At 50.0% G+C, this 203,961-nt stretch overlaps 2 protein-coding genes across 4 annotated transcripts; one reads left to right on the top strand and one right to left on the bottom strand.

The window, feature by feature from the left end:
* Positions 1–17,788: 17,788 nt before the first annotated feature.
* Positions 17,789–147,138, bottom strand: ECE1 (endothelin converting enzyme 1). 3 transcript variants are annotated; one of them, XM_031009777.3, is made up of 19 exons: positions 146,961–147,138; positions 91,807–91,893; positions 80,902–81,043; positions 74,427–74,639; positions 61,972–62,093; positions 60,398–60,544; positions 59,248–59,313; positions 57,666–57,857; positions 48,938–49,080; positions 46,678–46,792; positions 39,829–39,939; positions 38,440–38,538; positions 37,536–37,613; positions 35,246–35,349; positions 28,533–28,643; positions 27,741–27,808; positions 25,833–26,023; positions 22,274–22,369; positions 17,789–20,666 (listed from the first exon to the last, which is right to left on the bottom strand). In XM_031009777.3, the coding sequence occupies exons 1-19, from the start codon at positions 146,961–146,963 to the stop codon at positions 20,490–20,492; spliced, it is 2,265 nt and encodes a 754-aa protein (XP_030865637.1). In that variant the 5' UTR covers positions 146,964–147,138; the 3' UTR covers positions 17,789–20,489. The 3 variants fall into 3 exon arrangements, with proteins under 3 accessions (XP_030865637.1, XP_055242980.1, XP_030865636.1); XM_055387005.2 differs by lacking the exon at positions 146,961–147,138 and adding an exon at positions 146,522–146,880; XM_031009776.3 differs by lacking the exon at positions 146,961–147,138 and adding an exon at positions 92,101–92,217.
* Positions 147,139–188,836: 41,698 nt separating this feature from the next.
* LOC101132707 (E3 ubiquitin-protein ligase PPP1R11-like) lies at positions 188,837–198,222 on the top strand. The gene is made up of 3 exons (XM_055374602.2): positions 188,837–188,914; positions 189,483–189,547; positions 196,777–198,222. Exons 1-3 carry the CDS (start codon positions 188,837–188,839, stop codon positions 197,210–197,212), a joined length of 579 nt encoding a protein of 192 aa, XP_055230577.1. The 3' UTR covers positions 197,213–198,222.
* The last annotated feature ends 5,739 nt before the right edge of the window (positions 198,223–203,961 follow it).

The raw sequence follows: 203,961 nt of genomic DNA, 5'->3' as shown, positions 1-203,961 counted from the left end.
TCAAAACAAGCAAACAAATAAACAAACAATATAAAAAGTAATCCACTAAGCCAGCAATGCTAAAAAATGATGCAGTTGTTGAAAGCGACAGGAATTTTAGTCATGATTTATATGTTAAAGATGCTAGTAGAAAAGATGGACCACAAACATAAACAGCTGGGCAATTTCAGCAGAGACAGAAACTATTTGAGTCAAGTGGAAATTCTGGAAATAAATGCATGGTAACAGAGGATGCATGCCTTCTAAGGGTGTATCTATATCAGCAGACTCCACAAAATTGAAGAAAGAATCTAAAAAAATTGAAAAATAGGTTGATAGAAATTACCTGCACTGAAATACAAAGAGAAAGATAAGGCCAGACACGGTGGCTCACGCCTGTAATCCAGCACTTTGGGAGGCCAAGGCGGGTGGATCACGAGGTCAGGAGTTTGAGACCAGCCTGACCAACATGGTGAAACCCCGTCTCTACTAAAAATACAAAAAGTAGCTGGGCATGGTGGTCCACACCTGTAATCCCAGCTACTCAGGAGGCTGAGGCAGGAGAATCACTTGAACCTGGCAGGCGGAGGTTGCAGTGAGCCGAGGTCGCTCCACTGCACTCCAGCCTGGATGACAGAGTGAGACTCTTGTCTTGAAAAAAAAAAAAAAAGAAAGAAAGAAAGAAAGAAAGAAAGAAAAATAAGTGAAAAAACAAAGAACAGAGCATCTGAGAACTGTGGGACAACATCAGGTTTTCAAATATACATGTAATTGGACTCATAGAAGGAAGAGAAAGAGAATAGGGAGAAGAAATGTTTGAAGAGATAATGGCTGAGAATTTTCCAAAAATAGTGAAAGGCATCAAAACATATGTCCAAAAATCACAGAGAACATTAAATAGTATAAATATCATCCCCACAAAAAACAAAAACCATACCTAGATACATCATAGTCAAAAAGCTAAAAACCAAGGATATGCTGGGCGTCGTGGTGCACGCCTGTAATCCCAGCACTTCAGAAGGCCAAGGTGGGTGGATTGCTTGAGCCCAGGAGTTCCAGAGCAGCCTGGACAACATGGCGAGACCCCTGCTTCTGCAAAACACACAAAAATAACTGGCAGTAGAGGTGTGCACCTGTAGTCCCAGCTACTTGGGATGCTGAGATGGGAAATCCCTTGAGCCTGGGAGGCAGAGGTTGCAGTGAGCCGTGATCACACCACTGCACTCCAGCCTGGGAACATAACGAGACTCTGTCTCAAAAAATAAAAATAAAAAATTTTAAAAATTTTAAAAATAAAAAACAAAGATAAAGAGACAATTATGAAGGCAGCCTGTATTAGTCAGGGTTCTCCAGAGAAACAGAGCCAATAAGATATGGATGGGTAGATAGATAGGGATGTATTATAAGGAATTGCCTCATGCAATTATGGAGGCTTACAAGTCCTAAGATTTGCAGGATGAGTCAGCAAGCTGGAGACACAGGAGAGTCAATGGTTTAGTTCCAGTCCGAGGGCGTGAGAATCAGGAAAGCCAACGGTATGGTTTCTGCACAAAGGCTGGCAAGTTTGAGACCCAGGAAGGGCTGATGTTTCAGTTTTTTTTTTCTCTCTCTCTTGTTGCCCAGGCTAGAGTGCAATGGCACGATCTCGGCCCACTGCAACCTCCACCTCCCGGGTTCAAGAGATTCTCCTGCCTCAGCCTCCCAAATAGCTGGGATTACAGGCATGCGCCACCATGCCCGGCTAATTTTGTATTTTTAGTAGAGACGGGGTTTCTCCATGTTGGTCAGGCTGGTCTCGAACTCCTGACGTCAGGTGATCTGCCTGTCTCGGCCTCCCAAAGTACTGGGATTACAGGCATGAGCCACTGCGCCTGGCCTGATATTTCAGTTCTAATCTGAGGCAGGAAAGGAAGAAGCTGATGTCCCAGTTTGAAGGCAGTCAGGTGGGAAGAATTCTCTGACTCAGGGAAGAGTCAACCTTTTTTGTTCTATTGAGGCCTTCAATTGATTGGATGAGGCCCACTCATATTAGGGAGGGCAGACTTCTTTACTTAGTCTACTGATTTGAATCTGATGCTGAATTAAACTCATCCAAAACACCTTCACAGAAACATCCAGAATAATTGTTGACTAAATATATGATCACCCCATGGCTCAGTCAAGTCGACACCTAAAATTAATCATCACACAGCCAAAGGGAAAAAACAACACATTATTACATACAGAGGAACAAGGATAAGAATTATAGCTGACTTATCAGAAACTATCCATGCAAGCATAAGACAATGAACCGACATCTTTAGTGCTGAAGAAACCATCAACCCAGAATTCTATATGTCGCAAGAATTGATTTGAAAAATGAGGGTGCTGGTAATGAATTCATACATGGTGTAAATTGCACAGAACTCTACATGCATGGTATAAATTGCACAGAACTCTACATGCACACACTGGAATGCATATAAAAACTCACATAATTGAAATCTGAGTAAGGTCTGTATTCTGCTTAAAATCATTGTACTCATGTCAGTTTCTTGAATTGACAATATCAGGTTTTGATGTTGTACATAGTTATGTAAAATGTTACCATTAGGAGAAGCTAGATGAAGGGTAAGCAGGACTCTTGATGCTATTTTTTGCAACTTCCTATGAATCTATAATTATTGTATAGATTCATTTATTTTAAAATAAAGAGGTATATTTATTTTGTTATTATTATTATTTTTTGAGACAGGATCTCACTCTGTTGCCCAGGCTGGAGTGCAATGGCACAATCATAGCTCACTGCAGCCTCCACCTCCTGGGCTGAAGTGATCCTCCCACCTCAGTCTCTCAAGCACCTGGGACTGTAGGCATATACCACCATGCTTTGATATATATATATATATTTTTTTTTTTTTTTTTTTGACACTGGGTCTTGCTCTGTTGCCCAGGCTGGAGTGTAGAGGCATGATCATGGCTTACTACAACCTTGACCACTCAGGCTCAAGTGATCCACCTGCCTCAGCCTCTTGAGTAGCTAGGACCACAGGTGCGCACCCCTACACTTGGCTAATTTTTTTTTTTTTTTTTGAGACAGGGTCTCACTCTATCTCCCAGGTTAGAGTGCAATGGTGTGATCTCGGCTCACTGCACCCTCCACCTCCCAGGTTCAAGCAATTCTCTTGCCTCAGCCTCCTAAGTAGCTGGCATTACAGGCGCCTACCACCATGCCTGGCTAATTTTTGTAATTTTAGTAGAGACAGGGTTTCACCATGTTGGCCAGGCTGGTCTCGAACTCCTGACCTCAGGTGATCTGCACACCTTGGCCTCCCAAAGTGCTGGGGTTACAGACATGAGCCACCGTGACTGGCCACTTGGCTAATTTTTAAAGTTATTTATAGAGGTGAGGTCTCCCTATGTTACCCAGGTTTGTCTCAAACTCCTGGGCTCAAGTGATCCTCCCTCCTTAGCCTCCCAAAGTGCTAGGATTACAGGTGTGAGCCACCACCTCCTGCCAAAAGACATGTTTAAATTATTTCTAGGCCAGGCACGGTAGCTTACACTTGTAATCCCAGCACTTTGGGAGGCTGAGGCAGGCAGATCAGAGGTCAAGAGATCAAGACCATCCTGGCCAACATGGTGAAACCCTGTCTCTACTAAAAATACAAAAATTAGCTGGGTGTGGTGATGCACACCTGTATTCCCAGCTACTTGGGAGGCTGAGGCAGGAGAATCACTTGAACCTGGGAGGTGGAGGTTAGTGAGCTGAGATTGCACCACTGCACTCCAGCCTGGCGACAGAGCGATGCTCCATCTCAAAAAAAAAAAAAAATTTCTGATTACCCTGAAAGATAATTGACAATCTAAAGCAAAAATAACAGCAATGTGGGCTGGACTCAGTGGTTCACGCCTGTAATACTAGCACTTTGGGAGGCCAAGGAAAGAGAATCACGTAAGCTCAGGACTAGCCTGGGCAACACAGTGAGACCCTGTCTCTACAAAAAAAAAAATTTAAAAATTAGCTGGATGTGCGGTGGTGCCTACCTGTGGTCCTAGCTGCTCAGGAGGCTCAAGTGTCAGTGAGCTATGATCGTGGCACTACACTCCAGCCTGGGTGACAGTGCAAAACCAGGTCTCAAAATAATAATAATAATAGCAATGTATTGTTGATTTATAGATGTGGAAAAATACGAGCAGGGTGGAGGGATAGGGGAGATATTGGTCAAAGAACAGAAAATTTTAGTTAGTAGGAGTAAGTTCAAGAGATTTTTTTTTGTACATCATGGTGACTATAGTTAACAACAATATATTGTATACTTAAAAATTGCTAAGAGAGTAGATTTTTAAAGTTCTCACCACAAATAAAATGGTAGGTATGAGAGGTAATGCATATGTTAATTTATCTGATGTAGCAGTTTCACGATGTATACACATATCAAAACATCATGTTGGTCTGGGCGCGGTGGCTCATGCCTGTAATCCCAGCACTTTGGGAGGCCAAGGCGTGTGGATCACCTGAGGTCAGGAGTTCGAGACCAGCCTGGCCAACATGGTGAAACCCCGTCTCTACTAAAATTACAAAAATTAGCCGGGCCTGGTGGTAGGCACCTGTAATCCCAGATACTAGGATGCTGAGGTAGGAGAATCGCTTGAACCTGGGAGGTGGAGGTTGCAGTGAGCCGAGATCGCGCCATTGCACTCCAGCCTGGGGGACAAGAGTGAGACTTCGTCTCAAACAACAACAACAACAACTAAAAACCCCACCAACAACAAAAAAACACATCATGTTGTACACCATAAATGTATACAATTTTTGGCCTGGTGTGGTGGCTCATGTCTGAAATCGCAGCTCTTTGAGAGGCCGAGGCAGGAGGATCCCTTTAGCCCAGGAATTTGAGACCAGCCTGGGCAACATGGCAAAACCCCATCTCTACTAAAAATACAAAATTAGCCAGGCATGGTGGCACACACCTGTAGTCCCAGCTACTGGGGAGGCTGAGGTGGGAGGAATACCTGAACCTGGGAGGCAAAAGTTGCAATGAGCCAAAAGCGTGCCACTGCCCTCCAACCTGGGTGACAGAGTGAGACTCTATCTCTAAATAAGTAAATAAATAATAAATATATGACAATAATACACAAAAGATGAAAGAGATGAATTGTGAATTTTTTTTTTTTTTTGAGGTGGAGTTTTGCTCTGTCACCCAGGCTGGAGTGCAGTGGCACAATCTCAGCTCACTGCAACCTCTGCCTCCTGGGTTCAAGTGATTCTCCTGCCTCAGCCTCCCAAGTAGCTGGGATTACAGGCATCTGCCACCGCCCCAGCTAGTTTTTGTATTTTTTAGTAGAGACGGGGTTTCACCATGTTGGCCAGGCTGGTCTCGAACTCTTGACCTCAGGTGACCCACCCACCTTGGTCTCCCAAAGTGCTGGGATTACAGGCATGAGCCACCACGCCCGGCCAAGAAGAATCATCTTTTATGACACATGAAAATTATATGGAATTCAGATTTCAGTGTCCATAAGGAAAACGTCATTGGAACGTGCTGTCTTATTTGTGTATTGCCTATGGCTGCTTTTGTGCTCCAACAGCAGAACCTGGTAATTGTGATAGAGACAGAATAGTCTGCCAAGCCTAAGATATTTACTATCTGGCCATCTACAGAGAAAATATTTGCCAACCAGTGCACTATGGGTCCACTAAGCAGAGATTCTGGAATCAGTGTTTTTGCTCAAGGGGTTAAAGGGCTTTCACAGGCTGGGCGCAGTGGCTCATGCCTGTAATCCCAGCACTTTGGGAGGCCGAGGCGGGTGGATCATCTGAGGTAAGGAGTTCGAGACCAGCCTGGCCAACATGGTGAAAACCCATCTCTATTAATAATACAAAAATTAGCTGGGCATGGTGGCACATGTCTGTAATCCCAGCTACTCGGAAGGCTGAGGCAGGAGAATAGCTTGAACCTGGGAGATGGAGGCTGCAATGAGCCAAGATTGTGCCATTGCACTCCAGCCTGGGTGACAAGAGTGAAAATAATCTCAAAAAAAAAAAAAAGGCTGTTGTAGGTTGGTTGGTTGGTTGTACGAAATGTGGACCCGAAGGTAAATGAGTAAATGAAGCTGAAATACCAGAATTGCCTTGCTATCCTGCAAAGAGAAGGATCCAAAGGCTTAGGGCGGTTGGAATGCAGAGTGCATTCTTCATGGAAGACCTGTTTACCCACTGTGGGAGGATCCAGAGGACACACCTTTCACCACTGTGGTGAATACATTTTTGAGAGGAGCTTCAGCATCCTTGAAGAGCTCTGTGGTCTTTTTCTCTTTTGGTTAGAAATTACGGTGGGGGCCGGGCGAGGTGGCTCATGCCTGTAATCCTAGCACTTTGGGAGGCCGAGGCGGGCAGATCACCTGAGGCCAGTAGTTCGAGACCAGCCTAGCCAGCATGGTGAAATCCCGTCTCTACTAAAAAAAAACCACGCAAATTAGCCGGGCGTGGTGGCATGCACATGTAGTCCCAGCTACTTGGGAGGCTGAGGCAGAAGAATAGCTTGAACCTGGGAGGCAGAGGTTGCAGTGAGCCGAGATCCTGCCACTGTACTTTAGTCTGGGCGACAGAGTGAGACTCCATCTCAAAAAAAAAAAAAAGAAAGAAATTACAGTGGGAATTGCTATAATTTCCCATTGAACTGGGATCCCTAAAACAATGTGGATAATGAGATCCTGGGATAGCAGGGGTCAAGTGGCAGTACTTACTCGCCAAAACCACAGTGCACAGGTACTGTAATGAACACAGAGCCAAAGTAGTAACCAGAATGATCTGACTCACAGAGACCTATGCATGCATTGGCTAGTTGATCACGGCATCCCTTGAAAAGAAGAATATGAGTAATCTATTAAAGTCTTTTTTTTTTTTTTCCAGATAGGATCTCGCTCTATCACCCAGGCTGGAGTGCAGAATCATGGCTCACTGCTGCCTTGACCTCCCGGGGTCAAGTGATCCTGGTGATTCCCATCACATCCCCATTCAACTTACCTATTTGGCCTGTGCAGAAAACAGATGAATCTTGGAGATTCATCTGTGACAGTGGATTATCATAAACTTAATCAGACAGTAACTCAATTGCATGGCTGTTTCAGATATGGTTTAATTGCTTGAGCAAATTGGCATGTTCCCTGATACCTGGTATGCAGCTACTGACTTGGCAAATGCCTTTTGCTCCATCCCTGTCCATAAAGACCACTAGAAGCAGTTTGCTTTCAGCAACACCTTCACTGTCCTATCTCAGGGACATATCAACTCTCCAGTTTTTTTTTTTTTTTTTTAAGATGGAGTCTCAGCCGGGCACCGTGGCTCATGCCTATAATCCCAGGACTTTGGGAGGCTGAGGCGGGTGGATCACGAGGTCAGGAGATTGAGATCATCCTGGCTAACACGGTATGTATATATACATATACGTATATGTATATATACACATATATATACATACACACACACAAGCACACACACATATATATGTGTGTGTGTGTATATATATATGTATATATATATTTAGAGAGTTTCACTCTTGTTGCCCAGGCTGGAGTGCAATGGCACCATCTCGGCTCACTGCAACCTCTGCCTCGCGGGTTCAAGCAATTCTCCTGTCTCAACCTCCTGAGTAGCTAGGATTACAAGCATGCACCACCACGCCTGGCTAATTTTGTATTTTTAGTAGAGACAAGGTTTCTCCATGTTGGTCAGGCTGGTCTCGAACTCCAGGCCTCAGGTGATCTGCCCGTCTCGGCCTCCCAAAGTGCTGGGATTACAGGTGTGAGCCACTGCGCCCAGCCACTAATTTTTTTTTTTTTTGAGACAGAGTTTTGCTCTTGTTGCCCAGGCTGGAGTGCAATGGCACAATCTCGGCTCACCGCAACCTCACCTCCTGGATTCAAGTGATTCTCCTGCCTCAGCCTAGCTGGGATTACAGGTATGTGCCACTATGCCCGGCTAATTTTGTAATTTTAGTAGAGATGGAGTTTCTCCATGTTGGTCAGGTTAGTCTCGAACTCCCGACCTCAGGTGATCCACCCACCTCGGCCTCCCAAAGTGCTGGGATTACAGGCGTGCGCCACCACGCCCAGCCCCCGGCCACTAATTTTTATATATATTTTGTAGAGCCAGGGTCTTACTTTATTTATCAGGCTGGTCTCAAACTCCTGGCCTCAACTGATCCTCCCGCCTTGGCCTCCCAAAGTGTTGGGGGCTACAGGCAGGCATGAGCCACTGCACATGTCCTATTAAATTCTTACTTGATCTGAATAAGCAGAAGAGTTATGGAATGAATGAAGTCTAATTTGAATCACCAAAACAGAGAATCATGGCCTCTCCAACAGTTTCTACACTTGACTTGGAGACCAGAATCCCTTGAATGAAAGGGAGGACAGATGCTCTACGAAAGATCTACTACATTGCCAAAAACATATACCTTTAGTCTTTCTCCCAGTCTTCCCCAAGGGACCTGTGGCTATTTACCAGGGTGACTGCATATTGGGGAAAAGGAAGTAGTGAGACTTTCCAGGGATTATTGGACACTGGCTCTGAATTGGCACTTTTTTCTGGAGACCCAAAATGTCACTGCGGTCCATCATCACAGTAAAGGTTTATGGAGGTCAGGTGATTGATGGGGTTTTAGCTCACGTCCTACTTATGGTGGGCCCAGTGGATGCTCAGATCAATCCTGTGGCTATTTCCCCAGCTCTGGAATGCATAATTGGAATAGACATACTCAGCAACTGGCAGAATCCCTGCATTGGTTCCCTGACCTGTGGTGTAAGGGATATTACGGTAGGAAAGGCTAAATGGAAGCCACTAGAACTGCCTCTACTCGCAAAATTAGTAAACCAAAACCACTCTGCATTCGCAGAGACTTCAGAGATGAGTACTCCATCACGGACTTAAAAGATGCAGGAGTGGTGATTCCCATCACATCCCCATTCGACTTACCTATTTGGCCTGTGCAGAAAACAGATGAATCTTGGAGAATGACAGTGGATTATCGTAAACTTAACCAGACAGTAACTCAATTGCACTGCTGTTTCAGATATGGTTTAATTGCTTGAGCAAAATGGCATGTTCCCTGATACCTGGTATGCAGCTACTGACTTGGCAAATGCCTTTTGCTCCATCCCTGTCCATAAAGACCACCAGAACCAGTTTGCTTTCAGCAACACCTTCACTGTCCTATCTCAAGGATATATCAACTCTCCAGCATTTTTTTTTTTTTTTATGATGGTGTCTCGGCCAGGCGCGGTGTCTCATGCCTATAATCCCAGCACTTTGGGAGGCCAAGGCGGGTGGATCACAAGGTCAGGAGATCGAGACCATCCTGGCCAACACAGTGAAACCCGTCTCTATTAAAAATACAAAAAATTAGCCGGGTGTGGTGGTGGGCGCCTGTAGTCCCAGCTACTCGGGAGGCTGAGGCAGGAGAATGGTGCGAACCCAGGAGGCAGAGCTTGCAGTAAGCTGAGATTGCGCCACTGCATTCCAGCCTGGGTGACAGAGCGAGACTCTGTCACAATTTAAAAAAAAAAAAAGAAAAGATGGAGTCTTATCTGTTACCCAGGCTGGAGTGCAATGGCGTGATCTCGGCTCACCGCAACCTCCGCCTCCTAGATTCAAGTGATTCTCCTGCCTCAGCCTCCTGAGTAGCTGGAATTACAGGTGTGTGCCACCACGCCCAGCTAGTTTTTGTATTTTTAGTAGAGATGAGCTTTCACCATGTTGGCCACCAAGTTGGTCTTGAACTCCTGACCTCAGGTGATCCACCTGCCTCAGCCTCCCAAAGTGCTGGGATTACAGGTGTGAGCCACCATGCCCGGCCAACTCTCCACCTTTTTGTCATAATTTAGTTCACAGATTTTTTTTTTCCTTCTTCTTTTTGGCAGGGATCTATACAAAAAATTCTGGCTTCAGGCAGTCCTCCTGCCTCAGCCTCTCAAAGTGCTAGGATTACAGGCGTGAGCCACCGCACCCAGCTGTTCACAGGGATCTTGATTGCTTTCCCTTTTACCCAAGATGCCATATCAGCCTACACATTGATGATACTGTGCTGAATGCACCTAGTTAGCAAGAAGCAGCAACTACTCTAGCCTTATTGGTAAATTCAATACCCAGTTCATGTTGGGAGCTCAGCCTGCATGGTACCTAAAATTCAGGGGCCTTCTACTCTGGTGACATTTCTAAGGATCCAGTGGTCTCAGGCATGTTGAGTTAGTCCTTCCTTTTTTTTTTTTTTTTTTGAGATGAAGTCTCACTCTGTTGCCCAGGCTGGAGTGCTGGAGTGCAACGGCGTGATCTTGGCTCACTGCAACCTCTGCCTCCTGGGTTCAAGCAATTCACCTGCCTCGTCCTCCTGAGTAGCTGGGATTACAGGCATGTGCCACCATGCCTGACTAATTTTTGAATTTTTAGTAGATACTGGGTTTTACCATGTTGGCCAGGCTGGTCTTGAACTGCAGACCTCAAGGAGATAACCCTTCTAAGATGAAGAATACATTGTTGCAGCTGGACCCTCCTACAACCAAGAAAGAGGCACAAGGCCTGGTAGGTCCCTTTGGATTTTGGAGACCATGTATTTCACATTTGGGTATTTTGCTCTGACCCATTTACTGAGTGATCTGAAAAGCTGCTAGTTTTAGATTATTTATTTATTTATTTATTTATAGCTACACTCTCTGGAATGGGAAAAAACTGCTAGTTTTGAGTAGGACTCAGAACAAGAGAAGGCTCTGAAACAGGTCCAGGCTGCCGTGCAAGCTGCACTGCCACTTGGGCCATAGGATACAGCAGATCCAATGGCACTTGGAGTGTCATTAGCAGATAGAGTTGTCTTCAGTCTTCGGTAGACCCCTCTAGGTGAATCACAGTGCAGACCCTTAGGATTTTGAAGCACGGCCCCACCATCCTTTGTGGATAACTACTCTCCTTTTTTTTTTTTTTTTTTTTTTTTTTTTGACAAAGTCTCACTCTGTCACCCAGGCTGGAATGCAATGGCATGATCTTGGCTCAATGCAACCTCCACCTCCTGGTTTAAGCGATTCTCCTGCCTCAGCCTCCCGAGTAGCTGCAGTTACAGGCATGCGCCACCATGCCCAGCCAATTTGTGTATTTTTAGTAGAGATGGGGTTTTGCCATGTTGGCCAGGCTGGATTGTAGGCGTGAGCCACCACACCCAGCTAGCAGAAGAGGATTTTAATAATCAAGTGGGGCCAGGTGCAGTGGCTCACGCCTGTAATCCCAGCACTTTTGGAGGCCGAGGTGGGTGGATCACGTGGTCAGGAGATCGAGACCATCCAAGTTTCATGGGGCCAGGAGTCAAAGGGTAGAAATTAGGAGATTAGGAGTGACTCCAATCACCTTTTTTTTTTTTTTTTTTTTTAAGGCAGAATCTCGCTCTGTCACTAGGCTGGAGTGCAGTGGAGCAATCTCGACTCACTGAAACCTCCGGTTCTTTTGTTCAAGCGATTCTCCTGCCTCAGCCTCCCGAGTAGCTGGGATTACAGGCACGTGCCACCATGTCCAGCTAATTTTTGTATTTTTAGTAGAGATGGGGTTTCACCATGTTGGCCAGGATGGTCTTGATCTCCTGACCTCATGATCTGCCTGCCTTAGCCTCCCAAAGTGCTGGGATTACAGGCGTGAGCCACCACGCCTGGCCCCCAATCACTTTTATCCCTACTGATGCACTAGCAACATTTCTGCTTCCCGTCCCCATGACCTTAGGCTCTGCTAGTTTAGAGGTTGGTTCCAAAGGGAGAAATGCTTCCACTAGGCAACACAATGATTACACTGAACTGGAGGTTGAGGCTGCCACTCAGTCGCGTTGCGCTCCCCATACCCAAAATTAACAGGCAAAGAAGGAGGTCACTGTACTGGCTGGGATGACTGGTCTTGATTACCAAGGGAAAATTGTATTGCTGCTACACAACAGAGAGTGTATCTCTGGGAGAGTATATGTGGAATCCAGGAGCTCCCTTAGGGCATCTGTTAATATAGACACTCTTTGTCTTACGATGATTTGACTTATGATTTTTTGACTTTATGATGGGCAAAAGTGATACGCATTCAGTAGAAACTATCCTTTGAATTTTCAATTTTGATCTCTTCCTGGGCTAGCAATATGGAGTACAATGCTTTCTCATGATGCTGGGCAGTGGCGGCGACCGCGGCTCCGAGTCAGCCACACAATCACGAGGGTAGACAGCTGATACTGTAATCTGCAGTGTGCTGTATTTAATAAATTACGTGAGATAGTCAACATATCTAGTCAACAAAATAGGCTTCGTGTTAGATGATTTTGCCCAATTGTAGGCTAATGGAAGTGTTCTGAGCACATTTCAGGGCAAAGCTATGATGTTCAGTAGGTTAGATGCATTAAGTGCATTTCCAATTTAGGATATTTGCAACTTAAGATGGATTTATCAGGGCCAGGTGCAGTGGCTCACACCTGTAATCTCAGCACTCAGGCCAAGGCAGGCAGATCGCTTGAGCCCAGGAGTTCGAGACCAGCCTGGGCCACACGGTGAAACCTTGTCTCTACTAAAAATACAAAAAAATTAGCCAGGTGTGATAGTGCGTGGAGGCTGAGGTGGGAGGATCACTGGAGCTTGGGAAGTTGAGGCTGCAGTGACCAACACTGCACCACTGCCCTCCAACCTGGGTGACAGAGTGAGACCCCATCTCAAAAAAAAAAAAAAAAAAAAAAGAAGATGGATTTATCAGGACATAACCTCATTGTAAGTGGAGGAGGATCAGTACCACGTCCTGTGACTAAAGTAAACAAAAGCGACAACGGCCCAGTTCAGGCAGGACTATTAACGGTCCAGGAATTTCAGGAATGAAGGTTTGGGTCACCCCACCAGGCAAAGAACCATGACCAGATGAGGTGCTTGCTGAGGGAAAAGGAATATGGAAAGGGCAGTGGAGGAAGGGAATTATAAAGACCAGCTCTGACCACATGACCAGTTGCAGAAATGAGGACAGTAATAACTATGAGTATTTCTTCCTTATTTTGTTATGAATGTTTGTATATAGATTAGCCAAATATTTTTGTTTTCTTCCCTCTTATTCCCTTATCATCTAACATGAGATATATTAATAATTTAGGCTGGGTGTGGTGGCTCACGCCTGTAATCCCAGCTTTTTGGGAGGGCAAGGCAGGCAATTGCTTGAGGCCAAGGAGTTTGAGACCAGTCTGGGCAACATGGCAAAACCCTGTCTCTACAAAAAATACAAAAAATTAGCTGGGGGTGGTGGCGTGCACCTGTAGTCCCAGCTACTGGGGAGGCTGAGGCAGGAGGATCACCTGAGCCCAGGAAGTGGAGGCTACAGTGAGCCGAGATTGCACCACTGCACTCCAGCCTGGGTGATAGAGTGAGACCCTGTCTCAAAATAAATAAATAAATAAAATAATAGTAAACTTTATATTATGGTATTTAGGTTACAGGATATCAAAAGAGAAGAATGAGCATTATCCAAGGATTTTGCATCTTCTCCTGCGGAAGGGTTGGTGTGTTTTTGGTTGCATCCAGGATAGTTGTATCATGTTAGGTTTAAGTATGACTTTGTTATTGTGTGTATTTGGAAATGAAGTGTGGTTTAAGGATATCAATGAGGAAAATTAAAATTCTTCCATGATTTTTAAAACTTTTTTCTTTAGCCTCAGTCTAGTTGTCTTTCCTACTAGATTGACTGATTGATTGATTGATGGAGACAGACTTTCACTCTGTCACCCAGGCTGGAGTGCAGTGGTGCAATCACAGTTCACTACATCCTTGACCTCCTGGGCTCAAGTGATCCTCCCATCTCAGCCTCCAGAGTAGCTGGCACTACAGGCACGTGCCACCACACTCTGCTAATTTTTGTATTTTTTTGTGGAGACGGGGTCTTGCTATGATGCTCAGGCTGGCCTCAAACTCGTGGGCTCAAGCAATCTTCAGGCTCCCAAAGTGCTGGAATTACAGGTATGAGCCATTGCACCCAGCTTCCCTATTTTCTTTTAAAGAGATGGAGTCGCAGCCTCCCTTTTTTTTTTTGACAGGGTCTCTCACTCTGTCACCCAGGCTGGAGTGCAGTGGCGTGATCTCAGCTCACTGCAACTTCTGCCTCCTGGCTCAAGCAAACCTCCCACCTCAGCCTCCTGAGTGGTTGGGACTACAGGCATGTGCCACCACACCAGGCTAATTTTTGTATTTTTAGTAAAGACAGGTGTCTTGCTGTGTTGCCCAGGCTGGTCTCGAACTCCTGAGCTCAAGTAGTCCTCCTGCCTTGGCCTCCCAAAGTGCTGGGATTACAGGTGTGTGCCACTGCACAAGTGCCCCCTTTATCCTATACCAATTCCCACACAGACACATAAGTATTTCTTGCTGTCTAATCCATTCTAAGTGTTCAATTTCTCTATTCCCACACCAATACCATATATGTAATTCACTATCGCTTTATAACATATTTTGATCAGGCCAGCTACTTCATTGTTCTATTTTTTCTGAATTGTCTTGCTTGGCTACTTTTTTTTTTTTTGAGATGGAGTCTTGCTCTATCGCCCAGGCTGGAATGCAGTGGCGCGATCTCAGCTCCCTCCCGGGTTCACACCATTCTCCTGCTCAGTCTCCCAAGTAGCTGGGACTACAGGCACCCGCCACCACGCCTGGCTAATTTTTTGTATTTTTAGTAGAGATGGGGTTTCATCGTGTTAGCCAGGATGGTCTCGATCTCCTGACCTCGATCTGCCTGCCTCGGCCTCCCAAAGTGCTGGGATTACAGGCGTGAGCCACCGTGCCTGGCCTGCTTGGCCACTCTTGTGCATTTGATCTTCTATGTGAATCAGTTTTTCAAGTTCCATGAAAAATTACCTTGAGATTTTGGTTGAGAGTATACTGCAATAGCAAATTAATTTTGGGGAGAATTGGCATTGTTTCATTATTATTATTTGAGGTAGAGTCTCAAATAATAATAAATCTAATAAATAATAATCTGCAAATAATTGCATTGTCCCCCAGGCTGAGTGCAATGGCGCGATTTCAGCTCACTGCAGCCTCTGCCTCCCGGGTTCAAGCTATTCTCCTGCCTCAGCCTCCTGAGTAGCTGTGATTACAGGCGCCCACTGCCATGCCCAGCTAATTTTTTTTTTTTTTTTTTGTATTTTTAGTAGAGACGGGGTTTCATGATGTTGGCCAGGCTGGTGTTGAACTCCTGACCTCGGGTGATCTGCCTGCCTCGGCCTCCCAAAGTGCTGGGATTACAGGCATGAGCTACCGTACGCGGCTGGCATTGTTTATTATATTGAACCTTTCCATCCATGATCAGGGTGTTTACCTGCATTTACTCAGGTCTTTTTTTTTTTTGAGATGGAGTCTCACTCTGTCACCCAGACTGGAGTGCAGTGGCGCGATTTTGGCTCACTGCAAGCTCTGCCTCCCAGGTTCATGCCATTCTCCTGCCTCAGCCTCCTGAGTAGCTGGGACAACAGGCGCCCGCCACCACGCCCGGCTAATTTTTTGTATTTTTAGTAGAGATGAGGTTTCATCATGTTAGCCAGGATGGTCTCGATCTCCTGACCTCGTGATCTGCCTGCCTCGGCCTCCCAAAGTGCTGGGATTACAGGTATGAGCCACCGCGCCCGGCCTATTCAGGTCTTCTTTTATGTTCTTCAGGAAAATTGCATAGTTTCCTTTATAAAGGACTTGCCCATTTCTCACTGGGTTTCTTCTTGTATTAGATTCTTGAAGTGTGGACTCTTCTCCGGTCCCTCCCTTCTGCAGCTCCTTCACCCTTACGGATAGCCTCTGCTGCGCCCTTTTCCTTACACAATTTATTATTTTCCATTTGTTCCTAACTTGCATCCTGCGCGTATTTCCATCTGCTTAGCTGCAGGGTAAATCCCTGAAGGGCCAGGCTGGGGTTTTAATTTTTGCTTGGGGAGTGGGGCAGGCACGGAGCCGAGTGGGGAGGGGTAGGATCTATTGTTAACAAAGAAGGGAGAAGGAGGAGGGGAGGAGTGAGGGGTCCCAGGGTCTCAGAGCGGGGAAGAGGAAGGAGGCCAAGGCGGGCGGATCACCTGAGGTTGGGAATTCGAGACCAGCCTGACCAACATGGAGAAACCCCATCCCTACTAAAAACACAAAAAATTAGCCGGGTGTGGCATCGTGTACCTGTAATCCCAGCTACTCAGGAGGCTGAGGCAGGAGAATTGCTTGAACCTGGGAGGTGGAGGTTGCGGTGAGTCGAGATCACGCCACCCCACTCCAGCCTGGGCAATGAGAATGAAACTCCATCTCAGAAGAAAAAAAAAAGAAAGAAAGAAAAAAATTGAAAATAGGGTCATTGCTGATGTAATTAGCTAAAACGAGGTCATTAGGGTTGGCCCTAATTCAGTATGACTGGTGTCTTCATAAAAGGGGGAAATTTGGACAGAGACAGGCACGCATGCAGGGAGAACGCCATATGAAGATGAAGGCAGAGGCCCGGGTGATGCTTCTACAAGCCAAGGAGCACCAAAGGTTGCCAGAAGCTAGGAGAGCCTGGAACCGAGTCAATGTTGCCAACACCTTGATCTTGGACTTTGAGTCTCCAGAACTAAGAGTTGTGCAAGCCCCCAAGTTTGTGGTACTTTGTTAGGGTGGCCCTAGCAAACCCATACACTGTGATATGAGAAGGAAGCCTGTGTGAGTTTCCTGATACTGACTGGGAGGTTAGGAAGGCTTCCTAGAGGAGAAGCTGAGCTGGGGTTTCAAGGATGGGTAGTTTATCAGGCAAGGACATTCCAGGGACATTCCAGGCAGAGTGAAGAACATACGCAAACCCCAGGAGGCACAGTGTACATCAGAGACTCTTCCTTGAACTTTTCTTTCCCTTTTTTTTTTTTTTTGAGACAGAGTCTTGCTCTGTCACCCAGGCTGGAGTGCATTGGCATGATCTTGGCTCACTGCAACCTCTGCCTCCCAGGTTCAAGCGATTCTCCTGCCTCAGCCTCCTGAGTAGCTGGGACTACAGGCGTGCGCCACTGTGCCCAGCTAATTTTTGTATTTTTAGTGGAGACGGGGTTTCGCCATGCTCACCAGGCTGGTCTCGAACTCCTGACCTCAAGTGATCCACCCGTCTCAGCCTCTCAAAGTACTGGGATTACACGCGTGAGCCACCGTGCCCTGCTTTTCCTTTTTCTTTTTTTTGAGATGGAGTCTTACTCTGCTGCCCCGGCTGGAGCACGGTGGCGCAATCTCAGCTCCTGCAATCTCCGCCTCTCAGGTTCAAGCGATTCTTCTGCCTCAGCCTCCCAAATAGCTACGATTACAGGTGTGCTCCATCATGCCTGGCTAATTTTTGTATTTTCAGTAGAGCTGGGGTTTCACCACATTGGTCAGGCTGGTCTCAAACTCCTGACCTCAGGTGATCCACCTGCCTCGGCCTCCCAAAGTGCTGGGATTGCATGCATGAGTCACCGCACCTGGCCCTCCTTGAACCTTTCTTTGATTTTCCCTACTGCCTGCCCTGCCCAAACATCTGAGACCTGGAAACTCCCTTGCTCGAAGATAACAGAAAAATTATTTTTACCAGGAGGCCTCTTGGACCCAGGTGGTGATGTGCATCATTCTCACCAGCAGGGGGTGCTCACACACTTGTAGGTGAAGTAAGGGTGGCTGGGGGCACAGGTACTGAGCAACCTTCTGGCAGGGTCCAAGACCCCTGCTCTCAGGGCAGATGCGCCCAGCCCTGGAGAAGCTAGGGTGGACAGCCCTGTGCCGGCCTCACAGGACACACAGCACCCTGGGAGGACAGACACCCAGACACATGGCCCTCCGTACAAGTATTTTATTTCCATTACAATAGTGCCACACCAAAACTACAGTAGCACAAAACATAATACAAAAAATAGATTCCCAGCTCCCAACCCCATGTCCACGCACCCACAGAGAAGCCAGCCCTATGGCTCCCCAGGCCTAAGGGGAGGGGTCTCACTTCATTTTCCTTAAAGCTCTGGAGCGGGTAGTGGCAGTGGCAGGGGCTTCCACCCCTGCTGGGCCTGAGCCCTCTTCTTCCCCAACCCCCTGCCGTCCCCGGCAGACCTGAGCCATGAGTGTGGTCTCCATTCCCTCGGGCTGCACCCCCAGCCCTAGGACACCTGCCTCTGTCCAGGGAGGGGGTCCAAGCCCATGGTGCTGGTGCTGACACTGCAGGACCACCACCCTCCACGTGGAAGGCAGGAGGGTCGGGGGAGGGGAGGCAGAGGGGACACCATGGCTGGGAGAAGCCCACCTCTATGTGGCAAGGGGACTGCGGCTGGCTCCTGCTTCAGCTACTTCTCGGGTTCCTGTCTCCTCTGCAGAGCTACCAGGACTGCTGCGTGCTGGGACCAGGGCCTCCATCTGGAATCCACTCTCGATACCCTGCACCAGCTTGGAGGCGGATCCCAAGGTGGCAGGGGTGTCCCTGTGCCGTCTGCTTCCTCTCGGGCAGGAGGATTCCAGCTTCCCGGGTGAGGGGAGAGCACTGTCCGGGCAGGGCTGGGCCAGGAGGCCTGGGCTGCTGAGGCGGGAAAGCGGTGGCTGTGGAGGGCACATGCCCCCACCTCCGTCTCGGGGCCTGGCTTCCCCACTGGATGGCAGAGGCCGCTCCAGGTGCTTCCACTTGGTGGCGCCCATGAGTCTGCTATTGGAGAAGCTGTGGTCTCAGGGAGGAGACAGACACCACAGGCCAGACTGGGTGGAGCAATCTTCCCCTCACAATGTCCCCTGGCTAAAAGCATCCATCTAGCTGCAAGTACTATCTTGATTCAACCCAGGGGCCGACAATGGACTGCAGCCCAGGGTAAGTCCAGCAGTTTTGCAGTCTTCCGATGCCCCGTGCCATGGACCTGCCGGCCAGAGCTCCTGGGCTCCCGTGGAGGTTAGCCCTGCAGGCACCGGGGAAATGGGGCTATGGCCTGTGCTTCAGTCAGGACACCTGGGGGCTGCACTGCGGAGGCCAAGGGCATCTAGGAGGAGGGGCTGTCTCCTTGGGGTGGAGACTGGCGGCTGCAGCCTCAGATAAGGCACTAGAGGACTGGACTGGTCCTGGGAGCCAGGCCCAGCCATGTGGTGGACGACGGTGCTCAGAGAGAGGATTTGGGTCCTGCGGGAGGTGACAGCTGTTTCTCTTTTCTTTTTTTTGGGACGGAGTCTCCCTCTGTCACCCAGGCTGGAGTGCAGTGGTGCAATCTCAGCTCACTGCAACCTCTGCCTCCTGAGTTCAAGAGATTCTCTTGCCTCAGCCTCCCGAGTAACTGGGATTACAGGTGCCCACCACCACACCCGGCTAATTTTTGTAATTTTTTTAGTAGAGATGGGGTTTCACCACGTTGGCCAGGCTGGTCTCGAACTCCTGACCTCAGGTGATCCGCCCACCTCAACCTCCCAAAGTGCTGGGATTACAGGAGTGAGCCACCGGACCCAGCCTGTTTTCTCTTTTCTCCTTTCTCTGGGGAAGAGGGTTGGCCGGACAGACCCTGGTGTGGCTGGGATGGGGGACTGCTGCAGAGAGGTAACGGGCCCCTGAGATAGACATGGGACAGCCCGAAAAGGTGGGACTGAGAGGGGACACTTGTGGCCAGCAGTGTATCTCTGACACAGCCTCACCCCGCAGGGCTCCTGCAGTCTGGATTCAGGGTGCTTGGTGCTCCCAGATGGTGTTTGAGGGTCCTGACCCAACCTCATTCTGCTATAGCCATCAGTCCCCTGCTGTGGCTTTGGGGATCAGAACTTCCCAGTTAGGGCTCCCACTGTTGGACTCAGGGGACGGAGGCAGGCTAGCTGAAGGGGCAGTGCCCATGAGCTGGGCCCCCCCCAGAGCCGGCTCCTCTCTCTGCCTGGCCTCCACACCTCTGCTGGTCTCCACGCCCTTGCATGAGGTGACAGGAGCTGAAATCACACATCCCAAGGGCTGAGGCAGCTGTCTGATTTGGAGACTTACTCTGTGGCCCAGGGATCCCTGCCTCAGCCCAGCCTCACAGGGAGTGGGGAAGAGAGGGAGTAAATCAGTGGGGCTTCCCTTGTCCACAGGTTATTTAGAAAAACAGAAAATAATAAATATACCAATTCTTTCCTTAAAAAAAAAACTGTTGAAATGCGTTTTTCCCTGAAGATTTCCAGTGTATTCCACAATGTTTAAAAAATAGTTTCCCCAAAAATATATCTTGAAAGCATTTGACACAGTGGCATTTGTGGCGTATCTGGCGCTTGTCAGTGTGGGGCCCAGGCCTGATGAGCCACCAGCCCAGCACCCGAATGCCTGCTGAAGGTGGCGCACACGTGTGCCTGGGATGTCCGGCTCTTCACGGGGGATCAGATTGCGGGTCACGTTGAGAGCCAACACCATGGGCTCGGTTCCGGCTGAAAACCCTCCAGTGTGAGGAAGCAGGGCCCCGGGTGGCCAAGCGGGCTGAGCAATGCCCTGGAGGCTGGATGGGGGTCTCGTCCTCAGCCCCTTCCCCTCCTCCGTCTTGGCTCTCTCCGCTTCGTCCTTACCAGACTTCGCACTTGTGAGGCGGGTTCATGGGTGAGCCAGGTGGGCAGCGGAAGTGTTCTGAGAACTCCTTGGAATTGGAGAGGGAGCCAATGACCCGGAAGCGAGAGGGGCTGTGGGGATCCGTGATGAGGCCTTCGTGGGAGCTCTCAGGTGTGCGGACGGAGCACCAGACCTTTGAAGGGGCAACAGGGAGAGGCCAGGGTCACTGTGGGGCCCTGGGGCTGCCAGACTGCCCCCATTACAACAGCAGGGGAGGCCAGGTGTGGTGGCTCACACCTGTAATCCCAGCACTTTGGGAGCCAAGGTGGGAGGGCTGCTTGAGCCCAGGAGTTCATGACCAGCTTGGGCAACATGGCAAGACCCCATCTCTACAAAAAATTAAAAAAAAAAAATTAACCAGGCATGGTGGTGTGCACCTACGGTCCCAGCTCCTGGGGAGGCTGAGGCGGGAGGATCACTGGAGCTGGAGAAGTCAAGGCTGCGATTGTGCCACTGCATTCCAGCCTGGGTGATAGAGTGAGATCCGGTCTCAAAAAACAAAACAAGGTTGGGTGTGGTGGCTCATGCCTGTAATCCCAGCACTTTAAGAGGCCAAGGTGGGGGTGGATCACTTGAGGCCAGGAGTTCGAGATCGGCCTGACAAACATGGTGAAACCCTGTCTCTACTAAAAATACAAAAATTACATGGGTGTGGTGGTGCGTGCCTATATCCCAGCTACACGAGAGGATGAGGTAGGAGAATCACTTGAACCCGGGAGGTTGAGGTTGCAGTGAGCCGAGATCGCGCCATTGCACTCCAGGCCGGGTGACCAAGGGAGACTCCGGCTCCAAAAAAACAAAACCCAGAAAATACAACACCAGGGAGATGAGCCCCCCACCTGATCCTGAGATCCCAGGGAGTCAGAAGGGTCCCCTGAGTGGGTCAGGAAGAGACAGTGGGCTGGTGTAGGGCTGGTGTGCCACCCCCCATGCCAGCAGCCTCTAACGCAGTTGTCTCCAAACTGTTCTCCTTCAGCCAGCACAGCATCTCTGAGGCACCTGCATTCGATTCCATCTGTACAAAGGACTGTGTCCAAACACCAGTTGGAAAAGCTTGGATTCAGTCCAGATCTCTCATTTCCTGGGCAGAACAAATTGTCTAATGGCCTGGTAGCTCTGAGTGCCAGCAGAAGGCTACCAGATGAATGCCGACTGAAGGGATGATCTGGGATGATCACAGAAAGACAGAATCTTGCTATGTTGCCCAGGCTGGAGTGCAGTGGCGTGATCTTGGTTCACTGCAACCTCTGCCTCCCAGGTTCAAGTGATTCTCATGCCTCAGCCTCCCAAGAAGCTGGGACTACAGGCAGCCACCACCATGCCTGGCTTTTTTTTTGTATTTTTTCATAGAGACAGGGTTTCACTATGTGGACTAGGCTGGTCTCAAACTCCTGACCTCAGGTGATCCGCTTGCCTCGGCCGCCCAAAGTGCTGGGATTACAGGCGTGGGCTGCTGTGCCTGGCTGGGCATCTTAAGTTTAAGAAATCTCTAGAACCCTAGAACCAGAAGGGCCCTGAGTGATCACCTCGTCTTCTCATTCACCAGATCCAGGAATCCCTTCACTGGTACTTTGGGCCCTTCCGTGCATCTCTCTAATGACAGGGCACATGTGCTGTGCACAGTCCAGTGACTTGGGAAGTTCTCAATCCGTGGGGAACTTGCCTTTCGGCTCTCTGGGCTCTTGAAACATCAAGATGGCAGAATGTACCATGTGTGGCATGTTTTCCTAATGGACTCACCTGTGCAAAGCCCAGGAAGAAGAGCTGGTTATTGGTGAGGCCCAGGGTGGGGAGTGAGTGCTCAGCCCCGTTCTTCTTCACCCAGTTCTGGTAAGCCTGGGAGGAGAGAAAACCAAAGCTCAGGGGTTCCCATGGCAGGTGGTAAAGGAGGGGACTGGTATGGAGGTCTCAGGGAGCTCCCCCGTGTTGGGGCAGGGACTGGTTTCTGGGGATCTGGGCCTGGGCTCAGCCTAGGGGAGCCCTCTTCTTGATGTGCACTCGTTTAGCCCTATGGCTTAAAATACCTTCTATGTACTGATGGCTCTCACATTTACACCTTCTGCTCCAGCCTCTTCCCTGATGTGTATATTCAACTGTGCCAGCTGGACAGCCAAGATGCATCTCAAACTTAACATGGTATCAACAGAGCCACATCGTGTGTGTGCATGCACACACACACACATACACACACACATACATACACACAACTTTTCCCATCATAGTCAATGGTACTTTTCCCATCATAGTCAATGGTACTTTTCCCATCATAGTCAATGGTACCACCATCCATCATCCCAGGCCCCAAACCCAGAACGCTTCTTCAATTCTTCTCTTTCTCTCAGATCAAACACTGACCACTGCTCTGCTCCCCCTTCCCATTGCTCTACCCTGTGTCTTGCCTGGACAACCTCACAACAGCTTTCTAATCAGTCTTCTGACTCAGGCTGATTCAATTCCATTCCCCTCCTGGCAAAGCAACTTCAGTGAACCTTAGGAAGCAGGTGCTGGCAAACCTTTTCTGTGGATGGCCGGAGAGTGAGCACACTGGGATTTGTGGGCTAATGGTCACCGCTGCAATGACTCAATTCTGCTATTGCAGCATGAAAGCAGCCACATGGCCGGGTGCGATGACTGACACCTGTAATCCCAGCACTTTGGAAGGCCCAGGCAGGTGGATCACCTGAGGTTAGGAGTTTGAGACCAGCCTGGCCAACATGGTGAAACCCCATCTCTACTAAAAATACAAAAATTAGCCGAGGTGCGGTGGCACATGACTGTAATCCCAGCTACTCGGGAGGCTGAGGCAGGAGAATCACTTGAACCAGGAAGGCAGAGGTTGCAGTGAGCCGAGATCACGCCACTGCACTCCAGCCTGGGTGACAGAGTGAGACCCTGTCTCAAAAAAAAGAAAAAAAAAATGCCACAGACATGGAAACAAATGGAGCCAGCTACAACGCCAAGAAACTTCATTTACAAAAACAGCCTCACAGCTAGATTTGGCCTATGGGCTGCAGGTGTGCTGACTCGTTTTTGTTTTTGTTTTTTTTGGAGACAGGGTCTTACTGTCACCCAGGCTGGAGTGCACTGGCACAATCTTGGCTCTCTGCAACCTCCACCTCCTAGGCTCAAGCGATCTTCCCACCTCAGCCTCCTGAGTAACTGGAACCACAGATGCACGCCACCATGCCCAGCTAATTTTTTTGTATTTTTGGTAGAGACGGGGTTTCACCATGTTGCCCAGGCTGGTCTTGAAGTTGAGCTTGTGATCCACCTACCCTGGCCTCCCAAAGTGCTGGGATTACAAGCATGAGCCATGGCACCCAGAGGACTCTTGTTTTATTTTTATTTATTTATTTTTTTGAAACAGAGTCTCGCTCTGTCACCCAGGCTGGAGTGCAGTGGCACAATCTTGGCTCACTGCAACCTCTGCCTCTTGGGTTTAAAAGATTCTCATGCCTCAGCCTCCCAAGTAGCTAGGATTACAGGCATGCGCCACCACGCTTGGCTATTTTTTATATATAAATATGTACATATTTTTGAGATGGAGTCTTGCTCAGTTGCCCAGGCTGGAGTGCAGTGGCGCGAACTTGGCTCACTGCAACCTCCACCTTCCGGGTTCAAGCAATTCCCTGCCTCGGCCTCCCGAGTAGCTGGGATTACTGGCGCCTGCCACCACGCCTGGCTAATCTTTGCATTTTTAGTAGAGACGGGGTTTCACTATCTTGGGCAGGCTGGTCTTGAACTCCTGACATCGTGATCCACCCACCAAGGCCTCCCAAAGTGCTGGGATTACAGGCATGAGCCACCGTGCCCAGCCATTTTTATATTTTTAGTAGAGATGAGGTTTCACCATGTTGGCCAAGCTGGACTTGAACTCCTGGCCTCAAATGATCCGCCCACCTCGGCCTCCCAAAGTGCTGGGATTATAGGCGGGAGCCACTGCGCCCGGCCGACCCCTGTTTTAAAGCGTAGGTTGAATCATGTCATTCCTCTATCTTAAAACCCTATATTGTGTCTCTCTATCATAACCAGGACAAAACCCAAGCTCCTTCCTTAGCCGCAGCCAACAGAAGCCCGGAGTGGTCTGGTCCCCGCATTCCCTACACTCTGCCCCGTCCTTCTTCCCATCCTTGGACGTGCCAGGCTTGTGTCTAGTTCGTGGCCTCTGCACTTGCTCTTCCTCTTGCTGAGACCATTTTCCCCAGCTTTTCCCAGGCTCTTCCTCATCATTTAGGTCTCTATGCAAATGTCATAACCCCAGAGAAGGCCTGCCGTGGCCAGCGTCCTCCCCATTATTCCTTTTACCCCCCGTTATTCCTCCTTACTTCGCCCGTTTATATTCATCACCTTATCAATAGCTGACATTATCTTACAGATTTATGATGTATTTATTTGCCTTTCTTCCCCTTCCAGCCTCCACTAAGAGTATAAGCTTTTTGAGAGCAGGATGAGCTTCAAACACAGCCCCTGCTAGGTAGATTCTCAATACCTTTCATTGACTCGTGGACTTTAAGCAACCTATCCAAGGTTTCTGGGCTCAGTGTGCTTATCTGCAAAACGGGGATTATAATACCTAATTGTAAAGCTGCTGGGAATACTCCAAGCCTGGCACTTAAGAAGGCCTCAATAAATGACAGCTCTATGGATTTCTGCTCTTACTGCTGTGGTTGGGAGGAAGCCCTGTCTTAATCTCTCTGACAGACACCTACTGTTTTTCTCTCGTGGCCTCTGTTACTAACTCCCATCTGACTCAGCGAGCATCTCTGAGTGTCTCTCTGGGTCAGCCCGTGTCTAAATCATCTTGTTTTATCTTCCCAACAACCCAATAATGCAGGTAGTAGCTAATCAGAGCCAAGTCAAGTGAGGCTCAAGGAGGTTCTGTGACTTACTCCAGAACCGGGACTTGAACCCAGAACTGGCTCCACGACCAGTGCTCCTTGCCCTGGCTGCTTAGTCCTCAGGGGCCTCCCAGACCCACAGCTGGCTGACTTGGTGGTAGCTTCCCCTGCAGAGGTGAGAACAGGCAGGCTCTTCAGGCGGATGAAGCCCGAGCCCCTTCCTGTGTCTCTGTCAGGCCAGACTCAGAGCACAAAGCCTTCTGGTGCCAAGCCCTGTGGCGGGGGGTCCTCCACGGTCGGCATCGCGATTGGTCCTCGCCACCCCCCATTTCGCAGAAGAGGAAACGGAAGCTCGCACGGCTGCTGTGCCTGCCCTGGTTGTCCGTGATGGTCCTCTACGGACAGGCATCTGGAAGGAGCCAGCACTGGGACCGTGCGCGTGTGGGGAGCGGGGCTCTCACCCGATAGGCCGCCTTGAGGCCCCCGTTGTCGGCGATGTTCTCCCCCAGGGTGTGCCGCCCGTTCACCGGCTCCCCGTTCACGCTGTAGTTGCTGTACTGCTCTACCATGCACTCGGTCTGACGCTTGAAGGCCTCCACGGATGAGTTCTTCCACCATGGCCGGAGGTTCCCGTCCTTGTCATACTCCCGTCCTGTGGGTCAGAGGGAGGCGTCATGTCAAGGGAGGGAGTGGCAGAGCAGGGACCTGCTGCTCCTCCCTGCTCCTGGTGAGAAGCGGTTCATCCGTCCACCCCCGTCCTCCAGCCACCATGGGGAGACGAGGTCCCTGTGAGTGCTGAGGGACGTGGATGGGGTGGCCAGTCAGAGGCGGGAGAGGATGAAGGAGAGAAATCGGGGAAAGCTCCAGCGTGGCCCGAGGCTCAGTGGGGCTTGCTTTGTTTTCTTTCTTTTTTTTTTTTTTGAGACAGTCTCACTCTGCCACCCAGGCTGGAGTGCAGTGGTGCAATCTCAGCTCACTGCAACCTTTGCCTCCTGGGTTCAAGGGATTCTTGTGCCTCAGCCTCTGGAGTAGCTGGGATTACAAGCACATGCCGCCATGCCTAGCTGATTTCTGTTTTTTTTTTCAGTAGAGATGGGGTCTCACCATGTTGGCCAGGCTGGTCTTGAACTCCTGACCTCAAGTGAACTGCCCACCTCAGCCTCCCAAAGTGCTGGGATTACAGGTGTGCGTCACCGTGCCTGGCTTATTTTCAACACTGGCTAAGGGCCCCTGACCCTGAGTAACAGATGCCTAGGAAGAGGCAGATGGACCCAGCCGACCTAGGATCACAAGACAGGCCCAGGCCACCCAGGTCTCTGCCTCTTCCATCTCCGCCTGGGAGTGCCCAAGGAAGGAGGCAATGAGGAGGATTTTGGACATTAGTTGGAGAGGAGGGACTGATTCAACGCCCCCTGACTGCAGTTGGACTGGAGAAGTCTCTGGAGTGGTGGAGGAATGTCCACTCTCTGCTAAACCTAATAGGAACCCCAAGAGCGGGACAACTTCCACGAGCAGGGCACCTCACTACACACTTCACACAGTCCTCCCAATCACCACGGGAGGGTGGAACCATCACGCTCCTTTTACAGACAAGACATGGGGGCCTGGAGAAATGACAGCGCTTGCTAAACTTCATATAATCGGCAGTTGGCAGAGCAAGGATTTGAACCCAGATCCTTCTGCCTCCAAAGCTAAGACCCTTAGAAGTGAAGGATGCACAAAGCAGAGGCAGTGGGGCCTGGAAGATGATTGGCCCAGTCTGAAGGGGACCAAGGAACCTGTACCAGGCAGTGGTGCAATCATAATCATAGTTCACTGTAGCCTCAAACTCATGGGCTCAAGTGAGCTTCCCACCTCAGCCTCCCAAGTAGCTAGGACTATTAAAATTTTGCCACCACACCTGGCTAAATTTTTACTTTCTTAGTAGATACAATTTTATTTTATTTTATTTTTTGAGATGGAATCTCGCTCTGTCACCCAGGCTGGACTGCAGTGGTGCAATCTCAGCTCACTGCAACCTCTGCCTCACAGATTCAAATGATTTTCCTGCCTCAGCCTCCTGAGTAGCTGGGATTGCAGGCACCCGCCACCATGCCCGGGTAATTTTTTTATTTTTAGTAGACAGGGTTTCGCCATGTTGGCCAGGCTGATCTCGAACTCCTGACCTCAGGTGATCCACCTGCCTTGGCCTCCCACAGCGCTGGGATTACAGGCATAAGCCATCATGCCCAGCCTAATTTTTTTTTTAGTAGAGATGGAGGTCTTGCTATGTTGCCCAGGCTGGTCTCAAACTCCTGCCCTCAAGCAATCCTCCTCTTAAAGCACGGAGATTACAGGCATGAGCCATCGTGCCCGGCTGGAATTCGTACCTTGATCATCAAAAGCATGAGTCAGCTCATGGCCCACGACGACACCTATGCCACCAAAGTTTAAGGCCCTGGAGGGAAAGACACAAAGGGAGAGGTGATGCTTTGAGAGGAGGGCCTCTCACTCTTGCCCAGGTATGTGACCCTCACTTCCTGGGCTTAGAGATATAGCAAAATTCCACAGGGCTCTGTGTGAATAAGGGTGTGGTCATGGCCTGAGTCTCCAGCGAGGCCCCTGAAGCCAGAGGGAGGCTGGGCACAGTCTATGTGGTCAGCTGTGCCCACTGGGCACCACGCGCTGTGCTAGATGCTCTACAGACCTAACTGTCCTCTTCAGTCATTGCGAAAGAGTTAGCAATGGTCGCCATTGACCAGCTCTATTCATGAGCAGACCAAGGCTGGGAATGGGTCAATTGCTTTGCCCAAGGACCACACAATCATCCAATAGCAGACCTGGGATTCAAACTGAGACAGCAGCCTTAACCCTCCCCACTCCCCAGCTCTGACTGTGTTATAACATTGTCAGAGGGGCGTTTCCCTGAGGTAGGGCTCTTGATTCCATGAGATGCTCCCAATACCCCACTGTGCAGGGCTTCCAGATCTCACTGGAGGGAAGGAAAGTGGGTGAGGATGTTGCTTCCTCTGCAACATCTCTGACATCCCAAGCCACCTGGAGCACTGGGGCAAAGATCACATGGTGAGACTGACTGAGGTCGTATGGGCCCCAGGGCTGGGCTGGGGGTCCACTGAGGGCTGGGGAAAAGAACTGTGGTAGGGGCCCCAGAGGCAGCCTACTTGGGTGAGGAGCGTGTGTAGAATGGTGCCTGCAGGATCCCGGCCGGAAACACAATCTCATTCTTGGTGGGCGAGTAGTAGGCGTTCACCATGGGCGGGGTCATGCTCCACCTGCAAGCAACACACATGCAGGAGGTCTCAGCACAGGGCGGGAGGCAGGTGGGGACAGCCTGCCTGGAGCGCTGCTTGGGGATCGGGAATAAGGGCATTAAAAATGCAGACTCTCCTTGACCCCAGGCCCAAGTGCACACAAGTACAAGGACATCTACAGAAGGACTGTTTGTTTGTTTTGAGACAGGGTCTCGTTCTGTTGCCTAGGCTGGAGTGCAGTCGTGTGATCATGGCTGACTGCAGCCTCAACTTCTGAGCCTCAAGCCATCCTCCTGCCTCGGACTCCCAAAGTGCTGGAATTACAGGCGTAAGCCACTGTGCCCGGGTGCAGGACTGCTTTTTAGGAGAAAACTAGAAAACACCTGACTGTCTATAAATAAGGAATCAGTTAATTAATGATGTCATATCACACGGTGGAATACTGAGGTTCTTACAAAGAGCAGGAAGGGCCATTAGATTTTGAAATGTCAGCGCACAGTGGCTCATGCTTTTAATCCCAGGACTTTGGGAGGCTGAGGTGGGTGGATTACTTGAGGCCAGGAGTTCAAGACCAGCCTGGCCAACACGGCAAAACCCTGTCTCTACTAAAAATACAAAAAAAATTAGCCAGGCGTGGTGGCGCACACTTGTAATCCCAGCTACGTGGGTGGCTGAGGCACGAGAATTGCTTAAACCTGGGAGGTGGAGGTTGCAGTGAGCTGAGATTGAGCCACTGTACTCCAGCCTGGGTGACAGAGCAAGGCTATCTCAAAAAAAAAAAAAAAGAAAAAGAAAAAAGAAAAGAAAAAGATTTTGAAAAGTCACCACTGAAGATTTTTTTTTTTTTTTTTTTTTTGAGACGGAGTCTCGCTCTTTCACCCAGGATGGAGTGCAGTGGTGCGATTGTGGCTCACTGCAGCCTCCGCCCCCCGGGGTTCACACCATTCTCCTGCCTCAGCCTCCCGTGTAGCTGGCACTACAGGTGCCCGCCACCTCGCTTGGCTGATTTTTTGTATTTTTAGTAGAGATGGGGTTTCACCGTGTTAGCCAGGATGGTCTCGATCTCCTGACCTCGTGATCCGCCTGCCTCGGCCTCCCAAAGTGCTGGGATTACAGGCATGAGCCACCATGCCCGGCCTTGAAGAGTATCTATTAGCAGTTTTCAAAGTGTGGTCTGTAGACACCTGGTGGGGAGGGTCCTCAAGACCCTTTTAAGGGATCCATGAAATTGAAACTATTTTATTTATTTATTTATTTATTGAGACAGAGTTTCATTCTTGTCGCCCAGGCTGGAGTGTAGTGGCCTGATCTTGGCTCATTGCAACCTCCGCCTCCTGGGTTCAAGTGATTCTCCTGCCTCAGCCTCCCAAGTAGCTGAGCTTACAGGCGCCTGCCACCATGTCTGGCAATTTTTTGTATTTTTGGTAGAGATGGGGTTTCACCATGTTGGCGAACTCAGGTGATCCACCCGCCTCGGCCTCCCAAAGTGCTGGGATTACAGGTGTGAGCAATCACACCCGGCCAAAATCAAAACTACTTTCCTAATAATATTAAGATGTGATTTCCCTTTTCCATTGTGTCACTTGCATGAATGGTGCAAAAGCAACAGTAGGTAAAACTGCTGGAGCCTGACATGAATCAAGGAAGGTTCTGGTGGTCACTGAGCCCCGAGTTCCTCATTAGCATGGGCTCACAGCCAAAATAAAAAAGCCAATCAGCCATTTTCACTTAGAACATCCTTGATGAAGTAGCTCGCTTTATGTATGTATGTATGTATGTATTTATTTATTTTGAGGCAGAGTCTCACTCTGTCGCCCAGGCTGGAGTGCGGTGGTGTGACCTTGGCTCATTGCAACCTACACCTCCCAGGTTCAAGTGATTCTCCTGCCTTAGCCACCTGAGTAGCTGGGATTACAAGTGTGTACCACCACCCATGGTTAATTTTTTGTATTTTTAGCAGAGACAGGATTTCGTCATGTTGTCTAGGCTGGTCTTGAACTCCTGGCCTCAAGTAACCCGCCCACCCTGGCCTCCCAAAGTGTTGGGATTACAGGCATGAGCCGCTGCGCCGTCATAATGATTAATTTCATTACATCTCAACCCCTGAATACAAGACTTTTTTTTTTTTCTTTTTAAGCGACAAGATCTTGTTGTGACACCCAGGTTAGAGTGCGGTGGCATGATCATGGCTCCCTACAGCCTCAAACTCCTGGGCTCAAGCTATCCTCCCACCTCAGCCTCTCAAGTAGCTGGGACTACTAGCACTCGTGACCATGCCTGGCTAATTTTTTTTTTTAATGTTACAGAGGTGAAGTCTTGCTGTGTTGCCCAGGCTGGTTTTGAATTCCTTAAGCGATCCTCCCACCTCAGCCTCCTGCAGTGCTGGGACTGCAGGTGTGAGTCACCACACCTGGCAGAAGACTTTTTAATATTCCATGTGACCAGTGGGAAATCCACATATAAAGCACTCTGCTTCTTTCCTGGAACCCTGTTGGTACTTTTAGGATGACAGGTAAACTATGGAATTTCAGACATGGACATCTGGCAGACATTTTCTTTAAAATGAATAAAGTGAGCTTATCACCTCAAGGAAAACAACTCAAGCCATCTGTTGCCAATGATAAAAATATGAGATTTAAAAAAATGTTGAAGTTTCAGGCTAAAATTAAAATTTTGAAAAACTTATATTGGCCACCACAAGTTTGACACCTTACCAATAATAATTAAAGGTTTTTCTCATGAGGTCAGCAGTGATATTAACAAATGTGGATTTTTTTGCTACTGTATATTGGAAGCACAACCATTTGGAAGATCTGTAAGACTCAGTGAACCATTGTTTTCCAAATGACTAAGGCATGATACAAAATCACGCCTGGGTAAAAGATCCATTCAAAGTGCAGGACAGACCAATGGAATTTAGTATAACAGAGTATGAAAAGTTCATGAAGGCTGGGCATGGTGGCTCATGCCTGTAATCCTAGCACCTCGGGAGGCCGAGGTGGGAGGACTGCTTGAGCCCAAGAGTTCGAGACCAGCCTGGGCAAAAAAAATTACAAAAATTCCAGCCTGGGTGACATGGTGAAACCTGTCTCTACAAAAAATACAAACATTCGCCAGGTGTGGTGGTGTGCACCTGTAGTCCCAGCTACTCAGGTGGCTGAGGTGGGAGGATCACCTGAGCCTGGGAAGGTTGAGGCTGCAGTGAGCTGAGATTATGCCACTGCACTCTGGACTGGGTGATACAGTGAAAAAAAGAAAAAAGAAAAAAATAAAGTTCATGGATGTGGTTTCAGATTCCATAGTGCAATTAACCTTTAAAAAATTATCACTTTTCGAGTTTTGGTGTAGTATCAGAAGAACGTGCACAAGTACCAGAAAAGACAATTAAAATATCCCTCATCCCCCCCTTCCCCAACTAAATTCCTATGTGAGGCAAGAATTCTCTTTTTTTTGAAACAAAGTCTTGTTCTGTCACCCAGGCTGGAGGGCAATTGGGGTGCAGTGGCGTGATCTTGGCTCACTGCAACCTCTGCCTCCAGGGTTTAAGCAATTCTCTGCCTCAGCCACCTGAGTAGCTGGGATTACAAGCACCCGCCACCACGTCTGGCTAATTTTTTGTATTTTTAGTAGAGATGGGGTTTCACCATCTTGGCCATGCTTATCTTGAACTTCTGACCTCGTGATCCACCCACCTCAGCCTCCCAAAGTGCTGGGATTACAGGCGTGAGCCACCACGCCTGGCCAAGAATTCTTTCTATATATAAAAACAACATATGGTAACAGATTGACTGCAGAATCAGATATGAGAATCCAGTTGTCTTTGATTAAGCCAGACATAAAGAAATTTGCAAAAAGTAAAATGATACCTCTCTTCTCATTAATTTTTTGAACATAGTTATTTTCCATAAAATTTTAAAAAAATCAGGGCCGGTGCAGTGGCAATGGCACCATCTTGGATCACCCGCAACGTCTGCTTCCCGGGTTCAAGTGATTCTCCTGCCTCAGCCTCCTGAGTAACTAGGATTACAGGCATGTGCCACCACGCCTGGCTAATTTTGTATTTTTAGTAGAGATGGGGTTTCTCCATGTTGGTCAGGCTGGTCTTGAACTCCCGACCTCAGGTGATCCACCCGCCTTGGCCTCCCAAAGTGCTGGGATTACAGACGTGAGCCACCGCGCCCGGCAATAATTTTTTTAAGAGTGTAGAAGGATCCCAAGACCAAAAAAAGGTTTTGAAAGTAACGGTATATAGTCATGAGGTATTTGGCATTTCAATGACTTCTCTGGTACAGAGGGGAAGGGTGAGTGAGGAGTGCAGTGAGATGGGTACCACATTTCTTCTAAGAGCCTAGACAGTCACTCTGCCTTCTCCAGGTGAGCCCCACAGCCATGGGAAGATACTGAGAACTTTATTTATTTTGAGATGGAGTCTCACTCTGTTGCCTAGGCTGGAGTGCAGTGGTGCAATCTCTGTTCACTGCAACCTCTGCCTCCAGGGTTCAAGCGATTCTCCTGCCTCAGGCTCCCAAGTAGCTGGGATTACAGGTGTCTACCACCATGCCTAGCTAATTTTTGTATATTTAGTAGAGATGGGATTTCACCATGTTGGCCAGATTGGTCTTGAACTCCTGACCTCAGGTGATCTACCCGCCTTGGCCTCCCAAAGTACTGGGATTACCGATGTGAGCCCCCGTACCTGGCCAAGAACTCTATTTATGTATTTATTTATTTTAGAGATAGGGTCTTGCTCTGTAGCCCAGGCTGGAGTGCAGTGGTACAATTGTAGCTCACCACAACCTCAACCTCCTGGGCTCAAGCGCATGCTACCACGTCCAGCTAATTTTTTAAATTTTTTGTAGAGATGGGGTTTCACCATGTTGCCCAGGCTGGTCTCAAACTCCTGAGCTCAAGAGATCCTCCCACCTTGACCTCTCAAAGCGTTCGAATTACAGGCGTGGGCCACTGTACCTGGCCATATGGAGGAATTTAAAACATCATATTTATATTCAAATAATCACAAATACTTCAATGGGTAGGCAAGGAAATTTAAATAAAAAAATTCAAGCTAAGTTAAAATACTTCAGATAAACTGGCAACAGAGCCTATGCCATGTTCTGAAGGTAAAAGCCCACCTTCTTGTACATAGCGGGGTGTCCTGGTTGGAGGCTGGAAATGAAGGAAATAGAGATGTTTGAACCCCTATAGTCCACCAGGGGGCACCAGAGGCAAAGAGAAGTTCATTGCACCCTTCCCTAAGATTTATCCCAGATGTTTGCACTGAGGAATGGAAGGACCTTGGACTGAAGACTAGAACTGGGCTGACTACATCTAATTTTTTTGAGGAGACAGTTTTTTCTTTCTTTTTTTTTTTTTCAGGCAGGGTCTCGCTCTGTTGCCCAGGCTGGAGTACAGTGGCATGATATTGACTCACTGCAGCCTCGACCTCCTGGGCTCGAGTGATCCTCCCACCTCTGCCTCCCCAGTAGCTGGGACTACAGGTTCGTGCCACCACGCCCAGCTAATTTAAAAAATTTTTTGTAGAGACCACATCTCCCTATGTCGCCCAACCTGGTCTTGAAGTCTTAGGCTCGAGCAATCTGCCCACCTCAGCCTCCAAAGTGCTGGGACTGCAGGCGTAAGCTACTGTGATTGACCTGAGGAGACAGTAATAAAAAGGACAAAGACCAGGTCTCATTCTAGGTTATCCTGATTTAAGGTCAGGAAGCTGTATTTTTTTTTTTTTTTTTTTTTTTTTGAGATGGAGTCTTGCTCTGTCCCCCAGACTGGAGTGCAGTGGCACGATCTCGGCTCACTGCAACCTCCGCCTCCCGGGTTCAAGCAATTCTCGTACCTCAGCTACTCACTCCTGAGTAGCTGGGACTACAGGTGTGCGCCACCACACCCGGTTAATTTTTGTAGTTTTAGTAGAGACAGGGTTTTGCCATGTTGACCATGGCTGGTCTCAAACTCCTGGGTTCAGGTGATCCACCTGTCTTGCCCTCCCAAAGTGCTGGGATTACAGGCGTGAGCCACCACACCCGGCCAGGAAGCTGTATCTTTGAAAAATTTCCCCAAAGGACTCTGATGTGCAGTGAGCTTTGGGAAGCACAGCTGTCAAGCCCATCCAGAACCTTCCCCAGGCCTCTGTGGGCTCCCTGTCCTGAGATCCCACCATTCGTGGTAGTGAGGAACAATGGGAAAGCTGCTCTTGCTGGGGCCTCCTTGGGGTCTGGCGCTCCCCAGAGGTCCTCACATTTGACTGCCATGAGGACCCAAGAACCAGCTCCTCCCATCCTATTCTGCAGAAAATGAAATGAAGGCTCCAAATCCCAAAGGAGTGGAGCGGAGACAAGGTGCCAGATCGGCTCCGCTCCAGAGGCCAGGCTCACCCTGCCAACAGGCTGGGCAGGCTCAAGCCCATCCCAGCTCCTAGCTGGGCCATACTTCTTTTGCCCTTGGTTTCTTCATCTGAAAAGTGGGATAACAAGGGCATCCACTCTTCAGATGGCTCTCGTGATAGCTGATCGGGTACACAGTGAGGGTGCAATGAAGGCCAGTTCGTCCCAAGGCTTGCCCACAGGTGGGGAGCTGGCACCTTCCCGGCAGGGCCTGGGGGAACTCACTGATCTCTGTTGGGGGCTTTCCTGAGCTGGTCGGCAGTGACCCTCCATGAGAAGTTGAAAAACCGCATGGCATTTTCGAAGTAGAGGTCTGGAACTGCGGTGTACTAGAAAAGAAGAAGTGGAGTCAATCACAGTGTGCCCTCGGTGGCGTGCATCTTCCAAGACAGGAAGCCAAGGGCTGTCATGGTTAAGAGATTAATCTGCAGGCTGGAGACCGGAATGCAGGGCTTGGGGCTGCAGGGTCAGCTCTTCTCTTGGCCTTCACCCTGGGGCACGAGATGGAATGACACCGTTGCAGGATGTGCCTACAGCAGTGCCTGGGCCCAGGCAAGAAATACCTCCCATGTTGTCCAATAGAACCTCCTGCGATGATGGATGTTCTGTGCTCTATGCCTGCGCTGTCCAGTATGGCAGACTACTAAGCATTTCTTTCTTTCTTTTTTTTTTGAGACGGGAGTCTTGATCTATCATCCAGGCTGGAGTGCAATGGCACGATCTTGGCTCACTGCAACCTCCACCTCCTGGTTTAAGTGATTCTCGTGCCTCAGCCTCCCTGAGTAGCTGGGATTACAGGCGCATGCCACCAAGCCCAGCTAATTTTTGTATTTTTAGTAAAGACGGGGTTTCACCACATTGGCCAGGCTGGTTTCAAACTCCTGACCTCAGGTGATCAGCCCACCTTGGCGTCCCAAAGTGCTGGGATTACAGGCGTGAGCCACCACGCCCGGCCACTAATAAGCATTTCAAATGTGGCAAGTGTGGCTTTTAAATTTAATTTAAACTAATTTAAGTTTTAATTATTTAAATAGCCACCTGTGGCTAGTAGCTACCATACTAGATCTCAGAAGTAAAGTAGAAATCTATCTGAACTGTCAAGGGCATCACTGTACACCCTTTTCACTACTCAGCCCAGCTTTCTAGCTTTTTTTCTGCTTTTTTGAGACAGGGTCTTGCTCTGTCGCCCACACTGGAGCGCAGTGGTGCAATCGCAGCTTGCTGCAGCCCTGTCTTCTTGAGCATAAGTGATCTTCCCATCTCAGCCTCCCATGTAGCTGGGACTATAGGCACATGCCAACATGCCCAGCTAATCTTTACATTTTTTGTAGGGATGAGGTCTCACTATGTTGCCCGGGCTGGTCTTAAACTCCTGAGCTCAATCGATGCCCCCACCTCGGCCACCCAAAGTGTTGGCATTACAAGCATGAGCCACTGCGCCTGGCTCAGCTCTTGACAGGTGCAAAATTCTCCCTGGCTCTGGTGAAACGCTGGAGTCTCAGGGACAGGACATGGATCCTGGGCTCTGCCTGGGATGCCTCCAGAGGCCCAAGGATCTTGCGTCATGACACTCTGGAGCATCTTAAATGATTCACAAGGAAAAGGCTGCAGAATGAGTCTCATGATCTCAGAAGGAGTTTTTATAGTCTTAGGTTCTAAATATAACCATGATGAGAGGTTATTAGATTTTTAAATGCCTGAATTCAGGCTGGGCATGGTGGCTCATGAATATGAGCCAGCCTGGGAGGCGGAGGTTGCAGTGAGCTGAGATAGCACCACTACACTCCAGTCTGGGCAACAGAATGAGACCCTGTCTCAAAAAAAAATTTTTTTTAAATACCTGAATTCAAGTATTTCAATCACAATAAGATATAAAACTTCATAATTTGAGGCAGAAGCACAATCCACCTAACGGAGTGATTTGCCAAAAGTTCTAACAAGCAGGGATGTATCAATTACCTCCGTTGCCCAAACCAAGCTTAAAAATGCACCTGGATTTACGCTGCTTCTTTCCCATTAGCATTTCAAAGTCAAAATCAGAGGTCCGGGTTTCTGGGGAGGTGGAGGAGGGCCACAGGGACAGGAGGTAACTGGAAGCACGACCAGGGAGGGAGGAGGTGGTGTGGGGTTTTTTCCACTTCATACCCCACCCCTGATGTCTGAGGGCCACCAATTCTCTCTGTACCTTCTGGGGTCTGTTTCCTCCATTATTTCCCACATATTAAATGGAGGTGACCACTTCCAGGGGACACACAGCATGGGTTCTGTACTGACTGGTGGGCACTGCCTGATTGATGGTGGCTACGGGGAGGCAGGGCCTCCAGCTGACCCAGGAGCCAAATTAAGAAGAAGAAGAGGCTTCCTCATGCCTGACCCATCCCCAAGCCCCACACATCATCCCTGTGTGTTTTGACAACCATGCTGCCTCTAGCACCCCATCTGGACCCAGCCCTGCCTCGGCCCTTTTCTAAGGGGGCATTTAGGAACACAAGGAGGCAGGGCAGCAGCTACTCACGTCATTAAACACTTTGTCCAGCTCCTTGGGATCCATGATGAAGTTGGGGTATCCTATCATGTTGTAGATGGCATCGGCCTGGACAGGACAGACAGAGGAAGTGAGTGCCCGGCAACATCAACCAGGCCAGCCTGAGCAACTTGGGTGCAGGGCTCACAGTCTGGGCCAAGGGGAACCAGAGCCAGGCTCTGCCTGCCTTGGGCTTTCATGTCTTTTTCTGGAAAGGTTTTCCCCTTGCCAAACTTCTACTTATCCCTTAGGTCTCTGTTTAAATGTCACTTTCCCAAGGGAAGTCTTCCCTGACTCCCATCCCACTGGAGGGTGCCAGAGCCTTCCCGACCCACGGGACGTGCTGCGTTTTCCTGCACCTTTTCCCCGTACACTCAGCGAGGTTTGTCTTCTACAGACATCCAAGCGATCATGTGCTTGAGGCCTACCCCGAATCCTGCTAGGCCTAGACCGCTCACCCGCTGAAGGCGAGACAGCATCCAGGCTGTGCTGCCGGACAGAACTGGCCTCTCCGGGCGCGGTGGCTCATGCCTATAACGCCAGCGCTTTGGGAGGCCAAGGTGGGTGGATCACCTGAGATCGGGAGTTTGAGACCAACCTGACCCACATGGAGAAACCCCATCTCTACTAAAAATACAAAATTAACTGAGTGTGGTGGCGCACGCCTGTAATCCCAGCTGCTCGGGAGGCTGAGGTGGGAGAATCGCTTGAACCCGGGAGGCAGAGGTTGCGGTGAACCAAGATCGCACCATAGCACTCCAGCCTGGGTAACAAGAACGAAACTCTGCCTCAAAAAACAAACAAACAAACAAAAAAAATGGCCTCTCCTTCCCCCACCCTCCTCTATCTGTGCTGGATGCCACAGCACCCCCTCCAAGTGCCGGGCCAGCCTCACCTTTTCCTTGGCTGATTTTCGGGTTTCCTCATCCATCCACTTCAGGGTGCTCAGGCTTTCCTCAAATGCCTTCTTAATCTCCAGGATGATCTCGGTGGCCTGAGGAGATACACATCACAGCAGTAAGGTTTGGGCACTGGTCTCATGTAAATGCAATGGGCACCCCGTGCAGAACAATGATACAGGGCCAGAGATTAAACTCAATTTTCCAAGCGTCAGGCTGGGTGAGAAGGGGAGCCACAGCTGTGCTTCCAAACCACACTCCTAACGTGAACACCCTGCAAGACAGGACTGGCCTTCCATACACAGGGCTCCATGCTCCAATAAGCTTAGGACGAGCTTCGGGAAAGTTGGAAAAGTCTCTGCTGTGGTACTTTTCAGAGCCTTTAATGTGGTAATGGGCACTGCGATTCTTCCAGAGAGGGCAGAAGACACAGCCTCTCCCAGCCTTATTGCCTTGTTGGACCACAGCATTCCTTTTTGATGGAGCGGGCTTTAAGATCTAGAGTACTCATGTTCCAAGGAGCAGCTTTGGAAATACCATGCTCAGGCTGGATATAGACAGGTGCTCTTGAGGGTGACAATGTCATGAGCAGACAAGCTTGAAGATGGAAAGTTGAAGGTTCTAGAGAAGGGGAAGGCAGAGCTGTGCAGCAACAAGAGCAGAGGGGCCAGCAGACCCCAACTCAGACCCTGCCCAGCTGCTCACAGGCCAGTCACTGTAATGGATTTGAATTGCGGTTGGCTCACCTCCAGCTGCAGATGACAGCTACATAATGAATACTATTTGTCATCAAGATTGTAACAATAAAATGACCACTCCCATTGGCTGAACCCTTATTGTGTGCCGGTGCTCAGTGTGTGGCATCTCATTTAATCTCTCTCCGTGGGAGGAATGCCCCCGTCTCCACATTGCAGATGATGTAAGAACTGTCCCAGGCCACCCGGCCAGCGGTGAGGCCAGGATCTGAGCTTAGGCCGGGCTGTCTCCACGGCGCTCTGCCATGGCACTCCTCTGCCTGTCTAGAACAAACCTGTCACCCACAAAATAAGAAAAATGTCACCCTCTGGGCCAGAGCTGCTCTGCCAACATTCTCTCTGGGTCGTTCGCAGCCCTTGGAGGTGGGGATGGCTGTCACAGCCTTGCAGGCTGCTGGGAGGCTCACGTGAGCTCCTGCAGATAAGGGCCTGGCACTGAAGAGCTGCCCTCATGAGACTCCCATTACCCAGGGCTCGAGGAAGTGAAGCCTCTGCATTAAGGCTGTGGCCCTAAGGTCCCCTGCCCAGGAGCAGGAAAGGCCCAGGGTGGGCTGGAGTGTGAACTGGCAGGTCTGTGCAGGCCACAACAAGTGTGACCTCACAGCCTGTGTCCACGGGGAAGGCACTTACTATGCTCTTGCTGTCCTCGGCGAAGGTTGCTTTGACGAACATGGGGCCCAATGCAAAGCCCAGGTTGTTTTCTGTGTCACTCACGCAAAACTTCCAGCGAGGAAGACAGGTCTGGAAAACACAAGTCAGGGGGCTCCCTGGGCCCCAGCCCTTTGTTTCCCAACCCCTTTCTTGCTGGGAGGTAGCACCATGTGGGGCCCACGCTTTGTTCTGGAAGTTCAGGGAGAGTTTTCCGACCCAGTAAAGTTATTTTAGTCACCGGACCAAGGGGCCACTGATACCCTCACTCCCACCCCCTGCCATTTCCTGAATGCCAGGCTCTGTGCTGGGACTTCACAAATAGTTTCCCGTTGAGCCATTCAATGACCCTCGGGGCTTACAAGCCGTTTGACAGATGGGGAAACACACTCGGCACAGAGCAGCTGCTGGCCCAGGGTGCCCCACGAGTGACAAGTGTTGCTGGAATGAGAACTGAGACGTGCCTGACTCCACATCCTATGCTCCTACCTACCCCCAGCTCGTCCTGCCTCCTGGGAAGACCAGGAGTCCTGGAGGCAAAGAGCGGTGGAGAGTGACTGGTCTACCCTGAGTCACAGAAAAAACTTCCCCAGGGCCAGGGCTCCAATGCCATTGAAGATCTCCTCAAATGAGAACACCACAGCAACATCGCGGGACTTTTTTCTTTTTTTCTTTTTTTTTTGGCAGGGTCTCGCTCTGTCACCTAGGCTGGAGTGCAGTGGTGCGATCACACAGCTCACTGCAGCCTCGACCTCCCAGGCTCAAGTGATCTTCCCACCTTAGCCTCCCGAGTAGCCGGGACAACAGGTGCAGGCCACTATGCCTGGCTAATTTTTTCTATTTAAATTTTTTTTTTTTTTTGTAGAGACATCGTCCCACTATGTTGCCCAGGCTGGTCTAGAACTCTTGGGCTCAAGTGATCCACCTGCCTTGACTTCCCAGAGTGCTGAGATTACAGGCGTGAGCCACCACACCCGGCTCACCACGGGATTGATTGTTTCTCGGTCTCGCCTACAAGCCCCAACAGTCCATACAACACCTCTGTGCAAATCGGAAATAGGCGTCTGTGGGCTGCAACCTCCTGGGCATGGCCCAGGGACGCGTGCCGGGCTAATGTCAGCCCCAGTCACTCCCCGGCCAGGCATCCCTCTGTGGACAGTATATATGACCATGTGTGGTGCCCCTGCTCACATAAATCCCTCGTGCGACAGAGGAAGCAATGTCCTCTTAACCCCAAAGAACAGGTGGTTAACAACCACCCACGCTCAGGGCAGCCTGACTCATAATGGCCCTAAACTGACAACAGCCCAAATGCCCATCAGCAGGCAGACGGATCAACAAAATGTGGTATTTTTATACAGCAACATACTACTTGGCAACAAAAAGGAATGAACTAGCTACTGATATATACGACAGCATGGGTAAATTCCACAGACTCAAGCTGAGCAAAAGCAGCCAGGCACATCGTGTATAATTCCGTCCACATCCAGCTGCACCAGCCTTGGGGGCTGGGGGCTGACAGGAAAGAGGCATGAGGGTACCTGCTGCTCAGAGGGCACTGGACAAATGGATGATGGGAATGTTCTCTATCTTTCTAAATTTTTTTATACATTTTTTTCTTTCTTTCTTTTTTTTTTTAGCATGCTATGCCCAAGGCAGAAGCGGATATTCTCTATCTTGACTGTGGTGATAGTTACACGGGTGACTTCATTGGTCAAACTCATTGAAGCCAAGTGTGATGGCTCATGCCTGTAATCCCAGCACTTCGGGAGGCCGAGGCGAGTGGATCACTTGAGGTCAGGAGTTCAAGACCAGCCTGGCCAACATGGTGAAACCTCGTTTCTACCAAAAATACAAAAATTAGCCAGGCGTGGTGGCACATGCCTGTAATCCCAACTACTCAGAAGGCTGAGGCAGGAGAATAGCTGGAACCTGGGAGGCGGAGGTTGCAGTGAGCCAAGATCAGGCCACTGAACTCCAGCCTGGGTGACAGAGCGAGACTGTCTCAATTGAAAACAACAAACAACAAACAAACAAAAAAGGCCGGGACGGTGGCTCACACCTGTAATCCCAGCACTTTGGGTGGCTGAGGTGGGTGGATCCCCTGAGGTCAGGAGTTCGAGACCACCCTGGCCAACACGGTGAAACTCCGTCTCTACTAAAAATACAAAAATTAGCCGGGTGTGGTGGTAGGCACCTGTAACCCCAGCTACTCGGGAGGCTGAGGCACAAGAATTGCTTGAACCCTGGGGATGGAGGTTGCAGTGAGCTGAGATCATACCACAGCACTCCAGCCTGGGTGACAGAGTAAGACTCTGTCTCAAAACCAAACCAAACCAAAAACTCACTGAACTGAATACTTAATGTACACTGCATTTTTATTGTATGTAAATTATGCCTTAGCTACAAAAATTTCTTCTAGGCAAGAAAGAAGGAAAGAAGGAAGGGCCACTCTTCTTGTCTTACCCATGTTCTTTTTAGTTTTCCCAACTACGTGTCCATTTGGATACCTTGCCCTCAGCCTCTCCCTCCCTCCCCCGCCTACCCTCCCTCGGCCGAGAAGCCCAAAGCTGGACACATGGTCTGTGTCTGGCCGAGGCCGACCACACAGGACGTCAGGACTAGGGGGACTCTAATTTGAAGCTCTGTGGAGGCTCCAGGCTGTGAGGGCTGAATCACAGACTTCCTTATGCGTCGTCTTCTCCAGAGATTCTCTGGATAAACCCATTCCTTCACACGAGCTTTCATTCATTTACGCATGCAGCGTTCTGTGAGCAGTTGCCCTGCATCCTGACTGTGCTAGGTCTTTGGAAGCTAGAGATGAATAAACAGTGAGCCTGCACTCCTGGGTCTCAACTGAAATGCCCAGAACATCCAGTGAGAGAAACAGACATGTAACTGCACCATCCACAGCAGTAATCACAGTGAAGTGTAGCAGTGGAGTGAGAGCGGGCCCTACCGCATATACTGCTCACAGTAAGATTCTCCTGCCTCAGCCTCCCGAGTAGCTGGGATTACAGGTGCCCACCACTACGCCCGGTAATTTTTGTATTTTTAGTAGACACAAGGTTTTGCCATGTTGGCCAGTCTGGTCTCGAACTCCTGACATCAGGTGATCTGCCCGCCTCAGCCTCCCAAAGTGCTAGGATTATAGGTGTGAGCCACCGCACCCAGTCTCTGTTTCTTTTTGCAGATAAAAAACTGTGGCACAGAGAGGTTAAATCACTTGGCCAAAGGGATCACCCAGGGAGTAAGTGGTTGAGGTGGTTTTTTTTTTTTTTTTGAGATGCAGTCTTGCTCCGTCTAACAGGTTGGAGTGCAGTGGTGTGATACTGGCTCACTGCAACCTCTGCTTCCTAGGTTCAAACAATTCTCCTGCCTCAGCCTCCCATGTAGCTGGGATTACAGGTGTGTGTCACTACACCTGGCTATTTTTTGTAGTTTTAGTAGAGGCAGGCTTTCGCCATGTTGGCCAGGGTGGTCTTGAACTCCTGGCCTCAGGTGATCCCACCAGCCTTGGCCTCCCAAAAGCGCTGGGATTACAGACATGAGCCACCGCACCCGGCCTGAGGTGGAATTTGAACTCAGAAAGTCCGGCTCCAATGTCTTCCTTCAAAGAGGCCACGCTCTCTGCCTACAGGTTACGAAGTCCTGGAAGTACTACAGGATGGTGAGAAAAATCTCCAAAAGGAGCGAGGGTCTGATTGATCTGACTGGTCAGGAAGCCTGCATCTTGCAGGTGATCTATGAGTCAGGTCTGGGAAGACGAAGAGCAGCCAGGCAGCCTCCTCCACCCTGACCTGGCTGCAATTTTTTTTTTAACCTCTTGCTCACTGTAATACAAGGAGCACTCAGCAAGGGGTTCCTTCCTCCCTGCTGGAAGTCTCAAGTCACAAATGGGTGATAGCTGATGAGAAACAGCTGCGTGCAGCGCTTGAGCAGTCAGAACAGACTTCACAGGGATCCCCCTGTGTAATCTTAGGTGGTCCTTGAATATGCAAGGCAGGGATCTGTTACCCCTTTTTACAGACAGGAGATTGAGCCCCTGCCCCAGTGAAGCAATCTGCCTAAGGTGTGGTTAGAAGAAACAATTCGACCTTGGATCTTCTGATTCCAGATTCTGTGCTGTTTCCTCACAGCAGGCTCCCTCCCTGCCAGGATGAACAAACGCACACACCACACTGCTTCCCATGTTCTACGCTTTTTCCCGAATGGAGGCCATTCACAAAGGTCCTGTGAGGTGAGGTCAGGAGTGATCTCCAATTGCAGATTAAAAAAACTGAGGCTCAGAGAGGTATAAGGACTACCCAAGGTCACACAGCTAGGAGGTGGCTTTGAGTTGGGCTGCACACAAGCAGGGGGACCTGGCCTGGGCCCAGACTCCGTCACAGTGGGGGAGTGGGGAGGGCTGGAGATTAAGAAACAGGTGAGCAGCAGCCTTCACCCATCAGCCCTGGGGTATCCAGAGACCCCTGCTCAGACCCTCCCACTTCAGGGTTCCCACCTGCCCTTGCCTCTCTTGAGGCCTCCCTGTGCCCCACTTGCTCCAAGTGCCATATTCAAGCAGCACCCTGTGCTTTGAAGGTGGTCCAGGGAAGCTCACTCCATTACTGACTAATTAATTAATTTTTTAAAAAGTGATGGGGTCTCGTTCTGTTGCTCAGGCTGGAGTGCAGTGGTGCAGTCAGTGATAGCTCACTGCAGCCTTAAACTCCTGGGCTCAAGCAGTCCTCCTGCCTCAGCCTCCAGGGTAGCTGGGACTACAGGCATGCACCACTGTGCCTGGCTCAGAACTTTTTTATCTTGCAAATCTGAAACTCTACACTCATTAAACAATAATTCCTCATCCCTCTTCCTCCATATCAGCCCTTGGCAACCACAGGGAAGCTTGACCTTAACTTTTGGTTCCTGCAGAGCAGAGGCTGAGTGGTACAGAGCTCAGGGCTACGGAATCAGATAGGCTGGGTTTCAGAGCCTCCTCTCCACTTATAAGCAACTTTGAACAAGTCCCTTTCCCTCACTGAGCCTCGATTTCATCATCTGTAAAATGGAAGAGGATAACAGCTGTTGTAGGAATTTATAATGCCTATAAAAGGTAGATATCCAATAATGGTATCTTTGGTTATTATCATCATTATGTAAGTGAGGAACTGAAAGTGCCTCAAAGTTGTAAACATCAGATCTGGGATTTTCATTCAAGCTTGCTGCTTTCTTTTTTCTTAAAATAAACACATAAATATATTTAAAAAAAACCAAAACAGAGACAGGATCTTGCTGTTTTCCAGGCTGGGCTCAGGTGATCCACCTGTCTCGGCCTCTCAAAGTGTTAGCATTACAGGCGTGAGCCACCACACCAGGCCCTTGCTGCTTTCTTGCTGGGTGACTATGAAAGTCCCTTCACCTCCCTGAGCCTCAGTTTCCTCATCTGTAACCTGGGAAGGTGAGAGAATATGTGGGTGTATGTTCCACACACAGACCATCTTTGGAACCATCATCCTGGGTCCTGATCAAATCTCTCTGTAGGAAGTCCCCTGGGAGGCCAAGTTCTGCAGGGAACAGAATCCTGGCTTTGGCCCCATCTCTAACCCAGGGCCAGTCCAAGGTAGATGCAGGAGGAGCAGGAAGGCAAGTTGGCCGGGCAGGGCAGCCAACCCACTGCTCCCGCTTTGTCCTCTGCAGGGCAGTATGCTTCTTGTGGCCAAGGTCTGGTGGTGCCCTTGGAAGTGCCTCTGGTTAGAAATGGGGCTTGTTCCTAGCTACCCTCTCCCTCAGTCCCCTTCCTGCCAGAGGTAGGTTTGCTTGGGGATGGGAGAGAGGACGTGTAGGATGCATTCCAGGGCTCGAAGCAGGAGCCCACATCCTGCCATTCTCTGCCAATCCTCATCTGGATTGGACTCTGGGAAGGGCTGCAGGAGTGGGGTCCAGCTGGAGTCCGCTCTGCCTGCTCTCTGGGGAGGATTGTTGGGGTCTTGCTAGCTGCTGTCTGGGTTGGGGAAGCTGTGCCAGGTGAGCTTGGCACACCAGCCTCTACTGCTCTGTAGCTGGGGCCTCTTCCAGCCACTCTCTGGGGCCCGAGCGTGATGTATCCCATCAGCACATACGAGAACTGGTCATTTCCTATCACCTCCCTCAGCCGGTGTGGGCTCTCGGGGTACAGACCCCAGCTCACCTGTCTCAGTATTCCCGTACTGGGCTTAGAGCCTGGCACGCGATGGCAGGAGTTCAATGAGTAACCATTAGTCGGCTGCATGAGTGAGAGGGTGACAGCCACTTCCTTGGGGAGAAGGTGGAAGTGGCTGTGGAACTTTCCACTGGGGGTAGGTTCCCCTGTGGGAGGGCAGGGAAGGTCCCTGAAGCCTCTGGAAGAATGGACCCTCAGGGCTCCCGGCAGGGGCATTTAACGGCAGGTAGAGCCCACCTGGCCTGGGGTTTCCCAGACTGCAAACTGGGAGGAAAATAATAACACTGAACAGTCGCGTGGTGCTTCTAAGAACCAGGTGCTGTTCTGTGTTTTACGTTTCCGGGGAAGAAGTAATACTATTGGTGGTCCCCTGTGCAAAGTGGGGCTAATAACAGTACCCACCTCACAGGCATTGTGAGGATCACGAGTTGTTCAAGGGGAGCATCTATCATCACTACTGGCAACTACTTTTTGCTATAAATTGGCTGAGTGGCTAGGACTCCTCTTTACCCTTTACTTGGCATAATCACTCCTTCTGGAAGCTTCTACCCACCCCCAGCTGGCTGAGGTCTCTTCCTGTGCTCCCACAGACACCTTGGCATAAAGTAGGCGCTCAGCCCATATTCAGGCATACGCAGTAGCAGGCTCACCTTCTTGGTCCCGTACATGACTTCCATGAACTTCTCATCGGCGTCCTGAAAGCGCTGGTCAAGGAAGGAGCTTGTTTTCCGCACCAGGTTCCAGATCATGTAGTTGTTGAGCAGGCTGCGGGGAGAAGAGGCCAGAGAGGCTCAGGGACACCTAGGCAGGGAGCATCGCGGCCCTTCCCCTGCTGGCCCCTAGGGGGCTCTCAAACTTGGCCTGTGACCCCAGGCCCCTTCCAGCCTGCGGGGGCTTGGTGGGTTACTGCTCCCTAAGCACGTGCAATGTAAGCTCTTCAAGGGAAAAGCCTGGGTCTTCTACCATAGGAAACGCTTCAGTGTTTAGTGCAGTCACTTGTATACCACAGGCGCTCAATAAATGCTTGTTGCCTAGCTGCTCTGTGTCTGGAAGCTATGAAGCCCCAGCATGGAGACCCACCCCAGTGGTGTATGCTACAGGGCTGGGCTGGAGAGGTGACTACCACTTCTACAGCTTGGAGGTGCCCCAGCCAGAAGGCCAGAGAGGCTAAGAATAGCAGGGGCAGGAAAAGAAGCTCAGCCCAGCCAGGCCAAGCTTTCCATGATGAGAGCTCCTACTGCCCCACCTGCAGGGCACAGGGAACCTATCTGTAGCTGTTGCCACCGTTGCCAAGAAGTCACCTTGAGACTGTAGTGAACATCTAACCTCTAATCAGAATCAACCAAAATGCCTGATAATGAGAAGGAGGAAGTAAAGAACTGTATTTGTACATGACGGAGTACTATGCAACCATGAAAAATGATGTTTGCAGAGGTTTTGAGATGACAAGGGGGAAAATGTTCAGGATACAGGTCAAAGGAAAAGGAGACTAGACATTTAGTCATGATAATGGGAAAAAAAGACCACATATTAGAAAACCCATCTCTCTTTCCCTCCTCTCTCCTGCCCTCCCCCATGCTTTCTCTCTACATATGCACACACACACACAAGATCAACAGGAGTCATTTAAAATTTTTTCAGAGCCTGGTGAAGTGGCTCACACCTGTAATCTTAGCATTTTGAGAGGCCAAGGTGGGAGGATTGCCTGAGACCAGGAGTTTGAGACCAGCCTGGGCAACATAGTGAGACCCCATCTCATTAAAAAAATTTTAACAAGTAAGTTTGGGGAGTTAGGAAAAAAATAAGTTAAATACGATAAATTTTTTCCCTATTTTTTTGGTAGTTTTAAAAAAATTTTTTAAAAATTGTAAGTATTGCCGGGTGTGGTGGCTTATGCCTGTAATCCTAGCTGTTTGGGAGGCTGAGGCAGGCAGATCAACTGAGGTCAGGAGTTGGGGACCAGCCTGGCAAACATGGTGAAACCCCATCTCTACTAAAAATACAAACATTAGCCGGTGTGGTGGCAGGTGCCTATAATCCCAGCTGTTTGGGAGGCTGAGGCAGGAGAATCATTTAAACCTGGGAGGCAGAGGTTGCAGTGAGTTGAGATCGCATCACTACACTCCAGCCTGGGTGACAGAGTGAGACTCCATCTCAAAAAAAAAAAAAAAGAAAAGAAAAGAAAGAAAATAGTAAGTATTAACTAAAAATAATAGCCAACATTTACTGAGTCCCAGTATATGCTAGGCACTCTATTAAATCACCTCATATGGATTGTTTCACTTGATTCTCACTAAATGGTAGGTGCTAGGTTTTTTTGTTTGAGACAGGGTTTTACTCTGTCTCCCACGCTGGAGTGCAACAGTGCAATCACAGCTCACTACAACCTCTGCCTCCTGAGCTCAAGAGATCCTTCCACTTCAGCCTACCTCTCAAGGAGCTGGGTGACAGGCACGCGACACCATTTTTTGTAAATGGTGTAAAATGGTGTAAATGGTGTAAAAAAATCTGGCTAATTTTTTATTTTTTGTAGAGACACTGTCTCACCATGTTGCCCAGGTGGGTCTCAAATGCAGGGACTCAAGGGATCCTCCTGCCTCTGTCTCCCAAAAGTCCCGCAATTACGGGCGTTCATGCCTGGCCACAGGTGCTATTTGTATCACCATTTTATGAAGGAGGACAATGAACTTAAGAAAAGTTAAGAAATTTGCCCAAGGCTACAAAGCTGGTAGTTGGAAAGAGGCTGGGATTTAAACCTGTGCTTATAACCAGGATGTCCTGCTGCCTCTCATAAAAGCCCGCCCAGGTCCCACTCTCCTGAGTCAGATTGTCATCCCCACCCCTGCCCACCTGCCCAAGAAGAGGGCTGTCTGTGAGAGGCGTGCCCCAGGCCACTGGGTGTCCCCTTACCATTTGTCGGTGGTGTTGATGAGAGTGGAGACCTGCTCAAGGTATTCCTTGTCATAGACCACAATAGGCTCGGATTCATTGATCTCCACGGGGTAGAAGATGGTGTTGAGAAAAGGTAACCAGTTGATGGCGGGTGCCAAGGTCTACAAGGGAAAAGGACAATGTGACCCTGTGGGGCTGCTCCTCCTCATAGCCCAGGGCTCTAGGACGGGCTTCTACAGGAAGCAAAGGAAAGAGCTTGGGCTTGGCGCCATCTGACAGCGCACCGGGCAGAGAGTCAAGCGGAGCCCGGCGGGCTTTTGTCAGAGATGCTGTAGGTAGAATTCTAAGGAGTCCAACACCAAAATTTAACTTGAAATGGAATGAGGATGCAATGAGAAGATGCAGCAGCTGCCGCTACCATTCAGCAAGCGTCTCCTGTGTGCCAGGAGCCGTGGCAAATGATTGATGCATATGATTCCAACTGGTCCTCATGCGAGTCCAAGCAGTAGGTACTATTATCCCTGCTTCATGGATGAGGAGACTGAGCTTCAGACAGGCCTGAAACAGTTGCGCTTGTAGACTCTGCAGCCAAACTGCCTGGGCTCATCTTCTAGCTCTCTTCCTTGCTAGCTGTGTAACCCTGGGTAAGTTAATGCATCCTTCTGGGCCTCAGTATCTTGTCTGAGAAGTGGGGATCACCATAATAACAGAACCCACTTCACTGGGTTATTTGTGAGGACTGAACAAGCTTATGCTGTTTGTTCTGTTCAACATGGGCTTCTGTAAGTAGCATCAGTGAACTTCTACATGATTGGTAAATTCAGGATGACAGCAGCATAACGTGTGAGCTGCATTGGTCCGAAGGTGATATTTCTCAGGCATGGGATCGGGAAGGGTTGAACATTAACCTTCAGCAAGAAAGGAAAAGCCCTCAGCTCAGCTGATGCACACAGCAGGCTGGTCAGCTCTACTTTTTTTTTTTTTTTTTTTTTTGAGACGGAGTCTCACTCTCTCGTCCAGGCTGGAGTGCAGTGGTGCCATCTTGGCTCACTGTAACCTCTGCCTCCAGGGTTCAAGTGATTCTCCTGTTTCAGCTTCCCGAGTAGCTGGGATTACAACAGGCACCCACCACCATGCCCGCTTAATTTTTGTATTTTTAGTAGAGATGGGGTTTTGCCATCTTGGCCAGGCTGGTCTTGAACTCCTGACCTCAAGTGACCCGCCTGCCTCAGCCTCCCAAAGTGCTGGGATTATAGGCATGAGCTACCGCACCCAGCCTGGTCCGCTCTATTTTAAGATGACTGAAAATGAGCCCTCGCGCCTGGGCTCTCCTCACAGAGGCTCCTTCCAGCCCTGTAACTCTCAGCCTCCAGCAGGTTGCACTTTCTCTGTGACCCTAAAGGCGCTTGCTCAGAGCTCTCTTTTTCTTTTCTTTTTTTTTTGAGATGAAATCTTGCTCTGATGCCCAGGCTGGAGTGCAGTGGCGTGATCTCAGCTCACTGCAACCTGCAACCTCCGCCTCCTGGGTTCAAGCAATTCTCCTGCCTCAGCCTCCCTAGTAGCTGGGATTATAGGTGTGAGCCACCAATCCTGGCTAATTTTTGTATTTTTAGTAGAGACGGGGTTTCACCACGTTGGTCAGGCTGGTCTCGAACTCCTGACTTCATGATCTGCCTGCCTCGGCCTCCCAAAGGGCTGGGATTAACAGCACTTTGAGCCACCCCACCTGGCCAGAGCTCCCTGTCTTATCTGCAGGGTCTTGGTGTCCACAGCTAGCACTTCCCAGCTGGCGCTTTCCCCACGGCAGCCTCCAGCCATGCTGAGGTACTCCTCAAGGTTCTAATTATTGTTTTGTTAGGATTCTGATTACAAAGTTGCGCAACTTAAAAAAAAATTGTGGTACACTTTGGAAGGCCGAGGCCAGTGGATCACCTGAGGTCAGGAGTTCAAGACCAGCCTGGACAACATGGTGAAACCCTGTCTCTACCAAAAATACAAAAATTAGCCGGGCGTGGTGGTACATGCCTGTAGTCCCAGCTACTCGGGAGGCTGAGGCAGGAGAATCACTTGAACCAGGGAGGCGGAGGTTGCAGTGAGCCAAGATCACGCCACTGCACTCCAGCCTGGGCAACAGAGCGAGACTCCATCTCAAAAAAAAAAAAGTTGTGGTAAAATACATACAACATAAAATTCACCATCTTCACCATGTTTAAGAGCACAGTTCAAGGACGGGCGCAGTGACTCATGCCTGTAATCCCAGCACTTTGGGAGACTGAGGTGGGCAGATCGCTTGAGCCCAGGAGTTCAAGACCAGCCTGGGCAACATGGTGACACCCCATCTTTACAAAAAAAATTTAAAAATTAGCTAGGCATGGAGGCCTGAGCCTGTAGTCCCAGGTGGGAGAATTGCTTGAGCCTGGGAGGTCGAGGCTGCAGTGAGCTGAAATCACACCACTACACTTCAGCCTGGTTGACAGAGTGAAACCCTGCCTCAGAAAAAAAAGAGCACAGTTCAGGGGCATTCAGTCCATTCACACTGCAGTGCTACCATCACCACCACTGTCCAGGCACAGATTGCTTTTTAAAATTATTTATTTTGTTTTGAGACAGTCTCACTCTGTCGCCCACGGTGGAGTGTAGTGGTGCGATCTCAGCTCATTGCAACCTCCGCCTCCCGGGTTCAAGCGATTCTCCTGTCCCAGCCTCCCAAGTAGCTGGGACTACAGGCACATGCCACCACCCTTGGCTAATTTTTTTTTTTTTTTTTTTTTTTTTTTTTTTTTTTTAGTAGAGATGGGGTTTTACCACATTGGTCAGACTGGTCTCGAACTCCTGACCTCTGGTGATCCACCTGTCTTGGCCTCCCAAAGTGAGGGGATTACAGGCGTGAGCCACCGCGTCTGGCCCCACAGATTTCATCTTGCAAATGTGAGACTCTACCCATCAGGCAATAACTTCCCACTGGCCCCAACCCCCACTCCTGGAAACTACCATTCTACTTTCTGTCTCTATGAACTTGACTACTCTAGGTACCTCATATAAGTAGAATCAGGCAGTATTTGTCCTTTTGTGATTGGCTTATTTCGCTTAGCACAGTATCCTCAAGTAAAGTTGCATAACTTTTGTTCTGCTCTTGTTCTATTTTCCCCACACGTACTGCTATTTTTAGTGTGCGATTTCACAGAACACAAGGTTTTTTGGAATTACATATACTGCTACAGCAAAAATGCCTGTACATGTCGACCACTTAGATGGATATGTCTGGCATTTAGCAAGCAACTCATCAATATTGGCCATTACAATCTTTGCTCAAGGTCTCCCATGTATGTTCCTGGGCCTGTCCAATTCCAAATTCTCTTTTGTTTTCTTGAAAAAGGACAAAATGCAAGACAAAGGAGGTGAGAGAGGCTCCACGTATGGCCTTCACATGCAAAAATCAATCAATAAAGTCAAATTGATCTGTAATGTAAGACCAGTCTATAGCCTGTTGGTAAATACTGATGACACCCTCTGTGAGAGAGGTAGCCATAAACCCCCGCTTAACAGATGCTGAGGCCGGGCGCGGTGGCTCACGCCTGTAACCCCAGCACTTTGGGAGGCCGAGGTGGGCAGATCACGAGGTCAGGAAATGGAGACCATCCTGACTAAGAGGGTGAAACCCCATCTCTACTAAAAATACAAAAAATTAGCCGGGCATTATGGTGGACGCCTGTAGTCCCAGCTACTCGGGAGGCTGAGGCAGGAGAATGGCATGAACCCGGGAGGCAGAGCTTGCAGTGAGCGGAGATCGCGCCACTGCACTCCAGCCTGGGCGACAGAGCGAGACTCGGTCTCAAAAAAAAAAGAGATGCTGAATTTGCAGATGGGGTAAGCTGACTTTCCTGAGGTCACATAGTTAACTAGCCACTGTGGAGGTCTAAAACCCAGGTTCACTCATCTCTTTGGGTTTAAAAGGGCAACTCAGCTGCTGGGGAACAAGGACCTCAAAGGACAGGTGAATTTGTGAGGAGGGCAGGTCCTGAAGGCAGTGGCGTGCTGGTAAACAGTTAACAACTGTGCCGGGCACGGTGGCTCACGCCTGTAATCCCAGCACTTTGGGAGGCCAAGACAGGAGAATCACCTGAGTCCAAGAGTTCAAGACCAGCCTGGCCAACATGATGAAACCCTATCTCTACTAAAAATATAAAAAAGTTAGCCAGGCGTGGTGGTGCACGCCTGTAATCCCAGCTACTTGGCAGGCTGAGGCATGAGAATCACTTGAGCCTGGGAGGCGGAGGCTGCAGTGAGCCAAGATCATGCCACTGCACTCCAGCCTGGGCAACAGGGCGAAGCTCTGTCTCAAAACAAAAACAAAAACAAAACAGTTAACAACCGGCTCTCAGTTTCTGGGTAACTCTTCCCACCGTGGCTGATGGTAAAATACCTGCGGAGCTGGTAAGAGATGTGCGCAGCGGACTTGGGGGCCAGGGGGCTCCAGTGCATCCCTGCCAGCTAGGTGAGCTGGGAAGAGCCACTTGGGCTAAGAATGAGATAAGAATGAGCAGACCTGGATCAGCATCCCCAGGAGGAACCAGCTCTGGGACCTCCAGCCTTTTTCTGTTCTTTCTCTAAAAAGGGGACAACAGCCTCCCCTCCCAGAGCTGATAGATCTGTGCCTCTTATACCTGCTTGCCCAATAACCCTGAGTTTCTTTTCTCCTTATCTTGTCCTCTCTGCCCTCCTCCTGGTAGGAGGCCCTCAGGCAGGTAACCTCTGAGGCTAATCTTTGACATTTCTGTGACTACAAAAACTGGAGCTGTGCTTGTGAGATCCTCAAATAGGGTTCCACCATTAGAGCCACCTGACTGCATGACCTGCTGGCAAAGGCCTTGGGAAAACTGACAAGTTTACAAACTGTCAGTGTTTACACAGTGGACGAGAGCTCCATAAACTGCAGACAACTGGAACTCTCTGATCAAGGTACAGATATAAGACGGTGAGAAATCCCTGTGTACTCTTCAACACAACCCTGGCCTTTTAGGGAAAGCAGGTGTTCTGTGCAGGGAAGTTCCCATGACTGCCAGATAAGATGTGTTGAACACCAGGATTTTCACATTTCCCATCCTGGCTGCTTTAGCGAACTCCTAGCTTAAACACATGTGCCTAGCTCCATCTCCATGGAGATGGCTGTTTTAACTGACTAGGACATTCCACTTGTGACTCACACCCTCTGCGGCACACCAGTGAGCTCCATTTTCCACACCTGGAGCCAAGGAGTACTGTGGGTCACAAACCAACCAATTCAAATAGGTTTGAAACCGGGAGAGAAGAGAAGAATGCTTCTGAGCTTCATCTCAGCTGGAGAAATGGGGTAGAAAATGGGGCTCAGGCCCAAACAGCCTTTGGCGTGAGGGTCCTAGAAAGGAAGGGGAAGGTCCTCAGGCCCCCAGAAGTAATGGAAGAGTGTCTGATTCACAGCTCTGAGTTCAGACTCTGCTGGGGACTAGCCTGGAAGCATTCTGTACCCCAGCAGGGCTAGCCTAGAACCACACTGTGAAACCTGGCGTGCTTTTCCCTAAGTTACCTGGAGTATGGGAAGAAAACCCCATTTCCAGACACCAGGGAACAAGACATTCTCTGTCCCAGAGTAGAATGAATCAAATTGATTTAGTGCTGGGTTCCTGGGTGATCTTGCTAATAACAAAGGAATAGTAACAATAATGATGAATATAATATGTTATGCTTGTACTGCGTTGTGCAAATGAGTTTACTGAATGAAATCTCATCCTTTGCCTCAACTTATTCTCGCACAACCCTGTGGCAGGCCAGGAAGAGATTCTTACTTAGAACACAGGCTTCAGGGGGCCAGGACTTCTTTATCTTTTTATTTTATTTTTTTGAGACGGAGTCTCGCTCTGTCACCCAAGCTGGAGTGCAGTGGTGTGATCTTGGCTCAATGCAACCTCCGCCTCCTGGGTTCAAGTGATTCTCCTGCCTCAGCCTACCGAGTAGCTGGGACTACCGGCGCACACCACCACACCCGGCTAATTTTTGTATTTTTAGTAGAGACGGGGTTTTACCATATTGGTCAGGCTGGTCTTGAACTCCTGACCTCAGGTGATCCACCTGCCTCGGCCTCCCACAGTGCTGGAATTACAGGCCTGAGCCACCATGCCCGGCCAGGACGTCTTTAAATGTCAGACATAATTTTTAAAATATGCATATATACCCATTTACTCTGGGAGATAGTCCATGGTTTTTGATCTGTTCTCAAAGGACTCTGTGACTTAAAGTTAAGAACCACAGGCCGGGTGCGGTGGCTCACGCCTGTAATCCCAGCACTTTGGGAGGCCGTGGCGGGCAGATCACGAAGACAGGAGATCGACACCATCCTGGCTAACACGGTGAAACCCAGTCTCTATTAAAAATACAAAAAAATTAGCCGGGCATGGTGGCGGGTGCCTGTAGTCCCAGCTACTAGGGAGGCTGAGGCAGGAGAATGGCATGAACCCGGGAGGCGGAGCTTGCAGTGAGCTGAGATGGCACCACTGCACTCCAGCCTGGGCAAGAGCGCGAGACTCTGTCTCAAATTAAAAAAAAAAAAAAGAACCACAGGCCAGGTGCAGTGGCTCGTGCCTGTAATCCCAGCACTTTGGGACGCCGAGGCGGGTGGATTACGAGGTCAGGAGTTCGAAACCAGCCTGACCAACATGGTGAAACCCCGACTCTACTAAAAATACAAAAATTAGCCGGGTGTGGTGGTGCCTGCCTGTAATTCCAGCTATCGGGAGGCTGAGGCAGGAGAATTGCTTGAACCTGGGAGGCAGAAGTTGCAGTAAGCCGAGATCATGCCACTGCACTCCATCCTGGGCGACAGAGCAAGACTTTGTCTCAAAAAAAAAAAAAAAAAAAAGAGGAACCACAGTCCCTTGTGAGGGCAAGGGCTATGTCTCATTTGTGTTCTGGCACACAGCTGGGGTGAGTGAACGAGCCAAGACCATTTTACAAGGAAGGCAGCCAAATTCACATTAGAATTTAATCAGAAATATCTGTAAAAGCTCGAGAGAATCCATATATTTCCTAAAGATCTTAATTGAACTTTGGGTACTTAGAACACAGAGGCTGTTTGGCCAGGCGTGGTGGCTCATGCTTATAATCCCAGCACTTACAGCTCCAAGGGGCTTACAGTCCTCTGAATCTAAGCCCAGGGCTTGTGTACTACAAGCTGCTGCGTCTGCTAAACTCCCCCCACCTTGGCAGCTGTGCAGCTGGGAGGGAGGAAAAGCCTTTCTTCCTTTGCTTGGAAGAAGAGAGCAGAAGCAGTGGTGATAGGATGCCTGGGGGGAACCTGGTGGCCATGCTGGGCTGATGTGCTCAGGGCTCCTGTGCCTTCTCCGCTATTCCTGGCACAGACAGTTGGCATCATGGCCACGGTAGGGGGCTGAGGCACTGCGGGGGCCCCTCAGGCTGAGAAATGGGCTGGAACAAACCAAATTATAATGCACAAACAACATCACCCTCAGCCTCCTGGCCTCAGAGCAGGAAAAGAGTGCCAGATGGTATCTAACAGCAGCTGTTGATCTCCATCCTGGTCTGAGCAGCACCACTGAGCCTCAGGCCAGTTTCTCTGGGAGCTGAAGGGCAGCCAGCACCAGCAGGAGGCCAGGCTCCCCTGACCCTAATCGTGGGCCCTAGCACGGCCTGCATCTCCGCCTGGGACACCCAGTTGGCCTGGAAATGCTCATTCATCATTAGACTCACCTTCCCTGACTTGTCCGCACCCCTGGCTCCCAGGGCCCGCTGCTTTTGCCCAAAGCACTCAGCAATGAGACAGGGTTGTTTCTAGCTGGTGTCCCCCACTAGCCAGGAAGCACATGAAGTGCAAGGTCCCAAGACGGACCCATACACACCTGTCAGCTGGAGGAGGGTAAAGGGCAGGGACCTAGTGTTCTTCCTGAAAGTAGAAGGAACGGACAACAGGTCAAATTCGGCTGGTCACAAGGTAAGGAAGGAGGGAGATGACACTCTGCGGGAGCCCCTCCTCAGCAGACAAGCAAGGCCTGGCCACGCATTCCTGGGTGATGTCAAGAAACGGCAAGATCGGTGGTGGCCATTCTGCTGATCCCTCTGCAATGCCAGCTGATGCTCTGGAAAGAAGGAACCAGCAGGCTATTCTCTCTGGACCCTCAAGAACCAAGCAGCCACCAGAGGGCAGCCTTTGGCAGAGGCTGAGCCCTTGGACGTTGGGCTTCTCCAATGGGTGACAGAGAGCATCACAGATCTAACGCCCTGTTGTACAGTGAGCCAATCTGCGGCTGGCTCTTCTGCCACTTAGGAGCCTCTGGACCTTGATGTGGCTCAGAAAAGGGAAAAGTAATGACAGAATCCACACCATGCATTTATTAAGTGCTCACTGTAACCAAGTTCGATGTGCTTGGTGCTGGAGAGACCGGAAAGGCGCTGTCAATGTAAGCTGGTGTGGTCATGACCCCGAGCCTCCAAGTAAACACTATTAATTACAGAGAAGCAGCCTGGTGTAGGCCAGGCGCCTATTTTGGAGTCACTTACTAGCTGTGTGCCCTTCAGCAGGTAACTTGACCTTTCTGAGCATCAGTTTTTCCATCTGTGGACTGGGCATAACAACCATCCTTCCTTTGTCACATAGTTTCAAGGACTAGATGAAATGAGTATAAAAGCCCCCAGCCCAGGGCCCTGTCTGAAACCTGGTGGCCATCCCAGCCTCCCTAGCAGCCGGCACTCAAGTTACCTGCAGCTCGGCTGCCGTCACTTTGTGGTAGATGAGCTCCTCGTCACGGCGCTTCTCCTGTGGGATGGTGATGTTGGCCAGTGCCGTCTCAAAGTCCAAGATCTGCTGCATCTGGGGCCGGATGGCCTCCTCGTCCCCGCCGCCCAGCAGCTTCCCCAGCTGGACCATGTAGTTCAGATATCCGGTCAGCACCTGCAGGGCCCATACCCCAAACTGTCAGTGGCTGCCCCCCCACTATCCACTGGACGAGAGCTGGAGGGGGGCTTGGCCAGCCGAGTCCGGCACAGGGAGCCAGGGGGCTGCACAGTGCCCCCAAGACACCCGTGGGGCCAGGTGTGGTGGCTCACGCCTGTAATCCTGGCACTTTGGGAGGCTGAGGTGGGTGGATCACCTGAGGTCAGGAGTTTGAGACCAACCTGGCCAACATGGCGAAACCCCGTCTCTACTAAAAATACAAAAATTAGCTGGGCATAGTGGCAGGTGCCTATAATCCCAGCTACTCAGGAGGCTGAGGCAGAAGAATCACTTGAACCCAGGAGGAGGAGGTTGCAGTGAGCCCAGATCGCGCGCCATGGCACTCTAGCCTGGGCGGCAGAGAGAGACTTTGTCTCAAAAAAAAAAAAAAAAAAAGAAGAAGACACCCGTGGGAACACAGCATTGAGAATGATCTCGGGGCCGTGTCTCTCCGCTGCTTCCCTACAGCCTCCAGGAGAAAGCCCAAAGTCTTGGATCGTCTCACAGGTCCCCACCTGGGCTAGTCCCTGTCTTCCAGGGCTTGTCCTGGGGCTGTCTTTCCATTCTTAGAATGCACCTTTTCTGACCACCCCCCACCCGTGTTCCGAGATCTGAATTAGGTCTCCACGGTAGACTTTCTCAGCTCCACTTTCTCTTAAATAATATCCGCCTCCCCGACCAAACCACAAGCCCTGTGGGACGAAGGCTATGGTGGTCTTGTCCGCCACCATCTCCCCAGCATCAGGCACTCTGTGGGCGCTTGGTCAAGTACATGCCGGCGGAAGGATGAAAGGACAGATGAATGAGTTCCAGGTGAGGTCGCCCCAAGAGGCATCACGAGAGGCAGGCCAGGGGGAGGGAGAGCCATGGGCTTCGGAGCACGTGGACCCGGATGTGAATCTCAGGCTCGTCATTTACTGGCTATGTGACCTTGAGCAGATCACTTAGCATCTCTGAGCCTGATACCCTCTTCTGTAAAAGGCAGGACAAAACTAATTCCTGTTTGACAGATGAGGCAAATGAAGTTCAGTATCTGCAGGGTTAATGGGAGGGTCACAGGTGATGTATAAAGGGCCAGGTGAATTGTGGTAGCTGTTATTGCTGCCTCTGCCTCTCTCTAGAACCAGGACAAATGATACCTGTCTCTTGCCCCTTGTGTCCATGATGCCTGAGTGACACAGCCAGCCTAGGGGTGTCCCTCCCCTGCCAGGGTCTGCCTGTTTCACCCATCAGGTCACTGACACCCCTGGGCTCCCCTAGCTTCAAAGACCTGCACAGGTGTGGGTGTGGACACGGAGCAGGAAGGACCATCCTGGGAGGCGGGCTGGGAGGGGAGAGGCATGCTTACCTTCTCGTTTTCAGTTTTGTTCAGGTAATAGTCTCTCGAGGGCAAGCCCAGGCCAGACTGGTCCACCTGGCAAGAGAAGCAGGCATGAGAGGGAATTCGTGTTGCAATGCGTGTATCCACTGCACGGCCTCCTGCCCTGGGAATGGCTGGCACATGGCAGCAGAGGCCCAGCTCAGGCCCTTAGAGAAGCAGGACTGCTGGCTACAGTCACTGAGAAGCCCACTCAGGGACGGGATGACACATTCCTGCCTGTCCACGTGGCCCCCTGCAGGGCTCCTGGGCTCCTCAGAAGGGCTGGACAGAGCCACCCTCCTTTTTAAACAGCTACTTGCCTCGGCAAAGTGCCTCTATCTCCCCAACACTTTCCAGGTGGTTAAGAGTCACTCAAAAGCTGTGTGATCTTGGCCAAGTTACTGAACCTTTCTGATTCTCAGGTTTCTTCTCAGGAAAATAGGGAAAATAAAACCTAACCTTCAGAGCTAGAATGGGGATTCAAGAAGACAGTGCTGGTCAAGTGCCTGCCAAGCAGGAGGGGAGGGTCAAATTCTGCTTGCTACTATTGGCGCCCATGGCCACATCTTGGCATACCTAGGACAGGTGTTATTGCAATCCATTTGATTTATAAGGTAACTGTAGCTCTGAGAGGTTGAGGCACACAGTGACTGAATGGTAGAGATGGGCTGGGAACTCAGCTTTTAGGACCCCCAGCCTGGGTTTCTCACTTCTGCATTGGAGGTTGGGCAGACCAGTGCTGGAGCTCCCCTGGGCAGGCTGAGACTCTGTCTGGGGCATGCTCTGACAGGGAGAGATGGATTCAAAACCATTCCAAGAAGAGTTACAAAGAGCAGATGCTAAGGAGGGGGAAACCAGGATGTGGGTTCAGCTGTGCCCAGGAGTTGACATCACTCTTGGGGCCCACGGAAACCCATCAGCACCCAAAGTTTCACCTGTATGCAGTGCCCATCTACGCAAGGCCAGCAGCCTGCAAAGATCTCACCAGTGGGGCCTCTGGAAATAACCCAGGCTCAGAAACTAGAAAACCGCCGTCCCACCCAGGGCAAGCCTCTCTCCCACCCCAGGTCCTACTAAACTCAAAACAGGAAGAGGTCGTGCCCGCCCCCTCGACCGCTGCAGGTTCAAGCTAGCTCACCTGGATCACGTTGCTGTTGGAGTTCTTGGAATCGGCACTGACATAGACAGAGAAGAAGGGTGAGGTGCGGTAGTGGGCGGTGACCACCTGCAGGGTGTCCTGGAAGTTGTCCTTGGCCCAGGGACCTGTGATGTTCCAGCCCCCGAGCTGTGGGGAGGGAGAGCAGGCAGTGAGGTGATGAGGTGGCGGGGAGACCCAGATGTGAATTCTGGTTCTGCAGCTGACTTGCTCTGTGACCCTGGAGCAGTCACCTGACCTCTCTGAGCCTTGAGAGCAAAGGAAAGGATTGGTCTTCATCGGGGGTTTCTGACCCATGAGCTGGAGACCCATGGATGGAGCAAAGGCTTATCCTAGACAAGCCAAGCAGCCAGGCATGAATCCAGCCGCTCCCTGCGTAGCTGGGATGAGAATGGGAGACTTTTCCCGGTTCACGGTTTATATTTTGGATAATGAATTGTGTAAATGTGATTATATCAAAACATAAATTCAATTGTGCCTCTGGGATAAAAAAGGCTCCACATGTTTAAGAAGGTTGGTAAATTACGGTCTACTTTAGTCTCAAAGTTGGGATTTAAAAAAAAATTTTTTTGAGATGGAGTCTTGCTCTGATTCCCAGGCCGAAGTGCAGTGGGGCCATCACAACTCACTGCAGCCTCCACCTCCTGGGCTCAGGTGATCGTCTCACCTCATCCTCCTAAGTAGCTATGACTACAGGTGTGTATCACCACACCTGGCTAATTTTTAAATTTTTTGGAGATGGAGTCTTGCTATGCTGCCCAGGCTGGTCTTAAACTCCTGGCTTCAAGTGATCCTCCCGCCTCAGCCTCCCGAGAAAGTTGGGATTTAAAAAAATCTCCCTGGTCTTCCCTGGTTTGGCACATGGGACCTGTCCAGAGAGGAGGGGACTAGCATAGTCCCCAGCGCATGCAGCCACCAACCCTGCTGCAATGCTTTCCTGGAGCCAAGCTAAGAGGCAGGGCTGTCCAGGGAACACGAGACAGGCAGAAAACATCCACAGACACCTTCTGTCTGCATCAGGAAGCCTCAGAGTCTGGGAAGTGCCCAAGAAAGCAAGAAAGATGTCTTCCCCTGCTCAGGAGTAAGCAGGTATAGGAGAGTGGCCTGGGTCCCTGCTCACAGGGAGGGCTCTGGTTCTGGGCCAAGACTCTCTGTGGGTCTTTCTGGAACAGGCACACACCCCTCCACACACACAAACATAACCCCTGAGGAAAAAACAGCAGCAACGTGGAGGAATATTTTCCCTCTAAACATGGCCCCCATCCCACACACAGATGCACAGAGAGACACACAGACAGATGACAGACATCTACAACAGATGCTGACACACACTCTCACACAAACACATGCACAGACATCCCACCCACGCAGCTACGCAATGTGCTCACACTCACATGCGCTCTCGCACACTCGCTCTCTCTCTCTCTTTCTTTCTCTTGGTGCTACCGGCTGGAGGTATGAGGTGGGCCAGTGGTACCAGAGGGCTGGAGTGGAAGCCAGGGGGCGGGCAGGTGGCATGGGCCGGGGCTCGGGGAGGGAGAGCCCGAGGCACTCACCCTCTCAATCAACTCCATTAGAGGTTTGGCCCTGAGCTCCTCGATCCTGGTCTCGTTCATGCACGCACGGTAGTATACTTGCGCCTTTCTCTCTGCCTCGCTCACGCTGGCCGTGGAGTTTTCTGGAACAACAGACAGTGGAGTTTGCAATGCGGCCCCACTTGCCCACTGGGTGGCTTTGGGGAAGTCCCTCTTTTCGCAGCCTTGGTGTTCTCAGCTGCAAAGGAGCTCTGACATCTGCCTGTCAGAGTGGCAGTGAGGAATGCCGTCACCGTGAGTATGTGAGGGCCCCTGGACAGAGCCTGGCAAGCTGAAGGCGCTCCCGAAATTTTGCTGACTGCAAAGAAAAAGAATCGACCACGTTTCTCTCCCTCTGCCGGTTGGGTTCACAGACATGTCCCCGGGCTGACCGCACGTGCCCACCAGCAGGACAGTGTTCTTCCCCTGTGGATAACGTGTGGTACAAACACCCCTGCCTGGTGCATGGGACAGAGGCCGGTCTTGGTTTTCAGATACCAGATGATCTTTCTTGTGATAAAGACTGAAGTTGGATGGAAACTCAAAAGGCTCATTCATTATGAATTTACTTTTTGCTTCCTCCTTGGAGGGGCTAGGCACGTTCACCAGGCTTACAGCCAACTCCTGGGGCCGTTTTCCACCGCCCTTGCCAACTCCAGCAAGCAGCATCTCCCTCCTGCAGTGGCTTCTCAGACCTTACCCCAGACACCCAGAGATTCTGTTCCCTTCTCCCTCACCTCAGTGCCCTGATCCAGATGCCACCTGCTAAAGGCAATGCTCCGGTGGGTGCACCTGGTGAAGATGACTGCTTCCTGCCACTCAGGTCCACAAGGGACCCACTATATACTGGGGCTCTGTGCATGAGCCTTCTTCTCAGAGCCCTGCTCCAGGCCATGCCAGATACTCCAAACCCCTCAATTCCATCTGTCCCTCTTGCCTCCTCTGGGAAACTCACTGCTCCAGACACATTCCCTCATTTCATGTTCATTTCTCTCTGGCCCTGAAGCCCCTTCCTTTGCCTCCTTCAAAGATCCCTCAAACCCCAGCTCCTTCACAAAGACTTTCCTGGCAGAACTGTATCCATCCACCCTCTGACCAGATACTAGATGCTTACTCTATGCTAGGCCCTGTGTAAGCTGTGGGACACAAGAGAAAACATCCCTGTCCCCAAGGAGCTTCTGCATGGGACCCTGTTAAAATCCTACTCAACCTCAAGGCCTCTATGGGGACATCTTTTTGATGAAGGCTCACCTAAGATGTTCATTCCCAAAGGCCCTCACCGCTCTGCATACCTGTGTCCACCATTAGACCGTGAGCTCCTTGGGACAGAAAGTGGGTCTTATTTATGCCTATAAAATTCAGAGCCCAGCCCTGTGCCTGGCACCCAGCAGAAACTCTAAGAAATGACCGCAAGACACGACAGTGCTGTGAACAATGCACGTGGCTATGGAACACAGAGAAAAGTCACTCCCTTCGGAGGGGTGGGGAGAAGAGGGGTCTCCAGAGGGCGTTCCATTTGAGCTGGTTCTGAGAGCTGAAGTTGTTCACCAGGTGGAAGGGAGGGGAGAGGCCACTGGGTTGCGCGGAGCAGGACAGGACAGTGTGGGGACAAGCAGGGATGCCTGAAAGGGCAGGCGGGCTGCTTGGAGAAAAGAAAGCTGTCTGGCATAGTCACTTGGAGCAAAGGACATGAGTCACTTCCCGGCCAGTCTTTCATCAGCTTTCCCAGCCTCACCCCGAGAGCTCCCTGCCCCCCGATCCTCACCATAAATAGCACCATGGCTTTCACTGATCAGAGCATCGAGCCCCGGTCTTGCTGACGTCAGGGTGATGGCCCTGAAAGGGGGACGGGACCAGCTTGGGGCTAGTCTGAAGGAAGACACAGAGACAAGAGAGCCCCTTGAGAGACAGGGTCAGGGGCCTGAATGAGGGGCTATGGAGGGTTCGTACAGCGCTGGAGACCATGGGCTACTGGGTTGCTAAGTGCTGGAAACACCTGCATGTCCCCCAGGCACCACGGCAGCTCTGAGAAGAGGACTCTGTGAGGGGAGGGCGGAAATGGGGAAGCTGGGATACAGAGGATCAGGGAGAGCAAAAGAGGAGTGCCTCGCCCCTCCCAGGGGCCTCGTTCCTATGGCAACGCTCCCAATGAAGCTCTTGGAAGAAAAAGCAGGAGAATCGTCATTGCTCCCCAGGCCTCAGATGCAGCGTCTCACCCTCCACATCTGGCTCCGGCCAAAGCCCTGAAATGCCAGGGCCAGCGTTGGGGAAGGCAGTCTGTGTGCTCTGGCCCATGAGTGAGCCTGGCATCTCCCTCCCCCAAGGCCACAAAGATAAGAGGCCTAAAGAAAGGCTCCCAGGAGCAGCCTGGCTGTGCTAATCACAGCGAGTTCCGAGGCCCTCTTCCCTAACACCTGTCTGCAAGCCCCGAATTATCACCGGGAGGGAGAAGGAGTGCCTCCTTCAGACACAGCCTCCCTTGCTCCTTCACTGAGAGGCTGCCACAGGCCAGGTTCAAACTCCATTCCTTTGGCCCCCACCACCTGGGTGCCACACTCACTTGCCTTCCCACATTGTTTACAAAGTTCCTTTTGCCTGGCAACTGCCAGGCCGGGTGTGGGGGACAGTGGGCAACATAACTGGAGGCCTGTCCACGTGAGGCATGCAGCATGGTGAGTGAGGCAAACGGCAGCCAAGGACTCGCAGGAGCATCTGATTACGCACAGGGTGAACGCTGTGAGAACATCCCAGAGGCCTTGAAGGAGAGGGCGGGAGGAGACCAGGGAAGCCAAGCAAGGCCCCGGGGAAGCTTCGTTTGAGCTTCGGGCTGAAGGATGAACTCAATGTGGAGTAGAAGCAGGGGCTGTGCCTGGGCTGCCCCTCCGCCATTCCATGTCTTAGTGGTCCCTGCAGCCCCAGAACCAGCCCTGGATAGGGACCTAGTAGGCCCCTAGCAACAGGTGGTGGCTGCAAGAACAGAGCCCAGTGTCCCTTTCTGGAAAGGAAGGACATCTGGAAGATGAGAGGGTGATCAGGCTGGATGCCCACCTAAGGTTTCCTTTTTTTATATTTATTTTTATTTTTTTTTTGAGACAGAGTCTCGCTCTGTCACTAGGCTGGAGCGCAGGGGCGCAATCTCGGCTCACTGCAACCTCCACCTCCTGGGTTCAAGTGATTCTCCTGCCTCAGCCTCCCAAGTAGCTGGGACTACAGGCGTGTACCACCACGCCTGGCTAATTTTTGTATTTTTAGTAGAGACGGGGTTTCACCATGTTGGCCAGGATGGTCTCAATCTCTTGACCTGTGATCTGCCCACTTCAGCCTCCCCAAATGCTGGGATTACAGGCGTGAGCTACCATGCTTGGCCAAGATTCCCTTTTTTTTTTTAAAGGAAATCATGCAGGTGGGGCAGGAGCGGACAGGATGAGGGGGCCCCGCCAGGAGTTGGTGTTCATGCCCCCTCTGTGTGTGTCATCAGTATCCCCACTGCCGATGCTGGCTGGGGCAGGAGCCCTGGTAGAAGGTACGGTTCCTCTTCCTCCCCCTGGTTCCAGGAGCCCACGGGGACAACCCACGGCACACTCTCCCACCTCTTCTTTTTCCTCCTCACTCAGGGAGCACCTACTATCCTGCAGGCTCCAGGGGACAAGAGCCCAAGTGAGGCTGCCAGGCGGGAGGCTGCTGCAGGGGACCAGGTGAGCAAAGGTGGGCGCTTGGCCAGGATGGCGGCAGAGAAGGGGGCGAGAAGTATTTGGAACATGAGAGAAAGGAGAGTCAAGAATGGAGTCAAGTTTCTTTGGCCTGAGTGAGAAGCTGCTGACACTGGGGAACCGCAGCCTGAGGATGAGGGGCAGGCTTAGGAAGGAGCTTCAGTGCACACAGCTACTGCCTAAAGCTCAGCTCCAGACACTCGAAGTTTGAGGCCTTTATGAGACACCCAAGGGGAGCCCTGGTCTGGGGAGTCTGTAGAGTGCGTTGTCTTGAACTCCTTTTAGTCCAAATAGGCACTGGAATATACCAATTCCCTTTTTTTTTTTTTTTTTTTTGACACTGAGTCTCGCTCTGTCGCCCAGGCTGGAGTGCAGTGGCACGATCTCGGCTCACTGCAACCTCCGTCTCCTGGGTTCAAGTGATGCTCCTGCCTCAGCCTCCCGAGTAGCTGGGATTACAGGCATTCTCCATCACGCCCGGCTAATTTTTGTATTTTTACTAGAGACAGGGTTTCACTGTGTTGGCCAGGCTGTTCTCAAACTCCTGACCTCAGGTGATCTGCCTGTCTTGGCCTCCCAAAGTGCTGGGATTACAGGCGTCAGCCACCGCACCCAGCCCCAATTCCTTAAATTGGCCAGAAGGCTCTATATCACTCATCCCCAACAGGGGCAATACTGCCCCCAGGAATTTATTCTTGCAGGACAAAGCATCTTACGCTTTTTACTCTGTGTATACAGACTAAGAATAGCAACAGACATCCAGAGTACCAGTGGCATTAACATTTCATGGAGGGGTAATGATAACTGCAGGCTGAGAAACGCCACCCTGGGTGACGGGGTCTGCACTCCCACCTGTCTCCAGCTCCTGCCCCACACTCTTTTCCCCATGGCTGGCTGGTCTCTTCTCTCCTTAACTCAAGCATCTGCTCAGACATCCCTTCTGAGAAAGCCCATCCCTTCGTGATCGCTGCAGCTACAATCGCCTCTTCCCTCTCTGGCCCCATGCCCTACTTGATGTTTTTGAGCCCTTCTCTTTACAATCCTATCGTGTATTTAGTCATTTATTTGTTTACTGTCTGTCTTCCCTGCTGGAATGTAACTTCCACAAGAAAAGACTGTATTATTCCTACATAATCCCCAGCCCCGAGCAATGCCTGGCACACAGAAAGTGTCTGATGCATAATCAGTGAGTGAATAAAGGAATGAATGACAGAGAAAGGTAGCACTCTAGCCTGCGGGAGGTGACTGGGCTTCAAAGTGAAATGAGTGGCTCATGTCTGTAATCCCAGCACTTTGGGAGGCCGAGGTGGGTGGATCACTTGAGGTCAGGAGTTTGAGACCAGCCTGGCCAACATGGTGAAACCCTGTCTCTACTAAAAATACAAAAGTTATCCGGGTGTGGTGGCGGGTGCTTGTAGTCCCAGCTACTTGGCAGGCTGAGGCACAAGAATCGCTTGAACCCAGATGGCGGAGGTTGCAGTGAGCCGAGATCGTGCCACTGTACTCCAGCCTGGGCAACAGATCGAGACTTGGTTTCAAACAAAACAAAACAAAAAAACAAAGTGAAATCAGGCACAGACCTTTTTCTGAATAAGAAAAAGGTCTCTAGGACTGTGCCAACCCTCCATAGCCCCTCGTTCAGGCCCCCAACCTTGCCTCTCAAGGGGTGCTCGTCTCGGTATCTTTTTTCAGACTAGCCCCAGGCTGGCACTGTCCCCTTTCGGAGCTGTCACTCTGAGTTCAGCAAGACCGGGGCTTGATGCTCTGGTCTCCTTTAAGACACCCCTGGCTCATGTTTACTTCCCAGAAGATTTCACGGAGGCAAAGAAGAAGCCAACACCCAACAGTGTGGCTCCTGGCACTATGCTGGGGACACATTTTGGAGACAGCGGCACTTCTGCGGCCCCCCTGTGCTATGAAGATCTTTTGGCAGCCTAGGGCCACACAACAGAGCTCCACACTGCCTGGGTACTTCCTTCTAGGGGCCTTGAGTTCCAGAAGCTTCCTCAGTCCCTACCCCAAAGTCCCAGAGAGGAAGACAGAGCACCATTTCATCGGCCGCTTCTTCCTCTGGGAGTTTTCATTGGAATGCCCTCTCCACATCACTCCTCAGGGAGGAAATGAACGCCCAGGCAGGCAGAGCTGTGGGGTATGATAGGGGTGTCTGGGAATCCCCCGTATGCTGCTGGGATGGGGTGTCTGGGAATCCCCCACACGCTGCTGGGATAGGGGTGTCTGGGAATCCCCCACATGCTGCGGGGATAGGGGTGTCTGGGAATCATGCGGCCTCCCTTGATGCAGTGGGACCATCTGGCCAGGAGCCTGTGGGGCCCTGACTCCACAACAGGGCAGGACCAGTGTTTGTTTTAGATAAACCAGACTCCGTTCAGACAGTCACAGGCCTCAGGAGCCCCATCCTGTGCTGGGGGGAAGGGGTGCTGATAAAGGAGACGCCTTGCTCTGCAGAACAAAAATAATTCCACCACTGCCACCGCTCACAGCATCTACAGCAGGCCCTGTGCTGCTGTCGCAACCTCACCCTGGTCCCCTGAGGCGGATATCACCATCCCATTTCAGAGACAAGGAAAATGAGGCCCAGGTGCGTGAAGAAACTGGCCTATCAAGGCAGAGCTAGTGGGTAGCATGCTGGACTTCTAAGCCTTCCTGAGAAGGTGAACTGCTTCCTCTGAGATGGGCATAGGCATGGCTGTGTGTGCATCTTGTCCTGACCATTCCACAGTGGCTATTATCACACTCCATTTACAAGTAAGAGGTTGGGTAACTCGTCCAAGGTCGCAAAAGTGGCTGTGGCCAGGACTGGAGCCTAAGCCTTTTCTGCTTCCCTGTCCTTTCCTGCAGGTTGGCTCAGCAAACCGGAGGTGAACCTGAAGCAGCCCAGCTGGCCCTAAGAAGCCCTGGATGCTCCCTCCCATCCTCACATCATTGAGTCAATGCTATAATTTGAATGTCTGTGTCCCCTCCAAAATTCACGTTGCAACTTAATCCTTAAGGAGCAGTTTTAAGAGGTGGGGCCTTTAGGAAGTGATGAGGTCATGAGGGCTCTGCTCTATGAATGGATTAGTGTCTTATAAAAGGGCTTGAGGGGGCCAGTTCCCCCCTCTTCAGTGCCATATGCCATGTGAAGACACAGTTCATGGTGCCATCTTGGAAGCAGAGAGCAACCCTTAAAAGAGACACTGAACAAGCCCGTGCCTTGATATTGGACTTCACAGCGTCCAGAACAGTGAGAAATAAATTTCTGTTGTTTACAAATTATCCAGTGTATTAGTCTGTTTTCCCACTGCTGATACAGACATACCCAAGACTGGGCAATTTACAAAAGAAAGAGGTTTAATGGACTTCCAGTTCCACGTGGCTGGGGAGGCCTCACCATCGTGGTGGAAGGCAAGGAGGAGCAAGTCACGTCTTACATGGATGGCAACAGGCAAAGAGAGAGAGAGGCTGTGCAGGGGAACTCCCATTTTTAAAACCATAAGATCTTGTGAGACTTATTCACTATCACAAGAACAGCACGGGAAAGAGCCGCCCCCATGATTCAATGACCTCCCACTGGGTTCTTGCCACAAAATGTGGGAATTGAGGGAGCTACAATTCAGGATGAGATTTGGGTGGGGACACAGCCAAACCATATCATCCAGTCTGTGGTATTTTGTTACAATAGCACAAACAGACTAAGAATCAATCAATCCATGTAACCATTCCCCAAACAGGAAGGCAGCACCCACTCCTGTAGACACCAAACTGGATAGAAAGCATTCATGATGCAGATGCTGTCCACAGATGGCTTCCTTCCAATATGCGCAGGAAGATGAAACTCAATTAGACAGCAGGTATTAGGAAAATATGTCGAAATAAAAATACGAGCGATGTCACAGGGTGACATGATTAATTGCCACATCACTGACATGGACATGTTTAACGCTATTGGAATATTGTGTGTCTATCTCCCAGGGAGATTGGAAGGCAGACTGCTAGTTTTTTCTTTATGGAATCTGTGTTGCTTGAATTGTCACAATGAGCATGCATTGATTTTTTTGTATGCGTTCATCTTACTGTATAAAATATAGTAAAGCAAACAGGACAGGTGCACACAATGTAATTGTAGCTCAAGCCTAGAGAGGCCCTTTGGTAGCCACAGAAGACAATGGAGGCAGCAGGTTTGAGAAAAGTCTCGGAGGCTTTGGAGGGGGTGGCGTAGGCTCTCTAGCTGGTGGAATAATCCGAGCTACAAGCACAGCTGGAAAGTCCAAGGCAGGGCCAAGTCTAAGGGCTGAAGGGCCTGGCTGCTTCCTTCCTCTGATGAGGTGAGGCCACCCACTCTCATCTCCCCAAAACCTACGAGGACAGCCCATGCTGGCCACTTGGGGGAGTGGCAGAGTGAGGTGCGAGGCATCTGTGTGTCCTGCAGCTGAGGTCAGCATCCCCAGCTGGCAGACTGCCAGGTCATGCCACAGTGGCACCTGGCCTAGTTCGGCCCACCTGCTACAGAACTGCCTGGATTGCCTCTGAGGAGGCTAGCATGAATTCACCTGGCAGAGAAATGCATGGCTTGCCCAAGGTCACACAAGCAGATGGTAATAGCTATCTTGCCGGACCAGCTGACACAATCCACACTGGCACTCTAAATGTCCCTTCTCCCCTCTCCGCCTAGAGGGAAGCCCTCGCCTCAGCAGGTCGGAGTGGCCTGGGCACCTCCGGCTTGTTCCCGTGCCCGTCAGCTCTGGCTCCCTTCCGACGCCCGTTGGCTGACCCCTTTGTCTTGGAGACGCTGAACCCAGCCTGGCCTTAAGCCCAAGAATGCACTGGCCCACACTCCTGCATTTTTTTGTCACCCACTCACCTGCCATCTGCCTCTTCAGGAGTTTCCATGTATCAAAGTCCCAGGTATCAAGCCCACAGGTGAGGGGCCATTTCCAGACTAGTTCCGAGGACTGAGCCTTGAGGGAGAGGACCCCAGGATATGCCTTCCGGGGAAGCCCCTAGTCAGTATGACATGGGGGTGACCCCAGCTGCTGTGTTCATTGGACCTGGGCTGGGGCTTGGCTGGCCTGGGCTGAGAACTCAGTGGAGCAGCCGCTGGGGAAAGGAGGCAGGCGAACCACACTTCTCGGCTGCTCTCCCCGCCAGCAGTGCCGACCCAGGGTCTCTCCCTGCTGAATCTGACAGTGGAGTGAGTAGAGAAAGAATACAGGCTTTGAGGTCCCACAGCTCTGGGTCTAATCTCAGCCTCACCATTTCCTAGGAAATACATTTCCTTCATATTCATGAGTCTCATCTGTAAAACGTGCAAATGCAGCCTACTCCATGAGTTTACTATGAGAATTCAATGAAATAATACAAGTGAGATACTCAGTGTGTCATAGCTGTACTCCGCACCTCCTTCCTGACAACTGGGTCCACATACCAGTGCTTCTCTAATAAATAAGCAATAATGACTTTGTTCTTTGCCCGCCCAATTAACCCTTAGAGCATCCCTACTAACGGGCTGAGTTTCAGTTAGTTCCCACTTTACAGGTGATGAGCCGAGAACCTAAAAATCTGGGTGACCTCTCTGCAGTCATACAGCTTGTTTGTAAGAAGTCTGGGTTGGAACTCACCTACCACCACCAAGGAGGGCAGCTGTGCTTTGCTGAGCACCTACTAGGTGCCAGGCTAGTATTCCGATGTATTCCGGTGCTGAGCACTTTGAACCATCCCAGGCAAGTCAATACTCACAGTAACTGTATGTGTTACGAGGCATCATTATCCCTACTGTACAGATAATGAAACTAAGTGGGAGAGAAGCCAGGTCACTTGTCCAAGGCCACACGAGTGATAAGCAGCTAGCATACCAGGACTGCTTGACTTCAGAACTCTGCGGTCTGGCCTCCTGGTATCACCATACCTTGGCCTCGGGGTCAGGGTTGAATGCATGATTTTGGGTTGTTCCATGGCCCATTGGATGCAGCTCCCCACCCACGGCTTGATCATCAGGAACAGTGGGGATGGACTCAATCTTGGCTCAGACCTAAGGTTCTCCCAGTGAGAACCAGCCCCAGAACCAGTCAGACCGGAACCCACACGATGCATAAGAGCCCATTCTGGGCCTCACTGGGAAGCTAGAGGGCCTGTCCACTGTCCTGCCCCATCCCCTCTAAATGCTAACTGCTCCCCAGAGAGTGAGCCCTTCACCATTTTGGACTGGTGGTATGTCCTTGACAAAGTCACTTAACCTCTGGGAGCCTCAGTTTCTGCATCTATAAAATGGGAACAACAATTTCGAAGTCTGGGGTTGTGAGGATTAGGGAAGCAGTGGCTCTAAAGAGCCTCGTACAGTGCACAGCACACGGCAGACATCCGTGTCTCTCCTTCCTTCAGGCCCTCAGGCTCTGCGCCCCCTGCAGGTTCTTGCAGGCACTGCGGAAAGGGAGCTAATGTCTGTCCCTTGTACCTGAAGGAGGTGGTGTGGGACAGGGGAAAGGGCACACGACCAGGCATCAGGCAAGTCTCAGCTCTGCCACTCACTAGCCTATCATGAGGACCTCTCCGGATCTCGCTTTCCTCATCTACCAACAGAGTGAACAACACCTTCCCAGCTTCCACCCTGCAGGATCAAATGGGATGGTGTCTACAAAACAGCTCTGTAACCTGTCAAATGCTGTGCAAAGGTCAAGGGTGAATAATAACAGTAACATCAATACAAACAGCAGCCACCACAACATGCCAGGCCTAGGCATGGTTTAAATACATTTAAATGTATTTCCCATTTAATTTTCAAAATTCAGAGGAGGCATGGTTCCCACTGTACTCATGAGAAAACAAGCCAGGGAGGTGATGTAATTGACCCAAGACCTCATAGTAAGTGGCAGAGTCCAGATTCGAACCCAGGTCCTGGTGAGTCTGAAGCAGAGGAACCGACCCACCTTGTTATACTACCTGGACTATGGGCCCTGCCAAGCCCCCAGCTGTGATGTTAGGCACTGGAGAAGGGATGTCCTTGAGTTCCAGTCTTGCAATGACAGACATATTTGCCTTTTAAGCGTCTGGTTCTAAAATGAAAAGCTGCATCCCCTTTCAAAGGCACTTTGGTGGCATAAGGCAGGCAGGGGGACATCTCAGACTGGGGCTTTGCTGCTTCGGACATACTGAGCTTCAACCCTACCTCCATATACACCACCCTGCTCATCCTCAGGAAGTTAGGCCGAAGGCAGGTGCTGCTGCTGCTTCAGGAGCTGTCGGAGGCCAGGAGAAAGGGTGGGTGTGTTTTACCTAGAGGCGGCTCTGCCCTGTGGGGCTGGGGCAGGAAAGAAAGGAAAGGTCTCCTTCACCTGGTTTGCCTACTTTCCCTGTAATCTAAAAGACCCAGTTGCCTTAAATTGTTAATTGTCCATTTAGAATCATTTCCTGTCTCTTAAGATTCGTGTCCCTTTAAGAAGATCTGTCCCCTTTTGGGTATCTTCTATTGTACCTGCCTTTGAATACCTTAAAGTTTTTTAAAACAATCAGTATTTGTCGGATCTAGGTTCTGTTGTTGATGGCTAAATTGATTGACTTTTCAGAATGCAGCCTCCCCCAGCATTTAGGGTCCCAGGATGGAGCAGGGGACAGCAGGAGAGGGAGACAGCCATGGTCCCAGCTGTGGGAGGGTTAAGGTGGGCAGCTTTATGGTACAGCACGGGTGTCGTGATTTCACACTGGGGGAGGAGCCCAGTGGGCAGACGGGAATTCAACAAACATTAACTAAGGATACAGCTGCAAACAAGACAACGTGGAGCTCTAATCTGAGGATAAAACCATCAACACAGGGGTGAACCAGAGGTGCCCAAGGCCTAGTGAAGTGCAAAGAGAACTCTGACCAGACAGCTTATCGTGCAAGCCCAATCACCGTGAGGCTAAGGATGATTCCCACCTATACTGAATAACTAACCCTCTGATAAGCTGTTGTTAGAACTTTCATTAGATCACAACCTTAGAATCTGATCTAGTGTGTTCAGTCTCGATCCCTTTTGCTCACAACTTTCAAAACTCACAGTCAATACTAGTCAAAAGCTACGCCAAGCTTGAAGCAACAAAAGTAACGACCACAGCCACCAGTTCTTGTGTACACCCTACATGCCACACACACCATGCTAATGCTTTACACATGTGCTCTCTAGTTCTCAAAACTCTGTACCTTGGGTCTTATTAGTCTCATTTTACAGATGAAGAAACTGAGGTTCAGAGATATGTGACTTAGTCAGGATCATACAATGAGTGAGGGCAGACATTCTAACCCAGCTTCACCTACTCCCAAGTCTATGGTCTTCCATTCTGCCAGGCTCCTCTTTTCTTGTTTTTTAGACAAGAGTCTCACTCTGTTGCCCAGGCTGGAGTGCAGTGGCGCAATCTCGGCTCACTGCAACCTCTGCCTCCCAGTTTCAAGCGATTCTCCTGCCTCAGCCTCCCGAGTAGTTGGGACTACAGGCGCACGCCACCATGCCTAGCTAATTTTTGTATTTTTAGTAAAGACAGGGTTTTGCCATGTTGGCCAGGCTGGTCTTGAACTCCTGGCCTCAAGTGATCCACCCATCTTGACCTCTCAAAGTGCTGGGATTACAGGTGTGAGCCACCGTGCCCGGCCCATTCTGCCAAGCTCCTCCTTTAAGCAGGCGCAGCTGGGAAGCTGGCTGGGCCAGCTGACAGCTCCCCGCTGTGGCCCATTTATTGGTCTCCATGCTGGATGCTTACCGAGGAGGTGCTTGATGATTGCTTGGTTGTGTTCCCAGAGGTTGCTGAAGGTCCCCCAGCGTGAGTGGCCATCAGGGACTGGGTTGGCCTTGATCCAGCCCCCACAGGCGTAGCTGAAGAAGTCATGGCAGGGGTCCACTGTGGGGTCCATGGAGCTCAGGATGGAGCTGGTCACTGAGACACAAGCTTCGCTCAGGCACACAGAGGGGGATCCTGGAAGGGTTAAGGACAAGAGGCCAGTGAAGGGCAGGCAGGGAAGAAGCAGGGAGGGCAGAGAAGGGGGCTTGGGGCCCAGGGGCCACATGTCCCACCCTGGCCCTGACCACACAGATTTGGAACTGGACGGTCACTAGACCCCTACAGAGAAATGATTTCCGCTTATAACACAAGACTTCTATTCAGCTGTCTAAAATCCTTCCTATGGCTAAAAGGTACCCAGAACCCAGGTGTTTCTCTTAATCAACCTTTTCCTCCATAAATATTCATTGACTCTTTATTATTCCTTGATGCTCAAAAAATTTATTCATTCACGCATGCATTCATTTATTCAGCAAGATAATGACTACCTTCCAGGTTCTCTGCTGAGTATGGAGTGTGTGTGTGTGCATGTGTGCACCTGCGTGAAAGTGTGTGCCCATGCGTGTGTGCGTGTGTGTGTGTGTGTAGGGTACTGGGGTATTGGGCATAAAAAGGCAGAGTCCTTTAATCCAAGAGCTAACAATTCAGTTGGGGATATACACATAAATCAAAATGGAACAGTAGGAGAAATGTCTGTCCTCCTTTCTACAAAAATAAACTGAACATTTACTATGTGCCAAAAGGGTGATGTAGACAGTATGGATGACAAGACATAGGAAGGAGGAAACCCTATTAGAAATAGAAGGAGGAAATAGGAAAAATCACTCCTACGTACAAGCAGGAGAGTGAGTGACCTCAGGGAATCCTCAAAAACCCAAAGGCTACGCCAGGTGCCGAGGCTCACGCCTGTAATCCCAGCACTTTGGGAGGCTGACTTAATCACAGCTACTTGGGAGGCAGAGGCAGAAGAATCATTTGAACCCGGGAGGTGGAGGTTACAGTGAGCCAAGATTGAGCCATTGCACTCAATCCTGGGGGATAAGAGCGAGGAGACTGGTTTGCCAGAGGCAAGAGGAAAGGGCCAGAGCCCTGCCTCAAGGTTGGCGGCTGAGATCTCCCAAAGGACCCAAAGCCTGGGTGGCCTACGCAGAGGCCTGGCCTGAGGCAGCAACACGAAGCTGACTGTGCAGGACCGAGAATCACAGGCCCAGCCCCATCGTCCATCTACCCAGGCTGTGCTGATGACCAAAGGGACTTTACTGAACATGGCCGTGTACTGGGCACTTTGCACACATTCAGGATCTCATTTAACTCATTACAAGTCATCAGATGCAGGCATCATGTCCCTAGTTAAAGACGAAACTGAGGGAGTGAACGGAACAAGGTCGCCCAGCTATGTGGGAGGGCGGAGAGCTGAGAGCTGGGCCCAGGCCTGTCTTGGTTCAGCCATGCCAAGGCTGTGTTTTTCTGCTTTCCTTCCCCACCTCTCTGCCAGTCACACCAGGGGCTGGTGCAGCCTGACTGCTGAGATCCGTTTCCCCACCACACAGGGAGGCAGTGAGGCAGGGTGGGCTTTGGAGGCCACTAGACCTGGGTTCAAATCCAGCTTTCTACTTTTGCCAGTGGGGCTTTGGGCAAGTGACCTCATCGCTCCATGCCTCAGTTTATCCAACTAAAAGGAAGAAAGGTAGGACCAATTTCACAGATTTCACAGTGATGATGGCCATGGCTGGGCACGGGGGCTCAGCTTCCTCGAGTCTCAGGGTCTGAAGTTTCAGGCCAGTCTTTAGAGAGCAGCAAAGAACGCACGAGCTAGTATGGGCAGTGTTCCCCTCACTCAGGAACATAAGGCCAGTGGGCAGAGGTTCATTTGTGGAATTAGCAACATTTGATGACAAACACAAAGTCCTTCAGATGGGTGGCTGACAAAGGGCTCAGAGCAGCCGCACAACAGCAGGAAAATCAGGGTGATCTGACTTTGAGATAATCACACAACAATTAAAAATTATTGTTCACAGCCGAGAGGTGTGCCATAAAAAAATTATGGAGCCATTACACATGAAAACAGAGAAAGGAAATGGTGAGGGTGATGGTGCCATTTTAAATATCTCTAAATCAAATCACCTTAATCACAGTTGCATGCTCCACTCCCAAACTCGGGGAAGGCACCAGAATCTTTATGGGGCAGGGAAAGAATTTCCATGTAGGTTGAAAGAGCCTGTTGAGTATTATGATATAACTCCATACTTAGAGAAGGAAAAGAATACCTATTGTTTTCACACATCAAACCACAGGAAGGAAAATTTTACAATATCTTGGCTGGTGGAGATGCCCAGGAGACAGGCTGAGAGAGCCTAACGCGGGAAGACGCATCAGAATCTGTGTGTATGTGTCTGTGTGTGAGAGAGAGACAGACTGATTAATTAACTGATAAAGGTTTTTGCTGTTATCATACAGGGACTTGGGTTTAAAAACAAAACAAGAAACTAGTCCCAGAAGTCAGTCTCAGAGGCCGGGCTCAGTGGCTCATGCCTATAATCCCAGCACTCTGGGAGGCCGAGGTGGGCGGATCACCTGAGGTCAGGAGTTCGAGACCAGCCTGGCCAACATGGTGAAACTCCGTCTCTACTAAAAATACAAAAATTAGCCAGGTATGATGGGGGGCACCTGTAATCCCAGCTACTTGGGAGGCTGAGGCAGGAGAATCTTTTGAACCTGGGAGGCGGAGATTGCAGTGAGCCAAGATCACGCCACTGCATTCCAGCCTGGGCGACAAGAGTGAGACTCTGTCTCAAAAAAAAAAGATAAATAAATAAAGCAGTCTCAGAGATTTGAGTTCTTCACTAAGTGCCTACTTTGCTGGACATTGGGCTAGGGACCTACGAGGTGCTTAACGAGCAATGGCTTGATTATTTAACTATTTAAATGGTTTGCAGAAACTTCATGAAATATTCCTGGCCCAGGAAGTGCTTCATGCATTTTGATGACCTCATGGTTTCCAGGCCCCCTCATCTAAGGCCCCGTCTTCCTACGGAAACCTTCATTGACCCCCTTCCCTCTCTGGGCCCCTCAGCGGCCTGGGTGCCTGCTGTGCTACTGTGCTACGTCACGACCATCTCCTTGTCCATCTCTCCTACTAGAATGTGAACTTCAGGGCAGGCCAATATCCTATGCATTTTTATATTTCCATTGTCTAGCACTGTATTTGGCAACTAGCAGCTGTTTAATACGTGTTTTTTTTTTTTTTTTTTTTTGAGACAGAGTTTTTGCTCTGTCACCCAGGCTGAAGTGCAGTGGCATAATCTCGACTCGCTGCAACCTCTGCCTCCTGGGTTCAAGCAATTCTCCTGCCTCAGCCTCCTGAGTAGCTAGGATTACAGGCATCCAACACCACGCCTGGCTAATTTTTGTATTTTTAGTAGACACGAGGTTTCACCATGTTGGCCAGGCTGGTCTTGAACTCTTGACCTCAGGTGATCCACCCGCCTTGGCCTCCCAAAGGGCTAGGATTATAGGCATGAGCCACTGCGCCCGGCCTCAATACGTGTTTTTGAATGAACAACCGAATGAATGAAAGGCCTTATTCAGCACTTGTTCACCACCTGCAGAGGCAGCAAACATTTCTTTCCGTTGGGACATGCATGATCAATTGAGAAAGCAGAAACAGATCCTAGATTTAATTTACAGACACTCATCTGGACAGCCTGGCCTCAAAACTGTGTAGAATGCTTTCTTTAAAATATGTTCTTGGAGAATGTATTGTTTGTTTTGCTGCCTCTGTTTGCAAAGCACCAGCATGCTTCTGGAAAGGAAGCATAGCAGGAAGGTAAGTAAACACGTACTATGTGTCCAGACATTCCCAGAGGCTGGCCTTCAGAATCATCAGATTTGTTTTTTTTTTTTTTTTTGAGACAGAGTCTTGCTCTGTCACCCAGGCTGGAGTGCAGTGGTGCCATCTTGGCTCACTGCAACCTCTGCCTCCCAGGTTCAAGTGATTCTCCTGCCTCAACCTCTCGAGTAGCTGGTGTGCACCATCACAGCCACCTGAGTAGCTGGGACTACAGTTGTGCGCCACCATGCCTGGCTAATTTTTGTATTTTTAGTAGAGACGGGGTTTCACCATGTTGGTCAGGCTGGTCTTGAACATCTTGACCTCAGGTGATCTGTCCATCTCGGCCTCCCAAAGTGCTGGGATTACAGGCGTAAGCTACTGCGCCTGGCCAGATTTGCTTTGACTGGCCTGATGTTTGCTCAGATGTGGCCAGCACCAGCACCTGCTCCTGGGTAATGAGGTTACTGTTAATATCTGGGGTGGTCACTGCTTTCCCAGGTGGCTCAGGGGTCACTTGATACTCTGCCCAGCTCCACTCCAGGGGAAGAATGTTCCTCTCCCAGGTCCAGGCTGGAGAAAACCCTTCTGAGACCCAGAGAGGGACACAACAGAGACAGAAGCAGGATTCCTCCCAAGGGGCCCCACTGAGCAATAACAACAGAAATGTTTTGGGTCTGATCATCAGGAGCTGGCCCGTGGGGACTCCCTCCTGGTTTCTGGTGAAGACATATCTTCGGAGCTCCGAGGGGCAGTCTCAGGGCAACACTGGCTGCCGGAGTCTGGCCAGCTCCCGCTGCTCTGAGCCAAGAGCTGTGCAGACGTGCTGGCCAGGGTCCACACTGACCAGGAGGGGGTTCAGAACTAGAGCTGATTTAGGCTGAGGCGACATGGCAGTGGCAGGAGAGGATGACGAGCTTGTGTCCTGTTAGCAGAGGAGGCACAAACACACACACACATACACACCAGGGCACGATCACACAATATACATACACTCAGCAGAGAAAGGCTGTTCCCAGCTTGATCTTCCTTCCTACCCCTTCGTTCATTCAAACATTAATTTATTCATTTTACTATCTGCACACCTATGGCACAGGCACTATGCTAAGCACATCTGGTTAAGGGCCTGAAAACTAGTCATTAATTAGTCAAATATGCATTAAGCACCTGCTGAGCCATGCACATTTGGTAAAACACCTACAAACCATTATAGTTAACTAATCAAGCAATTATTTCTTAAGTACAACCTATCTTTGTGGAATGAATGAATACCTGTGTGCCTTACCCAGGAGGGATGGAAGAATGTTCAGATGAAGGCCCTGCTCTTTTCTAGGCCCCCGAGTCCCCTCCCCACCCCAGCGCAGGGTGGCCACCCTCACAGACCAGCAACTTCACAGAGGGAAGGCTCCACACAGCCTGGAGTGGATGTTCCAAGATCCTGTGAAAGCTCCTAATCTCTCTCATGGGGTGAGCGACCGAGTCAGTGGGTGGGACGCTGAGCAGAGCCCCCAGAGGCTGCTCAACTAGGTGAACCATCTGCCATCAGAAGAATAGATGTTGGGGCACAGGGGACTGAGAGGTCCTGGCTTTGGCTAATTCCCCATTCTTATTTCTAACTTGGATCCACCCCTTCGCACTTCATAAGTGTTTACTGAGCATCAACTCTGTGTGAGGCAGCTGGCTAGATCCACTCAGTTGGAAACAGAGAACCAGTCTCAGACCCCTCCAGCAGGATCAGAGTGGCCCAATTGTATCACCATTCAAAGTGGGACAAAGGCACCGATCAAGGAACACGATGGGCAGCTGGATCTGGAAGGGCAGCTCTCTTGGGGGTGTAATGCGCTCTGGAGGGTACTTGGATTACAAAGGGAGGTGGAGCCTGGGCTTGAGCCCAGTAGCCTGTGGGTGAATTCCAACCTCCGCATTGGATTAGCAAGTCACTCTATCTCAGTGCCTCAGTTTCCTAATATGGAAAAGGGGCCAAAAGTAACCACACCTCACAGGGCTGCCTCCAGGAGGAAATGACATTGCATCTGAAGCGAGGGGTGTGGTATTTGGGTATTTGGTCCGAGGAAAGAATTCAGTAAACAGAGGGCATTATTGTTATTTTATTGGAACTAGAGATAGCAGACAATGTCAGCCTATGTGTGTAATTACCCCACATCCTAGCAACAACAGTACCCAGAGCTAAAGTTGAAGAAGTCCTACGAGGCACCAGCTATGGGACATATGTTATCTCTAGTCCGCAGACCCATCCCCCAGTTGGGTACTGTTTTCCCATTTAAATTAGAGAAGACACAGGCTGAGGGAATAAGTGACTTGTCCGAGGTCACACAGCCAGTAAGTTGCTGGGACAGGATGTGGACTCAAGTGCGAGACCTTTATACCACCCACGCTGCCCACTTCCCGGGTCTTGGTCTATCTCAGCACCCAGACCGCCCTGGGCCTGGCTCCCTCCTTGGCCTCAGAGCCCTGCCCCGGCTTAAGCAGGGAAGCCCCCCTCGCCCAAGCTGACAGAGCCGGGGGCAGGAGTGAGTCAAGCCCACCATGCAACACGGAGGCACCTACTTGTCTGGTACTGGATGCCCAGTGCTGCCAAGCAGGCCACCAGTCCTGCCGCCAGAAGTACCACCAGCACCACCAGCCGCTTCTCCACCTGGGTCCGTGCAGCCCAGCACCTCTGGCCACTCCGGGGGCTGTGGAAGTTCACCTGCAGGGAAGGAGGCAGGAGGGGCAGGGAAGACGTGAGCCCCGGGCCCCGCTTCCCTTGGAGGAAGGGGCTCCGCTGCAGGCCCAGGCCCTGGGGAGGCATCAGGGCTGCCTCCTGTCTCAGGGGTGGTCTGGTTCCCACAGATTCAGCCCTAATCCAGGAAAGGAACAGCCACCCTGCTCAGCTGCTCGGATCTGCTCCCAAACATCAGAGAGTCAAGCAGCTCGGCCCCGACAGGCTTGTTTTTTTGTGTCACTCGATATGAGTGGAAGGAAAAAACTACAGCTTTTCCCTGTTTCTCCAGTGAGGAGTTCAAAAAAGAACAGGATGTTTGGACTTGCAGGCATCCAGTGAGTACCCAGCTGGGCTCTCTGCAGAGCCCCCACATCAGCGGGGTCAGGGACAAGGGTGACACAGCCATGGCTCACACTTCCCAGAAGCACAGACATCCTTAGCTCATTAAACCCTCATAATCCCACGCAAAAACACGCGAGCCACCTTGTTATTTTTCTTTTTACAAGTGAGGAAACTGAGGTCCAGAGAGGTGAGACCCTGGCTTCTCACCACCCAGCTGAATGGGGACAGCTGGGATTGGAACCCAAAGCTGTTGATGCCCGAGCCCATCAGTGGATCAGAGGTGGATCCTGGGAGATGTTGGCAGAGATGCAAGGAGAAATAGCTCCATTCAGGTCCTGAAAGGGAGGAAAAATCCCTCCAGCCTAACAGTCTAGCTAAACAGGAAGGGAGGCACAATGAGAGGAAGTGCAGGGTGTGGCAGGGCCCTCCCTGCCCGAGGAGGGACACACCAGCCAGCAGCAATGGGGGCCGACAGCCCAGGCCTCTCACACCCAAGGCAGCTTGGGGTTCTCCTCTGTTCCAAGAGACGCTTCCTGGAAAACCCATGGCCACAAGACAGGAAGGGTCTCCTGAAGGTGGGGTGACATGTGTTCAGTGACACTGTGTCATGTGCTAACAGCTGAGCACCAACTCAGGGCCATGCTGGAAATACACAGCCCAGCAGGGAGGCAGATAAAGAAACAGACTGGGGTGGGCAGGGGTTCAATCAGGGAGGGCTTCCTGGAAGGGGTGATGTCTGGCCTGGGTCAGTCAGAATAAGTAGGAGCTGGCCAGATAAGAGGGAATGGAAGTGGAGAGGAGAGGAGGGCCTAGATCCTAAGGGGCACAGAAAGCCAGGTTAAGAGCCTGGACTTCCTCTTGAGGACTGGAGTGACATGATTAAATTTACCCTTTGGGAAGGGCAGGGTGGAGGGAGCAAGGCTTGCCAGGAAGAGGGGAAGCTGTCAGGGAAGATGAGGAGACTCAGACTGACCTGCAACGGCCCCACCAACAGCCTGAGGGGTGCCCCTGGTGCCGGGTCAGAGCCCTGAGGGAGTCCCACCCTGGCACTCGGGGATCTGAAGTGGGTCACTTGAGGGAAGGGTACTGAGAAGCCACGTGGCCATGGTTAGGTATTTACTGGGCAGGAAATGACTGGGAATTGCTGCTCCAGAGATGGAGGAACACAAGCACTTTCTGTGGGAAAAAAAAAACTGGGTTCCAAAACTGAGAAAAGGGGCCGGGCGTGGGGGCTCATGCCTGTAGTCCCAACAGTTTAAAAGGCTGAAGTGGGAGGATCACCTGAGGTCAGGAGTTCAAGACCAGCCTGGCCAACATAGAGAAGCCCCATCTCTACTAAAAAACACAAAAATTAGCCGGGAGTGGTGGCGGGCGCCTGTAATCCCAGCTACTCGGGAGGCTGAGGCAGGACAATCGCTTGAACCCGGGAGGCGGAGGTTGCAGTGAGCTGAGATTGCGCCACTGCACTCCAGCCTGGGCGACAGAGCGAGACTCCGTCTCGGAAAACAAAACAAAACAAAACAAAACTGAGCAAAGGATCTTGGGGCTTAGAGACACTTCCGTGGAGGCCCAGGAGTCTCAGACACTGAAGCAGCTGGGTCAGGCAGTGGGAGGGATGCCGCCCGCTCAAATCCCTCAAGAATCTCTTCTGAAAAAGTGAGCAATGAAAGTTTCAGACCATGAATTAAAACTTCATGAACTAAAACTTCAGGCTGTGAGGGCCTGGTGCAGACAGAGACAGCCTGGTATGATGCTAACATGTACACTGTACTCAAATGTTTATAAAGTGCTTTTTCAGAGTAATCAGTTATCTCACACACTTTACCTTGGTCTCTGGTACTCAGAGGGGTCCCAAGGACTTGAAGCAGGCACTGCCTTGCCTAGGGACACTGATGTATGTGTCCTGCTGCCCCTAATTTGTTTCACCCTTCCTCCTTTAGGCTTCTCATGTCCCCATTATCATGGCTCAGCTCACAGGGCACAAGGAGGCCATGAGACAGTGTTTTGTTTTGTTTTGTTTTGTTTTCTTGAGACGGAGTCTCCCTCTGTTACCCAGGCTGGAGTGCAATGGCACGATCTCGGCTCACTGCAACCTCTGCCTCCCGGGTTCAAGCGATTCTCCTGCCTCAGTCTCCTGAGTAGCTGAGATTACAGGCACGTGCTACCACGCCCGGCTAACTTTTGTATTTTTAGTAGAGACAGGGTTTCACCATGTTGGTCAGGCTGATCTCGAACTCCTAACATCGTGATCCACCCGCCTCAGCCTCCCAAAGTGCTGGGATTACAGGCATGAGCGACTGCACCTGGATGAGACCTTGGTTTAAGAGGTACCCATCAGCCAGGCATGGTGGCTCATGCCTATAATCTCAACACTTTGGGAGGCTGAGGCAGGAGGATGGCTTGAGCCCAGGAGTTCAAGACCAGAATGGGCAACACAGTCAGACCCCATCTCTTAAAAAAAATTAAATTAAATTAGCTAGGCATGGTGGCATGCACCTGTAGTCCCAGCTACTTGGGAGGCTGAGGTGGGAGGATTGCTTGAGCCCGGAAGGTCGAGGCTGCAGTAAGCCATGATTGTGCCCCTGCACTCCAGCCTGGGCAACAGAGCAAGACCCTATCTCAAAAAAGAAAAAAAGAGGCCAGGCGCAGTGGCTCATGACTGTAATCCCAGCACCTTGGGAGGGTGAGGTGGGCGGATCACCTGAGGTTGGGAGTTTGAGACCAGCCTGGCCAACATGGTGAAACCCTGTCTCTACTAAAAATATAAAAATTAGCCAGGCATGGTGACTCATGCCTGTAATCCCAGCTACTGGGGAGGCTGAGGTGAGAGAATCACTTGAAACTGGGAGCTGGAGGTTGCAATGAGCAGAGATCACGCCACTGCACTCCAGCCTGGGTGACAGAGTGAGACGCTGTCTTGAAAACAAAAAAAAAAAAAAAAAGAAAGAAAAGAAAAGAAAAGAGGTACCCCTGTGCCTGGTGCTGGCTCCAGGGAGCCAAAGGACACAGCCACTAGGCTTGGGATGCAGGAGAACCTCACCTTAAATGTACAGGGAAATGTCGTGGTGTGGGCGACAAGGAGACAGCTAAGAGCAAGGAGCAAAGCCATCTGCGGAGAGAAGGGAGAGAAAAAGGAACAGAAGGGGAAGATGAAAGAAACAGAGGGAGAGGAAAGGGAAAAAAGAACAATGGCAGCAAATAAACACTTGAGTGCTAAGTGCCTGGGATCATATTAATTCTATTTTGATAGTGCAATTCTATCTTCATAACATTCTTTTTTTTTTTTTTTTGAGACGGAGTCTTGCTCTCTCACCCAGGCTGGAGTGCAGTGCCACCATCTCGGCTCATTGCAACCTTGGCCTCCCGGGTTCAAGAGATTCTCCTGCCTCAGCCTCCCGAGTAGCTGGGACTACAGGCACATGCCACCACACCTGGCTAATTTTTTGTATTTTTAGTAGAGATGGGGTTTCACCGTGTTAGCCAGGATGGTCTCAATCAATCTCCTGACCTCGTGATCCACCCGCCTTGGCCTCCCAAAATGCTGGAATTACAGGCATGAGCCACAGCGCCCGGCCCATAACATTCCTTTTTTTTAACTTTTTTTAAATTTTTTTTTTTTTTTTTTGAGATGGAGTCTCACTGTGTCGCCCAGGCTGGAGTGCAGTGGAGAGGTCTCTGTTCACTGCAACCTCTGTCTCCCAAGTTCAAGCAATTCTCCTGCCTCAGTGTCCCAAGTAGCTGGGATTACAGGTGTCCGCCACCACACCCGGCTAATTTTTGTATTTTTAGTAGAGACAGGGTTTCACCATGTTGGCCAGGCTGGTCTCAAACTCCCGACCTCAGGTGATCTGCCCGCCTCAGCTTCCCAAAGTGCTGGGATTACAGGCATGAACCACTGCACCCGGCCTATCTTCACAACATTCCTAAGAGTAGGTATTAGCGTTAGCTCCAGACGAAACACGGGAAGTCAGGGCATGAAGGCAAAGAGAGAGGAGAGAGAACAGCGAGGCAACCGACGTCTCCAGGACTGGCAGCCGCAGACCTACCACAGGAAGTGGAGCTGACCCTCACTATTTGATGCAAAGTGCTGAATCTAAACAGATGGTGTTCACTGCAAAATTAAATTAAAATTAAGCCAGAATTGAATTAAAAATTCATAGTTCCAGGCAAGAATGGCAAATGGAGTTTGAAAATGGGGTTTTTAACCTTTGTCTTGTTCTTTGCTTGACTTGTACTATCTGCTACGGGCCTCATGGTTTCTGGATAAGCCTTGTCTCTAAAGGCAGAACGAATCCAGATGCCTCTCCCTGGGGCAGGAGAAGTCACCTAGAGGTACTAGGCCAGGATCAGGAGGCCTCTCCAGGGCAGGGTGGCCAATTCCTGGGTGCAATGGAAAGGGCTGGGCCGTGAGTCAGGGCACCGATCTGCTTCCAATGGCCGCTGGCCTCGGCTGAGTCTCTTCTTTGCATCCCTGTCCCACCTGCCCAGCCTCCTTCATGGGACTGTGGAGGGGATCCGTGAGATGAGGTCACAGCATGGGGAGATGTGACTGGTTTCTTACTTTTCTTTTGGAAGTGAGGTCCTGTCAAGCATGGGAGACTGGCCTAAGCAGCTTGGAGGGTAGGAGGATTGGTGGCAGGCAGCCCAGTCCATCTCAGGAGAGAGGACTGTGAAATGGCCATCCGCTAAGAGGCAGCGCTGATGCCTGGAAGACGCACAATCACTGCAGATGCTCAGCTCGCTGGTGGGCTTAATTTCCTACTTATTGTCGTGGGAGGCAGAAAGAGAATGAGAGGGAGGGGGTTCCCTCAAAAGAGAGAGGTGGAGAATGAGACAAAGAAATGAGAGAGCCAGAGAAACAGAAAGAGCGAGAGAGCTAGAGTAAGGGAAAAAGAACAGCGCTGTCCAGCCAGGAGTTCCCAGGGTTTCCACAGCCAAGGGAACAAAGCCCTAATCCGGGACACATATTTGGTTACAGAAGTGAGTGCTTGGCTCACCTAGGCTTACAGCAAGAACAAGTTCTGCAGGTGAGGACGGGGCCTGCTGCCTGGGGCCTAGGAGACAAGCCAGGAGCAGAAAGGGTGGGGAGCCAGGTGAAGCCAGGTTTTCAGAGTCAGGTCGGAAGGGAAGGCAGAACCCAGCAACCTGGGCTGCACGAAGCAGCAATGGGAGTGGTCTGGCCAAGGGTCTGGCAGGAATCCCACCCCTCTGCAGCCCAGAAGCCCAGCCACCTGGGAGCGCTGGCAGGGGCACCAGGCTCCCTGGAGTAAGCCTTTGAGAGCAAGTCGACTGTGACAGCCCAGCCTGCGAGGAACCCTGCCTCCGAAAGTTCCCCAAAGTCAGTTTGGGGAAGTTTCTTCCAGTAAAGTTTCCATGAGGTGGCCTTCTGGCTGAGGCAATGGGGTCAGTCCAGAGCAAAATTCTCAAGTCCTTGTGTCCTCTTGTCTCTGCCTGAGCCTTGTCTGCTACCCCACCCAGATGCCTGACTTTAAATGACTGGTAACAGCTTAAAATATGATCCGTTGTAGGGGAGGGCACTCCTCACATCTTAGCAAGAATCAAAGGCTAATATTTACAAGTACTTTCCAACTTTCATCGCTTCCCAGAAGGAACACCCAGCTCCCCACAGCATGGGAGAAAGATGGTAACCCTGAGAAGTCAAATATCCCACTGTGTGTTGCTGGGCAGTCTCTGGGCCTCAGTCTCCCATCTCTAAAATGAGGAGGCTGATTGAGGTCCCAGGTGTGACTTCTCAGACTCTCGAACCTCAAGGCTATATAATAGGCAAACAGAGTTGATAACAACTCCAGGTAAACAGACATGTCTTTTTAAAGTATTGAGCGGGCTTGTCCCTGAAATCACCCTGGAAAGACAGCTTTGGCCAGGCATGACAGCTCATATCTGTAATCCCAGCACTTTGGGAGGCCAAGGTGAGAGGATCGCTTGAGCCCAGGAATTCAAGGCTGCAGTGAGCCATGATCATGCCACTGCACTCCAGCCTGGGCAACAGAGCGAGACCCTGCCTCAAAAAAAAAAAAAAAAAAAAAGGCTGGGCACAGTGGCTCATGTCTGCAATCCCAGCACTTTGGAAGGCTGAGGCAGGTGGATCACCTGAGGTCGGGAGTTTGAGGCCAGGCTGGCCAACATGGTAAAACTCCATCTCTACTAAAAATACAAAAATTAGTCACGCATGGTGGCATACGCCTGTAATCCCAGCTACTGGGGAGGCTGAGGTGGGAGAATTGCTTGAACCCAGGAGGTGGAGGTTGCAGTGAGCTGAGATTGTGCCACCGCACTCCAGCCTGGACAACAAGCAAGGCTCTGTCTCAAAAAAAAAAAAAAAAAAAAGAGAAGAGAAGAGAGCCCTGTGCAAGGTGGAAAAAAAAATGAGAAAACTATAACTAAGAATTTCATATCTCACCTTTCTTTTTTTCTTAACAACAACAAAAAAAGATTTTTAGAAGTAACTGAATGAATTTCAAAGGTTTTGGTAGACATGGCCATCTGCTCCTCAGTTCAGGCTGCAGGTGTAACTTCAGCTATATCCCTTCCTGCCGCTGAAAATGGTGTATGTTCAGGTGTGGGAAGATCAGGCAGCTGGCTTTGGCAGAGCAGAGGCTTCAGAGCAAAAGCTAGCATATTTAGATGTATATTATTATATCATGTCACTCATAGAGAGTTTCTGTAATAATCCTCGTAATAACCTAATAACCAAATCCATTTTCTAAGCATTATCCAAAATGCTTTCCCTCATACTGTCCCATTGAGCCTTTGCAACAGCTCTGAGAGGTGGGCTAATAATATTAACCCCATTTTACAAAGAAAGCTGTGGAAGTGAGTTGCTTTCAGGTCTCACAGCCCAGGAGAGACAGAGCTGGGGCTCCAAGTTAGAGCCAGCTTCCTTTGAATTCTGTGCTTGGTTCAGAGTGACTCACTTTAGTAGACTGCAAGTAATCTGTGCCTAAAATATGGGATAAAGAAAAAGAAAAGGTTAGGCACGGTGGCTGTAATCCCAGCCCTTTGGGAGGCTGAGGCAGGAGGATCACTTGAGGCCAGGAGTTCGAGACCAGCCTGGGCAACATGGCAAAACCCCATCTCTACTAAAAATACAAAAAATTAGCCAGGCATGGTGGCACGTGCCTGTAGTTCCAGCTATTTGGAGGCTGAGGTGAGAGAATCACAGGTCAAGGCTGCTAGTAAGCCCAGATTGTGCCACTGCACTCTAGCCTGGCCAACAGAGTGAGACCTTGTCTCAAAAAAAAAAAAGAAAAAGAAAAACCCTTTCAGGTGAGGTACAGGTAGAATTTTGCTCTGGTTAAATTCAACATTGGCCAGCAGGTCCAATAATAAAAAATAAATAAATGTGGCAAGTAATAAAGTAACAAATGTGTCAAGTTTGGCTGAAAAATGGAAGTTTTCATTTATTAGTTATTGGTGTTGATCACTTGGGACTTCCTAAAACGAATGGACTTCAAAATCTTGAAAAATCAAATGGCTTATTTTTTAGCTGTCCATCCATCAAGAGAAAGGATTTGGGATGAAGGGTCTCTTTTAAAAAGTCTAAAATTGAGAGCGCAGGCTGGATGTGGTGGCTCATGCCTGCAGTCCCAGCACTTTGGGAGGCCGAGGCAGGCAGATCACCTGAGGGCAGGAGTTCGAGACCAGCCTGGCCAACATGGCAAAACCTTGTCTGTACTGAAAATACAAATATTAGCCGAGCGTGGTGACGTGCGCCTGTAATCCCAGCTACTCTGGAGGCTGAGGCAGGAGAATTGCTTGAACCTGGGAGGCGGAGGTTGCAGTGAGCTGAGATCGCGCCACTGCACTCCAGCCTCTACAACAGAGAGAGACTCTGTCTCAAAATAAATAAATAAATAAAAATAAATAAAGTTGAGAGAGAAGTTGTGTTGCTAGCAACCGGCCCAAAGGAAATAATCTGAAAAGCTAAAAATGGGTCACCCATAGAGTGACAGCAATTGAGCCTAAGTGTCCAATTACAGTGGATTGAATAAATATATTTTTATATGTTGGTACCATGAGGTGTTATGATTTTTAACGGCAGCATGTTTCAGAAGTTTCTGACAATGTAGAAGATGCTGAATGAAAAATGTGGGATATAACATTGTGTATTTAGAGTGAGCTCAACTATGTTTAAAAATATATACATACAAGTGTGAAAAACTAGAAACCGTTATCTCCAAGTGGCAGGATTACTGCTCCGTTTTTATTCCTTTTTATACTTGACTATCTTTTTTTCTCCCCCAAGTGAGCATATAAAGCTTTTACATTGGGAAAAAAAAAAATGATTGAAAACATTCAATTAATAGAATACTCTGCCTCATAAACGGAGATGAATGGGTCCTTGACTCAGGAAAAAAAAAAAAAAAAGCAAGCACTGGCTACTTCATGTTTACTTTGGGGAAGTTGTGGCAGCACCACACAAGCCAAGCTGGGTACCCACAAAAATGCCCCAAATCCTTGCATAACCTCTTTGCCTTTTCCTGCAAGTAAAGTGGAAAATGTATCCATTTGGGTACAGAACACTAACTCCAACCATAGACGACAGCGACGTGACCCCAGGAATGTCTCTAACCTCTCTTTGTCCCTCACCTTTATCATCAATAACGTGGCCACGCCAGCCCTTACTTCATGGGTCATAAAACAATAATCCTAGCAGGCCGCATATAATATGTATGACATCCACTTTCTCTAACATCCATTTCACAGTGAGGCCATCACCACTGAAAGAGATTAAGCCACTAGCCCAAGGTCGTGAGTGGAGTAAGAACTCAAACCCGGGTCTCTGGCTTCAGAGACGGGGCTCCTCCTGCTTGGCCGGGGGCCCTCCCCAGAGAAATGTGCTATTTCATCTGAAAAAGGCTATACCCCAAACAGGCTGCTGTGAGGATAACAGCAACACAGCATTATTACTTTGCTGTGAATTCTGAAATGCTTTTGTGTTGATATATTTAGACCCTTCTGTGGAAGATGAGACTGAAAAACATTGCTGATTAGATTCTGTTTTGATTTGAGAAGGGAAAAGCACCTGCCCCAGAAATCTAATTTCCTGCTGGCTTCAGCCTCTTAAGAAGAGTCCACTGGGAAGAGGTTTGAGACAGACAGGGTTTGACGTGTCGCTCTCGGATTTTTAGCTCTGTGACCGAAGGCCAGTGGTTGCCCCTCTCAGAGCCTCAGTTTCCACATCTGTAAGTGGGGACAGTAATCCCTACAGCTCTCAGGGGTGTTCCTGAAGGTTAAACAGGGGTACCACACCTCCCAGTGGGGAGAGCCCTTGGGACTGTGAGTTTGGGTCCCCTGGGCCTATGTGACCCTGGAGGAGGAACTCCATCAATGGTGTCTCCCTGCGCTGGGAGGATTATTCCCGCTTCTAAGAGGCGTATCTGAGTGGAGTGGGCCTGGCAACTAAGCGTCCATTCATCCTAAGCTCGCCTTTGGGAAGAGTTGTGTGCCAGTTCACCAAGTGGCCCCAAGATTCTCCCGAATACTTCCCTTGGTCTACCTGGCAGAAGTCCTCCGAGAACTGGGGTGCCCCAGCTCCTCTTTCTACACTGGCTTCTCAAAAGCCAGATCACTGGGTCTCCTAGGGTGTCCGCAGCGTTTCCAGAACCTTCCCACGCACCTGGCTGGCTCCAAACCCCTCCAGCACTGAGGTCTTGGCCACAACTGTCCTAGTGCAGCCCCCCAGGGACAGGAGGGCAGAAAGCAGCCTTGCTCAATGTCCTGTCACAAGGCAGGGACGGGGGTGGGGCCCTCCCCAGGAGTGGGCAGATGGGATGCCCACAGGCGGAGACCCTGGGGAGGGGAGGAATTGGACTTCCTGAGTAGGCTGGAAAAGGGGCAGGGAGAGGGGGCAGAGAACAGGTTTCTGGCCCCAGGAAACTCAGGTATTGGGAGGGCAAGAGGAAGAGGGTGGTACTGCCTCCCGGATAAGGTGACCAACTTTCCCAGTTTGCCCCGGACTGGGGGAGTGGGTTCCAGGGATGCAGGGCTTTCCACGCTAAAACAGAAACAGCCGTAGACTCTGCCGGTAATGGGCCTGGGCAAGTCCCGGGACATTCACAAACTGTGCCTTCTGTGGAAAGGGAACTGGACCAGTTCGGGTCTCGGGGGTGCTTTCAACTCTGCCACCTGGGCTGTGGCCCCAGAAGCAGGTGGCCGGGAGGCTCTAGGGGTGGCGGGGGCAGGTGAGGGGAAACTGGTGGGCTCCGGAGCTTCTCCGCGCGGAGCTCCTGCTGCGGGGAAGCGCGGCCCCTCCCGGATGCCGGGACGAGGGAGGGGAAGGGAGGGGAAGAGGCGGGGTAGGTAGGGGCGGGGGGCGCGGCAGCGGCAGCGCGCATGCCCGGGCCCGGGGCGCCTGGACCTCGGGAGGGAGCGAGGGCGCCTACCTGCAGGCCGTTGGGGTATGCGTCGCCCTCGGAGAGCGAGTCCACCAGGTCCTCCTCGTCCAGCGTGGCCCGCTTGTACGTCGACATCTGCAAGGCCAAATGCAGCACGGACTCCCTCAGCGCCTCCATGGCTCTCGCACCCGAATGGGGAAGCGGCCCCGACCCTGGCGCCGCCGCCGCCGCGCCCCGCCCCGGCCTGGACACCCGAGACCGAGACCGGCCCACGGAGCGGCCCGCGCGGGGAGGGGTCCCGCCCGCCTCCCGCCCCCGCCCTCCGTGCCGCGCCCGCCTCACCCCCAGCGCCGACAGCAGGGCGGACACCGGGGGCGGCCACACGCCCCGCATGCTGCGCCCCAGACGCCTGGTCCCGCTGCCCGGGTGGCCGGGATGGGACGGGCCGGGCCAGTCGTTGCACCACCTTCGCGGGCGGGGCCTGATCGGTTCGCCGGCGCCCGGTTCCCAACCTCCGGCCTCCCGGGGAGACCCCAAGACCCGAGAGGCCCGGGGGAGATGGGGACCCCTCCCTTTCCCGGAGGTCGGGAGAGGGGGCCCCCAAACTGAAGCCCCTAGCAGGCAGGAAAGGCCCTCACAGTGACCCCTCCTTCGAGAAAATCTTAAGTCCCCCTTCAACAACCGGGTCCCCAGTGGCAGATAACAAAAGTATCAGGAAGGTGCCCTCGATTTGGCCCAGAGCAATCAAGACAGGTTCCCCCCGGCATCAGCCCTTAGGTGTGTCTAGGGGGTTAATGCTAGAAAGACCAGACAAAAAAGGTGGGGTAAAAAGATTGGTGTCCCCTTTCAGTTCCCCTTTCTAGCTCAGAGGCCTTTAAGCCAGAGGTCGTGAATGAGTTTCAGAAAATTTCAGAGAACTCCCCGACACGGGATGAAAGGAGCTGTGTGTGTGCATTTGGATGGCTGCAGGGTGGTCTGGTGGTCACCCCCGTGCTCAAAGGTGTCGCCCTCCCTGCAACACAAGAGAACCATTGCTCCAGGGGGAGTCAGAAGCCAGGAAGGGGACCCTTCTTTCCCATCTTCCCCCTCAAGACTCGGAGCCTCAGTCAGGTGCCCCCCTCCCCAGCCCCTGAGCCCTCTCCTATAACCCTAGGCAGGGAAAGGGGGCTCTCTCGGATATGAGGTGTTCAGTTAGGGACTCAGCCCCAGCACTGTCCCAACCAAGAACCCCAGAGAGGTCTAACCCAACAGATTTCCAAAGGACTCTCCGCTTCTAGCAAGGTGGGAATCCCTGCATTTATGCGTACTTTTCAGCTTTGCAAAGTGCATTTCTGCTCATTCCAAATTTGATTCTCACAGTCACACGTATGTGTGAATAAACAGGTTTAGAGGGGTGAGGGGCCTGACGTCACAGGGACAGTGAGGGCAGTGGCTCCAGATGGTCTCCTGGCTTCCACTCCTGCCCTCTGACAGCCCCCTCAGCAGCCAGGATGAGCCTTTAAAATGAAATCTGGCTGAGGCCAGGCGCCATGGCTCGCTCACGCCTGTAATCCCAACACTTTGGGAGGCCAAGTTGGGTGGATCACTTGAGGTCAGGAGTTCAAGACCAGCCTGGCCAACATGATGAAACCCCATCTCTACTAAAAATACAAAAAATCAGCTGGGCCTGGTGGCATGCGTCTGTAATCCCAGCTACTCAGGAGGCTGAGGCAGAAGAATCGCTTGAACCCAGGAGGTCGAGGTTGCAGTGAGCTGAGATTGTACCACTGTACTCTAGCCTGGGTGACAGAGTGAGACTCCATCTCAAACAAACAAACCACAGAAATCTGGCTGGGTTCAGTGGTTCACACCTGTAATCCCAGCACTTTGGGAGGCTGAGGCAGGAGGATCACTTGAGTCTAATTCTAGGCCAGCCTGGGCAACACGGACCCCATCTCTACAAAAAGAAAAAATATATATATATATATTTATATATTATATATTTTTAATTAGCAGGACGTGGTGGTATGCGCCTGTAGTCCCAGCTACTTGGGAGGCTTAGGTGGGAGAATCGCTTGAAGCCAGGAGGTGGCGGCTACAGTGAGCTGTGATTGCACCACTGCACTCCAGCCTGGACGACACAACAAGATCTTGTCTGAGTAAATAAAATAAAATAAAATAAAATTCTGATATTACCACTCCCTTGCTTAAAAACCCTCCACTGTCCTGGAATGAAATCCAAACCCTTCACCAGGCCCCATGGCCCCTGCCCACTCTGGGCCCTCATCTTGTGCTGCCAGCGCCCCACCCCCACCCCCCAACCTCCTCACGCAACTCCTCAGTTTCTACAAGTTTCTTCTTCCCCCAAGACCTTTGTAGCTGCTGTTGTCTCTATCTGGAACATTTTTTTCCTCCTCTCTACTCCTCCCATGGTCAGCTTCAACTTCAGATCTCAGCCTACCAGCTCCTCAAATGTCCCAGGAACCCTAAGCAGTCCCCCAGATTCTCTGTTACAGCATCCTGTTTGTTTTCCTTTACAGTACTTGTTGCAGACTGTTTTGTTTCCATGTCTTTATCATCACTCTCTCTGTCCCTCCCCAGAATCCACAGCTTTACTGGGGCTGGGACCTTGTCTGGCCTGTCCAACAGAGACTCTCCGTCACCCGGCACGTCACCCGGCACAGAGTAGGTGCTCAACAAACGGTTGTTAAAATCAAAGGGGGGACAAGTAGAGGGGAAGTGCCTTCAAGTTCTCAAGAACTCTCCTGCATCTAACTTCATAATGCCTACAGAAACAGGGAACACATCTAAAGGTCACAGGCCCTGGGGAGGCAGGGTGCATGGGAAGGCTCTGAATTCTGGAGACTTCTGCCTCACTCCCACTGGGTGGAGGAGTTTCCACTACCCATCCCAGAGAGAGAGGGGACTCTGAGGCTGCTTCACTTACTGCTGGGTTGCAGCTGGGCTTTTTCTAGAATAGGACACTTGGTTACACTACGTTACCAGGTGTCGACTGCCAGAGGAAAAGACTTTTGAGAAAGTTCAGTTCACAGAACATCTCCCCGGGGCACCTGGGTGGTGTAAGGGATTTGTCAGTTCTTTTATACCCACCATCTCTTCTAAGCTTCTCACCCTTCCCTCAGAAGCAGGTATCACTGGTTCCTTTTACAGAGAATGAAACTGAGGCTCAGGGAAGTAACTCGCCCAGGTGTGGTTAAGCAATGGCTCCTCCTCCTTCTGTCTCATTTCAGAGATTTCCCCCTTCTGGCAAGCTCTCCTGACCACCCTCCAGGGACCCCAGACAGCATTTGGTCCCTGGCTCTCTGTCCCCACACAGCCACCCTACCCCATGCTGCCTTTTACTGAGGCACACAGCATTTTAGACAGGAGAACCCTGATGGCAGAGGCTGGGTCTCATGGGACCCTGTCTCCTTAAGGGCTTAGTCTGGGGCTGGAGGCTCTACAGATGTTTGAGCAAAGGCAGGAGGCAAGGGAGGGAGGCCGGAAGCCACCCCAGGGACTCTGATGTCCACCCTGCGGCAGCCTGTCTGTGGACAGATGATGCAGGAAGCTCACGGAACCCCCAAGCAGAAATCAGCAGAGATGGAGCCTGGTTATTTTTCAGTACACAAAAGCCGAGGGCCCCTTCCTGAGATGCCTGCCTCAGCCCGGTAGTGAAACTGAACCCACCTCAGACGGGAAAGGCTTGGCGGGCTCTGCTTGGTGGGAAGTCCACAGTGGGTGAGTGACATTTCAACAGCTGCCTGGGGCCCTTCGCCCAGGGCCTTCCATTCACTACCCCAATGGCTCCCCACACCCACCTAGAGCCTCAGCCTCACAAGTATCGCTTCCAGCTTACAGAGGGGGAGGGGCCTGGACAGACCAAAAACCAACCAGGCCACTTGACAAATTCTCTCCTAACCCCACAGTGCCTCCTCCCTGAGATGGGAATCATCACCTCCGCTTTACAAATGAGATGACCATGGGTCAGAGAGGAGAAAGGACCTCCCCCCAGTCCTGAGTCACCTGCCTGGAGACTGAGGGAGCTATAATGCGAATCTTCCCCCTGCCAAACCCACTGACTCCATTACGCTGCCTCCAGAGAACCCGAGCCCCGCGGTGAGAAAGTGGTAGAGCTGGGCCTCGAACCTGGGTCCTGGACTCTTGGTCCTATGCTCCTTGTGGAAGATGGAACTGCTTCTTCAGGTGGGAACCTCACAGAGTCTGGGTGCCCTGGGCAGACTGAGGTTCTGGGCTGACAGGGCAGCCAGCACTTATTCTCCCTAATTGTCTCATTTGCGGTTGTGGGTGCCACACCTGGCCCCGAGCGTGTTGGGGAAGGTAAAGAACCTCCACTTTGGTCTTCTCAGTTCCCTTCCTGGCACTGTGCAGCCGTGGAGGAGAAACCTGGGTTGAATCTGGGTCTGGTGTTCAAGAGGAGGAGGGCCTGGCAGAAACCAAGAGTGGAGGGGTGGAACCACGGCTCCCTGTGGACTGCCCCGTCCTCAGTCCCCGGTGCCCCAGCTGCACAGAGGAAGTGATGACAGCCAGATGAAGGTGCAACAGTGCCGAGCTCTGGAAACTCCACCCTTGGAAATCAAAGGCCTGCGGTGAGCAGAAACGAGAAATATAAACATGCACAGGTTTCTGGCGACAAAAGCCTCCTGGCCTGGTAGCACCTGGGCATGACCCCCTTTGCCCAGACGACATTAGTCACTCATATGGCTCTTGCGTTTGGTTGGCCAAAGGCGGGGGATCGTTAAGGCATCTTGGGTGATGAGGTGGAAAAGGGAAGCCCCACATGTGAAATTCTGAGGCCTGGGACTGAGCCACACCCTCCACAGCTACTTTCACATTGTCTCTAAGCCTCAGCTCCTTAGAGACGCTGCCCTTTGTGGCCGAAGTCCCCATCAGTTACTACTTTTGGTGCTGGTAATTGGCTGGGATCTGTTAAATCTTTACATGTCATCTAAAACACACTCATATTATCTGATAGCTAAACACTTATATTTCACAGATGCTATAATGTAGCGGGTAAAAGCTCTGGATCTAAACCTCATTTCAGATCCCCAGTCTGAACTTCCCAACTGTGTGACCCTGAGCAAGTGACTCAGCCTCTCTGTGCCTCAGTACTCATCTATCAAATGAGGAGGATGATGATAACAATAGTACCTCCCTCATAGGACTGTGGTGACACTTAAATGAGTTAATATAGATAAAGTGCTTGGCTGGGCATGGTGACTCATGCCTGCAATCCCAGCACTTTGGGAGACCCAGGCCGGAGGATTGTTTGAGGCCAGGAGTTCAAGACCAGCCTCGGAAACACAGCAAAACCCTGTCTCAAAAAAACAAAAACAAAAACAAAAACAAAAACAAAAACAAACCCAAGTAAGACAACTTTGGGCAAGGGATAAGATAGAAAAATATGGCTATCATTTCTAAAGATATGCCACTTGACATTTATTATTATTACATTATCCATTATATTTCCCAGTATTTTTCACCAGAGAAATTTCCATGTGATTAACTTATTTTTAAATTTACTATGAAGTTCCTGAAAGTGTAAACTGCTTCTTTACTTTTTAATAACAGGAATCAGCTTGTGTCTCTTTTTTCTTTGGCTGCCAGGAAACTCAGAGCCAAATCAGAAACTCGCCTATGGGCACTTTCTTGGCCTTTAGGTTCAGCTTTTTCCTTGTCCACATTTTCCACTCTGTTTTCCGTGATTCTGATTTTCCATTTGGTATTGCATGTCGTTTTACTGAATGTATTTTATTTATAACCTATCATGAATCCTTTGTGGAACAGAGTTAGAAACAACATTTATCAGGCAGTTAAGACAGACCTGAGCCCACTCACAGGTTTCCTGGCTCATGTGACCTTGGACATGTTATTTTCACCCTCAGGTCTCAGTTTCTTCATCCGTAAAAGGGCCATTGTAAATACCGAGTAAGCTAGAACATGAACTGCCTGGCATCCAGCAGCCCAGGCCTGCGTGAACCACACCAGAGGGACATCCTGCACAGGCCACCTCTTTCTGCTTGCTTCTCCTTGTCTTCCTCACCACCCCTCCCTTTGCTTCTGCCCTCATCCAGATTTTCCAGTCTTGGCCTTTGTTCAGCCAACATTTGTTGTTACTCTAGCCCTGCTGTAAACTCAGTGAAAATAACAGATTGCCCAGGTGATGGAGGTTAATATCAACAGCAAGAAGTCAAATACAAGTTATTAATAGAAATCATGTACCCTTCAGCCGGGTGCTCATGCTTGTAATCCCAGCACTTTGGGAGTCGAGGCGGGCAGATTGCTTGAGCCCAGCAGTTTGCGACCAACCTGGGTAACACAGTGAGACTTTGTCTCTACAAAAAATTAAAAAAAAAATTAGCTAGGTGTGGTGGCATCCACCTGTGGCCCCACTACGTAGGAGGCTGAGGTGGAAGGATTGCTTGAGCCTAGAAGGTTGAGGCTACAGTGAGCTGAGATCACGCCACTGCACTCTAGCTTGGGTGACAGAGCAAGACCCTGTCTCAACTACAAAAAAAGAGAGAGAGAAATAAAATAAAATAAAATAAAATAAAATAAAATAAAATAAAATAAAATAAAATAAAGTAAAACAAAACAAAACAGTCATTGACCTTGACATTGCCCAGTTCTCAAGGCTCTTTTATACTCTTGTGTCTTACAATCACCATGTGGGATAAGTCCTGGGATCCCCATTTTACAGATGCAGAGACTGAGGCTCAGAGAAAGGAAGCAGCTTGCCAGAGCTGGAGCCCAAACCCAGATCTTCCTGGTTATCTCAGGGCCTCACCTCCTTTTTTTGTGCCTCCTACCCGGGGCCTGGCTCTCTAGGCTAACTTCCTTCAGAGGCTACGGGCCACCCATCTGGGATGTGGGAAATAGGGACAGATATAACTGCTGGGGCCTAGAGAGGGAGACTCCCCTTTGTACCACCAAGGGCTCAGATGGAACTGAGGGCCTGTGCAGGGGAAGGCAGCAGGTGGGAAGGGGCTGGGGAGGCCTCAAGGTGAGACTCAGGGAGACACTCGAAGGCCAAGGGCACAGGGCAGAGGTAGGAGGTCAAGGTTGCTAACTGCCCCTTGGAGAAGGCAGCAGCCCTGCCAGCCTGTGAGCCAACCACTCTGACGTGGCCCCGAGTCCCAGGGCTGGGCTCCCGTGAATGTGCTGGCAGCAGGAGACTTGCCTCCACACACACAGCGCTGGGAAGCACTCACTCACATGGCCCAGTGTTGACTCAACTGCCAGAGGCCCTGGGGGGCACCGGGAATCTTACCTAGTGTTGCTGGCCCATTCTTCAGTGCCTGCTGTGGAGGCCACCCCATGCCCAAGCCCCAAACCTGGTCAGCAGCCTCTCACTCCTACCTGATACAGGCCACTGACCTGCCCACCCTGTCCACCTGCCTGGCAACCTCCATCAATCATCTCTGGTCCTCTGTCCAGGCCCACTGGGCTCTGTCCCCTCGGCATGCCTTCCCCGGTGACCCCCTGACCCCCTTGATCTCCTACTGTAGCTCCCTTTAGTCTTTCAGCTCCTGGCTAGCTCCTGGCAGAACTTTCTTTTTTCTTTTTCTTTTTTTTTTTTTTTTTTGAGACAGAGTCTCACTCTGTCACCCAGGCTGGAGTACAGTCACTTAATCTTGGCTCACTGTAACCTCTGCCTCCTGGGTTCAAGCAATTCAATTCTCCTGCCTCAGCTTCCCGAGTAGCTGGGACTACAGGCACCCGCCACCATGCCCGGCTAATTTTTGTATTTTTAGTAGAGATGGGATTTCACCACGTTGGCCAGGCTGGTCTCGAACTCCTGACTTCAGATGATCCACCCACCTCGGCCTCCCAAAGTGCTGGGATTACAGACGTGAGCCATGGCTCTTGTTGTTGTTTTTTTTTTTTTTTTTAAGAGACTAGGTCTCACTCTGTCACCCAGGCTGGAGTGCAGTGGTGTGATCATGGCTCACTGCAGCCTCTAAACTCATGGGATCAAGTGATGCTCTTGCCTCAGCTTCCTGAGTAGCTGGGACCACAGGTGGGTAGCACCATGCCTAGCTAATTTTAAACATTTTTTTGTAGAGACAAGGTCTCATTGTATTGCCCGGGCTGTTCCAACTCCTGGGCTCAAGCGATCCTCCGGCCTCAGCCTCCTAAAGTGATGGGATTACAGTCATAAGTCACCATGCTTGGCCTGGGCAGGACTTTCTCAAGTGGAACTGCCTCACACACAGACTCCCTGGAGCTGGCAGGATGAAGCCCATGAACCTCGGCCTGGCTTGCTAAACCCTCCCTCCCGACTCCCTCAGGAGTTCGAGTCTGCCTTCTTTCTCCGGCTGGCTCCTCAGCTCAACGCACTTTCCTCCAGGCAGCTCTCTCGGGCTTCGCAGTGACCCTTCCTCGATGCTCCGCAGCAGCATGCTTCTGGCATCTCATCCCAACACAGTGGCCAGCAGCCAAGTGCGGCTGTGTGGCCCTGACCAAGTCATTTCACTTCAATTTTATGCTTTGGCTTTCACATCTTTCCACGGATGTGAATGGAGATGATCATGGTGCCGACCCCAAAGGATCCTTACACGTCTTAAAACAGTGAGCCACGGAAAGGCCTCAGCCCAGTGCCTAGCAGAGAAGCAGCACATGGGAGGGAAGGAACGACCAGAGAAGACCCGTGGTGTGCCAGGCACTAGACCTGGGGCTCGGTGGCACATGTCAGTTCCTTGCAAGTGTGAAACAACTGGAGTGCAGCGAGCATCAGTAACTCACCCTAAGTCACAAATCTGGTAAACAGCAAAGCCTGGATTTGAACCCAGATTTTCCCATGACATCGGATAAGATGGCAATCACCACCTCCTTCTAACCCACCCTGCCTCACCTGCTCCATCCTTACGACTTCAGGTGTCACCTCCCAGCTGGGTTTAAGGGGCTGAGTTGTCCACTCTGATCTTCTCCAAGCACAAACTGCAAAGCAGACCAGAAAGCAGCTGGTCCTGACTCCAGGGCTACCCACAGATGCCCCTGCACCTCCTCATGCTCCTGTGCTCCTGTGTGATGTCCTGGGCTGTGTGATGACAAGCCTGGGGAAGTCCCAATCTGAAGAGACCAAGCGCTCTCTGACAATGTGCTGATCTAATCACATACAACTTAAGACAAAGTTAACCCATCTCATTGAATGATATGGTATAATGGTGATGACTGAGCTGCCCGGTAATTGTGCTCAACCAGGAAGCAGCTCATGGAGTCAGTTGTAATTAGTATTTGTGTTACACAGGTGAGTGGGTGGGTGAGGGCTGGGCAGAGGGAGGAGGAAGTGGGTGGGGCAGGAAGCTCTGGGGACTCCTTGGATCCATGAACCCCATGCCAGCCAACTCATGTGGTTGATCCTGTCTAACCTTCATGATGACCTCATGATGTACTGTTATCTCTCTTCTAAGGTGAGAAAACAGGCTCACAGAAGTCCATTCACTTGTCCAAGATCAGACAGCTAGAAAATGAGAGAGCCAGGGTTCCCTCTTCAGCCCAGGCGATGTCTTGGACAGCAGAAGGAACAGGAATAGGGCTGGGAGGCTGGAGATCCACATCTCGGCCCCAGTTCTAACACTGCCTTACCCTGGGCCTCAGCAAGTAGCATCCCTCTTCAGGATACAAAGAGATAGTATGTCTGTCAGGTTGCAGACGGCTGAGGGTGTGGACTTGGGAGCTAGGCTCCTTGGATTCTAATCCTTGGGCAAGCTACTTCACCATCTGAGCCTCAGTGTCCTCATCTGTAAAATGGAGATGACAACAGTGTCTCCCTCACAGGCTTGTGAAGATAAAACGAGTAACAAGACTTAGAACAATGCCTGAATATTATTGTCATTTATGGGGAAAAAATGAGCTTTGCTGTCCATTTTTCATCTGTAAAATGGGGAAGTAGTTGCTGGATCTGAACAGTGGTTTGCAAACAGATTTTTTTTCATTCCATAGAGTCCTTTATTTAAAAAACTAAACACAGCAACCCAAAATACAAAAGAGATGTAAGTGGAGCTGCCACTTAGGCACTCAATGAGCTCATATCCTGACCCTGAACCCACCTCCCTCAGGGGTTCTAAGGAATGGAGTTCGAAAAATCACTCAACTGTCTCTGAGAACTGGTGGCTGTAAGCTGAGATCATGGGTCGGGTGGAAGCAGGAAACCATGGCATGGGCCAGGATGGTGCTCACCCACTGGAGGCAGCACATGGGGGCTGTGGGACACGCGGGGTTCCCTGCTGCTGGCCTGCTGGCTGCCACCATTCCAGCTGGACAACAGTATCCCCAGGAGGCGGCTGAGAAGCAGGGAGAAGAACACCAGGCTTGGAGTCAGGTGGGTGGCTCTGGGCAGGTCGTGTCCCTCTCTGGGGCCCATTTTCCTCACCTCTAAGAGAGGGATGGTAACACTGCACTCATCAGGGGTCCTAAGGACAAAATTGCATCACACATGTGAAAAGGCTTTGCAACGGAAAGACTGCCCCGAATGACTTTTTTTTTTGAGACAGAGTCTTGCTCTGTTGCCCTAGCTGGAGTGCAGTAGTGCAAACTCAGCTCACTCCAACCTCCGCCTCCTGGGCTCAAGCAATTCTCCTACCTCAGCCTCCCGAGTAGCTGGGACCACAGGCATGTTCCACCACACCCGGCTAATTTTTTATATTTTTCATAGAGATGAGGTTTTGCCATGTTGGCCAGGCTGGTCTCAAACTCCTGACCTCAAGTGATCTGCCCGCCTTGGCCTCCCAAAGTGCTTGGATTACAGGCGTGAGCCACTGTGCCCAGGCCTGAATTACTATTTTTGCTCCTTTCTGGTAGATTTTTTTTTTCTTCTTAAGAGCATAGACTCTGAAGCCAGACTACATAGGTTCAAGTCTCCACTCCAGCACCACTAGCTGATTGCTCAACATCCAGCTACTGAGCCTGTTTCCTAGGAGTAAAAGGAAAATATAAGGTGCTTTGCATAGTGCCTGGTACACAGCAAGTGCTCCATAAGTGTTTGCTGCTCTTGGGTTTGGTGGACAATAATGGCAAACTTGCTCCCTAGCACTCATGTCCAGTGTAGACAAACCTGAAGAGGGTATGTCTCCTCCTGACCCTCTCAAAGTACACAGGTGAAAAGCAGGAGTGAGAATGTTTGGGTTCTGAGCTCACATATGGACCAAGCTTCCCTAGGCTGGCTTGGGGCTATGTCTGACTTCTGTTCTTAAAAAGCCAATTCATGGGCCGGGCGCAGTGGCTCACGCCTGTAATCCCAGCACTTTGGGAGGCCGAGGCGGGCGGATCACGAGGTCAGGAGATAGAGACCATCCTGGCTAACACGGTGAAACCCTGTCTCTACTAAAAATACAAAAAATTAGCCTGGCGAGGTGGCGGGCACCTGTAGTCCCAGCTACTCGGGAGGCTGAGGCAGGAGAATGGCGTGAACCCCAGGGGGCGGAGCCTGCAGTGAGCCGAGATCGCGCCACTGCACTCCAGCCTGAGCAACAGCGAGACTCCGTCTCAAAAAACAAACAAACAAACAAAAAGCCAATTCATGCTGGGTGCAGTGGCTCACACCTATAATCCCAGCACTTTGGGAGGCTGAGGTGGGAGGACTGCTTTGAGCTCAGGAGAGAGCAGCCTGGGCAACAGGGCAAAAACCCATCTCTACAAAAAAAAAATACAAAAAATTAGCCAGGTATGGTGGCGTGGTGGCTCACATCTGTGGTTCCAGCTACTCAAGAGGCTGAGGCAGGGGAATTACTTGAACCCAGGAGGTGGAGGTTGCAGTGAGCCGAGATTGCACCACTGTACTCCAGCCTGGGTTGACAGAGTGAGACCCTGTCTCAGAAAAAAAAAAAAGGCCAATTCAACAGCCATCTCCTGCAAGTTCTGTGATGCCAGGCCCTCACCACAACCCTGTGTGGTAGGTAGCACTGTTCCCATTTGACAGATGAGGAGACTGAGGCTCAGAGAGGTGACATGGCCACCTTGAGGCCAGACTGCCCCTTCCAGGCCAGGCTCACTAGGCTCCCCTGATGTGGAGCTGCAGGAAAGCACGTGGCCCAAGTGCGGCCCAAAACTGCATGGCATTCTAGCAGGCAGTGCATTCTCAGAGTGGGGAGACCCAGCAGGTATTAGGCCTTAGTCAGGAACCAACCTTGGCCCCAAAGGAACCAGCAGCTTAACAGGCTAAGTTCCCCACATCCAGCCCCATGCCACCTCTTCCAGGAGGCCCTCTTTGACCAGTCCTGCCACCTCCCCCTCTTCTGGCCCAGGCCCCACACCAAGCCCCTTGCTGTGCACCAGGGTGGTGCTAAGCGCCCTATACACATCACTCTTTTTAATCCTGCCAACAACTTTCTGGCTCTGTGACCCGGGGAGTCTACCTGTCTGAGCCTCGACTTTCTCATTGGTGGAACGGTGATGATAACAGCTCGTATCTCAGAACTGGGTGTGAGGATCAAATTAGGAAAATCCAATAATAATGGCAAATACTTATTTGGCACTTACTGCATATCAGGCCCTGACTCAGTGACTTACAAGTAAGATAAGGGCCAGAGAGGATCCGGATGTGTCTGCTGGCCCCTTCCCGCCATACCCCTTCTCAGGCTCCAGAAATGACCACAGACCCTTTTCCCAACCCCCTGCCCTGAAGAATGCACAGAACGCCAGAGTGGGAGCCAGAAGTCCTGGCATGAGTTCAAGCCGAGTGCTCCCTGGGCCTCAGTTTCCTCCCCTGGCCCGCTCTGCCCCCTTTGGAGGTGGAAGGTGATGACGGAAATGTAGCAGTGTTTTGCCTGGTGATGTTTATATTCCCCTCCCGTACCTTCCCCAAATGACAGCCTTGTCCAGATGAATCACCAGGGGGCAGGAATGCCCCAGCTGTTGGCTCCTGGGCAGCAGCATCCTGTCGTGGCCCTGGGCCTGGGCTGGCCGATTTCTCTATCCTCATCTCCCGCTCTCCCCTGCCACCCCCCCGGCCTGTGCTCTACCCAGCCAGGCTCCTGCTATTTCTGCCCCCACTTGCCCAGTGCTTTCTATGCCTCTCATGGCTCCTCATCCACCAGGCTTCCATCTACCCAGCCCCACCACTGGCTGCTTTCCCAGAACTCCCTAAAACTGGGCTCCACCAACTGATAGTCAAGGTGCCCAGACATGCAAAGTGCCCGAGCCAGGGCAATCCCAGCAGGGTGGGGCTGAGGTACTCTCTCCTCACCTGTTCAGGGAGGTGGCACCGTGGTGGCTGTCAAAGCTCCACCCAAGTGGCATAACCATCCCCAGCGGCCTCACCCTCCACCCTTGCCCTCGAGAGGAACATTTGTAGTGGTGGGGAACACAGATTGTGGAGAAACAGTCAGAATTCAAATCCTGGCTTTCCCAAGCACTCACTCCGTAACCTCGGGCAAATCACTTAATCCCTCTCTATGGCTCAGCTTACTCATCTGTAAAATGGATCTATTAATAAATTGTTACAAGGATTACATGACTTAATAATAGAGAGCACTTACGACAGGACCTGAAACAAAGGAAGCACTCAGGAAATACCAGCTGTGATTATTACTAACATTCCAACTGGCCCAAGGCAGAACTCACAAACTGGCCATCTGGCCCACAGATGTGAATTATCTGGCCTACGGCACTAGAAATTTTGTTGTTGTTGTTTTTTGAGACACGGTCTCACTCTGTCGCTCAGGCTGGAGTACAGGGGCACCATCTCAGCTCGCTGCAACCTCCGACTCCTAGGCTCAAGCAATGCTCCTGCCTCAGCCTTCCGAGTAGCTGGGACTAGGAGGCATGCGCCATCATACCTGGCTAATTTTTTGTATTTTTAATAGATATGGGGTTTTGCCATGTTGGCCAGGCTGGTCTCGAACTCCTGACCTCAGGTGATCTGCCTGCCTCGACCTCCCAAAGTGTTGGGATTACAGGCGTGAGTCACCGTGCCCGGCTTAGAAAAGTTTCTGAAATGTAGCATTTTGGGGATATTATTTCAAAAAAATGAATAGTTTCCATTTTCCTTAAAAAAAAAAAAAAAGGGCCGGGCGCAGTGGCTCACGCCTGTAATCCCAGCACTCTGGGAGGCTGAGGCAGGCGGATCACGAGGTCAGCAGATTGAGACCATCCTGGCCAATACAGTGAAACCTTGTCTCTACTAAAAAATACAAAAAATTAGCCAGGTGTGGTGGCGGGCGCCTGTAGTCCCAGCTATTTGGGAGGCTGAGGCAGGAGAATGGCATGAACCCGGGAGGCGGAGCTTGCAGTGAGCCGAGATCGCGCCACTGCACTCCAGCCTGGGCGACAGAGTGAGACTCCTTCTCAAAAAAAAAAAAAAAAGATACGCCAATGCTGGGACCACATTCTCCACGTGGTGGCTGGGGCTGAGGAGTGGCCACCTCCTCTGGACAGGCCACGAGTCCCTGGGGTTCCACAGCCCACCCCAACCCCTTATCTCCTCCTCACTGTGGCCCCAGGGTGAGCTGCCAATTTTCATCATGTCAATGTTGTTTCTTACTTTTAAAAAAGAGAGAAATATTTCTCATATCCTTGTCTTGGTCAAAAGTGAAATGATTTACATGCAGCTTCAAAACAAGAAAACTAAGCCATATGGCGACAGACATCAGAACAGCAGCCACCTCCGAGGATGAGACTTACTGGAAGGGCGCATGAGGGAATGTTCTGGGGAATGAGAATGTCCTGGAAATACCCTCTATCTTGATTCTGTGGTTACACAGGTGTCTACATTTGTCAAAACTCCTCAACCCTCACTTGTGCATTTCACTGTAATGGAAATTACACCTTATTAAGAAAAAAAATGGAAAACTGAAAGATAGGTCTGGAGGGGCTCATGTTTCGAGGAAAACAGAAACTGATTCCTTTGTAGTGTTGAACATACTGATGACTGGGAAAGAAGACACAACTGAAGATGCCTCTGCAAAATCAGCCCGGTCCCATCCTTGGTCCCTGCTTATGTTTGAGTTTGAGACCCACAGGTTAAGGCCTTGAACGACATCTTCAAAGATCTATGCAGAACTACGACATCCAGCATAGAAGCGCCATGAGCCACATGTGGCTATTTCAATCAAATTAATTAAAAATAAAGTGAAAAATTCAACCCTCCTTTGCACTAGCCACATGTCAAATGCTTCATGCCACACATAGGCTCGACAGCATAGACACAGGCCGTTTCTATCATCCCAGAAAGTTCCATTGGACAACACTGGCGTACACACTGTCTACAAAGCCAGGCTAACTTCTGGTCTGATTAACATCTGGATCCCTGGGCAAGGCAGGCACCATGAACACTGCTGTGCAGTGCTTGACAGAGAGCAGGTACTCAGGAAATACGAGTTGAATGAATGAATGAAGGCAAAAGAAATAAACAGACTTGAGTGAATCCCAACTCAGGCCTCCGACAACTGTAAATGTTCCAGCAAACCTCTCCTCTGAGTTTTCGTTTCCTCTGTATAGAGAATGGCATAACAATCTGTCCCTCACTCTCAAAACTGGGCACATACACCAACGTCCTCAGGGTCGCTCAGATCACCAGGGGCCAAGAAGGACTCACAGGAGAACCGCTGTGTCAGCAGTCCCATCTGGAAATTCTAGAACAGGAGGGAGGCAAGGGAGCTGTGTAAGGGGCAGTGGGAGCATTTCAGTTCGTGAGAGTGGCCTCTGGAAAGGGCGGGTACGGGTGGTAAAGAGACAACAGGCTGGGCTCCACTCTGTGGGTTTGGGAGGGAGGGCTGCTGAGCACATGGAAAAATCTACATTCTCCCCCATGCCTGGTGGCTGGAATCTGAGCTGGAAAACAGCATCAGCCACCCACAAATACCGCTGTGGTCATGGTGGCAGGACAGGGAGCCACCTCGATCCCCAGAGAGAACCCTCTGTTCTGAGTGGAATGGACCCCCATCAGGGCAGACTAATACAGGGCCTGCCCCAAGGGCTGCTAGGAACAAAGAGGGCTGGCTGGGCCCTGAGCAAGCAGCTGGCCTGGGTTTGTCCTCCCAGCATCCATCCTTCTCCACATCCAGCCATACGGGGCCTCATGGACGCTGGGGATGTCAATGTCATTGTGTATTCATTTGCTCATTCATTCATTCAACAAATATTTATTATGTACCTACTATGTGCCAAAAAATGAGCTTCCCACCAGGAATACATTAAACAAAACAAAGCGTTTGCTGTCAGGAGCTTGAATTGTAATACAGGGAGAGACAATAAACAATGTTACTAAGAGTCGCAATATTAACAATAGCATCTTACATTTATTGAGTGCTTACTGTGTGCCACATACTATATGTTAAGTGTTTTGTTTTTTTTTTTTTTTTCAGATGGAGTTTGGAGTTTCGCTCTTGTTGCCCAGGCTGGAGTGCAATGGCGTGATCTCAGCTCACTGCAACCTCCGCCTCCTGGGTTCAAGCGATTCTCCCTCCTCGGCCTCTTGAGTAGCTGGGATTACAGGTGCCCGCCACCACGCCTGGCTAATTTTTGTATTTTTAGTAGGGACGGCGTTTCACCATGTTGGCCAGGCTGTCTCGAACTCCTGACCTCAGGTGATCTGCCCACCTCGGCCTCCCAAAGTGGGATTACAGGCCTGAGCCACTGCGCCCGGCCATATTATTGACCCTATTTTGTAGGTGAGAAAGCTGAGGCACAGAAAGGTTACAGTCAAGATCATCCACCTCTAAGGCATTTGGGATCTGAACCCAGGCAATATGACTCCAACTTGACCCTAACCAGTACAGTGATGGCCTCACTGCAGAGAGCGATGAGTGTTACAAAGACAGGGCAGCAGCGAGGTGTGCTCAAGCCTCTGGGGAGGAGTCGAGGAAGGTCTCCATGAGCCCTGTCTGACCAACCCCCCCAATCTACAGATGAACTAACTGAGGCCCCCTGGACATGCTGAGTCAGGGACACAGTCAGGACTAGAAGAAGCCAGGCTTCTATACTCCCGGCCCAGTGCTCCTTCCAAAGCCCTGCAACTGTGCCACGAATGCTAAGGGCCTGGCAGCGAGGACTGAGCCAACTCTTGGGCCTAGGATGACTGAGGTCCACCGAGGACTCCCTTGTCTCCCTGCACTCAAGACTCTCCCCTTCCTCTGGGTCCAGCATGGGTCTCAGCTCCCAGACTGCTCCCTGCTTAGAACTCCTGTCCACATTACCCCAGCCCGGGCCCTGTAATGCTGGCTTTAACATTTCCAAAGCGGGCTCGTTCCCTTTAATTCACTTTTGCTCTTCACAGCGACTCTGGGGGGCCGGAGCTAGCATCTCCACAACATGAGTGGAAGATAGATCTCAAGGTCAGACACATTTGGCTGCTTAGCAGCTGTGTGATGTTGAGCGAGTCACGTCACCTCTCGGAGCCTCGATTTCCTCCCTCTGCACGGTGAGGGTGGCAGTGGCTTCCTTGCGGGGGGTTATGAGCATCTAGTGAGACATCACTAGAGTCTGTGTGAAGTGCCAAGCACAGTGGCTGAACCATATTAAGTATTTCATAAAAAGCAAGTTTTAAACATGATCACTACAGTCATTGATGTGAGGACGTCAGCAGTAGAGGGGCCCCCAGAGGACATTTTCTTGCACCCCAGGAGGTATTCCTGTCATTTGTCCCCACTGGGTCTGGGGCTGGGGCTTCTTTGTACCTCTGAGGTACAAAGTGGAAGCTCTGCCTGGCTGGCAAGACCAGACCTGTTGTGGCGGCCAGGCTGTACCCACGCAGGGCCACTGCTCCTAGGGCACTGGGCTCCAGACAGGAAATGGGAAGGGACAGATAAGCCTCTATGAAAGGTGGCCAGGCACAGGAAAGAGGCCCTGCCCCCTTGAGAGGTTGGCCCCACCTTGAGCATCCTTGTCAGGCAGAGATCTAGGCAGGACAGAAGAGAGGAGGCGCCTGGCTCAGTTTTGCTGCGATCCCAATGGGTCACACGCCTTCTGGATCCCCCCAGAAGGTCTAGAATGGGGTCACCCCTCAAAACCTCCCTGGCTCACTCGTAGCTTGGAACCATGAACGAGCTTGCTCCCACCCACATGGAAAGCAGCTGCCCTTCCCCTGGAGACATTTTCCACTTCTCTACCTCCGGACCTCTGCTCATGCTGTTTCCTCCACCTGGTAAACCTCACTCTCTGCTTGCTGTCAGAAAATGGCCAACCTTTTGAGTCTCAGCTGAAATGGCACTCCCTTTGCCCCAGCTTTAGTTTAACAAGCATTTGTGCACGCTCTGGAGACGGGCTGTCCTGCCCTCATACACCCTGCTAGGGCCTAGCCAACGAGGGACAACTGGAAGTCTTACGCTCCAGCCCCCACCCCGGAGACCACCTGTGTAGGACCCCCAGGGGTTGCCAGGATCCTCCCCACAAATGGCAAAGCACTCTCTATTTGGGGGAACAGCCCTTCTCTGGAATTGGGAGTAAGAAGAGGAAGGGAGGAAGGGTGTCTTGTGAGAGGGAGGGGCCAGGAGGCCTGAGGGAGCTCTGGCGTGTGTTCCAGAAACCCTTTGGGATCAGAGACAAGATCAAAGAGGCAGCCTTCATGAGGCTGTCCAGGGCCCTGGACATGGACCCAGGAAAATTGGCTGGGTGACCTCAGGCAAGTTACTTACCCTTGCTGAGCCTCAACCTCCTCATTTGTGAAACAGGGCTAGTACCCCCAACCTCTGAATGAGACGGTGAACAGCCTTTGTGCATGGGAGGGGCTTGAGTCTGGGTACTGAGGGGCGAGCTGGGGCCTGAGCCAATGCTGCAGGTCCCCCAGGGCTCCTTCTCTGATGCCGTGTCTCAGAGCCCCCTCCCCTTCCTGCCTGCCCAGGGTTTCCCTTGCTAGGAGCAGTTTTAAAACTCCCCAGTACCTGGGCTATGAGCCACAGCTTCTTAAAGTTCCCCATCTCCTGCAGCAGGCTTAGTTGGACCGAGCCAGAGCCCATCATTCACTGTTTCTGGAGATTATCACAGTTTGCAGAAACAGCAGGGCACCTAGCAGGAATCTGGCACGGGCTCCTCGCTAGTCGGGACTGGAACTGGGCCAGGACAGCACCTCGTGTCCTCTAAAAGGATCCACAGGGCCTTCCCTCTCTCCTTTCCCCTCACTCAGGCACACTGGGGCTCCAGAGTTCTAGGGCCACATCCCAGGCATAGGCACTGCAGTCTTGTCCCCACTGGGATATGAGACACAGAAAGAACTCTGGGCTGGAGTCAGGGGAGGATGGTCACTCCCCCTCTGTGGTTAAGGACAGAAACTCTGGAGCCAGACTGCTGGCGTTCAAACCCTGGCTCTGTCATTTACCAACTGTGACCCTGAGTGAGTTACTTAACCTCTCTGTGCCTCTGTCTTCTCACCTGTAAAGTGGTCAATCACAGTACCCGTCCCACCAAGTTGTTGGGAGGATGCAGTTAGTTACCCAGAAAGTGTTTCGAGTAGTGCCTGGTATGCAGTGAGCGCTGGCTTGGCTGGGTGAATGAATGGGTGCATGAAGGAATGAGCCAATACGTCGGAGCTCTGCTCTGTGGCACATGAGGCCCTTCAGGATCTGCCCGGACATCAGCACCTGCCATTGTCCCAAGCAGGTCATGATCACATCCTTCCCACCAGCTTCCTTGGCTTGGCATAACCTCACCATTGCTGTTAGTCCCAAGAACTCCTTCAACACATGCTTCAAATGCCACCTCCTCTCTGAAGCCTCTTCAGTCAGGACCCTCAGGGCTGTTAATGATAAAACCCAAACCCAGATGGATTTTCTTTTTTTTTTCTTTCTTTCTTTCTTTTTTTTGAGACGTTTTGAGACGGAGTCTCGCTCTGTCGCCCAGGCTAGAGTGTAGTGGCGCGATCTTGGCTCACTGCAAGCTCCGCCTCCAGGGTTCACGCCATTCTCCTGCCTCAGCCTCCTGAGTAGGTGAGACTACAGGCGCCCGCCACCACACCCGGCTATTTCTTGTATTTTTAGTAGAGACGGGGTTTCACCGTGTTAGCCAGGATGGTCTCGATCTCCTGACCTCGTGATCCACCCGCCTCGGCCTCCCAAAGTGCTGGGATTACAGGCGTGAGCCACTGCGCCAGGCCCCAGCTGGATTTTCTAACAAAACAAACATCTTGGCTCACATTGCCTCAGAGGGAGGAAGGGAGGATCATCAGGCAGGAGACGATCCAGGAGCTCAGATGCTGCTGCTAGATTTCTCTCCCCTGCCCCGATTCCATGCCTCATCTTCCCCTTGTGTGTTACCATCACTCTCATCTCTGAGATTAGACATCCTTCACACCCAGAGAATTCGGCCAGGCTTACCTTGTGGTAGCTGAGAGCCCTAGAGAAAAAAAACCTTCTCTCTCCCTGGGCTGAATTAGAAAGTCCCAGGGAAGAACTCTGATTGGCCAGGACTGTTTCCTGTGCCCTCCCCTGTGACTTAGCAGAGGTGGGGCCTGACGCTGTGATTGACAGCCTGGTTAATCGGTTAAACTCAGTAGGCGTGTCCTATGCACCACAAGGAATTGGGGAGGAACAATTCCCAAAGGAAGGAGGTTGCTGTTAGCAGAAGAAAGGCAAAACAACCTGTGTCCACATCATCCCTCCTGCCACCTCTGGCCCTGTGCTTTCACTGCACTCTGCACACACCCCCAGCAGACCCCACCGAGCTTCCAGGGATGATTTGGGTACTTGGGTATGAGTGACTGCCCCTGCCACTGGACGATGAAGTCTTAAAGGGCCAAGACTCTGGTCACCTTGGCTCTCCCAGCCCTCTGCTCTGTCCCTGATCATAAACTACTTTTGACGAATGAAGAAAACGAAGGATCAAGGAATAGAAGGGGTTGTGTAAGGGGCCAACCAGGATGAAAATCTTCATCTAGGCTCTTCCAACCCTACCCTGCAGCCTCCTCCCTCAACCCACAATCAGCAACATATCCTACAAAAACATGTTGACAAGGAAACCATCACCCACCCCTCAGGAGGCAAGAGATGGCCCCAGCCCAGTGCCCCTGCGAGGAAAGCTGGACCTACATTCAAAACCAGCTTCTGTCAAAAACACATTCTGCCATCGTGGGCAATCAGGCTGGTAGTGAGGATGAAATGAGAGAATGTAGACAAAGTGTGTGGCACACAATAGGGACTTGATGAATGGGGGCTGTTGTTTTCAGAGTGGGGCTCCCTGGCCAGCTCAGGGCCATGGCTGGGTCTGGCTGGCTGCCCACACCACAGGGCCTGCAGGGTCACACCCCCCAGTGCCTCCCTTTTGTTGCCCAACATGCAGGAATGTTCATAGCATCTGTGCCCTCCTCTGTCCACCCATTTATAAACTCAGTAGGCGTGTCCCATGCACCACCAACAGCACAGGCTTCCAGGGCAAGTGAGAAAAGAGCATGCGGGCCGGGCGTGGGGGTTCACGCCTGTGATGCCAGCACTTTGGGAGGCTGAGGCAGGAGGATCGCTTGAGACCAGCAGTTTGAGACCAGCCTGGGGAACATAGTGAGACCCTGTCTCCACAAAAAAAAAAAAAAAAAAAAAAAAAAAATTAGCCTGGTATAGTGCCTCATGCCTGCAATCCCAGCACTTTCGGAGGTCGAGGTGGGAGGATCGCTTGAGCTCAGGAGTTCAAGATCAGCCTGGGCAACATTGTAAAACCCCAACTCTACAAAAAAATATAAAAATTAGCAGGCGTGGTGGTGCACATCTGTAGTCCCAGCTACTCAGGAGGCTGAGGTGGGAGGATTGCTTGAGCCCTAGGAGGTTGAGGTTGCAGTGAGCAGTGATTGTGCCACTGCACTCCAGCCTAAAAGAGTGAAATCCTGTCTCAAAAAAAAATAATTTAAAAAATTTAAAAAATTGGCCGGATACAGTGGCTCACACCTATAATCCAGCACTTTGGGAGGCTGAGGCGGGCGGATCACTTGAGGTCAGTAGTTCGAGACCAGCCTGGCCAAATGGTGAAACCCCATCTGTATTAGAAATATAAAAATTAGCCGGGCATGGCAGTGCATGCCTCTAATTCCAGCTACTGGGGAGGCTGAGGCACAAGAATTGCTTGAACCCAGGAGGCGGAGGTTGCAGTGAACCGAGATCATGCCACTGCACTCCAGCCTGAGCGACAGAGTGAGATTCTGTCTCAAAAAAAAAAAAAAAAATTTTTTTTTTTAATTAGTCTGGTGTGGTGGCACATACCTATCGTCCTAGCTACTCAGGAGGCTAAGGCGGGAGGATCGCTTGAGCTCAGGAGTTCAAGACCAGCCTGGAAAACAATGCAAAACCTTGTCTCTACAAAAAATATAAAAATTAGCTGGGCATGGTGGGGGGCACCTGTAGTCCCAGCTACTCAGGAGGCTGAGGTGGGAGGATTGCTTGAGCCCCAGGAGGCTGAGGCTGCAGTAAGCTGTGATTGCATCCCTGCGCTCCAGCCTGAAAGACAGAGTAAAATCCTGTCTCAAAAAAAAATTTTTAAAATTTAAAAAATTAGCCTGGTGTGGTGGCACACACCTATCATCCTAGCCACTCAGGAGGCTGAGGCAGGAGGATCGCTTGAGCTCAGGAGGTCAAGGTTACTGTGAGCTATGATTGCGCCACTTCTCTCTGGCCTTAGCGACAAAGCAAGACCCTGTCTCTTAAATAAATAAATAAAAAGAGCAAGCAGCATCCCCAGCTGACACAGCACGTGTCCCGTGTGCTGTCCTGTCACTGAGAGGTAGGAGGATGCAGCAGGCTGGAGTGTGGTGGACACGGGTCTATACCGCCTGTATTCAAATCCCAGCTCTGCCTACTACTATTTGTTTGACTTGGGCAAGTGATATGACTTCCCTGTGCCTTGATTTATCAGTAAAAAAACAGAGCTAATAATAGCCCCACTCTCACAGGTAGCTATGAGAATTAAAATAGTTCAAAGACACAAAGTATTGTGATCACCAGCACTGCTATTTGATCCTCTCATGCAGATGTAAGGTAAATACTATCGTTGTCTCTCATTTTGCAGATGCTAAAACTGCAACTCAGAGAGGGGCAGTGACTTGCTTGGATCACACAACCAGAAAGTGACAGAGCAGGACTGGACACCAGCTCTGTCTGACTCTAAACTACTTATTGTTTCCACTCTGCCCTCGGCACCCCACTATTCCCTCCTGGACTCTGATGCCTCTGTGCTTGTCCCCTCACCTGCCCACAATGCCAAGGCCAACTCCCCTTGTCTAGCCCCAGCCAATCAGGGTGGACCTGCAGCCAAACCAGATGCTGCTGAGCTGGCGTTGCCTCGGTGACCAGGAATATCTGCTGAACAAGCCCACCCCAGGCTCAGCTTCCCATCTGGTCCCCATTACACTCCATCCCCCTCAAGACACATGTGTCATGCTTGCCTGGGGGGATGGAGGGAGCCCGGGAGGAAACGCCTGGCTGGGGAGAGAAGGGCTGATTCCAGCTGACAGTGGGGGAGTGATGACTGCATTGGCTCAGGAGGACAGGAGCTGCCCTAGCTGCAGTCTTGGTCCAGAGTGGTCCCAGGCCCAGAACAGAGCTGGGTGGGGATGAGAACTAGGGAGAGGAAGACATGGTGCAGGTGGGAGTAGGGGAGCAGGGGGCTGAGCACCAGGCTCAGATCCAATGAGAACAAGCTGCTCCCTCAACCTTGGAGTGGAAAGAACAAAGGTTCTGGAACAGACAGACCTCAGCTGGACTCTGTAATTTACTGCTGTGTGACCCTGGGTGAGTTGCCTTACCTCTCTGAGCATGTGTTCTCATCTATAAAATGGGGACATGTGAACCTACTTCACTGGGCTATGGTGGGAATTAAGGCGATAATCCATGAAAAGGCACATGGGGAATTCAAGTGCTGCCTCCTAAAGAGAGGCACTGCCAAGGTAATGCCTGTGGCACAGGAATGTCCCGGCTCACGGAGAATGGGTACGAGCAGCTGGAATGACCCTGGGTTCAACCTGAGCAGTAGTGTGGCCTGGGTTACAGATGTAGGGGCAATGATGACAGTGCTGAGGCTGCAGCTGCTAAACGGTAACACCAACGACATGGCACCAGCAAAAGCCACATCTTGAGCAATGACTTCATTCTAGGTTCCGTGTTAAGCACTTTACGTGTGTTTTCTAATTAACCATGACAGCAACCCCACGTGAAAGATGTGGAATAAGAGACACAGAGAGGTTAAGTAACAAGTCCAAGGTTGCACAGCTGGTAAAAAGATGGGATCAAATTTGAACCCAATTTCTACCCGATACTCAGGCATTATGGGAGCCTGCAGAATGGAGTGGGAGTTCTGGGAAGGGGGCGCTGGCTAGGCCCTTCCTGGGACACTCACGCAGCCACATTCCCAAACCCCCTCCCGGGCCCCCAAATTCCTGGCTCGGTAGTGATACAGCCTGAGCTCCTCCTCTCCCTCCAGGGCTTGGCTCAGTTCAGTCCCGTTCGGGAGCCAATCTGCCATCGCACAATTAACAATTAGGAACAACTTTTCTTTTCTTCCAAGGCAGGGATCGGCCCCAGCCCTGGTGACAGGGGCACAGTGGGGCTTCTGACAGAACCTACTAGGTATGTCCCCAGCCCCTTGCCAGGCTGGGTGACCCCTTTCCTAACCCAGCCCAGTCAGGAAATCAAGGGTCAGACAGCCCCTCTCCATCTTCCTTTGTCATCTAAATCCAACCTCCCCTCCAGGGAACTTCCTGACTGTCCTGGCTCACAGCTTTCACGTGTTCCTAAGACCCCAATGCCACTGATTCTTTGTCTATTCAGTCAGTACCTGGCCTGTGCCATTTCCATGGGATCATGTATCTTTATCTACTGCAAGCAACTTGAGTTTGTTTGTTGTTGTTTTTGTAAACAACACTGTGCTTATCCCTTTCAATACCAAATCTAGTCCAGGACACACAGAAACTGTTTGACCCATGGTCTGCTTCTTGGCTTGGGGAACTCCTATTCACCCTCCAAAACCCAGATGAAATGTCATCTCCTCTATGAAGTCTTCCTCTGTGTCCCATGCCGCCCCATCTGTATGTATCTGTAGTGATTTGTATGTATCCCTAGTAGAAAACCCTCCCTTGTACTGTAATTAATAACTACTATCCAGGCACTGTGTTAAGACTGTCACACTCATTAATTTCAAATCTATCTCTCTGCAAGCCAGAGTCAATACCTATTTAACAGATGGGGGTGATAAGGCTCAGAAAGGTTAAGAGGCTTGCCTAAAATCACACAGCTAATAAGTGGCAGATCTGTAATTTGAGCCCAGGTCTGCTCATGTCCCAAGCAAATAATTCTTTGGTTGGTTCAGGCTGCCACCTCCATCCAACTGCATCTGAATCTGATGGCTACTGGGGTCCCAACCTTTGCAGTTCCCCCATGGATCGACCTCAGAAATGAGCTGTCACTCAGCCCCAATGTCTGGGGTATCCCAGGCCAAAGGTGATCTACCCAGCTGGTGCCACCTCACCCTCACGGCGTCTAGGACAACCTGGAAAGTCCTAGGGGCTTGTATATAGGCAACTAGGCATTAAAAGCTGCTCCTGGCCGGGCATGGGGGCTCAGGCTTGTAGTCCCAGCACTTTGGGAGGCCGAGGCAGGCAGATCACTTGAGGTCAGGAGTTTGAGACCAGCCTGGCCAACATGGTGAAACTCCAACTCTACTAAAAATACAAAAATTAGCCAGGTGTGGTAGCGCATGCCTGTAATCCCAGCTACTTGGGAGGCTGAGGTGTGAGAATCACTTGACCCCCGGAGGCAGAGGTTGCAGTGAGCTGTGTGCCACTGCACTCCAGCCTGGGTGACAGAGCAAGACTCTGTCTCAAAAAAAAAAAAAAAAAAAAAAAAAAAAGCTGGCCCTATTTTCCCCATATTCTAGGATTCTAGGGCTCTATGAATCCACTCCCTCTGTCTACACAGGCAGCGTCAGGAAAGAGTGCTGGTTCTGGAGTCAGTCAACCTGGGTACCGGCTGTGGGACCTTAAGAATGGGACTTAACCTCTCTGGTGCCACAGTCAGCTTACCTGTGATTTGGGAGAACCCCTCCTCACAGTGACTGAGTGCGGCTGTGTAAGTTGAGTACCTGCCACAGTAGCTGGCACATGTCCTCTTGTCTAGGGAACAGATTTACTACACGCACACAATGCGCCAGACACTGTTCTTGGTGCTGTTTACAGCAGCAAATCAGAAGAACATTACTGTCCTTAAGGGGTTTTTCACCCTCAGAACAGCAACCCCAATATTGTTGGCCTGTTCTCTCAGTGAGGAATCCCATGATGCCGTGGGTTTATCTGATTCTAGTTTTTTGTGTTTGTTTGTTTTTTGAGAAAGAGTCTTGCTCTGTTGCCCAGGCTGGAGTGCAGTGGCACGATCTTGGCTCACTACAACCTCTGCCTCCTGGGTTCAAGCAATGCTCCTGCCTCAGACACCTGAGTAGCTGGGGTTACAGGCGTGAGCCACCACACTGAGCTAATTTTTGTATTTTTTTTAGTAGAGATGGGGTTTCACCATGTTGGCCAGGCTGATCTCGAACTCCTGACCTCAGGTGATCCAGCCGTCTCGGCCTCTTAAAGTGCTGGGATTATAGGTGTGAGCCACCATCCTCGGCCTGATTCCAATTCTTAACATACATAACACATATACTTCTTAGAAACTCTCCTGTGGTCGCCAAGAGACATGAATAAGGAAGTCCCACACAGCATGTGCTGTGGTTCTGAATGAGAAACTGCCTAAATGCCCATCTATAGGAGCCTGGATAAACCACAGGAGAGCCACATCATGGGATGGAATACTACACGGTAATGAAAACCAACTGGCTGCAACTCAAACAACAGGAAGACAGAAAAGCTGCAGAAGTCAATATGGAGCCTCCAATCAATTATTGAAAGTTCAAAAACAGTGAGCAACATCATACCTATGTATCATTTAGGGAGGCAGAATCAGGCTGGGCTTGGTGGCTCACACCTGTAATCCCAGCACTTTGGGAGGCCGAGGTGGGCGGATCACCTGAGGTCAGGAGTAACAGTATCAAGACAGTCACTGAAGAGTCTCTCCCAGTCTCTTCCCCTGGGAGACAGAGTGGTAAGAAACGGACTGGGGGTGTGGGGGTATGGGGGATTCAGCTGCATTTGGGATGTTTTATTCCTTAAGCTGAACACTTATATACCAGTGTTTGGTTTTACTGAGCCTGATGCTTTTAATATGTCTGAGATATTTTGCTACCCACCAGAATAGGTCAGACAGACTTGGGCTTCGAGCCAACCCTGTGCTTTGCTGCCATGGGATCCCAGTCTTCTCTGTGAAGCGGGAATCCTATCGCCCACTGTTAGCTCCCGGGACTCTTCTGAGAATTAAACAAGGTCGTGTCTGCAAAGGGCCTGGCATCCGGTGGCTGCCATTGTTCCTGCTGCTGTTGGGACGGTCTCCCAAAATGAACAGACAGAGGGGAAGGCCAGCTCGCAGGCCTCAGATGGGGAAAAGGGTTTGCTTGTCACAAGGCCAGTCCAGCCCGCGGCGACGCTGAGCTGGTGACGCATCTGCAGCTCTGGGGATTGAGCAATCTTGGTCCCCTGACCGGGATGGAGTCATGGGCCTAGGCTGGCTGGAGCCCCTCTACTGCTCCCAACCCGCTTCTCAGACTTTGTGTTCCTGGCCTTCTTGGGACCCCTCCAGGCTGGCAGCCACGCCCTCCCCTCTGTGAGCTAGGCAGGAAAGTCCAGTTCCATTCCTGCCCAGTTCTCTTCGGCTTCTCCTGAGCCCCTGCTCCCCAACTCAAGGTGGGGTCCTAACCACCTTGCATCCAAACAGATCCTCTGGAGACGCACGAGTGGGTCAGGGCAGTCAAGAGCTGTGCGGGCTCAGACAGGTCATGTGACTTCTGTAGGTCCCTGGCTTTAGCAGGTGTGGCCGAAGGTGTGGGGTGCCAGTGTCTGTCTCCTGGTTCAAATCCAGGCTCAGGGTGTGACCCCAATGTTCTTGAACTTAAATCAGAGCCACCGCGATCTCTTTCTCAAAGTGGGGACAAAACACATGCAAAGCAGGGTCTGCCCCTCAAAGGTGCACCTTGAAGGTATCAGATGGCATGGACAAGGTCCCCTCGCTGGCTGCTGTTATGGTTAAACGATTCTTCCCAGCTCTGCACAACTCAAGTGATAGCTGTTGGACTCGGAGATGAACATGAGTGAGGGAAACGGTGGGGGAGAGCAGTGGGCAAGACCTGGCGTGGCAAGTGGGGAGCAGGAGGCCCTCGTGTGGACTCGCAGAGACCCAAACCCAATGAAACAAGTACCCTGCTGGCGCATGTGCAGGAATTGATCAGCGTTCCTGAGGGCCCAAGGACATTTCCAGGGCACAGCTTGGGGAGGGCAGCAGAGTGGAAGCAGCTGTGAAATTGGGTTTCAGGTCATGACGCAGTTGGGGAACTTATTTCCTTCATCCCTGCCCTTTCCTGACCCTGTCCCACCCCCTTAACAAAGGTCAGCCTGGCCTAGGGGTGTCCTCCCTGGAGACCTCCCCTCCCTTGTGCCTCGGCCTCTCACTGTCTTTGGGGCAGACATTTCTCCGCTCTGGGCTTCAGTTTCTCTATCTGTAAAATGGGTGGGGTGATATTTCAGTCTTCTAAAATCCCATTTTTTGAAGACTTAGAACCAGTGAGCCTTCCTGAGGCCCACTTCACAAGCCTATCCAAGCAGAGGTGGCAAAATCCTCCTCCCTGGGTGAGAGGCAGGCGACACCCCTGAGTTGGTCACAGCAGCCTTCCAAGGAGCTAACCCGACCTGACAGTCACTTCAGCCTGGCCAGCCCCCCAGGCAGTGTGCCAAAAAGCGGACAGGGGAGGGGATTTGCAGCAAGAGCTACAGCTCCCCAGAGGCCGCACTTCTGTCAGGGGAGACGCTGAGCGAGGGTCAGAAGAAAGTCAGCATGGGAAATGTGACGTCAGCAGAGGCAGATGCGAAGGAATACTATCCGAAAATGCTTCCGTAAACTCACCCTCCAAGGAAGCCAAATTCTGTGGGTTTTCAGAGGAGCTGGGTCTGTACAATCTCCCGGGCTCCGTTTTCTCATCAGCTAAATCAAAATAATAAAGTGATGCCAGGCACGGTGGCTCAAGCTCGTAATCCAAGCACTTTGGGAAGCCGAGGTGGGTGGACTGCCTGAGCTTAGGAGTTCGAGACCAGCTTGGGCAACATGGTGAAACCCCATCTCCACTAAAATACAAAAAAGTAGCCGGGTGTGGTGGTGTGCGTCTATAATCCCAGCTACTTGGGAGGCTGAGGTGGGACAATCGCTTGAACCCGGGAGGTGGAGGTTGCAGTGAGCCGAGATCGCACCACTGCTCTCCAGCCTGGGAGACAGAGCGAGACTCCGTCTCAAAATAATAATAATAATAATAATAATAATAATAATAATAATAAAGTGGACTACGCAGGGCTTTTCTAGAAACATGATAAGACCTCGTGTCTAAATGGCCTGGTACATACTAGGGCTTCCATAAATGCCGGCTCCATGCTGCCCCCACCTCTGTCCACCAGGGCACCCCCGGCACCAAGGGCCAGACTCCCTCTGCTGCCCCCAATCTGCTTCTCAGACTTTCTGCTCCTGGCCTTCTTGGGAGCCCTCCAAGCCAGCAGCTGTGCCCTCCCCTCTGTGAACTGGGCAGGAAAGCCAGGCTCCATCCCTGTCCAACTCTCCTCAGCCTCTCCTGAGACCTGGCTCCTCATTCTCGCCACTCCCTACCAGGCACCGGGAGGCACTGCTTACTGTTCCCTAGTTTGTCTTGGTCCCCCAGTGGGCCAACAAGCAGTCTGAGTGTTTACATTAGTGGGTCAGGGCCCCCTGCCAGCCGAGACAGGCTGAACAAACACACGTGGTCCCATGGCTTCTGGTGCCAGCCCCTACACACCACTCGCCACCCAGGCTGTCTTGAGTCCACAGGTGTCCCCACCCCACTCCAGATCTTCTGTTTACACTCGGCAGGAGTGTCCCATCTTTTGACTTCCCTGGGCCACAATGGAAGAAATATTGTCTTGGGTCACACATAAAATACACCAACGATAGCCAATCAGCTAAAAAACAAAGGTTCATGCATAAATCTCAGAATGTTTTAAGAAAGTTTATGAATCTGCGGTGAGTCGCATTCAAAGCCATCCCAGGTCACATGCGGCCCATGGGCCGCAGGTTGGACAAGCTCATTCACAGATTCTCCCCGTGGATTCTGTTTGAGGTTTGCTGCGTCCAGCTGATACCTGGTGAGACACTAACCCCGCCCAGGACTATCTCCAGGCTCCAGCCGTCAACAGCTGTGTGGGCTCAGACAGGTCACCGGACTTCTCATTTATAAAATGGGGATGGTGACAGGGCCAACCCCACAGAGGACTGCTACGATCAAATGGGATAATGAGAGGTAGGCGCTAAGCACGTTGCCTGCAGGGCTCATGGAAGGTGCTGGAGAAATAAGCTTTTTAAAAAAATTTAATACTGTTTTATGAGTAATTGAAGAGTTTGGCCAGAAGTCAGTGGGTCCTGAGAATACAACCTAAAAATAAATAGAAAATTCTTGGCCAGACTGTGCTAAGCACTTTCCATGTATTATCAACACCTCGCAGCAACCCCAGGAGATATGGTGTGCCATCATCCTTCATTTGCATAGACAGGGAACTGAGGCTCAGAGAGGTTGAGTCACTCACAGGGGGTCACACAGCTCCCTGAAGGACGCACGTGTCTGTTTCAGAGCCTGTGCTCTTATCTTCCACACTCACCCATGCTCCTATAGGGGCCGCAGCCTCATCTCTGAGTCTTTCTTCCCCACCCTTCCTTCATTCTGCGGAGGGTTCCTGAGGTCCCCAGCCTCCTCTAGGCCATGGAGTCCTGGGAGCTGCCAGCAGCGTGGAGCTCGGCTGTGCAGCCTCCCCTGCCTACTGCCGAGGTGGTGCCTTGAGGACCTGTGATGCTCTTCCCTTGCCCTGGGTCTGAGCCTCTAGGATCCTGCTGCTGCAGAACCTCCTGGTTTGGAAAAGGGGAAAGGAGCTGTCTGTAACTCATCATCTAACCCATGCCAGGCACCACGCAGATATTTTCCCACATAATCTTCACGATCACCCTGTGCTGGAGGTACTACCATCCCCACTTTACAGAGGAGGAAACCGAGGTTCCAAGAGGTGGTGTCACTTGCCGAGGGTCCCAGAGCTAGTGCGTGGCGGAGCTGGGGACTCAAACCCAGGTTGCTCTGACTCAAAGCCCACAATCTTGCTGCTCCCCAGGCTGACCCCTGCTCCTGGGAGAGATAAGACCCCATATAAACAACCCTAACATAAACCAGAAAGCCAGGCAGGCCTTCAGGAGGCCCAGATAACAGCTGGGAAGATACACAAAGAGGGGCTCAGACTTCCTGGGGAAATCTCTGTGTGAATAACATAAGAGGAATTCTCCACTGGGAGGAGCAGCCCTGGGGCCCCCAGCAGCCATGTCCTGGAAGAGGGTCTGTTGGGGACCTAGGCCTGACCACAGGAAAGACAATTTCCAGTGCAGTGGCCCATGGGTGCCTTCACAAGTAATCAATATGGAATGAGCACCTACGGTGTGTTGGGCCAGGCACCAGGCTTGTCATGCACTTATTTTTCTCCATTCTTTCTGCAGTCCTGTCACACAGGATTGATTGATTGATTGATTGATTGATTGAGATGGAGTCTCGCTCTGTTGCCCAGGCTGGAGTGTAATGGCGCAATCTCGGCTCACTGCAACCTCTGCCTCCCGGGTTCAAGCGATTCTCCTGCCTCAGTCTCCGAAGCAGCTGGAATTACAGGCACGTGCCACCACACCCGGCTAATTTTTGTATTTTTAGTAGAGACAGGGTTTTACCATGTTGGCCAGGCTGATCTCGAACTCCTGACCTCAAGTGATCCACCCACCTTGGCCTCCCAAAGTGCTGGGATTACAGGCATGAGCCACCATGCCCACCCTATTTTCATTTTAGAGAAGGAGAAACTGAGGCTGAGAGAGGGAAGAGTGCTTCCTCAGGATCTAAGACCGCTTGGAAGGGGCCAGTTGGTCTGATTCCCAGGTCCGAATGAAACAGAGCTGCGTCCCCGGCCACCCTTTGGTCTGGTCTTGTCTCCCTCCTCCTCTGCCTGAAGCTCCCTCACTGCTGCCCCACCTGGCTCACGTCGGGAGCTGGAACAACTTCTGAAGTCAGCATTATATGCCCCTTTTACAGATGAAGAAACAGGGGCTCAGAAAGAAGTGGCAAGGCGGCTTCTCAGTGAGATGGACTGGGGATGGGGGTGTGGATAAAACCAGGAGACCCCACACTCCACCTGAGCCCGGAGTGCAGCTCCCTCCCTAACGGCTGGGGACAGGTCAGTGCCACCCACCTCTAGCAAATGCTTCCATTCCCACAACCATGGGCACCTTGTGGAGGACTTGGTAGCCCTTAGCTCAGCAGATGCCCAGGCAGCCTGGCTGCACAGTTGCCATGGAAACACCAGTGGGTTCTCTGGGGGCAGGAGAGCAACCAGCCCTTCTCACCTGGTCAGTGCAAGGCGCAGGCTGAGGCACAGGTTGGGGCTGTGCCAGGCCCCCCCCATGTGTCACACTCCAGGGCCCCAGGCCTGTGACCAAAATGGCAGTGCCACTGCTGGCATAGGGGATGGGGACACCAGTGTGGTGGCACTGTTTGGCCCTGAGGGGTTGGAAGTTGGTCTAACCACCTAGCTGGGGAAAAGGACAAGAAAACCCAGCGATGGAGAGGAGAGGCACAGGAAAGGGGGCAGACAGAGAAGGGCCTCTCGTCAGGAAGGACAAGAGGTTCTGATCTAGCACTCTGCTGAGAGAAAGAAACGGGGAGGCCGGGAAGGGAAGTGGGCATGGCCCCCGGAAGAGGACGCACATGGATCCGCCCTCTGCTGGAATTCGTGCATGTTTGGTGAAAACCCCTCACTGGGGCTTTGGAGGGAGGGCAGGTCCCAGGGCTCAGGGGTTGGGGTCATTTCCAAAAACAAGGCTGCTTACACTTTCCCAAAGCACCCACATGGCAGAGGAGAGTCAACCCGTGCCCTGGCAGGACTGAGGACACAGCTAAAAGCTGTGAAAAAAGCTTAAGTCTCATTTCCTTTTGAATCTCAAAAATTCATGCCAATTCTGCATTCTGCTCCAAAATAGTACCTTTTTATTTTATGATACAAGTACCCTACTCTGATCCCCAGGGCAATCTCACACACTGGTATGAGAAGCTCAAATATAAAAATTAAGCATGAAACCTCAAGAGTGGATAAGCTGACCTTGAGGGCGTAGGTGGAGAAAGGCCCTAGCCTCCCAGAACAACACAGCTGGAACCGGCGGGGGGAGGGTTATGGATCAAAATACACATAGCCCCGACTGCAGGCCGGACACTCTGCCAGGGGCTCACATCCATTCACTCATTCATTTTCCTCTTACCCTCTTTAAAATCGTGTGCCCACTAAGTGTTAGCACTGTTCTCGACGGATATAGCAGGAAACAAAACAGACAAAATCCTTGCCTTTGGGCCAAGTGCAGTGTTCATGCCTGTAACCCCAGCACTTTGGAAGGCTGATATGGGGGAATCACCTGAGCCTGGGAGTTCGAGACTGCAAAGAGCTGTGATCGTGCCACTGCACTCTAGCTTGGGTGATGGAGTGACACCCTGTCCCAAAAAACTAAAAATAAAATAAAATAAAATAAACCTTGCCTTCGTGAAACTTATATGCTAGTAGGAGACAGAATAAATAAGACAAATCAAATATGCAGCATGTTAGACTGTGGGAGGGGCTAAGGGGAGCAATGAAGTAGTGAAGGGAGACAGAAAATGGGAGATGGGGGCAATTTTCTTTCTTTCTTTTTTTTTTTTTTGAGACATAGTTTCACTCCATTGCCCAGGCTGGAGTGCAATGGTGCAATCTCGGCTCACTGCAACCTCCACCACCCGGGTTTCAAGCTATTTTCCTGCTTGAAGGAGGCTGAGGCCTCCTTGAGTAGCTGGGATTACAGGTATGCACCACCGTGCCTGGCTAATTTTTTTGTATTTTTAGTAGAGATGGGTTTTTGCCATGTTGGTCTGGCTGATCTCAAACTCCTGACCTCAAGTGATCCACCTGCCTCAGCCTCCCAAGTGCTGGGATTACAGGCATGAGCCACTTCACCTGGCCTGTTTTGTTTTTAAAGAGACAAGGTCTCACTCTGTTGCCCAAGCTGGAGCGCGGCCTTGACCATAGCCCATGCAGCCTTGACCATAGCTCATGCAGCCTTGACCTCCTGGGCTCAAGCAATCCTCTTGCCTCAGCCTCCCAAGTAGCTGGGACTACAGATGTGCACCACCACACTCGGGCTCATATAGCTTCTTAACTGGGTGGGCAGAGGAAGCAGGGGGCAGAGGCCCATCCCCAAGGGAGAAACCCATCCATCAGTGCGGGACTGACAGGGACACTCCACCCACTCAGCCCAGTGTGCTTCTGTCCAGGGAGACTCCAACGGCTGCCACAGCTGTGGTTTACTGACTTCAGGTCTGACTGCCCTCTCCAGAGCTGCCCTAGAATCCCTTTATCTGTGGCTGAAGCGTCCCTCAGAGCTGAGGAACAAGTTTGGAGAGGACCAGGAGGGGCTCTCCCCACCCCCGCCCCTTTCCCACATGAAGAGAAACATTTCAGGGTTGAAAAAAATGACTCATTCTCCCCAGAGAGGGCTGGAGCTGAGCTGAGTCAGGCAGAAGGAGCCCGCGGGTCACTTAATCGGCCTCCCTGCTCTGGCAGAGATGGCTCTGGGCCCCAGGAAGCCAGGGACAAATGGAGGCGGAGGTGGCAGAGATAAGCAGCTAGTGGAGTGTGCCAGCCTCTCCTTCCCCAACCGAGTGTGTCACTGGGTGTCACCCAGCACTGCTCAAGTTGAACCTGATGCAGAAGAAAAATTCCTCTGGACTTTCCTGAACGAGCTTTATGGCTGACTCACTGCCACCTGGAGCCTGGAAGAAAAGTCACAAATCACGAAAGGAGAAAAACAGTTCCTGTTAAGCCATGTCTTCGATGGAGGTATCAGAGGTCGCCAGGAGGAAAGCACACATGTTTTGTTGTGGGTTTCCTTCTCTAAAGAAACACGTTACACAATAGAGGGGGGTTGAGACTGGTTGCAAAACTGCAAAATCCAATTTTGTTTACTGGATTCAATTTCTTCATTAGCTGACACTAAACACAGAGATGTGGCCCTCGTGACTAGATGAACCATAAACTGGCTCCAGGACCACCAATCTGGCACCTGATGGCTTGTTTCTGCTCCCCACTCTTTCCCTCCATGCATCTTTCTCTGAGCTTCTGCTCAAGGCAGGTGCCAGGACAAGCCAGCATCTCGAGGGGTTCCCCTTCAGTGGTGAGAAGTAACGTCACAATTAAAGGGCAAGAGGGGCCAGAGGACAGAACAGTGCCAGTTCCTCATCCAGATCGAAATTTGCTTCCAGCTGCCTGTCCCCACACCAGAAAGGGCACTCCCTGCTCCCCTGCAGGCTTCTCATCCTCTTTTGCTGGCCTCCTCCGTCCTCGCTGTCCCTGGTCTTTTTCAGCCACAAGCAAAACACACTCAGCCTTGAAGTCAGATGCTCTACAGAAGCCTGCAAAAACAGAGTCAGGAGTTGTGTGGCCTTGGCCGAGTCACCTCACCTCACCAAGCCTCAGCCTCCTCATCTGTTAAATGGGGACATAATAGGACCCACTTCCTTGGAGTTGACTGAGGTATGAATTGAGTCAATGCATTCATTGCTCAGCACACAGCTTAGCTCAAAGTTAATGCTCAATAAATTGTGGTTCCCACCTCCTGCTCCATGGAGCAGACATGAAACAGGTACGAGAAGCAACGAGAAGGGGCGGTAGCAGAGCATCAACACACAGGGAGTCCTGCCTACTGTCCCAACGCCACCCAGAGGCTCAAGGGGTGCCCCGGCTGCTCTCCGAAGCTGCCGGTGGCACTTTCGCCAGCCACCTCGTTTCCAAACTTGCTGCCAGCTTCCCCTAGCGCAGTGATTTCCACAACGGAGCTCCCGGCTGTGGGAAGGGGGCTTTCTTTGACTTGTCCTAAAATGGCCTCACCTGGACCCAGTGGGGTGTGGGGACCAGGGGGCTGGGCCTGGACCTATGAGCATGTTTCCTGCCTCCTCTCAGCCCCCATCCTTCTGCCGCCCCACCTTCTCAGCCAACAATAGCTGCTTCCCAGACTCAGCTGCCACACAGCACGAGCTCCCTGAGCAAAAATACCCACGCGGGGGAGGGTGGGGAGGTACAGGAGGGGCCACAAAGGGGGAGGGCTGGGAGAAGGGGTGGCAGGATCAAGCTTGTCTCTTGAGCGCCTACTGTGTGTCAAGCTGAGAAGGGTGAAGCCCCTGGGGGTTAGAGAAACCTGGGAGACCGTGGGGTGTGTGTGTCGGCGGTGCTGGTCTCTAAGACAGCAGAGCCTCCAGTCCCCAGAGAGGGATCAGACCCAGGTCCAGGGTCTAAGGGTGAAGAAGGGGTCCAGGGAGAAGAAGGTGCCTAAGCAGGAAGCAGGTCCTAGAACCTAGTGAGAAAAAAGGGGGGCCTGAACCCCAAAGAGAGATCCAAATCTTAAGGAAAATAGGGGCTCAGGTTCGAGGAGATGAGGTTCATAATAGGGGGGTTATATTTCCGGTTTCAGGAGGGGGATGGTTTGGAGCAGCGTAGGGAGGTGGGGCGAAGCCTGCAGAGCTAAGAATCCATTTAACTGAGCAGCATCTCAGAGGTCTTAGGTGCCAACTGGGGTGACATCAGGGAAGAAAACAGAAATCCTAAGACAGCAGCCAGCAGCCTGCAGTTACGGAGCCTGGATGCGGAAGCAGCTCCTCGCTGCTGGGGAGACCCCACTGAGCACAGAGAGGGTCTCCCCAGGCTTTGGCCCCTGCGTCTCCTTTCTCTTCATGGCAGGGCATCAGCTCGGGTCCCTGGAAACAGCCCCGCTCCCCAGCAAGGGGCTGTGTTTGCACAGTGGCTCTGGCCCCTAAACCCCACCTCTGTGGACTCCGTCAAAGCCTGGGGAGGGCAGGGTCCTGAGGGCCCTGCTCTCGCTGGGGTCGCATAGGTCACACGGAAAGAATTTGGAGGTCACAGCACTGCCCTCCCTGTAGATGCTTCAAAGCACCCCACTCCCTTGAAGCTGCCAGACTCTGCAGGGAGCGGGGGATGGGGAGGGACGCAGCCACCAGGAGACTGGGAAGAGGGACTCTGCCAGAGCAGCTGCCAGGAATCTGGGGCCTGGAGTCCATGTTTGGCTGGAAGGCCCTGGGATGGGAGGCTCCAGCTTAGCGTCTGGCTCTAACGCTTGGACTGTGTGACTCCGGTGGCTCATGCAACCTTTCTGGGCTCTTGTTTTCTCATTTGTTAAAGCGATGGGCTGATCCCCAGCCCCACTCCAATCAATCACCAGGCCCTGCCCACTCTACTCAGTTTCTCTGTCTGCCTCTCCCTCACCACTACCACTGGGCTGGGCTAGCCACTACCATTTTCTGATGCCACTCTTGCCCTCCCCACTCAAGTCAAGTTGGATCATCTTAGCTCCCTGCTGACACCCCTTCGAGAGCCGGGAGACCTCCACCCTGCTTGTTATACATTTTTGCCTTTTCTTACTTTGAGGGCACAAATGGAGTCTTTTGGTATAGAGGAAAATAAAGCCTCACCTGGTCTGCACGGCCCTGCGGGACCCAGCCCTGACCACCCTTCAGCTTCACCCTTCCTCTCTACTCCAGCTACACAGCTGGGGTCCCCAGCCCCCCGGGCCTCAGACCAGTACCAGTCCATGGCCTGTTAGGAACCGGGCCGCACAGCAGGAGGTGAGCTGTGGGTGAACATTACCGCCTGAGCTCCGCCTTCGGTCAGATCAGCGGCGGCATTAGATTCTCATAGGAGCGCGAACCCTATTGTGAACTGCACATGCGAGGGATCTAGGCTGTGCATTCCTTTGAGAATCTATGAGAATCTAACTAAGGTGATGAATCTAACTTACATGAACTGAGGTGGAACAGTTTCATGTACCTCAGATCATCGGGCTTAGTTAGATTCTCATAAGGGAAACCACTCTTCACACCCTGTCCATGGAAAAATTGTCTTCCACGAAGCCTGGTGCCAAAAAGGTTGGAGATTGCTGCTATAGGTCACTCACCCCAGGACCTTTGCACATGCTGTTCTCACAGCCTAGACTCTTTTTGTCTCCATTTATTTGCCTGGTTAACACTTAACACATCTTTCAGATCTCTTCTCAAATCCTTCTTCCTCAGGGACGTCTTCCCTGCTCCTGCCCTCTGCCGGGGATGGCTCCTCTGACATAAACTCCCATAGCAACCTGCTTATAGTTAGAGATCTGTGCAATTGTCCAAGACCATGCCTGCTTGCTAACCATTCTAGACCTTGTGCCTGGCATATAGTGGGTCCTCAGTAAATGGTAGATATTGCCACCACTGATCATCCCACATTTACCTATGCTGATATTTGGCAGATGTCCCCAAGAATCTGTGTGTAGGCCAGGTGCAGTGGCTCACGCCTGTAATCCCAGCACTTTGGGAGGCCGAGGTGGGTGGATCACCTGAGGTCAGGAGTTCCAGACCAGCCTGGCCAACATGGTGAAACCATGTCTCTACTAAGAATACAAAAAATTAGCCAGGCATGGTGGCGGGCGCCTGTGATCCCAGCTACTCAGGAGGTTGAGGCAGGAGAATCGCTTGAACCTGGGAGATGGAGGTTGCAGTGAGCTGAGGTCACTCCACTGCACTCCAGCCTGAGCAACAAGAGCGAACCTCCAACTCGAAAAAAAAAAAAAAAAAAAAAAAGAATCTCTGTGTGGAAGTCTGCAAAAGCAACTGCGTTGGGTATTAGGAGAACACAGGCCTCGGCAGCTGAGGGGTCTGCTTTCTAATCCCAGCTCTGCCACCACAAGCTTTGGGCAAGGTACTGCCTCTCTGAGCCTCAGTTTCCTTATCCAATTGATCTAAAGGTGGAATGGACATGCTGGCTGTTCATCATGACTGCTGGGAATCTCTCTCTAGACTCCCACCTCCCTTTGCATCCATTCCCCCTACCAGGCAATGTTCTGATGGCTGAAGTGACCAAATAAAATGCCCAGGATAGTGTTGGACCCAGAGAAGACATGTAATAAATTAGGATTTCTAGCATATTCTATGGTCCACCAGCATCAGAATCAGGCATTCTGCTGGAAATGTAGGTTCCTGGACCCTCCCCCCGACACTTACTGAGTTAGAACCTCTAGGATGAGGGCAATGAAACTTGCATTTGTAACCAGCATTCCTGATGATTCTCATGCACATGTCCGTTGAGAAGCACTGAAATCAATGCAACCTTATGCTTGCTACCGCTAACTTGCAATTCCTGGGTGTCCTGATTACCAGCACAGAGGTGAGACTCACCAGAAAGGGGTGTGGCCTTCATAACCTGGTATTCTTCCTGATGGCTTAAAAACACGAGTACAGGCCTTGCAGTTAGATCGAGGTGCAAATTCCAGTCCCTCTACTTACTGGCTTAGCTGTGTGACCTTGGACACATGGCTCAACCTCTGTGAGTCACCTTTCTCATGCTTAAAACGGCAGTAAATTACCTCTACCTGCCAGGATTGTTACAATGATCTGAGGAGGTGCCTTATGCAAAGCACAGTTCATGTGCTCGGGGCAAACAGTGGAAAAACAAAACAGGAAATGCTTCTCTGTCTGTCTGTGCCTCCTACCTGCCACAGGAGAACTGCGGGTAGAATCTGTGTACCCTTCTCAGCACACCACAAATCCTAGTCACTTAGAGAGACACAGACTGCCTACAAGGCTAGTCAACTCCCAACCACCCTTGCAGAAGGGGGAGAGAGTGGGAATTTGTGAAGAGCAAAAGCAGAAATTGGATGGGAAAATGTAATTTAGGGCTCACGTGGAGTGACCCAGGACCCAGAGTCTCACCTCCCAAGGCTAGGCCTTGTAGGGCAGCAGGGCCAAGCATGCCGCAGGAAAGAACACAGACTCTGGAGCCAGACTGTTCAGGTTTAAATTCTGGCTCTGCTACTACTAGCTTTGCCTGGCTGGCAAACTCCTACTCATCCTTCAAGACCCAACTGAAACATCACCTCCCCGGACCAAGTTACTGGGCCTTTAAAGGCTCCTGCCCACATACTCGCCAAATAGTTTTTTTTTTTTTTTTTTTTTTTTGAGACAGAGTCTCCCTCTGCCACCCAGGCTGGAGTGCAGTGGCATGATCTCCACTCACTGCAACCTCTGCCTCCCGGGTTCAAGTGATTCTCAGCCTCCTGAGTAGCTGGGACCAAAGGCGCGTGCCACCATGCCCAGCTAATTGTTTCGTATTTTTTGTAGAGATGGGGTTTTGTCATGTTGCCCAGACTGGTCTCGAACTCCTGGCCTCAAGTGACCCACCCATCGCAGCCTCCCAAAGTTCTGGGATTACAGGTGTGAGCTACCGCCCCTAGCTGACCTCACCAAATACTATTCAGCAATTTACCTGCTAATTTATCTATCTCTCCCACAGGCCTGGGAGCTCCTGGAAGGCACAGACACTGCCATGCCTGGCACAGGAAACGTACTCAGCAAATGTTGCTTCAGTTTGAATTCCAACTTTTTCAGCCTTCTGAGTTTCCTTTCTCTCCCCATTAAATGCTTCCTAGGCTAATCCTTCTTCTTCCTCCTGACTCAGGTCCTTTCCTTTCTGGGTCTTAAACTTCCACACCCCCTTCCTTGAAGGTCCCTATCCGCTCACCCCTCAGCTGATGCTGAACACAGGCCATACAGGAAGACCTAAGATGAATTTCTTCCCTTTGCTGGCTGCAAAGGACTCTCATGGAAGGTGAGGCGCTCAGAGTCCATGAGACTGGCTGATCATAAGGACTACGACCAGCTGGGTAGAAATCAGTTATGGAGGAAGCACAAGTTGGATTCAGCCAGGGGTGGTGGTTCACGCCTGTCATCCCAAACTTTGGGGGTCCGAGGCAGGACGATCGCTTGAGCCCGAAGTTTGAGACCAGCCTAGGCAACATAGCAAACCCCGTCTCTACAAAAAAATTAGGCCAGGCACGGTGGCTCATGCCTGTAATCCCAGTACTTTGGGAGGCCGAGGCGGGTGGATCACTTGAGGTCAGGAGATCGAGACGATCCTGGCCAACATGGTGAAACCCCATCTCTACTAAAAATCCAAAAATTAGCCGGGCGTGGTGGTGCAGCCCCTGTAGTCCCAGCTACTCAGGAGGCTGAGGCAGAGGAATCGCTTGAACCTGGGAGGTGAAAATTGCAATGAGCCGAGATCGTGCCACTGCACTCCAGACTGGCGACAGAGTGAGACTCTGTCTCAAAAAAATTAAAAAATTAAAAAATAAAAACTTAGCCGGGTATGGTGGTGCATGCTTGTAGTCTCAGTTACTCGAGAGGCTGAGGTAGGAGGATCGCTCGAGTCTGGGAGGTTGAGGTTGCAGTAAGCCATGATGCACGATGGTGCCATTGCATTCCAGCCAGGGTGACAGGCAGAGTGAGACTTCGCTAAAAAAAAAGAAAAAGAAAAGAAAAAAAAAAGCATAGACTCTGTAGCCAAAACTGCCCAGGTTCCACTCTAGCTCTGCCAATTACTGACTGACAGGAGAGATACATTACCTCTCTGTGCCTCAGTTTTCCCACCTACAAAACAGGAATAACAATAATAAGTACCTCACAGGGTTGATGTGAAGATTAAGTAAATTTATAACATAAAATATTTAGCGCTGTACCTGGCACACAGCAAACACTCAAGAAACACTATTATTATTACTGCTAAGACTAGTAAACACCGCGGGTAGGAAAGAATGGAGGATTACTGAATAAAGCCCTAATGCAGACAGAAGTTACTACTATGTCACTCCCACAAGGAAACATCAAACATCACCACTCCCAGGAGCCTCCTCAGAAGCAACCTGCCAGCCCTGGGCTGGTCATTCTCTGATAGTATCAGGACCATTTTGTCCCACTTTCCTCTGTGGACTTGAGCTCACTAAGGGCAGCCTTACTGCACCCTCCCCCACCCCATCCTCAGCACCCAGTGGTATGCAGCAGGGTTGTGGGAAATATCTGCCAGACAGACAAGCTTAAGATGTGGCCCGAGTCCCCTCCCCTTTCTGGAGAGGCCTGCTTCACTGGGAAGGCAACTCTCCAATGCCATAGTACAAACCCCTAGAGAGCCCGCATCCCTTCCAATCCCATCCCTGCCAGACACTGGGAACGCAGAGGTGAAAAGGCAGGGGCTCTGCTCCATCAGAACCCTGTCTAGTAATAAATCAGGTGACATTTATTAGGCACTTAGTGTACTGCAGGCACTGATCCTGGCACTTTACAAGAATCTCGTCGCTTATTTAAACAACTCTCTAAGCTTGGCACTATCCTTATTCCCATTTTACTTATGCAGAAATAGAGGCTAAGAATTAAGTACTTTGCCTGAGGCTGCTCCAGTAAATGGCAGAGCTGGGATTCAAACCCAGGCAGGCTGGGCCAGAGCTTGAACTCTTGATCTGTGTTAGTCCAGGGGGAGGGGGGAGGAGGGGGGGAGAGAGATAGGAGAGAGAGGGGAGGGAAGGGGAGGGGAGGAAACAGGAGAGCGGAGGAGAGGGAAGGGAATGGGAGGGGAGGGGAGGGGAGGGGAGGGGAGGGGAGGGGGAGAAAGATTTCAGTCCAAGGTGACCCTGAGAGAAGTCAGTCAGGCGAGGAGTTAGAGGGAAAGGGGCTGTGGGAACACAGGATGGGGGTGGGGTGGGCGGATGGTGAAGTAAGTTTCTAAGAACAGCTATGGAAAGAGAAACAATTGGGACATGTGTCAACATTGTTACAATATTAGTGCCATCCAATTCTTGGAGTCTAGCACCAGATATGCACCATGCATGCTCTGAGTGCTGCTCCTCTCACTGAATATTTGCAGTCGTCCTGGGAGGGACTGTTATCCTCACTTCACAGATGGGAAATCCAAGGCTCAGAGAAGAAGACACGCCTGCTAAAAGTCCTTGGTGACAATTCAATGGCAGATCCAGGGTTCAAGCTCAAGTTGATCCCATGGCCCTTGGTCTTAACCACTAGGTCACACTGAACAAACAGGTATTGGTGGTGCGTGGTAGGGATCTGATGCAGAAGGTGGGGGGAGCTGCCCAGTTTTTCACCCGGGACCTGCACTTAGTGCCTCCACCTTCCCCACCCCTATTTGGGCTGAAGGCAGACAGCACAGCTCCAGCCCACCAGAGCCGTGTGTGTGTGGGGTGGGGGGAGGGGTGGGGGTGGGTGGGTAGTAGTGTGGCCTGGCTAAGGAGTCTCTCAAATATAGTGGGGAAATAAAATAAGTAGCAGAGAGATGGGCCAACCATGGCCCATTCTCATCTTCCCTCCCTAACCGCGTTCATCAGAAAACAGCATATGTGAGGGCCAGCATGCAGCCATTCTTTCTGGTGCTTCAGGAGGTTAGGATGACAGAGCCACGGGCTGGGCACAGTGGCTCACGCCCATAATCCCAACTTCTTTGGGAGGCCGAGGCAGGCAAATTACTTGAGGTCAGAAGTTGGAGACCAGCCTGGCCAACATGGTGAAACCCCGTCTCTACTAAAAAATACAAAAGTTAGCCAGGCATGGTGGCACCTGCCTGTAATCCCAACTACTTGGGAGGCTGAGGCAGGAGAATTGCTTGAACCCAGGAGGTGGAGGTTGTAGTGAGCTGAGATCGTGCCACTGCACTCCAATCTGGGCAACAGAGCGAGACTCCGTCTCAAAAAAAAAAAAAAAACAATGACGGAGCCACAAAGGTAATAACAGCTCCCACCCCCCAAGGGCCAACTCCGTGCACCGTCCTGTGAGCTTTACAACCTGTCATACATTATCACCCACTTTTCACAACACGACTATGAGAAAGGTGCCACCATCATCCCATTTCATAGAGGAGAAAACCGAGGCTCAGAGATGGTCACTCACCAAAGGTCACCGAGCTGGGACTAAGTGACAGAGCTGGGACTACAACCCACATCTGTCTGGCTCCAAAACCTCCATGCCTCCATCTTACCTAGAAAGAGTGCTGCATGAGGAGTCTGGAATCAGGGTCTAAGTCCTGCCTCTAACCTGCTGTATAGCCTCAGGTAAGTCTCTTTCCCCTTCTGAGCCTTGGTCTGCCCTATGAGGAAGTTGGCCTCGATGACCTCCAAGTCCCACCTCCTGTGACTCTGTGAGCTCTCATGCCCTCCTCTCTCTGGCTCCCAGCCACCACACCGGAAGCCCAACAGGATGCCGAGTAACCACCCACTGAACACTCAGGGGCGAAGGAAGATGAAGTGCCGCTTTCTCATGGCCATCTTCCACCCCAGACCAGCCCAGGAAACAAGGAACCACAAAGCCACAGGATTCCCCCCAGCGTGGCCGTGTGAACAGCAGCCCTGGAGCAGAGGCGCTGGGCATCCCCTTGCGGCCCTCACTTCCTATGCCCTCACTTCTCGGCAGGGTGTGCGGAAGCGAGGGAGGCAGGCTCCAGCTCAACGCCCTCTGGCTCTGTTTCTCTGGGTCCCCAGGGGCTGGGATGGTGGGAACTGGTCACTCTGGGAGAATCCCAAGCCCACCCCGGAAGGCTGAGTTGAAGTGGAGGTTCAGACAGGTCTGTCTGGCTCCACGGGTAACTTTTGCCCACTGTGCTCTGCTGCCAGCAAGGTCTCGAAGCATCTGGGATGCCTGGCTACCTCTCTCCCATCCCTGAAGTAGCAGCCAAAATCCCAGATCCCGCAGAAACCTACGCCTCCTCAGCCTCAGGACAGACGAATATCCTGAGGCCCGCGCTCCTGCCTCCCTCCTGCCCCCTACAGTCCATGCTCTACACAGCAGCCAAGGTCTTTCCAAACAGAAACCAAGCCCAGTCGCCCCTCAACGTGGGGTCCTCCAGTGGCTTCCCACCACTATTAGAACGAAATGCTGACCCCTGCCCCACAGACAAGGCTGTCCATGGCTTGCCCCTCCAGGCCCACCTCTCCCTAGCCTTCCCTCCACCCTCCACTGCCTCTGCCCGGCCACACCAGCGTTCACCCCCTACATGTGCCAAACTTGCTGTTCCGGCAGCCGGGAACTCTCATCTCCCCCGCCCCCCGTCTTTCCCCGGCTGCCCCCTCCTCAACCTTCAGGTCCCAGCTCAGACGTCACCTCCTTTCCTGGCCGCTCCTCTAGAGAGGCTCCCTCCCCTCACAGCCGCTCTCCACCACATTGCCCTGTTTTCTCTCCTTTCTTCTCTCGGAGTGATCCTTCTGGTGGGTGGCTTTGCCTGTTTGGTCTCCAGCTTCCTCCCCTAGAGTGCAGCTCCTTAGGGGCAGGCATGTGACTGCTCCATTCTCTTCTGTCCCCACAACGAGGCAGGGCCTCCTTGGGTGCTCACAACCCTGAAGATGAGGACGCTGCAGCTCTGACAGGTGGAGTGAGCCGCCCAAAGTCCCACAGCCAGGGAATAGCAGGGTTCAGACCCAGGGCGACCTGATGCCAAGCCTCAGTGGGTGGGGCTCTCACGGCTGGGGGCCTACTCTGGAGGGCTCTCACCCAGGGTGGACAGAGTCGCAGTGAGGCTCTTAGGGCGGGTACCAAGAATGAAGGGCCCACCAGCTTTCCCAAATGGTCCTTCTGCAAGCTACAGGCCAGCTGAGCTCCTGCCTGGGGTGGGTGAGACCCTGGGGGAGAAGAGTCACCAAACACGGGGAGCAAAGGCTCCCAAATGAGGGAGACCACAGACACAGCGAGCTGGGAAGCTTCGACCTACCCAGTGCTTGACGGAAGGGGAAAGTGAGGACTATGGAGGGGAAGGGACTTGCCTGAGGTCACACAGCCAATCAGTGGGTCTCCAGGGAGGGGGGCCCTTCCCTACCCTGCGGAATAGCAGGCGAAGCCCAAAGCCCAGGGTCTGGGCAGAGTGCCAGCCCAGAGCTGCCAGGCCCTGGGGGCAGGGGCAGGGCCACAGAGTGAATCTGGGGCATTAAGACAAAGAAAGGACTCAAATTTCTTCCTTCTTTCAAAAAACACTTGAGACAGGCAGTGTCATACCTGTAATCCCAGCACCATGGAAGGCTAAGGTGGATGAATCACTTGAGCCCAGGAGTTCAATACCAGCCTTGGCAACATAGTGAGACCTTGTCTCTACCAAAAAAAATCAAAAAATTAGCTGGGTGTGGTGGTGCACCTGTGGTACCAGCTACTCAGGAGGCTGAGATGGGAAGATCACTTGAGCCCATAAGTTCAAGGCTGCAGTGAGCTGTGTTCATGCCACTGTACTCCAGCCTGGGTGACAGAGTGAGAGACCCTGTCTCAAAAACAAAACAACAAGAAACATTCACTGAGGCCGGGCATAGTGGCTCACACCTGTAATCCCAGCACTTTGGGAGGACGAGGTGGGCAGATCACCTGAGGTCAGGAGTTCGAGACCAGCCTGGCCAACATGGTGAAACCCCATCTCTACTAAAAATACAAAAAGTTAGTCGGCTGTGGCTGGGCATGGTGGCTCACACCTGTAGTAATCCCAGCACTTTCGGAGGCCGAGGTGGGCGGATCACGAGGTCAGGAGATTGAGACCATCCTGGCTAACACAGTGAAACCCTGTCTCAACTAAAAATACAAAAAAATTAGCCAAGCGTGGTGGCGGGCACCTGTAGTCCCAGCTACTCAGGAGGCTGAGGCAGGAGAATGGCGTGAACCCAGAAGGTGGAGCTTGCAGTGAGCCGAGATTGCACCACTGCACTCCAGCCTGGGCGACAGAGCGAGACTCCAGTGTGGGGGACAAAGCGAGACTCCGTCTAAAAAAAAGAAAAAATTTGCCTGGTGTTGTGGCAAACGCCTGTAATCCCAGCTACTTGGGAGGCTGAGACAGGGGCAGGAGAATCGCTTGAACCTGGGAGGCAGAGCTTGCAGTGAGCCGAGATTGCACCACTGCACTCCAGCCTGGGCAACAAGAGTGAAAGTCCATCTCAAAAAAACAACAACAAAAAAAGAAAGTTAAACACGCATTGCCCCTCTGACCCAGGAGTTGCACTCCTAAGTATGTGCCCCAAAGAAATGAGTGCTGAGGTCTGCAAAGAGATACATACGAGAATGTCACAGCAGCCTCAAGCTGGAATCAACCCAAATGTCAGCCACGGACATTTACACGTACATCCACCCAATGCAGCACGACTCAGCCTAAAAAGGAGCAGATGCTGGTACAGGCGACACGGACAAACCTCAAACATTCCGTGCTGTCCAAAGCTGAAGAAAACCAGGCACAGAAGAGCACACATGAATGAATCCACACAGAGAAAGCTCAAAACCAGGCCAAACTAGAGGGCCAGTGGCCACCTGCTGCTGGGGACTGATGGAGGAGGCACACGGGAACTGTGGGAATGGTTCACACTTTGGTCCAGGTAGTATGCAGGTGTGTGCATTTGTAAAACGTGAGCTGTACAAGATATGCATACATTACTTAAGTAAATTATACTATACCACAATTTTTAGAAACGTACAATCTCTGCCCTCATGAGGTCCAGTCTGGCATCCTGTGTCATCATCGTAACAGTCATGACAACAACAGCAGGTGACACCGACTGAGTCCTCTGTATGTGCCAGCCCTCAGCTGGGCTACTCTGAAACAGGATCTGATTGAGCGTTTCTAACTACTGGGCAAAATACTGCCCCAGGAGCTCCATATTAGAGACAGGAGAATAAAGCTTGGAGAGGTGACACACTGTCCAAGGTGACAATGCAAAAAGTGAGGATGCCAGGTTTGAACCTGGGCCCATCAGTCTCCAAGGCCCACTCCTGCTGCACAGGCAGACCCCGCCTCCCTGCCCTCTCCTCCCCACACTGCCTGCTCAGATGTGGCACCTGGAGGCAGCCAGTCCTCGCCCCTCGCCCCCTCCTCTCCAGTGCTGGAAGGAACAGCTCATGTGTGTAATGGACTCGAAGCTTCTGTGAAAGAGCTGCTGAGGAAATGAGTCCTTCCTTCCCCTTCTGCCCCCTCTGCCCTCCCTCATCCCTCTCATGGCCACATAGCTCTGAGGACATTTCAGCCCTGGACCTCCGCCCAATAAGAAGGGACTCCAATGGCCAGGCAGCTGGGGGTGTGTGTGGTATTGACCAAGGAGCTTTCTCAACCCCTGGACACCCCAGCCCAGCCTGTGGCCTCTCAGAGGACCAGGAGGACATGAGGTTAGAGTCCCCACCCTTGGCTCCAGTTTCCAAGTGACGCAACCAAGTGTCTGGATTCAGAGAATCACAAAATGTTTATCTGGAATCACAACCACCACCATGACTATTTAATCAAACCTTACCCTGTGCCAAGTGCTACAAACATAGCTCATGAATCCTCACCAACAAACAAAACGGGTACTGCTAGGCTCTCATTTTACAGAGGAAGAAAGTGGAGCTCAAAGGGGTTAGGTGCCTTGCCCCGAGTCTCACAGTGAGGAAGTGGTGGGGCTGGGATTCAAACCCAGATGTGCACAACTTCGAGTCTATCCTCTGAATGAGAGTATTATACTTGTCATCCTGCATGTCATTACTGAAGACGGCCCTGGAGTCGGTCTGCTCCAGCCATGTCATTTCACAGATGGGAAGACTGAGGCCCACGAAGGGAGACCGTGGTTCAGGAGGACAAGGATTAGTGGCAGAGCCTGGGCTGGAAGCCACCCTGGCCTTGCTTTCAATGACCAGATCAGAGCCTGGGAGCGGGCCACGTGCAGCTGGATGGGCAGCTGGAGGGAGTCAGGCAGGGAGGTGGGAGGCTCTGGTTCCAGGCAGAGGTAAATATTGACATGACTGTGTTTACACTGTAACCTAACTCTGCCTGGCTGCCGCCCCAGGCCCACCCTCCTGCCTTCCCAGCCAAGGAGGGAAGGGAGCTTGTGGGAGGAGGATGGGGAGAGGAGGCTTCTGGGCCAGGGGCTGCTCCTCCTGCTTAGAGGGCTATGTGGTCAGAAAGGCTGGGACATCAGGTGTTAGGGGTGGGGGGTAGTGGAGACCCAGGCCAGGGGACCAGGTGGTGCCAGACAGGGAGGGGCTGTTATCTGAGCTGGGGAGCTGGGGATCTCAGGGCAGGGGACTGGGCTGGGAGTCACAAGGCCTGAGTTCAAGTTCTAGTTCTGCTACTGATTGGCAGTGGGAATCCAAGAACAGTCGGTGAATGGGGAAGAAAAGGTCTAACTGTCAAGTGCGGTGCAAAGGTGAACAATAAATAACCAGCATTTGAGCCTGGCCAGTGTCCAGCCCCAGTGAGCTCTCAACGCCTCTGGCTACCGGCTCAACAGTCCTATCCCTGTCCCAGTGGGCTTTCCCAGGAAGGCCAAGTTTCTGCCAAACTGAGTGGCAGCTTGGGACTGAAGCCATAATAATCTAGAGGAATCGGGGAGCCACTGTCTAGCTCCCGTCCTTAATTCCCTAAGTGACCTTTGAGCCTCAGCTTTTACAACTCTGAAATAAGGCTCACCCTCCTCCCTGGGGTTGGTGTGAAGAGCAGAGATTACATTTAAGTGCCAGGCACACAGTAGATGCTCATTTTGTCTCTCAGTCTTCCCACTTGTCAAACAGGGGCCTCGAAGTTGGTTCCTAATCCCTGTCTCATACAAGCGCTCTACCGTCTTTAGAAGGCCCAGAAGCCAGGCCCACCTCCCTGATGTTAGATCCCCACCTAGCCGATTTCCTGAATGCTCTCTAGAAATTTGCTCCCCTGTTTACACCTACCCCCAGGAAGTCCGAAGGGGCCCTGTTGGGAGGAGGGAGCCATTCCTAGGCTTGTCAGCCCACCAAGACAGGCCTGGGGCATCCCAGCCACCCTGCCCTCAGGGGCCCAAGGAAAGGGCAGGCCCCTAGTCCTGGACTCCAGTGCCACCCTGACAGTGGGGTTCCGCCAGCACTGGTTGTTCATTAAACTGTGCCCCTCAGACTATTAACTCTTCAAGGACAAGTGAACCCCCCTCCTAATTTTTTATGTGTCCAAAACTTGGCGTCTAGGAAGCATTCCACCAAGTGTTAACACCTCTTATGGGAAGCCTTCCCTGATACACACCTATGGGCAGGATGACTCTGGAGCTGCATCCCCAGGTTGGCACATAGCATTTTCTACCTTATTTCAGAGCAATCTGGGAACTTGTTCTTTCTCCTCTATTAAAGGCTCTGGAGACCAGGGCCCTTGGCTGGTTATCTGCCTGAAAGGATGAGGGGAAGGGTCAATACATTCAGGAGAAGGGGCTGTGTGGGACCTCTGTCTGGGGCCACAGCCTCCTTCTGTCTTCACTGCCTGCTCTGGGCAGCATGCCAGGGGTGTGGTTTGGGCTAGAGGAGGACTGGATGGTGCCTGCAGCACCACCTTTCTCCCAGGGCCACTTCAGGCGCCTCCTCACTGGTTTCCCAGCCTTCGGCCTCACTCCTTCTACTCACTCACCACAAAGCAGCCTGTGACCGTCTCAGAATGCAAATCGGACCATGTCACTTCCCTGACTCTAAACTCCTCAGTAGGCTGGGTGCGGTGGCTCACACCTGTAATCCCAGCACTGTGGGAGGCTGAGGCGGGTGGATCACTTGAGGTCAGCAATCCAAGACCAGCTTGGGCAACATGGTGAAACCTGGTGTCTACTAAAAAAATACAGAAGTTAGTCGGGCATGGTGGCACGCCAGTAATCCCAGCTACTCGGGAGACTAAGGAGAATCACTTGAACCAGGGAGGCAGAGGCCGCAGTGAGCTGAGATTGCACCACTGCACTCAGCCTGGGTGACAGAGCGAAACTACGTCTCAATAAATAAGTAAATTAATTAAATTTAAAAAATAAACTCCTGAGTGGCTCCCCACTGCCCTAAGGATTGAGCCCCAGGTCCTTCATATGACCATCCCTGAGTGCACCCTCCGGGGCCACCTCCTAAGCACAGTCCTCCGCGCCTCCAGATGAACCATCCCTGAAGGCACAGCGGTCTGTACTCTTGCACATTCTGCTCCCTCCACCCCCCGCCCCCCAACACTCTTCCCAGTCCCACTCACTCTTTAGGTTATGATTTTAATGCCATGTGCTCAGGGAGCCTTTTCTGATCCTCAGGTCAGGTTCCCGGTCCACTCCCACAGCCCCCCACGTGTCTCCCTGACAACAGTAATTGCGCTTGTAATTTCCTGCTCTGTATCTGTCTGCCTGCCTGTCCATCAGACTGTGGGAGAGAGAGACCTATCAGTCTCACTCACACTGACCACGGCCCCCATGCCTCGTGTTGTGCCAGGCAGACTTGTTTGGTGAGTGAATGAATGAACAAATGAATGAAGCCCTTTGACTATGGCAGGGGGCTTACCCAGTCAAGTGGAGAGAAAAAAATTGAGCAGAAGCACAAAAAATTGTAAACATTTGCCTACGGTTCCTCTCTCACCGTAGACATGAAAGTGTGGACTTGGCCAAGCTGGTTTTCTGGGCTAACGCCCAGAACATTCTGCCAAGCCCACCTTGTAGCCCTCTCATGCCTCAAATCCTGTTCTTCCCCTGGCCTCCCCAACTGTGCAGGGAAAACAATGTATTTATTCTTTAACAAAAGGTAACAACATCCTTGTTTACCAAAAGAGTGTAGCAATGTAAGGAGGCCTCAGTAGCCCAGTCACCAGCAGGGGCACAGGCTGCCCAGGGTGAAGTACGCACTGTGCTCTGGGAGCCCCATCTGGAGTGGCTGAGAGGCACCAGAGTGACGTGGGGGCATGTGGTTAGTCTCCTATCTTCAAACAGTAACGCTTCTCCCTACTTTTTTTTTTTTAAGATAGGGTCTCACTATGTTGCCCTGGCTGATCTTGAACTCCCGGCCTCAAGTGATCCTCTCGCCTCGCCCCCGCAAAATGCTGGGACTACAAGTGTTAGCCACTGCCCCCGGACTCCCTCCCATTCTTAATAGTTCCCACAGTGTTTCTACCTACATTGTATCCTCACAATATCTGGAGAAGTGGAGCAAATCTGCCCCACTTTGTAGGAAAGGGGGCACAGAGCCGGGGAATGGCTGACCCAAGGTCACACAGCAAGCTGGTAGTACATCAGGATTCAAACCAAAACCCTGGGCCCTGTTCTCAACTCAACTGCTGTATAGTAAAGAACATTCCCAACCCTCAGCGGTAGCCTCAACTCAGCCCCAGCTTGGAATGTGAAGGAACATTCTCAAGGTGCCACAGCTGCAGATGGGGGATGATGGGTTGGATCTCCTTCCCCAAACTGTCTGCCAGGTTACCCCTCCAAAAGTCCAGGAGGTTTGTGCCTGTTCTGATACTATCTTGCTCTGTGACCCTGGGCAACCTCCTTCACCTCTCTGTGCCTGCTGCAGGGTGGTTTGAGTACAACCGGAGGCAGGAGATATAAAAAGCCTCCTCAGAACCCTCGGCCCACGGCTTGCACTGGGAGAAAGCAGGGGGAGAGGGTCCATCCGAGGCCCTTAAGAACAGCACTGACTCCCTGCCAAGGGGTTAGAGACGTGGGTGGGGAGCTGGTGACCATCAGGGAGATTCAGTGAGGACAACAGGAAACACATCACACAGACACACAGACACACACAGATACACACACACACACACACACACACACACACACACGCCCTGCAAACGCGCCCCATTAGGAACCCAGGGGCCAAGGACAACTTGGCCACACTGCAAAGAAGTGAGTGCTGGATTTGTTTAAAAGCCGCGGAGCAGGAGATCCAGGGAATAAACACTTGATCAGTCCCGAATCACCCCTGCCTCAGGAATGACAACACAGGAACCAATGTTTAGAGGAAATTAAAATGACAGGAGCCAGGGAGGCCTGACATCAGCCTCCACCCCATGCACGCACCGCCGGTCAACAATCCACCGTGGACTTCCTCAGCCTAGTACTCTCTGGCCCCAGCAACCTTTTTGCCCTCTGTCTCTTTTGTTTCCTGGCCGTTTCATAGTCAGGTGCCAGAGCAGCCCCATTCTGGCCTTTCCAGGAGCCTGTCCTGTGCACTCACACCTCTGCTCCTCTGTCACACAGGTCCCCCTCCCGGGACACCCCTTCCAGTTCAGATGTCACCTGCTCCTTGAAGCTTTCTCTCGTCTCTCCAGCTTGGAGAGAGCCCCTGCCTGGCATATTTCTACCTCTCCAAGGGCGTGCCAAAAAGTCTGAGGACCAGTGCAGACATTTATGGCCTGGTGGAAGCTCCCATAACACTGTTTATTCAGTCAATTCTTTCCTCCCTCACATGGGGTTTGGCTTAGAGTAAGTGTTCAACACATCCTGGCTGAATGACAGACGAAAGTATCGCGGTCTCCTCCCTACAACATGATAAACTTTCATTCGTCTTCCAGACCAGCAAATAGGTGGCCTCTGTCCCTGTGCTGGAAAAGCCAGCCCATAGCCCTGGACAGATGGATGACAGACTTTTGTTTTGGATTCCAGAGACAACCCCTGGGGCAAATAGGTTAGATGTTAGGTAGAACTTCCCAGCGTGGGCTCAAGCTTGGAAAAGAAAACTAAGCAGTACTGAAGCAAAGCACTCTCACTTGGGTTATCTCACCCTTTGGAGATAAGTGTTATCATCTCATCTTGCAGATGAGGAAACTGAAACTCAAGGGTGATGCTTCAACTAGACCAAAGTCCCTGTGGGGAAGTGGAGGGGATGGGGTTCAAACACAAATTGGTGTGATGCCAAAGCCTGGACTCTTCACAATGGGCTGGTGGGCTTCTTCAGTTGTAAGGATCTATAAAGTGTCACCAAGGCAAAGTGAGGGGACCTCTTTCTCTCTTTGGTGGTTTTTAAGGAAGAAAAAATTTTATGAGTAACTCAGGGTGGGCTTAGAGGCAGAGGGGATCATACAACCTCAAAGTCTCACGGCCTTTTGGTGCCCATACACTGAGACTTTAAATCCAGTGCTGGTCCACAGATAGTGCACTCCCTGTGTCGGAAACCGTCTGGGCGGGGCATTACCGGGGAGATTCCTAATGGAGGAGGTAGGTTGAGTCCCACGTGGTCTCTAAGCACCTTCAGGTATAGAACTAAGCCATAATTCCACCACTTCTGACTCTAGTGAGGCAACTGGCGGTGCCTAAGCGAGGAAGACCCTAGCTGGGTGAGAAGAGGCCTTGGAAGGGAGAGATGGGGGGGTTGTAAGGGGACTCCAGCTCTGGGCACAGCAGGGGCTGGGAACCACTGTGGGACTCTTCGGCTTTACAGGGGGTCCCGTCCTGCTCCCATCCAGGTGCCCTCGGGCTTGGCAGCATCATCACAGAGAAGTGGCGGTGGCTGGATCACAGGTACTGGCAGCCACCATCCCAGGCACATGCCCTCCTCAGCCCTACATGGTGACTTGGACCCACTTCACAGGGCACAGAACAGAACTAGGAGAGGGAATCCGAGTGGCTCGTCTATAGGGAAAGAAACCAAAGAGAAGTAGATGGCTCCCTTCCCGTGATGGAGAGGCCGGCACCCGGCCCTGGACAAGTGGACAAAGGCCTTTGCTCTTGGGGTCCAGGGACAATGCCCCTCCCAACAGCCCCCCCCAGGAAGCCCAGCCTGGATCAAATGGATTTCTCTTCTGGGGCTTTAGAGAGCCCCATGAAACGCCCCTCCCCAGTTCCCTTTCTCCCTGGTACTCCTGCCTATCGCAGTCAGCACTCGGCCTCAGCAAGCCCCTCCTCTGAGGACCCATCACCGGGAGATGCTGGGGAGACCGCATCGCTGGGTGCAGGGCCCCTGAGTGTCCCCTGGTCTCTGACAGCACCGACCTAGCTGCGTCGCCACCACATACACCCCTTAGGCCACAGCTGGATCAGCAGTCTCAGAGGGCCGCAACCTAGCCCTCCGAATGCGCCGGGCATGGCCACCCACAGTGCCCCAAGGCGAGCCCCAGACCGACCTCAGTGTCCCGAGACGCTCAGGTCCAGCTGCATCCAGGCACCTCGAAATCGCCGCCACCCGCGAGCCCGACCCAGCCCGGCTGCCCTGAGTCTCCAAGCCAAGCTGAGTCCAGGGACTTCAGGACAACCCAAAACAGACCGCAGCAACCGTCCCCAAAGCGAACCGGGGACCCCGAGCCCCCCACATCCGGCTGGGACCAGAACCAAGCTCGGCGCGGCCGCCCCCGACGGGACCAAGCGCAGCGCCGCCGGGAGAGCCGCGCTCTGCCCGGGCGCTCCCCGACTCCACGCCTTCCGAGAGCCGGGCGGGGGCTGCTGCTGCAGCCGGCGCCCAGCCCCCCGCGAGCCAGGGCGGCCCCGGGTGCCACCCGCGGCACCGCTGCCCGCGACCGTCGAGGCTGGGCTGGACCGGACCACACCTCCGCGCGCGGCACTCACCATAGCTCGCGTGCTCCGCCCCGGCTTCGCGCAGCTCCCCGCGCCCGGCTCCCGATTCCCAGCTCTGGGTTCCCGGCTCCCAGCCCAGCTGCTCGGACGGCTCGGCTGCCTGGCCCAGGCGGCGCGCCCAGCTCCAGCGGGCGAGCTCGCGGCTTCGGCGCCGAGTGCCGGAGGGGCGGGGCCGCCGCGGGGCCAATGGCAGGGCGCGGGGGCCGGGGCCTGGGTGGCGCAGCCAATCACGGCCTGAGGCTGCACTCCCCGCGCCCGCGCGGGCCCTTAACCCTTGGCGCGCTGGGAGCCGCCTGCCCGGGCTGCGCGGGGACCCTGGAGGGCGGGAGCAGGCGGGAGTTGTTGCTTCGGGGCGCAGGGTCCAGACCTTGCCGAGACCGGCGTTGGGAGCTAGCAGAACCGGGAAGAGGCTCGACTGTGTCCGGTGGGGGCGCCGGGAGCCTCGGCGACCTTTGTCTCCTGCCTGGCTCCTGCACTGGAGTGTGACCCGGGGCGCTGCAGCTGCGTGTGTGTGTGTGTGTGTGTGTGTGTGTGCGCGCGCGCGCGCGTGTGTGTAAGAGGGAGGAGAAGAGGAGACAGAAACGGTGGGAGGGGTGGATTCCGCGTGCCCGTGTGTTTATGTGTGAAGGAAAGTCCTGACTATATTTGGGATTTGTTGCTCTGTGTGTATATGTGTGTGTGTGTGTTTGCTATATTTGGGGTTCGTTGCTGTGTGTGTGTCCGCTGTATTTGAGGTTTGTTGCTGTGTGTGTGTGTCCGGTATATTTGGGGTTTGTTGCCGTGTGTGTGTGTGTGTGTGTGTGTGTGTGTAAGAGAGGAAGAGAGATGAGGAGACAGAAGGTGGGGGAGGGGTGGATTCCGCGTGCCCGTGTGTTTATATGTGAAGGAAAGCCCTGACTGATTTATTTGGGATTCGTTGCCGTCCAGGGACTTCAGGACAACCTGTGTCCGCTATATTTGAGGTTTGTTGCCGTGTGTCTGTGTGTCGCTATATTTGGGGTTCGTTGCTGTGAGTGTCTACTATATTTGGGGTTTGTTGTTCTGTGTGTGTCCACTATATTTGGGGTTCATTGCTGTGTGTGTGTCTGCTATATTTGAGGTTTGTTGCTGTGTGTGTGTCTCCGCTATATTTAGGGTTCATTGCTGTGTGTTTGTGTGTCTGCTATATTTGGGGTTCGTTGCTGTGTGTGTGTGTCCGCTGTATTTGGGGTTTGTTGCTGTGTGTGTGTGTCCCCGTGATAGAGGGGTGAGGGAGGGAATGGTAGCAAAGCAGAGAGAAGGAGCCGTGGCTCTCCAGGCGTGTGAATTTGCAGGTCCAGGAGAGACACTGTCTCCACGTGTAGGTTTTGTGAGGGCAAGGGAAGGAGGAAGGAACAGAAGACGGCCTGCCTGTGTGTGTGTGTGTGATGTGTGATCTCCACTTTTGGGTCCTGTTGTGCATGCATGTTAATGTGGTAGAAAGAAACGTGGTGTCCCTGTTGTAAACAAGTTGAGAAAAAATCCTGGGTTTTTGTGGTGTAGTTTGCGTGTGTTGTACGTGCCCACACAAAAGAGGGACATGGCTGTGATTTGGTACAACTTTGTGTGTAACCCAGTTTGCAAGAGACATCGAGATAAAAACATTGTGTGTGTGGTGACACTGTGGTCTTTGTGTGTGACTGTTGTGTGACTTTTGTGATCATCTATATTTGGGTTGGGCTGAGGAGAAACTACTGTGTAGGGGGCATAATGAGTGTATGTTCAGGAGAAAGACATCCTGGCGGCATTGGGATTTGGGCTTTGAAGGATGTCTAAGGGTTCGTTAGGCCAGACAGAATGCTCGTGAGGCCAGAGGGAAAGACCCGGGGAATCCTGCCTATCAGCCAACGGGGGTGAGGAGGCTGTAGTGGTGGGTGACCAGGGTGAATTTGGAAACAGAACCTATTGCCAGCAAGGAAGAGGAGGAGCAACTGACTGCAACCCTTGCCCAGGTGCTGACCCAGAGTGGCCCTGGATGTGTCTGGGCACACAGAGTCATTCTAAAGCGTACCATCGGCCGGGCGCGGTGGCTCACGCCTGTAATCCCAGCACTTTGGGAGGCCGAGGCGGGTGGATCACGAGGTCAGGAGATCGAGACCATCCTGGCTAACACGGTGAAACCCCGTCTCTACTAAAAATACTAAAAATTAGCCGGGCGTGGTGGCGGGCGCCTGTAGTCCCAGCTACTCGGGAGGCTGAGGCAGGAGAATGGCGTGAACCCAGGAGGCGGAGCTTGCAGTGAGCCGAGATCGCGCCACTGCACTCCAGCCTGGGCGACAGAGCGAGACTCCGTCTCAAAAAAAAAAAAAAAAAAAAAAAAAAAAAAAAAAAAAAAAAAAAAAGCGTACCATCTGTTCCTGGGCAGTTTGTTTGGGAACCTGGAGGGCGGGGAGGGGCTCTGTGGAAATAACTCGATGTTGCTCCCTCCTTCCAGCAGCATTCCAAATTCTTCAGTGTGGAGGACTCAGGGAGGTTGAAAAGCTCCTTGAGTGCAGCAGTTGGGAGCCTGGTGAAGAGGAGAGGGTCTGGCCGTGTCTGAAAGGTGACCAGACCTGAAGGTCCAGAGCCCCCCTCCATCATGGGGTACTTAAACTATCAGCTGCCCTGGCCTGGTGTCCGATTCCTGACTATTCCTCAAGTGTCTTCCTAAGAATCATAGCCTGATGCCTGCAGAGACATTGAAGATCCAGGGACACACAAAAATGAAACCCAGTTATCCTGGCACTCCACTTGCCAGCAATGTGATTATATTCTCTTCTCTCTGAGCTCCCGTTTTTGCCTCTGTAAAATGGGGTTCATAATTCTTACCCACCTCACTGTACTGTTGTAAAGATTTAAGGAGTTAATGTACCTCATGGGCCTTTTGTAACTTAACAAACCACTAGAAAGCCCTAAAGCATTGCTCCATTTACAAAAAGTTCAAAAAATAAACAAAATTAGACCTGTGCTGTCAGAAGTTAGGTTTGTGTTATCTTTGGGGAGGGAATGACTGGAAAGGGGCACCAGGGAAGCTTCTGGGTGCTAGTAAGGGTTAGGTACGGAGGAGGGGGTAGTTCAGTTGTGAAAAATTGAGCAGTCTCCTTAGGATCTATGTGCTTTTCTGTCTCTGTTACTCTCTAACAAGAAGTTTCCAAAAGAAAAAAGGGCCAGGTGCAGTGGCTCATACCTGTAATCCCAGCACTTTGAGAGGCCAAGGCAGGTGGATCACCTGAGGTCAGGAGTTCAAGACCAGTGTGGCCAGCATGACAAAACTCATCTCTACTAAAAATACAAATAAATTACCCGGGCATGGTCGTGGGCACCTGTAATTCCAGCTACTCAGGAGGCTGAGACAGGAGAATCGCTTGGACCGAGGAGGCGGAGGTTGCAGTGAGCTGAATCACGCCGCTGCCCTCCAGCCTGGGTGACAGAGAGACTCCATTTCAAAAAAAAAAAAAGGCAGGGCTCAGTGGTGGATCACTTGAGATCAGGAGTTTGAGACCAGCCTGGCCAACATGGCAAAACTCCATCTCTAGAAAATACAAAAATTAGCTGGGCAGGGTGGCGGGTGCCTATAATCCCAGCTACTCCGGAGGCTGAGGCAGGAGAATCACTTGAACCTGGGAGGCAGAGGTTGCAGTGAGCTGAGATCGAGCCACTGCACTCCAGCCTGGGCGACAGTGAGAATCCGGCAAAAAAAAAAAAAAAAAAATCAGAAGGTTAGGTATAGGTATTATTACCACATTTTAATCACTCATAAAATGGACATTCTGGAATGCTGTATCAGCTCAGGGCAGAGTACTGGGGACACTATATTGAGTAAGGTGTGGTTCTCCTGGCTCTATGAAGAAAGCAGAGGAGAAAGGCTGTGGCTTTCTTGCTTCTGAAAGGGGCACATTAAGGATGGGGCGGGGCGGGCAGGGAGTGAGGGGCAGCATGCCCAAACCCACTCCAAAGCCACTCACCCGGCTTGACAGCAGAATCAGGACTAGAGCCAAGGCCTCCCAAGGTGATGGCTGAGTCTTTTCCATTCTACCAGGCTGCTCCAGAAAACGCAGCCCCTGGTCTTGTGCTGCTCAAAGGGAAGCAAGCAAGTGAGGTTTGCTGCCAACTCTGACCCCTACCTCCAACTCCTCCAGGATCCTCAGAGATCACCTCATCCAAACAGCTTTCTGGGAACGGCCAGCCATAACAAATGCTAAGCATTTATTATGTGCCAGACACGGTGGCAGGTGCTTTGCAGCATTATCTGAGTGATTCTCACAATTCTATATGGTAGGTGCTATGATTCCCACATCACCTCCATATTGCAGGTGAGAAAATCAATGTTCAGAGAGGGAAAGTGATTTGCCCGAGAAGACACAGCTAGTTTGAGGGGCTTTGCTCCTTTGCTGGCATGCAGCTGCTTCTGTTGGTATTCATGGGCTCGCCATGCCCTCTGACAGACACAAGTGGTTTTATGACAGGAGAAGGTGTCCCCTGTTAGACTGCTGGAGACTGGATGAGATGTGGGGAGTTGCCCCTTCCAAATACTCAAGCCTCTGGGCACAGAGTCTGCCCCATCGGAGCATCAGGGCTCAAACGCAGAAAACCAACCTGAATTGGCCAGAGCCAAAAAGGAGCTTCTTTGCCTGTGTAACTACAAAGTACAGGGGCAGAGCTAGCTTTAGGCATGGCTCCAAGAGGAGCTCAGATGATGACATTAGGATTCAGTCTCATTTACTCCATCTCTGAAGACTGCTTCCCTCCCTGCTGGCCTCACCTCTTGGCCTCATGATGACAAGATGGCTGCCCTCAGCAGTGGCTCACATCCTACTCTCTTATCAACTCCCAGCGGAAACAGGGACTCACTTTTTCCTACAGTTCTAATAACATTCCCAAAACTGAGTCTTGTCGACTGTCACTGAGACATGTGTCAATTCCTCTGCCAATCACTGTGGCCAAGGGTTCTGATTAGCCAGGAAGTGAGACCCTGGAGATACCTGGCATTGCAGTTTAGGTGTGGGTTTCCAGCCATGCAGCCTCAGGACTCACCAGGATCCAAAAGGAATCTCCCAGAATGTGTGGAGAGACATGAGTCACAGACGTTCAATATATGTGGCCATGGCTATCACTGGCATTATTCTTCCTCCGCTTTGCCTCTGTCATCGTCTTGTACAGAATAGGTGTTTGGTAATGACTAGTACACAGTAGGTGCCCAGAGTATCCCTTTCGTTTGGCTGATTTTTTGCTTTGAGAGTAATACCACGTGCCAAGTCAGACAGAGGCTGGACACACTGAGCGACCCACAGGCATGCAGACAGAATGAGACTCGCTGTAAGAGCTTTTTAATTTTTAATGTTGTTTTGTCTTCCGTAACTGAGCTGAAATACTGTCTAGGGCACCCGAGGAAATCACCAGACTCTCCAAGGAACAGTAACCAGCCTGTCTAAGAAGATACAGTCACAAAAATGGCAGAAGAAGCTCTGAAGAGGCTGGCAGGGGAGGGGACTCCGTGCTCAGAGGCAGGGTGCAGGCAGGATACAGGCAGGGTACAGGCAGGCAGAGCTTGTCAGGCCCAATGAGGCTCTTCCTGACTCATCCAACCCTGCAGTGAGGTAGCCAGGACCCCTCCCCCTGCCCTGGGCCCCCGGTGAAAGACTGGAGATCAGGCTATCCCCCCTGACCCCCCTCTCGTGTCTCCTTGGGCCACCAATTACTCTGATTCAACTGGGCAGTTGAGTTTCTGTGAAGGACAGAGACCCATGAAGTCCAGCACTCACTGCTATTTATTGAGTCTGTTCCAGGCGCCATACTTCGAACTTCACTTGATTTAAATACAAGAGCAACGGAATATACTTAGGATACTTACTTTATCGCTGCTTTTACCTTACTTTTTCTTCCCTCTGCCCTGATTTCCTTAATTAATTTTGAAAAAAAAATCTCTATTTTTTCAAATTTCAAATGTAATACATGGTCACTGTAAAACAGACAATAGGGTCGAGGCACCATGGCTCAGGCCTGTAATCCCAAAACTTTGGGAGGCCGAAGCAGGAGAACTGCTTGAGGTCAGGTGTTCACCAGCCTGGGCAACACAGTGAGACCTTGTCTCTACTAAATATAAATATATATATACATACATGTATTTTTGTTTGTTTGTTTTTGTTTTTTTGAGATGGAGTTTCGCTCTTGTTGCCCAGGCTGGAGTGCAATGGTGCGATCTCGGCTTAGTGCAACCTCCACCTCCTAGATTCAAGCGATTCTCATGCCTCCGCCTCCAGAGTAGCTGGGATTACAGGTGCCCACCACCACGTCCAGCTAATTTTTGTATTTTTAGTAGAGACAGGGTTTCACCATGTTGGTCAGGGTGGTCTCGAACTCTTGACCTCAAGTGATCCACCCACCTCAGCCTCCCAAAGTGCTGGGATTACAGGCATGAGCCACCACACCTGGCCTCTACTAAATATATTTTTAAAAAATTAGTTGGGGCCAGGCGCGGTGGCTCACACTTGTAATCCCAGCACTTTGGAAGGCCGAGGTGGGCAGATCACGAGGTCAGGAGATCAAGACTATCCTGGCCAACATGGTGAAACCCCGTCCTACCAAAATACAAAAAAGTAGCTGGGCATGGTGGCATGCGCCTGTAGTCCCAGCTACTCCAGAGGCTGAGGCAGGGGAATCACTTGAACCTGGTAAGCGGAGGTTGCAGTGAGCTGAGATCGCACCGCTGCACTCCAGCCTAGCGACAGGGCAAGACTCTGTCTCAAAAAAAAAAAAAAAAGTCATGCATGGTGGCACAAGCCTGTATCCCAGCTACTGGGGAGGCTGAGGTGGGAGGATCACTTGAGCCCAGGAGTTCAAGACTGCTGCACGACACCCTGTCTCAAAAAGAAAAAAAAACAGAGAAAAAAATAAAATAGATAATGTGGAAATGAATACAATGGGAAGAAACAGTCCCTATAATATCGCTCCTCAGATATTAGCCGTTGGAAACTCTTTGATGTGATTCTGTATTTAGCTGAATTGACAGTGTATGTCCATTTTGGGAAGAGGGAAAACGTTATTAACGTTTTCAGAGCCTCCTTCCTCCCTGTCCTCTCTGAGGAAGGAAACTTGGTGTGTCAGGCAGCTGCAGCCCGGGCTTTACCCTGTGAATCTGGGTAATGGGTGGAGGTGGGGGAGAAAGAAACAACTACAAGAGAAAGGGCAGAGGTTGTGGGGTGGGAAAAATGGGGAGAGGCTGGAGCAGGGGATGAAGTGGGTCAAAGCCAGCGCAGGCTGGGCTTTGAGGGAGTGTTTGGGGGATCCAGACGCAGATTTGGGGGCTGCTGTGCTGTGAGATATTGAAAAAGAGTGAGGGGTCAGGCGGAGGAGAGAGAGAGAGCAGCAGGCAGGACACGGGAGAAAGTTTTACTGAGTTTATGGATGATGTCTGCTTTAACATTCTCAAAAGAATTGAATAAATAGTTAAATTGCTTTGCAGTTTGTTTGTTTGTTTTGTTCAGACGAGGAAATAGTGTTTCTAATTCAACAGGGGGCTGAGACTGGCGTTGGGTGGCTCAGCTTTACCCAGATTACATTTTTATACACAGAAAGCTAGATTACATCATCATCATAAAAATAAAAACTGATAAAATATCTTGTCTAAGTAATGTATGCCAGGCACTGTGCTAAGTACTCCTCTGTATTCATTTATTTAATTCTACAATAGCCCAATGGGGGTGGTTACTACAATTATCCCATTTTACAGACAAGGAAACTGAGGCTTAGAGAGATGAAGCAACTTGCCCAAGATCACACAGCCTCCAAGTGGGAGAGCTGGGATGAGGCAATTTGTCTATTATCTTAACTTTCTGGTAAACGCAGTTGTTTTGTTTAAATTAATTAACTCATTAATTTTGCTGTAAGAACCTTAAGGAAGATTCTTATTGATTAAGACAGAGTCTCACTCCATCGCCCAGGCTGGAGTGCAGTGATGTGATCTTGGCTCACTGCAACCTCCATCTCCCAGGTTCAAGTGACTCTCCTGCCTCAGCCTCCCAAGTAGCTGAGATTACAGGTGTGTGCCACCATGCCTGGCTAATTTTTTTGTATTTTTAGTAGAGACAGGGTTTTACCATGTTGGCCAGGCTGGTCTCGAACTCCTGACCTCAGGTGATCTGCCCGCATCAGCCTCCCAAAGTGCTGGGATTACAGTTGTAAGCCACTGCGCCCAGCCAGAAGATTCTTATTTTTTAATTTAATTTAATTTTTTTAGTGAAGGGGGGTCTCACTATGTTGCCCAGGCTGATCTTAAACTCTGGGGCTGAAGGGATCCTCCTGCCCCAGCCTCCTGGGTAGCTGGGGCTCCAGGCATGCACCACCACTGCGCCGGCTCTATTTGTTTTTTGTGAGTTGCTGCAAATGCCTTTCTGTTCGTGATAGAATAAGGATATACATAAATAATAGGCATGCACCATCATGAAGCCACCCCACAACTCCTTGCCGTTATCTGTGTTAAGAAGCTGAAGCCGAGTGGGACACGGGCACTAATCTAGAGAAGGCAGCTTTTAAGTTGTGGGATTTGAACTCGGCGGTTTTTTTTTTTTTTCTGAAGAATCATACAGAAGTTGGAATTACTATGGTGAGGAGTAGGGTTGCATTTCAGTTACCCTGGTACAGATTCACAGACCCTGAAGGCTGGACCTGGACGAGATGTCCAAAGTTATCCATTCCAGTCCCTGTTTTAGTTTATGAAGCTCCACTGCAGTTTCCTCCACAGGTGTCAACTGGCCCACGTGTGAACACCTCCGCTGATGGGAGACTTGGTTTTGCAGAGAGCACAGAGGAGGGGAACGTAGCTGAGAAAGTAGGCCAGGGTGGAGCAGTGAAGGGGAAGGAATTCCTGAGACTTAGCTGGGATGAGCACAGGGGGACTGCCAGAGGGGACAAGAATGCAGGCAGAGTGGAAAACCATTTCCTCAAATGCCTTCACTACAATATCAGCTCTTTTATGTATAGCCCTTCCAAATTGAGGGAGTAAAAATACATTATTTCAAAGAAACAAGTTCCCCCAGAGCCAAACTACTATAACAAAGTATATTTCCTGTTTTGCCTTTGCTGCTAGGAAGCCCTTAGGTAGGTTATATATTCAACCTCAGTAACAAACTCAGTCCAGGCACCTGATAGATTTATCTCTATCTTTTTCCAATGGCTTTCCATCTCTCTATTTATTTATGTATTTGAGATGGAGTCACAGTCTGTGGCTCAGGATGGAGTGCAGTGGTGCGATCTCGGCCCACTGTAACCTCTGCCTCCCGGGTTCAAGTGATTCTTCTGCCTCAGCCTCCTTAGTAGCTGGGATTACAGTCGTAATCAGCTAAGTGCCACCATGCTAAGCTAATTTTTGTATTTTTAGTAGAGATGGGGTTTTGCCATGTTGGCCAGGCTGGTCTTGAACTCCTGACCTCAAGTTATCCGCCCACCTCAGCTCCCTAAGTGCTGGAATTATAGGTGTGAGCCACCACCCTCCGCCTCAATCTGTCTTTTTAGATTAATGTTTTATAATGTTTGCTTTAACACTAAACAGCTATCTGAATGTAAGACCATCACCTCCTCTAAGAAGCCTTCCCCGTCTGTGCCCCCACAGCCCCCTGCATTACTGCTAATGTAGCACCTCCCTCTGTCTTCTTCAGTCTGTTTACTCTCTTTGTCTCCCCTACCTAGGCCCAATTCTGCAACTCCAGCTATAGAAACAGGGACCAGCACATAGTTGATGCTCCATAAATTATCAAACTCTACAGAAAGGCTCTTGTAGGAAATGAGGCCTTGTTTAAAAAGCACCTCTTCTCTGCATACACTATCTCATGTGGCACTCACATGACCACTATTTTAACAGATGAAGATCCTGAGGGTCCGAGGGGTGAATGGATTTGCTCCTGGTCACACAGCCTGTAAGTGGCGATGAAGGATGTGAACCCAACTCTGTCTGATTTTAAAGTTCCTGCTCTCCACCATGGCTTTGTACATCATCACTGTAGTTCTTTCATGTGGAGGGAAGAACTTGAGGACTCCAGCTACAGCTGCCTATGAGCGGGGGAGCAGGGGGCCTGGGGCATGGGAAAAGTCACTCAGGGTCCCTGGGTCTCAGACTTCTCCTTTTTTTTATTTGTTTGTTTGTTTGTTTGTTTTTTGAGACAGAGTCTTGCTCTGTCACCCAGGCTGCAGTGCGAGATCGTGGCTCACTGCAGCCTCAACCTTTTGAGCTCAAGTGATCCTCCCACCTCAGCCTCCCAAGTAGCTAGGACTACAGGTGCACACCACTACACCTGGCTAATTTTTTGTACTTTTTTGTTGAGACGGGTTTTTGCCACATTGCCCAGGCTGGTACCCAACTCCTAGGCTCAAACTATCCAGCCACCTTGGCCTCCCAAAGTGCTGGGATTATAGGTGTGAGCCACCACACCTCACCAGTCTCCTCCTTTGTAAAATGAAGCGGTTGGATCAGCAATTGTCAGCCCTAGGGGTCCATTTGCATCACCTGGGGAGCTCTTAAAAGGTACCGATGCCTGGATCCCACCTCAGGTCAATTAAACCAAAATAACTGAAGGCAGGTCCCCCCAGGTGATTTGGATGCTGGAGAGGGCTAAGAACACTAAACTCGCCCCTCAGTGAGGCCCATTGCAGGAAGCCCCTCGACCTGGCATGATGGAAAGACCAGGGCTGTGGAGCCAAGTGGGCATGGGTTCTGATCCCAGGTCTGTTCTTTCGTATACATCAACATCCTCGTTGAGCAGAGGAGAGAAAGGCTGGTGAAGTCTGAGGTCTTGCAGTGAAGAAGTGACATTGTGGAGGTTTCAATCCCGGTCTGCGCTCCGGAACTGCAGGATATTGAGGAGGGTCTTAGACAAGGAGAGGAGGTGTGGGTGGGTAGGTAGGTCCGCTTGGAGCCTGTGTCTGTACTGGCAGACCTGAGGCCTGGGTGGGGCCCGTCTTGGGAATCCCAAAGCCATCCCTGCCTGTGACTCACACTGTTTTCACAGCAGGTGTTGGGGCAGCATGAAGTCACCCACACCTCCCACGCTTCTCACACCTCTGCTGCCTCCTAGCCTAGCACGTGCCCAGACACCTCCACCACCTATGGTGCCCCAAGCCCTGGGCAGTGACAGGCCAGTGTGGACAAGCCGGCCAGCCTGTGTGTGATTGGGGTGTTGGCATTGGCTGCAAGAACACACTGACAGGAAGGCTGATGCCAACTCAAGGCACAAGCAGACCTTTTTCCAAACACCCACCCCATCGCTCCTGTGCCCTGTGGTGTTGGGCAAGTCCCTGCACCGCTTTGACAGTCTACAACATGTGTGGAAAAGCATGGCTCATGGGGTTCCCATGAGCTCCAGAACACTGAGCTCTTTCCCCCCACAGAGTCAGACCAGGCTGCCCCTCATCTGGACTGACTCCCCCATCACTTTTCCTTTTAGGTCTCAGTCCAAATGTCACTGTCCGGAAAAGCCTTTCTTGTCGACCCTCTCTAAGGGGACTCTCCTTTTCTTCTCCCTCACTGCACCCACCTCATTTCCTTCATTGTACTTATCAGAATTTCTTTTTTCTTTCTTTCTTTCTTTTTTTTTTTTTTTTTTTTTGAGACGGAGTCTTGCTCTTGTTGCCCAGGCTGGAGTGCAATGGTACAATCTTGGCTCACTACAACCTCCACCTCCTGGGTTCAAGTGATTCTCCTGCCTCAGCCTCCCGAGTAGCTGGGATTACAGGCACGTGCCACCATGCCCGGCTAATTTTTATTTTTAGTAGAGACTGGGTTTCACCATGTTGGCCAGGCTGGTCTCGAACACCTGACCTCAGGTGATTCACCCACCTCGGCCTCCCAAAGTGCTGGGATTACAGGTGTGAGCCACTACACCCAGCCACTTATCAGAATTCCTAATTCTATACTTAGTTTCTTCGTTACTTATCTATTGTCTAGCTCTCCAATCAGATTACAAAGCAAATGTAGGGACTGTCCTTTTGTCATGTTGTCATGTCTCTCTCTCTTTGAGAGACAAGGTCTCACTCTGTCACCCAGGCTAGAGTGCAGTGGTGCAATCACAGCTCACTGCAGCCTCAAACTTCTGGGCTCAAGCGATCCTCCTACCTCAGCCTCCTGAGTAACTGGCACCACCACGCCTGGTTATTTTTTTTCTTTTTTTCTTTTTTTTTTTTTAGACAAGGTCTCGCTCTGTCATCTAGGCTGGAATGCAGTGACATAATTATAACTCAGCCTTGAGCTCCCAGGTCGACCTCACTGCAACCTCAACCTTCCAGACTCAAGTGATCCTCCCACCTCAGCCTTTCACACAGCTGGGACTACAGGCACGTGACACCATGCCCAGCTAATTTTTTTTTTCTATTTTTTGTAGAGATGGAGTCTCATCATATTGCCTAGTCTGGTCATGAACTCCTAGGCTCAAGTGATCCACCTGCCTTGGCCTCCAAAAGTGCTGGGATTACAGGCGTGAGCCACCACGCCCAGACTTGGCTAATTTTTTAATTTTTAGTAAAGACGAGGACTCAGTGTGCTGCTCAGGCTTGTCTCTGTCTCCTGGCCTCAAGTGATCCTCCCTCCTTGGCCTCCCAAAGTGCTGGGATTATAGGCATGAGCCACTGCACCCGACTCGTTATGTCTCTTTATTGAGGTGTAACCTGCACACCATACCATTCATCCATGTTAAGTGTATAGTTCAATGATTTTTAGTAAATTCACAGAGTTGTGCCATCATCACCACAAGCCAGTTTTAGAACACTAGCATTGCCGGCTGGCTCACCCCTGTAATCCCAGCACTTTGGGAGGATGAGGCGGGCAAATCATGAGGTCAGGAGATCAAGACCATCCTAGCCAACACGGTGAAACCCCGTCTCTACTAAAAAAAAACCAAAAAAACAAAAAAATTAGCCGGACATGGTGGCGGGCGCCTGCAGTCCTAGCTACTTGGGAGGCTGAGGCAGGAGAATGGGGTGAACCCGGGAGGCGGAGGTTGCAGTGAGCTGAGATCGCGCCACTGCACTCCAGCCTGGGTGACAGAGTGAGACTCCATCTCAAAAAAAAAAAAAAAAAAAAAGAACACTCGCATCGCCCCCTAAAGATCCCTCCTAGCCACTTGCAGGTAATCCCTGCTTTTGTCTTCATCCCCAGGCAGACACTGATCTGCTTTCTGTCTCTAGTTTTTCCTTTTCTAGAAATTTCACATAAATGGAGCCAGGTGCGGTGGCTCTTGCCTGTAATCCCAGCACTTTGGGAGGCCAAGACAGACAGATCATCCAAGGTTAGGAGTTTGAGACCAGCCTGGCAACATAGTGGGACCTTGTCTCTATAAAAAATTAGCCAGGCCGGGCGTGGTGGCTCACGCCTGTAATCCCAGCACTTTGGGAGGCCGAGGCGGGCGGATCAAGAGGTCAGGAGATCGAGACCATCCTGGCTAACACGGTGAAACCCCATCTCTACTAAAAATACAAAAAATTAGCCGGGCGTGGTGGCAGGCGCCTGTAGTCCCAGCTACTCGGGAGGCTGAGGCGGGAGAATGGCATTAACCCGGGAGGCGGAGGTTACAGTGAGCTGAGATCGCGCCACTGCACTCCAGCCTGGGCGACAGAGTGAGACTCCGTCTAAAAAAAAAAAAAAAAAAAAAAAAAAAATTGGCTGGGGCAGTGGTGCACACCTGCAGTTCCAGCTACTTAGGAGGCTGAGGTGAGAGGATTGCTTGAGCCCAGGAGTCCGAGGCTGCAGTTAGCCATGTTTGTACCACTGCACTGGCAATTAGTAAGGGCTGCAGGAGTCCACAGCTCAGAATCTGCTGAGAACAGGAGAAGGGACAGGAGAGGTGAGAGTGTAAGGATAGGCAAGATTTCCGGAGGCAAAGGCTTGTCAGGAGGTAAGTGGAGCAGATTTGGGGGAAACAGGCCCTCCTACCCTACAGGTGGAAGGAAGAGTTGGTTCAAGAATTCTCAAGACAGTTGGTCTTAAAAACATATCACTTTTCACCCAGAAGTTCTACTTAGGAATTCCTTTAATTATGGAAATAATTAAAAGTATGCATAAAAGTATAACTACAAAAATTTTCCCTCACAGACTAGATTATGATAGAAAAAAATAGAAACTAATTATGCCTATCATAATAACATTGAGGAATTTTTGGCAGAATCTCCACAGCCATTAAAATATATTGATGTCATTTATTTATTGAAATGGAAAAATGTGCTGGGCTAGGTGGCACACGCCTGTAATCCTAGCACTTTGGGAGGCCAAGGTGGGCGGATCACTGGAGGTCAGGAGTTCGGGAACAGCCTGGCCAACATGGGGAAACCCTGGCTCTACTAAAAATAGAAAAAAAAATAGCCGGGCATTGCATGGGCAACTGTAATCCCAGCTACTTGGGAGGCTGAGGCAGGAGAACTGCTTGAGCCCGAGATGCGGAGGTTGCAGTGAGCCGAGATCGCACCACTGCACTCCAGCCCAGCAACAGAGTGGGATGGGACTCAGTCTCAAAAAAAAAAACAAACAAAGAAAAAAAAAAAAAGAAATGGAAAGTTCATGATTTGTGGTTGAATTAAGCAAAAGGGTAATTTTTATATTGCATGTGCCATACAACTTAGCAATTCTACCTTAGGTCTTTACCTCAGAAAAATTTGTATTCTTGTATTTAATACATATGAAGATTTGTAATCAGGTGCAGTGGCTGAGTTTGAGACCAGCCTGGGCAACATAGTGAGACCCCATCTCTACCAGAAGTAAATTAGTCAGATGTGATGGTGTGCACTTGTAGTTCCAGCTACTCAGGAGTCTGAGACAGGAGGACCAGAGGTTGAAGCTGCAGTGAGCCATATTCGCACCACTGCACTCCAGCCTGGGTGACAGAGCAAGACCCTGTCTCACACACACAAATAAAGACTTGTGCCAGAATGTTGTGTAGCACAGTTTGCAAAAGGAATGAACTAGGATGAATGAATGAACACAGATGAATGTGAACACACCTCTACAACATAATGTCAAACCCAAATACCAACTAGCAAAAGGATATGTGTGGAACCATGCCATTTATTTGAAGCGTAACCATATCAAGTGCATGAATAAGAATGATAAACCCCAAATTTGTGAGAGATTTACTCTGGGGAGGAATACAGCAGAAGGATTGCAAAGGGGCACCCAGGGGGCTTCAACCGTATCTGATAGTTTTTATTTAAAAAAAAAAAAAAGCTGGACGCGGTGGCTCACACCTGTAATCCCAGAACTTTGGGAGGCTGAGGCGGGCAGATCACAAGGTCAAAAGATCGAGACCATCCTGGCTAACAAGGTGAAACTCCGTCTCTACTAAAAATACAAAAAATTAGCCGGGCGTGGTGGCTGATGCCTGTAGTCCCAGGTACTCAGGAGGCTGAGGCAGGAGAATGGCCTGAACCCGGCAGGAGGACCCTGCAGTGAGCTGAGATTGTGCCACTGCACTCCAGCCTGGGCGACAGAGTGAGACTCCATCTCAAAAAAAAAAAAAAAAAAAAAAACAGCCGAAGCAAATATGCTAAAAATGTTAGGATTTGTCAAAACTTGGTTATGAGTATGAGTGTATGTTATAGTAGTAGTCTCTGGATTTTTGTTTGCTTACAATACTTCATCTGAAAAACAGCTTTCATTGTATCTTGTTAATATAAACAAATGAATGGAAAAACTGTAATTTAAAGAGTGTATAGCAAGGCCAGGTGCGGTGGCTCACACCTGTAATCCCAGCACTTTGGGAGGGCGAGGCGAGTGGATCACCTGAGGTCAGGAGTTTGAGACCAGCCTGGCCGACAATGGTGAAACCCCATCTCTAATAAAAATACAAAAAGTAGCTGGGCATGGTGGCGTGCACCTGTAATCCCAGGTACTTGAGAGGCTGAGACAGGAGAATCGATTGAACCCGGGAGGCAGAGGTTGCAGTGAGCTGAGATTGCACCACTGCACTCCAGCCTGGGCCGAGCAAAATTCCGTCTCAAAAAAAAATAAATAAATAAAAACAAAGAATATGTATCAAATAATCATGATGATTTCCATGTGATGAGATGACTGATTATGTTTGTTTTCCTATTTACTTTTGCATAGCTATATTTTCTGATTTTCCTGTGGTGAACATGTCTTACCTGTTCAATGTTTTAAAACCCAAAACAAAAAAGGCATATAGAAAAGCTGTAGAGGGGGCATTCCAGGCCAAGACGACAGCAGAGGCCAAGGCCTGGCTGTGGAGAAGCTGCCAGAACATGGGATATCAGACAGGGGAAGGATGGGAAGAAAAACTGCTGGAAAGGGGAGCTGGCGGCAAAGTGGCAGGCCTTGAGTGCCAGGCCGAGGAGCTGCAACTTGACCTTGAAGGCCATGGGGCCTCAAACTGGGGTCCATGGCCACTGGGGAGCCTCAAGCATACTCCCGGGAATCTGGCTTCACCAAGATTTTCATAATTTGGGGCCTTCATTTTAGTGATTGTCTCTAAACAGTGAGTACAAGCATATCCTAACTTCTCTGAATGACTCAGCCATAATCCAGAGCCACCAATGTAATTTCAGGGCTCGGATTGGTTTGTGCCTGGGGTCAGGTTGATGCCAGCTGCCCCACTTTGATTGTCTTGGGCAGATGAGGAAAGAAAGGAGCAGGTCTCAGCTTGGCCGGTCTATTCTCCAGCCCCATGAGCTCAGCGCTTGGGCCTGGGAGAATTCCAAGGGCCTGAAAGATGTTCCAATCTTGAAAAAAGAATTGTAATGACTCTACAGTAACAAAATCAACGACCAAAATAACACTCGCATGCACACACACACACACACACCCTGCATGTAAAATCATTTCAATTGTGAAAGTATAAAATTGAATAGAAATCATTTCAATTGCAAAAGTATACAAATGAATATTTTCATGGCAAAAAAAATTTGATGTGGAATGTGGGTGTGTTTTAATATGTTTGGTAAGGGGAGAAGTGGAGTCTCCAAAGGTAGGGATGCTGGAGGACTATGAAGTTCCTTAAAGCATAGAGGGGTGGATAGAATCCCAGCAAAGAAGGCCAAATGGCGAACTGCTGTGCTCACCCCGTTAGTGGTTCCCCTTCACCCAAACTGGAAAAGAACTGGGCAAATTGAATCAGCATATGCAGCAGTGCAGGAGTGCCAAGGGAAAAACAAAGGCCAGGCAGCAAACAGCACGCTGGCACAGCCTGCAAAACACTCATCATTCAAAGGATGTGATTTTGATTCTGCAAAGTGATGTCATCCAGCACATTCAATGGATGTTGTTTATCTAAATTTGTGGCCATATTTGTATTTAATCTGGTCTTATGGCAGTGTAGAGTCCTGAAGAGTTTGTACCTAGTTTTATGTTTTAAGGAACAGTATAATCAAAATAATTAGAATCAGCACTGTCTGGCCAGAAGAACCTTCTTCCTTTTGGAGAGCCTGTTTGTAAATCATTCATTTGGGAAGTGCTGCTAGGGACTGGGGGACTGCTGAGGGGCTGTGGGTGGGGTTGCGGGGGTGGGACATGAACTTGATTGCATGTTCTGGATGACCAGTAGCCAGAGTGAGGCTGGTGTGAGGCTTGAACTCCTGAGGACAGGGATGGGCATCTTATTCAGGTCCTCATAGTGCCAAGGGTAAGACCTCAGATGCCATAAGAACTTAACAAAGACTGGCCACCACCGTGGAATTTCCCATCAGAGCGTCCTGCTTCTCCAGGCTGCAGGCAGAGATGTATCTGTCCTGGTCCTGGTGAATCCCGTGGGTCAACTTGGCATATGGAGGCCTCGATGCACTTTTTTTTTTTTTTTTTTTGGAGATGGAGTCTCACTCTGTCACCCAGGCTGGAGTGCAGTGGTGCAACCTCGGCTCACTGCAACCTCCACCTCCTGGGTTCAAGTGATTCTTGTGCCTCAGCCTCCCGAGTAGCTGGGACTGCAAGTGTGCACCACCACGCTTGGTTAATTTTTTTTTTTTCTGTATTTTAGTAGAGATGGAGTTTTACCATGTTGTCCAGGTTGGTCTCCAACTGCAGAGCTCAGGCAATCCACCCACCTCAGCCTCCCAAAATACTGGGATTACAGGCGTGAGCCACTGCACCCAGCCCTTCAATGCATATTTGCAAATAAGAGAGGCCAGAAGGAGGAAGATGCCTCTTTCCTGCATTTCTCTCATCCAATCCACCAGCACATCGTTTTGCTCGATCTCCAGAGTGCACCCAGCCCCAGCCCCAGCCCCTCCACCACCGCCTCCAGCATTCTCACCTGGACCGTGTGGATGGCCTTACCAGTCTCCTGGCTCTGCTTCCTCTACACGCAGCAAGAAGGAGATGTTTTCTTTTCTTTTTTTTTTTTTTTTTTTTTGAGACAGAGTCTCACTCTGTCGCCCAGGCTGGAGTGCAGTGGCACGATCTCGGCTCACTGTAAGCTCTGCCTCCCGAGTTCACACCATTCTGCTGCCTCAGCCTCCCGAGTAGCTGGGACTACAGGCTCCCGCCACCACGCCCGGCTAATTTTTTGTATTTTTTTTTAAGTAGAGATGGGGTTTCACCATGTTAGCCAGGATGGTCTCGATCTCCTGACCTCGTGATCCACCCGCCTCGGCCTCCCAAAGTGCTGGGATTATAGGTGTGAGCCACTGCACCTGGCCTCCGTGTCTTTTCATAGTTTGATAGCTCATTTTTTTTTTTTTTAGCACTGGAAAACATTCTCTTGTCATTGTCTGGATGTACCACAGTTTCTTTACCCATTTATCTGCTGAAGGACATCTTGGTTGCTTCCAAGTTTTGGCAATTGTGAATAAAGCTGCTAGAAACACCTGTGTGCAGGCTTTTGTGTGGACACAAGTTTTCAGTTCTTTTAGGTAAATACCAGGGACTGAGATTGTTGGATCATATGTTAAGAGTATGTTTGTTTTGTAAGAGACTATCATACTGTATTCCAAAGGGGCTGTACCGTTTCGCATTCCCATCAGCAATGAATGAGCATTCCCATTGTTTTTCATCCTCCCCAGCGTTTGGTGCTATCAGTATTCTTGATTTTGGCCATTCTAATATGTATATCAGGAAGGAGATTTTTAAAGTGTGAATATTCTGCCCTCAAAATTTTAGTGGCTTTCTGCCAAGCTTAAAATTAAATTCAAATTATATATATATATATATATATTTTTTTTTTTTTTTGAGGCAGAGCCTCACTCTGTTGCCCAGGCTGGAGTGCAGTGGTGCCATCGTGGCTCACTGCAACCTCTGCCTCCCACGTTCAAGTGATTCTCTTGCCTCAGCCTCTTGAGTAGCTGGGATTACAGACACCCACCACCATGCCTGGCGAATTTTTGTATTTTTAGTAGAGATGGGGTTTCCCCATGTTGGCCAGCTTGATCTCGAACTCCTGACCTCAAGTGATCCACCCACCTCGGCCTCCCAAAGTGCTGGGATTACAGGCATGAGCCACCGTGCCCGGCCTAAATTCAAATTATTTATGGTAGCTTTCAAAGGCCCATGAGATCTACCTCTACCCGCCTCTGCCACATCCTTTCCCCCACTCTGCTCTGTGTTCACTAAGCTCCGGCTGCCTGGATGTTCCTGGAACACAGGAGTCATCGGGTTTCAGGGCCTTTGCCCTTGCTGCTCCTTGTACCTGGGATGCTCTTCCTCCATGGCTCAGCAGGTGGCTCTTCCTGACCTGTGAAGTTTCATCACGATGTCACCTCCCCAGAGGGACCCTTTCCCCTGACCCCCTGCATTACACCCCCCACCACCAATGCATTACACTGTTTCAAGTCTTCCTAGCTCTTACCACTTCCTGAACTTGCCTTATCTTTGTATTTGTTACTCCTTTAATGTCTGAATCTATAGTAGATCTTGAGTCCCCATGAAGGCATAGGTCATCTCTGTCCTGGTCACAGCTAAGTCTCCAGCACTAGAATGGAGCCTGGCACATAGTAGGTGCTCAGTAAAAGCTTGCTGAGTCAACAATGGGATACCACTTCACACCCACTAGAATGGCTATAATCAAAAAGGTAAGGAGATGGAGCAATTAAAATGTTTATATATTGCTGGTGGTAATGGAAAATGAGGCAGACACTTTGAGTTTGTCAGTTCCTCAAAAAGTTAAACAGAGTTATCATGTGACCTAGCAGTTCCACTCCTAGGTATATACCCAAGAGAAATGAAACTATGTCCACACAAAACATGTTCATGTATGATCAAGCAGCACTATTCATAATAGCCTTTGTATAAATAACCCAAATATCTATCAGTTGACAAATATGTACATGAAATGTTGTACATGGCCATGCACAGTGGCTCATGCCTGTCATCCCAGCCACTTTGGGAGGCAGAAGCATGAGGATTGCTTGAGCTCAGGATTTCAAGGCCAACCTGGGCAACACAACGAAATCCTGTCTTTACAAAATATACAAAAATTAGCTGGGCATGGTGGTGCATGCCTGTAGTCCCAACTACTCGGGAGGCTGAGGCACGAGAATTGCTTGAACCTGGGAGGTGGAGGTTGCAGTAAGCTTTGTTTATGCCACTGCACTCTAGCCTGGGCAACAGAGCAAGACCCTGTCTCTAAATAAATAAATAAATAAATAAATGCTGGCTGGGGATGGTGGTTCATGGCTGTAATCCCAGCACTTTGGGAGGCTGCAGGTGGGAGGATCACTTGAGTTCAGGAGTTTCAGAACAGCCTGGGCAACATAGAGAGATCCCATCTCTACTTTTTTTTTGAGATGGAGTCATGCTCTGTCGCCCAGGCTGGAGTGCAGTGGCACGATCTCGGCTCACTGCAAGCTCCGCCTCCCGGGTTCATGCCATTCTCCTGCCTCAGCCTCCTGAGTAGCTGGGACTATGGGGCCTGCCACAACGCCCAGCTAATTTTTTGTTTTTTTAGTAGAGATGGGGTTTCACTGCGTTAGCCAGGATGGTCTCGATCTCCTGACCTTGTGATCCACCCGCCTTGGCCTCCCAAAGTGCTGGGATTACAGGCGTGAGCCACTGCGCCCAGCCCCCCATCTCTACTTTCAAAGAATTAGCTGGGTACGATGGCAGATACCTATGGTCCCAGCTACTTGGGAAGCTGAGATGGGAGGACTGCTTGAGCCCAGGAGTTAGAGGCTGCAGTGAGCCATGATGATTCCACTGCATGCCGGCCTGATTAATAAAGCAAGACTGTCTCAAATTATAAAAAATAAGAAAGTTGTACATCATTATAATGCAATATTATTCAGCAACAAAAAGGAATGAGGCACTGACATGCTATGACATGTACAAGCTTAAAAATCATTATAACAAATAAAAGAAGCCAGACACAAAGGTCGCATATTGTATGATTTCATGTGTGTGAAATGTCACAATAGGCAAATACATAGAGGCAGAAAGTACATTTGTGGTTGCCAGGTACTGGAGGGAGGATGGATGGGGAATGACTGCTAATGAGCATAAGTTTCAGGGAGATGATGAAATGTTCTGGAATTAGATAATAGTGATGGCTGCACAACTTTGTGAATACATTAAGAACCACTGACTTGGTTCACTAAGTTTTATTGTATGTGAATTATATCTGTATTTTTTTTTTTTTGAGACAGAGTTTTGCCCTTGTCGCCCAGGCTGGAGTGCAGTGGCGCAATCTCAGCTCACCACAACCTCTGCCTCCCAGGTTCAAGCGATTCTCCTTCCTCAGCTTCCCAAGTAGCTGGGATTACAGGTGCCCACCACCACGTCCAGCTAATTTTTGTATTTTTAGTAGAGATGGGGTTTCCCCATGTTGGCCAGGCTGGTCTCGAACTCCTGGCCTCAGGTGATCCACCTGCCTCGGCCTCCCAAAGTGCTGGGATGACAGGTGTGAGCCACCGCGCCCGGCCTGTATCTGTATTTTTTAAAAGCCTTGTTATGCCTCTAATCTCAGCACTTTGGGGGGCCGACGTGGTAGGATCACTTGATCCTAGGAGTTTGAGACCAGCCTGGGCAACATAGCAAGACCCCATCTCTACAAAAATAAAGTTAACTGGGTGTGATGGTGAATGCCTGTCATCCTAGCTACACGGGAGCCTGAGGGGGGAGCATAGCTTGAACCCAGGAGGTCGAGGCTGCAGTGAGCTATGATTGTGTCACTGCAATCTAGCCTGGGTGACAGACTGAGACCCTGTTTCCAAAAAAAAAAAAAAAATCCAAAACAAAACATCTTGTACACAAATGTTTACAGCAGCATTATTCATAATAGCCTAACGTGGAAACAACCCAAATGTCCATCCGCTGATTAATGGAGAAACAAGATGTGGTCTATCCACACATTAGAATATTATTCAACCATAAAAAGGAGTGAAATACGTATACATGCTACAACATGGTTGAACCTGGAAAACATACTAAGTGAAAGAAACCAGTCACAAAAGTTTACATTTTGCATTATCCTATTTATGCGAAATGTCCAGAATAGGCAAATCTATAGAGACAGAAAGGAGAGGAGTACCTGCCTAGGCCTGGGAGTGACTGCCAATGGGTACGAGGTTCCTTTTGGGGTAAAAATGTCCTGAAATTGGGTTACAGTAATGGTTGTATAAATCTCTCTATATACTAGAAATCATTGTATTAGGCCGGGCGCAGTGGCTCACGCCTGTAATCCCAGCACTTTGGGAGGCCGAGATGGGTGGATCACGAGGTCAGGAGATCGAAACCATCCTGGCCAACACGGTGAAACCCCGTCTCTACTGAAAATACAAAAAAAAATTCGCCGGGCGTGGTAGCGGGCGACTGTAGTCCCAGCTACTCGGGAGGCTGAGGCAGGAGAATGGCGTGTACCCGGGAGGCGGAGCTTGCAGTGAACCGAGATCACGCCACTGCACTCCAGCCTGGGCGACAGAGAGAGACTCTGTCTCAAAAAAAAAAAGAAATCATTGTATTGTACATTCTAAATGAGTGAACTTTTATGACATATAAATTATATCTCAACAAAGCCTTTTAAAAAGTTTATTGAATGGGCTGGGCGCAGTGGCTCACACCTGTAATCCTAGCACTTTGGGAAGCTGAGAGCTGGGCGGATCACCTGAGGTCGGGAATTCGAGACCAGCCTGGCCAATATGGCGAAACCCCAGCTCTACTGAAAATACAAAACTTAGCCGGGTGTGGTGGTGCATGCCTGTAATCCTAGCTACTTGGGAATCTGAAGCAGGGGAATTGCGTGACCCCTGGAGACGGAGGTGGCAGTGAGCTGAGGTCACGCTGCTGCACTCCAACAGAGCAAGACTCCGTCTCAAAAAAAAAAAAAAGTTTATTGAATGAAGGAGGAGAAGATAAAGTGGAAGGAAGATAAGGAGGGAAAACAGTTGAGAAACTGCCCTAGGTCTGGACAGAGCTGATTCCCTAAGACAACCCCGCTGGGGAGCCTGGGTCACCCTTTAGTCCTCTCCCTTCCTTCCTTTCTTCCTTTCTCCTCCCCTCTCCTTTCCCACGGTCTGTGATTCTGGTGGAAACTCTGGCCCAAGCTGGGCTGGCAGGAGGAGCCACCTGCCACAGTGCACGGCTGTCCCCTGGTGGCGATCTAAAGTGAAGACTTGGGAATGTGGTCAAGGTGGGAGGCCTGGGAATGGGGATTATTAGAGAGCTAGGGAAGCCCTGGTGAATGAAGGGTGAAGGAGCAGAAGAAACTTCCAGAAGCCTGGAGACAGGGGAACGCCAGGGATGGAGCCCTGTGACACTTTGCTAAGCTTCTGAGGTTGATACTGGGATTCTGATTATTACTGTGCCGGTCTCCACGTCTGTTTCCTGTCTCCTCCGGCAGTGATGTGGGCACCAGGAGGGAAGGGGTGTGTCTGCTGATGCATGCTGCCTCCCCAGCACCTAGCACAGTGCTTGGCACTGAGTAGGTGCTCACTAAAAATATGTGGACTGCAGTTGGTTATAGTAGGAGGAACAGAGAGAGAAGCCTGGGCTTGAAGCCAGTGTTCATCCTGTCAATCCAGTGACTTGGATAAGTCCTGTGACCCTGGTGAGCCTGAATTGGCTCACTTACCTGTGTTGTGGGGAGAATAACCCTTCTCTCTCAGAGTCATAGTGCATTCAAATGATCACATTTGCATATAGCTTCAGGCTCATCCTAGGAGCTCCTGGCAGCCAGGAATAGTGAAGAGGCACCACCACATCCTACACCTGGGTCTGCAGGCCCATAGAGGGGACCCAGCAGCTTCACTGACTTGCTGGGGGATGTCAGCCAAGTCCCTTTACATTCTAGGACTCTGTTAGCTCCCTTTTAAAATAAGGAGAATAAGGCCAGGCATGGTGGCTCATGCCTGTAATCCCAGCACTTTGGGAGGCCGAGGCAGGCAGATCACTTGAGGTCAGGAGTTTGAATCCAGCCTGGCCAACATGGTGAAACTGTCTCTACTAAAAATACAAAAATTAGCCGGGTGTGGTGGCACGCACCTGTAGTCCCAGCTACTTGGGAGCCTGAGGCAGGAGAATCACTTGAACCCGGGAGGCAGAGGTTGCAGTGAGCAGAGATCATGCCACTGCACTCCAGCCTGGGTGACAGAACAAGACTCCATCTCCAAAAAAATACAAAATAAAAAAGAAATATGCATAAGAGTTTTGCATACTTTGTTGGCACTGTGAGGTCTCCTCTGAGAGTGGGGGAGGCCATACAGGCTGTATTTGTGGGAGGAGCATTGAGGGTGTGGAGTGAATGGCAAAGGTTTCATCCCCGGTTGTGGAAAGTGGGAGAGAAGGTTTAAGGAGGTGATGAATTTAAAGAGCCCGGTGTAGCTCTGACTCCTGAGGGAGAGCTGGGCTAATGTTGGCTGTTCTCATTCTCCTTATTAATTATATTGGGGCACTTTTGGAGGCCAAGGCGGGAGGATCGCTTGAACCTAGGAGTTCAAGACCAGCCTGGGCAACAAAGTGAGACCCCATCTCTACAAAAAATAAAACAATTAGCCAGGCATGGTAGTGTATGCCTGATGCTGAGGCGGGAGGGTCACTTGAGCCCAGGAAGTCAAGGCTGCAGTGAGCTATGATTGCACCACTGTACTCTAGCCTGGGCAAGAGAGCAAGACCCTATCCTTAAGAGGGGGGAGGGGAAAGTATTGGGTTCAAACCCACCTCTATCCCTTAGTTAAGTGACTTATCTCAGTGTTTTAGTTTCCAATCTGTAAAACAGGGACAATAACAGAACCTACCTCAGAAGGTTGCTGTGAAGATTCCCTTAGAAAAAGCATGTTAATGGCCGGTGCTGTTATGGCTGGGCGCGGTGGCTCACGCCTGTAATCCCAGCACTTTGGGAGTCCGAGGCAGGCAGATCACTTGAGGTCAGGAGTTTGAGACCAGCCTGGCCAACATGGTGAAACGCCAGTCTCTACCAAAAATACAAAAATTAGCTGGTCTTCTTAGTGGGTGCCTGTAGTCCCAGCTACTTGGGAGGCTGAGGCAGGAGAATCGCTTGAACCCGGGAGGCCGAGGTTGCAGTCAGCAGAGATTGCCACTGCACTGTAGCTTGGGTGACAACAGTGAAGTGACAGCTTGTGGTAAAAAGGGTAGCTCAGGCTCCATCCCTGCGCCTGGACAACTGTCGAGGTCTTCTAAGAAACTGACCAGCAGGGGACAGCAGGTGTCCATCCAGGGAAGGACTCGATGCAAGCCTTCAGGCTGTGATACCCAAGAAGTGATGGGGGCTGGAGGGGAGCCCAGAGCACCATGGAAGCCCTGTGGGGTGGGGAATGGGGCTAGGAGTGGGTCAGGGTGCCCCAAGCTCAGGTGGGTGAGGAGCAACCAAGTCAAGCTCAGGGAGCCTCTGGGAATAGGTGGGAACAGCTTTAGGGGCAGAGAGTAGCAGCAGCCTCAGATGAACCAAGAAGGAAATGAACAGACGGAAGGATGCTGGCTATTTCCCCAGGCTCAGAGCAGACCCACGTGGGGTGAGCAGGGACATTCTGGGTAGAAGAGGATGAGGGACCAGGTCCAAGATGAGCACGATGGCTCACACCTGTAATCCCAGCACCTTGGGGGTTGGGGGCAGGAGGATTGCTAGAGCCCAGGAGGTCTAGGCTATAGTGAGCTATGATTGTACCACTGCACTCCAGCCTGAATGACAGAGTGAGACCCTGTCTCTTTAAAAAAAAAAAAAAAAAAGAAGAAGGAGTTGGGGCAGTGGGGAGGAATAGCATTAGGAGATATACCTAATATAAATATATAAATGACGAGTTAATGGGTGCAGCACACCAACATGGCGCATGTACACATATGTAACAAACCTGCACTCTGTGCACACATATACCCTAGAACTTAAATTAAAAAAAAAAAAAGAAGACAAAGAAGTCCAATGTAAGAATGAGCCTTGCTTGAGTAAGGGGATCTGGGGAGGAGAGGGACTTTGTGCTGGGAAGGAAAGGGCAGAGTCCAGGCTGGGATTTGGGATTGGGAGGTGGGGAGTGAAAGAGTTGGGCAGGGCTTTGTGGCCTGGGATTTGGAAAGCAGGGTTGGCAGCAGGGAGCTGGGGCAGAGAACCAGGCTGGGGGCCTAGGGAAGGAGGGGAGGGGAAGACCAATCAGGCCTCTAGAAGAGGCAGCTCCCCAGAAACAATCCCGGAGCCAGGCTTAGCCTCGCCGGACCTCACCAGGCCTCGAGCTTCCAGTGCCCAGTACCAGGCCTCTGAAGGGCCAGGGAGGACGTGGGGTGAGCCCGTGACACACCAAGTTTGACTCCCCTGTCAGTGGGGAGTAAGGAAGCCTCTTCTTCTTCCTTCTCCCAGGCCCCTGCCTGGAGCTCAAGATGGGCTCAGAGAGCTCAAAACCCAGAGCCCATTGTTAGACATGGAGATCCACACAAGGTTACAGGCACAGCCAGGTCTGGAGCTGCAGACTCACGGCCCTGGCTGTCTGAGTAGATGGTGCTCACACCAAGTGGTGTTTCCCTTCTTCACCAGCTTTTTTTTTTTTTTTTTTTTTGAGACAGGGTCTTACTCTGTCATTCAAGCTGGAGTGCAGTGGTGTGATCACAGCTCACTACAGCCTCAACCTCCCAGGCTTGAGCAATCCTCCTGCCTCAGCCTTCCCAGTAGCTGGGACCACAGACACACACCACCATGCCTGGCTAATTTTTCAATGTTTTGTAGGGATGGGGTCCCGCCATGTCGCCCAGGCTGATGCAGCTTCTGTCTGTGTCTCTGAAGCTTGCCCTGAACCCCCTGGAGAGTGTCTGGGAATCACAAAGGCCTCCACTGTCAGGGCTAGAACAGGGTTCTAGCTCAGGGTTGCCTGAGCCCATGCTCCCATTTTATGGAGGAGGAAATCAACGCACAAGGCCATGGAGGCCGAGTTGTATGGAAAAACAGGACTGGAGCTCCCAGTCCAGGGTTCTTTTTTCTGATCTGCAGCATTAAGCAGATAACCACGCAGTGGCTGCGCCAATCCTGCCTGACAAAGGCCCAGGGGAGTGACATCCCCAAGAGGGTTCTAAAATGTCACTGACTCTGTGATCTTTGTCAAGCCCATCCCTCTCTCTGGGTATAAATGTATTTAAACTCTAAGACAAGGGGATCAGAAAAAAACGGGGAATTGTTTAACTCATTTTATGAGGCAATATCATCTTACTTTCAAAACTGGAAAAACAAAACATGAAAAGAGAATTAGGCTGGAGCGAGGTGGCTCATGCCTGTAATCCTAGGACTTTGGGAGGCCTAGGTGGGTGGACTGCTGGAGCCCAGGAGTTCGAGACCAGCCTGAGCAACTTGAAGAAACCCCTTCTCTACAAAAAATACAAAAATCAGCCGGGCATGGTGGCGGGTGCCTGTAGTCCTAGCTACTCAGGATGCTGAGGTGGGAGAGTCACCTGAGCCCGGGAGGTCAAGGCTGCAGTGAGCCGTGATTGTGCCACTGCACTCCAGCCTGGGTGACAGAGTGAGACCCTGTCTCAATTGAAAAGCAAAGCAAAGCAAAGCAAAAGAAAATTACAGGTTATTTTCACCTATAAACACAAGATGAAAATCTTAAAAATATTGGCTAACTGAATTCTCTGTTTATTTCTTTATGTATTTATTTTTTATTTTATTTTTTGAGACAGGGTCTCACTCTGTCACCCAGGCTGAAGTGCAGTAACATGATCACAACTCACTGCAGCCTTGACCTCCCTGGGCTTAGGTGATCCTCCCACCTCAGCCTCCCAAGCAGCTGGGACTACAGGGGTGTGCCATCACACTCAGTTAATTTTTGTATTTTTTGTAGAGCTGGGGCTTTGCTATGTTCCCCAGGCTGTTCTCAAACTCCTGGGCTCAAGCAATCCACCCCCTACTTAGGCCCTGAAAGTGCTGGGTGGTGTGAGCCACCATGCCCAGTCTTATGTTTATTTTTTTTGGAATCACAACCGAAATAGGGTGTATTCCACATAAGAAAGGAGAATTAACCATCAGAAAATGTATACATTAAATTTTCCATGTCAATTAATAGACTAGAGAAGAAAAACCATGTGATTATTTCATTGGAGGGACACATGTACATAAAAGACTTTTGATAAATTCAGCAATAATTTTGATTTTTAAAAACTATTAGTAAACAAGGAACAGAAAATAACTTATAAAAGCATATAAAAATTACATGCCAGGCCGGGCGCGGTGGCTCACGCCTGTAATCCCAGCACTTTGGGAGGCCAAGGCGGGAAGATCACGAGGTCAGGAGATCAAGACCATCCTGGCTAACATGGTGAAACCCCATCTCTGCTAAAAATACAAAAAATTAGCCAGGCGTGGTGGCGGGCACCTGTAGTCCCAGCTACTTGGGAGGCCAAGGCAGGAGAATGTTGTGAACCCAGGAGACGGAGCTTGCAGTGAGCCCAGATAGCACCACTGCACTCCAGCCTGGGTGATAGAGCAAGACTCCATCTCAAAATAAATAAATAAATAAAATTTTAAAAAAATTACATGCCAAAATTTAGCAAATATTTTTTTTTTTTGAAACAGGATCTTACTCTGTCGCCCAGGTTGGAGTGCAGTGGCATGAACACAGCTCACTGCAACCTCCAATTCCTGGGCTCAAGCTATCTTCTCACCTCAGCTTCCTAAGTAGCTGGGACTACAGGTGTGCACCACCACACCCAGCTATTTTTAAAATTTACTTTATGTAGAAACGGGGTCTCACTATGTTGCCCAGGCTGGTCTCAAACTCCTGGCCTCAAGCAATCCTCCCCACTTGGCCTCCCAAAGTGTTGGGATTATAGGCATGAGCCACCACACCCAGCCGAAATATATATATATATATATATATATATATATATATATATATATATATATATATATTTTTTTTTTTTTTTTTTTTTTTTTTTTTTTTTTTGAGATGAAGTCTCACTCTGTTGCTCAGGCTAGAGTGATGTGATCTCAGTTCACTGCAACCTCCGCCTCCTGCCTCCTGAGTTCAAGCAATTCTCCTGTCTCAGCCTCCCAAGTAGCTGGGACAAGAGGCACCCATCACCATGCTCGGCTAATTTTTGTATTGTTTTTAGTAGAGATGGGATTTCACCATATTGGTCAGGCTGGTCTCGAACTCCTGACATCAGGTGATCCGCCGGCCTCAGCCTCCCAAATATAGTCTTACAGGACAAGCTTTAAGTACCTCCAAGATTGGAAACAACTCAAGGATGCCTGAAATCACGGATACTACTTAACTTAGCCCTAGAGTTCTTTTTTTTTTTTTTTTTTTTTGAGACGGAGTCTTGCTCTTTCTCCCAGTCTGGAGTACAGTGGCGCGATCTTGGCTCACTGCAACCTCCTCTTCCCAGGTTCAAGTGATTCTCCTGCCTCAGCCTCTTGAGTAGCTGGGATTACAGGTGTCTGCCACTGCATCCAGCTAATTTTTGTATTTTTAGTAGAGATGGGGTTTCGTCATGTTGGCCAGGCTGGTCTCGAACTCCTGACCTCAAGTGATCCACCCACCTCGGCCTCCCAAAGTGCTGGGATTACAGGTGTAAGCCACCACTCCCTGCAGTCCTAGAGTTCTTGCTGACATTTCAGAGAAACGGAAAAGTGTGAGGACTGAAAAATAAGAGGGAAAACTGTGATTACTTGCAGATTATGTAGTCACCTACAAAGAAAAACCGATAGAATAATTACCAGATAAAAGGCCTACTTATTAATATAAAAACTAGGCCGGGCACAGTGGCTCATGCGTGTAATCCTAGCACTTTGGGATGCTGAGGTGGGTGGATCACCTGAGGTCAGGAGTTCGAGACCAGCCTGTCCAACATGGTGAAACCCCATTTCTACTAAAAACACAAAAATTAGCTGGGTGTGGTGGCATGCACCTGTAATTCCAGCCAGTCGGGAGGCTGAGGCAGGAGAATCATTTTAAAAGAGAAACCATAAAAGTTTGGAAAATTTGCAGCCTGACAATGCGGTAGAAAAGAAAAATCAATTTTTTGAGGAGAAATTCAAGCTGGCTGTAGAAATTTGCATAAGTAACAAGGAGCCAAATGTTAATCACCAAGACAATGGGGAAAATGTCTCCAGGGCATGTCATAGGTCTTCATGGCAGTCCCTTCCATCACAGACCTGGAAGCATAGGAAGAAAAAATGGTTTCATAGGCTCGGCCCAGGGTCCCCATGCTGTGTGCAACCTAGGGACTTGGTGCCTTGTGTCCCAGCCACTCCAGCTGTTGCTGAAGGGGGCCAAGGTACAGCTCGGCCCATGGTTTCTGAGGGTGCAAGCCCCAAACCTTGGTGGCTTCCACGTGGTGTTGAGCCTGAGGATGCACAGAAGTCAAGAATTGGGGTTTAGGAACCTCTGCCTAGGTTTCAGAAGGTGTATCAAAACACCTGGATGTCCAGGCAAAAGTTTGCTGCAGGGGTAGGGCCCTCATGGAGAACCCTTTGCTAGGGCAGTGCAGAGGGGAAATGTGGGGTCATAACCCCCACACAGAGTCCCTACTGGGGCACTGCCTAATGGAACTGTGAGAAGAGGACCATCGTCCTTCAGACCCCAGAATGGTAGATCCACCAACAGCTTGTACCATTTGCCTGGAAAAGCCACAGACACTCAATGTCAGCCCATGAAAGCAGCCAGAAGGCGACTATACCCTGCAAAGCTGCAGGGGCAGAGCTGCCCAAGACTATGGGAACCTGCCTCTTGCATCAGTGTGAACTGGATGTGAGACATGGAGTCAAAGGAGATCATTTTGGATCTTTAAAATTTGACTGCCCTGCTGGATTTTAGACTTGCATGGGCCCTGAAACCCCTTTGTCTTGACCAATTTCTCCCCTTTGGAACAGCTGTATTTACCCAATACCTGTACCCCCATTGTATCTTAGGAAGCAACTAGCTTGCTTTTGATTATTCAGGCTCATAGACAGAAGGGATCTGCCTTGTCTCAGATGAGACTTTGGACTGTGGACTTTTGGATTAATGCTGAAATGAGTTAAGACCTTGGGGGACTGTTGGGAGGGGATGATTGGTTTTGAAATGTGAGGACATGAGACTTAGAAGGGCTAGGGGCAGAATGATATTGTTTGGCTCTGTGTCCCCATCCAAATCTCCTCTTGAATTGTACTCCCACAATTCCCACATGTTGTGGGAGGTACCTGGTGGGAGATCATTTGAATCATGGGGGCAGTTTCCGCCATACTGTTCTTGTGGTAGTGAATAAGTCTCATGAGATCCGATGGGTTTATCAGGGGTTTCTGCTTTTCATCCTTCTCATTTTCTCTTGCTACCACCATGTAAGAAGTGCCCTTCACCTCCCGCCATGATTCGGAGGCCTCCCCAGCCACGTGGAAGTGTTTAAGTCTAGTTAAACCTCTTTTTCTTACCAGTCTCAGGTATGTCTTTATCAGCAGTGTGAAAATGAACTAATAAAGATGGGGTTTCATCATATTGCTCAGGTTGGTCTCAAACTCCTGGGCTCAAATGATCCTCCCACCTCAGCTTCCCAAAGTGCTAAAATTACAGGTGTAAGCCACCTTTCCCAGCTCTTGTTTTTTTAAAATATTGTACAAAGTATCTAGGGGTGATGGGGCATCAGGCTGGCAAATAGTTCAGTGAATAGTTCAGGGAAAAAAACTCAAACAGTTCACGGAAGAAAAAATTCTTTCTATTGTTCTTCCAGTTCTCCTGTGTGTTAAGATTGTTTCAAAATTGAAAGAAAAGAAACCTCTAAGCTTTATATTGAAAGTATGTGGAAATAGGCCGGGTGCGGTGGCTCACGCCTGTACTCCCAGCACGTTGGGAGGCCGAGGTGGGCGCATCACCTGAGGTCAGGAGTTGGAGACCAGCCTGACCAACATGGAGAAACCCCATCTCTACTAAAAATACAAAAAAAATTAGCCAGGCGTAGTGGCACATGCCTGTAATCCCAGCTACTCGGGAGGCTGAGGCGGGAGAATTGCTTGAACCTGGGAGGCAGAGGTTGCGGTGAGCCGAGATTGCACCATTGCACTCCAGCCTGGGCAACAAGAGCAAAACTCTGTCTCAAAAAAAAAAGTATGTGGAAATTAAGAAATGCCAAACATCCCTAAGGCGAAAGTTTAAAATTTTTATTAAAGACATAGAAGACATATCAATTCCATACTCATGGTTATGGCAATTTAATGACATAAAATTGCTGGTTCTCCTTAATTTAATTTACAAATTCACTGCAATCTCAAGGAAAAATTTAGATGGATTTTGTTTTGGAGAAACTCAACAAGCTTGTTCTAAATTAGAATAAAGGCCCACAAAGGGCAGAGTCTTCCAGGTGCAGTGGCTCACACCTGTAATCCCAGCACTTTGGGAGGCCAAGGCAGGAGGATCATTTGAGACCAGCCTGCACAATGTAATGAGACACTGTCTCTACAGGGGGAAAAAAAAAAAAAAAAAAAAGGAGTAGAGTCAAGTGGGAAAGATTGCCTTTTTTTTTTCTTCTTTTTTTCTTTTTCCATGACACAGCCTCAGGAGGTCCTGATGACATGTGCCCCATGGAAGAGATTATCTTGTCAAATATACAAATATATAGAAATAGAAAAATAGATATAAATATAGATAGGTAGATTTGATATATAACAAAAGTGGCACCATAAATCAAGGAAGGAAGGAGCAAACTTTTTAGTAGATGGCATTGGGAAAACTGGCTTTGCACTGTATACAATAACAAACAAACAAACTGGCTCCCTACCCTTGACCATTACAAAGGTGGATTCCAGAGGAGGATTTAGTTATGAAAGAACTAAATCTGAAAGGTGAAAGCATAGCATAACCTTGTGATCTAGAGATGGAGAAGATACCTCTTAAACTAGACCCAACAAGCACAAGCTGTGAGGCAAGAAATGCTGGATTCAATTATATCACATTTTTCTGTTCAGTGAAATGCCCTGTAGACAAAATTAACTGATGGAAAACTGATTTGTAAAAGATGTTTGTGGTATTTAAAGCTGGCAAGGGGATCAATATCTAGAATACGCATGGACCTCCCGCAAATCAATGAGAAAAGGAACAGAAAAAAAAAAAAAAAGGGAAAAATGAGCAGAGAATATAAACAGGCAGTTCACAGACAGGAAATCCAAATGATTAACAGGATGTGAAGAGGCTCAGTTGCCTACACGATCAGAGACACGCAAAGTAAAACAACGGCCGGCATTATCCTATGCTCAGCGTTTTCCATCTCTCACATTTTTGCCAGCCATTTCACATCCATCGATCTGGCAAAAATGAGAGAGATGGATAATGCTGAGCATTGGTGAGGATTTAGGGAAACACCCACCATTGTGAATTGCTCTTGGGAATGTAGACAGTGCAGCCATTCTGGAGAACAATCTGGCTGTATTTAAGTGAACTTAAGCGTGCATGTACCCTATGACTCAGAAAACCAAACATTTAGTTAATGTCTGTATATTAAACAATGGTCTCAAATTTTCACTCTATTTCCTTGTCACAGCCTCATGATAGAATTTTCCCACACCTAGACTTTGAGCTTAATCATGTGACTTGCTTTGGCCAGTAATATGTTAGCAATTGAGACATTAATGTGCTTAGGCAGTTGGCCTTCTGCCAGCACCATGACAGCACACCCTGAGTAGGCCACAGCCTCTCCAGCCTAGGCAGGAGGGCCCACCTGAGAAGTGAGTAAAGACAGAAAGAAGAGGAGAAAAACCATGAAGAGCCATTCCTGCAGCACAATTTGAATGCCTAGGACCGACAGAATAATGCCAGAATTCCTTTGGGACTTTTCATCTCTGTGAACAAACACAGTCCTTTATGTGCTTAAGCCAGTTTGAGTTGGGCTTCTGTCACTTACAACAGAGTCTTACTAATTCATCCTCCTTACAGTAACTTTCAACTCCAACCTAATGGAATTATCCATCAATCCTTAAACATTTGGTGTCTCTGTGTCCTTGATCAAATCTAGTTTAACTAGTACTTGTATGAGTGTACACCATGTAAAAGATGAAGTGTTCCAATTATAGGGACTATGTGGCACACATGCTATTCTTCTCCACCTACCTTGCTGATGACAGATATGGCTGACTTTGTCCTTTCAAAGAACAAACTTTAAAAACATGGTTGATTTTCTTATCTGTTCTTATTTTTGTTATTTTCTACTTTCTTTTTTCTCCCTTGGGTTTGATTTCCTATTCTTTTTCAGCTACTTGAGGTAGAAGCTTTAATTATTAATTTTCAAGTCTTTCTCCTTTTCTAATATTTGCATTTTTTTTTTTTTCTGAGATGAAGTCTTGCTCTGTCACCCAGGCTGGAGTGCAGTGGCGCAATCTAGGCTCACTGCAAGCTCCACCTCATGGGTTCATGCCATTCTCCTGCCTCAGCCTCCCGCGTAGCTAGGACTACATGTGCCTGCCACCACACCTGGCTAATTTTTTTTATTTCCAGTAGAGACGGGGTTTCACCATGTTATCCAGGATGGTCTCGATCTCCTGACCTCGTGATTTGCCCACCTCGGCCTCCCAAAGTGCCTGGCCTAATATTTGCATTTTAAGGCCATGAATTTTCCTCTCTGCACTGCTGTAGCTGCACCCTACAAGTTCGTTTATTTGTTTTAGAGATGGGGTCTCACTATCTTGCCCACAGTGGAGTGCAGTTGCTATTCATAGGCACAATCATAGCTCACAACAGCCTTGAACTCCTGGCCTCAAGCGATCTTCCTACCTCAGCCTCCCAAACAGCTGGGACTACAGGTGTGTGCCACCATAATTCAGCTCAAAATGCTTTCTGATTTCCACTTCAGTTTCTTCTTTGAATAGTGTAATGTTTAATTTTCAGGAAGTTGGGGATTTCCTTTTTATCTTTTGGTTATTGATTTCTAGTTTAGTTCCTTTGTGGTCAAAGAACATAATCTGAATAATTTCAATCTTTTGAAATGTCTTGGATCTTCTTAAATGACCCAATATATAATTGATTTTGATAAGTGTTGCATGTTCACTTGACAAGATGTGAATTTTGAGTTCTCAGGTCAAATTTACTAAGAGGATGTCTCTAATTGATCACAGACTTTCTAACATTATATCCCAGAAACAACCTTAGAATCCTTCTCAACACAGGGCTCCTGGCAGCCACTATCAATTGATAGAAGTAGGCACTCAATATAGAACCTATTTTCTGTCTAGTGTAGAGGTTATGGGCCAGATGTCAGAATGCCCAGATGTCAGAGGCCCAGCTCTGCCACCTTCTAGCGATATGTCCATGGACAAATTTGTCTAACCACTTTAATCCTCAAGTTCCTTGTCTGAAAAATGCTGCTAACCATAGCTCCTCTGCTGCCTACAGGAATGAGGACTAAATGAGAATGAAGAGCTTAGCTCAGTGACTGTCATTTTGTAAGCAAGCTCTAGCCAGAATCCTAGGTCCTTGCATTTCTCCACCCTCTATTCCCCCTTCCACCTAAGTCTGGTCATCCTTCAAGGCCTGGGTAGAATCCATCCCTCCTCTGAGAAGCTGTGGCTACTAAACTTTTTGCCTGTTCTTGTTCAGTTTTGTTGCCTGGCATCTGTGTCCTTTTTTCTAATGTAGAGGAACCCATTTCTCAGGAGTCATGTGGTAGGAGGCAGAAGCACCTCCCCATTATGGAAGCAAAAATCTCCAGATGTTTGTTTTCCCAGCTTCCCTTGCAGCCTGGGTGTGGTCAGGTGACCTTGGTTCTGCCAATCAGACATTCCCACTGCAGACTTTGCAGGGGCTGAGAGACAGTATCTGGAGGCAGCAGCAGCTAGGCTAGAAGTGGCTCCCACGTCTGCTGCTAGCTGTGGGTCAGGATTGGCAGTACAGGCTGTGGCTTTCAGGCTCTGCTGTTTCTCACTTGACCAGTTCTGTGGGTGATTTTGACAGTTCCTTGGCCCCGAGGGCTCTGAGCTTGGTTCTCCCGCTTACCAGTGCCCTGGTACTAACCCAATACCCTTCCAGTAAGTTCCCTTACTGCTTAAATCAGCCAGTGCTGGTTTCTGTTATAAGCAAGACCCCTGTAGTAAGTCCTTTGTCCCCTTCGCTCTCACCTAAGGCTCCTGCAGCACCAAGGATCTCCCCACTCCTTGAACCCAGCAAGCCTGGCTCTGACCGCGGTCATGTCATTTTATGGCTCTGTCACATCTCCCCTACTACAGGCTCATAGCCCCCTACCCAAAACTCTAAGGGCCAGAAACGATTCAGAATTCAGAAATTTTCAGATTTTAGAAAGGTCATTTCGTACATATTCTGGGGCCACACCCAGTAATGAACTATATCAATAGGTTCACAAACAGTGGGTTTTCTTTTCTTTCTTTCTTTTTTTTTTTTTTGAGACGGAGTCTCGCTCTGCCGCCCAGGCTAGAGTGCAGTGCAGTGGTGCGATCTTGGCTCGCTGCAAGCTCTGCCTCTCGGGCTCACGCCATTCTCCTGCCTCAGCCTCCCCAGTAGCTGGGACTACAGGCGCCCGCCACCACGCCCGGAGAATTTTTTGTATTTTTAGTGGAGACGGGGTTTCACCGTGTTAGCCAGGATGGTCTCGATCGCCTGACCTCGTGATCCACCCGCCTCGGCCTCCCAAAGTGCTGGGATTACAGGCGTGAGCCACTGCGCCTGGCCGAGTGGGTTTTCTTTATACATGGGATTAGTTCAGGTAAGGTTTTGTATCAGATGAGTTTTGGTGGCAAATTTATGGAAATACTTTCAGTTTTCAGAGAGTTATGAATTTCATGATGGCATCTAGTGAAATGATGAAAAAAGAGTGAATTTCAGATCACAGATAAGGGATTACAGCCCCATAATAAAGATTAATGGCTGGCCAGGTGTGGTGGCTCATGCTTATAATCCCAGCACTTTGGGAGGCCAAGACGGGCAGATCACTTGAGGTCAGGAGTTCGAGAATAGCCTGGCCAATATGGTGAAACCCCAGCTGTACTAAACATACAAAAATTAGCCGGGCATGGTGGCAGGCACCTTTGGTCCCAGCTACTCAGGAGGCCAAGGTGGGAGAATCACTTGAACCCAGGAGGCAGAGGTTGCGGTGAGCCGAGATCGTGCCATTGCACTCCAGCCTGGGTGACAGAGGGAGGCTCCATCTCAAAAAAAAAAGACTAATGGCCAATACTAGCTAGCATTTACTGAGCACTTACTGTGTGCTAGGGACTGTGCCAAGTGTTAATCCTCACCTCCATGCTGTGGTAGATATGATTTATTTATTTATTTTTAAACAGAGTCCTGCTCTGTTACCCAGGCTGGAGTGCAGTGGCGTTATCTCGGCTCACTGCAATCTCCACCTCCCGGGTTCAAGCGATTCTCCTGCCTCAGCCTCCCAAGTAACTGGGATTACAGGCACCCGCCACCAAGCCCAGCTAATTTTTGTATTTTTAGTAGAGACCGGGTTTCACCATGTTGGCCAGGCTGGCCTCGAACTCCTGACTTCGTGATCCGCCTGCCTCGGCCTCCCAAAGTGCTGGGATTACAGGCGTGAGCCACCGTGCCCGGCTGGTAGATAGGACTTTTATGCCCATTTTATAATTGAGGAAATTGAGCCTTAAACTTGAACATAGGGCAGAAACTATCTGATACTGGGAAGAGTTTATTATTTTAACAGATGGGAAAATGGAGGCTCGGAGAGGTGAAGTGACTTTCCCTCTTCACGAAACAAGAAAGCAGCAGGGTAGGATTCTGAGCCATCACGCAGTCTCCCTTTGAAGGAGGGCAACCAGGCGCCCCTGGGTGTCCAGCCCAGCCCGCTCCTCCCCACTCCCACTCTGCCTCTCTCTTGCTATCTAGAGCTTCATCTCACCACCCAACCCTTGTCTGTCACAAGTCTGGGTTGCAATGCGCAGGCAAGCAAGGAAGAAAATGCCAGCCCAGAGAAACATTTGCTCCAACAAGTGAGCAAAGGAGAATGCAAATTCCTTCTCAGGAACTTGCTTCCACAGGCAAATATCTACACCTGCATTGACTGGTTATAAACATGCTAATTCCCCGGGTGATTTCAAATCATTGAATCCTGCGCTTGGCTCTCTCTGCCTACTTAGTCCTCAAGTGTCTCCAGAGTCAGTGGTTCCCCCACACTTGGAGTTTCACAAATCTGCAGTTTTAAAAAGAAAAGACACAGCGAGTGATACAGAAATACCACATAAGGGCATTAAGTAACCACAACTCCCAGAGACCTATCTCCATCCTTTCTAGAAATTAAGGACATTTTCACGCCAGCATAGGAGTACACTTAGCTGTAATAAATCATCGTGGCACTTGTTCTTTTTTTGTGGCTGACAAATTAAGCCCTCAATTAGCAGCGTAGCTATCCTGGTCCCCCAGCAGATGGCTGACCTCCATTTAGAAGCGAAATTCCTCACGGTAAGAAGCAGTCTCACCTAATCCATCTCTCCTACCCTAGAACAATTTTAGCTGCTTGTCATAAACACTTTCCAGAGCTAAGTGCCTTCCATAACCTAAAAGGCAGTCACCTATTTTCAGCCTCAATTTACGAGTGAGAAATCTGTGGCTCAGAGAGGTTAAGTAACACGACCAAGGGCATACAGCTAATGAAGTGATAGAGCAAATATTTAAGCTTGAGTCTGTTTAGCTGCAAAATCACCATTCTGTAATACCTGTCCAAGAAACAGAGATGCAAAGAACATAATCTGATAAGCACATACCTTGCTTTAGTGAGAGGACCCTAGGAACGATAGTTGAACAAGCAGAACAAACTGTTAGGACCAGCATCTTGAAGTTTCTAAAGAACTTGGTTCTTGATTCACATGGTGCTTGGGCCCTTGAAACACACATTAGGAATTCTGTGCCATGCTCTTACCATCCCTCCATTGAAAGAAAAGTGCAATAAACACCTATACATGCCTCACCAAGATCTACTGTTACTGACTGGGAATTAATATGGATCTGCAGCAACTTCAATTCTTGCCTCCTTGGAAGAAAGAATTGACTGAGGCAATTCTTTCTTAAGGCAGAAGTAAAGACTGAGGCAAGTTTCAGAGGAGAAGTGAAAACTTATTAAAAAGCTTCAGAGTAGGATTGAAAGGAAGTAAAGTACACTTGGAAGAGGGCCAAGCGGGCAACTTGAGACAGTCAAGTGCACCGATTCTTCCCGTGGGGTGGGCCGTCCGCATGCTCAGTGACCTGCCAGCACTTGGGAGGGAGCATGCGCAGTGTGTTTACTGGAGTTGTACGCATGCTCCCTTGAGGCGCTCTTCCCTTACCAGGTGAATGTGCCTAGCAGGTCATATACCAGTTAAACTCCGCCATTTTGCCTCTTAGTGGGCATGTGTGAGCCCACTTGCCCAACTCCTGAGATCTTATTGGGGAGCTGCTGATCACCAGCTTCAGGTGTTCCTGTTTATTGGAAGACTGCCTTTCCCTGGTGCTGGCTGCAGCCAATTATTATTTTAAAGAGACAGTTAACAACTTGCCTGCCCATCACCTGATGGTCACCTGACATTCCTGGTGTGTGTGGGGGTGGGGGTGAGGGGAGCCCTCCCCTGCTCTGTTCATGTCTGACTATACCTACTACTACCTACCATAACACTACCATTTGCTAACATCTGTTCCTGTCTGACTGTAGCAGGACAAGCCGCAGACAAAACCCCTCAGACACCGAGTTAAAGAAGGAAGTGGTTTACTCGGCCGCGAGCATCGGCGAGACTCCTGTCTCAAGAGCCGAGCTCCCCGAGTGAGCGATTCCTGTCCCTTTTAAGGGCTCACAACTCTAAGGGGGTCTGCTTCAGAGGGTCGTGATTGACTGAGCAAGCAAGGGGTACGTGACTGGGGGCTGCATGCACCAGTAATTAGAATGGAACAGAACAGGACAGGGATTTTCACAGTGCTTTTCTATACAATGTCTGTAATCTATAGATAACATAACCAATTAGGTCAGGGGTCAATCTTTAACTACCAGGCCCAGGGTGTAGTGTCGGGCTGTCTGCCTGTGAATTTCATTTCTTCCTTTTAGATTTTACTTCTTCTTAGGAGGCAGAAATGGGGCATAAGACAATATGAGGGGTGGTCTCCTCCCTTATAACTATGCCTACTACTATCTACCATAACACTACCATTTGCTAACATTTCACAACATTTGCTTTCTCTATATATATATATCGGCACTGGCCAATGTAAATTTCTGTGATGATGAAAATGTTTTGTACCTTCACTGTCCAATACTGTAGCCACTGGCCACATGTAGCTGTTGTACACTTAAAATTGTGGCCACTGTAACTGAGGAACAGAATTTTAAATTGTATTTATTATTTTTATTTTTTTATTTTTGAGACAGAGTCTCGCTCTGTCACCCGGGCTGGAATGCAGTGGCGCGATCTCTGCTCACTGCAAGCTCTGCCTCCCAGGTTCACACCATTCTCCTGCCTCAGCTTCCCGAGTAGCTGGGACTACAGGCGCCCACCACCATGCACGGCTAATTTTGTTTTTGTATTTTCAGTAGAGACGGGGTTTCACCATGTTAGCCAGGATGGTCTCGATCTCCTGAACTTGTGTTCCCCCCGCCTCGGCCTCCCAAAGTGCTGGGACTACAGGCGCCCACCACCATGCACGGCTAATTTTGTTTTTGTATTTTCAGTAGACACGGGGTTTCACCATGTTAGCCAGGATGGTCTCGATCTCCTGAACTTGTGTTCCCCCCGCCTCGGCCTCCCAAAGTGCTGGGATTACAGAAATTGTATTTATTTTTAATTAATTTAAAATTAAGCATAAACAACATGCAGCTAGTGGTGCTGTATTGGACAACACAGCCCATGGAAATATGTTCTTGCATTTTGCTGAACCACTTGAAAATAAGTTGCAGACATCATGATACTTCACCCTTAAATTTTTACTTCTTCAGAATAAGGACATTTTTCCTATGTAACTAGGGTACTGTTGTCAGAGGCGTTTGAACCAGAGCAACTCTGTCTTGAATAGGAGCTGGGGAAAAAAAGGCTGAGACCGACTGGGCTGCATTCCCAGGAGGTTAGGCATTCTTAGTCACAGGATGAGATGGGAAGTCAGCACAAGATACAGGTCATAAAGACCTTGCTGGTAAAACAGGATGCAGTAGGCTGGGCACGGTGGCTCATGCTGTAATCGCAGCACTTTGGGAGGCCGAGGCAGATGATCACTTGCAGTCAGGAATTCTAGACCATCCTGGCCAACACGGCGAAGCCCCATCTCTACTAAAAATACAAAAATTAGCTGGGCATGATGATGGGTGCCTGTAATCTCAGCTACTTGGGAGGCTGAGGTGGGAGAATCGCTTGAACCTGGGAGGCAGAGGTTGCAGTGAGCTGAAATCGCACCACTGCACTTCAGCCTGGGCGAAAGATGGAGACTTCATCTCAAAAACAAAACAGGATGCAGTACAGAAGCTGACCAAAACCAAGATGGCCATGAAAGTGACCTCTGGTCATCCTCACTGTTCGTTATACGCTAATTATAATGCATTAGCATGCTAAAGGACACTCCCACCAGCGTCATGACAGTTTACAAATGCCATGGCAACGTCTAGAAATTACTCTCTATGGTCTAAAAAGGGGAGGAACCCTCAGTTCCCGGAACTGCCCAACGCTTTCGTGGGAAACTCATGAATCATCCACCCTTCATTTAGCATATTATCAAGAAATTACTATAAGTATAATCAGTTGACTAGCCCATGCTGCTGCTGTCTATGGAGTAGCCATTCTTTATTCCTTTACTTTCTTAATAAACTTGCTTTCTCTTTACGCTATGAACTTGTCCCAAATTATTTATTTGTTTATTTTTGAGAGACAGAGTCTTGCTCTGTCGCCGAGGCTGGAGTGCAGTGGTGCGATCTTGGCTCACTGCAACCTCTGCCTCCCGTGTTCAAGCGATTCTCCTGCCTCAGCTTCCCAAGTAGCTAGGACTACAGGTGCGTGCCACCACGTCTAGCTAATTTTTGTATTTTTTAGTAGAGACGGGGTCTCACTATATGTTGACCAGGCTGGTCTCGAACTCCTGACCTCAAGTGATCTGCCTGCCTCAGCCTCCCAAAGTGCTGGGATTACAGGCATGAGCCACTGCGCCTGGCCCTGAATTCTTTCTTGGGCGAGGTCCAAGAATCCTCCTTTGGGGTCTAGATCCGGACACCTTTCCGGTAACATCTTCTTGGCTACCACAAAGGGACTATACCGAGGAGACCCCCAACTCAAAGGGAAGAGACTGCAGCACCGATTATCCGACTTTGGGTAAGTGGTGGGGTACATTTTACCCGGGTAAAGGATGGAATTGAGTGAGAGGCCCAACTTAGGAGAGTTAGTTTCTCCTGAGACAGACAAGGTTAAAGGCCCCTCTTAATAAAAGGCAAGGATGCTTGACCGAACTTGGGTTCAAGGCCCAACTTAGGAAGGTAAGAGTCCTTCCTAATATTTAGAGGGTTAGAGGACCTTCCCTCAGTAAAGTCCCTTTTGGTTAAAAAATTACACGCCTGTAATCCTAGCTCTTAGGGAGGGAGAGGCAGGAAGATAGCTTGAGCCCAGGAGTTCAAGACCCGCCTGGACAATATATTGAGACCCTGTTCTCCACAAAGAGAGAGAAAAAAAAAAGAGGATTTGGCATTATGGGATGTTAACCCATCTTTGAATTAATCTGCCTTGCACTGCTTGCTGATGGCTATGGGTGACAGGATTAGACAAGTACAGGACCATGGGACATGGGAGCTTTTTCCTCCCCCAAAAGAGGGAAACTTGAGAGCTGATGGGTCTGCTGGAAAAGATCCCTTTGTGACTGACAAGCAGCTGCCTGAACTTTTGAGTCAGCGTGGCTGCAATGGGTGGGTCTTTCTCCCACCCCCTGAGCTCCTTGCCTTCCCCACCTCATCACAGGCAATGCTTTTCTCTCTCTCGTTCTCTCCTTTCCCTTTCCTATCTTTTCTGTTACTCAGGGCGACCATCTTGCCCAGAGACCAAATGTTGAAACTGCTGGTCGGAGGTCATTCCACCCCACTTTGAATAAAGATGACAGGGCCCAAACAGGGGCAAGTTTGAGCCTTACCAGTTCGATATTGGGTGCTAAGCAGAGTGGTTAATATCTATGTTTTGTCACACGTATTTTGCTCTGGCCGGATGGAAAATGTTAATTTGGTTATCCCATGCAATCCCTTGAACGGCATCTTACAAAATTGAGAGGCTTTTTCCTGTGGTTCCATGAAAAGGAAAAAGATGATTTTCTTTGGTGTTACAGCTTGGCCCCCAGGGCTATGGTGTGGCAAGCAGGGTCACTAAGGTCACTCAGGGAAAGGGAACCCAGAAACCTGGCATGCAGGCAAAAGGGTAAGAATTTCTTACTGGTCAGGCTTGTGGGCTCTCTGTGCAAACTGGTTGTAGGAATTGTAAAAATCACTGTCTTCTCTGCAAAGTTCTTTTTTTTTTTTTTTTTTTTTTTTTTTGAGACAGCGTCTCCCTCTATTGCCCAGGCTGGAGTGCACTCTGCCTCCCAGGTTCATGCCATTCTCCTGCCTCAGCCTCCCGAGTAGCTGGGACTACAGGCGCCCGTCATCTCACTCGGCTAATTTTTTGTATTTTTAGTAGAGACGGTGTATCACCATATTAGCCAGGATGGTCTTGATCTCCTGACCTCGTGATCCTCCCGCTTCGGCCTCCCAAAGTGCTGGGATTACAGGCGTGAGCCACCCTGCCTGGCCGCAAAGTTCTGATTAATGAGAAAAAGGATTTGTGAGGATAAACTTTAGTGAATCTGGTATACTTTGTGCTATGAATTTGTCTTTCTATATCGTTCTGTCATAAAGAGGGGTACTTTGTGCTATGAATTTGTCTTTCTATATCGTTCTGTCATAAAGAGGGGTACCTTATGATAGAACATGGGCTTAGAACCCCATAAGCCTGCTGTTCAAGCTAGCCTGGCAAACTGGTCAGTTACAAACTTTGCTGCAGGTCCCTGAAGCAAACAAAAAAAAATGGATGAGGTTTGTACTAGTCCGTTTTCACACTGCCATAAAGAAATACCTGAGACTGGATAAATTATAAAGGAAAGAGGTTTAATTGACTTACAGTACCACATGGCTGGGGAGGCCTCAGGAAACTTATAATCAGGGTGGAAGGTGAAGGAAAAGCAAGGCACCTTCCTCCCTAGGCAGCAGGAGAGAGAGAAGAGCGAAGGAGAGACTTCCAAACACGAATAAAACCATCAGATCTCGTGAGAACTCACTCACTATCATGAGAAAAGCAAGGGGGAAACAGCCCCCATGATCCAATCAGCTCCCTCCCTCGACACGTGGGGATTACAGGTCCCTCCCTTGACATGTGGGGATTACAATTTGAGATGAGATTTTGGTGGGGACACAGAGCAAAACTGTATCAAGATTTCCCTCAGGTCTTGTTTTATGTCTTTGGGAGCTAGACCTTGTAACCACACGGTGGTACTTTCTCTTGGTTTCCACCATCCAGGGAACAGGAGTTTTGGGATTCATGTCATAGTTAGCCTTAAAAATTATCTTGTGGCTGGGTGCGGTGGCTCACGACTGTAATCCCAGCATTTTGGGAGGCCAAGGTAGGCGGATCACCTGAGGTCAGGAGTTTACGACCAGCCTGACCAACATGGCGAAACCCCATCTCTACTAAAAATAGAAAAATTAGCTGCACATGGTGGCACGTGCCTGTAATCCCAGCTACTTGGGAGGCTGGGGCAGGAGAATCTCTTGAACTCCAGAGGCGGAGGTTGCAGTGAGCTGAGACTGAGCCACTGCACTCCAGCCTGGGGGACAGAGTGAGACTTCTTCTCAAAAAAAAAAAAAAAAAAAAAATTATCTTGAGCAGTTAAAAGCCATTGCAAGCTAAAAATTGACTGCTCTAGGCTCCTTCTGGAAAGAGCAATGGAGCCTGCCCAGTGCTGTAGCTCAGTAGTTAGCTACTCAATTAGTACTGAGCTGTAGCTCAGTAGCTAAGCCTTTGTCTTTTCACAGTGGTGGCCCAGGTTCAATTTTTGGCCTAGGAAATGAGTTATTTCTGTCATGTGGCCTTTGCCATTCATTGAGTCTCTTTCCCTCCATGAACAACTTCCGACTTCCTTTCTTGAATTTTCCTTTCTCTGAGCACCTGAGGTGCTATGAGGTTACCTTTGGTAAAGTTCAAAAGCCAGAAATATTGGCCATTTGGCCAGGCTACAGTCGGGTAATAAGAGATTTTAAAAGATTTTTTTTTTTTTTAAAGAGTGCTATGGTTAAAAGCCAGCTTAGTTAAAAGCAGATATTCAAGTTATAAGTATATTTAAAAGGTCTTTATATCTTTTTCTCTTCTTGGATCTTATTTTTCTAAAGAAAAAAATGGTTTTCTCCTTAGTTGACTGAATTGTTTTTCTCCATTTTGTCTTCTTGCCTGTCCACATGAGAGCACCTAAGATAATTTCTTTCTTTTTTTTTTTTTTTTTTTAAGACAGAGTCTTGCTCTGTCGCCCAGGCTGGAGTGCAATGGTGCAATCTTGGCTCACTGCAACCTCTGCCTCCTGGGATTCAAGCGATTCTCCCACCTCAGCCTCCCGATTAGCTGGGATTACAAGTGCCTGCCACCACGCCGGGCTAATTTTTGTATTTTTTTAGTAGAGACGGGGTTTCACCATGCTGGCCAGGCTGGTCTCAAACTACTGACCTTGTGATCCACCTGCCTCGGCCTCCCAAAGTGCTGGGATTACAGGCATGAGCCACCGTGCCCGGCCAAGAGGACTTAAGATAATTTCTAACAGCCTGTGACTCCTTGGGAAAAATGGAGGAGATGCCACAGATCTTGTTTTGGGAAAAACCTCTGTTTTCCTCCTGAAACTCCAGGAATTAGAACTGAATAGATCGATCCCTCTTGAAATCTAAGGCTCTCTTCTGTTTGGCATTGCATTATCTGACGTTTTTTACTTTGGGGGGGTATCAGAAATTACTTCACATTATGAGAGAGCTTTGGTGTGTAATAACTAGTTGGAGGATATACTTTTGGGCATGGCTAATGGCAATTAAGGGAGGATTCTCAGCTCTTTGCATGTTTGGATCAGAGAAGCATGCTCTTGGCCACCTAGAAGGTATGGATATGTTCCCACCGCCACTGAGAGATAAGACTCTGTTGGGAGATGGGCTGATCCCCTCCTTTTTGGGGATCCAGGATCTGGTATAAAAATGAGACCCTTAATTTTGGGGGATCTGTTTTGCCTTCCAGCTGTATGGGTTTATTAGGCCCTAGAAATTAGCTAGGTGTGGTGGCTCACGCCTGCAATCCCAGCACTTTGGGAGGCTGAGGTAGGTTGATCACGTGAGACCAGGAGTTTGAGACCAGCCTGGCCAACATGGTGAAACCCCATCTCTACTAAAAATACAAAAATTAGCTAGGTGTAGTGGTGCATGCCTGTATTCCCAGCTACTCGGGAAGCTGAGACACTAGAATCACTTGAACCTGGGAGGCAGAGGTTGCAGTGAGCTGATATCGCACCACTGCACTCCAGCCTGAGTGACAGAGTGAGACCCTGTCTCAAAAATAAATAATTTTTTAAAAAGAAAGAAACTACATGCTCTAGAAAGAAACTTAAAAACTGGCAAATGAGGCTGGGCATGGTGGCTCACGCCTGTAATCCCAGCACTTTGGGAGGCCGAGGCGGGCGGATCACGAGGTTAGGAGATCGAGACCATCCTGGCTAACACGGTGAAACCCCATCTCTACTAAAAATACAAAAAATTAGCCAGGCGTGGTGGCGGGTGCCTGTAGTCCCTGCTACTCGGGAGGCTGAGGCAGGAGAATGGCGTGAGCCTGGGAGGTGGAGCCAAGATCGCGCCACTGTACTCCAGCCTGGGGACAGAGCGAGACTCTGTCTCAAAAACAAACAAACAAACAAACAAAAAAAAAAAAACGAAAAACTGGCAAATGAAAAATCTTACAACTACTGGATCTTCTGTGTATTTTTGTGTTGTGTGTGTGATGTTTATATATGGAAGAGCTCTGATTAATTCGTTTAAAAATAATAAGCGCTTAAATATTTTGTCAGAAAAATAAAAACTGCAATGCTTTGTAGTTCATGTGACTTAGTAAGCTTTGGGAAATAAAGACAGTTTTAAAGATTATTGGTGAAATAAAAATGTCTTCGAAATTTAGACATTTGGTCTAACTTAGGCAGGCCAGCTATTAGGTTTGCTAAATGCTTTAACGTCATAAACTGCTTCTTTCTGTTGAAAATCTTTCCACTGACCTGTTTTTAAGCCATTAGATAAAGTCTGGGGACAGGTGGAGTTAGTCATGACCGGCAGCTGGAAAGAGTTCAACCTCATCTGCATTTCTATCTGGTGTCTTAGGTTCTACTCCTGGTACATAATTAGAATCACTTACTTACCAGATTTTTTCAGCAAAAACGAAAGTTGCTAAGAATTAACATTGTAACATGTAATTAAGACTACTGAAGAAACACTTCTACGTGCAAGGTGTGTAAGAAAAGTGAAATGTGAGGCCAGGCCTGGTGGCTCACGCCTGTAATCCCGGCACTTTGGGAGGCCGAGGCAAGTGGATCACCTGAGGTCAGGAGTTTGAGACCAGCCTGGCCAACATGGCGAAACCACGTCTCTACTAAAAATACAAAAATTAGCCGGGTGTGGTGGTGCGCTCCTGTAGTCCCAGCTACTGGGGAGGCTGAGACAGGAGAATCGCTTGAACCCGGGAGGCAGAAGTTGCAGTGACTGAGATCGCGTCATTATACTCCAGCCTTGGCGACAGAGTGAGACTCCGTCTCAAAAAAAAAAAAAAAAAGATAAAAGAAAAAAAAGAAAAGTGAAGCGTGTTTTTGGTAAAAGATTATAAGAAGACATAGGAATGTGGGTGCTTTCTTTTTGGCCTAGTTTATAGGGTTAAAGGATTGTTTTAAGTTAGATAAGTTAGATTGTTTTAAGTTAAGATAGATTGTTTTAAGTTAGAAGGTTTGAGCAAGTTGCATAAGATTTGTGAAAAATTAATCTTGTAAAAGAAATTCTGTGTAGAAAAAAAGGTTGCCTCTTCAAAGTTTCCCTTCTTGTTAAAAAATAAATCATAAGTGTTAGAAATAATAGTTTCTTTTAAAAACTAACTTCTTTCAAGCCTCCTTGCTTTGTGCTAATAACTCTTTGTTAAGCCCTATTCTATGTAGCTGTTCAATATAAAAAAAAGTACATTTGATGTCCTTGTACTTTAACCAAAATATTTATGCTAAACGTGCTCACAGGCATGTCCCAACTTGCAGCTTATGCCCCTTCCTTATTTAAAAATATTATTACTTTTCTAAGTCCTTTCGCAAGCAACTTCCTCTTTTCCTTTGTTCTCTATTGCCTTTACCTATTTTAAAAAGTTTTAAATTATTAGCCAGTCGGGTTTTAGTTTAAATTGTAAGGTCTAGCTCTAGCCAATGAAGACAAAACACAGTAGCAAAAATTAGCTGCATAAAAAATAAACATTGCTTCCCTCCTTTGTTTAGGTGTGCTTTTGTCATTGTTCCATCTGCAAAAAGCACCCTTTCTGCAAAAAGTAAAATTACCTTGCTAAAAAAACTTTTTCCCTAAATGCTAATTATTCCTTACAGTACCAAAAACAAGCCTTTTACATATAACATTCTGTGTGTAAACATATTGGCTAAAATTAAAGTTTTTCCATAAATTGAACATTGGAATAAAAGCACAACAGAGTTTTCTCTTTTTTGTCTCTGTCACCCAGGCTGGAGTGCAGTGGTGTGATCTCAACTCACTGCAACCTCCACCTCCCAGGTTCAAGCAATTCTCCTGCCTCAGCCTCCCGAGTAGCTGGGACTACAGGTACACCACCCCGCCCGGCTATTTTTTTTTTTTTTTAATTTTTAGTAGAGATGGGGTTTCACCATATTGGTCAGGCTGGTCTTGAACTCCTGACCTCAAATGATCCACCCACCTTGGCCTCTCAAAGTGCTGGGATTACAGGTATGAGCCACCACGCTTGGCCATGAACAATATTTGTATGTAATATTAAAGGATAATGAAGATTTTTGTTTGCCTTTTGAATAAACCACAGGAAAAAGAAAGGAAAGACAAGAGATAGATTGCTTGGAAACCTAAGTCTTCCCTGTATCAATAAGTAAAGTTTTATGCCTTTTGAAAATTTTTGAGTTATCATTTTTGGCTAAATGAATAACTTAGGGTGACCTAGAATTCTATTTTATAATATCAAATATTTTAAACCTTTGATATTGGACAAACTTTCCAAAATCAAATTACAAATTATATCTTTTTCTGACTTCATTAATGTTTTAGATATTAGGTCCCCTAAAGTCCAAAAATGACGTATTTGACTTATTTCTATAAAAAAATCACCCGGAAGCAGAGCCCGAAGTGGGGTTGGTCAGGTTATCTCCAGGGGTGGAGAAGCGGAGGCCCAGGAGGAGGGGTGAAAAGAAGGTGGAGGATCCTGGCTACCACTGAATCAGATACTGCTTCTCCTAGACCTCAGAGACAGAAAAAGAGAAGGGTGTGTGATACCCCTTCCTCCTTTCCTCCCTCTCTTGAGGCAGGGGCTGGGCTGAGCGAGACCGTCACTGAGACAACGGTTACCGTGACAACCGAGCCCGAGAACCGGAGCCTTACCATCAAACTTCCGAAACGGAAGCCAGAGAAAAAGGTGGAATGGACAAGTGACACTGTGGACAATGAACGCATGCGCAGCCGCTCATCAAAATGCTGCTCTATTTATGAAAAATCCCGGGCCTTTGGCGAGAGCTCCACGGAAAGTGACGAGGAGGAAGAAGAGGGCTGTGGTCATACACACTGTGTACGTGGCCACCGCAAAGGATGGCGTCCTGCAACCCTGGGACCGACCCCCACCACCCCTCCCCCGCCTCCTGACCCTTCCCAGCCCCACGCAGGGCCAATGCAGCACTAAATTCCTCTTTCCCCCACCATGCCTGAATGTATCCATGTGGCTACTTCTCCAGTACCCTCCTTCTCTCTCTCCTGCCTGATAGAGGGAAGAGGAAGAGGAGGGTGGACAGAGATCCTGGAATTCGGACTTGCTGCTATTTCAGAACCTAGACTCCTGAGTTCCCCCAGTTCTCATTTTTCCTCCCAATACCCACCGCTTCTCTCTCGAGGGATGTAGGCACCTTGGCCCCAGCCTCTTCCTTTTGTTCTCACTGTCAAACTGCCTGTCCTGGGATCTAGTTATCTTGGCCCTGCACTCTCAACTTGAGTAGCAAACACTGAAATTGGGTTTTCAACAGTCCCAGCTTTCACTGCGAGGGTCCCAGTCAGATTCCAGGAATTCTCACCCTGGCTGTGCTTGCTAATACTGGTTTAGAGCTATCCCACGAAAATATTTAATCCTAATTCTTAGTCCTTGCCTGTGGGATATGAGGTCCTACAGGAGACCTCAGGGCTCCCAGCCCTTCTCCTGCTAACCCTCTTCATGCCCTCAAGAGGAGTTAGAAGAGAGTTCCTTGTCATTCTCACCTCTAATGGAAAATGGAACCAGAAATAATCATATCCTTTCTCTCCACCCTTCTCCTGTGATCTAGGATTTCTGACAAAGCTGGCTTGAGACTGGTCACTTAGAGCCAACTGTCTCCTCAGCCTTTTGTTTTTCAGCTTCAGAGACAGATCCAATATAGTCCCAAGGACCTGGGTCCCTGGGAAAGAAAGCAAAAGGGAAGGAGCAAAGAGATGGGGTATATCCCCTACACTACACTCTTACCTCTTAATTTCTAGGCTTTGATTTCTCTGCCAGCCCAGATGTTCAGTTCTCTTGGCCCTCCCTACCCCTTTGCTGGGATCTTGTTGTCATTTTCTTTTGCCAGTTCTTTTGCCCTACACAGTTGCAGAGATCAGTCAAATCCACACCACCAGTGAGATCTCATTAATTGCCACAGATGCACAAAATAAATAACCCAAAATCACACGCACAAAAAATCATACAGGAAGCATTGTCAAATACGAAATGGTGTTTGGCTTTCTTTGGGCTATATTTGTATAAATATGTTATTGGTATGTGTTCCAAAGTTATGGGAAACTCCTGTGTTATAATTGTTATGTAAAATTATTGAAAGTCATAGAAGTAACCACAATTCCTAGTCAAATATGACTTTAATAATGGCTGTCCTAAGACTTTGGGTCATCCACAGACAATTGTTGACTTGTTTTAATCCTCTTTGAAAGGTGGTTTATAATCAGCTATAGGTCTTTGACAGGTGATCTTAAACGCAGGTTTCGGATAACTTTGGAGATTGTGACATTAGAATAGAGGAAAAACTTTCAGGAGTGTCATAGCTGAAATGTTTATTAATATCAAGCAGAGCAGGCATTAATCTCATGGACTGAACTAATAACAGAAGACCAAAATAATCCTTTTATGACTTTTTTGCTTAAAATGTTGCTGATCCTTTGTTTTGTTTTTCAGAGTCAAGAAAACTTTTAAGCTATTTACTTTTTTTTTTTTTTTTTTTTTTTTTTTCGAGACAGAGTCTTGTTCTGTTGCCCAGGCTGGAGTGCAGTGGTGCAATTTCAGCTCACCACCACCTCTGCCTCCTGGGTTCAAGCAATTCTTGTGCATCAGACTCCCAAGTAGCTGGGACTACAGGTGGGCACCATCACACCCAGCTAATTTTTTATATTTTTAGTAGAGATGGGGTTTTGCCATGTTGGCCAGGCTGGTCTCAAACTCCTGACCTCAGGTGATCTGCCCACCTCGGCCTCCCAAAGTGTTGGGATTATAGGCGTGAGCCACTGTGCCCAGCCTATTTACAGTTTTTGATAATTGAGTAAAGTATACTCCTATAAACAAAAGTTGGGGCATATTTGTTTCTCTCTACCTTATTTATCCAGAATTTGGAAACCACTTGTGAGTATTCTTAACTTATGGCAATATAGTTATTTGCATAAGTGCAGTAAGAATCTGTCTTCATTTGTGATAGGACACAATTGGAGAAACTGGTAATTTTACCAAGGCTTTGACTGGAATGGCATGCTTTTCTTTAAGGAATCAAAATTAACATATAGAGCCAATAAAAGCCCCTTGGGAAAACTGGCTTTATACCTTGTCTACACAGTCCTTGTACAGTGTTCCTGACCTGCGTTAAGTAAAGAATGTCACTTTCTGACAGGCCCAGGAGCCCCAAGTTATATTGGGACCTCAAGAGGAGAGAAATTTACCCAACTCATACAGGTAGTTGACAGTAATAACCCATGGCTTGGCTTGACTTTAAAAAAAAGTCTTATCTAAGATTCCTTATGGAGCAAAGTTCCATCAAAGCCAATTTAAAAAGGAGGCTATATGGCAAATAATTATTCTTGCTGCACTTTATACAAATAATCAGGCCAAGTATAATAAGACTAATGCTTATTTTGCAAATGAATCAGTCTTACAATGATTTGTCTTTAGTAAAAATGAGGGCTGGAGAGAGAAAAATTGTTTCAAGAACTATGGTACACTTGTTATTAAGTTCTAGTCCCATCAGTTGTTTTTGAGTTTTTTTCCACAATTTAGACTGACTCTGCTTATTCCTGTGAACCGACCAATGATCTCTGGCTACAGCTAAGAAGAAACAAGAGGGATGGTTAATTTAAAAATCTAGACCAATATTCTATTTCTGGGCACGTATTGGAACCGGCTAGCAATGTTATGTCAGCTTGGTTCCAACAGTTGCCTGCTTCATGGGAAGCCTTCTTAATTTAATTTACCTGGGATAGTTTAACTTATTTTGCTTTAGTGTTGTGGAATATATTGCCATTGTACTCTTTGTGTAGGAATGCAGGATAAGCTTACTCAATGTTTTCTTAAATTGAACACTTATTAATCTTCCGGATACCACCTTTTGTCAGAACTCAGAGTTATGAGTAGCCCTCGCCATACAGATAATTTCTAACTGAGTTCCTCTCTACCCTGAATACGACAGACCCTGTTAGGCAGGAATATCATCTTCCGTATTCAGCCTGAAGAATTTACAGAAGATTGATCTTTGTCCCTCTATAACCCTTAGGATTAAGGGGACCCTTGTAAAAGGGAGGGGGGGAAAATATGTCAGAGGCATTTGAACCAGAGCAATTCCATCTTGAACAGAGGGTGGGTAAAATAAGGTTGAGACCAGGCCGGGCGCGGTGGCTCATGCCTGTAATCCCAGCACTTTGGGAGGCCGAGGCAGGTGGATCATGAAGTCAGGAGTTCGAGACCAGACTGACCAACATGGTGAAACCCTGTCTCTACTAAAAATATAAAAATTAGCCAGGCATGGTGGTGCACACCTGTAATCCTAACTACTCAGGAGGCTGAGGCAGGAGAATCGCTTGAACCTGGGAGGTGGAGGTTGCAGTGAGCCGAGATTGTGCCATTGCCCTCCTGCCTGGGTGACAGAGCAAGACTCCGTCTCAAAATAAATAAATAAATAAATATAAATAAATCTGAGACCTACTGGGCTGCATTCCAAAGAGGTTAGGCATTCTTAGTCACAGGATGACATAGCAGGTCAGCACAAGACACAGGTCACAAAGACCCTGCTGATAAAACGGGATGCAGTAAAGAAGCCGGTCAAAACCTACCAAAACCAAGATGGCGATGAAAGCGACCTCTGGTCATCCTCACTGCTCATTATATGTGAAATATAATACATTAGCATGCTAAAAGACATGGCACCAGTGCCATGACAGTTTACAAATGCCATGGCAACATCTGGAAGTTACCCTATATGGTCCTAAAAGGGGAGGAATCCTCATTTCTGGGAATTGCCTACCCCTTTTGTGGAAAACTCATGAATAATTTACCCCTTGTTTAGCATATAATCAAGAAATAACTATAAGTATAATCAGTTGAGCAGCCCATTCCACTGCTCTGCCTATGGAATAGCCATTCTTTTATTCCTTTACTTTTTTAACAAACTTGCTTTCACTTTATGAACTCACCCTGAATTCTTTCTTGTGTGAGGTCCAAGAACCCTCTCTTGGGGTTTAGATTGGGACTTCTTTCTGGTAACATTGTTATCACACTCAAGAATTTTTTATAAAAAATATATTTAAATATAATTCACATCTCATACAATTCACCCATTTAAAGAATATAATTCTATGTTTTTAGCATACCCAGAGTTATGAAATGATCATCACAATCAATTTCAGAATATTTTTATCACCCTAAAAAGAAGCCTGTACCCGTTAACTGTCACTCCCCATTTTTCCTTCAAACCTCTTCTCCTGCTGCTTACCCCCCACCCCAGCACAAGGCAACTACCAATCTACGTTCTGTCTCTGTGGATTTGCCTATTCTGGACATTTCAAAACAATGGAATTAGACAATATGTGCAATATGTGGTCCTTTGTAGCTGGCTTCTGTCATTTTGCATAATGTTTTCAAGATCTGTCCATTTTGTAGCACATAACAATACTTCTTTACTTTATTGAATTGAGGTAAAAGTCACATAACATTCACCATTTCAATAATTTTAAAGTGTACAATTCAGTGGCTTCCAGTACATTCACAATGTTGGGCAATTGTCTTACCTGTTCCTGCTGTTGTAACAAAATATCTTAGACTGGGTAATTTATAAACAACAGAAATTTATTTCTCACAGTTCTGGAGGATGGGAAATCCAAGTTCAAGGTGTCAGATTTGGTGTCTGGTGAGGGCCTGCTAATCATAGATGGTGCCTTCTCTGTGTCTTCACATGGCAGAAGGGTGCTAACCGCTCCTTCTGACCTCTTTTATTTTTTAATTAATTAATTATTTATTTATTATTTTTTTGAGACAGGATCTCATTCTGTCACCCAGTCTAAAGTGCAGTGGCAAGATCAAAGCTCACTACAGCCTCAGCTTCCCAGGGCTCAGGTGATCTTCGCATCTCAGCCTCCCGTGTAGCTGGGACTACAGGCATGCACAACCATGCCTGGGTAATTTTTGTATTCTTTATAGAGACAGGGTTTCACCATATTGCCCAGCCTGGTTTTGAACTCCTAGGCTCAAGTAACCTACCTGCCTTGGTCTCCCAAAGTGCTAGGATTATAGGCATGAGCTACTGCACCCAGCCTTCTGACCTCTTTTATAAGGGCACTAACCCCATCTTATGACCTAGTCACCTGCTAAAGGCCCCACCTCTTCATACTATCGCGTTGGGTATTAGGTTCCAACATATAAATTTGAAGGGCACACTAACATTCAGACCATAGGATTTTCCCCTGGCTGCCCAAATTCGTGGTCTTCTCCATGCAAAATTCCATCTCAATAGCTCCCAAGATCTTGTTCTAGCACCGACTCAAAAGTCTGAAGTCCAGAATCTCATCTAAATCAGACATAAGTGACTCAAAAGTGTGATTAAGGCCAGGTGCAGTGGCTTACGCCTGTAATCCCAGCACTTTGGAAGGCTGAGGTGGGGGGATGAATTGAGGCCAGGCATTTGAGACCAGCCTGGCCAACATGACAAAACCCCATCTCTACTAAAAATACAAAAATTAGCCAGGCATGGTGGTGCATGCCTGTAGTCCCAGCTACTCTGAGGCAAAAGAATCGCTTGGCTGGGCGCGGTGGCTCACGCCTGTAATCCCAGCACTTTGGGAGGCCAAGGCGGGCGGATCACAAGGTCAGGAGATCCAGACCATCTTGGCTAACACAGTGAAACCCCGTCTCTACTAAAAATACAAAAAAATTAGTGGGGCGTGGTGGCGGGCGCCTGTAGTCCCAGCTACTCAGGAGGCTGAGGCAGGAGGCAGGAGAATGGCGTGAACCCGGGAGGCGGAGCTTGCAGTGAGCTGAGATCATGCCACTGCACTCCAGCCTGAGTGACAGGGAGACTCCGTCAAAAAAAAAAAAAAAAAAAAGAATCGCTTGAACCCAGGAGGTGGAAGTTGCAGTGAGCTGAGATCGCGCCACTGCTCTCCAGCCTGGGCAACAGAGCAAGACTCTATCTCAAAAAAAAAAAAAAAAAAAAAAAAGAAAAAGAAAAAGAAACGCCGGGCGCGGTGGCTTTCGCCTGTAATCCCAGCACTTTGAGAGCCTGAGGCGGATGGATCACAAGGTCAGGAGTTCAAGATCAGCCTGGCCAAGATGGTGAAACCCCGTCTGTACTAAAAATACAAAAATCTGCCAGGCATGGTGGCGGGTGCCTGTAATCCCAGCTACTTGGGAGGATGAGGCAGAAAATTACTTGAACCTGGGAGTTGGAGGTTGCAGTGAGTTGAGATCGCGCCACTGCACTCCAGCCTGGGCAACAGAACGAGACTCCGTCTCAGAAAAAAAAAAAAAAAAGTGTGTTCTATCCTGAGGCAAATTCTTCTTCAGTGGTGAGCCTGTGAAATCAAACAAGGCATGTGCTTTCTAAATACAATGGTGGGACAGGCAAAGGACAGACATTTTTATTCCAAACAGGAGTAGGAAAGAAGAAAGAGATAAGAGATCTCAACCAAATAAAAAACCCAGCAAGGCAAACATTAAATCTTAAGGCTCCAGAATATTCTTCTTTGACTTGATATTCTGCAATCTGGACACACTGGGTTGGGGATTGGACTCCCAAGGTTCCAGGCAACCCTGTTCCCATGGGTTTGCTAGGCCCAGCCCATACCACACCTGTCATAGGTTAGAGTCCGGTGCCTACAGCTGTCCCAAGCTGGAATTGCATGCCCATGGCTCTATCTTCCTGGGGTCTTGGGAACAGTCCCACT

The sequence above is a fragment of the Gorilla gorilla genome, chromosome 1, assembly GCF_029281585.2.
Source record: "Gorilla gorilla gorilla isolate KB3781 chromosome 1, NHGRI_mGorGor1-v2.1_pri, whole genome shotgun sequence".
Lineage (NCBI taxonomy): Eukaryota > Metazoa > Chordata > Mammalia > Primates > Hominidae > Gorilla > Gorilla gorilla.
The sequence above is the reverse complement of the archived record's forward strand: the minus strand, read 5'-3'. Positions and strand labels throughout refer to the sequence as shown.

Bases quoted from the DNA above. Each gene is read 5' to 3' on its own strand.
- ECE1 (XM_031009776.3), bottom strand. From the start codon at position 92,151: ATGCGGGGCGTGTGGCCGCCCCCGGTGTCCGCCCTGCTGTCGGCGCTG. The intron at 59,314-60,397 runs GTGAGCTAGCTT...TTCTCTTGCCAG, and splicing joins CCAACAGCAACGTGATCCAG to GTGGACCAGTCTGGCCTGGG. The intron at 38,539-39,828 runs GTAAGTGCCTTC...GTATCTCCTCAG, and splicing joins CCGAGGACAGCAAGAGCATA to GCCACCGAGATCATCCTGGA.
- LOC101132707 (XM_055374602.2), top strand. From the start codon at position 188,837: ATGGCAACGTCTAGAAATTACTCTCTATGGTCTAAAAAGGGGAGGAAC. The intron at 188,915-189,482 runs GTGGGAAACTCA...GCTACCACAAAG, and splicing joins CGGAACTGCCCAACGCTTTC to GGACTATACCGAGGAGACCC. The intron at 189,548-196,776 runs GTAAGTGGTGGG...TGCTTCTCCTAG, and splicing joins CACCGATTATCCGACTTTGG to ACCTCAGAGACAGAAAAAGA.